Source organism: Cricetulus griseus (genome assembly GCF_003668045.3).
Source record: "Cricetulus griseus strain 17A/GY chromosome 1 unlocalized genomic scaffold, alternate assembly CriGri-PICRH-1.0 chr1_0, whole genome shotgun sequence".
NCBI classification, from domain to species: Eukaryota; Metazoa; Chordata; class Mammalia; order Rodentia; family Cricetidae; genus Cricetulus; species Cricetulus griseus.
The window spans coordinates 135,823,888-136,070,705 of record NW_023276806.1 but is presented as its reverse complement, the minus strand read 5'-3'; the positions used below and the strand labels follow the sequence as shown (position 1 = coordinate 136,070,705).

The 246,818-nt window shown below is 40.8% G+C and overlaps 2 protein-coding genes and 1 long non-coding RNA gene across 7 annotated transcripts; 1 reads left to right on the top strand and 2 right to left on the bottom strand.

Moving 5' to 3' along the window:
- Positions 1-49,430: 49,430 nt before the first annotated feature.
- On the bottom strand, positions 49,431-163,891 carry Msrb3 (methionine sulfoxide reductase B3). 4 transcript variants are annotated; one of them, XM_027392309.2, is made up of 7 exons: positions 163,442-163,671; positions 137,091-137,215; positions 119,896-120,004; positions 118,178-118,255; positions 94,967-94,995; positions 60,275-60,372; positions 49,431-52,309 (listed from the first exon to the last, which is right to left on the bottom strand). In XM_027392309.2, exons 1-7 carry the CDS (start codon positions 163,648-163,650, stop codon positions 52,139-52,141), a joined length of 819 nt encoding a protein of 272 aa, XP_027248110.1. In that variant the 5' UTR covers positions 163,651-163,671; the 3' UTR covers positions 49,431-52,138. The 4 variants fall into 4 exon arrangements, with proteins under 4 accessions (XP_027248110.1, XP_027248112.2, XP_035306359.1 ...); XM_027392311.2 differs by lacking the exon at positions 163,442-163,671 and adding an exon at positions 162,906-163,063; XM_027392310.2 differs by lacking the exon at positions 49,431-52,309 and adding an exon at positions 55,321-55,429 and having other exon boundaries at positions 163,442-163,700.
- On the top strand, positions 163,043-169,578 carry LOC118238229. Of its 2 annotated transcripts, none has more exons than XR_004771582.1 (4): positions 163,043-163,178; positions 165,874-165,971; positions 168,501-168,642; positions 169,145-169,578. It is a non-coding gene; the product is annotated as an uncharacterized LOC118238229 (long non-coding RNA). The 2 variants fall into 2 exon arrangements; XR_004771581.1 differs by lacking the exon at positions 163,043-163,178 and adding an exon at positions 163,788-163,927.
- A 15,835-nt stretch (positions 169,579-185,413) lies between these two features.
- Positions 185,414-228,128, bottom strand: Lemd3 (LEM domain containing 3). The gene is made up of 13 exons (XM_027392308.2): positions 226,466-228,128; positions 206,242-206,279; positions 203,243-203,309; positions 201,213-201,280; positions 193,179-193,258; positions 192,945-193,090; positions 191,817-191,918; positions 191,603-191,705; positions 190,751-190,929; positions 188,645-188,726; positions 187,937-188,042; positions 187,769-187,847; positions 185,414-187,557 (listed from the first exon to the last, which is right to left on the bottom strand). The coding sequence occupies exons 1-13, from the start codon at positions 228,087-228,089 to the stop codon at positions 187,394-187,396; spliced, it is 2,838 nt and encodes a 945-aa protein (XP_027248109.1). The 5' UTR covers positions 228,090-228,128; the 3' UTR covers positions 185,414-187,393.
- Positions 228,129-246,818: the final 18,690 nt, after the last annotated feature.

Sequence of the window (246,818 nt, the reverse complement as noted above, 5' to 3'; positions counted from 1 at the left end):
TGTGTCCTTCACCCACGGTAGCTAAATGGATGTCTGAATCCTGTGTCTTCCTCTCCAGTCTCACACCTCTTAATCACTAGAATTAAGAGATTAAGGACTAGGATTTTTTTTTCTTTTTTTTCTTTTTTTGAGATGAGGTCTCACTGTGAAGCCCTGGCCATCCTGGAACTCTCTCTGTAGACCAGGCTGGCCTCCAACTCTTGGAAATCTGCCCGCCTCTGCCTCTTGAGTGCTGGGATTAAAGGCATGAACCACCCACCCTGTAGAAAACATTTTTGTCACTATTGTTAAATGCCCTTAGTCTACCATTAGCGGAATATTTTTATGTAAGAGCCATGGTAGTCCCGATCTTTAACTTTCTGAGTTTATATTCAGAATAATCCCTACTGCCCCCATTTTCCAGAAAAGAAATTGATTGCACAGAGAAGTTAAACAACTTGCTCTGATGCCCACAGTTGCTTACAGCTAGTCCAGGGTTAGGCACCCTCATTGGACTTTGAACTGCAGAACCTGTATTTGCAACTACAACCCTCTACTGCCAGATGCTTGGGCGAGGGAGGCTGTATCAGCATGAGGACTATACAGCTGAGGTCTGTAGGTAGCACTGAGAAAGGGGATATACAAACCCTGTTACCCTGTCTCTTGTCCATTAGCCATACTGAGTCTGGCTTCTTAGAAACAAAAGAAAGCACAGTGCAAGAGTGTGGTCCAGGAGATGGAATAGCTAACAAAACAGGAAGGTGGTTCACTGTTTATGAGATAAATGAGAAACCGAGAGCAAGCCAAGGTAGAGCTCTGCCCAAGGTAACAGCCAGACAGTGACAACGCCAGCCCTGCAGCCTTAATCCCCTGACTTCCTGCCCACGTTTCCTCCCTGCTTCCCCCAACCCCATTCTTCGACTATAAAAAACACACAAGGCTCTCTTTACCACATTCCTCGGGTTTTAAAGGCATTGCTCCTGCTGTCGTACCCCCCACCCAAATTCTAATACTCTTTTCTTTTTTAACATTTGAGGAAGAAAGTGCTATGGTTAAAAGCATTTGAATTCCACTATGTCACTGTAATGTGTAATAAATACCTTTTATTATTTATTACCAAAATGCTTAGGGGCCATGGAAGACTAAAAGCTATTCTGTTTTTTTCTTCTTTTCTGGTGAAGCTCTAGCAAGTTTATTCCCGCCCCTGGGTGGAGGTTGGGGGTCGGGAAGGGAACAGCTGGGCTTGATGGTTTAATCTTCTCAACGCCACAGGCTGTGTCTCTGTGGTTATAGCAGAATTGTCTGTGACTGGAAGATTTCTTTTAGCCTTATGAATGGCAAGCTCCCAGAAACACCTAACCAGGCCCCCACCCCTCAAAAGGAGCCGAATATGCTAATGGAGAAACTGAACCAAGGGTTTAGGTTACCCCAGAGTGCCCAGTGACCAGATATGTCTGTTGCCAGGTAAGAACTACAGAAAGATCTCATCACCAATTAGTTGGGCAAGCTAACTTTGTGGCTATTTCTGGTAAAGAAGAGTGGGAGGAGAAGGAGGAGGAGGAGGAGGAAGAAAGAGTAGGAGGAGGAGAAGAAGGAGAAAGGAGAAGAAGAAGAAGAAGAAGAAGAAGAAGAAGAAGAAGAAGAAGAAGAAGAAGAAGAAGAAGAAGAAGAAGAAGAAGAAGAAGAAGAAGAAGACCTCTGTCTTAAAAGGCCCACAGACTACAAGGCATCCACACTCTATCCTTCTAGCTCTTCATACCTGCCAGGCAGGAATTTTGTTTGCATTAAAATGGCATCTTCCAAGAGGACCTATGAACTTAAAACAAATGTTGTTTAATTTGCCATTCATTAGGGGTGTATCTGGATTGATTTATTGCACCCTTATGACCCTAAGTCTTTGGAACAGCATTCCTACACGATTAAACAGGGAAAGGGTACAGACAGGACTTGCAAGGATCCCAGAGAAGGCTACAATGATACTGCAAATTGCTGTGTATCAAGTAACCCAAAGGGAACAGGGGACCAGTTCAGCTTTGAATGCATGTGATCCAGACAAGAGTGTGTAAGTCTTTTGACCCAGGTTTACTGAGTCTCGTCCAAGGGATGTGGCCAGTACAGAGCACTATTATCCAGACTGGGGGCTTTTTGAGGACTTTTACCTTCAGGGTATTTGGAGAATGCCTACATACAACTGATGGAAGAAATTGCAATATCTTTTGGTCCCCAGGAAGCCTGCTATTCCTACTAACTACACAGCAGCAGGAGAAAGAGGAGATAGAGACATAGACAGACAATGGAGATGACAATGGAGATGTGCATAGAGAGAAAATAAATTTCCCCTGGCAGTTCAATAGGCCGGTGATCATCAGAAAATGACAAAAAACAAGTTGCAAAGTGCTAAGAGCAAGGCAACAGCAATCACCCTTTAGAAATGGGATCAGCCGCCTCTCCCGTGGGTGGCACAAGTCTAATTACAGCAATTATGAGGAAAGACTAGAGTATTTTATTTTATCTTATTTTATTTTATTTTGCTCTTAATGTGTAAACAAACCATTCGGGGACTGGTAAGCCTCAGCCGACTGGTATTGTTTATTTTTATCTCCTACTGTGACTCACCTTTTTTTAATTGACTTCCAGGAAAATTGTCCAAGGCCTTTGTGGCTGTGGTTGGAGCTAAATACACATATTTACCTGGGGTCAGGGAGGGAGAGTACAGTGCCTTCATTACCCAACTTCCTCAGGCTCAATAACCTCAGGCTGCCCCGCCAAAGTCCGTGGGATGGAGGGACTTGGGGCTTCGACTGAGGACCCTGTACTCCTTTGCTTCCTGTGAGGGCTTGAATGCATGCTCTCCCTGGAAGCAGCTGTCGTTGAGTCTGACCACTCCTACCCACATTCCTCTCCCAGACTCCCTTCCTCCCACCCCAAACTGGCATGTGTCGGGGTGTCTAGCAAGCATTCTGGTTTTGTTTGTTTTTCCCATTGAAACCCAATGGCTATATAAGTAAAGAGGAATGTGGGGGCCCACATGAGGTCAGGAAGTTGCTCACAGTCTATTGTTTGGGGGTGAGGGGATATTAGGAAGCTTGTCTTAGAACTAACTCCCCACCCAGTGGCTGACATTCTACCATTTGTGAAGGACTGGCTTCCCCCAAGAATTCCTGAGGATTTATTAATGTAGTTAAAGAGATGAATTCCCTAGAGTTTCGCCGAAGACTCGAGTGTATAGAACCGCTGCTGTGAGAAGCAGCCTGCTTGCAAATCAAGAGCTGCAGAATCTCTAGAGGATGACTTCCTGCCCCATCCCCCCACCCACCCCCTCCCCCCCAAAAGAATCTTCATGCACTTCAAGGAATGAATAGCAGTTAAGTCTGACCAACTGATGAGCAGCATTTGCACAAACTTAACAATTGATACAATGGGTTGGGTTTCTTTTCTTTTTTTTCCCCCATACTTGAATTTGTCAGAAGCCTGAAGATTATTTTTTTTTATCACCAGAAATTGACTCCTGCAGTTTAAGAATTCTATTTGGAATGAAAATGTTTGCTTCCCAGTTTTAATCCGAATGCAAAGCGAGTGGCTCTCTCTGGGCCCTGACTCCCTCTGTTGGGAATCCTGGTCCTCCCAGGAGCTCTGTAGCCCTGGTTCCCTTAGTGTCCAGGCTGCTTTCCTTATTAAAATCTCTGCAGGATACCCTCCCACCCAGTCCCTCCAAATGTCCCCACCAAAGGTCCTCGTTGAGTGTGGAAGCAGGTGGAGCTGAACAGGCAGGCTCAGGTCTGTCTGGTGGCACAGCTTTCTGAGTTAGGGGCCACATCAGCACAGCAACCCATCTGGCCAGAGAGTGGGGATGAACAACCAAATGGGTGGTGGCCCAAGAGCTCAGAAAAGAACCAAGGGCTCAGCCAGAACTTCCCACCTTGTCACTCACTACAAAGTGACGGCGTTATTTGGTATGGTAGTTTTCATGCCCTCCATCCCAGTTTTGGATGCTTAAATGTCCCAGTATCTAACCAGCTCAGTGTTCACAACCTTCAGAGATGACTCCATAGGTGACAGACAGACAAACAGAATTGCTGGGAATGGGCTGCTTATGCTGCCAACCACTCCATTTTAGACTTTTTCCTTTGACCTTTCCTGGCATTATCCCCACACCCTGCCACCACTCAAGACTTCTTGACTTCATAGTCTCTGTCTTGTTTGCTCTACACCATTCAAGGAGACATAACATCTTTGGCTTCTTAATGCTCTTTCTACATCTAAACTTCTTTATATCCGTGTGTGTGTGTGTGTGTGTGTGTGTGTGTGTGTGTGTGTGTGTGTGTGTCCATATATATAGATGTATCCATATACATCTATATATATTGATATATATTGCTATATGCGGTATATGTATCCCTATATGCTATATTCTTTGTGTGGCTTTGAAGATGACCTCTCTCTTCACATTTATAAATAGTGCTTAGTGTACAACCTCCCTTCTGTATTTCAGCAGAATTAACCTGATAGTATTAAGTAGAATTGTATACAAAAACAATTAACTAGTACTTAATGCATGGTAGCTATTAGAACTGATATTAACATATAATCTATAATGTCGTTTGGTTGGTATGTTTCTTCCGGAAATGCCATATTAGTATGAAGATGCCAAAATTATGCATGTGACAAAAGTTTATCATTTTCTTTAGAAGGTAATTAGCTGATGGGCCTGGATTTACGTCAGCCACTTCAGGAAACTTACACTCTGGGCCATTCACTAAAGATCCCAGCTGACAGCTGTCACTTCATACAGAGTGTAGCAAAGACCAAAGGCATCACAAGAGACTACCAGCTTCAACAGGGAACAGAGCTGGTGGAGTTGATCATCTTTCTGGCAGTTTCCAACATGTTGAGGAAAAGGGATGGAAAGAATAGAAGAACAGCTACAGAAAAATTCAAAAACGCATGTGGAATGAAAAGAACCCTGTGTGTAAAGTGGACTTCAGCAAGCTTGGGCTCTTAGAACCGTTTATAAATCCAGCCCTGAGGCAAATGCTACTTGCCCAGATGAAGACTCCAGGTGGAAGTCCTGTGCCTTCTGAATTTGTTCTAAGGTCTTCGGCCAAGCTCAGCCAGACGACTTCTGGAACTCTAGGCACCAAGTCAACCTTTACTCCACCAAGCAAAGGGCTCCTCAGTGCGTACGATGAGACATAACCATTAGTGTGCAGCTTCTGCTAAATCTTCTACGTGGGAAGGGAGTAGAGAGTTCTATTCTTAGTTCTACCACTAAGTTATCATGGGATGGTGACCCCCGCCACCAGATTCCTTATTGCTGGTGACAAAAACTAGAGAGAAAAATCTTTAACACCCAGCAAAAGTATAACCATTCCAAATAGTTTATAATGATTTCTTTTTCTGGGAAAATAATGTCCAACAGAAATAACATGAGAAAAGCAGTGGAAAAATGCATGAGCATGTCAAAGTCTCCCCCATCTCCACTGTCCCATAATATCAAATCACATCACAGAGAAGAAAATAGAAAGAAAAATGTGTCTCCAGAGAGTCAACAGCTCAAGCCCTCTGTCCCATAGAAATAATCGTTATACCAAAGCACCATATCAGGAGACTACACTTTTGTTTTATTCAACTGGTTAATGGTCAAAGAGATTCAAAAGAGAGCATCTTCCTTTATTTTTCTCTTTCTTTTCTTGTTTTCTTGAGACAGGGTTTCTCTGTGTATTTCTGTCTGGCCTGGAAATGGCTCTGTAGACCAGACTGACATCAAACTCACAGAGATCAGCCTGCCTCTGCTTCCTGAGTGATGGGATTAAATATGTGTGCCTCCACTGCCCAGTGAGAAAAAAAACTTTCTATAGCTCTTAAAAGTTATCTTATTATTCTCACTCTGCATCTTTTAATACACAGTCTAGGTGGAGTGTCTGAATGAGACTTACATTGGTAGGCAAACAGGAATGGTCCTGGGGTTCACAGCAACACCTGCATCAGGTTGAACCTCACAATGCTCTAGTGCTCCTAATGGAAAGATCAAGCCAGCAAAATGGAGAAAGAAGTCCTTTGATGCTGGCCTAACCAAGATGCTGGGCAAGGTTCTGAGTTCCTGGTTAGTGAGAGCTTGGTTTGGTGTAACTTTCCCAGTGACTGTCTCTGTGGCCAGGAGGGTAGGTTAAGGGGAAGGACTCCAAGAACCTTGGTTCAGACTGCATTCTGTTTCACACATCCATTAGTTCCATTTCCTCTGGCAAGCTACTGGGCCTCAGTTTCCTTGTATGTAAAATATAGACATAAAGTACTTAACACCTATATCATTGACTCCATAATATTAAACATCATCACTATTTTTATTGCCTTGGGCTACCATGATAAAACATCATAGAATGTCTAGCTTAAACAACATATTTGGCTGGCTTAAACAACCCTAGAAATCAAGATCCAGATCACATTGGTGGATTGTTTGATTCTTGGTATCATTGCGCAATGAGAGCAGTTGGCGCACTAGGGGATGTTCCAAACCAGTGCAGTTAAGCAAAGAAAACTATTAAGGTATCATATGATGGTTTGGTGGTTATAATCAGATGAGTAATTATCGTGCACTGTAATTAGTGAAAGGAAAACAATATACTAAAACTAAAAATAGCAATAATGACATCTGCTATAAAACTTCTGGTGGATCAGGGAGTTGGAATGAACTACCCTAGGAATCATATTATTTTCATCCCAATTCTACTATTCTTTAAAAAAAACAGTAAAGTTACTGAACAGATGTAGCCTTCATTTTTTATTTGCATGATGAAGGTCATAATGAACTGTCTTATCTTGTATAGTTCATGGAAATCTACAAGAAAATAGATGATTTTTTTGGGGGGAACCCTTAAAAACCATAATCTGTAGTTAATAAAAGGAGTCCCAAATATTGCAGGAATGTTCCCCTTACTCTCACTGGGCCTTGGTTTTCTTAGTTTTGTTAGCAATGCCTTAGAATTGTCCCTCACACATGGTGGCATAAGGGTCCATGCTACAGGAGAAATCTCACAAACACCTGAAGATATATCTGTGTGCCCACAAGTTTTGAAAGGCTCCAATGTAACAAACATTCACTTCAGGAAGTAGTCTCCACACATCCAATGTTTTTCAGTTGTAAATCAGTAATACAAACAAGGGAAGTCTATTTTTCTAGAATAGCCATATATATACATATATACATATATACATATACATATATAACTTTATGATCAATATGAAAACCACAAAATTAGAAGAAAAAAATTTAGGGTTCTGTGATGCTGGAGAACAGATCTGTGTACCTGATCCAGGTGGGATGGGAGACAGTGTCAATTTCACTGCCTGAGTCTGTGGTTTTGTGGGTGACTCACAAACCTGGCTCATCTGCTGAGCCATTAAACTCCTAGAGAGAGAAAGAAATGTATCTCTTTGACTCATTCAGGCATTTTTCATAGAGGATATACTCAATGATACCTGATTAAATCATTAATGCAAACAAGGGAAGTAAAACTGGATGATGTCATTTAAAATCATAAGCACATTTGAATCCCATCTTTGTATTAAGCTAGTGCTTCAATGTTAACTAACACCCACACACACCTCCATCCAAGCCATCCTCCAGTGGGGAAGCCAGCAGCTTTGACAAAAACAGACCTTTTGAACTGAATGTTTCAGCTTCTGATTAGTTAAATAACGGGGTCTTTGCTTTCAGTCAAGTTGATGATGCAAAGGAGTGGTTTAAACAAAAATAATTGCAGGGAGAAGTCTAAAGCCCAAATCCTTGTTCCTGGATTTCCGGTCCTGCACCATTAAGGTCCACTTCTTCCTGCCTCCCTGCCACCCTGAATCCACTGCCTCACCCCTAGAATACCATCACCCCCAGTTCTTTGCTTGACTGTCTTCTCTATGTGCCAGCTTCTCCTCTAGTGTGCCTTTGTTGACCGTTGAGACCCTCTGTTTAAGTCAATACATCCATGCTTTCATTTCCTGCCTTATGTCTTCTACTTGAAAACCACTTATTCATAGTAGTCGGGTGATTATTTAATTCCTCCTTTCTCCTTAGACTACAATCTGCAGGAGAGCAGAAATTGAGTCTATTTTGTACATGACTGCCTCCTTGAGAGTTAGCACGGGACCTGGCCTTTAACAAGCATCTGAGTGAACATAGGCAATGGAAAAGCAAAGAAGGGCTGTTTATAAAACGTTTCATATGTACAGAGCACTGTGTTAGATAAGTAGCTGGAAAATTACTCAGTCTTCAAATGAAGATGCACACACACACACTCCACCAAACTAGGATTTCTCTTTTAAAATCTATTGCCTGTCAAACATGGAAGCATAAACCAGATTGACTAAAATCGGACCTACTCAAGGGCCTTGCTTCATATTGTTTCCAAGAGATTATGGATCAGACAAGATCCCATCAACGAAGCAGTCAGTCAGGAAATGAGAGCTTGATAAATTTCTGAAGGTGAGTTGCCTTACAAGGGCAGGGTCCAGCTACACTGGCAGCATCTACTATCCAGTCAAAGAGCAACACAGTGAGAGACTGTCTCTGCAGTGTGCGACCCTGGAGAAATGCTGAGTGTGGAAATTCCCCTCAAGTTCCTCTGAGCCAAGTACTTGCCGAGCAAGCCCCAAGGATCTGAGTTCAGATCTTCAGAATCCACTGGAAAGCTCTAAGCAACGGTGTCTTTAATCCTGGTGCTCCCCTAGCAGGACACGGGAGGAGGAAACTGAAAAATCTCCAGAAGCCTTTTGGCCAGCTAGTCTGGCTTACACAACAGCAAAGAAGGCCTGTCTCAAACAATTGGGGAGTTGAGGGTGGACACTGGAGGGTTACACTATGACAACTCTATATGCATGTGCTCATATCACAGCCACCATACACATTCATATACAGGTAAGAGAGAAGGGGAGGGAGGGAGAAAGGAAGGAAGGAAGGACCCAGAAATCCCACTTCCCTTTTCTTCTATTCCAGTTTTCCATTCTACATATGGGTCCCACTGGCTGAGCCACTTCATGAACGTGGGATTGTTGGTGATTCCAGACCTCGATAGAGTATTTTTCTTAAGGTTAAAGGAGGACTAGTAAAAGCAATTGGCAATTTGTAGTCTCTTTCACTTGCCCTAAGAAGAAAAAAAAATCCAGTGTCCTAGTCTAGGGTTACCAGCTACAGCTTACAGACAACCTGAGGCATAGTTCCTTTATCCAAGAGCTGTGGAACATCTTTTCTGGGGCCCCAAGCCTCTCTCTTGTCGAAGCTCAAAGATGACTTATGTACCCGGTGTTTAGCAGGTAAATGGTCTTTCCTCTCCCTCCCTCCCTTCTTTCCTCCCTCTTCCTTTCTTTCTCTGCTATCTGATCAGCACGGAGCTTTCAAATACTTCTCCAGCACTAAGCCTGCCTTCCTGACATACACTCCCCGCCCCATGGTGACAATGGAGGATCCCCCTAAAACTGTAAGCATGCCCCTGAAATCATTGTCTTGTTCATCGTGCCTCTTCACAGCAGTAGAACAGGAACTAAGAAGCACAGCAAGATGAAGAGACAAAGCTGCAGGAAGAGCAAAAAGTGGCTGTGGTTTAAGAAGAAGAGCTAAAGCACCGGGCAGTGGTGGCGCACACCTTTAGTCCCAGCACTCGGGAGGCAGAGGCAGGTGGATCTCTGTGAGTTCAAGGCCAGCCTGGTCTACGGAGTGAGTTCCAGGACAGCCAGGGTTACACAGAGAAACTCTGTCTTGAGGAAGAAAGAAAGAAAAAAAAAAGGACTGAAAGTTTGATGGGTTGATGATGTTTGAGCAGAAACAAGGGGCAATCCAGAATGACTTGTGACTTCTGTGGTAACCTTACGAACTAGTGACGAACTGAGACATCTCTCCAGAGCTCTCTCTCTCTTTGACATAATAATTGAGCATACTTGTGAGGTAAGGCGTGGTCTTTTTGGTGTACATGGGATGTGTGGGGATCAAATCTCAGGTCAGGTCCATTAGCTTTCCCTTCTCCACAAATGTTCATCACTTGCATTGAAGATCTTTGTGCTCTCTATTCCCCACAAGATGTGTAATACATGGTGAACTGGACGGATTTCAACTTCAGGTTGGAAGAACAGAGGAGGGACAGAAGTGATGGAAGGCCAATTGCAAAGTCAAGGGGGAAATGAGATGAACAAAACAGGCTAACAAAAACCAGTTAATGTTCACTTTCCCCTAGCACCCCCCCACACACACACACCCAGTGCTCCTTCCACTCCACAGACTTATACCTGGAGACAGAATGAGGCAGGTCTGAACCCCAGAAAAGCAGCTGGTAGGCCTGAGCTGTGGAGTAATAGGCTTATGTCATTCTTTAATTCTTCAAATATTCCCCTGGGCTGGCATGGCTAGAAAATTACCTGTTACGTATGAGCCAACATTCAGACTCAAAAGACACAGACCTACCATCATCAAGACAATTCAAAAGAATGCACTGTGAGCTTGAAGACAATTTCCAGAGAGACATAAATTCTCAGAATGTTTCCAGTAATGGCTGGATCATTGGAACAAAGGGCTGACGACCTCCCCTGGGGACCAAACTCCTTAGGATGTATGTGCTGAGAACTGTTAACATTCCAACTCATTACATAATAGTTGCACCTCATGCACTCGGATACCTCCGAAAATGTTTCCAGCCCTTCTATTTCAGTCATCACGGCCCACTGACAGCCTACTATGCCTCTGAGAGAATGTTCCTGTAGCAGAGTTAAGAATGAGAAGGAAAGAGCCAACAATGAGGCAACGCTGTGAACCATCCTCTATTTACCTCCTTTTGAAAGGACTTGAGACCACGAGGAATGAATTCTCCCCAGCTTTAGTGCTTGTAGGCTTCATCTGGCTTTTCTCTTTTAGTTTATGCATAGCATCTAAGAAAGGGATAATTTGACCTCGAGGATAATTCCAGCAGCATTGGGCCAGCAATGCCTTGGAGGAGATAGCCACAACATCTACTGATTATCAGGACTTGCTTTTCAAACCTGCCTGCCGATAGAAGATTCCTCCTCCTCCCCCTCTCCCCCAGGGTGAAGTCAGAACACTCCTCTCACCACAGTCCCTTTGCTCTTCCATTGGAGCACTCGACTCTGCATCTCCCCTAGCTACTTCCGTTTTCTTCCTTCTTACGTCCTATGACTTTTGAGCATTGCATTGGATGTTGCATCATTCAAAGACTCAATGACAGACCAATTCAGATTTACATGCAGACAATGAAAATCCAGGTGTAGGGTGGAATATGTGCAGAGAAAGCATACCAGTAAATAAGATTTGAGGGCTGGAGAGATGGCTCAGCAGTTAGGGCACTGGCTGCTCTTCCAGAGGACCTGGGTTCAATTCCCACCAACCACATGGCAACTCACATCCGTCTGTAACTCAAGTTCCAATGGATCCAACTCCCTCACAAAGGCATGCATGTCAAACACCAGTGCATGTATTAATTAATTAGTTAAGTTAGTCAAAAGATCTTAGTTCCAAGCCCCATTCAGGATCTAAGGAACAAAAGGATCTTCTATTTGTCCAATCGGATTCAGAATTCCAATACACTTGGATCTTAACACATAACAGATTTGTGGTACGGGAAAAGTGGCTCAGTGGTTAGGAACACACACTGCTCCTGCAGAAGCCCCAAGTCTGACTCCCAGCCCCCACACTGGGTGGCTCACAACCACCTTAACTTCAGATCCTATGGGCCCTATGGCTCTTAACCTCTATGGGAAGTGCATTAAGTTATACACATTCAGACACATACACATCATTAAAAACAATGAAAAATAAATGTAAAGATATGTTGCAATAGTTTTTTTTCTTTTACAAAATAAATTGATTTTTAACTGCTTACCAAAAAAAAAAAAATCAACCATGCCAAATATAGTGTTATTTTTACTGTGGTAATTACCTTAATATATGCACACATTTTACCACGTCTTAAACCACAGTCCACATAATAAATTTTATTCTAAAACTTACTTTTTGACCAATGTATGGGAAGTACATACAGTTTGCCCTTGAGGACATTGTCGCTTTTGAAAACCCTGCCACTAACAGAACTATTAAACATAAAGATATTTTCTTCACTATTAAGGGAGAATGTATGATGTGTCCCACTTCTGAGATGCCAAATACTGAGATTTCCATTTTCACAGATGTAAACATATTGAATTAGAGCTATGGGTATAGCAGGATAGAGCTGTGGGTATAGCAATTGTGAGGCTCAGGGGTCGTTTGTCTGTCTAACTATATAAACTAGTGTGACCCTCATGCTAATTGCAGCATTAGTCACAATAATCAATGTATGTGTCCATCAGTAGAGGAGCTGATGAATATACACAGAGGAATCAGCCTTAAAAACAAAACAAAAAAAAAGAAAAGAAAATGTTGTCATTTGCAACAACATGGATAAACACAGGTACATCACATCAGGTGCAAGAAGCCAGGCATAGGAAAACAAATATTGCATGGCTTATATGCAGAGTCTAAAGCTGAAGTCACAGACACAGAGAGCAGAATGGGGGATAAAGAGCTAGAGCTAGCCAGGGGCTGAAGAGCTAGTTGAGGAAGCCTTGGTCAAATGATGCGAAATTTCAGTGAGAGTGAACGGTTTTTAAGATATCTATTGTACAATCTGGAAGGAAGAAAATAGGCTTAATGTATTTTTACCACAAAATGGCAAGCATATGCAGTAAAGCTATGGTAATTGGGTCAATGTTGCCATTTGACAATACAGTGCATTGCAAAGATGACTGAGAAGTTTTATTTGTCAGTTAATATTTCAAAAAAATAATAAGCTTTGAAAAGAAATAAACATAGTATAAGATGAAGATTGCATTGTGGTTGGTGGTATGAAGGGATTGTTTTTTGAACAGTCATTTCAGCACATTTCAGGTGCATTGTCTCTGGGTTATTTTCCCCAGTGAATCAACCCTTTACTTAAAGCCATCTTTTTTATTTTTTTTAACATTGAGTCATTTATTGTGTGTGTGTGTGTGTGTGTGTGTGTGTGTGTGTGTGTGTGTGTGTGCGTGTGCGCGTGCCTACATGGGGGTAGGAGACACATGTGGAGACCAGAGAACAATTCCTAAGGGCCAGTTCTCTCCTACCATGCTAGTTCCAGGCATTGAACTCCAGTCATCTGGCTTGGTGGCACGTGCTTTTAAGATTACTGAGCAATCTTACCAGCCCACAAGATTTATAGATGTCTAGACACTGTACTTGAAAACACACATTAATTGTAAGCACAGGGTGTGCTTACAATAGACAGAAGGTTGTGGGTGACATCTCATCCCTCTACTGTAAGAATGGAAAGTAGGATATCTGGATTCATCTAAATATGCCACACAATTCAAATCTATCCCTCTGCTATCCTGTGATGAGGACCTGCTGGGCTGAGTTTTCTTTCCTTGGAAGTATGCTGTTGAAAAGTCACCTCTTATGGTGTCTTTATTTCCTCCGGGTGAAAAGACACATGGCCACAGCATAAAGGACTTGTAGGATACTATCTTTTGCTAGATAGCCACTAACCCAACAATGTAACAACTTTAAAAAAAAAACTACATAAAACATTTTAAGGTAAATATTAACTACCACATGCACTTAAAGCTTAAGAAGCATTTCAGCTGAGTGGTTCTGGCTTAAGGTCTCTCCAGAGGTTATTGTCAAGGTGTCAGCAGGAGCTATATAGTCACCTGAAGCCTTGACGGAAGTGGGGGATCCATTTCTGCAATGTAACATTCATCATTGCCAAAGTGATGGCAGATGTTAGCAGGGTGGTAGCTTGAACTTCTCACCATGGGGACTTTCTCATGCATCCGGTTTAATATCCTTGTAGCTGAACAGCTGGCTTTCCCCAGAGGAAGAGGTCCTTGAAACCAGGGCAGAAGTTTAGATGGCTTTTGTGACCTTGTTCGGAAGTTTATGTTCCATCATTTTTGAGATCCCCTGTTACGCACACAGCTCATCCTTGTCCATTAGATTGTCTGTTTGGTTTGGGATCAGACTCTGCAGGACATTGGCATGAGGAGAGTGCCTCTGTGCATTATTTTGAAGGCAAAACACCAACTCATCAGAACCATTAAGATGCAAATTTGCCAGTTGAACAGACAAGTTCCTTGTATTTATGGAACTTATTCTTCAGGTGAAAAGAACAGAAACTACGCCAAATAAGCAATAGAACTCACTGAGATCGCCTACCTCAGTGCTGAGATTAAAGGTGTGTACCGCTATCACCCAGCCGAATCCCTCTTCTTAACTCTGACTTCTACGGTCATCAGTCCTTAGGCAGGACATGCCATGCCTTGCCCCTTCTGAAGGCTCCAAGTTCACCCCCTTCACTTCTTGAGACTTCTAGTTTCTACCAAACTAGTCTGGGAATGTAGATGCTTGACATTTATTTCAGATGCTAACTCATTCCCCTCTTCTCTCACTTTTACTGTCTGTTCCCTGGGTGTTCTAGGCATTCCTGGGGGGCAGGAAACGTAAACTCCACAAATTAAGGTGAAAGAGACGGTCCTAAAAGCACTGAGCTCCATTGTCCCACCTCACAGACATTTTCAGCAAGCACATATGTTACGTTTGTGTCTTTGGGTGGGAAAACTTATGTTTGATACCCTCAGATTTGCATTGGAAGCATTTGAATGGATGGGGGATCTCGTGAGAGGAAAATAACGCTTCAGCAGGAAACTGCCCCTCCAGATGTCAAAAAACACCACAGTGACTAGAACAATGTTGTGAAATGTTTTCCTTTTGGGACTTAGTTTGGGCATTAAGGTACTACAGGCCCTGCCTGGGGCATTGGTTAGCTCTTGACAGTCATGATTTGCTATAATGTAGTATCTGTCAGAGGAAGCCTTGATTTGCCCCCAGGAAAGTGACTGGACCATCACATCACACCCAGCAAGTTAAAATTGCTCATGTTTCTTGTTCTGACCCAGGGCCAATTGGGCCTTCTTTTTGAGCAATGACAAGACGTGAGATTGAGTTATCATTCAGACCTGTCTCAAAAACTCTCATTTTGAATCCCTCAAGGACAAAGGGACCACTTTACACAACTCGAGCTTTAGGTTCCAAACCTTCAGCATGTCCCTCTTCTCGCCTCATTTTTCTTACCTTTGGTCTGCAGAGTGACTGAGCTACCACAGACTTTATCCGAAGCCCTACCCCTAATCTGAATCTTGTCTCTCTAATCTAACTTGTCTCTCTGCAATAACATCTGTGCCCCCTGCCACCTGAGCTCTTTGGTCAGTTCATCTGATGACCAAATTCTCACCCAGAAACCTGACTATTTACTTGCCCCCAAGCCTGGTACCCCCACCCACCCCCATCATTTTCCAAGGGGCCAAAGGCACATGGAGCTGCAGAGTTTGGAGTTTGCTCAGCTGGTTTTCAGTCTTGCTTTGGTCCAGTATTTCCTTACTATGCTCCCTTCCCTGCATTTTGGAATGGTAATGTGAACTCTACGTCATTATATGTTGGATGTATGTGATCTGCTTTTTAGTTTTGATTTTTTTTTTTAAACAGGGGGATTACAGTCCTTTGCCAGGAGTCTCAGAAGAGACTTTAGACTTTGAAATAAGTTTGAGACTGTTACAGACAGTAGGGATTTTTGAAGTTGGACTGAATACATTTCTTTGCATTATGATATGGCTGTATGCCTTTGAGGGCCAAGAAGTGGAATGTAGTGGCAACTTGAAAGAAAATGGCCCCCAAAGGGAGTGGCACTCTTAGAGGGTGTGGCCTTGTTGGAAGAAGTTTGTCACTGTGGGGGTGGGGTCTGAGCTCTGGTTTGCTCTGAGTTAGAACGTTTTCTTTACATACTTTCTACCTGTTTTTCTTTCAGATGCTGGCCACAACCCCACGTGTGCGTTCAGTGACACATTGGGCTATCCCACGCCTTCCCTGAAGTTTGCCCACACCTTCCACCATGTTGCCGCTTGTCCACTATGGCGCTGCTTGTCCACTATGGCGCTGCTTAATGATCTCTGGTGCTGAACTCAAAAAGCATCCCTCCCTCCCTCCCCCTTCCTCTCCCTTTCCTTCTGGCAGCTACCAAACATACAGTTTGGCTGCTCTGTTGTTTGTCTCCCCAACTCTAATAAAATTGTCCCGGAGCTTCCTTTAAGTCTGTTTCTAAAGTCTCATGTTAACAGGATTAAGAACCCAAAAGAGGGAACTCCAATTCTCCTAAAAAGGACAACACTACAGGCAAGAAAAGAGAGGTCATAGGGTTTATGTTTTTCATGCAGTGCTCGATACATGGAGCTAGCCAAACCAACTGTTATCCTGTGGTTATCCGACCATCTTGCACCGAGAACAAATAGAAGCCCCTAAACACCTCAGAGCCTCTTTCAGCCTGCCGGCTTGGCGACAGCCCATTAGCTGGGTGGTTCATCCCAGGTCCTGCGCATCTGTCCTTCTTTCCACTGGCCACCGGTTTGACTTTGCTAGGTGTCGGTGCTTTGAATTCTGCCGATAGGGTTTTAGTGAAGAGTGTATGCCTCTGCCTAAGCTAACAGGATTTAGCTTTATGTGACAGGAAGACTAATATCGGCCCTGCGCCATGTGCTGCTGGAGTGTGGATGCTCTTTGGTAAGCTCCCGGGGTCTGGAAGGAAGCAGCAGCTATGCTCTTGTTTAATTCCATATGAGCGGCTTTTTTATTTTTACAAATAGTCCTCTTGCTGTTAGGGAGTGAGTGAGGGGCATAAATCATCATGTCTTTGGCAGCCAGGATTTCGTGGGCATGGTCCTCATTAAAGTCTTTAGTTGCAGGGTTCCTGGAGACCTTCCTTTGATACCAAAAAAACATCAAACTGAAGCGCCACGGTGAGGGGCGGGGGCATGAAGAGGAAGGGGTGGAAACGCAGGAGGACCCCAGAATTGCTGTTGGGAAACAGCAGGGAAACACTAGAATGATTATTTTTCAGCTACAAAAAAAGTAAAAATTGCAGGCGCTATACAACTTCCTTGCTGCGGAGTCCAGTCAGCCCCGACAAAGGCTCAGACAGCTCCAGCAGCAGGAAGGACGGCTACAGGAGATGCTGAGGGGGGAGGGTGGGAAGGAAAATTCTCTGAGCGTTTCCCTTCCGCAGACCTCAGCTCAGCAGGCTGTGGACCTCAATGAACTAACCTATTCCTAAGGCCTGATCTCCCCGCTGGGAGGGAATCCAATCCCCGGGCAAAGGTCACCGGGAATAGTGCTGCGCTGCGGGCTGCGCTGTTCATTCACAAAATGAGCTCCTTTGTGGAAAAAGTCGGGAGAGCAAGCCGCTTGTGTGCATGCCAGGCTAGTGGTGGAAGGAGAGCCTCCGACAGCCGTCAGCAGACCCAGCGCATGCAACTCCCTTTTCAGAATCGATATGGCCCTGCCGAGCCCTGCACCTCTAATTCCAAGAAATCAAAGCATGTTTTTAGTGTGTGTGTGTGTGTGTGTGTGTGTGTGTGTGTGTGTGTGTGTGTGTGTGTGTGTGTGTCCATTTCAAGGAACCCTGCAGTGACATTTTGAAAAGTGAAAAGTCACACTGAATTCATCTCTTCTGCCTGGAAGTAACAAATACCATGTACCAGGCAAAGGGCTGAGCACCGTGAACATTTCTTAATATGGGATGTCCCTAGGCCTGGGGTGGGGGGGGCGGGGGAGGGACTTCGAGACACTTTTGGTTTGGGTTAAACCAAGATGAGCTGCTTACACAGTGGAGGGATTCCAGCTGGAACCATATCCTCGTGTCAGTATTAAAAGACACACACCAGTTGGTCTTCCCCTGCCTGACCAGGCAGTAATTCTTCAAGCAGACAAGTAATATTCGATGTCTTTTTAAGGCCTGAAAGAGGAAGTGATAGCCAGAGTCATGGGGGAAAGGCCAGGGCCTCTACCAGAGAATTCACCCCAACTCGGCTTTCTGTGGCCGTCTCTGCTCATTCTGGCAGCCATCTCTTATCTTTTTCAGGGAACTCACAGCTCTGCGTGTCTATTTTCTGTGCCTCTGCACAAATCGATAATGCACTGGTCTGCATGAAGCTTAAACCCGAAGTCTCATTTGGGAAATGAGAGCCTAAAGTAAATTGAACTTGCTCAAGACCCAGACTGAACTCAAACTGTGGCTGTTGAACCAGCTGCTTTAGAATCCTGGGTCCACCAGGCTTTCAACTGAACTTGGACCAAGTCACCTATCAGCTTCATAGTCAGGCCTGCTTATTTTTATAACATGTGAATAAAGTTTTTAAAATCCCCCTAAATAGAGTATTTGGAAGATTAATCACTACACACACACACACACACACACACACACACACACACACACACACGCTTGATTGCATATCCAACGTATATAGTACACACTCAATAAGTGCTAGGTATTATGATCTTGTGGGATTTTTGGTTGTTGTTGCCGCCGTTGTTCACTTAGAAACTAAATCTCTACACATATGTATATATATTGTATGGATTTGACTAGACAGCAGTAGCTGGTTGTCAGCTGGAGGAAGGGTCCAGAAATGGACTGATGGTAATTACATTGTTTGACCTCAAATGATAAAGAACAGCAAACATAGTAAGTAATATCTTTGTAAAGACTGCAGAGACAAATTGTCAGCCATAGAGTGGAAAACTGATCTTAAAAGGGACCACTAAGTCCAAACACTAAATTTTATGATGATCAAAACCAAAAAGTCATTTAAGAAACTTGACCAGTGAATGAAAATAAAAAAAACAAAATAAGAAAGAAAGGACATGACTGTTTCTAGACATGGTGGAGAAGAAAGTTTATTGTAGATATATGGGAGTGCTTGGTCAGAGGCAGGGACATCTGGAAGAGGCTAGAGTGGACATGAGCAGACTGAGCTGGGCCATGTGGCGGGAGGCAAGGGAAAGAGGGAACTGGCTGCAGCAGTCAGGAGGCCAAAGGTCTAAAAAGGGCAGGTAACCAGAATGTCTGACTTATACCAGGAAGGGCTTCTGGGAGAAGGGCAGTCCAGCCCCTGGGCTGGAGAGTTCAGGATAGGGGACCAGGTATGCCAGCCATACTCTGTAACAGGCAGAGACTGAAGGATGCTGGGAGAACCTGGAGGCCAGGTTGGCTTTGATATGTTAAATAGGACCTCAGCCATTTGTTCCAGGTTTGAAACTTAACAACCAGGATATGTGTCATCTTTATAACAATGATAAAATACTATTCATTGTGTATCAGACCTTCCAATTCAGAATGCTGGAGGGAGGGGGCATCACCACCAACAAAAAAAGACTTTTTTCCCTCAAAGCTAGAATGAGATTCATAAGCTTTATCCACACCAAAAAATGATGACCAAAAATCAGAGGATAATAATAATAACAACAACAACAACAATAATAATAATAATAATAATAATTAAAACTGTCTCCAGGCAGAAAGGAGAAGAAGGAAGGCATCAGGTTTAGGGACAGTTCTTAGTTTCAGGGGTAAAATCTTTTTTCAGGGCTGGATGTGGTGGCATACAGCTTTAACGCCAGTATTTGGGAAGCAGAGCCAAGTAGATCACTATGAGTTCAAGGCCAACCTGTTCTAACAGCCAAGGCTACAAAGTGAAACTCTAACTCAAAAATAAATAAGTAATCGTTTGCTTCAGAGTCCTATGAAGGATTGTGGCAGTGCTATGTCATCTGGTGACATGGTAGTGAAGCTGTGGTGCAGCTAACTCAGTGTTGCGTTTCCCATGTGCTAAATGAACATAGATATAACACTAATGTCACCGCCCACCTAGTCAGTAATCTGGTGAGGGACATGCTTGTCACAACGCATGAGCTGAACACGTGTGAACCATCATGGAGAGGAGATGGAATTGTTACTACCCTTCCTGAGCTGCTTACAGAGAGCAAGATTTAGTGGCAATAAATCCACACTGACCGTACAATTGGGGATTTACCACAACCAGAAAGAATTCTTCTACCTGTGGCAGTTCTAAAGGCTGCACATGCTCCCCATATGCTGCCTCCTGAAATCCTCTTTGTTGACATGGAATGTACTGAGATAATGTCTCTTGGAAGCTCATCAGGCAGAGCACAGATCCTAGGAAACTCCTCGAGACCCTCCCATGCACCTGGGTAGAATCTGCTATGTCTTCAGGAATGTCCTTCCCTCTATCATCTAAAACCCTGACTCCCCAGCTCTGAGGTGAGGCTTGAACTCATTTATAACTTAAGACAAGGTTGCCTGGGCTGCCACCTTACCATCTTCCTGGTCTATTGACCTATGAGATCTGTTAGAGAAACACCCCAACTACTTAATCCATGTTTGAACATAGCAGTGACAGCATTCTCTGTATCCACTGACTTGAACAAAAAGAGATGAGTTGTCCTAAACTAAAATGGGAAAAGAACAATGCTTGGGCAATGTGGCCTCAGAGTGAGAGGAAGTCAGGGTTCATAGACTTCCAAACAGACAAAAACTCAGGGCAATTTAAAAGGGCAAATGACAAGACTCCAACAGCAACTAGAAATGCTACAGAGGCTAGGCAAGAAGGCAGCAAGCCTTCCCGCACAGTGGGACCAGCATCCTTTGGAGGTACAAAGCACAGTGGGTGACACAGAGAAGTAGAATACTTGTCTACCACCATGAAGGAGAAAGCAGGTGGAGTAGGGCAGTTACAGAAGGGAAGGGTGCAGCATCGGGAACATATTGTTAGATGCTGGAAAATGTGGCTTCTAGAACTGACTTTAAAAGAAAAAAAGTCATAGATATAGTACAGATAAAAAAAACCCAGAGACAGATATTGGGGTTCAAGCTCAAGATCAGAAAAGCAGCCAAACATGAGCGATATCTTACCCCTACCAAGGCTGGAGAGAACCAGTCCTCAATATGGCTGGAGAATGAATGCCACAGGAGACTGTGATCCTGTCTTATATACCTCTCTAGGGCTGGGATTAAAGTCTTACATCACCACCACCCTGCTTCTGTGGCTAACTATTGTGGCTGCTGGGATTAAAGGTGTTTACCACCACTGCCTGATCTGTATGGCTGTGGCTAGCTTTGCATTCTGACCTCCAGGCAAGCTTTATTAGATCATAAACAATATATCACCACACATAGGCCATGCTATAGAGAGATGTCTGTGAGACTTCAGCACAGAAGGGAAGCAAGAGAGGTGCCCAGGGGATCCGCAACTTCCTGCAGAAGCGTGATATCACTACATGGCCTTCAAGATTCCAAATCCACAGGAAAACCGAGTCCCTCCGTAGAAGGTTATGTGGCCACTTATTTCTGGGTGCTTTGTCCCCAACCTGACATCAGGCAAGACAGTGAGCCCAATGGTCAGGTGACAAGGGACTCAGGCCTCCAGAGACCCCACTGAGAGTAAGCCAGCTGAAAGAAACAAAAAACAAAACAAAACAAAACAAAACAAAAAATACCACAAGAGAGAGATGAGGCTCCCAAAGAAGGAAGCCAGACACCAAATGTAATGGGGATTTGCCATTAAGTGAAAAATCTCAGAAGAAACCAGAAACCTAAATATTCCCTTATTTACTATTTTGCTAACTTGTTCTTTTTCTCCATGTTGTCTAGTTTGATTGAATCAACGAATAATCAGTGAATAATTTTCAAATATAGAAACCCTCAGCTGTAGAGTGATGTCACAGAGTTGTCACAACTCCTCTAGATGGAGTGCCCAGAAGCAAGGCAAGAGTGAAGAACAAATACCCAGCGGAAGATTTTGTTCCCAAAGGGTGGGAACAAAGGAATTACTAAAAGCATCAGTAGTCCTCTGTGCATTAGGCAAGGCCAGAAGACACCAGCAAGCTGGCCCAGCTCCCTTTTGCCTCAGCATGGTCTCTCAGCAGCAGGTCACCAAAGGCAAGTCCAAGTCAGTAAACACAGACTTTGGCTAAACAAGAGCTTCTGCCTTGCTCAGTGTCAGCTAGAGGTTATGTGTGCCTAAAAATCTCAGGCCAAGTGCAGAAATCTGTGCTGGAGAGTTTCTACTTTTACAAGAAGAATGAGCATTTGAGGCACTCAGCCAAGGTCAACCTAGGAATGGAAGGCTGCAGTTTTGCTGGGAGGAACCAGGGCCAGGGTGGAAAGCTGGAGGCGCTGGGAGGGCACGGACAGGGCGGCTTGAGGAAAGGGCCAAGTGTGGGAATGTTTATTGAAAAGAACGTGCTGGGGAGAACCCAGCCCTCACACCTCGGGGATTTGGGAACCGGCCGTCTACATTCAAATGCCCTGCCAGATGAGTTCAGCCATTTCCACTCCATAAAGTTCTTGGTGCAAAAGTGAATGGCAAAGCCAGCTACGAACTCGATTTCTCAACGAAGATAATTGAAACCAATGGGTCTCCGTTTCCAATCTGTTCTGGTGGTCTGGAGGAAAAAGGCTGGTGGAAAGATCTCTGGGCACTTGCTAACATCCCTGTCCCACTCAGAGAGCCACTGTGTTGTAACCGGAGGATAAGCCAGGGAGGGCCTTATCTGCTAAGACTTTTCACCAGAAAGAGAAGGCAAAAATGGAAGCCTAAATTAACCCAAGAGTTTGGATCTGGTTGCCAGGAGACATTGAAAGACTGGCACGGATAGCAAAAAGGAAGGAAGATTTATTCATAACCCTGAAATAGCATGACGGGACTGCCCCTGGGTGATGGAACTTCATAGTAGACATTAGACAGTAGCTCAAGGAAGAGATATGCTGATTACCTATCTAATTGGCTGTCACTGTCTTCCTGACGTCACACACATCACTGCGGTTTTCCAGATCCCTCTTGACTCCAGATACTACAGTCTATTTCCCTCAAGGACTCAGTTTGAATTATTTCCTGGCACTGGTTCTGTTTCTTTGCTTCCTGTAGGCACTTAATTTATTTTTATTTTACAGATGCCCATAGTTTTGCTGTTTTTAATTTTATAAACTTTATTATAAAAGTCTGCAAATCAATGAAAACATCACATAAAGTAGACAGCCCCAAAGCAAATACAACCCAGTGAACCTCTATACAGTTGGCATTTGGGGCAGAAGCTGTGAAGTTTTACACTAAATTTTACAGTTTCAGTATTGAATATGTTGTATGTACTTATCCACCACCCAAAACAGAAACTCCATGACAAAATTAGAACCCAGAAAAACAATTATCTTTATATCCTTATTCATAGCTCGTGTCCATTTCTTGTGCTCAGTCCTTCCGCATGCCTTTCTGTAGTCCTTCATGTTATACAGTGTCCACATGTGTGTTTGCTTACATGTATGTATATATTCCTCATATCAGAGAGAGAAAATATGTTTTTTGTTTCTTTCTGAGATTATTTTTTCTTAATATTATACATTCTATGCCCTTTCCTTTATTTTCCTGTAAATTCTTTAACTTTGTTTTTTCTTTAGAGCTGAATTGTATTGCTATACACACACACACACACACACACACACACACACACACACACACACACGCACACACACAAAGTTTCATTATCCATTCATCTGTTGATGGATAATTAGGCTGATTCCAACTCTTCCTTATAGTGAATAGAGCAGCATTAAACATGGGTTGCAAATATCTCTACGGCACAGCAAGGAGCTCTGGGTATATGTGCAGGACAGAAATATCTGGGTCAAAAAGTGGTTCTATTTCTAATTTTTTTGAGAAATTTCCAAACTGATTTCTACAATGGTTATATTAATTTTCACCCCCCCCCACACACACACCAACAGAGAATGGGGTTGCTTTTCTCCACATCCTTTCCAACATTTGTTGTCAGGTTTCTTGATGACAGACATTCTGACTGGGGGAGTTAGTATCTCAAAGTAATTTTAATTTGCATGTCCCTGATGGTTAACAATATTGAAAACTTTTTAAAATAGTTACTTACCAACTATATTTCTTTTTAAGATTTTGTATATTCAGTTAATTTGTCCATTTATTGGTTGGTAGTTTTAGAGTTTCGTGGTTCTTTGTAAATTCTGGGTAGTAGGCCTTTGTCGGAAGTATAGCTGATAAAGATTCTCTCCCACTCTGTGGGCTGTTTGTTAACACCACTGGTTGTTTCCTTTGCTCTACAGAATCTTTTTATTTTCTTTTTCACCCTTTTCCTTTTATTAAAAACAGATTTTATTTCTTCACATAGTATGTATACCCTGATTATTTCCTCCCTCTACACCTCCCAGTTCCTCCCCACCTCCTATCCCATCCTGATCCACTCCCTTTCTGTCTCTAATTGGAAAACAAACAGACATCTAAGGGATAATAATAAAATAAAATATATAAAACAAAAATTAACACATTGGAACAGAGTGAAACAAACAGAAGGAAAAAAGAGAGCCCAGGAAAAGGCACAAGAAACGGAGAGAGATGCAAAGACCCAGTTGTTCTCACACTTAGCAATCTAACAAGAAAATAGTCTGGTTCCACACAGAGAGATACTCTCTCAGCCTAGACACACGGGAGAGGGTCTAGGCTCTGCTCCAAATGATATGAGACTCTGAAGATTCCCCCATGGAAGGTCTCACCCTCCCTGGGGAGCAGAAAGGGGTTGGGATGGGGGTGGGGGGGTCAGGGGAGGAGGGGAGGGAGAGGGAACTGGGATTGACATGTGAAAGAAGCTTGTTTCTAATTTAAAATTGGTCTAATTACCATTATAAAAATTAAAAAAAATAAAGCCTGGCATTGGTGGTGCACGCCTTTAGTCCCAGCACTCAGGAGGCAGAGGCAGGTGGATCTCTGTGAGTTCGAGGCCAGCCTGGTCTCCAGAGCGAGTGCCAGGTTAGGCTTCAAAACTACACAGAGAAACCCTGTCTCAAAAAACAATATATATATATTAAATATATATAAATATATATATTAAAAATTAGTCTGGAAGCATATATATATATATGAACTGGAGGGTAAATGAGAAAATAAATATACAATAAATATATAAATTAAATTAAATTTAAATTAAAAAGATTGAAGAAGAAGGAGGAGGAGGAGGAAGAAGAAGAAGGAAGACCCAGACACAAATGTACACACCTATGGACACCTGATTTTTGATTAAAAACAAAAAGGCAGAAATAACACACTGGAAAAAAAAGACAGCATCTTCATAATGGGCCAGTCAAACTGAAGGGCTTGTAATTAGAATGGAATGCACTTAGAAGAATGCAAACAGATCCATACTTTTCACCCTGCACAAAACTCAACTCCAAAAACAGATGAAAGACCTCAATGTCAGGCCAGATAGACTGGATGACCTGTCTATTGTCAAGAGTAGGGTAATGAAGCCTCCCACTATGAGTGTTTGGGGAGGGTCAATATGTGATTTAAGCTGTAGTATTGTTTCTTTTGCAAACTTGGGTGTCCTTGTATTTAGTGCATAGATATTAAGAATTGCAATGTCCTATTGATGGATTTTTCCTTCAATGAGTATGTAGTGCCCTTCACTATCTCTTCTGGTTAGATTTGGTTTGAAGTCTATTTTGTCAGATATTAAAATGCCTGCACCTTGCTTCTTAAGTCTTTTTGTTTTGAATATCTTTTTCCATCCTGGGGTGATATCTGTCTTTGGTGTTAAGGTGTGTTTCTTGGATGCAACAGAAGGATGGATCCTGTTTTCACATCCACTCTGCTAGTCTGTTTCTTTTTATTGGGGAATTGAAACCACTGATGTTGAGAGTTACTAATGAGCACTATTTGTTTATTCCTTTTATTTTGTTGTTGTCATAGGTGGTGGTGGTGGTTAGGTTCCAGTGTGTGTGTGTGTGTGTGTGTGTGTGTGTGTGTGTGTTTTCCCTCTTTTGATTTGCTGGTCTGGGATTATTTATTCCTTGTGCTTCCTTGAGTGTGGTTAATCTCTTTAGGTTAAGTTTTCTTTTTAGTGCTTCAGTAAGGCTGGATCTATAGATACATATAGCTTAAATTTATTTGTATCATGGAATGTCTTATTTTCTCCATCTATTGTAATCGAGAAAGTTTTGCTGGGCATATATAAGTCTTGGCTGGTATCTGTGGTCTCTTAGAGTGTGTAGAACATCTGTCAAGGCCCTTCTGGCTTTTAGAATATCTCCACTGAGAATTCAGATATTATTATAATAGGTCTGCCTTTATATATTAACTTGGTCTTTCCCCCTTGTAATTCTTTAATATTCTTTCTTTGTTATGTATATTTAGTGTTTTGATTATTATGTGCTGGGGGAACTTTCTTTTCTGGCCCATTCTATTTAGTGTTCTGTATGCTTCTTGTACCTTGATGGGCATTTCCTTCTTTATGTTAGGGAAATTTTCTTCTATGATTTAGTTGAAAATATTTTCTGGGCCTTTGACCTGGGTTTCTTCTCCTTTCTGTATTCCTATTATCCTTAGATTTGATGTTTTTGTAGTGTCCCCAGATATCCCAGATGTTTTGCATCAAAATTATTTTGGTTTTAATATTTTCTTTGTATCCATTTCTTCTATCGTATACTCAGTGCCTAAGAGTCTTTTCTTTTGTCTCTTGTATTCCGTTGGTGAGGCCTGTCAAACTATGCCTCATGAGTTTCTGTAAGCCAGGCCCAAGAGACCTCCCAAGGAGGGCCACCTTCTGGGTGCTGAAGTGCCAGGAGAACCTGGAATGTGGAAATATATTATAGGAAATGGTTAAAGAAAATCATTAGTTATAAGATGATAGATACCCCAATCAAAGCCACGGTGATAGAAAAAATATATCCTGATTTAAGAGGGGCCAAGACCCATGCCAGCACAGGATCCACGAACCCCAAGTCTAGGTGCCATGTGCTGCGGGTGACCCTGCTCAGACACCCCTTGAGGGAGGGGGTAAGAAGACACAGCACCAACGACTCAGGCACAGGGAGTCAGTGAGTAGCAGACTCATTTATTAAGGAAGTTAGGCCTGACTTTACACCCTCTCACAAGGTCCCATTGGCTTAGGCTGACTTTGTTGCCTGTCCTTTCCTCATTGGTGTCTCCCCGTCAGGCATCTCTGAGCATTGAGGCAGGCTTGGCGGCTTGGCTTAGGGAGGAAGTGCTTGTGAGCATGCGCATGCGGGCTGGCCTGGGCACCAGGGGCAGGGCGATTGTGGCTTGGGCAGGCTGGCCTCAGTTTCTCCTACATTTAGTAGACTCAATAGGGTCTCTCAGTAGACAATTACATAATCTACAATTGAGGATAGTGTGAATTCTTCCCTTCCTAATGTTATCCCTTTAATGTCTTTCTCTTGTCTAATTGCTATAGCTAAGACTTCCAGCTCAATACTGAGTAAGATAGGAGAGGGTAGACATGCCTATCTAGCTTGTGATTTTAGAGGAAGTGCTCTCAGCATGTCTTCATTTAATATAATGGTGGCTATAGATTTGCTGTATGCAGTCCATATTTTGAAGTATGTTCCATCTATTCCAAAAGTCTGAAGCATTTTTGTTTGTTTGTTTGTTTTTTTATCATGAATGTGTGTCCCAGGCTTCTTGAGAAATCATTCATGCTCCTTATTTTTTCCATATATATATATATATATATATATATATATATATATATCATATATATACTGTTGACTTTGTCTTCCATCCCTGAAATTCATTTTTCTGCATGGTCTTGTCTATTATGGATAATGTCTGTTGTGGTTTTTAAGTGATAGACCAAATCTTTAATTTCAAATATTCCTGTTTGATTATTTTTCAATGCTTCGATCTATCTCCTTGTTAATTTTTTTCTGTATTTCTAATGTTTTCCTCCAATTTATTAACAGTTGTTCATTCACTTCAGAGACTGTCTTATATCTTGAATATAAGGTCTTGAGTATCTTTCCTTAATTCACACATCTGCTCGTTCAACTCTTCTACATGATCGTTGGTTCTTTGGGAAAGTGAGACTCTAAATTCTCAGATGCTTTGGCTATTCCTGTCATTTTGGGCTCACTGATCCAGGAGTTGGTCAGTTGGCGTTGAGTCACAGGTGGTGCTTGTGTCATGTACTTTGTATTGCTTCATCATGTTTTGGGATTCTGTTGGCGTAGGTATGTTTTGACTTCCTCTTCTTCCAAGACTGTTGGAATATTCTGGGTACTGTGACTCTTCCTAGAGAAATATCTACATGAAGTGAGCTTCAGATAAGAGGACTGGTGAACGTGGTGTTGATTATTGAATTATTGAGTAAGTTGCTGAAGTGATCCAGACTTGGCTATGTGTCGAGGTTATTAAGAGTCAAAACCCTGGTCACTGCTGCAGCCTATGAACCTTCCTGAGGCAGAATACCAAACTTCAAACCCAGGTAAGCCTTTGTGTTATTAGAGGGCTGTGGTTAGAGCCACAGGCCCAAAGTAACCCCTGGGACTTCAGAAATATAGACTCTGGGCGCTGGAGCAACTTTTAGCACTCCAGATATCAGAACCCCACATCTGTAATTCCCACAGATACCACTGGAACCAAAGCACCACCTCTCAGGGGATCCTGGGCACACCAAAGCCAAAGCTCGGTGCTGTACCAACATCTGAGGCTGTTATGCTAGGGATCTAGTCACACAGTGTTCTCTGTTCCTGCAGAAGCCAGGGGCCTGTTGCCCACATCTCCCTCTCCTATTGGCAATGATTCTCAGATTATTTCTGAGGCTCTCAGTTGTCTGCCTCCTTCCTGACAAAACTTCCAAATCTACTGGAGATATTTTTTCTAGACATTGAGGTCCTCTGGCCTTCTTTCCTGATCATTCGAAATTATATCATCACCAACTTGCCTGGCCTTACTGTTTCTGGGGTGTACAGCTGTAGCCCAGCCTTTACCCCTTAATATTTTTTGCTGCTTTGGGGGTTAAGATGAGTAAAGTCATCATGATTTCTCCTTCAAGTGTAAAGAATTTGAGAAACTAAGTTGTATGGGGTCTTGGCATGCAATGCATTTGAGCAAGAAGTGCAGTGACCATCTGGGGGCCAGTCTTTTTATCCACCCCCCTTTTCTATAGACACAAATTCAAGTTGCTTTGTTAGACTTGTGTGTGTGTGTGTGTGTGTGTGTGTGTGTGTGTGTGTGTGTGTGTGTGTGTCTTTTTATATTTCAGCTTTATACAATTACTCCACAGTCTTTCAAACTGACAGTGAGGAAGAGTAACTCAAAAGGAACTGCTTTGAAGATTCCTCATACCCACATCATTGTATTTTTCTCACTTTCTGGCATCTACTTAGGTACTTCTAGATGTTTCCAAAACTATCTTGATACATAAAATAAATTAAATACATTATTTTTAAAAAAACAATATTGAGTAGATGATACTGTCAGCATCCCTACACAATCTTACTGGACTTCCTGCCTTGTATGTTTTTCACTGTAAAATGCATTTAGTCACACAGTGATGTCATGGTTTTAATTAAGGGGATCAGCACAGGCTTATAAGTTGTTCATAAATGCAAGGGTGATCACTGGAAGGAAAAGGGAAGTTGATAAATTAATTATCATTACATTATGAAGAATTCTGCTCAGGGACTGGAAAGGTGGCTCAGCAGTTAAGAATATACTTGCTTCTCTTGCAGAGGACCCGAGTTCAGTTCCTGGCTCTCACTGCAGGAAACTCACAGCCATCTGTAACTCCAGACCAAGAGAATTCAAAACCCTTTTCTAGACTCCTTAGGTACTTTCAAGGTTGTGGAACACACACACACACACACACACACACACACACACACACACACTTTTTAAAACTCTTTTAAAAATTTGCCCATTTCTTCAACTTTGAAAATAAAGTCATTCATACATTTTCAATTCTTTCAACAAAAAAGCCTTGTCTTGCTAATAATAAGCAAGATTTCATTTTCCTTCCCTGACACCTTTCTCAAGTTGCAGGAGGTGCCAGGCTGAGTCTGCTGTTATCTCTGATGGCTGGTGAGGTGCCCTTTCAGCACTGAGGGGGCTCCTGCACTGTTGGAGGTTCTGTGTCTCTGATGCAGTGGGTGCCTAAGATTCTCCATCACACAGTCAGTGTATCCGAGAGGGCGAGCTGTCATCTCTAGTAGAGCTGTGACTGGGGGATGTATACCCTGGTGACAAGGCAGCTCTGCCACTTTCCCTGAAAAACTCCGGTGGCTCTGGTGCTGTTTGTTGTTGCCCTAGAAATCTTATTTTGAACTAGATTTCAGTGAATGAACATTAATTGAGTGAGAGTCAACACTTTTCCAGTGTTGAGTCTTTCTAGCAAAAGATGTGCTATGACTCCCAATTCATTCAGGGTTTCAGTTATAGCAGTTAATAAAGGTTGGGCTTTCCTAATACAAAATTATGCAACATTTTTTAAACACTGTTGTGAAGCTACAAGTGAAAAATTCCCTCACTTCATGTGATAGGTCACATTCCAAATGCAGGTACATTAAAAATGCTGTATGAAATTACCTTCGGGCTATCCATGGAGGTGCACATGATACACAAATGAATCTTGGGTTCATTAGACTTCTTTAGGCATAACTCAATATTTCACATTCCCACATGTTTCCAAGATCTGAAATACATCTGGTCCTAGGCATTTCAGATGGGATGCTCAACCTGTATTATAGTTTTCTTCATACAGATCTTGATAGATTCGTCCCAGTGTACTTCAAGTTTTGTAAAGAGGGTCTGTTCCCCTTTATAGCCTCTGATTATCACTACACAGTCAAGACACTGCATGCTGGTTACCTTCTTCAATTACTTTGCCTGATCAAATGCTTTTCTCACTTGAGCTTCCTTGTGGATCGTCTAGGTACATAGGGTTCTCTCAATTTCCAATCATTACCATTTCTCTATTTTCTTATCTTATTGGTACATTTAAGACCTGCACCACAGTGTAGCATGGTTATAGGACTATAGCATGGTTATAGGACTGCTGACCTCACTGTTGTCACAGCTCCGGTTTCTCAGGTTGGCCCTATCTCATCAGTGCACACAGTGTTTACCAGCAGCTTCTCCTTATGGAGTAAAAAGAGAACTTCTCTATCCTATCACTACTGGGATTTCATCCTAGTAAAGATGCTGGATTTTTATCAAGTGTAAAATCCATCACATAAACTTCATAACAACCATTGAGAATTCAGAACAAAGCTCTTTTCTTTTTAACCACAACTTTTATGCTTTTGCTGCATTTCCAAAATATCTGTAAAGAAATATGCTTTTTTGGAGAAAATGAGCCTCCATCTTAGCATGGTGGGATTTCATTTTTATGGTTATGAACTGTGAAACTTGAGAATAATTTTTTGAGGTAAAGTCAATAACTACAACAACAACAAAAAGATAGCAATGAAAGTGTGAGAACCCAAACCCAAGATATATGCTTAATTTCATGTACTGTTAAAGAGAAGAAAATATTAGATGTTTTTAAATTATTACATTTCTTCTTCGCCCCCCCCCCGTGTGTGGTGTGTGTTGTGTGTGTGTGGTGTGTGTGTGTGTGTGTGAGAGAGAGAGAGAGAGAGAGAGAGAGAGAGAGAGAAAGAGAGAGAGAGAGAGAGAAAGAGAGATGCACAAACCATGGCATATGTGCATATGTGGAAGTCAGAAGACAACTTTTGGTGGTTGGTTCCCTCTTTCTATCATGTGGGTTCTAGAGGAGGAACTTAAATCATCAGGCTTTCAGATAAGTGCATTTACCTGGCTCTGAAAACTTTGAGTTCTATTTTTAGAGGTGTGTTGGAGTGTAGCCCAATACAATAGCACTTGCTTCTCATATGTGAGATTTTGGGTTCAATCTGCACCCCCCAAAAAAGTTTTCCAATTGTGTAAGTTTAATGAAATTCTCTCATCCCTGCATAACATTGTTTCCTTCAGGCTCCTCCCTTCCAAGCTATAGACCAGGCAGAAATAAACACTGTGGTTCTCTTCCACAGCCAGGGGTCATACTTCACTTAAAACAAACAGTTGGTAAAACTCCAGACTCAACAGGGAAGGGACACTCAACAGCTCTGCCTTCATGTGGTGAAGGGGGGAACTGGGTTGTTGTAGAGTGGGGACCAATATTAGCTGATGTCTGGAAATGTCAAAACAATTAACATGAAATGTTAAACTCACTTGAAATCTGTGTTCTGATGGTGTGACTCCCAAATGCTCTCTGTACCACATTGCACACCAGGACTAAGAAAACAACCCTCACATGCTTTACAACAGTGCCCTCTTCCCCAGCTGACCCTGTGTTGTTTTGCAAAGTCCTTAAGTCTGCCACTTTCAGCATCCTTGTCTCTGTAGATTTATGATGTGTTGCTAATATTACTACTTTGCTTGCCTTCACCCCTCCCACCCCAAGTATCATAGGCATTGTAAATAACACATTTCCACATAAGGGTGACTAAAAATCTAAAAGCAAAATCTCTCAACCAGAGGAGCTATAGGTAAAGTTCCTACTCCCAGCTTATGCCTGTACCCAGAGGGCCATGAACACCAATGGGGAGGGTGGAGTAGGGGAAATAAGGAACCACAAAGACATGGAAAGGGTATTTTCCAGAGGAGAATAGCCTGTTTCCACTGACATGATCAGCAACATGATTGGCCACATAGCTCTGACCGTAAGGGAACTTTTCCTACTTGTCAGCCTGGGCTACAGAGATACAGACTAGAGGAAGGTCTTCCCATCAATTGAAGGCATGTCCTCAGAGGAAACAAAGGGGCTCAATCTTCCTCCTACACATGCCCCTATGACTGATATTCATCAGGTAACAGTGTCAAGGGGTCCCTTTGAAGATCTATGTCATGTTAACTTCCAAAACTATGAACTGAATAAGCTAGTCTGCCTCTGTTATTTTGTTATAGTAAGGAAAAACAGACCAATACAAGAACTTATGTATTTCTATTTGTTAGACCTTATGCTGCCATGATGCCTCCACTCTGAAAGAATTTATCCACACTAGCTATTGTCACAGTGATGTTGCCTAGCCAGCAATGAATATTAGAGACGTTCGAAAATACACCCCCGCCCCCCACACACACACATATCTGTAGACATCTAATGGCAGTTGGACTTAATCACACCCTTTGGGGGAGCTGCATAAGTGGAGCTTTGGATGGCTTTGTTTCACAGGAGACTCCCTGTAAGTCTGGTCCTCGGTGTAGGCTGGGGGTTCACTTTGTGATCAACTGAGAAAGGAGGACTTTCCCTGGGGAGGTCTTCTTATTGCCAATGTGGAAACACACAGACCAAGCTCTACTATATAAGTGCATTTCAAGGTTCTGCTTGGGTTACATCTGCTAACATGTCACTAGCCAAAGTCAGTCACATGGCCAACCTTAGATTTAAGGGCTTCTCATTATAAGGTATACCACTTTCCAGGCCTACACCAGGGCTATTAAGTGATGGATTCCTCTCACAGATTCAGGAAGGAATAAAATGGTGACTGTCTGAGCCGTTGTGTCTAATAGGAACCTTCTCCATCTAGTCCCAACAGGGACATGCATATCTTGAGGATTCACTTCTTAGCTCCTGACTCAAGGGGAATATTTGTTTCAGGCCCTAGCAAGTCCAGTTGTTTCTCTCTGTCACTAGGACACCCCAGCCTCCATCCTGTATTTGTCATTGTGGCAGACAAGATCACAATAAATGGCTTGAGCTGCACAGGTAGATAACTTTGTTCAAATTAGTTAAATTCCACAGACAGAATACAGGAGAAAGAATCAAATCCACTGGGGCCAGAGAAAACCACATCTGCCTGCTGCATGAATCTCACTCCCCCTGCATCCTACCCTACCTGCATAGCTCTGCTCTTCTATTTCTCATGGTTTGCCTTCATCCTACCTCTGAGACCTCTCCAGTTCACACAGGACAGCCATGCTTGGGTGACCTCTGCAAGAAGGCTCACTGGCAGTCACTCTTTCTTTCTCTCAGGCTTCTTTCTGCCAAGGACCAACCTCAGGATACCTATTTCCCTCTGGCTGCCATCCCATCTGGTCATAGGCCTCTCTGGTATTACTCTTGCTTTCCATGCCACCCCCACACACATACACACACAACTTTTGGCTTTCGCCAAGAGCTATAGCCACTTAGGCCACACACTGGCCACTCTGGGAGCCAAGCTGCTGGACCTGCCAGATGTCACGAGGCTGCCCTGGGGCCTCTCCGGGATCTGTTCTCTAGAAGAGAGATTTATTTCCCTGATGTTTTAGGACAGGAAAAGACTAGTTTCTTGGAGGCTTGCCAAGAAGGGGGTGATCCACCCAGGAAATAAACAAGACCCCTTCCTCTCTCTCCGCCTTTCGTCTTTCCTGCTTCCCCGTGTCAAGTCCTCCCAGGGCAGCTCCCTGTGAGTGGAAGGAGAGCTGTCAGGATGAAAGGGCCTTGCTTGTGATGAACAGCTGCTGGCAGGACCCATGCAGGCAGGCTCAGCAGCAACTTAACTCCTTGTTCCCAGTCAGCCAGGGGCAGACTGCATCCAGACTTTCTGAAGTCATAGCTCTGAATGAAGCAGCTTTGTGTGAACAGAGAGCCATGCTGACAGACTCAAAAGGCCACGGAATTTCCCCTGAGCAGCTCCTCACCTCCTCCCCACTGCACAATAGATGACCTAATAGGTCCACCCCAGGAAGTAAAAGGCTCAGACCTCTGGTGGTACCACGCTCTGTGTGTGTACCACTCCCTAACGGGGAGATCCTGAACAGCCTGGCTGCAGCTCTATTTCCTCATCTGTAAAGAGAGATAAGGATGACAGGCATCTGTTGGTGGTGTGTAGAGACCTAAATGGCATCAGGCCAGTGTGTGGAATAGCATCCCAGGGCTGCCTTAGTTTATATGGTTATTTCCATCATTACTGGGAAGAAACAGGCAATTGCTCCAGAAAAGACACATGTTACAGATATGTTCTGTACAGTCAGAAATCCCACAGGCTGGGTTTCTCTAAGGCTTCAGGTTCCATCGAATTAGCGCAGGAATGAATCTTCATCATGTTTTCCAATGAGACAAAAATGTGACCATTTTCCAAAGGGAAAACAAGGCACAGCCCAAGCTAACCAAACAGTCTGATGGGAAGAACTGGGCACAATTCTGCAATCCCAGACCTTCCCCAGACAACATCTACTGAAAGCTCTGGCTCCATCCTATGGAGAGCAGGATAAGGGTATCTACTCATAGGCAAAGCAAATTTATACACTGATAACTATACATTAGTTGTAGGTACTACAAAAAACACAAAGGATATCTGAGAAAAGCAACTTTACAGGAGAACAGTTTCCTTCCAGTTCAAGGTTTTAGTATGTGCTTATCTAGTCCCAGTGTGTACAGGCTGAGACAAAACACATGATGACTATCTCTGATTATCAACTTGACTGGATTAAGAAACTCTAGGGTATGTATCGTTGAACATATCTGTGAGACTTTTCCTAGAGAGGACTAACTACTAGGGCAAGACCTTCCCTGAGTGTAAGACAGACCATCCCCTGATCTGGGAACTTGATCTGAATAAAAATGGGAAAAAAGAAAACCTCCAGGGATCCATCATCCCCTCCTCTCTTTCTCCTAGACCACTGAGATGTGAGCCAGCAGCCTTGTGCTTCCACTGCCACACCTTCCTGACTGTATACCCTCAAACCATGAGCCACAACAAAACCTTCCTCTCAAATTGTTTCTTGTTTGGTATTTGACCACAGAGCTACAGGAAAAACAATTAATACAAAGAAAGTATCATGGAGGAAAGGGGTGGGGGTGGGGAAGAGCTACTGACCTCATCGCAGCTGAGTAATAACATGTGGATCAGGGCAAGATAAACTAGTCAAATGCATTGTCCCAACTCACCACTTTCAGCTGGGACGCACCTCCCAATAGCACATTCAGCTATGAAATCATCAGTAGAACCATCTCAATAGAATGAATATATATTATATATTATATATTATGAAGGAAATCCATTACTGTGGCTTACATGATAGGAGCTGAGTGATCTAACCATGGCTGTCTTCACACTGGAAAGGCTGGGAACTAGATAGCTGCTCAGTCCATGAGGCTGGATGCCTCCACAGTCCCAAACTGGCACTGAAGGCCTAGGGAATTCCAGGAAAGCCACTTGTTTTCAGTAGACATTGGAGGACTAAAGAAGCAAAGTATAGCAGCAACAGCAGAACAACCAGGGTGGATGAATTCACCAGCAAGAAGCAAAGGCAGGGCCTAGCGGATCCTTTAATCCCAGCACTTGGGAGGCAGGCGATCTCTGTGAGTTCGAGGTCAGCCTGGTCTCCAGAGCGAGCACCTGGATAGGCTCCAAAGCTACACAGAAAAACCCTGTCTCAAAACACAAAAACAAAATAAAAAACAAAAAACAAACAAACAAACAAACAAACAAAAAAACGAAGCAAAGGCAGACAGGAAAAGCAGCCTCCTTGTCTCTTCTGCCAGAGAGATAAGGGAAATGACTCCTTTGCTGGGGGCAGGACCAGCTTCACAAGTTCCTAAGGCATGCTAGCTTTTGTCTAACTTCTAAATACAAGAATTTAGGGAAAATGACGTTTCCTTTGGACCTGATTGGGGGTGGGGTATACTACTTTGCCTGCATTGTTTATCCTAAATTTTGAGTTCTGATTATTTCTTCTTGATAGTTAAAAGTTGTCCAATTGGAAGAATTTCCTACCACACTGATAATGCCAGAGAATCATGACAATATTCAGCATGGCCATGTTTTATGGACATTGTAGGGCCTCTAAATACCTTCCTATGATGAGATTAAGTATCGGGATTTTGTTAGATTGGATATCAGAACATTTTAAACATATTTCCATCCAGTAACATATGTCTCCTCAATAACAAAGATTATGAATGAATGATTATTTGGAACAAAAACATTTGTTCAGTGAGGATACACTTCCTGAAGAATACCACATATTTTCATAGATGACATTGTTGTTTTGAACTAGGTGTGTTTTTTTATTGCTACTTTGAAATACTTCAATTATAAAACTTTGCATCCTAATGCAAATAAAACTAGCAGTTTCCCTCAGGAATTTAAGAACCGTAGAGAAAGTCACATGCATTAAAAATAACTCTACCAGTGAGAAAAGCTACATGTTCTGTACTTACAGAAATATCAAACAATGCCTGTTTCATTTCTCCTGTTTCTAAGCTGCTGATGCAAGGAGCTAAAAGCAGGAACACTTTATAAAGTTACATTTTTAGCAACAGAACTCATGTGTAAGGGAAAGTAAGAGCACTTCCTTCTTCCAAGTGTCCCAAAGCCCAGGTAAGTAACTTCAGAAAGTTGACACCTGTAGTGCCACCCAAATGAAAGAATAAGGAGCCAAACTTTTGCACTCGGTGGCGAAGTTCTGATGTGAGTGGCCAAAGGAAATTCAAGGATGAAAGAAAGTTGATGTAAAATTTTAAAGAGATTGGGAGTCAAAAAAAGAAGAAAGAAAAAAGTCCATTCAGAATGAACATAGATGTGTTCACTCTCATGTCTCTCTAGGGACCAGAAAAAAAAGCAGTAGCAGAGATCAATAATACAGTAACCTTAGAATAGTTTCCATGAGAGATATTTGTTCTGGTTTTCTTCTGAAGGCTGTCTCCATGGGTCAGTTAGAGGTTGTCCTGGCTGGTTTTATGTTAAGTTGCCACAAGCTAGAGTTATCAGAGGAGAAGGAGCCTCAGTTGAGAAAATATCCCCATAAGATTCAGCTATAAGGCATTTTCTTAATTAGCAATTGATGGGGGAAAGTCCAGCCCATTGTGGGTGATTTCATCCCTGGGCTGGTGGTCCTTAGTTCTGTAAGAAAGTAGGCTGAGTAAGCTGGGGGAAGCAAGCCAGTAAACTGCACCCCCTTCTTGGCCTCTGCTTTAGCTCCTGCCTCCAGGTTCCTGCCCTGTTTGAGTTCCTGCCCTTCTTTCAGTGATGAACAGTAATTGAAAGCATAAGCCAAATAAACCCTTTCCTCCCCAAGTTGCTTTTATCATGGTGTTTCATCAAAGCAATGAAAACCCTGACTAGGACAGAGGTATCTAGCATAGAATACTGGCCCAAAAATCTACAAACTCATCTAAAAGCAAAGATCTCCTTTTATTTGAACAGCCACTTACCTCTCAACACAGTGGAACCCAGCGTTGAAGAGGCTACTCTTTGAGAATGCAAACTACTTAGAGGTGGCAAGTTTTCAGGCTCAATAAGCAATCTTAAGGATTTTAAACTAAACTATGGGTTTGAAGATAGCAGAATAATTCACTTTTCACTTCTTCTTCCATTCAAAACTTATCCTGAAATGAAAAGAAGAACAAACAGAAAACCACAGAATCTATATTGGAAGGCATATGTAACCTCAAGAGAAAACGCAGGTAGTAAGAAGCAAAACAACACAGTAAGACAGAAACCTAAGGTGCATGAATTTTGTTTATGCTGCATTTGTTTAACTCTGTGAAGCTGTGATTCATTGCCTGTCTAAAACACCTAATTAGGACCTGATGGTCCTAATAAAGAGCTGAATGGCCAATAGCAAGGCAGAAGCAAGGATAGGTGGGGCTGGCAGGGAGAGAGGAGAAATAGGAGAAAGAAGGAAGAGAGCAATGAGGATGGGAGGGAGAACAGGAGAGGAGGACGTCAGGGAACAGCCACCCAGACACCCACGGAGTAAAAAGGAAAGTAATATGCAGAAGTAATAAAGATAAAAGCCCAGAGGGAAAAGGTAGCTGGGTTAAAGTTAAGAAAAGCTGGCTAGCAACAAGCCAAGTGAAGGCTGGACATTCATAACTAAGAATAAACTTCCGTGTGTGATTTATGTGGGAGCTGGGTGGTGGGCACCCCCAAAAAAGCCAAAATAGTGAAACATGGAATAGCACAAGAGAGATGGGACTCTGGGCATGACTATGAGGATTATGTTGATTATGTTAATTGACCAGAAAAGCTATCTTAATTTGGGGCTGGACCATTCCCTGGGAAGAGGATCCTTAACTGTTTAAAATGGAGAAAGTGAGCTGAGTACCAGTTTGTATTCATTGCAACAATACGTATATTAAGCAAGATTTTCTTGAAAATGTAGAAATTATTTATTTCATTGAATAATTCTAATGAAAATGAGTGCTATAAGAAGCACACATACAGAGAGAAAAGAGACTATATACAAAGAAACAGAATAAAGATAACCAGAAAGGAAAGAATATTATGAGAATTACTGAGAGAAAACAATCAAATAAGAATTATATATTAACAATAAAAATTGCTTTTAAGAAAGAATAAATGAAAGTATTTTTCATATAAGAAAGAACAACAAAAAGGAAATGGAGAATTTATCCATTTCTCAGTTAGGGTTTCTATTGATTGCTATGAAGAGACACCATGACCACAGCAACTCTTATAAAGAAAAATGTTGAATTGGGGCTAGCTGACAGTTCAGAGGTTTAGACCATTATCATCCTGGGTGGGCGGGGGGAGGGGGGTATGACAGTGTGCAGGCAGACACAGTGCTGGAGAGAAACTGAGAGTTCTACTTTCAGGTTGGCAGACAGCAGAAAGAGAGAGACACTGGACCTGGCTTAGGCATCTGAAACCTCAAAGCCATCCCTAATGGCATTCTTCCTCCTACAAGGCCACATCTCCTAATAGTGCCATTTCCTATGGGTATAAGGGGATCATTTTCTTCAAACCACCACAGTCTTCAAGAAGTTGTGGGCCAAAGAAATTTTCAAAATAAATAATAAATAAATAACATTCAGTATTAAGAAGAAAGCCCTATGGGGGAGGGAAACATTTAAGAAACAAAGGAATTAATGAATACTGAAATTAGAGAGCATGTAGAATATGTCACATCGTCTCTCTGTGCAATCAGTATAATTAATAATATTCATGCTTTAGGATAAGGAAATCAGAAGAACTCAATTTTCACAATTAGACTAAGCTGAGAGGAAGATGGTCCATGTCAAAGCACTTAGAATGTATTGTCATTCAGATCTGAAATGTTAGGTATCAGTCATTCATGGTAAATTCCAAGGGAGAGGTCATGACTTCCAGTTTAAAGAGAAAAGAAAGTAAAATAAAATCATCTTTGAAAAAGAAAAAAAGTATCAAAAGAGCAAGAAAAATGGAAGGTATGAAATAAAATGGTTAAGGCAAATAACAATTGCACGAATATATATGTATAATCCACACACACACACACACACACACACACACACACGGTAAAGTTCAATGCAAAAGATGAATTAAAAATACCTATTTATGATAATGGATTAGAAAAATTAGTATTGTTTAAATGTCCAAACTACTCAAAGAAATCTGTACCTTCAATATCATCTCTATCAAAATTACACTAAGATTTTTCAAACCTCCATCAAAACTACAATGGCATTTTAAAGAAATAGCAAAAAAAATTCCTAAAATTCATATGGATCCACAAAATTAGCAAATCAGTATAAGCAAAAATGACAAAGTTGGAAACACTGAACATTAAACATTAATATATCCTACAGGTATTAGAGGTAGATTAATATATAGTATACTTTGTATCAAAACAACATTGTACTGGCATTAAAAACAGACATTTAACCCAATGGAATGGGTCAACAGTCCACAGTAAGCCCACATACTTAGGGTCAATTTTTTTTTTAGATAATGTTATGGTAAATCAAAGCCTTTCAACAAATGATGGCCGGTGATGAGTATCCACATGGAGAAGAATGAAACTGATCTGATAACATTTGATGTGGCGTAAAAAGCTGAGGCAAGAAAAACAAAAAGAGACAGAAGATACTTGCATCACACAAATTCATTTCTACACAGCTAAGAAAACACTCAAGGTCAGTGTTTGTGTCTTAAAAAAAAATTAAAAAGAAAAGACTTCCACTTGAACTCTGCTGCATGGTGTCTTTCTGTCTAGAGCCAGTTTTGTTTTTTTAATTACAGTACCCATATCACTGTAGTATCATCCACAAGAACAAAGTCACAGAATCAGTCTAATGTCACCATCAAGTAAACCCAAAAGTAAAGTGTGTTTTACACACACAAAACAATACTATTCAGAACTTTTAAAAAAGGACAAACTTTGTCTTTTCCAACAAGTAGATGAATCTGGATGGTGTTATGTGACAGGCACAAAATGGCAAATGCGACGTGATCTCCCTTAGAAAATCTAAAAATGTTGGACTCATGGGAGCAGACAATAGGATGGTGGCTGGCAGGTGTTGGGATGGGGGTAAGGATGCAGGTTGAACAGCATGAAGTTTTGGCTACATACATTATAGAGAATCAAATGAACAACACAGGGGCTATACTTGCTAACACAGTGTATACTTGAAAGCTGCTAAGAAGATTTTTTTGTCTGTGTGTATTTAATACACACACACACACACAAATTATATCAGCAATAGACACAATAATTGTTTAATTTTTGTATATGTCATTATTAAGCAATACAGATCGTATAATTATATATAAATATATGAATTACATATCACATATAATGTCATGGGCAAGGATACTTCTGTTGAAGTAAAAATAACCTGATACTAAGAATACCAGAAGAAAAAGAAGGGGGATAAAAGAAACACTACTTAGTCTTTCTAACCCCAAATACATTGGACATCAAAATTCCCTCAAATGGATCAGCAGTCCCATGTTTCCTTTTACATGACTTGGACAACCAAGCACCAGTGGATTTTGAGGGAAACCCTTGCAGAAAACAGGTGTCAAGACAAACAGAAAAGGAAGTCACAGAGGCAGAATGCCAAGCTATGCAGCAGAGTGACAAAACAGAGGTTCCCCAGCATAATTAGCCCTCACAGAGTCCCACTAGCAACTACACACAGACAAAAGATAAACAAAAACAAGCTCAGTAAAAACTAAGATTAGAATTCCACCCAAGTCCACCATGTAATCCATAGAGCAGAATGATAACCACATGGAAAGAGTGAGAGATGGCGTCTGGCTTTGACTTGTTCTTCTTCCTCTCCTTCAAGAAGTCTGTGAGTTGGAAGGGGTTTTCCAGAGACTGTGATGCCTACAGAGGGTGAAAGAAACTGGAGGACAGCACCCAGCCTTCCAAGAACCTCCTGCTCTTCACAGAAAGGCTATTCTATCTCATCTCAAATGATCAAGGTGGGAAAGCCAAGGCTAGACCATCTGTAGACCATTTGACAACAACAAAAAGAAAAAGCATTCAAGGATCTTACAACAGCAAACAGGTCTCGGTGCTTGCTCTCTATACCTACCTGTGTTGGCGCCTGATCAGGGCTACCCAGTAACAGGATATCCCAACTTCACATCCAGGCTTTCTGCTTCCTAAATGCTGAAGGAAGTCCCACACAGCTCAAATTGCCTACAGGACAAGCATTGGGCTTACACAAGGACCCCACCCATAGAGAAGAATGGCCTCTTAAAAGTTTCTGCACCCCATAAGCCTCTCTACTGATGCAGTCATCCAAATCAGACCAAATCAAACTAAATTAGAAAAGGCCCATGTTTAATGGATACAGCACTTCAGGATGGCCTTTCAGTCCCCCAGAGAGGAGACAGGAAAAACCACCAATCTGTTTTGGGGGGGGGCAGTTTAAATACCCTGTGGGAGGGGTCTTGACTATCACTGGGGGAGGGTCCATCATTTGGTGGGCTTTCTGAGATACAGCAGAGTTTAGGTGGAGATGGGGCAAGGGGGCTTGGGTGGAACCTCCACCATGGCATTCTAGACTCTTTGAGTATATGGATGCCAGGGGCTGGGGTGAAGCTTCCACCATAACAGCCTCCATGACAAACTCTGGCAGAGACGGAGAGGTGATTGTGCCATATCTAGCTGTTTAACAGAGCTCTGTGCAGCATCTACTCCAGCTGCTAGACCCTGCCCAGGGAGGGAGACAATGACTGCTGAAGCTCATTCTCTCCAAGACCAGGAACTGACTGCATCATTCCCAGAAGTTGAAGAGCACTTCACAGACCTGAAACTCACGCCAAAGAGGCTCTACCTCTACAGGAATTAAGGCTCGGTTACACATTTCCACAGCTGCCATTGTTGGTCCTGTGGACTTTATCTACCCTTGGATCGATCCTGCAAATCTGTCCACTTGGTGAATGAAAATAGTGGTACTACTTGGCCATGGACTATGTTAGTACCTGGCTTGATCAGACTAGATTGGACTTCATCGCTCATTGAGCAGCTGGGCCTGATGGTAGAGCCAGGTCGACGGTCTTTCTAGATAGCAGCTTCTGGTCAGCTGCCCCTCTAAATCCAAATCATAAGCAGCAACCCAGCCACCCACCTGTCTATGGCGAAGCACTCACACTCAAAAGAACACCCATTAAAGCAGAAACAGGGGTCTTTTTTTTTTCCTACAGGCATCAATGGAAGGATGGGGGATTATGAAGACTTAGATCACCATGGCAATTTCAAAAAGAACTAACAGTGTTCTGAAAATAGCCCTGAAGGAAAGAGAGATGCTTGAAAGGACACAAAATTCCAGAATAATGTCCCAGAGGCAGGAGGATCTCTGTGAGTTCAAGGCCAGCCTGGCCTACAGAGCTAGTTCTAGGACAGCTAGGGCCACACAGAGAAACCCCGTCTAAGCAAACAATAATGCAAAATAGTGTCTTAAAGGGGTTCAGAAATACCAGAATATACATGTTAAAAAACTAAATTAACTTTGTAAAACATGAACACCCTAGAGATAAAAATAAGGATCCTGGATAAATTCAATGAAATAAAAAGAAAAGCAACAGAAATGTCAATAATAGACTCAATCAAGCAGAAATAGATAGAACATTTGAAAACTTCCAATTGTAGACTCAAAAGTAAAATGGAATGAAAAAATGCAGAAACTTTATGAGGATAATGAGAAACTACCAAGAAACCTAATCTATGCATCATATGAACTCAACCACAGCAGGTTTGCCTCACCTCCTTTGGAGTGGGGTGGAGGGAGAAGCCTGGAACAGGAGCTGTGGGTACAGCCCAGCTGAACTCAAGAGTAAAGGACTCAGAGTTGAAGTGAGCACTAACAGGAACGACCCTACAGAGACTGCCTTCTCCTTGGCTGTGTGGGCACACAAAAAAGGCAAAGGGGCCTGCTGAAGCCTCCCTTAGGTCCTTCTCTTCCTCCTCCTCCTTTTGGATCTCCCTTAATTTATAAAATAAAAATTAAAAAATGAGTAAATTGCAGTAACTGGAGATGAAGCTCAGGACGTAGTGTTTGCCTGGCATGCATGAAGCCTAGGGTTCCATTCCAGTGGCAACCTTCACTGAATATGGTACCACTTTGCTTGTCGTCACACCACTAGGAAAGGGAAGGCAGAAGAAGCAAGCAGTTCAGTGGCACTCTCCGGTACATAGTCAGTTTGAGACCAGTATGTCTGAAAGAAGAAAAGAAAGTTGGGAGAAAATAATAAGTCAACCAATAAATACTGTGTGCATTCCTCTCTGAAAATGGATATCATAAAGAGACTCGATAATGCCTATGGAAAAGTGTCTTATATAGGGTTTTGGAAAAACTTATCAAAATACCAGGTTTATTTGAAAAAGATAAGGACCACGAAAATCCCTAACAATGTTCCTGGACCATCTTCTTCTCCTGAATCACTCTCCACTTCTGCTCTATCTCAAAGTGGAACCTTCCATCTGCCACTCTCTCAGCTCCATCCTTTTCATAGAGATGTCAAATTCTTCTTCCCACTGAGTTCTCTTGTGAACTCACACATCATCCCAGCCTCATGGGGCACACAGAGGTATGTGCAGTGAGCTGCACATGTATTTACTCAGATAACTGCATGTACACAGTCCTAGTCTGCCTCACCATGCTTAGCACTTTTTGGTACCCAGGAAGTGCTCAAGACATGTGTGTTGAGTGGATGGATGCTGCCCATCCAAGGGGAATAATCCGGAGATGGGCAGTGGTTGATTTATTCACAGTCTTCTTTTGTTTTGTTTTGATGTCACTGCTAATGTGAAATTCAGGGTAGTACTTAGAGGAGGTGGGGGAAAACCCTAGGATTTGTAAAATGTTTGTATGTTGCATAATCCATATTAGAAATTTGGGACTTGGTACTGGAAAAACCCGGGGTAACTCCCAAAGATCTCTATTTCTCCCCTAAAGTCCTGTGTCTTTTCCCCCCAGGGCATAAATAGGAGCCCCGGGCAAAGAGCATCAGGAATCCTTGCCCATGCATAGGGAAAGGACCCCTCCTATGTAATTGGATGTTAAAAAAGAAAATCTCTTTAAGTCGGACACAGGATTTTGGCTGAAGTTCAGCCACATACCTAGTCTAAGCTAAATTTGGGTATAGCCCTAATAATTACAGTTACTCTTTAGAGAAACAGCCCAAGAGGTTTACCTGGAGATTCGTTCCAGATGTAAGCAGGTATGTGAGGAGGTTGGTAATGAAGATGTAAACCGGATGAGGCCATTTTGTGCCCCACAGCCTTCTCTGCAATCGCTCCAATGCTAGGAGATGTTCCACAGCCATCTAACAAACACCAGATGCCTGGCCAGCCTCAGAGGCTGGAGTGTTAAGGAGAAGGGGGGGCAGACCCCCAAATCTGGATGCCTTCGCAGTTATCAATCTGTTACGAATTGTAATCAAACAGAGACAATTCTCTTTAGCCCATCGTTCCTGGGATAGACCTTTGTGTGTCCTACACTCACAAGCTGTTTCTCTCTCGTGGCAGATTGAGATTGATCTAATGACACTGGTGAGGATACCCATCCTCGATCCATCACCAGGAAAGATTACTGGACCAACGTTCGCAGAAACTGAATGTTTTGGTCATTTGTATTTCCAGCATCACCTCTATTCTTCCTCTTTTCCATTTAAGCTCATATGTGGCTTACCGTTTCCTGTAGCATTAGAATTACGAGACATATTCAAGACACCCCTGGGGCCAGGGACATAGTATTTGCTACCAAAGTGCAAAATTGCAGTGTACTTTATGAGCTTCCTCTGAAATAACTGTCACACCACAAGATATATTTGGAAGGAAAAAGTTTTCATATAACTTGTGATAGATGAATGATTTAAATTTTCCATCCTTGGATCAGGTCTACCAACAACTGAGCACTAAGAATAATTAGTAAACTGCATTGGAGCATGGTGTAGGAGACAGGGCCTTTGAGGTCACGTGAACTTGAGCTCCATTTATGACTGGCCACGTATTATTATGAGTGATGTAATGTACCTTATTCTGAGACTTAGTGGAACAACTTTAAGAGGACCAAACATCTCCTATTGGAGGTAATAAAGCAAATAGTTGACATAAAGATTATTTACTGTATGATACCGTTAAAGTGAGGATATACTCCTAATGTTGACACTGAAGTCCATAGGACGAACACCTCAAGCAGCCCCTTCTCACCCTTACAAGTCCGTTGAGCTGTGTAAGACATGGAACCTTTCTAGCCTTAGTTTGTAGTGCCTCACATTTCTGTATCTTCACCCTGTCGTGAGTGCTGAAGTGAACACTAATAGTCACTACTTGACCACCCTTCTGCTTTCTCATGCTTGTATTTGCCAGGAGTATCATGATGGACGTGGCAGGAGAGAACTTGGAAACCTTCAAATAACAGAGGCCCCACGGGCTCCACAATCTGACATCGTTATTGTCTATAATTACATGAAAAGTCTGGAAAGCCACATGTGGGGTGAGGCTCTGACTTGGTGTCTGTGTTGGTGAGTTTTATGTCAACTTGACATGAGCTAGAGTCATTTGGGAAGAGAGATTGAGAAAATGCCTCCATGAGATTGGCCTGTGAGCAAGTCTGGGATGTATTTTCTTAATTAGTGAGTGATGTTAATTAGTGAGTGCTGTTACAGCCCATTGCTGGTGGTCTCACCCCTGGACAGGTGGTCCTGGGGGTATATGAGAAAGTAGGCTGAGCAAGCCAGTAAGCAGTGTTCCCCCATGACTTCTGCATCAGCTCCTACCTCCAGGTTCCTGCTCTGTTTGAGTTCCTGCCCTGACTTCCTTCCATGACAGATTGCAATGTGGAAGTCTAAGAGAAATAAACCCTTTCCTCCCCAAGTTGCTTTCCACCATGGTGTTTTAGCACAGCAATAGAATCCCTAATTAAGCTCCCAACTCTCAGGTCTCTGTAGCTCTTACCCATAATTATTCAGAAGTTTTCATGGCCCCATAATAACCTTTCTGATATTTGGGGTTGGGAGGCCTCAAAGCTGCCTGGTACAGGACTGGTAGTCATCACCAAGCTGATCTCTCTCAAGGTTAGCCTTGAGACCACCCTCTGAATGGGGAAGGGCTGAGTTCATGTTAGAATATTCTTCGGTAGCAAATGGCACTTCTTCAGGCCTCATGTCAAAATGATGAAATATCAATTAGCTTTGACCAATTCAAGAAGCAATGGCTAGGATCAGTTCCAGATACCTTTGAGACTGTCCCATGGACAGCTTGTAAATTTAACCTGCAGGGGACACCAGTTGTCTTAGTTATGGCTTCTGTTGCTGTGAAGAGACACCATGACCATGGCAACTCTTGTAAGGAAAACATTTTATTGGGGAGGTTCACTTACAGTTTCAGAGGTTCAGGCCATTATCATCATGGTGGGAAGCATGGAGGCATGCAGGCAGATGTGGTGCTGGGCTGAGAGTTCATCATCTTGCAGGCATCAGGAAATTGACTGAGACATTGGGTGGTAGCCTAAGCATGGGAAACCTCAAAGTCCACCCCAACATTTACACAGTTCCTCCAACAAGGCCTCACCTACTCCAACAAAGCCACACCTAGTAATAGTGCCAATTCTGGGGGATAATTACATTCAAACTACCACACCAATATTGTCTATAAATGATTTTATTACTAAACTATGGAAATTTTTATGGGTGTCTATATATGATGTTTGAATAATAATGGCCCCATAGGCTCATATATTTGAAAACATGTTTCCCAGTTGGTGGATGGATTAGGAAGGATCAGGATGTGTGTCCTTGTTGGAGGAGGTGTGTCACTGCAGGTGGGCTTTGAGGCTTAAAAAGCCCTTGCCATGCACCCCACTTCTCTCTCTCCCTGTCTGCCTGTGGATCAGGATGTAAATATTCATCTACTGCTCTGACAACATGTCTGCCTGCCTCACTGAGCATGGTCTAAACTTCTGAAAGTGTAAACCAGTCCCCAATTAAATGCTTTCTTTTAGGGTTGGAGATTTAGCTCGGTGGTAGAGCGCTTGCCTAGCAAGCACAGGCACTGGGTTTGATCCTCAGCTCTGGGAAAAAACAAAAAAACAAAAAAACTTTCCTTAATAAGCTTCCTTGGTCCTATTCTTCACAGCAACAGAACAGTAACTAAGACTATATATGTGTATCTGTGTGTATATATGTTGTATGTATTTATATGTATATTTGCATACACATATCCACACACACATATATATTATATATTATATATATTAGAGATAGTACATAGTACCTTTTTAGGACTCTCAGTGGTGTAGATACAGGAAAAATGGGGTGGAAAGATCATGTATGGATATATGCACTGAGGTTTGTCATCTCACTCATAAAAGTTACTGAACTGAACCCTGTTGTAATAACCTGTGGTTCTAGAAAGGCCCTGCTGTGCTCCACTGAGCTCCCAGTTTCAGCCCAGGGATGCAAGCAGGAAATCAAGAACCGCAGCTAGCTGGTAGAGACATGTGAGGGACAATGAAGGAAGACAGCATGGAGGCTGAGCCAAACCTTAACTCCTTTGCTATAGGACAAGAACTGGTTGTTTGTGAAGAGTAGATACAGATGCTCTTCAAAAGGAATGCACACAGGGACGTTTGCTCAGTAGAGGTATTGAGCAATGGTTTCCCAGAGCCAAGGCCAGAATCACATGGAGGATTACTAAAGCATGCTGGCTAAAGCCCCAACTCAGAAGTTTTGATGCTGCAAGTATGGATGAGGCAAGAGTATCTGCATTTCTAGTAAGTTCCCAAGATGCTGATGGAGGCTGTGCTGTAGGAGATTCCCTGCATGAAACTGCTGGTCAGGAATATGACTTGGAGAACTAGTTGAAAAGCATGTCTCCAGTAGCCCCCCTTCCTCTCTCAAATAGGCCAATAAAACAATTAACAAAAATACACAAACATTTCAACAGTAAGTAATATTATATCAAAACCTATCTGTAGATGAGTTCTTATTTTATTTTGGTTCTTAGAGACAGGGTCTCTCATACTGTAGCCCGGGCTATACTGGAATTCACTAGGTAGTCCAGACTGACCTCAAACTCACAGTGATTCTCCTGCCTCAGTGTCCTAAATCCTGGGATTACAAAATGTTCCACTATTGCCCCATTTGTAGAGATGACTTTTTAATCTGTGAGTAGTGGGGACCTCTGTACTTCCTTTTCTAGGGACCAACCCTTACCTCTGAGCCTAGGCAGCATGGCACCAGGCCTTCAGTTAACATTGTCACACCTGCAGTTAAGACGGTGGGAATTTCCAAAGCACAGGCCTTGAGGACTCTCGAGACCTTTCCTGTGGCCTGGGTTACAAAGAGTCCCCAAATTCCAAAGGCTGGAGCAGAGAAGAAGCTTTCTCAGGCACAAAGAGCAGGGCAGCTGGTAGGGGAAGTCTACTGTAGTCACTGTGCATGGCGGGCAGCCATGCTGGAAAGTGGTCAAGTCTTCAGGAATCAGAGAAGAGAGACATTTGTATAAAGAGACTTTATTACCTAATTTCTGTATACAACAAATATAGGAAAAGGCTTTTCAATGAAGGTTTCATGTCACTTTCTAAAAGTTTTAAACTATTGGGAGAAAAGTTGTTAAAAAAGCATTCTAAGTCAAGAGTCATACATAACCTTCAAAAAAAAATGGTAGTAATTCTCTTGGCTTCTCATATCGAAAGCAAGGCATTTTAGACAACACAGAGAGGTTCTGTCCCAATTGCTACGTCATTTGCGTTGAGATTTTATATACATAGAAGTGAAAAGTTTGAGTACATGAATACAACTGATGCTTGCTGCTGCCTCCTTCCAGGTCTCTTAGGCGTGCTCATATAGACACATTTCCTGCCTTCCAGCACATCTCTGCATTGTCCAATGATCCAGTGGGAGCTGGGAATTGGGGATAGGGAAGCCAGTGCATCCCCAGTGTTAAAGGGCAGAACTCCTCCCATGGATCACACACACCTCACCCTATTGCCTCCATTCCCTGCGCTCCATATCTTTCGACAGTAAATCTGGAGCTCAACCGCTGATGTTATTGCTCACTGACATTTTAACACTATATTTCTTTAATATAAGGCAGAAATATAATTAAATTTGATACCACTTAAGCCCAAAAGTCTATTTGGAATTAAACTGAGTTCACACATCTTTCTTTCTTCCTTTCTCCCTTTCTTTTTTTTCTTTCAATGGATATTACATATGTTTTTTTTTTTTTTTAAAGTTGGTGCTGGAAAAAGCTGGCTTTTGTTTAAAAAAAAAACAGTAAAAGTTAGAAAGCAGGGTTCTGTGTGTGTGTGTGTGTGTGTGTGTGTGTGTGTGTGTGTGTGTGTGTGTCTAATGCTATAGTACTATAAAAATGAAGGAAGAGCCCCAAGTCTCTGGGGAGGAAGGAACTCCTCAATTATCTTCCTTGTCTACTCCAACACTGAGGCTCATATCCAAGGAACCCTGGGGAAGCCACCACACTGATAGGCATGGTCAGAAAGGGCTGTGTGTGTCTCTGAAGAATGGCTGTCTTGCTGTGCCAATGACAAGTGAGACCCATGTCTGTACTTAGCCACCCCACATGGGATCATTCATGGTGTTGCAAAGACTCATACAGTAGTCTGGATGCCTTGTCTTACATTTTCCTCTTGTTTTTTAGAGAAGAACAAAGCCTGTGAAATCCAGAGTAGCCCTGGGCTTGGGGTGAAACATCTGGTTGGGTGAGGAACTGATGTTCAGATGACTTTCCCGTGTGTCTACGTTAAGAGCATGAACTTCTCTAGAACTGTATGACAGTGAAGACTCACCAGGATGCCAGGACATCCAGGAAGTACCCAGATAAGCCCAGAAGCTCCCAGACATGGTGGTCTCACCTGCCATATTGCTACAAGAAAAAAGTCTGACTTTTGGTCCATCTGTTTCCACATCAACCAACTGAGTCCACCTCTGCTTCTTTCCATTTTGAATGCCTGCTGTATGGCCTTTGAGGTGATTGAACTAGAGCAGTGTGACTTTACAATACTGATCTTAATTGTATATTGATATAGTAATTTTGCCCTGAGAGTATCAATATATTTTATAAATATATGAGTCCTATTGTGTACATGAAGATATAGGCACACTAAGGCTAAATGGCTTGTCCCTTGTACACACAGTGGAGTGTGGAACTTGGGCCTGACTATCTGTCTTAATGCACAATATCTTTCCACAGGCCTCCTGTTGCTATGTAGAAGTTTGGGTTAGGTGTAGTACCTGTACACAGCATGGGATTATTGAATACTCAAGACTTCAAGAAGACTTGGCCTTCTCTGATCTTTCTCTTTTCTACCGCCTTGATGAAGTATGTTGTCCCTAATATTTTATTTTGCTCTGGGGAATCTTCTGAAATGCTCACCCAGATGTAGTTCTCATGAGGTGTGGAGAGAAATGCTCACACAAAGGCAACAGGCAGGCATTCTTCTTTGTGAGCTTTGGACAGAAATGGGGTGCAGCATTTTACAGTTGTCTTACATTCCACTGTTTTCAATGGAAAATAATATAAAATAAAGACCTGCCCACGAGGTAATGTTTACGTCTCTGCAGCAACCCTCAGAGAGCCCTCTCAGATCTGGTAACAATCTAACATAAGGAACGACTTTAGACCTTCACACCCTTTCAGTGAGAAAAAAAAAAAAAAACCTTAGCTCAGACTTTCCGCAGAGACTAGAAATCTAAGACATCACTCCATCTTTATCATAAGGCCACATGTCTGGATACCCTGCCTTTCCCAGCTCTGCTCCCTGCCCCTGAGCACCAGCTCTCTGATATCCCCTTAGAAGACCAAACAGCTTCTACCTCTTAGTCAAAGGGGCAACCCACAACAAAACCAAAGGGAGGTCTGAGCCGGAAGAAAACAACTCCAAGGCTACTTAGAAGCTTGAGAAAGAACACCACAAAGTGGTCTCCATTTGTAAGACCTACACTCAGTTCTTTACCTAGTCAACAGTAGAATACATGGATGGGCAGAGCTCCTGGAGAGAGAGAGAGAGAGAGAGAGAGAGAGAGAGAGAGAGAGAGAGAGAGAGAGAGAGAGAACAATTTCAATAGCATAAACTGCCCTTATAGCTTCTGAAAAATAACTCTGTTAAGATCAACCATTTTTTTGATTTTTCAATCAGCTGTGCATTGAGAACACTTTGTTTCCACCACTCTCCCCAATTCTACAGCTCTGCTCTGTCTGCCGATGCTGGGCTGCTACTCTCTCTGCCACCGCCTCCTTTTGCCTCACTGCTGTCTGTGGGAGTGAAAGACAAGGAGGCCGAATTGATGCAGTATCTTTTGCCGGTCGGACGAGGTCCATCATCAAAGATGTGCCCAAGATGAGCACCACACTGCAAGAGAAAAAGGATGTTTAGGGCACACACATGCACACAGTAGGCTCTGAATGGCAGTTCCAGTGAATGGCTAGCCTGTGTAGGAATGACAGAAAGCACTCTGGACCATTTCTAATCTGTCTGTCAATAGCTGCGGAGATGGTTTCAGGCAGGCTTTGCACCACATGCCGAGAATAAAAAACACTGGAATTGTGCATATCAGAAATCATTTAGGAGCCACTGTATGTTTTGATCTGTGAACTCGCTCAGCCAGCTGGAAAACAACTGCAGTAATTTTTTTTTAATTGAATTGACCCTTGATCTCCCCTTGTAACAAACAGGGCAGAGTGAAATGTCTTCCCCCCTGGCATGACTTTGGCTTTGGATGGGTGGGTTTCAGATATGCAGAAGTCCACTGTAAAAGATACTGTTTAACTGGCCATGACAGAGGTGATGGCTGTTTGCATGGGCAGTAAAACTTAACATCAGCACCGGATGTGCTTGGGACCCAATGAAGCAATGGCAAGACTCTGGAGATTTATGTCATGGTCACCAACGCTGAAAATGTAGTAAGTGGAAAGTCCCTAGCCCACACAGTTGCTTTTTCTTAGCTTCCAATAGGTGGATTGTCACACTGCTCCCTCCACCCCCCACCCCACCCCCCCACACACAATGAACTAAATATGTGGAGAAGAAAGAAGCTATTCATCAAAACACCAAGAAAGGAGAGAGGCAGAAGGACAGTTATTGAGTCTAAAAGACTGAACAACTGGATGCAGTGGCTGGATGCAGTGGTTGGATGCAGTGGCTGGATGCAGCTTCTCCACAAGGCTGGCTACTGAATAAATGCTTGTGCTAACTGTTTTGAAGCTGAGTATAGCTCTAGATGGTGACGTGTGCCTCATGTACACATCTCCCACTTCTTCTCAGCGGGGACAGGTAAGGCAATGGAGGCATCAGTATACCATCTCCAACAGGCTTTGGAAACACAGAACTCAGCAGGAAGCAAAGAAGCCAATGGTTGGACTAAATGGTTTCCACTGACTTGTTTGATTGGCAACTATGGAGTACCTGTTACATGCCAGGTGTTATAACTTAAAAAGTGGCATGAGAGAAAAAGATGTCACCCGTGTGACAGAGCTCAATGTGGAGATGTTTTTTGTTGTTGTTGTTTTTGTTTTGTTTTGTTTTTTGTTTTAATCATGGGAAAGGTGGGGAGGGACGGGGAGGGGAGGGGAAGGGAGAAGGAGATGGGCCTCTGGAGATAGGAGCAGCAGAAAAGAAGAGAGGGGTGGGGAGAGACAGAAAGACAGGCTGAGAAACAGAGAGAGAGGGAGAGGAACAGACAGACAGAAAGAGAAAGACGGGAGGTGGGCAGAGCCCTTTAAAAGGGAACATGGTGAATGTGCACAGGAGGTGCTCTTAGAGGCTGTAGCTGAGAGTGTATCCTGTCAGAACCCCAAGAGCAGGTCAGCACAGATATCTGAATACTAACACCAGGCACTATCCTACACTTTGAAGATTCAGGCAACAATCTCTGGCCTCAGATTACTTATCTGCCAGTAAGAAATGTGGACAAAGGACCCACCCAGCCCCCCCCCCCCAACATGGGTTTCAGTTAGGAGGCCTGGGCAATCTATGGGGCTCAGTATTTATCCCTAGCATATGAATGGACTTTGGGAGCCCACTCTACACAGAGGGATACTCTCTCAGCCTAGACACACGAACCAGGGCCTAGGCCCTGATTCAAATGATATGACAGACTTTGAAGATCCCCCCATGGAAGACCTCACCCTCCTGGGAGCATAAAGGGGATGGTATGGGGGGGAGGGCAATGGGGGACGGGGAGGAGGGGAGGGAGAGGGAACTGGGATTGACATGTAAAAAACAAGCTTGTTTCTAATTTAAATTTTTAAAAAAAGAGGGAAAAAAAGAAATATGGACAATAAACAAGAAACTCAGTGACCCCATAGAAACCAGCTAAGAAGAGAGGGGAAAGAGAAAGTATCAGGTGTCCAGAGGCCTCCCTGGTGACTTTGGTAACACAAGTGAAGGAAATGACCAAGGGAGGAAAGAGTGGAGATTTGGGTGAACATTCAACAGAAGCAGCTTATATATGATTTCTCTATCCCTCCCATTGAGCTATTCATAAAACACTTATAAATTAGGAAGGGCATATGAACTGACAAGGGACTGGGATTAACCTACAAGTGCAAACAGCAAGACAGAAAGCATGGAGGGTGCTCATCACAACAGAAATGCCTACAACCTCAGCGTTCCCTCCAAAGGTACTAAGCTCAACACAAACAGGTTCTCTAGTGACTGACAAACAGCACAACAGCAGTGTTGGCTCTGCAGCACTCCCATGCAAAAGGTGCATCCTTACATTACTGACAACATACTGTGTCCATTTATTAAAGAACAGAAAATGAACCGCGAATGATTTGATCAATTGCCTGGAAAATATGAAGCAGGCCCAAGGAACAAATATTGCATTATTTTTACCACTTTCTATGCAGGTTTAGGTGATATCAAAGAAGGCAGCTCAGATTGCTTTTCCTTTCAATAAACAACTGTGGCTAAGTGTGCAGGGATCAGCAGCTAAGACACTAGGAAAACTCCATATACTCGCCCTGTGGACACAGGAAAACACTGATTTCTGCCTGCCGAAGCATTCAAGGAGTAGGCCAACAGCAGCTAGTATTCTCGGTGACTGGTGCACAGTTACTATCTCATGTGCAGATCTGGCCCTTTGATCACTCAGCATCTGAGAGGAGTGTGCATATAAAAGCCTGAGGTGGGGTGTGTGCGTGCACAGACAGTAGTTATTGAGAAAACACAGCTTGCTGGGCAAAATAAGCAATGCTGCTTCCATTCATTAATCGTCTTGTGAGGGTCTGAGCATGCTTCCCTATCAAAAAAAAAAGTGTAACAAGGATAGATTTGGAGCCGGTTTGAAGTTATGTGGTCTTCACTTCCTACATCGTTTTTCAGAAAACCAAATGAATTAAGTTGATTTTCCAACTTAGTCCATTTATTTATTTATTTATTTATTATTTATTTTCAACTTAGTCCTTTTATTTGCTAATTGGGAACCAGTCCTCCGATTAACCAGAAAGGGAAGTTCTGCTTCAAAACCTGACACGGGTAAAAGAGAAAGAGAAAAGACACAGTTAGGAGACAACAACAGTATCTGCAAGTAAATGACAGAGATGACGTCATGGTAGCAAAATGGTAGCAAGATGCGCTCCAGCAGTGGTTCTCAACCTGTGGGTCACAACCCCTTTTGGGGTAGCATACCAGGTATCCTGTATATCAGATATTTACATTATCATTCATTACAGTAACAAAATTACAGTTATGATGTACCAACAAAAATACTTGTATGTTTGGGGGTCACCACAACATGAGAAACTGCATTCAAGTGTAGCAGTGTTAGGAAGGTTGAGAACCACTGCAAGACTCACAGCATGCTAGGTCACTAAGGGTAGCACAGGTGATCACATCTATGTCTGCCACCACATTGGTGCCTGCCATACACTGCCCGCTGTTTCTCAGGAAAGAGCAACCACACATCAGGCTTCCTGTCAGGTATATGGGTCTGGGCTTAAGAGTACACAAGACAAAGGGAGAGAGTGCACATGGAGCCCATTCCCTCCAGCTTCTAGCCAGGCCAGAGGCTGGGATGATGGATGGAAGTTGTCAGTGATGCATTGTTTCCTTAGCCGCCTTCGAGCTTTGCCTCCCTAGCCCCAGCCAATTGGCAATGTGTGCTGGGATCACTCAGCACACCTGGTAGTAACTGAAACAAACTGGTTGCCTGATGAAGAAATCTCTGAAACCTGCTGTTAGTGATTTCATCCCAGATAGAATCTCTCGTGTGTGCTTTCCGAGTTCTCTTGGTGCCTGGCTGCTCTTTATTTTATGGGGAAACACTGCACCTGAGCACTCTAGTCTTCACTCCAAAGGTGCACGTGGAAACAGTTCAAAGGGGAAAAACAATTCTCACAGGAGTCCTTCCTCCTGTAGGCTTCCTTTCAGGAATGTTCAGGGAGGGAGCCTACAGAGAACCCAGAGAAAGTGCATCCTAGACAAGAGACCAAGAACCCAATTTAACTTGAGTCCTTAAAGCCTCACTGCAGGTCTCAACCATGTGCATTCCCCACAGTGGTACTGTGCCACAGTGATGGATTTCCCACTGTCCTAGAGGCCTTTCTCGCCGCTGCTCTAGGACACTTGGGCTTTTTTTTACCGTCAGCTTTTCTGAAGTGTTTGATCTGCAGCATGAAGCACTTTCAAAGCTAGGCTTTTATACTTGGGCACGAAGGGAAAGAGAAAAGAGTTTTCAAAAGGAAAGCAATTTACTTTGCCATTTAGTACTGTTTCCTCCCATGGTTCCTCAGGACACCTGTGTGCAAGTAGAGGCCCTGTTTCTCTGTGCTTGAAATATTAATCTTTTGTCAAGGAAATGACTGTGAAGTCACCAGGCTAATACTATGCTTTTACTGAAAGATCAAGAAATGAGAGGTGAGCTGAATGTGAAACCCCACCATGACACATGGGTGTCTGAAGCCCCACTGTGACACATGGGTATCTTTAATCATCCACAGTATAGGAATTGTCATCTGCAGAAGATTAACAAGGCTCGGGTTTTACTAAAAATTGCTTAACTTTTGAAACATTCTTCACATTTGTGGATAGTCACCTTTCTATTGATTTGGTTAATGAGATAAATTAATAATGTTCTAAAACAAATTTAAAGGGCCTTATGATAGGCTTCAGCAGTGATGGCATCAGTAACAAAGAGACAACCACTTGAGTAAACTTGGATATGATGGTTTCCTTCAAGGTTATGAAATAAAGTGAAGTCAATTTATTAGGCCTGCACTCGCTCCAGATGTAGAATTCTGACCTGAATTTTTTCTGCTATTGTCAGGAGGGCCTGACTTCACTGGACTATCTGTTGCTAACCATGAATGCTTACCTCTTCGACTGTCTTTAAGCCCCTAGCAGAGCGTGGCTTACCAGCTGGCAGGTTAGGGAGACTAGGTCAGATAAGAACTAGACTCCTGGGGTCTCGGAACTCCCTCCGCTTGAAGACAAAGCCTTTTGAGGGCAGAGTCAAAGAGTCTGGTGACAGATGTGGAGGAGGCTGATATGATATGTGGTGGAAACAGGTCCCTGCTAGCTGCTTATGACAGCAGGGAGAAGCTGTGAACTTTGCTGGACACCTTTTGTGAGAATTACCTCATTTTGACATAGTCCCTTTGGTCATCTCAGGGCACCTTCATAGAGACCTTCCCTTAACTATTGCTGATGCTCTCTTTCCTGGCACAGGGACAGGAGGAAGGTCACTCCAATCCTGGATTAGGAATTAGACACAAACCTCAGAAATTAGGGACCTGAGAGTTAATATTGCCTAATTCAGTTTCCCTGTGCCTTTAAAAATCTGTCTAGAGGGGGCTGGAGAGATGGCTCAGAGGTTAAGAGCACTGACTGCTCTTCCAGAGGTCCTGAGTTCAATTCCCAGCAACCACATGGTGGCTCACAACCATCCGTTATAAGATTTGGTGCCCTCTTCTGGTGTGCAGATATACATGGAAACAGAATATTATATACATAATAAATAAAATCTTTAGAAAAAAAGAAAAAAATCTGTCTAGAGAACTTAGAACTTAAACTGTGTTATGAGCGAAAGGAAAGTAGGCATTTGATAGACTTTAAAGCAGTTTTTTAAAAAGAGGGAACAATTCATTTGGTGAAGTCATTTGCCACCAATGCCACAGGAGAATCTGGGTTTAATCCATGGAACCACACACTGGAAGGAGAGAAAGGACTTCTGCAAGTTGCTCTCTGACCCCTATGCACAGGCTATGTATATGAATTTGAGGTGGGGTGTGCATGCAAACATGCATGTGTGTGTACATACAATCACACACATACATACACACACAGACGTGGCCCATATATATATATATATATATGTATATATATATATATATATATATATAGAGAGAGAGAGAGAGAGAGTTTACTAGTTACCATGTACACCACAAATCTCAGAGTACCATCCTGCCTATAATATTATCTTTTGTCAGAAATTTTAGATTCTTGAATAGACAGCCTCAGTTGATTTCTTTTTTTGTTTTTTTGAGCTTTTTTTTTTAGATTTTATTTATTTATTATATATACAACATTCTGCTTCCATGTATATCTGCACATCAGAAGAGGGCACCAGATCTCATAACGGATGGTTGTGAGCCACCATGTGGTTGCTGGGAATTGAACTCAGGACCTTTGGAAGAGCAGTCAGTACTCTCAACCTCTGAGCCATCTCTCCAGCCCCGCCTCAGTTGATTTCTGTGACAGTTATTACATTATCAGTCATAATTCAACTTAATTAAAAACTGAATCACATTAAAGCAAATGCTGGGGAATCATGGAGTTTTTAAACATCTTTTACAACTTGGCCTTGTGTAGTGCCCCCCCAAAAGAACACACCCCTCTTTAATAGAGTGTTCTGGAATCAGATTACCTAAATGCAAATCTCAGCTCTGCAATTAGAGCTACACAACTTTACCCAAGCAACTGCCTTCTCTGGGACTCAGTTTCCCCAACTGTAAAATGAGAATAAGGTTATTATGTGCATCTGTGTAGGCAATGCTCAGTACAACTAGAATTTTTGAGGAGCAAACCCAGCACTAGAGAGTTCCACTGTGACCTTAGAGCTATTTTTAGAGTTGAGCAAACTGAAAACATGAGTTATATAAATGAGGTCCTACACTTTTCAAGGGAGAGGGGGGTCTTCATATGTGGAAGATGGTATACTTGATAGCCTAGCTTTTTAACTGAGAACAAATCTGTAGACTGTATCATCTATATATATGAAATAGTTGAAGAACAAATTTAGTAATAAAGAAATCCAGAAATTCATCAGATGGTCAAGTTCAAACAAATATCCTTCCTTCTTGACAGTAAAAACACTACCTACTCTCTAAGAATCTTGCACCTACAGAGAGTGAGAAACCCAGTAAAGGACAGTCAGAGGAGTCCCAAGGAAAGCCCACTTGGTGGTCACTCTGCCCCTGCAACTGCCCAACGGTACCTTTCTTTACTCCATCTGTACAAGACCATATTCCAAGAAAGCAGTCTTGGGTACTAGTAAATGTGAGTACCCCAGCCCTCCAAATCCTTCTTTTGCTTGTTGGGCAGAATCAAACTGGTTTATTACCATAGAGTATGCCATGGCTTTCTCTGTATGGGCGTTTCAGCTATGTCTCTTGGTTAGCCACAAAATACCAGTCAGTTTCAGCCTCTAATGCATTAACTATTTTCATTTCCTCCCCAAAACATTTTCACTTTCTTCTGTAGAGGCAACATTAATTTAGGTACAGACGAATGGGGCAGAACTAAATAGAGCATCCTTGGAAACATGGACAAATATATACACCGACAAAACCAGAAAGAGTTGCCTTAGCCTGTACTTCCCTTTAACTAGCCTACCGCTGAACTTCCACTTCTGATGGCTTCTCTCCAACCTCTACCCAGGGAAAGCCATGTCTGACATCTTCTCAGACTGTGTTTGGATTACTTGGATCACAGCCATTAAAGACATTATGATAATAGAACACGGCATAGGAAAAGCTATCATTATATCAGGCTATGCAAGGCTATTTAATGAAATCATCGTAGACCCTGCAAATGCCCCATTCACCACTATAGTAGATCAGATGAAAAAAAGAATTCCCCCTACCTACCAACCAATGACTGTTTAATATTGTTGAAGTGACTGACACAGTGTTAGTCTTGCTAAACATCTAAAGATGGAGGTATCATCCAGACTTTTAAAAGGATGCAGTGTATTTGTCTGTCCCTCTTGTGAACAGCCCTTTGGCCTTGTCACTACATGTTTGTACAATGAAGAGCCTCAGGAAGTGTTTGCAGCACAGAGGGATCTGATACTGGGGATGGGGGGCAACTCACCTGAGAACAGCTTGTCTCCACCCTGTGCATCCCATAGGAAAAATCGTCCGTGAACTCGATGGCCTCAGAGCTGATCACATCATGAAAGGAAGGCCAACCTGGAGTAGAACGGGCACATGGACCAAAAGGGAGGAGACAAAACCTCTGGTTAGATGCTAATCTCAGGGATGATGAAGCAGATGAGGCAAAGCCTTAGCTGTGACTAATGCTAGGCTCCTTTAATCTGGAAGAAAGGGTCAAAGCCCCACCAGTAGAGTTGCATAGATGTTTAACCCTTTCCTCACACCGAGACAACAGCGGAGCTGAGCTAGTGTGCATTTCCTGAGACAGTCTTGGATCAACTAACAGTTTCTGAGAGCATCCCAAGATTTTGAAAGCTCTCTGTCACCACTTTCTCTTGTCTTCAGAGTCATGACTTAGATGCACTGTTAATCTTCCATTGTGGCATTTTCCAAAACAACCGATTGATTTGGATGTTAACTTTTCCACACTTCTTTAGAAAATCATGCTTTTCAATTCTTAGTTTTATATGGTTAAAATAAAGAGGATGGTTATCCCATTAACTATCTCCATCTAATTTCTTTCCTAGTCTAAAGTGTATCTCGTACACAGCCTGCATCTTGTGGGTGAACATCGCTTCCTAGGAAAAGCTCAGAGAGCAGCATGCCCACGCATCTAGAGATAGCACTATTTCTCAAACAGCATCTTCCCCTCCAATTTTCATGCATTCTTATCATTTTTTAAAAACCACACTTTAAGAAACTCTTGGTGAGTAGAGCACACTTGGAATACACGGTTGGGTTTGTTTGTTTTTGTTTTTGTAACATTTCTTCCAAAGATGTGTGAGGTCCTGAAGTCTGGTGAGGAAAGAGGTTAGGAGGCTGCTGAGCTGCTGGTGTAACTGTTGTTTTCTCTTTCAGGGGCCATTTGTTCGCACAGAAAGGAAGCGCCACTCAAACACTGGGTGATGTTTCACTTTAATACACACACTGAAAGAAAACAGTATGCAGACCCCAACAATAGGATTTTTCCTCGGGAACTTGCCCAAACTCCTCGTAATTGGACCCCACATGAGTGCAGGCTGCTTTACAGTCAATGCTAAACTTAACCGCATGAGCTAAAGCACTTCCAGTTCCTTTATGTGAACTCAGGGCTCCTCACTACCAGGAAAGCCTAACCCGGAGCATCCTGCAGCTTCACTCTTCACTGGTGTAAGTAACTCATTACTCAGTATGCGCCGAACTCTGAAAAGACCCTGACCATATGCTAGGCTGCACCATTTGCTTTTGCAATGGCTGTTTCACACATTTAGGTGTTCTTTGTTAAATCGCCAAAGTGCCAATTGCTAGCAAGGGAAATTTCATGGTGACACTTAAGGACAGTGATAAATGAAGTCATTTATCTAGGAAAAGAAAGAAAATGCAGTGGGTTGGCCTTTTTAAACCTTCCATGGCGGAACACATTTGAAAGTAGTTTAAGGTACCTGATACCAGTATAGGGGAGGGTCCGGGGTGAAGGGTAGAGTCTTTGGGACTTGACTCAGTAGTCCAGAGATAAAAAATGAGATTCTACAGTTTCCTATTTCTAAAAGTCAAGACAGGAATTGAGCACGGATTACCCCCCCCCCCCCCCGCCACCCATGCCACTCTGCTTCTTACACAGCCTCGTCTTTCTGTTTATCTGCTCCTGAGATTGGCCAGCATTGCTCCATGCCTTCCTCCTGACTAAGTTATAAGTCCTTGAAGGCAGTCTAAACTCATGGCCTCACAGTGGCACAGGTCAGAGTGCAGCATGGGCGCTTAGCGCACTCATTTCCAGGAAGCATACAGCAAGGGAGTGAATGAGTAAAGCATACAGTGTGTGTGCCCGTGTATGTGTGTGTGTGTGTGTGTGTGTGTGTTGTGTGTGTGTGTGTGTGTGTGTGTCTGTGTGTGTGTGTGTGTCTGTGTGTGTGTGTCTGTGTGTGTCTGTGTGTGTGTGTGTGTGTATGTCTAGGCCTCTGCAATGTGCTTTAATAATAATATATGTTCTCTTTCACACTCTGTCTCTGTGTCTCTGTCTCTGTCTCTGTCTCTGTCTGTCTCTCTCTGTCTCTCTGTCTCTCTGTCTCTCTCTCTCTCTCTGTCTCTCTCTCTCTCTCTCTCTCTCACACACACACACACACACACACACACACCTTTCTAACACAGGGAGACACCCAACTTAGTTCACTCACGGTGGTTAAGATTAAGCTCTGTGCACAGACAGAGAGCTGCTCCATTATGTACACAGAGCAGCAGAAACATGCAGAACATTTAGGCCACTCATTTGGCAGAACGTTTTGGGAGAGAGCAGAGAATAATGAAGTGGAGAGTACCAGAACCAATGCTAGAGTCTGATAACTGGGCATTAGCCTGGGAATCCCTTCTCACACCCCACTTATTCCTCTATACAAGGCTGAGAGGTCTTTCATTCAAATACACTACTAGGAAGGAGGTTGCAAACTTTATGGAACTGGCTTAATGTCCCATGCAGATAGGCTGACCATGCCATGGATTTTGCCTCTGGAAGCTGATAATGAATGAATAATAAATTTTGACTATTGGTCAAAAACTATTCAAAGGGAAAAATCTGAAAGCCATGATGTGAGTGGATCTAGCACGGAAGCTATATAAATTTTTATTTGTTTATTTAAACCACCACAAAGACAGAGCAAACTCAACTCACCCTTAGGCAGCAGTGATGAGGAAACTCAATTATATTTGAATATCTCAATTCAAGTGATCTGGTCGGCCATAAACATATGCATTTTGTCAACCTGAATTAAATGTTGGCAGAATTTTCCAGAAGACCATATTCGAGAACAGAGCATGGCAAGGAGGGTAAAATGGCATGGAGGTTCTCAAAGAAATTCCAATGTTGCTGGGAAACAAATGATGTTTGAATAGTTCATTTGTTGTTTACTGTGCTATTCACATTGGAGGAGATGCTAAAAATAAATCCATAAAGACATTTCAATACTCCTCCCACTGACAGTGTCCTTGTGCACTGTGGAAGAGAGGCAGCTCTAAAAATCAGATGTTCAGTATGATGTTCAAATCTTAACCACGGGAAAGCGACAGGAGAAACAATTCCTGCTATAGATCACACTTCTAAAGAGGATGGTGGCTACCTTCACTAAGGAGGCTAACAAAGAAAAGCACCAGTTGTTTGGTTGTGTCTCTCCAAGAAGTGCATTACTCCAGAAAGTGAATCCACCAGAAAGTTACCTAAGTCCTTGCCGACAATCAAGCTAAGAAGGACCATCACCCAGGAATAAATTGTCCTCCGACAGGGAACCCATAGTGATGACAGCGCTTTGAAAGCGGAATTCCCTCATCATGTGAAAGTATTTAAAGGAAGGACTCTTCAACTGCTGTAAAAACCCTCAAAGGAAGCCCTGCCCCCACTGCTAATAACAAGGAAAGTGCTTCAAAGGGCGATAGGCAAGGGCTGAAGCAATCTGCGCCTTGTTGAGAAAATTATCTTTAGCGAAAGGGAGGGGGGAGGGAAATGTGTTTATGTCAGCTTTGACATTAAAGAAACATCATCTCTCCTCCTTTCTCTAGGCTTTTCCTTTTGGTCTTCTCATCCAACAAAACATCATTTGCTTTGGATGCGTTCCATGCACTTTTAAAAAGAAAAGTCATGTGAAAACCTGTATAAACAGCAGGCTCCCTGCCCCCTCCCCCCCCACTCCGCCCCTGTGTTTCTATTTGATGAGGTTGGATGTGGGCCTATTATCATTTCATTTCAAAGAACATAAACTGTACCTTTTAGATCGCAGCCTACAAGTGTCAAGAATGTCTTATCTTTAATAAACGTATTCTCCCCTGGAGGACTTCTCATCTCAAGATAGTAAACAAACATAGCGACTACAAGGAAAACAGACAACTCAGAATACAACGGCTCTGCCTTGATTTCATTCAACAATCAGGCCACATTATCTGCAGTTGTATCTTAATTCTCCTTGTATATAAAAGGGGCAAATTCAGGACGTGCTCATTGACATCTCTGACCCAAAGTGAATGATCCAAATGATTATAACTAAGTTGTCCCTTGGTAGTTGCTATCTATACTCCAGCAGATGTTTTAAATGACAATAAAACTAATTATTCCACCCGAATCCTCGACTGGGCTTGATACAGTTCTTCTAAGTCTATTCCACCTGCAACCCAACAGTAGCCTGGTACTCCTCCGGCAGTGTGGACAGAATTTAGAGTTTTCACTTCAATTTCTTCCTAGGAAAAACCTCATCAGTTTCCCAGGCCCATCTCCTCCTCTTTCCCTTCAAAGAGTTTTTTAAATACTAACTTAAAATTAGCAACATAATTTCATCTGTACCATGTCCACAAAGTGTTACCCCCAGTCTCCTCTCTTAACATGAGTGAGCATGCAGTGTCCACCTCCCCTGCATTCTTCTCTTACTCCTAAGCCAGAGTTCGATCTCGGAAAGGTGGTTATATGACCAGTCAGTAGACAACACTAAAAACTTGAACAAGAATTTATTGAATTGAAAGGCAATTCCAAAAATGTTATGTAAACGTAGACTAACCCTGAACACACTAAATTCCAGTTGGGCTTGAGTGATATTTCGTAATGACAACTTTTATTTGGGCACAATTTTGGTGAGGATTCATATTTTTAGAGTCCACCGGGTCTTACAGCACTATACGGCTAAATATTTCAAAATTTGTAAGTTTGGGGTTTTCTATTCCCTGACCATAATTTACCTTCTTTGCTAGGCCAAGACAAACAATAACAGGCCTCCCGCTGACAAGAATTGTTTGAGGCTTAGGTCCCTAATCCTTGCCAAATTATTCACCAGAACTGACATTTCCAGTGTAACTTTTATCTCATTTTTAAAAGGATGACTCTCAACTCTCCTTCAAAGATCCCATTTGGTTGCAATCTAGTCTTCCAAAAGTATTAGTAATCAACGGAATAGATGCATGTAGCCGAAAATCACAACACAGATGGCTCATCAGGCTCATCAACTTTTCCTTTCAAACCCCCGCCTACCTACAGGCAACCGTGATTGATAGTTTTCCTGTTTAGTTCTTTTTCTAAAGGTGCTTATTCTAATATCTCTTGATTTGCCCACTTCAAACCTGTTCTGTTCAATACAGTAGTTTCTAGCCACTTCAAGACAACCACCTGTCAAGTCCTCAACAATCAAACATGACAGACGATGGCTGTTACATGGACAGCACAGACACACAGAGAACATTCTTCTTGTGGTTTCCACAGTAAAGAAGACATCTACCACTAGACAATGCCATTTTAGATGTTTTGAATTGATTTCTGTTATGAAAGATACAGACTTAGTATCCCTATCTTCAGTAACCTGCCCATTTCCAAGTTTTTATGTTTACATTATTTTTCCTTTAAACACCTCACTTGGAGATATCTGCCTCTGAGCCTCAGGGAATTTGTTTTGTTCACCACTTAATTTCTAACCATTCAGCATGGTGCCTACGAACACAAACAGTACTCCAAAACACTATGTGATGAATGAGCAATGAAATGTATGAAGACTTGTTAATTTAGGGTGATACTGTTTGACTCCCACTTTGCAAAAGGACCTGAGCACCCTCACCCTGCATCTGCTCCTCCCCTCATTCCCACACCAAGTATAACTAAGCCTTCTGTGCTTTTCTTTATACAGACTTTAAAAATTGAAACGGAATTAACAGTATCTGTTTGCTCTATATACCCTTGCTTACTATAGAGCTAGAGTATTAGGATTACATTTTCTTCTCCCAGGTTGAACTGTCAAATTCTTATTCATCACTGTTAAAAGGTATGCTCCCCACCATGGGGAGAGGAGGTGTACCATATTTTATTTTACAGTATTATAGAAGTTTTCTATCATTCACCATTTTAATTTTTAATTAAAAATATTTTAAGTATAAAAATATACAGGCTAGTAGGTACCCACTACTCAGATTTAACAGATAGCTTGGTTTACAATTTTTGCTTCAGCTATGTCCCCCTCTTTGTTAACAAACAAATGTTGTAATTACAGCCAGATCTGACTCTGGCTCTCTACATCTGTGCCTTTGACGTCTTGAAGACAATTGTTCTATGGACCACTCCCATGCTCCTTTGGATTCTATGAGCATCTATATCTACAGACAATCTATACCTACTTAAAGTCTACAAAAGTGCATCATCACATTGTGGACTATCTTCTGATGACTCATTTTTCTTGATATTCTTGGTCTCTGGTTGTTCTTTCTTGACAGCATCTTCTAACTTTATAATACCTCTAAGAATATGAATTAGAGGGTTGTTTAATTTTAAATTTTCTAAGATATGTCCCCCCCACCCCTGGGGGGGGACTGTAATTCTGGTTTTATTTACTATTGGTTCTCTTCTCACTTCTCTGGTGATCCTGGATCACAATTTCTATTTAAGACTGGGAGTTGGTAAAATGCCCCACCTGCCTGAAATAGTTGCTTCAGCTATCAGGCACAGTGTGGGTCTGTTTCTTCAGTGGGTCTTATCTCTGAAGAGAAAGGCTGCTGGTTGACAGGGGTTTGATCTGGGGTTCCTTCTATACCTAAATGGGAAAGAGTTTACCCTGCAGGACCAGAACCTCAATAGCAGTCCCAATTCCCTAACAGTCGGCTTAGTGATATCTTTAGAGGACAGTATTCTAGCTTTTTTTTTTTTTTTAACCGTGTAGATAATTGATGATCTGTCGTTTCAAATATGAAAGTGAGGAAGATGGGAAACTGGTCTACCTGCTCTTCAAGCTCTCATCCTCCCTCATCATTTTGTTCTTGCCAGTCCTGGGTCCTGAGTTTCTTTGTAATCCTGCTGGGCATTGATTGTTGTGCATCCTTCCGCCTGCAGCTCTATAAAATCGGGAATATCCATGCATGCACATTTCCATCACATTTTCCCTGTGTGCCCAGCAAGCACCCCCAACTCCAGGACTCTTCTTGCTCACTCCTTTTCCAACTCTAATTTTAAGGGTTTATTGGGAGAGAGAGCAATAAGCATTCATCTCACTCTATCTACCTTGTACAAGGAACTGAACATCTTAGAAAATAAAGTTGCAGATTTTAGCCACAATCTAATATTTTATATTAAGAAGCATCAGATTTAAGGCCCTGGGTTTTTTTTTTTTTTTTCTACCAACAGTAATTATGTTTTTATTTATCTTTCCGACAAAAAATACTAAAGTCTGCCCTGAGCTTGGGATTTGGTGGAAGAGCATTGGCTGTGAGTGGGTGAGGGCGCTCTGGGTTGATTCTCAGCACTGTAAAACAAAATGAACAAAGCAAGCTACAGTCGGTATTGTGTTAAGCAGCTTTAACTGGCATACGTTTGGCCCTGTGGCTGAGAATGTGGGCTAAGAGTGTAAGACTAATACTTGGAAAGGCGTTTGTGTCTCCAGCTCCTTCAGATTCAGCAGCCAGGGTATTCTCACTGAAGCTGTGAGACACATTATTTATACAACTTTTCACGTTTGTGGGCTTTTAACATTATTTGAGAATCTCTTGCATTCTTTCTTGCCATTGTAAATATAAGAACAAGAACACCCTCAGTGAAGGACCACAGGGTTTCATTTCTGCAAACAAGAATGGTCTCAAGAAGTAAAAGACCTAGGCAGGACAAAGGATTAAAGATGAAGCTATGGTTTTTTCAAACATCCCTCCATAGTTCATCTAGCTTTATTAAGTACCTGAAAAATACAATGGCACTTAGAATACATACATTTGAAAATATTTCTTTTTATTTATTTATCTATGTGTGCCCAGAGAGGGCATTAGATCACCTGGAGCTGGCATCACAGGCAGTTGTAAGCCAACCATGTGGGTGCTGAGAACTGAACCCAGGGGCAGCAGTGCTTGTAACTGCTGAACCATCTTATCAATCCTGGCCTGCCTGCCTTTTCAACTCTTTATTCTAGGGGCTGGATGATATGAGACTATAGGCTCTGCTTATAGGCTTTATAGATAGACTACTAACTTGATCCTATTTGTCTTTTTTAAAGATGGTTCAAGAAACATGCAATGTAAAGAGGGATTGTGAAGTGAATATTACAGAGGAGACTATACACTGAAACAGAACCCATGGTATTCTAGAGTAGTGGTTCTCAACCTTCTGAATGCCGCCACGCTTTCACACAGTTCCTCACGTGGTGATGTGATGATCCCTCCCCAGCCATAAAATCATTTCTGTTGCTACTGTTATGAATTGCAATGTTAATATTTTTGGAGATAGAAGTTTGCCAAAGGGGTTGGGGCCCACAGGTTGAGAACCAGTGCTCTAAATGAAAACATTGGCAAAGGCACTGGGGAACAGGGGAGAGCTTAGGGAGCAATTAAGAAAAGAGTTTACTGACTTTGGTCACTATGATCTATCTGGAGTGATGAGGAGACAAACAGGGCTTCCAGCCTACATTATCAGCTGAATGATAGTAGACAGACACTTTCGGTGCAGATCACAAAATCAGTTTCTCAGGGAACTACCTGGAAGGCAGAGTGTTATGTGGACTTGGAAATAAAGACTAAGCCGGGGATACAGATCTGAAAGTCACCAGAACATAAAAGTGTGCAGGGGGTAATGATACAAAGGAGATGAATATAAGATGGGGCGGGGGGAAGAGCCAGGTAGGTGCTTAAATCTGGCATGAGTGGAGGAAAATAAAGACACTTCAAGAACTAAGAAGCCAACCGACGAATGGTGGTGGCGTACGCCTTTGATCTTAGGACTTGGGAGGCAGAGGCAAGCAGATCTCTGTGTGTTCAAGACCAGCCTGGTCAATAGAGCTAGTTCCAGGACAGCCTCCAAAGCCACAGAGAAATCCTGTCTCAAAAACCAAGAGGGCCTATGACAATGACATCATCTACCAAAAGTCCAGTGAGCTCTGTCGGGAACACCAAGGTGTCCTTTGGGCAGTGTAAACATCTGGTATCTATTCTCTTTTGAGATTAATGACAGAGCTGTGCCGCACAGGTTTCACACTAATTCCTTTAAGGCCCACACAGCATTTTTAAATGATTCCAAACACACACGATCTCTAATTGGTATGGATTTCACCCACGGTTTTTCTTACAATCTCAGGCCGTATCTAACTCCTAAGCAAAAATCAACAGGGGCCAGCTTCACTACTTCCCTTCGAAGAGGCGGCTTTTAATACTATTTTTTTTCAAGTTCAATAAAATTACTGAACTCAAACAAACCATTTCAACAAAGGGGCTGGAGAGGGAGCCTTTACTTTCCCTGGCCTTAGCACAGTCTCTTGCTACTTTAAATCACAGTGTTTTAAAGGGCACATCTTACACATGTCAGCTGAAGACCTTCAGCATCCAGGAATGTCACCCATATCATATGCCACAGCCCCACATTCCCCATAATTTCTAAGTGCCATTAAAAAATTTGTCTCTCAAGCTTACTTTAAATTTAGTGTTGACCTAGTAACCTTGATCCCCAAAATATCCAACTTTTAGATGACCATTTTTGCTTTGCTTCCAAAAGCTCTTCAGTCTAGTGAGGCATCATTAAGAAGCTCCACAAGAGGTTCGCAGTTTGTTTAGATTTTATTGGCTATGCCAGTCAGGAAGATGTCGATTTGGGCCGCTCGCTGAGTGAAGGTTATTTACTGTGCTTCACTGACCTCAGAAATTCCATGAGAGATAAAACAGGGAGATTCAAAGGGATCAGATTCCGTTCCTAGCAGTGTGCACTCCAGACTGAAAGGAAGTAACGCTCCCATTGAGTGCAGTCCTCGATCAGGACCATTCACTCTGGGGCATCATCTGGCTGTGTCACACTGGAACTTGCATTCTGCAGCTTGGTGCCCATCAAAATCTCATGATAATTCATTGTCTAAATGCAGGGACCTGGCAAAAATGTGAAAACTACATTTGTTTTCTAAAAAGGCATGTTGAGTATCGAAATTCTTCTACTCATCTCAAATTTCTCCTGATGTTTCTCTTTAACTGGTCTCTCTAAACATGCAGCTGGGCTTTTGATCTTTATTCTATAATAGGAGCTTCAATACTGCAGTTTAAAATAAAATATCTCCTTGTTTTCATAAATACATATGATGTTTTATGATCAGTACCAAGTTTTCATGTGTCGCAACATACTTCACCCAACACTATTTGAATTTGTCTGAAAACCCATCTTGAAAAAAAAAAAAACATTGAAACAGAACAAACTGCTCAAAAAAGTATTCAAAATAAAAGTTTAGAAAAAAATGACTTTCTTAAGAGGTTTTATTTTGGCATGACAAAATATACATTTTGCCTCTGTAGCAGACAAATGGTGAAACTGAAGCAATTTGTCAAAACACTAAGCGTTTCCTAATCTGTAAAAAATTTAATAGTTTATATCCAAAAGGCATGAAGCAGGCTGGAAGGTAGTTTATTAAAGTAATTGCCACATGTGCAGGAAAACCTGAGGTTGGATTCCCAGCACCCATGTACAAAGTCTGGTGGCATGACAATGCATGCAATCACAACGCTAGGGAAGAAAGACCCATGAGCTATTGAGCTCCTTGTTCAGATAAAGACCCAGCCTCAGAGAGAGAAGGTGGAAAGCGATCAAGGAAGATACCATGCCTCCACCTGAATGGTTACACAATCACACACACACACACACACACACACACACACACACACACACACACACACCACATACACACACCACACATACACACACATTTAGGGCTGGGGAGAAACACATCAAGGCATACCCTTGTAACTTTTGAAATTCTTTAGGGAATTTTTTTTTCCAAACATCCAATTCTCCATTACTCTGTTCTCTCCTCTCTCTCTCTCTCTCTCTCTCTCTCTCTCTCTCTCTCTCTCTCTGGGTTTCCTAAAAGTTATCTCCCTTTCTAATATACCATATTATATTCTCTTTGACCCCCCCATTTGCATTACCTCAATTTGAATACAAACTCAATGAGGGGAGATTCAGTTGCGCTCCTGCCAAAATATTCCAAGCTCCAAAATGGGTCCTATCATTCAATAATTCTTGATGGAATGAATCAATTTCCTACACCAGTCCCATTACTCTGAAAACCTGGGATTTCCAGATAAAACTTGCTTGACATTTAAAACACACGTAGTATTTATACTGTAGTAGAATTAACTATAGAACCTCCACCATTTATTAGTGTTTATTAACCATTCTGACACCTGAAGACAGTCTCATCCTCTTAGTTCCAAATTCTTGTCAACATTCTACTTGGCCTCTGTGGTGGAGATACAATAACATCCCTCATGTCAAGATCCAGGAGTACAAGAGGTCCTGGCAGTTTGAAAGTTTCCACAATTTTAATTCTGGAAGCTTTAAAAGTAGAATGTATCACATGAAGAGCTAACCTTCATATGGACAGGTTTACCGAAATGTGAGTGGAGCACATTCTGTAAAATGGCACCGGACCTCCGAGACCCAAGAGTAAAATTTCATGACGATCTAACCATTCCCAGAATATACTCCACCCCCCGCAGGCCAACATATCATTTTGTCAACCATACAATAATGCTCAAATTGACCTACTACAACCAGGTGCAAGACATGGCTATGTAGCATTAGTTGGCACTAGAAAAACCATGTTTTTGTTTTTGTTTGTGTGTGTGTGGTTTCTTTTATAGGGTCTCACATAAAAGTGAGCCCTCGCTGGCCTGGGACTTGTTCCATAAGCCCCGCTGGGATACCTACTTACTTCTGCCTCACCGGCGCTGAGAACAGAGGTGCGTATATATCACTAGACCTAGCTCAACATTTGTTGCAAAGGAAGCCAAACTAACCTGAGGAAAGTATTAACAACAAGAAAATGTTGAGAAGCAGACTGAAGACACCAAAGGTTGAATATATTCAAATCATGTTATATACCATGTATGGGAATTTATAATGAAACCCACTGTCTCGGGCTATAATACTGACGTGATAATTTTTAAAAAGAAAAAGTTCAAGTAAAATCATATCATGCACTTTAAATATATAATATAATATATATATATATATATATTATATATATACACATATATAATAAAAAGTCCCAGAACTGATAAACTAGTGCTAAAATTTCCATTGAAAATAACTTTTATCGAGGCCTGGCAGCAAGCAACTATAAGCCTAAGATTTAGTAGACTAAGGCAGGGGATTTGAGAGTTTAAGGCCAACCTGGGGTACATAGCAAGACCTGCCTTAAACAAAAAGTCATGTAAAAACTGCTTAAGAATAACAATAAAAATTGATAAGATGCTAATGTTGGAGGACTATCACTATAAGATTTTTAATACAGGCTTTAAAATGGTGTGTGTGTGTGTGTGTGTGTGTGTGTGTGTGTGTGTGTGTGTGTGTGTATGCATGCCCACATATGTGTGAAGGTCAGAAGATAACTTGTAAAAATCAGTTCTCTCCTTCTTCTACCATGTGAGTCCCAAGAATCAAACTCAGGACCCCAGGCTTGGCAGCAAGTCCCTTAGCCCACTGAGCCATCTCACCAGCACTTACACATGCTCTTAAGCTACAACTCAAGGGATGAATAGATGAACACAGCAATAAAACAGAATAGTAACCCAGAAGGAGTCACATGTGTGTAAAGATGGCAGGTCAAGGCATGGGAACTGTGTTAAACATCACATATCAGTAATGGTGGCCATCTTAATATCACAGGTATCTTTTGAGAAATCTCAATTCTCAAGCATTTATATTCCTGTGTCATTAAATGGCAGTTATGTTGTGCCATGGAATACTATCTCTGTAGCATTTCATAGGAACATGAAAAGTCTCTGGTATTTTAGTTTGTTAGCAAAAACTTTCTGAAAGCCTTGGTCAACACTCACAAATATAAGACAGCACCACAGATACTGGGGATTTTTTATTAATAAATTAGAATGTAATTAAAATGGATTTTAAATCCATTTTAATTACATTTCCCATCCTGAAAAACTTTCTTAGGGAAATTTTACCAAGGTCTGGAACTATATATATGTAAGACTTTTAAAAAAAAAATCTCTTAAGGGTAAACTAAGAGCCAAGAGAATATCTCTTTGATCTTTAACAGTTTCTTTCCTATAACCTTATGCCTACCAATTAATCTCAGCTTTTCATTTGGCTCCTAGAACTGCCCTGAGTTTCTGGCCTCTGAGATATCACAATGTGGTCACTTTTTAAATGCCTTGTTACCACACACTGCTGCTTTTGAAAAAGTCATACACATACTTATTAGCGATATAAAGATGCATAAATGTGAATATAGCAGACATACCTTATTGTATAACCTTTTTTTCCTGTTTTATTTTCTTGGCTATTTTCCCTTCCCATAGGAAACCTATGTTAACAACCTCATAATGGTCCTATGCATATTTGTCTCTGTTCTAAGAGCCATATAAAATCATAAACATCTACACACACATATATAAACATGAATCCTCTATCAAAAACATAACGTTCCACCGTGCAATCATCTCGCAAGCCACAGCAATGACTTTGTTTCTAGTTTCACATTTGGAATGTGGGAGGGAAATGGTGTGTGGGGAGGAAGCCAAGAGAGAATAATGAAGAGGTGAATACAATCACATTGCATTATGTACATGTATTAACATCTTATAATGAAAGAGCTGGAGAGATGGCTCAGCAGTTAAGGGTGCTGGCTGTTCATCCAGCTAACCCGAGTTTGGTTCCCAGTACCCACAGAGGTGCCTCACAATTGCCTGTAACTCCAGCTCCAAAGGATGCAACACACTCTTCTAATCTCCGTGGGTACCAACCTGCATGTGCACATACACACACATACACTCACATAAATAATAAAGATCTTAATTGTTACAATGAAACCCATAATTTTATACAAGTAATAAATGCTAATAAAAATGAAATGAATAAAAACATAGCAGTTGCCCATCCTACAACAACACCCTGGCACAAATGCTGCATATGGTAGAATTCTCTTTCTATGGGAAGTATTTATAAAAATAGGATTTCTAGACCAAACGCTTTTCTTAATTTTAATATTGATTCTCTACACAAATTCAGTTTAATGCCTCTTTTCTCTATATTTTCAACAATGATAGGTGTCAGTTTTCTTTCTTTTTCTAGTAAATTACTGCCAGCAATTCAATTTATCATGCTTTGCATTTCACTCATTGTCCATAAAATAGACAACTCCTGATGTCTGTTGGCCATGTGAATTAGGTCTTTGGGGACTTGTAGCTCCATGTTCTTTGCTGACATGTAGTACTTATAAGCATAGCTCCCACCCTCATCAAAGAAACTCCACTTTGCAGCAGATGGAGACCACTGCAGAAACTGGGAGAACAGCAGCCTGTGTGGTACCCTATACCAACTGATAATGTCCATGACACAACCTATGCCCAAAGCTTAGGAAACATCACAGAAGGGAGGCAGACAGACTTTAAGAGCTAGATGATCACAATTAGGATGCTGGCCTACAGTGTTTTCTATATATGACAGAAGCTGTACCCAGGAATCTTCAACGATATGGCTACCTACGTAAGACCAGCACAATGACACCACCAGTTGGCATGGCAATGCAGATTGGGAAAAACCTTACAAGGCCCTAGCCCTAAATAAAAAGCTACTGGCAAATAATAGCTGCTGAGAGAGGAGAAAAATCAGTGGGTTCCAGGGATTGAACTTGAGGTTCTTTTGTTTTTATAATTTTATACATGTACACGCGTTGGGATCATATTCTCCCTCCTTGATTTCTTTTCTCCCTCCCGCCCCTGCTGACTCATTTGTACAGTTTTATGGAGGATTTCTGTTTTGTTTTGTATTTAGATCTTACTCCATCTTGGATTTCTTTCAGCACAGGGTAAAATAGTCCCATATTATTTCATGTGGGAGAACTGTGATCTACTTTGATCAATCCTTCATCTATTAGGTTTCTAGATAATGATGATGAAGATGATTGGGCTCACTTAGGCTCAGCACTAGTTAGTAAAATAATTCTAAAAATGCATAGGCTTTCAGAATATGACTGTGCATACTCATATGAGATGCCAGTCCCAAAACAAAAGAAGGCTTCCTGTATCAGGAACATGGTCGACTCAGGTACATAGCTACTTCTCACTGGGAATGAGAAGGCTGGGTACAACTACGAGTGTGTATGCCAATCTTTACTTTTGGTGTTCACAAATCGATTTAAATTAAACTCCTCTCATGGTCCACTATAACCAAAATCTCACCATTGTGATCTATGACACTACCCTATGGACCCTCTGTCCACTAAGGAAGAATTGTATTCAAAGAGTTCTTGCAAAGATTCCCACCATTGTTTAGGTCATGAGTTTGAGAGAGATTGAAACAGAAAGTACAAAGATGGCAAGCCACACTCAGGACCATCACTGATGTGTGTTATTTGTTGATGCTGGTTAGATGATATCAAATGTCTTACATAACTCTATAGTTATGTATATTACTACTATATATAACAACAGTGAGGAAAGGAGACTTAGTCCTGCTATTGACTATTATGAGCCTATTCTCTTTCTATACTATATGGTTCCGGGAATGAACACTGATGTGCTGGTCTGGAAAGTAGGAGGCATGACAAGTTTAACTGTCTATTGACAGCTTGGTGATCAGGTAGATAGAGAAAAAATGTGTAGAGCAAGTGCTCGAGTGTGTGCCCACAGGGATGTCTATATCTACTTTCATTATGCCTGGAAGGTATATTAAGTACATCCAGTTTTCATTTTGACCAGTTTCCCCCCCCCCCATATGATGATGATAGGACCCTCTGTGGTACCTATTCGGTCGACAACAATCATCTGCTCAACAGGGAAGAATCTGAACTCTAATCTCCTCGTATGTGAAGGAAACTCAGGCCTCTCCACTTGTTTAGATCATAGAGTGTTTTTACAGCAGTAGAAGGGTCTGAAAAATGTTCCTGTAGACTAGGCTCTACTCCACAATTCTCCAAGGTTAGAAACACCGTGTGGTTCCAAAGGCACCACCCTACCTTACAGTCAGCCACTGTATCGTAAAGAAGGAAGACAACTCTTCACTATTCCCTTAGCATCTTACATCACTTACATCCTACCTCCCTTGCCTTGTAGAAATCCTCAAGGTTAAAAAAAAAAATCACTTTCCTTTAATTATTTGAATTGAGATCTGGAAGAGTAAGGAAAGAACCAAGGTGTTTCCACAATGCCATCATATCCCAACCTCTAACTCTCCCTTCTCTAACCTCTAGTTGTGATGGTTTTAAGACATTTTATACAAGGCTTAAAACAATCTAAAGTAGCTGGGCAGTGGTGGCGCATGACTGTAATCCCAGTGCTCAGGAGGGAGGCAGAGGCAGGTGGATCTCTGTGAGTTCCAGGCCAGCCTGGTATACAAAACAAGTTTCAGAATATCCTGTTACACAGAGAAACCCTGTCTCAAAACAAACAAACAAAAAACTAAAGTAAAATGAAATAGATATAGCATTGCAATACTCTATAACATAAAACTTATACGTTCAATGGCATTAAATGCATTCTCACACCATGCTACCATTTTCACCTTTTATCTCCAGAACTTTCCCACTCCATCAGAGTGAAATCAATATCTACTAAATAACTGCAAACTACCTTTCTACTTTATATCTCTACTTAATCAATTTAGTGTATCCATTCATCTATCTATTCATCAATGGGCATTTGCGCTGTTTCTATCTTTGGATATCGTGACTAATCCTGCTATAAACACAGCAGTACAAGCAAGCAGCTCTTCCAATCCCTGATTTCAACTCTGTAGACATCTACAATAGTACTTGCTTGAGCACACAATCATGAGGCTAGCCCAAAGCTGAAGTTCACGGCCACTATTCATTGTCAAGAAAATACCCTAGTGTATATCCCTAGCCCAGAAAAGAAGTAAAAATTTTTAAAAGTATGGGTACTATTTGACCGTGCCATCATAAAGTTAAAAAACCAAGAGACAAAGCCCTGCTAAGCTGGGGGAGTCTTTATAGGATCCAGGTTTCCCCATAGTCTCTCTCTCTCTACTCTCTCTCTCTCTCTCTCTCTCTCTCTCTCTCTCTCTCTCCCTCCCTCCCTCCTTCCCTCTCAGCCATCATACCGACTATACTGAAGTCTAATGAAAGGTTTCCTAGTAATTAAACTCTGAATAATGTTTTTTGTTGTTGTTGTTGTTGTTACTCTTGGTGATCTTCTAGCCTTTAGTTTTTCCATTCATCTCATGCTAGATGGATCTTGCCAAACAGCAGATCCAGACCCGGACTGTAGTTTCCTGGACGCATGTGCCTCTGCCACTGCCCGTCAACACAGAGAAGCATTACCTTTTAGAACCCACAAAGGCATGCCCATGCTTCACCTAAGCCAAGCATCCACATTCCTGAGCCTTTTACATTGGGAGCATGAGAGTTTGGCCTTTCTACTATCACCTTCACAAAGAACTAAAACCAATCAATAAACATCAAAAAGGAGCTAAAATCAATCAATAAACATCAAAAGGAAGGAGAAAGGATACCCAGTGATTTTTTTTTCTCATCAGTTGCTAAATAGTCTGGTGTATTTGCAACTCTGTCTCCTTTTCCTCTGTACCAAGTGAGTTTTGCAAACCTGACAACAGGCAAGCTCGAGAATCAAATCTGTGGATTCTCGACAGACAGACTAACAGTCCAAGTGAGCACAGACAGACCAAACACAAGACCGGCCTCAGCACAAGTGAAGGCTCTCTGCCACGAGGAGAATGCTTAAGTGTTTGAGAGAATTTCTGAAGACAATGAAGGCTAGGGCAATGAAAAGGATTAACTTTTCAACCTTCTTGAAGAACAGGAATCAATCAGTGAGCCATTTCCCCAGGTATTCCAGGCCCGCCCTAAGAATAGAGTCATTTAGGAAGCAAGGAGTCTAGCTGAAACTCAGAGACACTGGATTCCAGTCAGACACGGGAAGTTCTTCAGGGAATAAAAGAATTTTATGACTCACAAGACAAAAATCTCCTGAATACTTACAAAAGGAATCCAGTGAGGCACTGTCACCAAAGAAGTTTGATGAATGTATGTGTTGTGCAGGAAAATTTTAGGCAAAACAGGAAATTGGAAGAAAAAAAAAACTTGGACATGTTTTCATTTGTAATTTTTTTCTTTCTGAATAAAACTAACTTCAGAAACACACTTTCCCACATGGCATGACATTCTGTGGAATGCCACATTTGAAACATCTAGGATCTTAAGCAAAATTTCATATTCATTAAAAATGTGGACAGGTGGTGAGTCATTTTAAGACTACCCCTGGGACTCAGCTTTAAGTCATTTTGAGGATTCTTAGAATCAAATTATATATAATTTGAAAAAAAAAAAAAAGCTGTAAGTGCTGAAGGTAAAGACTTGGGGCCGAGACTAACACACATAAAAGAGAGATACACATATAGGCAGGAAGGGAGTCGGGTTTTTCCTGGGGAAATCCATAACAAAGATTGAGAGCTGGCAGAGTCTATTGTCTTGGCTTTTAGACAAGGTTTAAGCCCATAATCAACACCAAGAAAGCCACCTTGACCTCCAACTAGTCCCAGATTTTTTCTAACAATTCTAATTCAAAATTTTGTCTGTTCTATATTAAATTTCCTTCCTTTTCCTAACAGGTTGTAAAAATAGAGCAAGCAATGGAAACCCTCTGTTTAATTGTTCCCAGGGACAAACACAGTGAAATGTATAATATGTAACTATGAATTGGAAGGCAAATTGCTTTTATTTAATTTAGTCTGGTGCTCAGCTTCACCTCTGAAATATCAGTCTGCATCCTTCTATTTTGGTTTGCTTCTACAGTCCACTTAAAACAGCAAATGTTTACATTGAAAGGACATGAGAATGTGTGATGTATTTTAACTGTCAGAAGTGTTGTGAACGGCGGCAGCTGGAAGAAGAATGCCACTTCACTATTCCCCTGAAGCGTTTCATTTCCACAAACCAGCAGTTGCATCCTTTGCTGTCCATATTAAAAGACAGGCAGAAAAGAAAAGGGAAATTAATTTATTGCTATTTCGGAAAACACAATATAATTTCTCTCATGTGTGGTCTTTACATTCAATGCAAAGTTGAAGTTGGTGTAGGGGGTGGACTGGTCACTGGGCATGAAGCTTTTCTTGCTTTCTGTTTTGTTGTCTTTGTAGGTTCTTGGGCCATCAAGACACAAAAGCCTGGAAGGCTCTCATCCAAGTAAACTCTGCTTGATACCGCTCCTCTGTGCCTACTTTGGACATCATCCTAAACTCACCATCATGTGTCTGTGCTGAAGGTCTAGCCTAAACTCACCATCATGTGACTGTGCTGAAAGTCTAGCCTCAAAGGACTAAACTCAGTAAACAAGTTTCTCCTTTTACTGCTCCCAGACACAGTGAGCATCCACTAGTAAAGCTGGAGAGACAGAGATACAACTGACCTGTTGAGGTAGTGTCAGGCCCTAGGGGAACATTCTGTGATAAATATTGGATGGTAAGGACACACATGCAAAATTAGACTTCATTGTTTAGCACACTTAATTCAGGAAACATGGAGGGTTGGTCCACCTTCACATCCCCCAGGCCCCTGTCTATCTCTCTTAAGCGTATTCTCGAACCACACTCCCATTATTCTTCGGCCACACGCCAGTCTTTCTGTTTCTCCAGTATATCGAGGGTTTGTGCTTAGAATGCCCAAGCTCTACATATAATTCAGTTCCCACACTTTAGAACCTAGCTCAAACATCACACTCACTCAATGGAGACTTCTCTGAAATTCCAACCCAGATTAGAGTCTCCTCCCACATTGTGCTGGCATTCCAGTACTTCCAGCCTTCCCATTTCCTCCATGGTTCTTATCAGCTGCCGCCATGTTTCTTTACTGGTTTTACCACAGAGATTAGAATGTAAACTGTCCTGACTACTTACCACAGTATCTCCTGGTCCTGAAGAAGTAAATATTTACTGTGTGGATAAGCTTAAAATTCTACTAGAAGCTGAGGCCAAAACAAGATGAAAGTACGAAGTCCCACCCCCACCAAAACAGGAAAGGAAAACTAATAAAGACATTTTGCCACTCAGCTGTTCTTCCAACCAAAGATTCCATGAGGCAGCTCTCACCAAGCATCCTCACCAACTACTACCACATAAAGCCAGAAGTTGGAAAACAGAAGGAAGCTCAGAAAACTCATGAACATGTAAAAATGGCATGCCCCTAAACAACCAGATTTAAAAAAAAAAAAAAACAAAAACAAAAACAGAAATTTTAAAAAAGGACATTTTAATGTCTAAGACAGATGATAATGAAAACACACCAAAGCTTATGGGATATAGCAAAAGCAGTTCTAAGTTGGAAGTTTCAGAAACAAATACCTATATCTAAGAAGAAAGTCAAGTATAGTGCTGTACACCTGCAATCTCCAAGCTTGGGGTTTGGTGGTACAAAGAGTTCATATTTCTTTTCTCAGTGAACCAAAAACACAAAGTGGTATGCATACAGTAAATAGACACTAGCACCAAAGCAAAACATAAGACTAATAGAACTGTGAAATAGTTCTCACTATTTTGTGACTCATATTTTATAGTATCTGTATGGCATGCATGTCCATGTCCTTAATAAACAGATAAATGCCAATATATATGAAAAGCAAGAAGAGCAAAAAAATCATAAGGTAAGATGGCAGATATCTTCAGGGGCTCTTTCTCCATAATAAAAGTGAAAAGTTTAAATTAATAGAAAACTGTGTACTTGTATACATAGAAAATCTTGATAAGTACAACTGTGAAAAGAACTCAGCAATATTATTTTATAAGAAGCACACATGAACTGTCATAAAATGACAAAAAAGGGTTAATAAACAAAAATAGCAAGCTCTACCAAGTAAATATGGGGAGGCAGGGATGGCATAAATCCTGTTGGCCAAAACAATGAATAAAATAATTCTAAATTCATCAACTAGCATAAAAGAGGATATTTTAATAAAGGGCAATATTTTACAAGCACATGACCTTCGGTGTCCCTTTGCATATATTAGAGCTGTAAATTGCATAAAAACAAAAATTACTAGAAACACACACTCACACAAAAGTTGGTAATCCTTGCTTTAGGGGCTGTTAATGCACATATTTCAAAACAAAAAAAAATTGGAAGATTAATAAAGGAGACGAAAATGATGTGAACTGCATCAAGAGCCATATTGGCAGGAAACGGCAGTCAGTGAGAGGGCTCTTACCTAACATGGACAAGGGCACAGATTTGATCCCCAGCCCTGGGAAGAAAATAAAGCCCTACTGAATCTCCCTATCCAGTTACCAACTACAACTACTTCTAGAGCGGCAGGTCAACCAGAGGGACTCTGAAATGGAAGAAACAACACGCTAAGGGGCAGACTGGGGAATGTGGTATCAAAGAAACCAGATTGCCAATCAAACTTAAAAACCCTCAGCTTTTGGACTGAGGTTCAGGAGCAACATTCTGGGCTTTAGAAAATAACTCTGACTTGTGATCTCAGCTCTGACAGGTTCTTGACAACAAGGGCCAAGAAGCAAGGCCCCGGGAGACATGGAGTGCCAAAAGTGGGGGGCTCTTAGGAATCACACAGAAGACCAGTTGTCTGAATTGAGACCAGGTCAGAAGGAGGCTTGCCACAAATGTGACCTGTTGCTGAACTATAATCCATGGAATTAGAGACTAATTAACTCCATCCCTTCTCCGTTCTTTGATTCATTCTTGAGTTCAAGCAAATGCTCACTGAACTGCTAGTAAGAGTCAGTCTCTGTGGAAGCAGAGAGAACAGTGAACGAAACAGACAACAGTGTCCCCCACTCATCTATGATTACTTCCGAGAATTACCAGCCACCAGTCCCTCTAGATAACACACCGGAGTCAAGTGGGGGCCTTTTAAGGCAACACATACCTAAGCTCCAACACCAGAGACTTTGGGACCACTGGTCACCAGTGAGCCAGTGACCTATGCTTTTTAAAAGTTTGTTAGGTGATTCTGACATGTAAATAGGGCTGAGAAAAACTGTTCAAATGAAGTAGGACCCAGCAGGCAGAGTAAGGATTGGGTAAAACGGTGTAAATCAATCCAGGTGCAGGCAATAGGATCACCACTGCTGGAAATCTCTGGAGACACTCTACTCCCCAAGTCTTCAGTCATCCTCTCCTCCCCTCCGGTTGTGGATCCCTGGGATACACTCCCATTTTCTTTTAACACTTAGCTCAAATTATCTTTCTAATCCTACCTTTCATGATCTTTCATACACAGCTTACATAGTACTGTTGATAACTCTCCCAGAATCCCAGCTTCCTCAGTCTCTATCACATCCATTTTCAATCTGCCACTGCTGAACAGCTGGTGCAAATCCAATACCAATCATTTTAAACACCGCTCCGAACTCCCAGCAAGCTTGGAGCTGAGTGAAGGCCCCTTTCCCTCCCACAAATGAGAAACTGATTCTTCTTATCCCAACCTGACATTCTCAATAAATTGTCTACTGAAACTGTTATGTACTATCAAGTACAGTAGAGGTTCCAGCCCTGGGACACTGGCCTTGAAGACTGCTTTTTTTTTTTTTTTTTTTTGCACAATAAAAATATATTCTAAGCTCCAAGCAGTTGAGCTTATGAGTGGACTTTTGAATAAAACAACCGATCTACCTCTTTGAGAGTGTCTGTGTATCACATACTGGCCAGTGTGAGAAGTGACACCACTTACGCGAATTATGAGCAAAGGTTAGCGTCAAAAGAGACACACAATAAGTTCTAGACTACATTTATCAAGTCACAGATTCAAGCCTTCCAGAAGCATGTCCATGGACGCTTCATTTAACCAACAGCGGTTTGTGAAGAATACACTTGTTCCTTCTCTGGGGAAAAAGCCAATGTAGCCTTACTTTCAGCTAATCCATGCCTTAGCTGTTCATTTTAATATTCAGGAAAATCACCTGAGAAAAGCCACCCAACACTGATGTGCATCTCCCATCCTCTGGCTTGAGAATTTCAGGTTCCTGTTTCCAGCAGGGTCTCCCTCCCTCTTCGTCTTTAATGCTTCCACATTTCGGTTGCGGTTGGTTCCTCTTCTTTCTCTCACAACATTCACACAGGTCAACAAATTCCTATCACTGCTCACTTGATGGGAAGCCCGTGTAAACCCCCTTCCCTTCCTTTTCATCATGCGCCCCAATGTTTCAAGGCAGTAGCTCACGAAACAACCAGAACATTCTGAGAGTCTCTTTTGCCAGGGGAATAAGTAGTGGGGGCAGGGGGAGTTAGGAAAGGCTACATATAATTTCTTTCCCCTTTTCTCTGTTTATAAATGCAATGACTGTTTTTGTAAATTAAACTAGAAAATTACAAGAAGCTATAAGAAAGATAATAAAGCCACCTATAACCTCACTTCATTGAAGTAACCACCAATAACATTTTGGTGTATTTCTTTTGGGGATTTATTTTTATTCTACATAAAGAAAATGTAGTGACTTGGCCCCATCATGGAGATTTGGAATATTTGCATTTCCTTTCCTCTCTTCCTTCTCTCTCAGCCTCCCCTTCCTCTATCTTTCCTTTCCTCCCGCCCCCACCCCCACCCCATGATTGAAAGTGTTTTGTGGACATTCTTTCACATTTGCCTTTGAATATTTTCTCTATAAAGTTTATGAAATTAGAATTTCTGTATTAAGCAATCATCAAAATGCTTTTCAGAAAAAAAAATAGCATCAAATTCTGTTCCCATTTGAGCTTTGTTTAACTATACTCAGGAAGCCCTAAATTTTGGGACATGTATTCAATAGTTGGTACCATCTATATTTCTATGATTCCCAATTTGGTTAAACTTTGGAAATGTTTATTGGTCTCTGATAAAATTATTCAGTTCTCTCTCTCTCTCTCTCTCTCTCTCTCTCTCTCTATATATATTATATATATATATATATATATATATATATATTTGTGCTTGAAACCTTGTGTTGAGTTAAAAAGGGGATGTGTCAGAAACAAATGAGGCTGTTAGGGTTATGTTTTGGTTTTTGGTATTGGTGTTTTCCCACATCTAAAAACAAAGAAAGGGAGAGAAACTAATGTGTCCTCTTCCCTCAACTGGATTGATACATCACCATACATCATTGGTCAGAAAACTGGAAGATAGCAGAGTGGTGACTGTGTGCCTTCCAATACCTGCCGGAAATCAATACAGGCTTTCACAGAAACGCTCTGCCAGGACTAAGAAAAACCAAGATGTGATGAAACAATGGAAGGTGGGACACAGTAGACACCAGCAGAAAAATGTATCCACACTGTAAAGAGACTTACTACCAGTTGATTTGGTTTGCAACCTATTTTGGCTTTAGTTTTATCCATTCTCTCCCTCCCAGCAAACCACCCCATCACCATCCTTTCAAAGCCAAGGCTCATGTGCTTGTCTACGACAAATGGTTATCTTTAGACAAAACAGACTTCCTTCCATTTGCCATTTTATGTAGTATTTACACATAACCCCAGTGAAGGAGAAAAATGAGGGATTAGGGAAGACTTCCTCTAGGTAAATATGACAGAGAATGAATACACATCATTATCTGAGGATTAAAAAGGCAGAGTAGCTAGAGTCAACGGGCAAACATCCAACACTCAGAGATACACTTGTGCCACCTAGTTAGGCACCAGAGACTCTGGGAGATGGCCTGTCTCCACATGATAAGGATCTGCCTAACTGTAAAACTAAAGTTTTAAAATCAAAACAATAACCTCAGGTCCTTTATGCTAAGCATAATAAATCTTAACACTTTAATGAATATATTAAAGATATCACAAAAGCTACATCTGAGTTGAAATTCATTCTTAATTTATGCTCTTTGACTAAAAAACAGGCACGATTTGATAAGGTTAAACAACTTCAAGTGGATTATAATTGATATATTTTTCCTGTGATATTTTACTAGCTGTAAATTTTAGGGCAGAAACAAGATAGTGGTCATTAAAAACAGAATGTGAAAATATTTTAATCTTCAGCCATTAATCATGTCAATTTTACTAGATTCCCCCACTAAGCTATTTGAAGCAGATTAAGACATTTTCTAAACCACAGTCTTCCTGTTTTGGATCATTCTATATAAAGCCATCCTACTGCCTCAGTGACAAATTCAGATAAAAGATAAATACAGAAGCCTTCAATGTTTTGTTACAGGGACCCATGGCTTGAACTGTGACACATCACGAATCAGGATTCATATGAATTAGAAAAAAAGCACACTTAAGAAAAATAACTCAAAAGGAGAAAAATCACAACTCTAGCAATAACAAAAATAAAATGGAAAAGTTGCTGCCAATCAATTTTGTACACGACCCCACCCAACAACAAGACAGACATGTATTTTGCAAAACCACACAAGAGACTAACTTAAGACAGAGTAAAATTATCATGTTTAATACTGCATTTTTTAAAATCTGTGTCTTTAAACATTTCTTGCAAAATGTAGTGAACAACAAAGTTGTGGAAACACAGATTCAGAGATGCTGCAAATTATCCTGGTTCAGTACCTCTACTTCTACCACTTTCTACTTTAGAGAGAAGCAAACTCTCAGCTTTTCTTTATCATCATCCATCCCAGCAAGGAGTTTAGACACCCTGAAATGTTGTTACTGTAACTATCATTGAAACAACCATTACATCGTCTGAACAGTTAGCCAGATACTGGAATAGGACTCCTGTTTTCTTAGGGATAAGCAAACAGGTACAAAATAACAAAATATCTGTCTGGCTTTGCTAATTACAAAATAAACAGGAGGGAGAGGCAACAATCTTTATGTTTCACCATGTAAGAACATCCAACTAGTGATTTGAATTTGTTCTAAGAGTTACTTTTGTTGAAGCCAAAAAAGTCTAAAGCAATTCACAGCTAGCCAAGGCAGTGCAGAAACCTTGACCCTAGCTTGTGTTCAAAGTCTATGTGGAACTGAACATGTAACTTAAACATCCAAGCTGATGAGGCTTTAATTTTGACAGTAACATCTCCTTCTGAATTCACTGTCACTTATGAAAATTTCTTTTTCCAAAACATTACAATATATTTGCATATACTTGAAAGTTTACTCATGCCTATACTTGGTAGCTTACAAATTCTTTCTTTTCATGAAGCATTCCATACTTTTAATATATAAGAGAAAACATCTTACAAATTCATAAGTTACATAAAGGTACAATAATATTACAGAGAAAAAATTGAGAAAGTTATTGTCGTTCATCATGACTAAATTTAGTATAATTTTAAACTTTGGGAAAAATTTTTGTATTCAAATATATTTTCTATCAATTGTTTCATATATATGATAACTCCACTGAGAACACATTTTAGCAATAATGGACAATTCTAAGATCTAGCCATGCAGTCCTCTATACCAGCTGAAAAATCATATAGTCATACAACAAGAAAATCAATATTCTAGCAGACAGAATATCAACAAAAATCTCACAGATTTTCTAATAAATAAGTTAGTAAAAGTGACATATCCTGACAATATCTCAAGGAAAACCAATGACCAAAAAGTAAATTGTTATGAAAAATGCATTGCACTAATTCCTATACAGTTGAGAAAACAAGTATGTAGGTTAAAACTGACTTAAATCAAGTCACAAAGTATAATGCATTAAATGGATTCCTATTAACTGGGTGTGGTTGTGCATGTTTTTAATGCCAGAACTAGAGAGGCAGAGGCAAGTGAATCTCTGTGAGTTTGAGGCCAGCCTGGTCTATAGAGTGAGTTCCAAGAGAGCCAGGGCTACACAGAGAAACCCTGTCATGAAAAATAAATAAATAAATAAATAAATAAATAAATAAATAAATAAGGTGCCATCTCTTTATCCACCCATGTTCCTAAGAAATAGTATGTGAATCTCATATATATATATATATAAAACTCATAAGACCAGTGATTGTCAAGCAATAATTTACTCAAAATTTGTTCGTATTTAGTTCCTATCAAAAGAAATTGGGAAATGAATTTAAAAATAGAATATACCATTTATGAAACACTTATTTTTATCGTTTTAATTATGTCTGTGTGTGCCAGGATATGTATATATGAATGCCGGTGCCCATGGAAGCTAGAAGAGGGTGTCAGATCTCCTGGAGCTGGAGTTGCAGGTAGTTGTGAGCCTTGAGTGCTAGGAACAGTACCTGGGTCCCCTGCAAGGGCAGGAAGCATGCTTAGTCATTGAGCTATCCCTGCAGCCCCCAAAGAACCTCCTAGGAAATTTTCTTTTCTGTAGTGTAATACATAAGAGAAAAAGGGAAGCTATTTGTACATAAGAAGTCTTAGAAGTCTGGCTGAATATGGAGTTCAGTGGCAGGACATTTTCCTGGCAAATACCCAGCCTTCAGTTAGAAATCCAGCACAGGAGGAAAAAAAAATCTAACAGAGTATAGTAAGAAAGAAAATGGCCCCCAAAGGGAATAGCACTATTAGGTGGTGTGCCACATTGGAGTAGGTGTGGCCTTATTGGAGGAAGTGTGTCACTATGGAGGCAGGCTTTGTGGTTTTATATATGTTCAAGATGCCACCCAATGTCTCAGTTTCCTTCCTGATGCCTGTAAGATATAGGACTCTCAGCTCCTTCTCTAGCACCATGTCTGCTTGTATGCCTCAATGCCCACCATGATGAAAATGGACTGAACCACTGAACTATAAGCCGCACCAATTAAATGCTTTTCTTCATAAGAGTTGCTGTGGTCATGGTGTCTCTTCACAGCAATAGAAAACCTAACTAAGACACATGTCCAAGCAGAAGTTGGAGTAAAAACTTCTACATGCTTTTCCAATGCTTTGATAGTATTACTCTGGGCCAGAGTGCTGAAAACTTAACAAATCATAAGCAGAGCCACATCACTGGCAGCCATACTTGGACCAACATGTACCCAAACTTACTCTATTTAGTCACAAATACTAATACCTACAAACAATTATGTGGCCCTAAGTAAGTAGCATAACTTTCTGTGGCTCTGCCTCCTTCATTGATGAGCACAGCCCAGGAGAATGTATAAAACTTGATAAGATTTATGAAAATGTTTTTAATGGTAAGGCACTATGTAAGTATTTTCACCATTACATGTCATGAATACCACAGGTGAAATTAGGTTTCCAAATAATGAGAACTAAGGAGGAACTGAATCTATTTCAATAATGCAATCATCACTGTAACACCATAAATATTCTTATAAAGTAAGAGTAGGATGCACTCCTTAATCCCAGCACTTGGGAGGCAGAGGCAGGTGGATCTCTGAGTTTGAAGCCAGCCTAGTCTGCATAGTGAGTTCCAGGACAGACAGACAGGATTACACAGTAAAAACCTGTTTCAGAAACCCTCCCCCAAGAAAGAGTAGGGTGCACTTCACACAGTGGGTTTATGGACTCTTAGCCCTCCCCATTCTTGCACAGACTCTGAGCTGTATGTGTCACCTACACTCATCCTTAGACAGGGAGAGGAACAATTACATCTGTACTAGCAGTAAGAACATTTTCCTAAACATTAATGTGCCCCCCAAAAGAACCAAAACTTCAATGTTTTTAAAGATGATATAAAATCCTCCTAGGAGTCAGCTATAATGGAGGAAATCCATAGCTTTAAAGGACTTCATTCCAAATAAGAAAAAAAAAAACATAAGAAGATATTGCAAATTTTAAATTTGTGATCTAGTGGCAAACACAAAAGTCCCCAAAACAATTAAAAAGTGCTAGAAACAAGACAACTTTACTTCAAAGAAAGTTTCAGCATTCAGCCCCTGCTCTGAAAGACAAAAGATGACATGAAATGCTTGCTTCAACACAACCAGAAGGTTGTCATAGCAGAGACCGACGTCTCATGCCAACCTTGAGCAGGAGAAGCAAATGAACAAACACACAGGGCAGCATTTACAAATAGGCACTACAGTTCTCTAGTCAATTTCTCTCTGTGCCCATCGGTTGTGTAATGTCACTCCTTAGGGCGACCTTAGCACCATAGGGCTGTCCTCAAAAGTCAAGTAGGAAACACTTACGGGATGAACAATGTAAAGAAAAGTGAATTTGTCTAAACTTAAAATATACTTGCTCAAGCTAAAATACAGGAGGTCCCTAAGTCACCACCTGGACCTAAAATTAGACTTGCTAGCCCTTCTCTGCTAAATACACAGAGAAATCCAGGGAATTCATACAATAGACCCAACACTGTAAGATTCTATGAGAGAAGTAATTATGTCTACCACGTTCACAACTATTACCTCAACATCTGGGACCTAGCATGCCCAAGAAATAGATGTTAAATGAATGAATTGTTGAATAGCCAATGCTTTTCTTGTTTCTGTTGAATTATGTCCAAATATGGATTGCAATATTCTTATAGAAAGTTTCATATTTTATTTCCTTTTTCTTCGTTGTCATTAAAACAAGAAATTTAAATCACGAAATTGTAAAGTTAAACTGTATTGTCAACATAGTCATACAAGGATGGGAAATATTTTCCTTATTAGCATCTCTGGAGAGGGGGAAATTGCCTGATTTGTTAGCAAGTTTGAAACTCCTGCTCTGGTACGTTCAAGTTCTCCATCTCAGTTAGCTTCCTACCTCTCATAATGCTCTGCTCCAAATTTCAGTGCCTCTGGGCATCCACTGATTTCATTCTTTGATTTCCTTACCCCACTGTGGAGATTCCTTTTAGCTATAGATCATAAAAGTGACACTAGCTGCTTTTTGTTCCTTGGATTTTTTTTTCCACCCTTCATGCCTTTTATTATCGTGTTGCTCAAGACCTCCTAGTCTTCTGCACTCGGTCTTTATTTAACAGAGCACTCCCCACTTCTGCTCTCCACACTAAACCGTGCTCATTAGGTTTCTTAATCCTCCATAATTTGCTTTCATGAAATCTTATGCCTTTGAGACGTTGTGTTCTATGAGCCCATTTCCTTACAGCTATCGCTTGTATAGTGATTCCAAGAAGCACAGCAAGCACTAAATATGAGCTTGCTCGTTTTCTATAGAAAACTTTGTTTGGAATGTTTATGGGTCATGAAACTCTACCTCTTAACTTAGTATTTCATTTTTCACCCAAAGATTGCCTGAGATGTTTAAAACTACAGCAAAAGCCCATTGGCAGTCTTTAGCAGAGAGTTATTAATTTATTAGCCTCAGAATCTTAGGTCAAAAATAACAATATCCCACTTCATTGCTGATTAGTAAATTCAAACTATATCTTTGCATTATCCCTAGGACTTAGAAAAGAATAAAACCCATGTGTTTTTGCAGTTATTCTGCAAGAGCTTGGATGACACACATCCTACTATCTCACTGTCGGCCTGGATCTTTTTAACCTCTCATCCTAGGTTTTCTCCATTCTATTCATTGGCACTTCTAAAGGGTCAATTCAGAACTGCCACAAAAGCACATGCTACCTATTTTATTTATAACTCTTTAGGAGCCTTTGAATAGAAAAGTTGCCTTGGTTTGTGGCCTGAAAGAGTTAATGAATTTTCCAAAGGTGCCAAGCTTTACTCCAGCAAAGCTCATACTTCAACTCAGTATACATTGGTTTCTGAGCCTCCCCATCCAGCTGACAGAAAGCAAAGCCAGAGTTCTTTATTTAATTGGTTTGCATCCACGCGCTGACCTCCAGGGCTCTGTTTATATAGCCTATCATGCAAAATGCTCCACAGCTCCCCGCCTTTCAAAAGCCTGTTTCTCCTGAGATTTGATATACGGCTTTCATGTTTGGTCACTGCATTAAGCTCAATGCTCTGCTTCCTCCAGCATCAACTAACTTCCCTGCTTGGGTGGTGGGGTGACAGGCACAGCTTCTTGCTTCTTCTGAACATAAAAGAAAGTCTGTTTTACTCTCTTAGTGAGATCTCCAAGTCTGCAAGCTCTTAGGCAAGAGACATCAACTAGGAACTCATGTTAACATTAAAAACTTTCGAGTTTCTTTTGAAGGAAAGAAGGCCAGCTCACTCTTCCCAAGTGGCAAAGCCAAACTTCAGGTCATTGAGTCATAAATCAACATGTTTTTAAATCAGTGTAAAACTCAGTATGTAGAAACCACAGAGTGAAACGGGAGCTCAAATCTCATCCAGATTCATCATGAGGCAGGACATTTCTGTGATTCTCAGATCAGAGTGAAGTGAGTGCCTCTGCTCTGGCTGCAGGGTTTCCTCATTAGATGACTTACCGGAAGCAGAATTTCAGTCTCTACCTGAGTGGGAATGCAACCCCCTGGTTCTTAATCCATATGTGGCCCAAACGTCTAAACAGTAAAAATCCTGAAAACTTAGCTGTTTTGCCCAATCTGCAATTGTCAGATTTTAAATACCACATACAATGTGCTATCCCTTAAAATATTATGAGGAGAAAAAGAAAAATTAATGGCAAATTAATAATAGTAAAATTTAGATGATAGTTATGTGGTGCTCTTTGAGGAATACTATACCCCCTACTTCTTTATTTTTTTATTTTTTTATATATTTGAATTACAAACAAGATTGAATTACATGATGATCCCAGTTCCCTTCTCCCTCCCTTCCTCCCCTAACCCCCCAACTAAAATCCTACCTATCATATGTCCTTTCTTCTAATCTACACCTGACTCAAAATTTCTGCTTCCTCATGATCTCTGCATCCTTCCTTTTCTTCCCTTCTCACTCTTGTAGCTTCTTCCCCCCTCTTCCCATGTTCTTATACCCCCTACTTTTAAGTGTGGTTGAAATTTTCAGTATAAAAATTTTAATTTTGGGAGCTGGAAAAATGGCTTAGTGGTTAAGAGCATTTACTACCCTTGCAAAGGACCCAGGTTTGGGACCCAGCACCTACATAGCAGCTCTCAACTGCCTGTAACTCAAATTCTGGAAGACCCAATACCCTCTTCTGTCCTCTACAGGAACTACACACACACGGTGTGCATAATCTCCTACAAGCACACATACACACAAACCAAGTAGATTCTTAATTTTAAAAAAATTAATTTAAGAAGCTAAGAAGATCGTTCTGACAGTAAAGTTCTTGCTCTACAAACATGAAGACTCGAGTTTGATCTCCAGAACTCGTCTTTAAAAAATAAATAAATAAACTGCCAGGTGTGGTGGTATGTACCTGTAATCACATCACAGCAGTCTAGACCCAGGAAGAACAGGGTCCTTGAAATTGTTGGATGTCAATCTAGCTTACTTGGCAAGCTCTCAGCCAGAGAAATGAGGCCAGACATAGTGGTGTTTGACTTTAATACAGCAAAGTTATCCCCTGGCCTATACACATGCACACATGCTCACACACACTTATGCACACAGATACATACACACACACACACACACACACACACACTACATGTTTAAAAATTTGCAGAAGTTGTCAGTAGGCTTTCTTTTCATAAAAAAAGTAATAAGCAAAACTTGGTTATTTCCTTGGTTGATCATTTGATGTGTACTCAACAACTGATTTATTTATATAATTGCAACAAAAACCTTCAATCCTCCTAAATCTTACTGAACAGCCTGAAACTCATCTGTGCAAACTACAAATGTTGTGTAGTAAGCTCAATTCATAAACTGGATACTTTGCTTAAACAATATGTGTGTGTGTTGTGTGAAAATTATGTGTATGTACATATACAAATTCTTTAGAATCCTTTCCTTTATGGCTAGTCATTGACCATCATATTTAATGTTTAGTTTTCTTTATTAAGAGCAGCACCATTCTCCACTTAAAGATCTTACTTTGTCAAACTGTGTATATTATTAGACAATTCTGTAGTCAATGAACAATGAAGAATCTGAACCTATTAAAGTTGCACATTTAATTGTTAGGATGTGTTATCTTATTCATAACCAAAATTTGCATAATGTAAAATACCAACCAATTAATCCAATGCTCCCTTTGTCTGATTCCTCATCAATGGTGAGCTTAGAACTCAAGAGGGGGAAAATATCACTATTTCTTAATTTGAAAATGTCTAAATTTATTCCATAGTTGAATACAAAATCAAAGCACAAATAAACTTTTAGTTCATATTTCCCATAAGTCCTTAGGCATCTCTAACATTAGTTTTCAAAGATATGTGGTTGTTGTCTAACATAGACTTCCAAAAGAAAAAAACAGATTGAAGAAAAGAGTTGTGGACAGAAGAGTGAAATATGAGCCTGTACAGATGTTATAGTCATTTCCATGATAAACACTAGCCTTCTGTGCATGAATTTAGCAGCATGCTTTAATTTGAACTAAAAATCTTACCATAAATTACCTGGCTTTGACAATCACAGCCTAATATTTCAGTTTTGTGCACTATTGCCAGCTTTCACTTCCAAAATGAAGCTATCGAACTTTTTTATTTTTAAAAGCCGCATTTCAGGTCTTGTACATTAACACCAGCTTGTTGGTTTTTGTTTTTGAGAACTAAACTACATAATCAATAAGCAACAGTTATTATCTTATCACCTGGTGATTGACTGACAGAGAGATTTTCAAGGCATGTAGTTTTTGTGTCAAGAATTTACTCTCCATCGATTTATTTATCATTTTACTTAGATATTTCAGCTATTAAATTTGCTTTACCCTGTTTGAGTCAATAAAGAGGCAAATAGATGTTTCAATGTCATTTCATAGTTAGCCTCCACATTGTTAATACTTTCTGTTTGATTTTTTTTTAACCAAAAATGTTTACCTGTAACTTCAGTGGCACATGTGGTGAGAAGCCCAGAACACTCTGATTAGAAGGGTGGTGGAATCCTGGTATTTAAATTGGGTGAATTGGTGAGGTCAGATCTACAGACTTCATCAGCTGAAAGGAGAGTACCTCCAAACTAGAGAAACTCATAATGGTGCACCCACAAGGACAAGCAGGCTCACAAGAAAGGAGGGCAGGCTAGCTCTGTGACACTTGTCAAAGGAATTCATGGCCACTGGTTCCTCTGTGCTCAACAAGCAAACACATTTTAGAGTAAGATGCAGTGACTTTAAAATCCAATAAGTTATGTAATTTTCCCCTGCAAATTATTATCTCTTAGAATTGAAAACTAATGTTGACATATTAACAGTCCATCAAAGGGCATAATTCCTTGGTGCCCGACATGAGGACAACTTTTGCACTTTGGTTACAAACCCTACCAGCAACACTGCAGTACACAGATCTCAGCAAGAGGTAACAGATACAGCCAATCCCAAGGATGATGCAACTACATCCAAGCTAAATCATAAGAAACCGTCAAATGTGACTGATAATGCTGCTGTAAGATGCAAATTCTGCCTCAATAGGTGTGAAACAATAGATTAAGGTGATTCTAATTTGCTATCAGCACCCCCCCATAAAACACAAAAAAGCCTGTCACAGATGAGCTCCCATTTCTATTGTGTACCCCCCCCAAATCATTTGTAGAGACTCTTTAAAAAATTAAGATGTTTTGTATATTTGCAAAGTAATATTCTGTTGTGAGCCATAACTGTGGGCAACATCCGCCACTGTTTCCAAAGGGGAAGTCTGCAGACACAGAGCACTTAATGCTTATTTCACAACCATGAGAGATCCTAACGTCATCTCAAATTATGATTGGAAGCCTCCCAGAGCCTTGCTTTGAGGTGGGCTCACATTTAGAAGAGAGATTGCTCAGTCGTTTAAAATCCAAATGATTCTTGATATATTGAATCACTTTTCAGACAATAATGTAAAAAAAAAAAAAAAACAAAACAAAAACCTCAGAATAACATTATTAATGTGAACATACCTGAACCAGAGTCAAATTTGGTTTCTGACCTGCAAAGCAAAGAAAATTAGTATTAAAATTGTAAAAAGATCTGAGGTGGGGAGGTGCAGTAATTATAGATTTCTATATAATGGTCAAGAAATAAAATCATTTCCTTAACATAAAGCTGTATTTATGTCAACCATTTCAATTGAACGCCTACATTAATTCAGATTATACAGTAAGAAAATAAAATAACTCTCAAAGTTAGCTTTTTAGAGAAGGGATTTTATTTTTCAAAATATCCAGTCTTTCTTCGCAGATAAACTTTCTTCAATAGTATTGTGGAATGATAAGAAAAAAAATCCAATCCATAATTATGCCTTTTACTTTATCATTAAAGATGTTCAATTACTTAACAGCAAGTAGATCCTTAGCATACAACAAGTGAACTGAGTAACCCCAGACACTTAATAAGCAGGAAGGAGAAACGGTTCCTTGTGGGAACATTATGTTTCAGATACAGGTTAACACTGGCTGTAAATCCAGAAGCCTTTGAAGCCGTTGGTCCGGCTGTGGGAAACTGCTGTTGGTAATTACTCTCAAGATGCCTCTGATGCGCTGTCAAGCAGAATTAACCCGGCGACTGGGCCTATCCACACAGGCCGCTGTAAGACAGCATTGTCTATATCTAGCTCTCAAACCAATTAGTGGGCATGCTCACTCGGATTTATATCACACATTAACAATCAACGGCATATATGTTCACAGCTGCCACAGCCAGATACAAGAACCAAGCAGCGGGGGTCCTGTCAGGGATGTTACGTTAACAGAGAAGATTTTTCCCCTCTGTGGAAATGCAGTTAACTAACTGGGAAAGGGAGCTCTTTGAAATTATGCCAGAGTACCAAAGCATTTTAGAAGGAGTGGCTTGCCTCACTTAAACTAGCTTCGAGAGAACTCATCAGAGAACAAAGGGGGAAATAAGGGGCTTCTTTGGTCACAAAACTTCATTTTCTCAAGTACTCTCAAATTTCACCTTATTTCTAAACAAAATCAACAATTTTCCATATACATACTACTTGTAAGCACATATGGTTATACATACTCAGATATCAGTGTGTCTGTCTGTATGTTTGTATGTATACATGTATGTATGTATGTATGTATGTATGTATTTATGTATGTATGTATGTAACCACAGATCTGGTTTTGCGGGGGGTTTCTCTGTGTGGTGCTACAAATTGAACCTAGGGGCTCACACATGCTAGGCAAGCACTCTGCCCCTTAGCTCTACCTCTAGTTCAACCAACTACAGGTTTTAGCAACTGCCTCTAGAATGCAGACCCCGCTTCCCCCCACAAACCCAACCCTCATCTCTGTTCTTCCCTTCTGTGCCCGCCTCCCATTTCCTGTGCAAAGCCACATCACTCTTTGAGATCCATGACTTTGGAATGGCTGGCTTCATGAATCCACTGTCCCCGATGACAACTCAAAAGTCTTTTGTGTGTCACTCTGCCGGCTTCCTTACGTACTTCCTCTCTAGACCTCAGCTATGTCTTATCAGCCTTTGTAGCCACAGCACCTCAATATACCTGGTGCATGTACCCAGATGTCTCTCAAGGGAAACTACAATGACAAAAGCCTTGATGAGACATACATTTTGAGAGATATGAAAAATGATGTTAAAAAAAACTTTCTAAGAATCTTACCTTGTCCTGAGACAGCTGGTCAGTGTGTAATACATACCCATAAAATGAATATAAAACATTTTCACAAACCAATTAGTGTCCCCAGGCATCAATTAAGAAGTAGAAAACATTTTCATAATCCTCAGACATAGTATTAAACATTAAAAAATACACTGTGAACAATTAAAACCTGATCATAAAATTAATATGGTCAGATTCGGGGCTAGGGGAAATTGGTCCTATGACATCTGTTCATTCAAATTCCTATGAGATTTTGCACACTCACATAACCAGGGACAGAGTCTGTTGTGCCATATTCTATTCTAGCATCTGCTATAATAATACGTTCATCAATGCTCTTTGAGAACATGAGTAAAATAGGGGCAGGAACAAGCAGTCGACAGGGGTGGCAGAAGGAGGTCCAGGGCATTCAGTGACTTTCCAAGCACGTTCCTTGCAGGCTTAGTTCTAGTAGTAGTTATACTAGATACCAGAACACACACACACACACACACACACACACACACACAAAAGGGCACAAAGCAGGACACAAAATGGATAATATCACAGTGTTTCCAAAGACACTCATTCTATTCCTAAAGTCAAAATGATCGCCTCAGTTCCTTCGGTAATCACCAAGGGAAGGTGTTTTGTGCTGTTACTGCTTTCCAACATACATTCACGCTTTTGTATTTCCCAAAGTTTTAAATAGGCACATGGCCACATAGGTGAGATAATATTTCCACACCGTTCAGCACCTCTCTTGTGGCTCATTGTGGCCATGTGACCTAATTATCTTGCACCAGGCTCCGTCTCTTAAAGATTCGGCACCTGAACACATCACACTGGGGACCAATGTTCCCGATCATGAACTTTTGGTGGGCACACTGCATCCACAGGCAAATCATATCCAGGTTTACACTAGCATTTACAAGTGTCTGAGTGTGAAAACAAAGGTCTTGTGAAAGGAGGACAGTGGGAGACTCGATTATCATTACAATTTTTAAAATAATTTAAATATATAACACATAGAATTTTTATAGAAAAATGGCAGGTTTTCAAGAGAGGGTATATTTGATCACTGGTTAGAGTTGTATGCTTCTGGAGAAATAGAAACTGCCATTTTCTACTTACACAGAACATTTGAAGTAAGCCAAAATGAAAAGAATTGAAGCAGAGAATGTAGTCTGGTTGGTGGAATACTCACCTAGTGGGCAGTAAGATCTAAATTTCATCCCTAACACTGTATGAACTGGTTGTAGCAATACAAGACTTGGGAGGTTGAAGCAGGAGGATTAAGGAAGTCAAGGCCTTCCTCAGCTATATAGAAAGTTCTAGGCCCCACTGAGCTACATGAAAACCTGACAGTACAGAATAAGAGGAGAGAGGAGGGGGAAAAGTAGGGAAGACCAAGAGAAACTATAGTATTTCGGGGCAGAAATTGTAATATCTCAGGGTCCTATCTACTAGTCTCAGAATTTCTTTCTGCTCCTAGAAGAAATGCAAAGGCCTTTCTCAGACAGAACGTTAAATAAGAGCAGTAGGCATTCATGTCCTTTCAAGCAATGCAACTACAGTATGCTTCCTCTACTTGGGATATTTCCATCTTTCCTGATACCTAGCCCCAGAAACCTTCTGCACATATTAGCTTCATAATTAGTTTTCTGAAAAGAAAATTACCAGACTGGCTGACATTTTGGCCCCATAACACTGCCACACCTTCCTGGCACTCAAAGTTATAATTCTACAACATATTTGTTAATATGAAGTTTTCTTATACTGCATCTTGGTGGAGTTTTTTAAAATACTTACTAATTACATATGAATTGTGAATACAAGTAGGCTTTTACTGTGACATTTCCACACACATGTGCATTGTTTTGTAATGATACCTAGAGTTCAACAATGGAAGCCGACATTATTAATTACCTACCTGAAAGCCAGTCTCTCTTTTCCCCAATAACAGAACTGTGGTTTCTGAAAGGGGCTAAGATATGCCTACTACAGTAATGATTTCTGTATGTCCTTTGATAACTGACTCAAGGATAGCCCCTTAGCCCAGCTGAGTCCTGAGAGGTAAAGTCTGTTGATGAGTGTTATTAAAAAGATCATTCTTGATTAAAAAGAGAAAAAAGGTTATTGAGAGGGAAAGCCCTTCTCAGGCTCTCTGCACCTTTCCTGCCTTCAAAGTTGCTGCGTGAAGGCACTGGCTCAGAACTGCCAGTGTCTTGCAACCCCAAGAGAAAGGCCAAGACAATCACAGAGATGCAGCTCGGCACCTCAGAGGCATGCCTAGATGTGTGAACATTGCTTTGATTGAGGAATTTCTATTCAAAAAACAAATACACTCTGTTTCTTTTCAATTAGAGCATTAATAGATTATTCCTCATCTGTCCCTGTGTTTGAAATTTATAGCTTGATAACAATGCTACAGATCTAGACAAGTCTCAAAACACAAAAACGTTTAAACCACAGTCAACTCAAACGTTTATATACACATAGGCTACCACAACCAAAACCCAAGGAAATGCTGGAAGGTCTAGTGGCTGCATAGTTGTTTTGTTTTGTTTTGTTTAATCAATCACAAATGCCCAGAAACATAGAAATCAAGATAATTATTAGTAAAAGAGCAGCAAGAATTAAGCCAAACCACACTGAAAACAAGATGCACTTACAACCACTGTGATGAACTGTGCAGTTAACAACATATTGTATTGTACATCTTTCCCCTCCTTATGAAAATCAAATTTGTGGTTACTTAGTTAGGAAATACTGCTAAATGAAAACGTCCCAAAGTCTTAACATTTTGCAAATACTAGTCCCTCTGTGAATGTGCTATGGTTCTGCAGCTTGGTGTTCTTGTGGGACTCCTAACAGTGGGAGTAGGGAGGTCTCCGATTATTTCATCTAATCTGTGGCCCCTCTTGCTTCTTCTGGGTTGCCTCATCCAGCCTTGATATGAGGGTTTGTGTCTTGTCTTATTGTAACTTGCTATGCTGTGTTTGGTTGATATCCCTGGGAGGCCTGCTCTTTTCTCAAGGGAAACAGAAGGAGTGGCTTTGGGGAAGAGGGAGGTAAGATTGGTGAGAGGATTGGAGGGAGAGGAGACTGTGGTCAGAATGTAACGAATGAGAGAAGAATAAATAAACAATGCAAATATTAAAAATGAATAAACCATGTTCAAAAGATAAGCCTATGCAGAGACAAATGAATGTGGATTGCAATGATTTTTACAAAAGGAATAAAAGTTTCCAATACAAGCAAGAAAAAAAAAGATAAGCCTAAGTTCATTACAAAAACATTAATATCTGAGAAAACAAATCAAGACATAAAAAAAGACAAGATGAAGGCAAGGAACCAAACATACATAAAATCTGCTAGGAATCCGAATGCCACGGGAACACCCCATGGGTATTTCGTGAGCTCAAGGGACTAGAGGTGCAAACAGACCCTTCCTTCACACTGAGGGAACCATGTAAAGGAGACAGCCTGAAGCCCCACCCCAGCTCTTCCACTTTCTGCCCAGTGACCTCAGACATGCTCATTACCATTCCAGGGTTGTCTTACTACCCATAGAATGGAGTAGGAAATTTACTTTTAAAAACTTTTGTGTAGGTTAAGATGAGCCTATGTCATGTTCTGGTATGTATTAGAAGTCAAGTAAAAGCTTCCTGAGCAATAATACTATATAGAATTAACCTATGATAACAAGCTCTGTTAGCAATGCTTCAACTAAGTAAGAACAGTATTGTATTATATATACATATATTATATATTGCATTATATATATTGTAATATATGTATTATATATATTGTACTATATATATATAATATATATATATATGTCTGGTTAAGATCTTTTGTGGGTGCAGTGTGAAATGATACACAAAAGACACACACACATACACACACACACACACACACACACACACACACACACACACACACAGAGGACTGAAATAATATAACTGGGAAATGGAGCTGTTTAACAAGATGTGAAGGATGGCTCTGTGTTACTTTGGTTTCTGACAAAATACTTGATGGAAGTGACTCAAGGAGAAGAGGGTTACTTCAGCTCACCCTTAAGAAGATATGTCCACAATGAAGACCAGGCCACTTTGTCCATGCCCGTGCAAGCTTTCAATGTAACCATTCACATCTTAGCAGATCAACAATTAAAGAGATTCAACTGGACACAGGTTTAGCCTGTCCCCAGGGATCTACAATAGTCAGGTGGGCCCAGTGTCTCAAAGGTCCTCAGACCACACTACCCGCTAGAAATGAAGAGCTCAAACACACCACCCTGCAGAGGACATTTAACATTTAAACTGTAACATTCTGCCCCTATCCTCAGAGGCCGTCTTTTAATGCAAAATGCATCCAGTTCAACTTCCCTCATTTTAACCATCCTAACACTGTTCACAGCCCCAAGTCCATGGTCTTTTCTGTAACTGCAGACAAACACTTAGCTGTGAGTCCCTGTAAAATAATAATATTTAAAGTAACATATTTCTAATACCCATTGACACATTCCCACCCTGAGGAGGAGGAATGGGGCAGAACAAGGAGGCAATGGAACAAAACAAGAGTGGAACCCAGTAGGACAAACAGTAAACCCTGTAGCTCTATGTTCAACACCCACAGCTCTTGACAGCATTAGTGGAGTGCTAGTAGGTTAGGGTAGCCTTGCCCCACAGGGCTCCTCTGGTGAGCCTGCAGCTTTCCCTAGCAGCTTCTGTACATCCCTGGCATTGCCAACATCCTGGAATCTCCACTGCAACTTGAACTTCATCTTCACAGCGTCCCCAAGCCTGCTCAGGTGCACCACATAAAGAATTCAACCTCGCTACGCATTGTCTGTACTCATAGGCTTTTCTTCTGACCTTAGCACAAAGGCCCAGGACCCTATCAATGTCATATTCTAAATGCCTACAAAGTCAGTGGCATGTAGATGGCAAGCCCTGCTTCCAACTCAAGATGTCATGGCACCCTTGAGCCACAGCTGCAGCAGCCTCCAAGGGTCTACGTGGCTGAACCTAGGGAAACACTCCGAGGTGGCCCTACACAAGTAAAGCACCCTGGTTCTTTCTTTTCAATAAAATGTGTCTGTAAGATTGGCCCCTAGGCAGGCCCATTGGGGCATTTTATTAATTAGTGATTGATGTGGGAGTGAAACAGAGGTGGAATGTTTCTTCACCACTGTTGTAAGACCTGGTCTAGCACACTGAATTGCCACTTCCAACGGCCTGCGTCAAAGGTTCCAGAAATTACCAAGTTCTTCAGCTCACATCAAGCTCTTGAAAAGCAGAGTCGAGTATGAAAATGCATGTTTGTCCATTCTCCAAGTAATCCCAAGAGCTGCTAACTGAACTGGCATTCCTTTAACATGAAGAAAACCTCTCCTATTTACATTTGCAAAGCTTCTCGCCTTCCTAACTATTCCAACTTGTTTATATCAACTAATTTTCAAAGTAACTTTTTGCCCATTGGGGAACTAAAGGAGGTCGCCTCACACTGTATGAAATTTCACATGGAAATATCACTGTAATACAGTTATCTTTGTGGGAAGCACTGAACTAAACAGCAAGCAAGAAGAAATCTGTTGGAAAAGATGCAGTCCCTGGGCCGTGTGTGTGTGTGTGTGTGTGTGTGTGTGTGTGTGTGTGTGTGTGTGTGTATACACCACTTTCTTAGTGAACTTATTAAAACTACAGTTTTAGTATATAGCTATTGTCTCTGAGAACATGATTCAAACAATGACATCTTGAAGTGCAAGAACTTGACTGGCCAGCAAACCACCTAGAATGACTTATCAATAAAAAGACAAGTTTCATGAAGTCAGTAAAATTATACTCCATCAAAGCCCCAAGCAAAAACACATATGAAAGACACAATTCCAGAAGCCTTCCCGCCAATCTGGAAACCAGGCAGAGAAGTTCACTGGAAGGTCGAAAGACGCATTAAGTCACAGTTGAGAGCATTTATGGAGTGCTTACTATGTACAAAGCACTCTATTTGAAAGAGGAGGCCTTCTATAAAGTCGCCATAATTCAACCCGTAAAAGCCCTTTATAGTTTAAGATCAATAGCTTGAGCCTCCTTGAAGAGCAAACGGGTAGTGGGTTCGTACCAAAGAAGGCAGGTGTAATTGGTCAGTCCGTGGTGAGTGGTGTCTCAACTTGAAGGAGACTTTGCCATCTACGCAAATTCCACATTCTGGGTGGTCTTTCAGAACATTCCCAAAGAAGGCACACCAGAGGTAGCAGAATTAATTTATGGTTATGCAGACTGTGAGTCATGGGACTGCCATTAACACTATACACTTAACTAAATGCACGGAAGTAAAATGTGCAAATCTCTAGCAGTATAATGCCAATTTTCCTTACAGCAGAAGCCTTGCAACTGGATGCCACTGAAAACCAAAGAAATCCACGAATTTTTAAAAGTGTGTTTTGTTTTGAGGATCATGCCAGCTAGTAAACATAAAATATGAGCCGCAGAAGGAACCAGCCTCTTTCCAGCTGAGTCATGATCGGGGAATACAGGATTGATAAAACAGTGACAGGCTTGAAGTTGCTGTGTCTATTCATTCCCTGGGGTATGAAGCAATGGAAACAATAGCAACTTTAGTAAGAGCTGCCAGGTTCCAAGTCCTGCTCTAAGATCACACTTGTATGCACACAGCAGGGAAACTAGCTGATCTAGAATAGCCTTCCTGGGATAATATACCCAGCAAAATTGCACACAATAATTGAAGGAGAAAGAAAAACTTGCCACAATATAAAAAACCTAAAACAAATTATACCCAAGAAACCAAATATAAAGAAAATACAGGAAGCATTATTTCAGGCTGAATGGAGGATAAAGCATAGCAGAGGGACTGTAGAAGGAAATACAAAGCCATGGTTATCAAAATACAAAATACCATTGAGAACACAGACAATACCACAAATCAACCACACCACGACTACAATTGTACACACATTTCAAAAAAAAAAAAAAACCCTTAAACATTAATGGTCTCACTTTCCCATCCAAAAGACACAGGCTAGTTGAATAGATCAAAAAACAAAACACTCTCACCTGTGGTCTATAAGAAACATATCTGAACTTTAAACATGGCACCATATTAGAGAAAAAGGATGATCAAAAGTACCCCAATCAAATGAGACCAGGAAGCAAACAGGTGTCACATCCTGTATCTGACAAAATAGATTTCATTTGAATAAAGGGAATAGTTAACCAAGAAGACATTATTGTCCTAAATATATATGCACCAAAATCAGGGCACCCAGTCTCATAAAAATGTCCTATTGGCTGTAAAGACACAGATTAACATCATTCCCCACTATCTCCAATAGATAGGTCATTTGGACCAAAATCAGAGAGATAGCAGAAACTAGTAACACCATATATCAAATGGACTTAACAGATATCTATAGAATATTCCACCTAAACACCAAAGAACACACGTTCTACCTAGCAACACATGGAAGCTTCTCTAAAATGGACCACACCCAGGGTCCACACATAAGACAAATCTTCCTAAACTCACAAAGAATGAAATAACAATGTTGTGGAATATTAAACATGTACATTCTTTTATGCTGTAGAATATTTGTTTAATGATGCAAAGATATGTTGCATTTGTTTAACTCTGTAAAGCTGTGTTACTGTGCCTACCTAAAACACCTGATTGGTCTAATAAAGAGCTGAATGGCCAATAACTATGCAGGAGATGGGTAGGTGGGATTGGCAGACAGAGAGAATAAATGGGGAAGAAGAAGAAGAGGGCAGGAGCAAGAAGAAGAGAGGGGGAAGGGGACACCAGGGACCAGCCACCCAGCTAGGCACAGAGTAAGAAGGAAAGAAAGAGATACAGAATAGAGAAAGGTAAAAGCCCAGAGGAAAAAGATAGATGGGATAATCTAAGTTAAGGAAGGCTGACTAGAAATAAGCCACGCTAAGGCCAGGCATTCATAAGAAAGAATAAGTCTCCATATATTTATTTGGGAGTGTGGTGGCAGGCCCCTCAAAGAGCAAAAAGAAAAAAAAAAAAAAAACTACCGTTTGATGCCCAAACAGGGACATGATCCCTGGTCCAGCTAGCTCAGTTGGTAGAACATGAGACTCTTAATCTGGGTCTGGGACCTGAACAGAGACTTCCCTAAAGAAGAAAAAACTGTGGCTAAGACATATCTCAAAAAATGTTCACCATCCCTAGAAAATAGGGAAATGCAAATCAAAACAACTTTGAGATTTCCTCTTACCCCAGTCAGAACAGCAAAGATCCACAAAACAACTGGCATCATGCTGGAGGGGGTGTGGGGAAAAGGTAACTTTCATTCACTATTGGTATGGTTGTAAATTAGTGCATCCAAACCAGGAATCAGTGTAGAGAATTCTCAAAAAGCTAAAAACTAACCCCCAAGCTACCATGTGACCCAGCTATGCCATTCTTTGACATATGCCCAAAGAAAATAGACATCCTACTCCACCGATAGCCAGGAGATAGAAACAACCTAAACACCCTTCGACTAATGAATGGATAATGACAGTGTGGCACCTAGACACTGTGGGAAACCATTCAGATGTAAGAGGGAAAAAATGGAATCATTAACTCAGCAGGTACGTAGATAGAACTCAAAAAGATCATATTGCGTGGGTAGCCCAGACCCAGAAGGGCAAACACTGCATGACTTCTCATCAGATTCTGACACTAAGTCTTCAGATGTGCATACATACCCTGGAGCAACTGTGAAACCAGGACAGTTAAGAGAGACTGTCACCTGGGCAGGGGTCGGGGCAAAAGAGAAGAATAGCAGCCAAATTACCTAATCAGAGAAATGGAAACAAAAGGGGGTTTAATTAGGAAGGATAGAGAGAAGCAAACACAGAAGAAGGAGGAGGCTAAAAATAACAGTAAGGATGTCTGAAAATACTATTAATTATTTACCTAAAAAAATTTTACTTTAAGACCCTATAGTACACATAAGTCTGTGTATAAATATGCATATATAGTTTAAATGAAACTTTCTCATCTGGGCTGACATGTTCCCTTCAAGAGCCAAAGACCATACAAAACTCCAATAGCAGACATGGGAAGTCCTCTTTTGAACTGTTGGTCAGGTGTGTCCAAGAGACTCAAGACATACAGGCCATTGTATTGCCCTTGGTTGCCCTCCAAGGCATGATAAAAAATTTAGGACATTAACTCCTATTTCCACAAACTATAGAGAGGAGAAAGGAGGTGAAAGTTATCTTGATCACCAATAACCAGTGCTTTATTCAAACATGACTATGTGAGGCTTCCACAAAACCCCCAAAGGACTGGAAACGAGGAGCTGTTAAATAGCTTAGTATGTGGAGGTTCCTGCAAGGCATGCCTAGAGGGGGCACAAAAAATCATGGTGTTTTCCACAGGTGTCCTGGGAAGCTAGTCTATCTGGCAATTCACTGAAACACTCCATAATACAACAAACAAGTTTACATAAGGCAGGCAGTGGTCTTCTAGGATCTGTGAGTCACTCTGCCAAATCACTGAGCCTAGGGAGTCATACAAGCCAGTTTATTTTGTTTGTTTGCTTGCTTGCTTGTTTTGGTCAGAAAGAGTTGCACAACCTGGAACTTGCAACTGATGTATCTAAAAGAAGTGGGCAATCATGAGGCATGAGGCTCCAGGCTGTGTGGCCTGATGCTACCTCCAGGTACACAACACCAGATCTGAATTCAATCCCCACAGCCCCAGTTGCCAACCACTGGGGAGCTGCTTGCTTATTGTGTGGGGAAAACCTCACACACATCTTCTCATAGCAGAGCACACTGTTTTGTGTGTAGTGGAGAGTGTGCAGTAACAGAAAAGCAAAAGGGAAGCATGTTGGTGCTAGGTTTGCCCCAGGCTCTCACATTTATGGCAGAAAAGATATGAACATGTTGTTTTAAGTGGCAAAAATAGAACAGGAGAAAAAAACAGTTCTGTTTCATTACAAATGTCTTTTCATACTGCTGTTTTTCTTCTTGTGTTTGGTTGGGGGTTTGGTTCATGCCTTTAATCCCAGTGCTCAGGAGGCAGAGGCAGGTGGACCTCTTGAGTTCAAGACCAGCCTGGTCTACAAGAGCTAGTTCCAGGACTGCCTCCAAAGTCACAGAGAAACCCTGTCTTGAAAAAAAAAAAGAGTTTCATACTTGCATACAAGGGAATGTGATCATATCCACTCCTATTTCTCCCCCAAGCTTCTATTTTATCCCCCTCAACAATCAGTTTGTCTCCACTCCAGTGCCCTAAAAATTAAGAGAACCAGCTGGTAATGTACGTTTGAAGAACATTCATAGCTAGTTGCCAAATACAACCACTATCAAAAATAAGCTAGATAGCCAGCATTGGTGGCGCCCACCTTTAATCCCAGCACTCGGGAGGCAGAGGCTGGCAGATCTCTGTGAGTTCGAGGCCAGCCTGGTCTACAGAGTTAGTTCCAGGACAGGCTATTCAACAAACTATATTTTCAAAAGTAATACAAGAGACCTCATCATTTCCCGAGTATTTAACTAGACATAACTTTTCGTGTTTGTGATTTACAATATATATAGAAATACTACAACAGAAACATGACTCATGGTATGTGATGGCTAGTCTTGGTTGTCACATTGACTAACCTCTGGAATTAACTAAAACCCAAGCAGCAGGACACACCTGTGAGAGATTTTCTTGGATAGATTATTTGATGTGGAAGACCCACCCTAACTCCGGATCATTTGAGTCAGACACCCACCCAAAATCCCAGCCATGCCTTCCGGTAGCAGTCCGAAAGCATTTGCTTTTTGCCTACTTGCCCTCACTCTTGCCAGCAAGTTCAGCTAGCCTGTTACTGAGACACCCCTTCTCTGGTGTTGGGACCTACTTCTTCAGGATTCCCACATAGACTGAAAACTGGAAACTCTCTACGACTTCCCTGGGACTCTAGCACCAAATTGGAACTGCTGAGATAGTCAGTCTGGTGGGCTAAACAACTGATGGGACCTCAGTCTTTCTGTCAGGAGACAACCATTGTTGGACTATCTAGACCACAGCCTGTGAGCCACCCTAATATATCCCTCTGTGTGTGTGTGTGTGTGTGTGTGTGTGTGTGTGTGTGTGTGTGTGTGAGTGAGAGAGAGAGAGAGAGAGAGAGAGAGAGAGACAGACAGACAGACAGACAGACAGACAGACAGACAGAGACACAGAGACAGAACCCTGAATGATGTTACTAAATCTCTTTCCAGCTCCACATTCAGTAATGTCACCTTTGTGCTTGTCGCTGGAAATATGTCCACTATAAAGACCACCAAACAGTACACATCAGAGCTTGAGCTATTATTTTGTGGATTGTCCAGATCAGTTGTTTCCAAATGGGGATAATCTTGCCCCTTGTGGGATATTTGGTAATGCCTGGAGAGAATTTTGCTGGCTGTGAGTGGGAGGGGAGAAGCTGTGGCCATCTAACGTGAAGTAGAGTTTGCTTTTAAATATGATGCACGGCATATGTTAGGAGATGCAGCTCAGACCCTTGTCTTCCAATACATCTACCCAGCTGGTCTCTGTGGGGACTGTCTTCATCACCCAAGTGCCTGGGAGAAGGCCAGCAGTTAGTTTATCCAAGGGTGTTTTGTTGTAGTCCTCTTGTTTTGCTATTTTTCTTGCATTTTGATATGAATGTACATTACAGTTATTCTTGACAATAAAAGCTGGTTCTTGATTTTACTTTGATATAGCTTTAAATGTCTGGTCCTGGTTTGTGACTTTCAGCCCAGTTCAGTGCTTTCCTGTAAGAATGTCCTGGAATCTTCCCTCCATGCTGGGAATACACCCTGGCAGGTGTCAACAGTGTGGATGAGAAAGGAATCAAGCATCTACTGAAAGCAAGTTACGTGAGTCCTGTGGTTCAAAGAATCACTTTGGGAAATGTGGTGAGAGAGAACAGTTGAAGATGCTTGCAACCAAGTGTCTATATGTCTACCCTCCTAGTGTCTAGTTGAGTCATCTAATTCTACTAGCCAAGCTATTTCACAAATAGTTAAGTCTTTAGAATATGCAAAAACCCAATGCCCTTCCCTCATAGGGATAGGGATTACAATATTCCTAAATCATAGCCTACTCTCTCAAGAAGTTGATAGTGTTATGGGGGGGGGAGATTTGGAAATGACCAATGTCTTCCTACAGTTATTCACTTAAGCACATTACTTAAGAAATTCATAATCCACACTAAAATATTTTTCAAATCTTTCATAAGAAACCAAAAGCTTTTTGGATGAGCTAAGTCATTGGGTCAAATACTGTTTTATAAAATACCAAGTCACTACACAGCCCTGCTTTGTGGCAAGGGAAAGAAGAAAATGCAGACAGACACACAGAGCAACTGGGATTGGGTGGTCTGCGCTCTTAGATGAAGAAACCGCAAGACCCTTTATTTCAACATCTTTATTATATAGAGTTGAACAGAAAGGTGGGGTTCTGCAAATAGCTGAGCGAGGAGTGGGTCATCACACACATATTAACAGGGAGGCAGAGTTTATGGTGTACATCAAAATAGATTTAGTTACTCTAGGTAGGAGCTGTCTCCCTAGGGGAGCAGTCTTCCAGCATCAAATGCCTAGGTGAAGTCTATGGTGGACATTTCCTGCACACACTACCTGTTAACAACCACACTTGGACCAGGTGGGAAGGCTCGTCCATTTCCCTGAACCTACACTGGGGAAGGCTTTGCCATTTCCCATAGGCCTAAGGCTATTGAGTCCCTGACATAACTGTCCCCACATCAATTCCGCACATTTAAAAGTCAGGACTTCATTCACACAGGGCTTCTGACAATAAAACACGCAGCTTTAATAATGGAATAAAAAAAAGCTATATGACTTAATTTTGAGAACTCTTACATTTGCATGCTGCTTAGAGTTTATCATATAAACTTGAAGCTATGGTTTTTTTCAACCCTTTACGTTTTTACAGCTCATCTCTGTAATTCCCACATTTACTACAGTAATGCTGTTAGAAAAAACAAACAAATAAAATAAAAATAACCTGGCACTCCATTTTACAAACGGGAAAGATGAGGGAAGTCTTTCCATAACTGGTTTGTGGCTTTGCAGCAGCTCTGTGCTGGGACAGTGCAATCCTGCTTCCACATGGTACTCCGGAAGGCATTAGGGCTTTGCACAACAATGTCACCTCATGGGCCACTTGCCAATGTAGAAGTCACTCAAGAAATGTGCCTGGATTAAAATTTCTACAATTTTTATTAACCACTTTCTGATGAAAAATATAAAACTAGAACTGTTTCAAGAACAACTGCTTGGTGGATTACCTCACAAGTACTTACTTGAGCTTATACATATTGCTTTCATGAGCCACCTAATTTCAAAGCCCATGAGGCAGAATGGTAAGTATTAATTGGCTGGTCCTCACTTATCCAAGATAAATCTGCATTTGCATTGTTTTCACACTTATCCTAAACACTATAATTTGCTGAGATAAATATAGGCCATTCCTACCTAATGTAGAAATTAACATATATATATTTTAAAAAGAAAAAAATCTAGTTATGTGTATGTGTCACAGTACCTTGAATAATGTCTTGTAATAGTTTTGTAGTTTCTAAAATATGGTTTTTCTCCATCATCTGAATAATGTGCTCTCCCTCCCCACAGTGGTTTTGAGGTTGGGTACCAGTGGTGGATTTTACTCCCCATCCTTCCCAGTAGCCCAAGAAAGTCATTTTCTCCCAACCGATCAGTGGTCCCATCCAGAGCTTTCCATTGAGACGAAGGTATATAAACACCACTCCTGCGGGTCACAGTGTGTAAGAGGAAGACATGAAGGGTCAGCGGGATTCAGGAAGTCATTTCTTTGTTCTCTTCAAAAACACATGACTTGTTCAGTTAAACAAAGATTTATGTAAAGCCACTGCTCATCACCTGCTTCACTTCAGCATGCACACCTTCACTGCAAGGCTTCGGAGGATTTAGGGTACCGCAATGGGCAAGTCAGTTCTTTAAAACCTCAAAGTTAAATCCACTTCGGTATTGGCTAGCACTTTTCTAGAATTATAACCAATTTCCAGCAGAATCCCAATGAAGAAGCAATCTTGAAAATAAATTCATGTTGCCCCCAGAATTCTACCATGTCTGAGATGGTAAAGACTAAGTACTGATGGAGTCAAGGAAGCAAGCTCTCAACAGAGAACAGCAGCCAACCCCATCTTCTTACTCGCTCCATGCTCCCTACCACAGGCACCAAGTTGTGTCAGAGGGTGAAGGAGTCATGCTGAAAGTCTCCTGTGGTGCTGAGTGGAGAGTGTATGGGCAGCAGCAAAGGCGAGTCGATTGTGTGTGGCACTGAACTAGAAAACTCTTAATGAAAGAACTTATGTCCTTAAAGAGCTGAAAAAAAGGCTTCAATTTCCTGGTAGCCTAGAATAAAATAGCACAGGGGGTGGGGGGCTTGTGTGGAATACAGTGTGTGTGCACAGCTCGGCACCAGAGTTCCGCTCGAATGGTGGCAGTGTGGGTTGAAGCAGTGACTTGTCATACCTGCATCTGCTTTTAACACATAGACCAACTCTAACAAGCTTGCATTTCACAGGCCCCTTTACGACTGTTGAAATGGTATATGGCCCTAAACTCGCTCAAGCCGCCTACATTTAACATTATTTTGGTAACTAGAATATACTAGGCATGTTTGTACATTTAGTTTTTTACCCTGTTTAGCTTCACTTGCCCCGGTTTATGGAGAATGAATCTGAGCTCACATATCTGGGCTGGCCTACTACATATCCTATGAGTTGCTTTCAGGCAGGCCCTAGCTGCCTCGATGAAGATGGAAACACAGAAAAGTCATTTAGAATTACTCGTGCCAGTTGACACATCAGTCTTCTCAGAAATACAGCAAGAAAAAAAAAATTAAAGAAGGGGATAAATGTGAAATACAGCTACTTGAGAAAAATGAGATAAAAAATCAACATGAGAAAATAATATGCTTCAATTGCTACAGTCCTACCCAGTCAGCCCAGCTCTGCCTCCCAGGGGTTGGGTAGCTACAGGCTCCTTGCACATTCGGTACATCTTACTGGGGTGGCTCCAAGAGTCTTTCAAGCAGAGTCATTCTTTACAATCAGCCCGCAACAGAGCTCACCCTTTTTCCTAAATAGATATGGTCTCCAGTGTTCTACGAAAGTCCTCAAGTGCTAGCAGACTCTACAAAGAATGGAAATGTGTGTACTCTGTTTGGACTAGCGATGTTGATTAAAATAACCGTGCCTGATTGGCCAAAATAAAATCTAAAGCATTGGACTCTATAATTCTTTAAACTTTGTTCCCTTTAAATGTAGCATAACCATTTAAAATACACTCATATGATAACTGTGATCCTCACAGGTTTTCCTTACTTAGCTCTCTTATCTATGAAACGGGTAGCTGTAGAGATGACATAGTTTTCATATGAAGTACTGAGGGTCATGTGGGACCTATGGTAATTGCTGTGTAAGCATTAGAGATTATTTTGGTAGCATTGTTGTTCTCGTTGATGAGCCTGCATTACAAAATGAGCTGCTCAGTGGAGGATTGCTATATGGACAGAATACTGAGTATTCAGTGTGGGTCTTCAAAGTCACAAAGGTACCAGGAGATGACTGCACATAGATAATGCTGGAAAAGGCTTCCCAATGACTTTACTACAACCCTATATCCTCCTTTGGACTCCCAGAAATCCATTATATGCATTGTTATGACTGGCTTCCATTTCTCATCATGTTATTCCTTCACTCAAAATTTCTCCAAAATCAACCTGACCACAGTGAGACACGAATGTGATCAACCAATAAATATTCAGTGATTATGACATGCCTGGAGCTAAGAGAAAAATATATTACTAGGGTGTGGTCTTTCCACTGTGAAATTTGATTTGTAGAGGGAAGCACACACACACACACACACACACACACACACACACACACACACACACACACAAGCACACATGCACACATGCACATGTGCACACATGCATAGGCACACCCACGCACAGCATAGATAATCCAGAACAAAGCAGTAACTGCAGTGATGAAGGGAACGTGCTAAGGAAGAGAGATGTGGGACCATGTTCACTCTGGAAGGAAGAAACAAAGACTTTGATAATGGGGAATGTACTATGTATGTTTATCTTATTGATTGTTAAATAAAATACTTTTTGGCCAATGAGACAGCAAGTTAGATGGGACTAGGAGTCAAAGAGGATTCTGGGAAATGTAGTAGAGAAGTGGTGATCCAGGCAGGAAGTGACATAGCAAGGAGATTCATATTTAAGTGAAGGAGAAACAGGAAGGGCCCCTTTTTTTTCCCTTTGCCTCCACCAGCGGCACAATGTGATCCACCGGCAAGGAGGGACGTCAATAAGGCATCCGATAAGATAAGTCTTATAACATATATAGATTTATGATAATTAAGGCTGAGCTAGCAGATGAGAATCCTAGTCATTGGCCAAGCAGCATCGTACCTAATACAAGTCTCTCTGTGTATTAATTTGGGCCCTAACTCAGGTGGGCAGCTGATGTAAAGCTCACACGTGGCGGTGGGGCTCAGGCGGATTTTGGCAGAAAGATTTATCGTAACACTTTGATGGAGAAGAGCATGCTGGGCCTTATAGGATTCCAAGTAGGTTAAAAGCCTTTTCTTCAGCAGCACCTCCCATTGTTCCCAACACAGTCCATCTCTCCCTTCCTATTGGTCCCATTTTCTTGAAAAACTAACGCCTTTGATCTTATCTCTAATTGCTCTTTCCATATAATATTCTGTCAGGATCCTCCACCAAAGAAAAGCCTAGCTCACTCCTCCTCTCCTCTGTCTCCCTCTCTTGTCTGTCCCCGCTTCCCCTCAATCTCCCTCCCTTCACTTAGTATAACTTGGCCTCATGTCCCATGGACCCTTGCTAATTTGACACTGTCAAATGCCTTCCAACTACATATGAAAGCATTTCAACCAGCAGCATTGTGACAGTTAGAATTGTGTTTTTTCCCACAGTATCCCAACAAAACCATAGCTGCAGTGAGAAAAATATTTTGTGATGTTATTTGATTTATTCCATAGCACCTGGCAATGGAACCGCCACAGCACAATATAAACGATCAAAAGTATTTTCTGAATCTGTTTTACCAATTCTCTCTCTGGTCAATCTGATGTGTAATAAATTCACCTTATGAAATTTTAAAAGTTCAAATAACCAGAGGTGAGAACATTCTTGCTCCTGTCAGTAAATTTACTAACTGAAAGTCAGTAGTACCATATGAGAAATAAACCAGCTTGGTAAAATTTGGGAATGTGAAGAAAACATGAACAGTGGGATAAATTACATGTTGGTGGATAAGAAGGCTGTAAATGAGGCAGGAAGAAAGCAGCACATTGTTCAAATGAGGAAATGGTTTACATTACAGGTTTGGGAATAAAATGAGAATAACTAAATAGGCATTTTGTGAGGAAGTATAATATATGTGTGTCAGTCAAGTAAAAGAAGATTGTGGGCTGGGGAAATAGCTCTGTGGATACCCAAGTGTGAGGACTTGGGTTCAGTTTCCCAGGACCCATGTAAAAGCCAGATACTATAGTGCAAGTCTGTACTCCCTGGACCCCTTGAGAAGTGGGGCAGAGACATGAGAATTCAGAAGCTTATGGGCCAGCTGCTCTTGCATACCTGGCAATATACAGATAGACACCTCTCTCAAACAAGACGGAAGATGAGACCAACACTCAAGGTTGTCCTCCAACCTCCACATGCAAGTAATGGCATGTGCCCTCAGTCACATACATTAACACACACACACACACACACACACACACACACACACACACACACACACACACACACACAAAGTTTTAAAGAGAAGCTTATGCATAAACATGTATACACATTCTGTAAGGATGGACCAGATAACGAAAATGAAAGTTTGGGAAGCATTTAGACATTTCCCGATTCGGTATTTAAATCACTCATGTCTCCTACTGTTTTCTCAGAATATTCTTATTTAGTCTGTTCTCTTCATCCCTCGTTCCCTTCCTTTAAAAAAAATAAAAATAAAAACACGAATACACATTCACTCACCCCTCACTCAGCAATTGCTTTCTATACTTTGTATTCAAAGCAAGAAGCAAACTGCCTCCCTAGTAGTAATACTAGGGAGTATTACTACTCCCTAGTAGTAATACAACCAGTCCGTGTGCGTGGTGAGTGGTTTTCAAAGTTTTGATCAGGGATCCCTGAAAAGAATATTGAAATAACTTCTGTCCTAGTTCTTGCAACGTGGGCAGCTGCTCCAGTGCCAGGCCTGGTATACAGTTCTTTCTATGCCAAGCTCCCTCTGTATTCACAACTGCTCCAGGGCCTGCTTCCCCCAAAGGAAACAGCTCCTCCTGCACTACAATCTCCAGCAAACTCAAGTTCCAAGAGTTCAACCACTGCACCAAGAGTAGCTTCTCAGGTGCCAGGCTCCTACAACTCGGGGCACTTTCAGTGTGCTTTCGGCGGCAGTACTGAAAAGCCAGGGGCTTCCCAGACACTCCCAGCTGCTCCTGCCAATAACATTCACCACCACCCAACATGATAGTTTCCCAGAGAATCCCAACTGGCAAAATTCCAGTGCAAACTCATATTTCCAGTACACTACACCACTGCGGTATAGCCATGAGTTCTCTGCCACATGGTAGCCAAAATCACTCCATCTCTTTCTCAACCACAGAAAAAGGAAATAGAAGAGGTACCGGGGAGGAGGACCTTCCTAGGCCTTTCTGTTTCTGCCCTGGAGGTCTTATCAACTTTCCTGCTGTATGTATTCATCATCACACTGCTGTCTGTATTCATGATCACCATTCCTGCTATGTCTGTATTCATGACAACCATCCCTGCTGTCTGTATTCATGATCACCACCATGCTGTCTGTATTCATGATCACTGCTGTCTGTATTAATGACAACCATTCCTGCTGTCTGTATTCATGATCACCATACCTTCTATGTCTGTACCTTTCTAATTTCCTCTCACTTTTTACTAGCAAACTTGTCCTTATCCCAACCCCATGCTATAACTTGCAATACTTTTAACTTCCTTGTCCAAACAACTATGTGGGTTTTAAATCTGGACTGGATGATTGATAATTTTCCCCCTTGTATCTTTTCATAACTTACCAGAAATGTAAATATCTGCAAAAGATGAATTTCCAGTTGTTTTGTATTCTGTACACAATGCTTACAGTGTTTCTGACAAAACCTCAGACCTCCACATTTCCATCATACACAAGTGGAGAAATTAATCACATGAACTAATTTGCAAACCCAGTCCTTAGCAACGTATCCATCAATCAAATCAGACTTGTGTCTTTCTAAAATAACAATGATGCCTCCCCTCCCAACTCTCATTTTTTTCTATCATTTGAATAAACACAATGATACGTGTTCTCATGGCTACCCATTTAAGTCCCTGGATAGGAAGACACAAAACAGACTGTGAGGGGAGGTTGCTGACTCATGGCAGGAGTTTTGCCATACTGTCTCCATGTTTCCCACCACAGTTTTGTTTGTTTTCAGAGTAGTTGTGGTGGTTCTCCCTGAGGGAGCTTGTCTCTTGAACTATCATTTTGCTTGATGCCTGAAGACTGAAACTGAGGACAGTAAATTCCAACGATATTTGGGACAGATGAAAAGTGTACCACCCCAAGGTAAATGAGAGGACAGAGGTCGCAAGGGAGATGGGAGGAGGAAAACTGCAGGCCAAGAGCACCTGAGTTTCAGTAAATGTGCACAGAGAAACAGAGAAGGGGGAAATCAATTCCCTCAAAACTTCCCATGCCCTGTTGCCCCTGAAGTCTTCGTGGGTACCCAGGGTACACATTTTGAACACAAAGACAACTGTAGAAGGCCAATAAACTACTTCATCTCCAACAAGGAAAGAGCAGGGAATGCTCTCCTCTCAAGAGTACACAAGGGAGCCAGAAGAGACACGCGGACATTGAAAAACAACAAAAGTGTGAATGGCAAGTCAAACCCTATTTCTCCAAGTTTTCAGAAAATGGAGCTGACAGGAATGCTTGAAGAAACGATGTGGCACCACGGCCAACTGCAAATGTCACTCTGGCTAGCTCTCATGCTTGGATAAGGGTCTTGCTTTAGGGGCTTGTGATCCAAACTCTCACAAGGGTTAAATCCGCCCTTTTACAGTGGCTCTGTTTCTTATTTAAAACAGCAAGTTTTCCTTCAACTGAGTCCTTCAGTGAAATCACACGAATGGGGGGCGGGGGGCATCTTAAACAAAAAGCAAAGGGGATGTGGGCAGCTTTTACCATTGGGGTATTAACCAGTTTAGCAGGGCTCAGCAGCTATCTTAAGTGTTATGTCAACTATTATGACATAAGCTAAAGGTGTTGAAATACGAGGATGTGTGTTTTCTGAGAGGAAATGGGTGACAATTTGAAGGGTCGGGTTTTTTTTTTTTTAACATGGAAAAAAAATATGTAAGAATTCAGAACAGATTGTCAACCAACACTAACGTGCAGGAAGGTTTATGTAATTGGGGAAAAGTTCAAAAACTCTTTTAAAACGTTAAGGAAACTACCATTTTCCTGTTATTTCAGAAATATCTGTAAATGCTAGTGTCTTAAGAGAGAAATATGGAGCAAATTAAAGTGTGTTTCACATGCCATGGCTATCAGATTTTTATTTACTCATTCATCCTATGAAACTTCGTAATCCTGTGTTAGATAAACAACGCTCACTCTGGTAAGCCTTCTGGATAGGGCTTCTAGGACTTCACCCACCCAGCTAAACTTCTTTGGTAAAGATTATCCTTCACTGAGTCAGAGTATCCTATCCAGACTAAGAATTAACTATCTGGCCAAAAAAAGGTCTATGTGGTTCCTACATCATTGTGAGCTGCTGGGATTTTTAAAAAAGATGATTTTTAGACCATGCAAAAATAATGTTAACCTCAAGTACACAATATTGTTACCTATACATAAAAAAAATATCTGTTGTATGCCTTATGTTTACTTTAAGTACAGGCATATCCCTTCATTGTGGAAGTATAGATAGACTTCTTGCTGAATATGTTTTAATCTGAATGGTGTGCATGAGTGACTTGCAAAATGCTCCATAAATGGATTTAAGGGTATCAATTGAAAGTAGAAAAACCAGTAAACATAGGAACAGATCTCTGCTCACCAAAATTTCCTTCGTACTTCTGCTAAGGGCAATGGTTGTTAAGGAGGGGCAAAGTTAATGCTGGGTGTTTTTTTAATGCCCAAACAGTATAAAATTAGTCAGTCTGTCATGGAGTGATTAACCAGGGAAGCCTGTAATTAGTCTTGTTTTCAGGGAGCAGACAGACAGACAGACAGACAGACAGACACACACACACACACACACACACACACACACTATATTTGTAATAGAAAAAGACAGAAACAACTACACCAAAGGAAAGAGTCACAGGTAAATGAGCAGCAAGGAGTCTGCTGTCACATGACCCAACCATACCTACCGGCTTTCAGTATACTTACTTGAATAATGGAGTCCCACAGACAACACATTTATATATTCCAGGATCTTTGTGGTGTGTGTATTCCCCTTCAAAGGCACTGATAAGAAATAAACAGATCGTCAAAAAATATTAACAAAGCTAGTATTACTTCTTACAGAACACGTTGGTTTAAAATACATTTCTCTAGGAAATCTTTCCAGGGTTTTTGGCCCTAAAATGAGAACAGACCAAACATATGGAAAGCTGAACCATACTAATATACTTCAAATATATGTGTGTATAATAAAATGTGCATATAACTACTCCAAACTAGTACAGGTTAAGTAAAAATATCAAGCCATCTAGTATGTAATACTTAGAATATTCTTCAAAATAAAGGGAAAGAAAGGCTGTTGTTTGAGTCACATAAAGAACATTATTACGTAAGACTTCTACTACCCCACACTATGCAAGAGGGGACCAGAAAATTCAACAGGGTCCAAGTCTTCAAATGGAAGGAGTCTGACTTTTCAGTTTGAAAACGAATATTGCAGCTTTAAGGGAATATTTTTCTAAGTTAGCAATCTTAAAGGCGAGGAGGTCATTCGGCTAATACAAATCAGCTGTGGTAGCCCAACAAAAAAGTCTATGTACTCTGCAGCTTGTTTTTATTATCCTTTCACCCTCTTTACGAGGTCCAATTTTTTTTATAAACAGAATTTTTAAGAATGACCTAATCTCTGGTTGTTTGTGCGCATTAAATCATTTTTGCTAGCCATGCACACAACACGGCGGGCAGAAGTCCTCTAGAGCTGAGAATCCTGCCCACCACTGGCTCCAGCGGACGAAGAGGGCACACTTTGTCAGAGATGCCCTGTTTAGTCAATTCAGCAAATAGTAGATTCTGTGACAGTAAGAGCGTGCTGCCTATTAACAAGGATCCCTGTGTGGGAAAGAGCTCTTTCAGCTCATGAATGAAAACACTAAGTTACATCATTAATAAATCTGGATCAGAGATACATTTACAGCTTCATGCCAAGCTCCACAGTATAAATTAGACAACAAAATCATTGGGCCTTGGCAACTTACTTTTTAGCTGGAATCAGCTGAGAAAGACTTTAATCACTACAAACAGTCTTGGAAGTGAACAAACTCTCTCTCTCTCTCTCTTTTTTTTTCTTCCAGGATGTAGGGCGAACTTCCAAGGACCAAAGCCATGTGAGGGCAGTTATTGAAAATTTTTGACATTCCAACCACAAATGAGCCAATAAATACTTTCTCCACATGTGCTTCAAAAAGAAATTGGAGTGGGGTAGAAAGGAGCTAAATTATGCTACCTTCTTTTTACAGCCAAAATGTCTATGCTTACAATGGCCACCTTCACAAATGCCAGCATCCTGGCACAGCTCCATGTCCCTCACGGTTTTCCTCGCTGTGATGTCTTCAAAAAAAAAAATCCTAGTACCTAAATCGCTATTACTTCCACACATTTTGTTGTAAACTAAAAACAGGCCCTTAACAAAAGCCCCGTGACTTTATATAAGATAGAACGTTCATTGAACGAAGGAAAGCAGAAATAAAAGTCAGCCTTAACCTAAACAATGTCCCATTTCCAACCTTTTCAAAGACAGTCATTTGCAGGCTTAGCCTTAGCCAGTATGATAGGATTCTTTAAATTAACTAGCAAGGAAGACAACTCTGAGGAAGAGAGAGCAAGGCAGTCCTTGCTTGCTGGCTTTTTATTACAGCACACATTACCTTTCTGTTCCTTTCTCCTGAGTGACATGGTATTGTAGGGGTGTCAGCCGCTTCCTCAGTTCCTGCTGGGAAAAGACCACCTTACAGTTCTTTTTATCCCTACATGACCCTGGAAAGAGAGGACATGGGAGAAAGAGCCTTTTTAGCCTGAATCCTAAATAATTGCTTTGGCTGCTTGCCACAGTACAGCTTCTACTGTCACTTGTCAATGACCAAGCCATCCCTAACAGACTACAAAATCTTATCTGAGCTGAATCTGGTCTCCAAGTTCAAAAAGAATGCACGTGATACTAAAAACTCACTGGACATTGTTTCCAGGATAGCAGTATATCCTCTATGCCACCTGATATGATACCCTGAAACTACATTTTTAAAAGATGAATTCAATATTGTGCGTATATTTGTAAGTATTCGCTACATATATGCATATGTACATAAATGTACACATATGTCTGAGAACGGGCATATAAAAACCCATTCAATAATTTTGCAAATTGGTAGAATAGCTTGAAACCATCACCATTCCATTTTCATCCAAGATGACTTAATTACCATCCTATTTATTTTCCTGAGAACCTAAAAGATATTTTTTTTTTTTCTGCAGTAGGAACTGTTTTCTGTGAGCCCATCAGGTTCTATGTGGTCTTTAGAAATGCATGTTTTTCTAAAGACCCTATCTTACCATGTAAGCAAGAAACTTTTAGTAGACTTCAGGAGAAGGCACTTATATACACTAAGGCAGATTCAAGAATTCCAGAAGGGAGAGGACAGGAAGAAAGAAAAGACACAGGCAAACGGAAGTATGAGTGTGACTTCATTTCTAGGCGAATGCTGTGCTTTTGCAGTTCAGCTGGAAGGATTTCACTGACCGTGGGTATCTGAATGATGACATGATTCGAATGTGACTAATAGCAAGGGTAGTTTTTATTTCAGTGTGTGCAGACTGCAGGAAAACATTCAGACGACACCTATTTATGTGTAGTACTTTATTTTACTCGAGCAAACCACTGAAAAGAAATAGAACTCTGAGACAGGACTGCCGTGACTCAGTGTAGTAAAATGACTTTTCTTTGCCACCCAACACAGTGGGAAAGGAACTTGCAGATGGCCCTCCATGCAAAGTTTTTCTACTGGGTTTTGAAGTTAGCCTTCTTAGTGTCCTGAGCACTGACTTCAACATCTTTTGATATAGCAGTGGGATTGCTTCCCACTGTTTACTTCTAAGGTGCCTAGTATAGAATATGAGATTACCCAATTAAACCCAGCACAGATCAAGGTAAACCAGTTACACTGATTGTGGGGTTGAAGAAGGGCTATCAGCTTCCAGAACTGGGGCCACCTAGACAGATGGCTCATTCTCCATCAGAAACAGAGAACCAGGAAAAAAGCAAACTAGAGCCAAAAAGAAGATAACCTTAGCTAGGCCTGCAGAAGCCAGACTCCACTTCTGCTGGCCTTCCTGATCCTTGGTTGGTCCAGAAAGAGACCCAGGAGCAACAGGCACATGGGGAATGGCACTGAAGGCCTCCCATCTCACTGAACCCCTGTTAACACCAGGCTCATCCTGGTGTGGAAAAACCCTGTGACAAACTGTACTGCTGTCCAAGGCATAGACAGAAATGTCTCCCTGGTTAGTCTGTTCAACTTCAATGCAGAAGGGCTTATTTCTCAAACAGTTGGTGTCCGAGATGGTTGAAATTCTATTTACCTCCCTCTAGACTTCTTAAAAACAAATATTTTGCTTTTATTTATTTATTTGTTAGAAGGGTATCTTTGCTAATTTTGTCAAGAAGTTCATTAATTACAAATTTAATGTGACAAATTATCATGGTTAAAATTATTAGTTCCAATGGGCTTGATAATTAAGATCTGAACAATTAGAATTAAGCAAATCCGTCCAAAATATTTTGGGTTACTATATGTTCATTCATATAAAAAGACCAATTGTGTTCCCAAAGTTGCGAGAGCTAAGCTAGCCATCTGTATGTCATTTAGTACAAGAGAAGCAACCGCAGGTTTAAATTACATGGTATTGGATTGCAATTTCCTAACATTGGATGCTTTTCTGCTTTTTTACCTTGAGTCATTTACCAAGGAGTGTTCATAAAAAGTAGCTTCAAGCACAGATGCTTGCAAATCACTTAGGCAAAGATGTTTCTCTCTTTTTTTTCATTCTACCTCTCTCAAACATCTCTTTTCTGAAGGGAAAGAATAAGACTGTTGGTCAGTATTGATGAACCATGTCATGTATTTGTAAGGGGGGTGTATTTGTAGGGGGTGTAGAATTGAAAACATCTGATTGAAGTAAATAATACAAACATAAAAGCTTCACTGGTGAATGAAGGGTATTGAAGAGGCCTTATTTCATAGATTAGAAATTACTTTTGATCTAAACATTCTTAAAAACAGATTGTTTTCCGCTATGCACCATCTCATTAGCTGTGCTACAGAGACCCCGTTTTTAAGGGTGAACTTTGAAAGGGACCCGCTGTACTCTTTTGTTAGAGTCCCCATCTTATTTGGAAGGGGGGAAAGCTTTCGTTCCAGCTTGCTTTGTCTTTCAAAAACCACGGAAGCAGTATTCAGACAAATTTTGGAGGAATTCGCCCTGTGTCACAGCCTACAAATTACTTGGTTTTGGTGCACCTAAAGGTCATCTTCCAAATTAGCAAAATTTTCCTACATCCTGGCTTCTCAACATTAAATATAAATGTTGTTTCCTAGCTGTAAGTGAGGTTTACTCTCTGAGAAAATGCTGGTGATGATTTAAAGTGGTCAGACTTTGTACATTTTTATTCTTTGGCCATACTGTGTTCTCCAAATAATTAGACTTTCAAAGGATGCCTAATAGCAAAAGGAAGATATACATATACACATGAGAAATGGTTATTGTGATTTTTGTATTAAACAACTCAATGAGAAGCTAGAGTTTAATAAAAGTCTCGCCTCACTGTGAAATAATAGTAATGTACTTCTTGGATAGCTGACATCTGTACGAATGTATAATTCTTCTAGCATAACAAACATTTGATGTGTACAGAGAAAAGCTTCCCTTCTGTCCCTGAGTCCTCTGGCCCCTACCAGACTGACTTTTCTAAAGTCACATGGTACCACTGTTAATTCTACAGACATCATTTCATTTTGAAATTTGAGAGTAATTCATTGGGTGGTTTCCCTTTACTATCTTCACTTAGGTACTGTAATTTTCTTATTACACAGGGTAATTTAACATTAGTGTTATACGACATCTGTTCAATGACTTCTGAATTGGCTTAGAAGTATGCTACGGAGAGAGGTATCCCTTTCTTTAAAGGTTTAATAGCATTACTTTGAAGGCACAAGTGTCGGTGTATATACACATGCAACATGGTACATCTGAGGAAATAATATTACCCCCTTCATATCTAATCATAACCCATTCTCTACAGTGTAATTTTTACATGGATCAGATCTATCTTGAACCCAATCCCAAGGTATTTACATACTGGAATATGCCCAGTGTCTTTTTTATTTATACCAAGAAGTCTTACATGTTGCTGAAGGGAAGAATTGTGTTGGAACTCCAACAGGAAGGTCTTCTCTATATAGACACAAGAGTTGACTCTCTGAGAGTTGGAGGTAGAACACACCTGAATCGCAAGGCTTTGTCACCAACCCCACTTCTAAAACAAATAAGTTTGCATTCTGGTTCTGCCTGCTTCCAATTGTGACCTTAGATGAGTGTTGCATTAGATCTGCAGCTATAGGATGGCAACACCTGGGACTTAGCAGGCCTCAGGTGCAAAATCACAGTGGACACTGATGCTAAAAATCCACTTAAAGGGTAGCAGCTTTTAAGTATTTGTGCACTTTAGTATTGAGTGGTAATTACTTTCTATAATAATTCTCTCAGAAAAGTGTTTTTCTAGTAAGTTATCCTTTTAAAATGAAAACAAATAGGAAGTGAGGGAGAAAAAAAAACAGAACTAAAAATTCAGTTCTACCCTATACCATGCACATTTCTAGACACATTAAGTCTAGAAGGTAGAATCACGCCCATTTCACAGGCACAAAAACTGAGGCTCACAGAATTGGTTATAACATAACTTACTAAGGAGACATATCAACTCAAACATACTGTTGTTGGACTGTAAACCCATACCTATTTCTGCCAGAAAAAAAAATGCTATAAATTTCTTCTCAAATTACCCAGAAAATTTCAGGGATTAAAAAAAATCCCTGGCTAACAAGTTAAGACACTAAGTAGAGAAGGGTGGTAGTCATGACAGTTCATAGAAAAGTAACAACGTATGCCCACTGGCCAGTGTCACCAATGTCTACTCCTTCAGCACAGGACCAGTGGCAAGTTCATACACGATTCTCGACGTGTCAACAGAATCCCAGAAGGCCCTTTAATGCCCTGTTAGGAAGCAGATAAGCTCTGTCACCTGAATGCTGAGGGCATTCTTGAATCATACGTTTTATAATCCAGTGTGAACAATCAAAATAAAACCAAACCTAAGGATCTCAGAATTTTAATTTCTGCTCTGGGACTAGGGGAAAAATGAAAATATTAACTATTTTCCCAAAATAGTAAATGAGAGATATGTATCTTGTTTGGATTTAACTCCATTAAGTTAAAACAGTGAAGTTCTGGTAGAAATATCTTGCCACTGTGTTGACTGATGACATGAAATTAAAGCACATGTCAATTTTTAATTTAATGAACTTTAATTTCCAAGTGCACATTACTCTGTCATGTTGGACAACTATTTTATTCCAGGCTTAGTAGTGTTAGACTTTCTAAGTAGAAGATTACACAGCTAAATCTAGACCACTTTGAGAGTCTATACTACAAACAACTTTTGTTTGTTTGTTTGTACTCTTCTTTTTTACAATTCTAGTAAGTCAATAATGGCCTTGAGAACAAAATTGCAAGTTTCCAAGGGTGAAAGTCCCTCTTTATAGAAGCATCTTCCCTTCTAACTTTTCCCTCAGAGTAAGCATATACATGGGAAATATCCCTGACACTATTACTAACCCAAGGGTATCAGGATGTGGCGTCAAGCCTCTGGCTTCCACAAAACCAGGCCTGCACTCCTTTCCTTAAGAGAACTAACCCAAGACTACTTACTCTTCCGAGTAACTGAAAATGTTGTGTCAGCTACAGAGTGTATCCACCAATTGCTCCAGCCATCATTTTGTATGTAGTATGTAGGTACATATTCACTGTCACTGTTCTATGTACTCAGTACAGAGCATAAAACAAAAGGAGACCTCCAGTCTTGGAGCTCCCATTCTGGCAGAGGTAAGATACACAGAACACAAAAAGAGCAAAGATGTCTATTATAAGGTCCTTTAGAAGGTGGAAAATATGTAAGAATGAAAATGCAAGCATGGAGCAGGGCCAGAACCACAAGGCTAGCAGAGGTCAGCTATCTTAATGGAATAGGTGGGGTGGGGTGTCTCATTACAGTGAAGTTTGGGCAGAGCCCTGGGGATGGAGAGGAAGCTAGCAGCAATGATGTCTCAAGAATGCTCCAAACACGTGGAGGAGAGGACCTGAGCATGCAGAGAAGACAATGTGTAGTTCATACATGAGTGACAGAGACAGGTAACTTGAATGCAAGCAGAAAGCCTGAATGCAAGTGGTGAGAACGACAGTGTACACAGGCAAAGGGCAAGCCTTGAAGCCAAGAAACTTGACTACTCTGTACATATCGTGATGTGAACTCTTCTAACACTACTGCTTGTTTCTAGGGGGGCCCTGGGAGGCCACCTTTTAGATGGTTTACACCCAAAATGTCTCTAAGAAAGTATTCACGTGGCCAAATTCTAGAGACACAAGGTGTGCAGACTGTGCTGACTTGCTTGCTGGCCTAATGGCATCCACTTAAACCCATGCCACCATTCCCAACCTCAAGTCATGTTTAAGAGGATACTCCATAGATGTGTGTTGTAATGAATGCAGCATGAGGATAGAAGACAAAACCTTTTGGCCATTTTCAATAAGGCATTTACCCTGGGAAGCACTGTCACCTCTCGCTCTTTCCAGCAGTCCTGTAGGTGATGGCAGGGAACATCCATAAGTAAAGGAAGCACAGAAATAGTATGTCCAACTGGTTTTTTAAAAAATGGCCTTAATTTTTACATCAAACACTTTAATTTCATCTGTGCTCCAAGCCCTAAAGGCACAAAGCACAATGTAAAGAAATATGTTTCTTGACTTAAACAGTGCCATGTATTTTACCACCATAGAATCATAATGGCCTCTGGTTTCTATACTGTTGGAATGAAAAGGCAACTCAGAAGGCATTTCAGGACAGTTTTCTTTCCTACTCTGTGCACCCTGTAGCTTCAACTCTGCCAGTGCCCTCTGCAAGACAGTATCCACACAAGCAAATAGAGTATGGCGCAATCATGCAACTATGCTCCAACACTCCCACTGCATCTACATTCCTGGGAACATCATGAATTCTGCAGGATACAAACTGATGAGCTTAATATTGGCTCATACTTTTTTTACAATCATTTATTAAATATCTGCAGTGAGTTGAGACTTGAGATGAGCATTGAGAAATTCAGAACATACCAGGCTAAGTTCCCAACTCCTAAACAGCACAGCCTAAAGTCTTTAGGGAAGGCATGTGAAGAGCTCTGTGTGAAGGGAGTGAACACACAGGACATTTACACTCTAAACTTTTCTCATTGAGACTGACTGTGTCTAGTTGTCACTGGGGTATGAGGAGCACAAGCATTCATAGAAATCAAATCGAAAGGGCAAGAGTGCCAGAGAAGAAAACTCCATCTAGGCAGCTGACTGACAGACAAGGTGGGATTAAATGTGTGTAGCCAAGGCTGTAGGCATCCAGCCTGCTAAAAACTATGCAGATGGAGTACTTGTAATTGTATCAGCTAATTTTATGATGTCAGCACTTCACCAAACAGGAAAAAGTGTAGATTCCAATTCAAAAGAGTAAGACTTTGGGATCTGAGGAATGAAGTAATTGTAAAACTAAGGAGGTAAATGTGAGAGGGTTTTGTGTTTCTGATTGTAAGCTGATAGAAGTAAATACACAGTCAGAGGCCAGTTTCAGCTGTATGGAACCTAAAGCTAATTAATATGACTGAAAATTCTAGCCACCACAGTAAAGCCTCCTTCGTGCAGATGCCTGATTTTCTTGAGAGGAGACAGTGGAGGGGTTTCTCCTTTCATTCATCTTTTATGAGACCATGGTTAAAAATGTTGAATGATTGAAAGATTTTAAAAAATCTCCTTTTGCACATCTATGTTGACTTGTACTTTGTAAATTTTTAATCACAGCACCCATATACAGCCGTCATTTGATCAGCGTTGGCCAAAAACCCAAAAGAACTAGAAAATGCTTTATCAGGTCCTCAGAACATAATGCGAACACGGGGAGCAATGATGTTCATGTTAACGTGGACCATGAAGTTGAGGGTTTAAAGAAATATTTAAAGCATGTCTTGATCCTGAAAGCATTTTCTTGCTTGCAAAGCATGCGACTAAAAAAGAATTTTTGAACCACTGCCATCATCAAGTGACAATAGTGGAAGAGAGAGTCACTTAACTTCAATTCTATCTGATTGCATGTGAAACTTCTGACAAAGTTGGAGTTCCCTGGTTTTAATTTTTTTTTTTTTAGCATGGGTCTTCACTTGAACATCATAGCCCATAAAGAAAAAAATTAAAACCAGACAGGCTCATTTCAATTCTACATTTCACATGCAATCAAAAAGATTTGCATGTGCACATGGGCATGCATGTGCACACACACACACACACACACACACACACACACACACACACACTATCCTCTATCCATCTCTCCTTCCTCCCATTCTGTTTATGGATCATAGTCTGCTCAGGAGATAAAGGTAATCACCCACTGAAAGGATCCCTCTCTTAGATTATCATGCAGAATGTTATTTATATACAACCTTGACTATACTTCCTTAGAAAGAAAATACAATGTCTGAAGATTCAACTTTGTCCAGTTTCCAAAATTAATTTATGGCACACAACAAATTTGAGTCTAAATTTAAGTACAATGACAAAAAACCAAGCCTGCAGCCTCCACTAGATGAATAATAGCTAATAGATTATCCCAGAAGAATCTAAGATAGTCTGGATAAAAAGAAAAAATTTCTTTTACACATAGAGAACTCAAGAAAGAGTACTTGCATAGTAACGAGACATCCTTGCACTCCCCATACCAAACAGTATGTTGGTGCACAAGAAAGGTCTAAAACGTGCATGCTATATTTACTTAATACTCCATCTCAATGGCTGCTGTTTCCCCTAAAAATGTCTTCTAGATGCCTGTGGCAACGTTTTTTTTTTTTTTTTAGATCTTAGTTTCAAATACACAGCAACATTTGTCTAATAAGTAAGCATGATAAAAAATGATGGTTAATGATAGAGTAAAATTTTTCCTTTGAAATTACTCAATCTTTCACTGCTTCTCTAGAGGTCCACATCCAGTCTTCTCACTGTGACAAACATTTAATGAATCTGTGGATTTTGAAATCATGTGAACCAGAAAGCCCCATAAAACATTATATCCAACACTGACTCTTTTTTAAAATTATTTATTTGTATTTTATGTACATTGGTGTTTTGCCCACGTGTATATTTGTCTGAGGATGTCAGATCCCCTGAAACAGGAGTTACAGACAGTTGTGAGCTGCCATGTGGGTGCTGGGAACAGAACCCGGGTCCTCTAGTAGAACAGTCAGTGCTCTTAACCACTGAGCCACCTCTCCAGTCCCCAACACTGACTCTTAGAATAAAAAATGCTAATATGTTGTTACTCTTGGGGAGTAAAAATGAGAAGTTTCCATAGTCATATCAGGTTAGGAAAACCCACCAGTTTTCTTGATGCAGCCTGTCTCCGAGAGCTTCTTATATTAATGTGTATTTTTAAATATGATGCATTATCTAGTGGTACCCTAGAAAGGGGAAAGAATACTGCCAAACTATGATACATGCTTATCACAATGTTTGTTTTCAAGATGTCTTTCTTTTTATTTCATGTCTACAGGTGTTTTCCCTGAATGAATGTTTCTGTACTGTGTGTGCAGTGCCAGCAGAGGCCAGAAAGGGGCATCAGACCCCCTGGAACTGGAGCTGTAGACAGCTGGGATCTGTCATGTGTGTGCTGGGAATTCAACCATAGTCCTCTGCAAGAGCAGCCAGTGCTCTTAAAAACTGAGTTGTCTCTCCAGCCCTCATCACTGTGTTTTTTTTTTATTTTCACCTTCATCCTCAAGTGGAAAAAGCTAAGTTCTCAAAAAAAAATTTTTTTTTTCTTGAGACAGGGTTTCTTGATGTAGCTTTGGAACCTGTCCTAGAACTCACTCTGTAGACCAGGCTGGCCTTGAACTCACAGAGATCTACCTGCCTCTGCTTCCCAAGTGCTGGGATTGAAGGCATGCACCACCAAGGCCTGGCCTGAGTACTCAAACTTACGAAATATGGTAATATGTAGTATCATCTGATGACTGGTATACAGGGTAAATAACAGAACTGGTATTCCTCGCCTTATAAACTAGAAAATGGCAAACCCTCAAGGAGAAGTTAATGCCCAAAGATGTTACCTGATGTGGCCACCCACCTATTTGACATGAGCCAGCATCTTGAAATGGTAGCTTTTCTTCCCATTCTCTCTTCAACCCATGCTTCACGCCATCTACTATTAACGTATTAATTTTCTGCAATAGGAAATGCTTTGCCTGGCCATCTCATCACCTTCCCAAGGCTAGACTGTTGTGTTTCTTTCCCATAGTTTATTTTCTCTGCTTCCTTCTTGATAGCAAGGAGCTGATGTTCTACACAATAAGGCTTTGGAAATTCCAGCTAATATAACACTTGAGAATTCTAATGATTAATAATAATAATAATAACAGTGTTATATAATTCTCAGTTTACAGGTGAAAAAAGTGAAATAAAGAGCAGAAAAGGATACTTCTGGAAGTCCAAAGGCAAATGGGTAATAAAAACAATCTGGTAAGGAATAACTTAAAATTTGCTTCTTCATCAATACCAATAATATAGTGAAAGGCTCTAAAACTGAGGTTAATTTATCTAAAAACCACACAAGAGATCTTAAAAATTAATCAAATGATGGCAACTGGAGAGATGGCTCAGAGGTTAAGAGCAGTGGCTGCTCTTCCAGAGGTCCTGAGTTCAATTCCCAGTCCACATGGTGGCTCACAACCATCTATAATATCAGATTCCCTCTTCTGGCATTCAGGCAGAATACTGTATACATAATAAATAAATAAATAAATAAATAAATAAATAAACCTTTTAAAAAATTAATTAAATGAAATGGATCATTCTGAAACAATATGTATTTTTGGCAATAAAATAAAACCTTATAAAATAAAAGCTGTAGAAATATTTACAATTGTAGATTTTCTTGACTTGCTTAAATTGAAATAATCTATTAATTTAAAATAAGATTCCGTTCTCTTCAATCACATGGCTGAATAGTCATAAGTAGTACTGGAGGAAGTATTTATCATAACAGTTATGTTTAGTTATGCAAATATGTAGCTTACTAATCCATTAAAAACCTGATACTTTTGTAACATATTTTTAAAAAACTGATACAACTCTGAACATATTGAATACAAATAAAGGGGAAAATTAAGGACTTTCAAACAAATACAAAATTTTTCAATTAATAGTTGCTTTCAAATGCAAAGGCACAAAATATCTACATATAATTTATCATTGCATCTCAATAATCTAGTTTAAATAACTATAACTTAAAGTATATCAAGCAAATGAAATCACGAAAATTTGATGGCTAAATGTTTTGGTTTAAACTATGAATTGGGAAAAACTGATAATAAAAACACCAGGTATGATCAGTATTACCTGGCATGTGAACATTATGGTTACCTCTGGCTTATTCCTTCATTATGCACATCTGTTGAGGGTAAGAGGCCACTCGTTTTAGTAAACCCCTCTCTGATCTTTTTCATATTACTGTGAGCATGTTTAGATACAGAAACAAATCTATGCTATATCTCCAAGTTCATGTTGTCTTGATTTGTTGGAGCTAGCAATGTTTTATATTTTCTACAGTCATTGTTATACTTAATTTGCCAAAAAAAAAAAAAAGCCTGGGATATGTATAAGATTTTGTTCATGCTATGTTAGTTGTTTTACTGTGCTGTGTATTTTATAATTACTAATTTATTTGCAATTTAATACAAAAATTTAATAAAATTCACATTTAATAAGTCATATGCCCAACATATTTTTATACAGATATATCATTCTGTGACAAATCAGCCTTGGTGAAACATCTATTCTCTACAACTTTTCAGTATTAACTCAAGATTGATTATAAAGTGCTAAAACATCTTGTTTCAAAAGCATAAACTATATCAGAGTACTCATTAATCAACATTTAAAATATAACTTTTTCTAGTTTTCCTAAAACATTTCATTCATGCAAAAACTGATCAATGTTCCACATTCAGCATGGTTAACTAATAACATTTCAAGATTCTACAGCAATCCAAAACATGGCAAAACAAAATGTATAATTTTCTTTAATTCGTGGGTGGTCTGCTGCAGAAAACTTAGCCACATATAAAGCTATAAATTACTGCTCAAGCAGTTATTTGGTACAAGATAGGTTAATTTATGAAAACTTGTTTTAGTTTGTAGAAAGTCTACATATGAAAGACATTTCCAAGAAATGTCCAAGCAGAGGGAGCCAGGGTCCTACTGAAAACGGAAGAGGTTTTCACTCTACATACACTGTCAGAACAGTAAAGGCGGGGACAAGTCTGGTTTGTAAATCCATATGTTCCTAACTGGATATCCTTACATTCTTTCACATTTTTACAATGCACCTATGTGTTTAAGGCTAGGCTACATCACAAGTTGCACAAGGATGTAAAACTAGTGCCATCTACTGGGAAGTGTGTATACTATCCAATCAACTGATTTCAAATCGTTTTGTAAACCACACTGAAATTTGTGTTTGTTTTTAAAGTTATTTCTCTTAAAAATAAAAAATAAATAAAAATCTCATGACCTGTTGGGGTCCATAACACGCATGAGGCCCTGCATCATGTCCATAGAACTGCTCACACCACACACATATATTCTTCAAAAATGTTAATTAATAAAAAGCTAGGCAAGATGAATATGTAAAACTGATGAACATACAAGGCATTACTCTACTGGTAACACCAATAGAGAAACAACAGCTACTGTGTCCTGTTCCATTTCAAATATGAAATTGTTTCCTGACTGACAGAGAAGATGATCTGAAACTACTCACAGAGCATTCCCTGGAGAGCTTCGAAAGACCTATCAACAGAAAATTTAAACTACAACATTGTGCTCACAGACACAGGTCACAGAGTCTACCAAAGACTTATGGAGGAGGTCCATGTTTTAACAGGGGCTTTTCAACACCACCATAGAGTGTACCTGTCCCAATGGGCAGGCTGGCTGTTTTTAAAGTAGATATGATATCAGTTGCTACTGATGAACTATCGCCAGTTTTAACTGACAATAGTGCTTTTTTTACTTATAGAGGTGCTGTTATGTACATGTGCGGGAAACTCTGTTTAAAATGTATACATTAAAGCACAAACATGCTAATTTGCTCCTCAGAGGAGAACAAATGATCCAGAGTTCTTAGTTCCCATAATGTGGTAAGATCTACTTCTCCACTTCAGGTAATATTCCAACAAACTCAAATTATTTTAGAGAAAAGGGCAAAGAAATTCTAGATAATATATGTAGACATAGTTTATCTGTGTTGTCACTTTTGTTACATAACTAAAAAAATATACAATCTGTATCTAAAACATCCACTATATTGCAAAAATCCAATAAAATGAGAATAAGTTGCTTTTTGAAAATGAATTTGAAAGGCACCTACGCTATATAACCTTTACCTTTAATCTTCCCACATAAATTAATCTCAAATGAGTCTTTACTCTTTGTTATAGTCATGACCTCATATACATATAAACTTTCCAGATGTTTACTATTGGTTTAAGAAGTACTTACTAGACACCAGACACTGTGTCATGTTCCGGAGTCACAAGCCCCTGATTCATGGAGTTCCAGTCACACAGAGTAGAACTTTCAAGCCCCCTTTCCACAATGTGTCTCTGGGAGTTCTAATGTGTTCATTAGAATATCATGATACATCATCTTCATAAACAACCCAGTAGAGGCGTGTTAAACATGTCCAAAAGGGAAGTAAAAGCCACAGCTGCATACTGTGTGCATGGTATTAAGGTGTGGCTATCACTACAATAAGGCCTATCTAGACAGGCACCCCTAACTGGTTGAAACTACTATGATACCTGGTCAATGCTACCACACCACCTAGCTTTTCTCTGATATTGAAACTACGTATCAAATTTTGTTCCTTGACCCTCCTGGGATAAGCCTTTTTGTCTTGATTTAGTGACCAGGGCTTCTAACATTCAAGCACCACCCAGTAGACTTTTCTCTAAGTCTGGAACATTAATTAACTGTGAGTTTTAAGATTTAATTCACCTCAAGCCAAAAGTTAACTGTAGCTTAAGAAAGACAAACACAGAACAGGCCATCTAATGTCACCTCTTCTTTTTAAAGGAGAAGAAAATGGAATCTGGAGAGGTTCACAGATGTGTCCAAGGTCACCCAAGCAAATGACAGAAGCTCTGTTAGAATTTCTGCTTGATAATACTTACAGGAAACTGCTGTAGGAAATTACCATGGAACTCTGAGTGAGAAAAATTGCCTTTAATGACAAACATAAGTAACTCAGATGCACTTAATCAAGCTCTTAGTTAAAACTATGCTTTATTAAAAAGTAAGAAGAAAGGCAAGCCAGAGCTGAAAAATGATAAATCACGTCTGAGATACAGCCTCCATGCAGACTAATTCAGCTACAATCAATTTTAGGAGCCTTTTCCAATTACATTTTTTTAGTTCTAGAATTATCTCACATAGAATTGTTATTCAAAGATCAATTTATAATTCAAGATTGAATTATTATTCAAAATTAATTTGTTACTAGATATCGAATTATGATTCAATATTCAAAATTAGTGGGGATAAGGCACCAAAATCTTTTTGATTTACAGAGATTTCTGTAGTAATAGGTTTGGGTCAAAGAACAGTGCTTTAAAACAAGAAGTGAAATTTTCATTTTAATTTCCTCTCCCATTTTGCCCTCTTTTCCTCTTTCTACCAAGTTACAAAGGTTAGAGTTCTCATCTCAGTTATATTTTCAGATTCAAAATTCCAAATAGTTTGTATCATTGCTAGTAAATCTAACAACTTCTTTAGCATTCCTCTATCTCTAAGTGTAAAATAGCGTTTAGAGAAATGGATGATAAATTCATTACACTTCAAACACTAGTGGCGTTTGAAAATTAAGGGATTAAGGAATGTTCTAACCAATTCACTTGCCAGGTGAAATGCATCTATAAACCCCAAGGAAGAAAGACAGAGTTTCTCTGGGCTTTCATCAATACTGAGTGTTAAGGGTAAAAGACACATGTATTTACAGAACAATATATACATAAAATAAAGAGATCAGGTTTAAATATAATAAAGACGGGCTGGCAAGATGGACCAATAGGTGTGTGCAGCCAAGCCTGACAACCCAAGTTCAATCCTCAGCAACCACATGGTAGAAGGAGAGAACAACACCCACAAGTTGTCACCTGACTTCCACAAATGCACAGGGGCACACACATACATGCACACATATAAATAAATCAATATTTAAAGAAATAATAGATTGACATGGTTATTCCTCAAACAGCATGTACCTGTGGTTTCTATTAAAGTGGTTAAATGAAAATATATATTTAAATGTTTTAAAGGTCTGTTTTTATGGAAAACTATAAATCCAAATGGATATAAACATATGGATTTGTATAATAAACCTAATGAAAACACCTATGGTGCAGTGTCCTTAGCTTTTTTATATGCTAATCTATTTAATTCTCACAGCAGCCATTTGGGATGGAATCTATTATTACCTTTATTTTGAAAGTAAGGGAGCTAAGACACCTAGACAGTAAGAGTCAAAGCCAGACTCCGACAGCAGTGACACTGAATCTTCAATTGCTTGTTCAGCACTGTACGGGCATGGCTTGGTCCTTCTCTGTTTTGTTGACTTTATCTCTGAAGTGTTTTGTTATCAAAGGTTAGATCTCTTGGTATTTCAATTAAACAATTTCATTATGAAACATTTTACTAGCCCATTATGTTTTGAGGAAAACACTGTAAACACTTAACCTCCATTGTGGATAGCAGGCCCACCTTATGAAACTACTCGGAGTACTTTTTACCCATAGCAGTGTTCACAATGAAAAAATAGTTAGGCATAAACTTTAGTGGTACATGAGTAGTCCAGTTGTTGTACATATTTATAGCAATGGAAAACTCCCATATGGCAGAAGGAGTGTAGCGAATGAGGTTTTCCCTCATGCTCAGATATAATACAACGGATGAAGCTCGTCACTTCTACAGCCTGCATCGCCCTGTAGTCTACCCCCTATCTCTTCACATTTACTCTGATTGCCACTGTTAAGACTCTCAGCCTTTGATGAGAAGACACAGCCTCGGAGTCATCTGCTGTATGATATGAGGTCAGTGCAGGATATGCAGGGACAGGGAGAATAAAGCCAAAGGTGACAGTAGAGCGTGGAGCTCTGGGCACTAAGCTGTATTCGTTCATGAGTTGTCCTACATACATAACATAGAATCTAGTTTTTACAGATGCCTTCCCCGGCCCTTGAAATCAAGTTGCTGTCTCAACATCTCTCATAGCAATGTGGGGGAAAAAAAGCACTGGCCTTCCTCCATACTCCACCAACTCAACCTATAAAATGCCAATGCCAACCTAAGCACCCTAAAACATATTGTGTACAATACTTCACGATGTGCCTATGTTGTCTCCGTCACCTCTCCCTCTTGCCTTCCCTAGATACCCACATAAATAGCCTATATTTCCTGGCCGTACATTGCTCTTTTCTGTCTTCATGTTTTGCCCAAGCTACTTCATATGGTGGAAATAGCCCCACTCCTGGTCATGGGAGTTAACTACTTATAATGGTTTGAGATTCAGCTCCAGCAGCACATCCTTCGTGTGGTCCTCTTAAACGCCAGAGACCTACCTTCCTTCCCAGATGTATTTCCCTACAAAAAACAGCTAGACTCATTCTGCTATGGGTTTCTACTCTACCCAAGGCACAGACACGCCCGGTCTAGCCATATCCTCATATGGTGACAGGGCAGCATACAGTTCTATTTCTATTTCCTTCTTGTTGAATACCAGTCAGCTTAGCCTTGTTTGTCATCGTAGCCTTGCTGCTTAGTACAGTCTTGCCTGGCATGCCTTTAATACTTAGTAAATGTCTAATAATATAGTTAAATCCTCTACCTAGTGTATTAAGACATATGTGTATATATATAGTGATGGCAGTATAAATAATATTGATAATCACATTCATTGATAAAAACATTTGACCATTGTGAATTTTGTGATAAAATTAAAATATTAACGAGTGATAAAGACGCACAGTAAAATTTTGAATGGCTATGCTTTGTTGGTTTAAATGCTTAAAATCACATTTTTAAAAAGGATCCTGTTTCTAACTTATGAACCAGATTGAAGCATGCTGTATTAGTCTTGTTTATTAGGTTTGTGTCAAGCAGAAAAATCTTCTCTTCTTAACTACAATGTTAGTAACACAATTACATTAAAGTTGCTCATTTTAGCTTTTGTTTTGTTTTTCTAAAGGAACAGTCAGCCACACGTGGAGTGAAAAGCATGGCCCTCTCTTTAACAGGATGACCGTTCTGCTCAGTGTGTCTGGGGCAGTTTCTTCTCCACACTGCCAGGTTCTCGTGAACTGTGATCTGCAGGTGTGTAGGGTGCACTAGTGAGCAAGAGGACACTAGGAAACACCAGTGCCAGCTGTATGCTGGGCAGGGAAGCTGGGCAGTGTTCTAATATTGAAAGGGCTATGGAAATGAGTGTTAATCAGAGCAGAGTGATGATTTATAGCCAATTTCCACCTTCCAATTAGGGTCCAATAAAAGAGATGGAATTTAGTAAAACACAATGGTGTACTGTTTCCTAGAGTAGAAATACCCACTCAGCCCAGTGCCCTACTATGGAGAGAGTACAACAAGCAGCAACCTGAGGGAAGCCCACAGGCTCGCAGGGCCACTGGCTGGCTCTTTGTCACCAAATGCAGCAGGTTGAAGGCAGACATCACTGTGATATCTTCAGCAACAAACCAGAGGCAAAACCAGGGGCAAAAGCTGAGTAGGAGAAAAAAAAGAAGAAAACAAGAAACAACGAATTAAAACATCACAAATGTTAGGCACATTCATCGAACAACTGATGGGTTTTGGTTTATAGAGCTAAGCACATGCACAATGGTAATAAGCTGCCAATGTCTCATTTTCAGACAGCAAGCTGACTTTCATTGTTATCGTCAATTCTCACAGTCTACTGAGGAGGCTGGCTTTATCCCCCTTTATTTGTGAGGAAAAGTGGAGGCTCAAAGAGCCAAGGACACAAGCAAATATAGTTCGAAAGTGAGTGTGGCAGAGTCATATTCTGTCCTTATGCACACGGCCTGCATTAGATGCAGAAACTCATGCTTTAAGACAAAAAAACAAAAAACAAAAAACAAAACTTAAGGACAACTAAGAGACATCACTCCACAAACCGTCAAATTTGAATAAAGCATGAGGGAACATGTGCTTCCATTCAATTTTATGATTTGTACTTTCTAAATAAAATTCTGTGAGTATACTCATGACCCTGGAAAAAGGCAAACAATATTATACTAAAGTCTTTGGAAATAGAATTGTGTAGAAGAATCTCAAAGCTGTATGCTGTTAAGCTTCAGACAAATGATCAGCTCATAGAGTTTTCATAAGGGTCTCGTGCAGTGTAGCGATCGGTGAAGATTAACTTCAAATCAAAGGGGAGGATACTCGGTGATTAGCAATTTCTGGTGTTTTGTTTAAAATTACCATATTAAGTAACTCTAACTGCCAAATGTCCAAAAATGGAATAAAATTAATGTCTTGCTCATTTCCTGACCTCGACCACCTCCATTCCCCACCCCAAAATAAAAGTCTTTTCCTGGACTCTTGTGACCCCCTTCAAGAGCAAACCCATAATAAACAGTAATGTATTTGACCAAATCGCTCTGGACTATATCTGACGGAAACCTGCTTGTATTAACATGCCTGAACTCTGACTTCCACAAACTAAACTCTCTCCAGAACTAAAACATTTCTGTGTTCCTAACTGGAGGCAAAGTGGAGGGAGAGGGAAGGTAAGAGTCACAAGGCACAGCCTGAGAGAACCGTTAGACATAAATAAACATGTCATTTTCACAAGTGACTGCAGAGCAGGGGAGAGAGCACATGCCTTTGGAACAGACTACTGGCTAATAAAAGATCAAAGGTCTATACCTCACAATGCCATAAATAAAAATGTAGGTTGTTTTTTTTTTTCCATGAGACCCCTTCCCCATGAGGGACAAGGTATGTGCGGTAAATGTAATTACTTAGCAAAGCTGCGGCCTCGTTGTGCTCCCACAGCTGACCATAAAATGTCTTCCTATTCTATTTCATCAACCGCTGTACCAGGCGGCCTGGGCGCCTATGGATCACTGTGGCCATCTGGCTTGTGTCAAAGCCCAGCACACAGGAAGAAAGGCAGTGACGTCACTCTGCAGGTCAGGCAAAGAACAAAGATGCCTTCTACAATTAAAAGCCAAGGACTGCAAGCACCAGGGGCTCAATGTGGCTGCAATTTAATAGCCCTCCTTGCTGCCTTTTTCCTACCCAAATAGCCAGAGCTCCATCTAGTGGCAAATTGGTTTTGCCCAGTTTGGGTTTGGTTTTTTTTTTTTTTTTCAAGTTGACCCTGGAAGGGCTACATCAGCACCAACACAGCAAAGCAACTGACAGAGCCACCTGGCCTTCCCATTATGAAGAATGAAGAACTGCAACCTGTCATGGTATGACCCACTTGCAAATCTCACCAATAACGATTTTATAGGTTGGAAACTGGTGTGACCCTAATTGCATTAATGTCCACAGGAATGTTAGAAATGCAGACAAACTCACAGCATGCTTGCCATCAGTATAGCATCTGAGAATGTGTCTCTGAGCTGTAGATTGATAGGCCATGCTGAAGAAAGCCACCTGCAGCTCAAACCCACAACCCCTGCCTCCATCGAACAAAAGAACCCCAGGAAAAGCGCCTCTGGTGTATGAAGTCAGAAATGAGTTTTCTCTAGAGCACAGCACCAATCTTTTTGTGCTGAAATTTTGGGGAACTAGGGTGAGTGTTTCTACACTTGCAGTGAATGAAATGAACACTGGCAGCAGACACAAAATATATAATCCACTTTCAGAAAGATGCCTATCATTACCACTGTAAGGAGCAGGACTGCCTGGCTGGGGCCCTGGCAGCACCTGTAACTACCTGTATGATCTTGGGTAAACCACTTATATTCTCAGCATCTTGGTTTCCTCAACTCTAGAATAACCACTAAATAAATTAATTAGTTAAAATACCTCCAGCAATGCCTGGTATGTGGTATATGTTCAGAAAAAGCTAATATTATTTAAACCTGTCAAATCATTGCCATGTGTAATCTTGTATGAGTGAGAAAAATGTCTTGGAAACGAAGTTTTTCACCAGTACATTCTGATCCTGGTTTCTCCTCCCAGATCCTCCCTACCTCCCCAGCCATTCAACTCCATGCCTTCTTTTTCTCTTTCTCACCCCATCCTTTAGTCCTGCGGATCACTGCTGATAATTTCCCCCAAACAAGTCCATTGTTTCCTATCACCCTCCAGATCTTGACTGCCAGTCTGCTACCACTCCCAACATCTACTGGTCATAGCTCAGCCTTTCTGATACTGCTGGAGCGCCTGCCATATTCACCTCTTCTGTAACAAGTCTGGGGACACTTGTCTGTTCTCATCCTCTCCCCTTCTACAACAAGCAGCTCCCAAGGCCGGGGAGAGAAGCCTTTCCATTTTCACATCCCACTACCCCACACATGACAACCACCATTCGTTCACTGACTGAGCAGAAGACTGGATGTAAATGACTGACCTATGAGACTGGTTGTTCAGGGCCCTCATTTCCAACATTGTCGCTACCAGTTCCCTTTCCGATGGTGCTTAAAGGAATTCAAATCTGTTACATGTGGATGATTGCAAGCAGTTCCTCTGAGAGAGGTGATGTTGGGAGACTCTTCACTTAAAATTCAAAGATAATTCCAATGCTCTATGTTTGTCAAAAGTTCTGCCTCCCTATGTCCCTACTACCTCAGACTCTAATATCCAAATCCTGACTAAAGTCAGCTTGCTAGTGCCTTGGGTGTGGGTCCTCCCTGATTTCTCTTTTTCCTTTTTGCCCCCAAGTTGAACAAGGTACTATACCAAAGAAAGGTCACTACCAAGGGATCCAGAGAACTCACCAAGTTGATAATTAGTTCCAGATAGAGCTGACTGTACCAGTGGACTTAAAAGCCATCAACCCCAAAGGTCAGAGCCCTCTCCAACAAATGCAAAGAAATGTACACATCAGTGGTTCTCGTCAGCTAGTAAAACGCCCTCCCCAAAACTATACAAGCCAAGAGAATTGACAAATGTGAAAGTTGCCAATGACAATTTTTGAAAAACATTAACATTCCAATTTCATCGGGATCTCAAGAAAGAAGAGGTATGCTAACAGCAAGAACCAAGAAGGCAATCCTAGAACAAGAACCACCTGTGACCAAAGAGGCTCAGATGAGGGGAGCAGTTTCGAGTCACTACTGTCCCCATTTCATGCAAAAGAAACTTCAACATGGTCAGCACCTTAGACTCTCTCATTAAAATGTCTGCTATAAAATTCTATTAAAAACATGGTTCTCATCAGCGCGAGTCTGACACATATTTTACTTGCTGAGTGAATGGATAGCTCCTTTAGGGGCTGCTTGAAGTCAACAGCCAGATGGGGAGTGATGAGTACCAACTCTGGTAACCAGAGATGGTTCTGTGATCACACAGAAGGCTGGGTCTTAAGAATCCACTCTTTCAAATCATTTTCAAAGTAAATGATCTTAAGACACCATTGTGGAATATTATTTTAAGGTGTTACGTTTGTTTATGCTGTGAAACATTTGTTTCAATGATGCAAAGATGGGTTGCATTTGTTTAACTCTGTGAAGCTGTGTTGCTTTGCCAGTCTAAAACACCTGATGGGTCTAATAAAGAGCCAAATGGTCAATAGCAAGGCAGGAGAAAGGATAGGAGGGGCTGGCAGGCAGAGAGAATAAATAGGACAAGAAATCTGGGAAGAGATCAAGGAGTGAGAAAAGGAGGAGAGAAGGACTCCAGGGGCCAGCCACCCAGCTACAGAGCAAGCCACAAAGTAAGAAGTAAAGAAAGGTATACAGACGTAGAGAAAGGTAAAAGCCCAGAGGCAAAAGATGGACAGGATAATTAAGAAAAGCTGGCTAGAAAAAAAGCCAAGCTAAGGCCAGATATTCATAAGAAAGAATAAGACTCTATGTCATTTATTTGGGACCTGGGTGGCAGGCCCCCCAAAAGAGCTAAGAGTAAAAAATAGAAAAAAAAAAAACTGTTTTAGGGAACTGGACTTTCTTTTCCTCTACTTCCTGGCTCACCATGCCATGAACTGAGCTGTTTCCCATGCCTTCCCCACCAGGATGGACTGAAGTCTTTGAAACTGTGAGCCAAAATAAATCTGACTTTTTTTAACACAAAGGAAGGAGGGAGGAAGGGAGGGACAGGAAGAGACATAGAATTTTAAGTTACTCAGTTCTCCTCAAACACTCTTACTGCATGGGAAACAATTTATCAGCTGCAGAGTAAGATGCAAAGACACAAAGCTACAGTCTGTGCTCTCAAATTTGTTGGCCTAAGTGGGAATATAAAATGTGGCCAAACTCCTTGCTCTCTCTGGAGGGCAACTCCCAGCTTTAGAAGGCAGAATGACTGGTAAATAATGGGATTTGGAACAATTACAAAGAGGTGTAAAGGAGAACTCCACTTTCATTTTCATATCTCTATTTCCACACATTCTTGAATTTTTTTTAAATCTCAGAATCCTTTACACTCTGAAGAATCCTCAAGAAGTTCAAATATCTTTGTTTATGTAGCTGTATCTATCAATACTTACTACAATAGAAATTATGAGTGAACAAATTTAAAGTATTGGCTACAATGAAATGATAATAAATTAAAAATAACTTGCAAAATTACTATTTTACTTTTTAATTGGAAAGTGTGAATAAATTTACAAAAATGATATTTTAGTGAAAGAAATATATTATCCAAAACAAAAATATACACATAATGGGAAGAGTTTTATGTTTTTGCAATTCTGTTTGATATCTGCCTTAGCAAAACACAATTTTGTTCTCATTTGTACTTCTGCAGTCACTACATTGTGGTTTTTTGTTTGTTTGTTTGTTTTTCAAGACAGGGTTTCTCTGTGTAGCTTTGGAGCCTATCCTGGCTCTCGCTCTGGAGACCAGGCTGGCCTCGAACTCACAGAGATCTGCCTGCCTCTGCCTCCCGAGTGCTGGGATTAAAGGCATGTGCCACCAACGCCTGGCACATTGTGGTATTTTGTTCTGGTTGAAGTATATTTGAAGCAAATGCACCCATATGGGCAAATGGTGACAAGGGACTGGTAGTTTAATAACATTTTTAAATAACTGTGGCTATTCTTATCGTATGAAGATCAACAGAGGATAGCCTGAAACTGTATCAATGAACCTTCTCATACTGTTGCATTAAAGTCTACTGGCCTAGCTGCATCTTTTAAGGATATGATTCTTTTTTTCCTTGTATGGAAATAGGTTTTTTTTTCTCTCACATAATATATCCTGATTATAATTTCCCCTCCATCTACTCCTGCCAGTTCCTCCCCACCCTCACTCCCATTTGAATCCACCCCTTTCTGTCCCTCATTAGAAAAGCTTGAAGAATATCTCATAGAGCAGAAGCCACCATGTACTGGTTGTAAAATGTCAGTTGTAAGAAGCCCTGTTTAAGAATGTCCTTAGGAGCCAAAGTTTGATGATAAAGGTTTTTTGTTGTTGTTTTTTTTTGTTTTGTTTGTAACAACTAGATAGATTTACACTCTTTAATAATGTCTCTTTCACTTATTAGTTTTTGACTGTTTCCAGCAGAAGAGAGAGGGGAAAAATGAAGTTAGATCTAGCACAGGTATTGAACCGAATGTGCAGCCTATGCCATCTGTTCTGCAACAGCCTCCATGGGACATCTGAGCATGTCGGCATCTGCCGTGTCTCAGTGAGGAAGAACAGAAGACAAACACATCTTTTATCTTGAAATTATTAAAACTGATAAGACTTATGATAGGTCAGCCAGTTTGAAAAATAAAAGATGTCTAAGTGATGCAGCATCTACATTTTCATTATTAAATTCCCATAACAAGATAAGGTCATAAAAGGCGTACCTAATATTAGTAACAGCAGGGATACCCTGGGTCTGTTAAAAAAAAAAAAAAAAAAAGGATCCCAATGGTGTAAACTAGCAGAGAATTACAGGCATAAGCTCGACTTCTCCTGAGGCCATTCTATGAAATGTCTTTTGTTTCAGGGTTTCTGATTTGTAAGGATCGAAGTAGAACATGGCAATTTAGTTATATTCTCAAACTGATGCTTTAAAACAGTGGCTCTCAACCTGTGGGTTGTGTTCCCTCAGAGGGATGATCAGCCCTTTCATAAGATCTTCAGAAAACAGATGTTTATATTAAGATTCATAACAGTTTGCAGTTATGAAGTAGCTTTAACAAAAATAAATTAAGGTTGGGGATCAGCACAGCATGAGAAACAGTATTAAAGGGTTGAAGCATTGAGAAGAGTGAGAACGACTACTTTAAAACTTTCTACCATGTCCATACCTATGCATTAGTCTAAAATGGCCCCTGTTGTCACCATTTATAGCTTATACTTTATATGCATATTTCTCCTATATTTTTTCTTTCTTTTTTACATGGGTTTCAGAGACAAGAACTCAAATCCTGCAGCTGTTTTTATTTTTTTAACACAAAATTCTTCATTTATTCAACACCCATTTTTATTACCTACTATGTACAGTATTCGGGCTTCAAGAGATGTATTCTTTATTTTCTCCTAAGTTTTACAGTCCTTTTGGAAAAGCACAATATACCTCTCTACCTAGCTGTCATGCAACACCCCCATACACAAAGACACCTAGAAATATCTCACTAGAAATACCAGGTAGTCAATTAGACATAACTAATGAACCCAGATCTGACCTGAGTGTTGATGTTAACATAGTATAACCTGCAGCTGTTTTTAAAAATAAAAAACATTGGCAAAGCCACACATTGGTGGCACACACCTTTAATCCCAGCACTCTGCAGGCAGAGGCAGGGGGATCTCTGTGAGTTCGAGGCCAGCCCAGTCTACAAGAGCTAGTTCCAGGACAGCCTCCAAAGTCACAGAGAAACCCTGTCTCAAAAAACAAACAATAGCAACAACAAAAAAGCATGGGCAAGACAGAAAAACCCACATAAACCATTTGAATTATTACATGGGGGGCACCACTTTCAGGGTTCTTCGGAGAGAGTGACTGGGTGCTGAACTTAGGGCCATGCACCTTCTAGGCAAACATTTTATCACCAAGCTTCATCCCAGGGCAGTTTTGTTACTTTTTATTTGAAATGAGGACATGCTGGCCTTTAACCCAGTCTGTAGCCCAGGCAGGCCTTGAACCTGTGAGCCTCAGCCTCCTGCATAGTGGAGATTACAGCTGTATAGCACTGTGTCTGGGTTAGTTCTGCTTTTTTAATTGTTTCTTTTTGCTATTTTCTTACGTAGGAAGCTTTGGGTTTTTCCTACTCCTTGTGTTCACACTAAAAATCCTCACTGGCTACATTTCAGTGAGGCTCTTCACTCTGAGTTCTGCCAAGTCTCCTCTGTAAATACAGAGCTTACGATATTGGCCATTAGAGGAGCACGTGGCACCTCTAAATTCACACTGCAGACTCCACAGAACTGAGGAGCAAAGCCTCCCGGCCGCATCTTGTATGGCTGACCTCCCTTGATTTTCTGATCATCATTTTCTTCCTCCTTTTGCAGAAATTGTGTCTATCTCTGAGGCTTTTTTTTTCCCCCTCTGGTTCTCAAAGTAATTATGCCCAGGTCTAGTCTGTTGGCTTCCTCTGGGTTTCTGGAGGGCTCACTCTCTTCCTTACGGACCTTACCTTCTTACCTAACCTCCACCTTCCAGATACTGACGGCTTCGCCCACCTCTTGTTGATAGAGAGCTACGAAGCTCTGCTGCTAGGCTCTCTCAAAGCCCCAATGCCCTATTTTCTCACAGCTTCTAGATAACAGTAATACCAACCTGTGTTTGCACTGCGTGCTTTTATTTGCGACCCCTTCCACAGTTTTATAACCTGCTATACTTTGTGTTCTTTAAATATCTTTGCATTTTACACGATGATAAATGATAGTCAGATTCAAGCGCCTGAACTATGAGTATGAGCATGTGATTCGCTGAAGTAGTTACTCCTACTGCTTGCTATTCACTTGTTATTCCTGGCTCTCTATGTTGGGAATGCAGTTCCTGCTCCCGCCCCCTTGTGGCGGAGGGAGACCCTGCTACAAGCTCCAAAAAATGAAGAAATGCCACTTCCAATCCTCTTTGCCTGTTGGTGTGAAACCCTGCTTGCTTTTCTTCTGTAACAAAACCCAGCAGTGCTCTATAATTAGATGAGGGTAACTCTATTAGCCATGATCCTGGAATAAGAAGGCAAGCAGCAGCCTTTCCATATGGCCCACAATGAACACGCAGTACAAACAAGAATAAAGCCTTCAGCATCTTCAGCCACTGGTATTCTTGTTTGTTCCACCAAGAACTAAAGTTCAGGTAATAACTTGTTTGATGTTGCATGGCAGCAAGTAATGGAGCCAGAGAAACCTTGTTTTAATATCTTCTCCTATATTAAAAACTCCTTTGGGCTGGAGAGATAGCCCAGCAGTTAGCAGATAGCCCAGAGTGTATTGCTCTTCTAGAGGACTCAAGTTTAGTTCCCAACCGTCAGGTCACAACTTCTTGTAATGCCAGCTCCTCTGTAGCAATCAAATAACCCCAGCCTCTGTGTGAGCCTGCATTGGTGTGCACCTGCCCACATCCACACTTAAAAACAATACACATATGTTTTTAATCCTCCAAGGAATTCTGGTGCTCCAGATCACTGTACCAATTTCAGGAAACATAGCCCCATGAACAGAGAAGCAACAGAATATATATATATATATATATATATATATATATATTCTAGTTTCCCAGAGCCCATCACCTACTTCAGAGAGAAGTTCCACCAATCTCTCTATTCTGCCTCCAGTCAAAGCCATTTTTTCTGCTGCCTGCAGAATGTCAGCCCTCAATATTCTCTGGTACCTATCACACTCCCCAACTCTCTTAACCTTTACTATTCCTAGTGCCACACTCGGTGCCTAGCTCTCAGAAGGCAGCCAACTTATACCAGTGGAATAAATAAACAAATATCATGTCCTGATTATAGCCAAATGTTCAGTTCCTTCCCAAAATCTTCTCTCTCCTGGAGATCTCTATAGATGTTTAGCTTTCTTGCCTACCAAATATGAATAATAATAGTCATTTCATTGAAGTTTGGGTTAAATTCAATGTTTATAACACTACACAGCACAGAGAAGTGAACTGTACTATCCCTGTCCAGAAGGGAAACAAAGATGAGGAAGAGAAGGAAGAGAGAATGAGCTATATATAGAATTTAGTTAACTTAGTTTAGGACATGGAAAGATGGGGTCATTAAAACTTAACTTCACACAGATGATTTTTCCACTTCAGGAATTATGCTTTCATGACTTTCAGGGGAAAAAAAAACTCATCTTTGACAAAAAAACAAAAAAAGGGGGGGAGGGAGCTAGGAGAATGAGAAGGGGAGAAGAAGAGGGATTCTGGGGACATGAGGGAGCAGAAAGTATGAGTCGGGGAAGAATACATGATAACAAGAATGGAGATATCATAATAGAGGGAGACATTTTTGGTTTACAGAGAAATCAGGCACTAGGGAAATGTCTGGAGATCTACAAAGATGACACCAGCTAACTATCTCAGCAACGGAGGAGAGGCTACCTTAAATGCCCTCCCCTGATTATGAGATTTGATGACTGACTTAGATGCAGCTGGTGGAAGTAGAAGCAGACACCCATAACTAATCACCGATCTGAACTGGAATCCAGATGCAGAGAAGGACCAGTGAAGAGCACAGAGGTCCAGACCAGGCTGGTGAAACACACAGAAACAGCTGACCTAAACTCTTGCTCCCCAGTCTGATAGCTGGAATACCAGCATGGGACTGATCCAGACCCCAGGAACATGGGTTTCTGTGAGGAAACCTCAGAAATCTATGAGACCTCCTGTAGAAGCCCAGTATTTATCCCTAGCATAGGTGTGCACTTTGGAAGCCCATTCCACATAGAGAATTACTCCCTGAGCCAAGACACATGGTGGTGGGCCTAGGCCCTATCCCAAAGGATACGATAGACTCTGATGACACCCTATGGAAGGCCTCACCTTCCAGGGGAAGCAGAAAAAAATATGTGATAGATAAGGTTTTAGTGGGGGGAAGGGGAGGAGAGGACGGGTGGGAGAAGGGAACTGGGATTGTCATGTAAAACAATCCTGTTTCTAATTCAAATAAAAAAAAAAAAACTTCAAATTTTAAGTCTATTGTTTCAGTGAATTTCAAGTGACCCAGCTTTATGCATGCAAAACTCAAAGAGCTGAGCAGCTCTTATCAACAAAAACAGAAGCTATAAATTATCGTTGCAATGTCACTTACTGCCATTCAAAGATAAAGCATTCAAGGACCTAAGACTAATTTTGCACATGACCCTGAGAATTATCCGTACCATTTGAGATCTTGAATTCCCAGCACTAATAACCTTGTGACTGGCAGTAATTTTTCATCAAAATGCCAGTAAATTCCATTGTCCTAGGTCCCACAGAATGGTGGTGACTTTTTATATATCTCTTAATACGTTATGACTTGCAACCAGCTTATTCAATAACAATATCCCAACCTCCTTATTATGGCTTTTGATAATCTTCTGTATAATCAAATGTTTTGCAAGGGGTATGATTGTTTTTATTGAATTCCTTCCAGGCTCAGGAAGCAAAATAAATATATCTTTCCTTCTTTAAAAGATGTGTCAGCTAAAGGATGGACCCTAGGCTATGAATGGTATATAATGGTGCTTATAACACATAAATCAAAATGTCAGTAATTTAAGGCCAACAAAATTAAGATATAAAATGGTAGTGTGGTGATTTGATTAAGAATGACACATATAAGCTCATAGGCTTGAATGTTTGGTCACAAGGTTGTGGCACTATTGGGAGGTATGGCCTTGTTGGAGGAAGTGTGTCACTTTCAAATGTTCAAGCCAGGCCCTTCTCCCTGTGAATCCAAATGTAGATCTCTCAGCTACCTCTCCAGCCACCATGTCTCCCACCATGCTTCCTATCATGCTGATAATGGACTAAGCCTCTGAACTGTAAGCCAGCCCCCATTAAATGCTTTCCTTTATAGGAGTTGCTGTGTTCATGGTGTCTCTTCCCAACAACAGAACACTGACTACAACACGTGGTAATCAGTAAATACAGTGAATGTTACATAATGAGATGAAAATAATCCTTAAAAGAAAACTGCAATGTGAAAACAACAATAGTACAAAATACAATCACTTTCAACCATAGACTCCATTTTAATCAATAAAAGCAGAGTGGGAAAAATCTTCCTAAATTCCTCCCACATAAAAGAGTTAAGTGCTGTTTCACTTTTAATGTAATATTTAGGTTGGGTGAGGTTTGCTGGTATTTTTTTTTTAACAGTCATAGAAACTAAAATAACCCCTATGTAAGATGAAGGTGAATATAACATAGAAAGCACACTATGATAAATGAACACAGGGAGAAAAATATCACAAAAGTAAAAGTGATTTCAAATGAGCCTATTTAAAGTAGTGACTCGTGTAGCATTAGGAAATGAAGAAACGACCCAGAAGGGTTTTGAAGAAGAGTAAGAGAAAACAGGAGACTGTCTTTCATCTGGTACATGCAGGCACAGATAAAAGACAAGCAATACTTTCCAAAAGAGCTTTTCACTCATAGTCTATAATCAGATTCGTCATTTCCATCACAGTGGAGAAGAGAATATAAAAACAGGAAAACCTGTATCCACCCTTAAAGGAACACAAACGAGGCTCTTCTAAAAAGCTTCTGGTGGATAAAGTGAAGAGGAAGAACAGAAGAAAAAGGCCAAATCCCAACTCCACATCACATGGGATCACTGTCTGCAAGTTAGTGAGAGGCCAGCATATTCCCATTGGACTCTAAAGAGGCAGAAGAGAGGCCACAACACAGCTAGGCCACCAAGTATGGAAAGGTACCAACAGGCATGTGCTCTGTCTAGATCCAGTGGCTAAATGTGGCCTACATACTGACTCTCAAAAGTGATAGCCAAACTGGGAGATCCTGGGGGTTCTGCCTTGAAAATTCTGGTTAGTGCTCCAATTGGAAACAAGAAGCTCTGACAGCAAGACAAACCCCCCTCCCTTTTCAAGGGCTTGAGTCAGCCCTGGTGCTGCCCTCCCCCTCTCTATTCGGTCTGTGTCTGAGAAAGTAAATCCACAGAGAGCCAAAGCTTTCTGTTCTCTTTTGTAAGCTTGAAAGACAAACACACACCACACTCAGAGGTGCTCTCCTTCCCCAAGCTGGACAAGCCCGGGTTGCACTCACTCCTCATTCTATTTGGCAAACAGAAAGTAAAATGAGACACCTTGGTCCCTGGCAGCTTACCTGTTAGTGTTATGAAAGCTAAGGTCACACAGAGACACAAAGGGGAACACAGACTTGCACAACAGAGGGAAGGAATGCAGACGTGAGAAATGTTTGCTTCATTTAACATTTACGTTAACAACAAAGGATAAGACGGAAGAAAAGGGGTCAGGAGAGATGCTTTGGTGGTTTAGAGTACTTGCTGCTCTTGCAGAGGACCTGGGTTCAATTCCCAGCACCCACATGGTGGATCCTGACCATCTGTAACTCCAGTTCCAGGGGATGTGACACCCTCTTCTAACCTCTGTGCACACCAGGTGTGCATACATATATACTTGTGTGCAAAACACTCATACACATAAAACTTGAAGGAAATAATATCTGGTGGCCAGGGGTGTGGCTGAGGGGGAGCATGCTCATCCAGTACTTGTGAGGCCCTGGGTTACATCTCCAGAACCCTACCCCACAAAAAAAGAAAAGAAAGGAAAAAAGTGTCCCAAACGAAGAAGGTGAATAGTGGCCAGGAGGTAAGAGCAAATGTCACTCACTGAAGGTTTAATGAGGAAGGAGGGTGTGGCTGAGGCTAAAGTATAAGAAGACGATGAAGTTGGCAAGAGCAGATCATGGAAGCCATTGTAAGGTTGGATAAAAAGAATAGAAATTAACGAGGTTATTATCACCAGATAGACAGATTTAAGTTTCAATACGACAAAAATGAAAACGGGTAGGAGTTACACAGGACCCAAGGCAGACATTGATCTCTAGTGCAAAGGTCTGCTGTCGGTGTGAGATAGGTATTTTAAATCATGGTTCTGGCTCCATCAACAGTGAAAATAGTAATAGCATTCACTAATCTGGGGAATAAGGAGGAGGTCAAAGTTCAGGTAGAAAAGGAAGTTCTGGTTTTGACATGGCCAGACTGCCCAAGGCAAGGTTGTCCACTCAGTGATGACACAGAAGGGAGTGAACACAAGGGAACTGGGCTGATGGGGAGATAATGGGGGGGGGAACGTTATCGAAACACAGACTGGAAGTGGAGCCAAGAAGTAAGTAAGATTACTAAGGCAATGCCTTAAGTGAGAAAAGAACAGTAAGTGAACTATAGCTCGACTCAAGGCGAGCTGTTCTAAACGGGGGACCAAGACGTCAGGTTCCAATCCCAGAAGGGAGAGATCAAAAAAGTGTTGTCCAAGAATGGTAAAGATGACCATGACTGTAATGGCAGTGATGCTGTTAGTATCACTTTCTGTGAGTCACTGTGAAAGGACCCATGCCGATTAATTATCGTGGTTACTTTTCTATTTCTCTGTGACAATACATCACAACCAAGGCAATTTATAAAAGAAAGCACTCAGTCTAGGGGCTCCCAGTTCCATGACCATCACAGTGGAGAGCATGGCAGCAGGCAGGGAGGCATGGTGTTAAAGCAGTAACCAGGACAGTAGGAATGGGGTGGGCTTTTGAAACCTCAGAGCCCACCCCCTAGTGACACACCTCCTCCAACAAGGCCACACATCCTAATCCTTCCCAAACATTTGTACCAACTGGAAACCCATATGAGCCTATGGGTGTATTTGCATTCTAACCACCCCAGTAATTCACACATATCCCTATCATTTCGTGATTAAAACAATCTATGAGCAATGGGGTATGTTATCATCCCCATTTTTCCAGTTAAAGAACTGAGTGAGACATAGGTTTCATCAATTAGATAGATCAGAAACCAGGATAAAAAAGATTACTTCTAGGAATGGGAGTGGCTAGTGTATCAAACAACCTGAAGTCAGGAAGGTCAGGAGCAAATGGAACCCACTGGGTTTAACAAGAACACCATCAGTGACTTCCTCTAGAGCATCTCATTTCAAGGAAGTAATAACAACAGGGCTTCACCTCTGGCACCACCTCTCCTAATCCTAACCAGGAGCAGTCCCTCTCTGAACCAGCGACTTAGTCCTAAACACTATACCTACTGTTGTTCTTGGTCCCTACAATCTCTTCCTCAGACAACAGCCAGGATGTTTATTAAAAGTGAAGCTCAGGGATCCTGATCACCTACCTTACATCCTTTAAACACTTACTTCCATGCTCAGCTACCTAAACTCTCAGAATGCTCTAAAACCTAGTAAGTGGCTGGGAAAACTGTTGGAAAATACTTTCTTTCCAAGCCTGACAACTTGAGTTTGATCTTCAAGACCCACAATGGTGGAAGGAGAGAGCCAAGTACTGAAAACTATCCTCTGACCTCCACACACCTGATGTTGCATGTATCTGTGTGCACACAATAAGTAAATATAATTTAAAAATTTTTAAAGTCCTATAGGATTTTCCCCTACTATTGATTCCAGCTCTAACTGCTCTGTCTTGCTCCTACCACAAAATGGTCTTCTGTTTTTTTCTACAAGAGAACATGGCAGTTTCAAACCAAGAAGAGAAACCTGAGGCTGAGTCTGTCTCTAATTCACACTGTATCCCCAACATAAGACGAATTAGTACCTCACATGTAAAAAGAGTCAATACATATTTTTGGATGGATAGCAGAAAAAAAGAGAGATAAACAAGGAGATAAAGAATTGCAAACTGGTTCAAAGAATACATGGAGAATAATGGAACAAAAAGGCTTGGGTTGAATGGGGTCAGGGATGAGAGGACAGGGTAGAGGAGGTAGCACGGGGAAGGATAACTAATTCTAAAGGTCTTTAAAAAGCCTTATGGAAACCTACCACTGTAGAAGCTTCCTAAAATATATGCCTATGCATACAGAAAAAGTTTACATGGAGCTAGCCCACAATGGGAGTACAATAATCTGTGTCAACCACCACAGACTATTAAATTAAAAACCCAGTGGCCAAATGTATAAAAAATAAAATAAAATAAAACCCAGTGGCAGGTATGAGTTACCTCTTTTCAAAGATGTTGGTCAGTGGGATCCCATAGACGCCCCCCCCCCAATATCACACATTGGCACTGCTATTTGCTATACTCCAGAGGTAATACTCCTATTGCTAAAGACATTGTGTACTTGACTCATAGATTATGAAAAAATCGAACCAGTACTTATGTGGAACGTTTATTCCTACAGGTCCTCTGAACTGCTATGCATGTTATGCTACCACTGGGTGGGGGAAGGCGGTTAACTAGTCAACAGCCTTACTCTTCTGTGAACCCTGCAATTTACAACAGCAAGTAGCCTAGAAAGATAGTCGGACCAGCAAGCATCAATTCACAGATGCAAGCTATCTGAAAAATTCCTAGGGTGGGGGCTGGAGAGATGGCTCAGAGGTTAAGAGCACTGACTGCTCTTCCGGAGGTCCTGAGTTCAATTCCCAGCAACCACATGGTGGCTCACAACCATCCTTTATGAGATCTGGTGCCCTCTTCTGGTGTGCAGATATACATGGAAGCAGAATGTTGTATGCATAATAAATAAATAAAATCTTATAAAAAAAATTCCTAGGGTGTAACTGATTCAAGTAAGATCATAATAAATCCCTTTTTTAAAAAAGAGGGTATTTGTATTTGGGGATGACAAGACGGTAAATGAGGTAGAGGGTGCTTGCCACCAAGCCTGAAGACCAGAGTTTGGTCCCGAAAACACATGGTGGAAGGAGAGAACTGACTCTGTCAAGTTGTCTTCTGGACTTCACATGTGCACCATGGTGTGTGTGTGTGTGTGTGTGTGTGTGTGTGTGCGCGCGCGCGCGCGCGTGCCTGTCTGTCTGTCTGTCTGTCTGTCTGTCTGTCTGCCTGCCTGCCCATCTGTATGTGTGTGTCTGTGTGTGTGTGTGTGTGTCTGTCTGTCTGTCTGTCTGTCTGTCTGTCTGTCTGTCTGTCTGCCTGCCTGCCTGCCTGCCCATCTGTATGTGTGTGTCTGTGTGTGTATGCCTATATGTGTGTGTGTGTGTGTGTGTGTGTGTGTGTATGTATGTATGTGTGTGTCTCTGTGTGTATGTGTGCACACAGAGACACTGGGAGAGACAGAAAGTGAGTCATACAAACACAAGCACACACTGTCATCCACACACATAAATAAATGTAAAACATTTTTAAAATGCTGGTCTTAAACATCATATGTACTCACTCATATGTGGATTTTAGACATAGAGTAAGGGATTACCAGCCTACAATCCACACTGCCAGAGAAACTAGTAAACAAGGAGGACCCTAAAAGAGACAAACTTTGTCCCCTGGAGAAGGGGAAAGGGTCACGATCCCCTGAGCAAATTGAGAGCTGGGGAAGAGAGGGGAAGGAGTTACGAGAATGAGAAGGGAAGAAGAGGAAGATGCAGAGGTCATGAGGGAGCAGAAAGGTGGAGTCAGGTGAAGAATAGAAGAAAGGATATGTGATAGATAGGGTTTTAGTTGGGGGGGTGGTAAGGGAGGACGGGAGGGAGAAGGGAACTGGGATTGTCATGTAATTCAATCTTGTTTGTAATTCAAATAAAAAAATGATTAAAAAAAAAGAAAAAATGCTGGTCTTTTTTATGTATGGTACACAGCAATATAGAAACACAGATATGTTCCAGGAGAAAAAGCCAGACACACACTATACCCAACAGATGACAGCAACTGGATTTACATCCAGTCCCAGAGCATGCAGAACTAAACAGTGTAATAGAAGCTGCCTCTGTGATAGAGGGATAAAGACAGCATGAGTTTACACTGTCCCTGGTGAGAAATAAGAAAATCACAATGCCCCACAGATAACATCCAGGCAGGGGAAGATGTGACTGGCGATGTCACACAGACAGCTTTAACATTCCATTCTGACACTGGGTGGGAGGCACTCAGATTTCATAACAAGATTCTGTTTGCCTTATATAGATACCTCATGCAATACTCTTCTTGTATGTGTGAAATATTTTCAAATTAAAAAAAAGGAGCAAAGTTTACTAATAACCTATAGATGTGAGACACTTTACAATGTTTGAGAGTCACATGTAAACAAAGTGTTTTGTTGCTGTTGTTGTTTTCTTTCCTCTAATGACTCTTGAGAATTCAGTCTGCTTTTAGGATGGCCAGAGATAAATGCTGCTGGTATGGACACCGTTAAAAGAAGGTTTTCCCCTCTGAGATAAACTCTCAAGCATAAACAAGCACCCCGGCTGCTGCCCTTTAAAACACAGACATCGTTTCTAATGCTTAATGCTGTCAATGCGGACAGGGCATTCATGTGATACTTCTAATATGCTTGTAATCTATCTTTTGAATAAACACTAAATCTTTTAAAAGGTTATGTAACATTAGCTAGAGATCAAATTCCTGGGCACACTAGGATGCAGAGTTCAAGCATAATGTCTTAGAGCATGTTTGGAGATAGCTCAACAAAAGAGTGAAACATAAAGAATAACAAGGAAATTTGATTCTATATGATTTATTATCCATGTTATTTCCATTAAAGTTGTGGAAGTCCTGGAAGACTTTCCAAACAACCTACAGACTATAGATGCATTAAAGCAACATCACAGGGTAGCAGTTAAGTTCATTCGCTCTGCAGAGATGGAAGCAGGAGTATAAGTAAGGTAAACAGCTTAAGAGAAAATAAGCAGGGATACACAGTCTCCCAACTGCCACCCACCGTTCCTCTCAGGCCACTACATGACTCCCTCTCAACACTACAGGGTGATAGAAAGAGCCTGCACTGTTTCAAACTGTTCTTAAGGTGGACATCCTCTGCTTTCAACTCATTCCCTCCTTAGCCCACTGAGGCAGTCTGACAGATTCACATCAAGAAACCAGGGGCTGGGGCTGGAGAGATGGCTCAGAGGTTAAGATCACTGGCTTCTCTTCCAGAGGTCCTGAGTTCAATTCCCAGCAACCACATGGTAGCTCAAAACCATCCAAAATGAGATCTTGTGCCCTCTTCTGGCATGCAGGCATATGTGGAGGCAGAATGTTGTATACATAATAAATAAATAAAATCTTTAAAAAAAAAAGAAAGAAAAGAAAAGAAACCAGGGGCTGGAGAGATGGCTCAGCAGTTAAGAGCACTGGCTGCCCTTCTAGAGGATCCAGGTTCAATTCCCAGCATCCACATGGCATTTCGCAACTATCTGTGACTCCAGTTCCATGGGACCCATTGCCCTCTTCTGACCTCCATGGACACTGCACAAACATGGTGCAGACATGTATATAGGCAAAATATTCACATACAAAAAATAAAATTAAAATTTTAAAACCTAATATAGTTTTTTGAAAAATCAGAAGCAAATATGACAGTGGACTTTCTCCCTTTCAACTATTGTGAAACTAGAGCTACGACAGTGTTCATGGCATCTCACCCACTATCTTATCTAATCTGGACTAGGTCCCAGGAGATGTGGACCCACTATTCCTCATTAACACATTACTAATCTCTCCAACTCCAACCAAGCCCATATCCTGTAGTCACCAAACCAAATAAAAACAAAAGAATAAACACAAAAACATAAGGACTACCTTACACGCCCATGTAGCATAGGCTTATTCTCAATAATGACAAGTTTAATATATACATTGAAGTACTTTTTCTTTGGTCACTAAATAAAATAAGTAATCCAAGAAACTGTAAGAGCTCATTATATTGTGTATAGCAACGGCAGACAGGTAAAATCAAAACGGTGAACACTATAAGGGTGTTATGCAAATTTCACCTTAAAATCATATTATAGACCTAGGAACGATGCCTGAAAACAGTTTTTGAAGTATACTGTCCATGTCTCCTCATCTTTGAGACTATTTAATAACCCAGCCAGTATATCTCCTGGCCAAAAGTAAAAAGAAAAAGAAATAAAAATAAAAACAGGTGGTAGCTACTGTGAGAGGGTTTTGAGGAATTTCCTTTTGTTCAAAATCTCAGTGATTTCAAAAAAAAAAGAAAAGTCAAAGTGAGACGATGGCCCACGGGACTCTGAATCCGGAATGTCCCAGAAAATACCTGCAAAGCCAGAAAACCAAGTGCGGCCTACAAGCTCTTAATTTCCACATGTGCACTCTGAGAGCATATGGGAATGCTTTTATATTCAAAGTTGAATTTCAAAATTTTACAGCAGCTTTCTGCTGTTCCGAATTTTCTCAGTCAACAGTTACTAAAAGTGTGGCTATTAGCATATGAAGGTGTTCTCGTTCTTGTTTAGAGAGGAATAAATTATTCTTAACACTACATTCTAGCCACTGCCTACACCTGAGGACCAATGCATTGTCTCTGAAAACTCAGAATCAGGATATACTCTGAGCCTGGAAGTTGGGCCCTGAGCACACACATCCCAGGCCACCCTTCTCTCTCTGGCCCGGCTTTAATCAGATCTATGTGTCATCCATCTCTACCATCCACATAAACAAAGCCTCCCATGTAGGGCATTCCCTGAGCTTGGCTCCAGATACCAGTACATGGTCCTAAGTCTATGTCACCCCACAGCTGAATACAATGAGTAGAGATGCCAGGAGGCCATGCTCTCCATGATAGTAGCCCGGTGGCTAACTCCAGGGTGCAGAAGCCATATAATGACAGCTGATACCACCAACAGGGCATTCGTGTTTTAGGGATTTTTTGTATGAAGGGGGGTGATGTGCTTGTCTGCTTCATCGTGTATTTTAGACTAGAAAGATGTGGGAAAGTATTTAAAGACAACAAACCTGACCGTGGATGGCGCGGAAAGTGCTCCTAAAGCAGACTCAGCAGAGAAAGGAGAATATGCCATTCTATCTCCACTATCTGCACAATCTTGGGGGGGGCGGGGGGGGGAGACCAAAGGAAGACCGAGGCGGGATGTGAGACAGAGTGTGTGTCCAGAACTAACTGAATAACATAAAGTCTGAACTATGGAGGAGAGTGAGGAAGTAGCAGCCCCCACAATGCAGGCTAAGGGCATCCCAGCTGCAGTATCTTGCATTCAGTGTTTCCTGTGTTATATGAGGAATTAGAACATCGATGTTCCTTCAGCAAAGCAGCTCAAACAGAATGCCAGGTGCCAGGTGGACATCTTTGAAAGCCTTATCAAGCACCTTCTTTAGGGTGCTTTCCCCGTATCTCTCCTTGTATGCAAGCCAACCCACGTTCTCCTCTTACCTTCCTTGTCAGCCCTCCTCACTCATACATGTTTTATTTCTAGCCCTGCCTGCTCTCTCCCCCTCCAAGCCTCAGCCACACAGGATTCTACTACACAGTTCCACGGGAATAAACAGAAGATATCTGAAACTAATGCTTATTTTGTTCCATTTATAAACCTCTTCTGAGTTCCCATTCTCTAGGTCATTGAGGCTTAACATATTACATATGTTGTACTTTAAAAAGTGGCACAAGAGAGAAAGACACCATGCAACAGAGCTCAAATGGAGGTTTGTTTTGTTTTGTTTTGTTTAATTAGGGGAAAGGGACTGGGAAGGGAGAGGGGAGGAGAAAGACTGGCCTCTTGGGACAGGAGCAGCACAAGAGAAAAGGGGGATGGACAGAGAGGCAGGCAGAGAAGCAGAGGGGGGGGGAACAGGCAGACAGACAGAGAAAGAGAAAAATGGGAGGGAGGCAGGGCCCCTTTAAAAGATTTGGACCACTGTGAAGAGGCAAGGTTGGGACTGTGAGCCAAACTCCATAGTGAATGTGCACAGGCAGTGCCCTTAGTGGCTACAGCTAAGGGCATATCCTGTCAGGACCCCAAGGGCAAGCCAGTGCAGATGTCTGAACACTAACAACCCACAGCCTTTATCTATCCCTTTCTTTCTCAATACCCAGTTGAGGATTTCAGCCCAACACACCCAGCAATGCTCCTCCCACCCCGTCTCGGCTCCCTCGTTCAGGTCTATTTCTTGCTTCTTATTCAGCCCAGTGGTTTCTCTGCCAATTCGACTCATCCTGTCAACTGTTAGAAATACAACCTACAGTTCAACTCTGGTTGTGACATTTCAGGGATCAAGAAACTCCAATTTCATAGCTTACTAGGCCAGTCCAAATATTTGAGCCTACCATTAAGAGTCTTGCAGGTTCTGAGCCAAAGCAAATTCCCCAACTCTTTACTTCCACATTCTTCCCCTTTATACCTGCTCCATTTCTTCTTCATTTGCTGTCTGATGTAATATGGCATGCCCAACCAAAGTCCATTCCCTCCCACATGAGTTTGCTGTCACCTCCCCTCCTCCATCACTCCAGTTGATGGGAAATCTCCCTATCTTCCACATATTCAGTCTGCATTCAGGATGTTGGAGTGTTCATGGCAAAGCTTACAAAACCTAACAGATTAACAAAGACTAAGAAAGAATAGCGCACCTGCATTCCAGTGTCAAGGTGGAAAGTGGAGGTGGGAGTGAGGGTTTCAGGATGCTGGAAGTCAGAATCAGCGTAACTGAGGCCCACGCATGCCAGAGTGTCAAGACCCCTTCTCAGAATTATAGGCGACCCACCAGCCTGCCATACAATGAATACATATGGTCTTATAGACATTAAAGGAAGTTAAAGATTCAATTAGATAGAGAAGGGGTCACAAAAGAGCATCTGCCAAGAGACTGTAAAGATTTGGACCACTGTGAAGAGGAAAGGCTGGGACTGTGAGCCAAACCCCATAAACTCATGCTCCATAAGTTATTTCTCTATCATTTGCACACTCCTAATGAATTTACATAGGATTTACATAAGGAGTTACTTGGACTCAGCATTCTAGTGAGTAGAGTCCCAAAATTACGCTTGATGGTGGCCTACAGAACGGATGGATGGCTATCATACAGGATTCTCACCACTCTGTCACATGCCAAGCTCATAGCTCCTGAGTGTTACAGGCACTCAGTTGAGCCCCCATAGGTTTCCTTCTCTGCATTACTGCAGGAGGTCTCATGCCTACTTTACACACACTGCAGTCAAGAAGAAATTGTGTACTGTAAAGACTAATTACCATGGCTTGGTGGTAGCCTTTGATCCCAGCGCTCGGGAGGCAGAGGCAGGTGAATCTCTGTGAGTTCAAGGCCAGCCGGGTCAACAGAGCAAGTGTGTGTGTGTCTCTGTGTGTGTGTGTGTCTATGTGTCTATGTGTGTGTGTGATATATGTAAGAGATATATAGATACATGTATATCACATGAAAATGCCAACTCAGACTCTGTACTTGGCTATCCTACTTGGTTGTATAACTAAAAGAGACTTTTGGGGACATCTAGACCAACCATGTGACCCAAACTGTGTGTGTCAGGATCCTCTCCTGGGGAACTAGAATTGAGCACACATTTAATCGGCTTTGTGTTTGTGGGCAAAGGACACAGTAATAGAATAAGAGCTGTTGAGCAGTAACTGTAAACAGCAAAGAGCAGACACAAGAACAAAAACAAACACAGCCAGAGAAGAGAGACGCAAGTGAAGGCAGGGACAGGGAATGTTCCGGGCCTTCGTTACTGCTTGTAACCATAGGCCCTAATAAGGTCTGTCTGCATTTGGCTTCCAATGGTCCTCCAGTACATTCCTTTTCCCCTTCCTTCCTTCCTTTCTTTTGACTAAAACTAGTTCAGGTTTATTTCTGTCACTTGAAACAAGTAGTAATCAAAATCTTCCATAGTCAACTGACTCATCGCTGTTCTACTTTTTCTACGTTCTCTTCAAGGCTTGTGAAAAAATTTCAGAAGGTTGAGCAACTGAATACACGAACAGCGAGCAAGGTCCACAGTGAACCTTCCATGAGGAGAATGAATTGTGACCAAGAAAAGAGAAAATAAAGGACGTTCGAGGCAAAGCCATGAAAGCCATGTACAGCAATAAGAGATTCTAATACAGAGCCGATTAAAAAGCTCACCGGGTGCCTGTGCAAAGGCACGTTTAACTGTGAAGACATCAGACTGGTAAACAGGACCGAGTCTTCTGGGAGGGAGGGTTATAAAGCAATGCCTCTACCTAGGGGATTTCATTTGGAAGGTTCCCCAGGTAACTAGCAACGGGCTTTCTAAGGGCAGGAATTGTTGAGTGTACTCCGATATCTTCCTTGACCCAAATACCAAAACCAAGTTATCAGACTGAGTCAGAGGCTTCGGTTTACCTACAAAGGGCAGGCAGGCATTTGTCAGTGACAAAAACAGCAGCTCGTTTTTAAGGGGAAGAACGCATATACAACTGAATTTTAAGGAGCTCTGGTCAGGCATGTGCCTTCTGTCAAGCCAATCCTGAGGGCAGATGGCTCCCCAAAGCTGAAACCACGCCCATCAGCCCCGACTACCTGTAGACCAGTTTAACATGTGTAGCAAGCCAAAGATTGACTCGCAGATGTTTGAAGGAATGAAGTGGGTGGCTCTGCAGGGTTATGCAAACAAAACAAGTAATTTAGGGGCCTGTAGTTAGAAGGCATTTACAGAAAAAGCAGCTAAACTTTTAGAACCAAATTTACCAACCAAATCTGCAATGTCCCATATAATTATATGGGAATAAAAATCAAAGGGCTCTGACTAGTTATAATGGAGCTCAAAAGCATTATTTACTAACATTGTTTTCTGATGGTTTAATAATTTATGCTTACTAAGTGAAAAAAATACATTGGAAAAACTGATGAATTCTATTTGGGGAATAGTTTTTAGACTTTTTTTTTTTTCCTTTTGGACAGGCTGATTATGTAGCCAGGACTGGTCTGAAACTTGGCTCTCCAAGCCAGACTGACCTCAAACTCAAAAATCCTGTCTGCCTGCCCCTGCTCTGAGTGTTGGGGTAAGGGGTATCCCACCATGTTTTGTGTTAGACATTCCTACTACTGTAGCTAAAGAGCAAGGACTTCTGCCCAAAGAATTGGTTACAAGTACCTTTAAAAGTTGAAGACAGTGCTTTGATTCAAACTCTAAGTGACACTGTATTCTGCAACCTCATCCAACAGGCAGTTTACACACTGTGACAAAAATCTAAATGGCATAGAGCTACTGAATTTAATATATTAAAAAAAAAAGACACACATTCTGGACATCCACATAGGGAACTATTAAAAGCATCAGAAATTTGATTGGAACATCAGGTAGGAACAAATTTTTAAAACTATGTTTAAATAGTCCAAATATAAACTCGGTACTCCAAAAATTGGCAAGAGGCCACAGTAGAGTTGGTTTTGGTCTTCAGAGTCGGCTTGGCCACAGGCATTAAGTCAACATGTCAGACATAAACAATCAGTCATATATTCCCTTCAGAACAGCCAGTCCCTTATCACCCAGCCCAAAAGTTTTTAGAAATCCATTGATAAAATGATGTTAGAATCTGTTGATTCCTAAGAAGGACTACTCTAAAGCAGCTCCTGGACTACGAATCTTTATATTAAAAGGTGGCCCCTCGCCAGGGGTTGGTGGCACATGCCTTTAATCCCAGCACTCAGAAGGCAGAGGCAGGCGGATCTCTGTGAGGTTGAGGCCAGCGTGGTCTACAAAGTGAGTGCCAGGATAGGCTCAAAATAAGTGGCCCCTTTCTGAAGAACAACATTCACAAACAAACATAAAACTGCTGCCATAGCTACAGTGAGTATTTACAAACTGCACATTCAGTACATTTAACTATCTGTTGTTGGTTCTGAGAAACAACTTTGTCAACTCTACAACCCTGAGGATATTTTATGGGTAAAATGTTATACATATAAATACCCTTTGTCCCTCTGCAAAGGATGCAGTCAACCGTCAACCAACGTGTGTGTCCCGGGTAATCCAATCTCCTTTTGACAGTTCAGTCCATCAATGGTAAAAACAGCGACCACCTAACATCTCCTAAGTTATCCCAGTTTTCAATAACTACAATGTTTTTGCCATGCCAGGCAAAATAAAAGAACCAAGCCTTGATTAGTTGATCCTGTCCAAATTCAAGCGCCCCTGCAACATCACATTTCCCTTAAAAATCCCCCCTCACGCTTCAGATAATTGGTTTTTGACACTCAGGGGAGGGAAAACAAAAACTCCCTCATACTTTCCACATGATTCAAAGAAAATTCTTTTAAAACCTTAATGTTCCGCCTTCAGAATTATCGCACTTATCGCATAACCTACAAAGGCAGGAACACAGCAATTCTTATTCGGATAGTTTGACTTGAAATAGCCCAGTGGAAAAGTTTTGGTTTGGTTTGTTTTTATAAAAAGGTTCAGATGCTTGTTTCCACTTGAAAACAAAACTGGTACCTGATCCACTGGGGTCCTGCTGGGTTTGGGCCTATGAGATGCCAGCCTGGCCCCGGGTGCACCCTCTCCCCTTGGATGGGGACAGGATGTGGCGGGGTGTCGCGGGCTGGTGGCGTCTCCCACGTTCCCATGCCCCGGCCCGTTATCCCGGGCCAGGGCTGTGGGGGAGGCCCGAGCGGAGCGGGGCGCGCCCTGGGTGCTGCAGCACACGCCCCCGGCCACCCCGCGGAGTCACTAGGGGCCCGCTCCGGGACAGTGGCTCCCGCGGCTCAGGTTCGCGGTGGGGGGACGGGTAAGGTGTCAGCGCGAAGGCTGGCGGGGCGCGGGACTCCCGCCTGACCTCGTTCCGCGCTGTCCCTCGGTGGGACACATCCCTGGGGCCGCCCCGGCTCTGCGGCCAGGGGATGACGCTCGAGGCGGAGGAGCGGCGCGGACGCTCCCTGGATGGGGGGGTGGGGGTGGGGGAGGTTCGGGTCCCAAGCCTGACTTGGCGGAGTCGCAGGGCCGGATGGGACAGGCGGGGCTGGCGGACTCACCGGGCAGCGTGGTGGCCGCGGCCGTAGCCAGGCAGAGACCGAGGCAAAGCGCGAGAGGGCGCGGGAGGGTCCGCCGCACACTCCGGGGCAGACGATCCGCCGCCGCTGTCCGCCTCCCTCCTCCCTCCCGGCTCCGGGCGACAGACGGGGCGGCGGGAGGCATGACGGGAAATTCCTGGGCACGGGCGGCCGAGTCCAAATATGAGCATAGGAGCCGAGCGAGGGAGGACCGCAGAGAGCGCCGGCCGCGGACGGGGCCCGCTGCCCGGACCACAGCGGGCGCCAACTCCCGCCTCCTGCGCCTCCTCCACCGCCCCGAGTGCCAGCCCTGCGGGGACACGGGAGAGAGCACCCTCGCAGCCTCCACCTGAGACCCCTGAGCGGTCAGAACGCCAGAGAGCCAAGGATCTGGGGGATGACATGTCGGGGTGGTGACGGGATTAGAAGTTCTGGCCTGTTCCGAAGGCTGCGGGGGTGCCGGTTAAGGTGTGACATGAGCAAGCGCGCCTAAGCGTACTGAAGCCCATAATACAGAGAACCACCGTCTGCGACCCAGGGGGCCCACCACCCCAGTGTGTGTGTGTGTGTGTGTGTGTGTGTGTGTGTGTGTGTGTGTGTGTGTGTATGTGTGCCACCCAGTGTGTGTGTGTGTGAACCACCGTCTGCGACCCAGGGGGCCCACCACCCCAGTGCGTGTGTGTGTGTGTGTGTGTGTGTGTGTGTGTGTGTGTGTGTGTGTGTGTGTGTGCCACCCCAGTGTGTGTGTGTGTGAACCACCGTCTGCGACCCAGGGGGCCCACCACCCCAGTGTGTGTGTGTGTGTGTGTGTGTGTGTGTGTGTGTGTGTGTGTGTCCAGGTGAGAGTCCTTACCACTCCCACTTCGACTGTGTGTATGTGTGGTGTGTCGGTGAGATCAGCAAAAGGGCATCCCCTGAACTTTTATTTGAACACCATATATGGAGTCAAATCAGGCTGACTGAAAGCGTTTCCACACCAGCTACATGCTGGTTTACACCGACCTTTATTCATAATCGTACACACACACACACACACACACACACACACACACACACACACTTTTGTATTTATTGCAGACTGTCAGCGTGCAACATTGAAAGGCATTCAAAGGTACTACCTCTGATGACCAAAATGTTCCAGATGATTAATTTCAGGTCAAGCACATGACTACCTGACTGTTCTTTGGCGCTAATTCTACAATTAATCAGATCCAAATGACCCCTTGCCTCTCAAGACAATGTAATTATGTCTTAATTACTATAATAAATATTTTCCCCAAAACAAAGTTTTGACAGGATTTGGCAATGTGGGATGTTATACAATTACTTCTCAACATATTAAGATGCTGAAGAAGTGTGATTAATTGACGCAAAGCACTTAAGGGGTAAATGTCAAACAGATTTAGAGGGTGGATTATTTTAACATGAACTAAAGGGAGATAATTTGTACATCACACTGTGCTTGAAAAGGCTTTATTTGAAAGTTAGTAAACCTCATTTCCAAACAAATTCAGTTCTGGCAGAGTATGAAGGCCCATAAGCCAAAAACCCAGTGCATTTGCAACTGGCTGCCCCCAAAACATCTGGCACTAAAAAATATTATGTCCCATGAATTACACCCTACAGATGGACATATTTCACTTCACATACTAGCAATAACAGCAGATCGAAGGACAAATGGCCTAAGAAAACTAAGCGTGAATTCGTTGTAATAAAGCAAAGAAAGTCTTTGAGGGACCCTTTCCTATTAATAATATTAAGTTATTTACCCGGAACATGGACATCTAGAATAGAATGGGAAACTTGAATATCCCCCTTTCTCTACTCTCTCTCTCTTTCTCTTTCTCTCTCTCTCTCTCTCTCTCTCTCTCTCTCTCTCTCTCTCTCTTACACACACACACACACACACACACACACACACACACCGTTGAAGCTTGTATTACATAAGCAGCTGTTGTTTCTCCTGTTTTCCCAGCAACAACCAGCACAGTCCTTTCCCCATAATCTAAATGTTAAAAACTAAAAAGAGCGAAGCCATTTATAAACTGAAGATAGGAACCCTCTGCATAAAGGAAAAAGCATATTTCAAAGGACTATGGCAATTGTGGCTATGCTTAAAATATTTCTGAGCAATGATGTTAAGATGCAAAAATATAAGAAAACAGAAAGTGATGCCATTACAAAGCAAATCATGTTCATTGAGGCAGGGAATTAATGATCATTTTGCAGGCTTTACCTACCAACAGTTACTTTAAATGCCTGAATTAAGTATGTTAAGGAGAGTGAAAAAAAAAAAGAATCAAATGAATGGGTGTGTAGTAAATGGCAGATGTTAATCTAGATGTTTTTTATCTGATGTCTCAATTGAATCCTGCCAAATATCCTTAAACTTAGTATTTCTGTCTGTTCTGAAGTTTGTAGACTGCGGCATAGGAACAGAAGCTACTCCAGAAGCAGATGCAGTGTTGGAATTCAAGCCCCAATCCACCGTGTCTATACACCTTTTTACCACGTTAGTATGGTCTGTTTTCTTGACATTAAAAACATGAATAAATAAATAAGGTAGATTTGAAGAGTGTGTCCCTTGGGTTGTTACGGTTTTAAGTATCAGCAGGCACTCTGGTTGTCTCAGTTACAGGAGGTAAAGACTCACATAGAAATTCAACCAGAGGCTTAACTAGCCTCTGGGTCTCACAGGTGTGGTCTATACCTTTGATGACTCGGGGAAGAGGAGTAACACTACGTATAGACCACTATGCTCTGAGTGCCATGATTTAATCAAGAAGCTCCACAACATTTCTAAATGCCCTAAATTAGGGTTCCTAGGGCTGTGAAGAGATACCATGCCCACGGCAACTCTTATAAAGGAAAAACATTTAGTTGGGGTGGCTTACATTTTCAGAGGTTCAGTTCATTATGGTCATGGTGCGTTGTGGTGGCATGCAATCAGACATGGTACTGGAGAAGGAGCTAAGAGTCCTACAACTCCACTTGTAGGCAACAGGAAGTGGTCTTTCTCACCGGGCATGGCCTGAGTATATCTGACACCTCAAAGCCCGCCTCCACAGTGACACTATTGCTCCAACAAGACCACACCCACTCCCACAAGGCCACACCTCCTAATAGTGCCACTCCCTTTGGGGGCCATTTCCTTTCAAACCACCACTTGCCCTTTTCACCAGACTTAGTAACAATAATCTTACCTATTACTTTAAGCATTGCTTGATTTTAAGAAAAAAGGAATCACTTTCCCTGCTTCCTATGCTATCTCTCCCCTGCCCCAGTGGCACACTGGCAGACATTTATATCACACCAGGTATGTAGGGGGACCAGGTCAGTTGTATTAGCTAACTCACATGCTGTAACTGCTTCTTCTAACCTAATGTGTCTGAGGTCAAAGTTTAGAAAAGACAGACACACACAATCATCTCTTGGGTAATAGAGTCTGGCGTGGCTGGTTACGGCATGCTACAGCTCTAACGCCTCATGTTTTTCAGAACACAAGAATAATTTGTACAACTGTGGCTCCTTGTCCCTTTACCTGCCTCCCCAACCCTTGGCAGATGTCTCATTATCAACTGCCCTACAGGGAAAAATCTGACTCTTTCATCATTCTTGCCAGAGTCTATGTCACAAAGAGATGGCCACCTGAACCAGCCACCTGTCTCTTGGTTGTTCAGCTGTGGCTAACATGAAATGGTCACTTGCTACAGAACAATGCTAGCCCTTAAACTGTTTCTCTTTATCTACCTTTTTTGTCTTGGGGCTTATTACCTTTTCTGACTTTCTTGCTGTCTCTATGTCTGTCTGGCTGACAGCTGCCTGCCTTGTGGCACCAGGCCTGTCCCTTGTTCGTTCCTTCTCCTTCTTCTCTCATTCCTTCTAGTCTAGATTTCTCCTCTTTATTCTCTCTGCCTGCTAGTCCCACCTATCCTTCCTCTGCCTAGCTATAGCCGGTCAGCTTTTTTTTATTAGACCAATCAGGTGCCTTAGACAGGCAAAGTGAAATAAGTGCAACACATCTTTACATAAATAAGCAAATACAACATAAACAAAAGTAGCACACCTTTACAGAGTTAAAATAATATTCTCCAACATAAACAAATGTAACACATCTTTGCCCAGTTAAAATAATATTCCACACCAGTGCACGGCAGCGGCAACAGGCCTGAGAAGGACTGTGCTCAACACCAAGGACACCGAGTCAATACTGAACGCTATGGGAGACCCTTAAATCTTTATTTCAAATCTTCAAAAAGAATGCCATGACCATGGCTTCTGGTCCCTAGCCACCATATGCTCTGAAAAGGTACAGCCTGCCACAAAATCCGGGGGATTCCTAACTGGATAGAGACGGCTGGATGAACATAAGCATTTTCCTTCTTTTCTAGCTTGTGTCTCAGAGGGCATTTTAAATTTTATACACTTGGAGCCCTGCTGGTGTGTGTGTGTGTGTGTGTGTGTGTGTGTGTGTGTGTGTGTGTGCCCCTTAATTCTGGAGCAATCCGAAGTGATTGACATACTGTCTGATTCTTCTAGCTCTGGCTTTTGGGATGTGCAACAGTAAGTAATAAATATTTAGCAAGAGTTTCAGAATTATGAAGAAATAAATAATTGTCCCTCAGTCAGCAAAGCTGCTTGGTGTTGGCAGATTCTGTAACGGGAAGAGAGGTATGAGAGCAGCTAGCCACCAGTACAAACTGAGAGAGCACGGATAAACTCCTTGAGGTGGTGTTGATGGGAGACTTCATGTTACCCTTCTTTCACTTCGGCTGGGCCTACATGCTTCTTGCATTGGGACCATCTCAACTCTTCTATAATATCAAATGTGAAAGGTGTATGCTTTTTTTCAAACCCGCTCTTGGCTCCTTCTCCAGCATCATGTCTACCTGCCAGCCATGATGATAGTGGACTAAACCTCTGAACCTGTAAGCAAGCCCCAATTAAACGTTTTCACACCATTTCTCCTTAGCTGCAAGCCAACTCTGGCATCTGCTATTTATCAAAGTGTCTTCAATCTGAACCAGTGTCCGTGTTACAGGCAGCTGCTCCAGTGACTCGAACTTTGGCATCATCAGATTGAGATTCAAGTATGGCTTCTACCACTTCTACCACATGGGACACTGGACAGATAACTTCGACTCCAAGCCTTGATATTTTTATCTATAGAATGGAACACAAAGGTTTGTGTCATGCATGATGCTTAGCAATTAGTCCCTTGTTAGCACAGGTTAAGACTACAATAAGTGTATCTTAGCATCTTAGTGCTGTGAATAGACACCAACTCTTAACAGAGGAAAACATTTCACTGGGACTGTGCATACTTCTCCCCCATAGAAGAATACACTGGGGGGTGTGGAGATAGTTCACCCAACCCAGATATTGTTGATGGAGAAGTGATGGCCACAGCACCAGTCTTGAGTCTGTAGAACCTGAGAGTCAACTGCAGTGGCAAGCAAAAGTGTGACCATCAGCCCAGGCCCCCAGCAGTGCAGGCTGGCCCCACTAAGACCATTATAACAGTACTACTGGAGTACCCCAAGCTGAGGAAACAGGATGGCTCATGAAGAATGACTGGAGATTACAGAAAGCTAGATGGGGTACATCTATATCCATGCCACTTTTCCCAACACTGCTCTTTCAGGAATCAAATGATAATAGCTAATTTTTATTAAATCTCCTCAGCTCCCGAAATCCAAGACCAATTGGCACTTATTTGAAGTGTATGGTAGTGGTGGACCTTCAGAGACTCTGCCAACCCTCTGTTTCAAGTAAAAGTTTCATTGTTTCATACTGTGGCATGAAAAAAAATCTTAATACTGGGGCAGGTCACCTTCCTACAAGGTGTTGGCCAGGGAGGACCTTGATGTCTATCACATAATAAAAGTTATTACAATGTGCCAGAAGTGGTGGTAAGTCCCTGTTGCTGAGACACCACATGCTTCATTCAGCAGCAGAATCTAAAGATACCAGACAGAAGCTCCACCCCTGACTGCTGGCCATTGTGATGCTAGAAGGTGCTAGGCAGGATGATGAGGAAGAATTGTCACTGATGGTCCCGATACATATGACACTACTTTATTAGTCACTTTCCTGTGACCAAGGCAACTTATAGAAGGAAGAGTTTATTTTGGACTTACAGTTCTAGAAGGTTTGAGTCCATGATGGCTCACCAGAGGTTGCGGACAGTACATGGTGGGCACAACATCTGGGAGCTCACCTGACAAACTGGAAGTAAGAAAACAGAGAGCACTAACTTGAAATAGCATAAGGTCCTTTGATACCAGTGATATAGTTCTCAGTTGGGAACCAAGTATTCAGATGCCAGAGACAGATGGACGGGGGAATATCTCATTCAAACAACCACAACTACCAACATACCAGACAAGAAGTGACTGCTGGTGCAATAGTGGCAGAGCCGTTAAAGAGTACAACTAACTGCTTTCTCATTGAATGTTAGGCATACTCTAGGAGAGGAAACTCATAGCTAGTACCATAAACCAGGGCAACTACTTGAAGCTGGGGAAGTAATAGGTTCCTGTGGGGAAAGCAATCACTATTGTTAGTTGAACACATATGATATGCTTATCAGATTGCCTTATGAGTTTATGAACATTTATGTCTATGCCATTGTGTTACATTTACTGCAGCTGTCAGCCTAGGTCATGGAGGGAAACTGTTTTTAGACAATGGTTACTGCTGGGACCCAACTAGTCATATTGTGGATAAGGGACTTGTGTGGGATGGCATCTCAGTGTTAAATGATTAGATATCTGTGTCACTCTGCCAGGTTCATCATAGAAGATAGGGTGGAGAGAATGTAAGAGCCTCAGAAAGGGGTGGGATGTTGCCCTGCTCTCCATTTCCTCCAAACTGAAATATTCCATCTCGGAGGGGATAATGTGAGACTCGGAAGCTAACAGATACTAAGAGGCTTATCGAGGTTTTGGACTGTGTCTTTGGAGATGGAGTCTCACATAGCCTAAGCTTCAGCCGAGGATGGCTTCAAACTCCTGATCCTCCTGCCTCTCACCACCAAGTGCTGGGATTACTGATGTGTGCTACCATATCCAGTACTCAAGTTATTTTCTTAAAGATTTAAGTGTATGAGTGCCTCTCCCTCTCCCTCTCCCTCTCCCTCTCCCTCCCTCCCTCCTTCTCCCTCTCCCTCTCCCTCTCCCTCTCCCTCTCTCTCTCTCTCTCTCTCTCTCTCTCTCTCTCTCTCTCTCTCTCTCTCTCTCTCTCTGTGTGTGTGTGTGTGTGTGTATGCATATACATGAGTACAAGTGACTTCGGTGACCCAAAACAAGCAAGCAATCATCAGGGGCCCTGGGGCTGGAGTTGCATATGATTGTGAGTCTCCTGACATGGGACCTGGGAATTTTGAACTCTGGTCCTCTGCAAGAACAGTAAGTGCTCATAATCACTGAGCCATTTCTCCAGCCACAAAGAAACATTAAACTATCGCTGGGGAAGAGGAGAGGTGACTTCAGAAGAGCCACCCACATGCTGGGCAGGAGCGTCACAGATTGTAACTGTCCTGACCCTTCACCCTTTCATTCTGGGGTCTGCTGTTCCGTGATGCAGCTGCCTCTGAGTCATCCGTGCTTCTGTTAGTAATCTCAACAAACACATTTGTTCACCAAACACAACTCAGGAAGAATCATTTATCTGGTCTGACAGTGCTTTGTCTGGGCCAAATAGACATCCATTCATGTCTCCCCAAGAAAAGCCCATCACAGGAATGTTTGTTATCTCTTAAAGCTGCTGTCATAAAAGTAGAGCAATCAACTTGTGAGTAAGCAGGAATCTATTCAAGTTTCATGCCGTGTGACAGTCGTGTCTGACTTTGCAATTCATTTTACTTCTCTGAGGTTTTCCTTATATCTTAAAGTAAATTAATACCTGTCTTGTCTATTATGTAAGATGCCTGGAATGAAGTTAAACAATGGGGCCTTTAAAACTACTGATAACCTGAAGGAAGTCATGGTTGAGGCTGTTTGTGTTTTTCTAAATTTGCCCTTTCTTTGAATAAGCCAATGCTGTGTGCATATCTTGCCGATGCTTCCCTAAGAGCCCAATACAAACTACATTACATATTCATGAATGCATGGATAATATAATTTACAAAGCCCAGTGATCAGAAATCACTTTGTTGGATGGTTATGGCCCAGTCAGTAAAATGCCTGTTGTGTAAACATGAAGATGTTGAGTTCAGATCCCTAGCACCCACATAAGAGCCAGGGGCAGAGGCATGCATTTCAAACCCCAATGCTGGGGGCAGGGTGGAGTGGGTTGGGGTGCTGGACTGACAGTAAATCCAGATCTGGCATCCATTAGCCAGCAAGTCTAGTTAAATCAAGTTCCAAGACCTCGAGGCCCTATCTCAAAGGTAAGATGGACACTGAGCATGATTGACAATTGACATGGACTTCTGACCTACACATATGTACACACAGAGAGAAAAACATTTTGTAAAGGACAGATCATAAATTCTTTTGGTGAAAGAGAAATGTAAAGAAAATAGCTTCTAAGGAGCTGGAGTGTGCTGCAGGCAATGGGGTAGAGTGTTGGGAAGGCTGTCTCAGCAGGTGTCGAAGAAACCAGAAGCCTAAAATGTGAGACTACAGTTGAACAATAGCAGATCTGGAGAAATATAGTTAGTAGATGTCATGCAGAATATGCAAATACATTTGGATCTTTGCTAGAGAAAATCATTTTATAGCCTGAATATGTCTGAAATATTGTATGGAGCATACTCAAATAGTCATGATTTATCTGAAATCAGCCTTAGGTACTCTTGACTTTTATTGGCTAAGTCTGTAGTCATTGAGATAATCAGTAAATGCAGTCCCACACCCATGTCCATATTTCTATCAGGTACATTCATTTTCCTTTAAAGGCCCATCTATGTTCCAGTTAGGGTACGCGATTCAGTAATGTTATGGTGGTATTCATTGCTTTTTGTTTGTTTGTTTGTTTGTTTGTTTGTTTTTGAGATGGGGTCTTAGTTCAGACTCATCTGGAACCCTGTGAGCAGTCTTGTCTCAACTTCCCAGTTCTGGGATTATAGCTTTATTCTACTGAAAACCATTCTGGCACTGTGCTATATAGTCTCTAAGAATGTGGACATGTGCTTCTGCACCCCCAGTGTATGGGCTATCTAGCAGTGGAACAACTGACCCACTTTCCACAGGAGAGACAATGAATTGGATATGTGGATCCAAAGACCCACAGTCTTCTCCCTTATCCTCCATTTACACAGCAGGAAGGGACACAGTGCATGACACATTGGCAGGAAGGTCTCCCTAGGGCCCCTACCCCAAAAGCTTACAGCAGCCTCAGCCTCAGGCTTTGAGTGGAGAGTGTATGTATGACATAGGCAACAAAAGAAAGGTCCAGGCTGTGAGGCCTGTGAGGGGGGGAGTAGGAGCCACTGAGATCAAAGGGAATTCATCTGATGTGACAATGTGAACAAGCAGGTAGGGCAGGCAGGTCAAAAGCAGGAGCCCTCAGGAGGCAGACTCTCCATGGAAAACAACGGCCCTTGAAAACTTAGGTGGGACAAAGGAAAATCCAAACTACAGAGGTAGAACTCTAATCTTGTCTCTCCTACTTTGTAATTCCATTCTGAAATACGGTGTAAGACTTGGCAGGACTTGGATCCTGAATGGCTCCCGTTAGCAATAGAGAAACTTGGAAATCAACCTAAAGTCTTCCTCCTTTTGTGACTCCTCCAAGTACAATAAATATGTTAAAATGATGCTGGCCCTTTAACAGGGTTGGAGTGATTACACAGAATGTATGAAAGTTCAATTCTCATAGAGGACCCCCCACTCTGTCCTGACCTCTGCTGAGGTGAGTGTTCCCTCTGCTACCAACCAACTTTCGCTATCACCCCTTCCTTGGATCTTTCTGGGCCTGCTCCTGGCATAGAGTAGACCCGCCCAGACAGAGAGGACCTCCCTGAGGCCAGAAACCCCTCACTCTTGGTTCTCCCCCCCCCCCCCCCCCCCCCCCGCCCTGACCTCTGCTGAGAATACCAGGAGAGGCCAGACCATCTAGGGCTGTAGACACTGAAGTTTTGGCCCATGTACACCACCAGGTGACAAGAAGAGATAGAGAGACCCCACCTGCACCCACTGGAAGAAGAGATGGGAAGAAAACAGAGTAAGAACACACTCAACAACAGAAAGACCAATATGACACCACCAGAATCTAGGGACTCCACATTAGCAAGACCTGAAAAGCACAACACAGAGGAAGAAGAAGAGACCGACCTAAAAATCTACTTTATGAAGATGATAGAGACCTTTAAAAGAGGAAATGAGAAAATCTCTTAAAGAAATAGGAGAAAAAACAAACAAAAAATTAAGAAATAAATAATTCTCTTAAGGAATCTGAAGAAAGCCATGAAAAACGGCCAAACAAGTGAAGGAAGCACTCGAATCAGTTCAAGGCATGAACGCTGAAATAGAAACAATAAAGAAAACACAGAATGAGGGGATGCTGGAAATAGAAAGGCTGGATAAATGATCAGAAACTAAAGCTGTGAGTATAACCAATAGAATACAAGAGATGGAAGAGAGAATCTCAGCTATTGAAGACTCGCTAGAAGATATACAGTCATCGACCAAAGAAAATCTCAAGTCCAACAAATCCCTAACACAAAATATCCAGGAAATATGGGACACTGTGAAAAGGCCAAAGAATATAGGTATAGACGAAGAATAATAGGTATAGATGAAGATGAAGAAATACAGCTCAAAGGTACAGAAACATATTCAACAAAATCATAGAAGAAAACTTCCCCAACCTACAGAAGGATATGCCTATGAAAATACAAGAAGGTTACAGAACATCAAATATGCTAGACCACAAAAAGAAGTCCCCTCACCACATAATAATCAAAACACCAAACTTACAGAATAAAGAAAAAATTAGGAGCAGCAAAGGAAAAAGGCCAAGTAACATATAAAGGCAAACCTATCAGAATTACTCCCAACTTCTCAATGGAAACTTTAAAAGCGAGAAGGTCCTGGATAGATGTCCTACAAACACTAAGGGAACATGGCTGCTAACCCAGACTACTATACCCAGCAATCACTATAGATGGAGAAAACAAGATATCCCAAGACAAAACCAGATTTAAACAATATATATCCACAAATCCAGCCCTACAGAAAGTACTGGAAGGAAAACTCCAACCCAACGAAGATAACTACACTCACAAAAACATAGGCAATAGATAATCCCACTTTATCAAACACCAAAATAGAAAAGAAGGGGAAATTCACACAGTAACACCAGCAAAACTAAATCCAAAACAAATAAGAACCAATAATCAATGGACTATAATATCCCTCAATGTCAATGGTCTTAGCTTGCCTATAAAAAGATACAGGCTAACAGATTGGATATGAAGACAGAATCTATCCTTCTGCTGTATACAAGAAAAACACCTTAACTTCAAAGACAGACATTACCTCAGAGTAAAGGGTTGGGAAAAGATTTTCCAATCAATGGACCCACGAAACAAGCTGGTCTAACAAATTAGACTTCAAACTAAAATCAATCAAAAGAGATGAAGAAGGGCATTTCATATTTATCACAGGAAAAGTCCATCAAGATGAAGTCTCAATCCTGAATATCTATGCCCCAAATACAAAGGCACCCACATTTGTAAAAGAAACATTACTAAAGCTCAAACCACACATAAAACCTCACACACTTATAGTAGGAGACTTCAACACCCAGCTCTCACCACTAGACAGGACCACCAGACAGAAACTTAACAAAGAAACAAAGGATCTAACAGAAGTTATGACTCAATTGTATTTAACAAACATCTATAGAACATTCCATCCAAAAACAAAAGAATATACCTCAGTGCCACATGGAACCTTCTCTAAAATTGACCACATACTTGGCAACATAGCAAACCTTCACAGATACAAAAAAATTGAAATAACCCCCTGTATCTTATCAGACCACCATGTTTTAAAGTTAGAATTCAACAACAACACAAATTGCAGAAAACCTACAAACTCATGGAAATTGAATAATGCCCAATTGCACCATTCCTGGGTCAAGGAAGAAATAAAAAAAGAAATTAAAAATTTCCTAGACTTTAATGAAAATGAAGACACAATATACCCAAACTTATGGGACACTTTGAAAGCAGTGCTAAAACGAAAGTTTATAGCACTAAGTGCCCACATGAAGAAACTGGAGAATAGTCACACTAGAGAATTAACAGCACAACTGAAAGCTCTAGAACAAATGGAAGCAAACTCACCATGGAGGAGTAAACGCCAGGAAATAATCAAACTGAGGGCTGAAATCCAATAAAGTAGAAACTATGAAAACATTACAAAGAATCAATGAAACAAAGAGTTGGTTCTTTGAGAAAATCAACAAGATAGACAAACCTCTATCCAAACTAACCAAAAGGCAGAGAGAGAGAGAGAGAGAGAGAGAGAGAGAGAGAGAGAGAGAGAAAGAGAGAGAGAGAGAGTATGCTAAATAACAAAATCAGAAATGAGAAGGGGGATATAACAACAGACACCAAGGAAATCCAGAGAATCATCAGGTCATATTTTGAAAACCTGTACTCCACAAAATTTGAAAATCTAAAGGAAATGGACAATTTTCTGGATATCACTTACCAAAATTAAATCAAGAACAGATAAGCAATTTAAACAGACCTATAACCCCTAATGAAATAGAAGCAGTCATCAAAAGTCTACCAACCAAAGAAAGCCCAGGGCCAGATAGCTTCACTGCAGAATTCTACCAGAAATTCAAACACGAGATAATACCAGTATTCCTCACATTGTTCCACACAATAGAAGCATAAGGGACATTGCCAAACTCTTTTTATGAGGCTACAATTACCTTGATACCCAAGCCACACAAAGACACAACTAAAAAAGAATTACAGACCAATATCCTTCATGAACATCAATGCAAAAATAGTCAACAAAATACTGGTGAATCGAATCCAAGAACACATCAGAAAAATCATCCACCATGATCAAGTAGACTTCATCCCAGGGATGCAAGGATGGTTCAACATATGAAAATCTATCAATGTAATCCACCATATAAACAAACTGAAAAAGAAAAACCACATGATCATCTCACTATATGCTGAAAAAGCCTTTGACAAAATCCAACATCCCTTCATGATAAAGATCTTGGAGAGAACAGGAATAGCAGGAACATGTCTAAACATGATAAAAGCAATATACAGCAAACCAATAGCCAACATTAAACTAAATGAAGAGAAACTCAAAGCGATTCCTCTAAAATCAGGAACAAGACAAGGCTGTCCACTCTCTCCATATATCTTCAATATTGTCCTTGAAGTTCTAGAAAGAGCAATAAGACAACAAAAGGAGATCAAGTGGATACAAATTGGAAAGGAAGAAGTCAAGCTTTCACTATTTGAAGACAATATGATAGTCTACATAAGGGACCCGAAAAACTCTACCAGGGAACTCCTACAGTAGATAAACACCTTCAACAAAGTATCAGGATACAAAATTAACTCAAAAAAAAAAAAAAAACAGTAGCCCTATTATATACAGGTGACATGCAGATGATTGCAGATAGATCCATATCTATCACCATGCACAAAACTTAAGTCCAAATGGATCAAGGATCTCAACATAAATCCAGTCACACTGAACCCTCTAGAAGAGAAAGTGGGAAATACCCTTGAGCAAATTGGTACAGGAGGCCACTTCCTGAACATAACACCTGTAGCACAGACATTGAGATCTACAACTAATAAATGGGACCTCCTGAAACTGAGAAGCTTCTGTAAGACAAAGGACATAGTAAGACAAAACGCCAGCCCACAGAATGGGAAAGGATATTCACTAACCCCACATCTGACAGAGGGCTGATTTCCAAAATATACAATGAACTCAAAAAGCTAGTCTCCAAAACACCAATCTATGAAATTAAAAAGTGCGGTGCAGAACTAAATAGAGAATTCTCAATAGAGGAATCTAAAATGGCTGAAAGACACTTAAGAAAGTACTCAAAATCCTTAGCCATCAAGGAAATGCAAATCAAAACAACTCTGACATACCATCTTACACCAGCCAGAATGGCTAAAATCAAAAATACCAATGACAGTTATGCTGGAGAGGATATGGAGAAAAAGGAACACTTCTCCATTGCTGGTGGGAGTGCCAACTTGTAAGACCACTTTGGAAATCAGTATGGTGGTTTCTCAGGAAAACGGGAATCATCCAGCAATTCCTCTCTTGGGCATATACACAAAGAATGCACATTCATACATCGAGGACATATGTTCAACTATGTTCATAGCAACGTTGTTTGTAATAGCCAGAACCTGGAAGCAACCTAGATGTCTAGATAGAGAAAATGTGATACATTTACACAATGGAGTACTACTTAGCAGAAAAAAGCAATGGAATCCTGAAATTTGCAGGCAAATGGATGGCACTAGAAGAAACAATCCTGAGTGATTTAACACAGTCACAAAAAGACAAACATGGTATGTACTCACTCATATATGAATTTCAGACATAGAACAAAGGATTACCAGCCTACAATACACATCACCAAAGGAACTAGGAAACAAGGAGGATTCTACAAGAAGAATACATGGACCCTAGAGAAGGGGAAGGGGACAGGATCTCCTGAGCTAATTGGGAGCATAAGGGTAGGGGAGAGGGAGGTGGGAGAATGAGAGGAGGGAAAGAGGAGGGGAGAGGGGGAAATGGGGGAGCAGGAAGGTTGAGTTAGGGAAAGAATAAAGGAGAGCAAGATGAGAGATACCATAACAGAGGGAGCCATTATAGGTTCGAGGAGAGATCTGGCACTAGGAAGATTTCCAGAGATCTACAAGGATGACACCAACTGACAATCTAGGCAATGGTGGAGAGGCTACCGTAAATGCCTTTCCTCTATAATGAGACTGATGACGACTTTATATGCCATCCTAGAGCACTCATCCAGTGGCTGACAGCAGAGGCAGACACCCACAGCTAACCATTGAACTGAACTCTGGAACTCAGATGCAGAGAGGGAGGAGTGAAGAGCAAGGGGGTCAAGACCAGGCTGGTGAAACCCACAGAGTCAGCTGACCTGAACAAGGGGGAGCGCATGGACCCCAGACTGAGGTCTGGGAGGCCAGCACAGGACTGATACAGACCCCTGAACATGGATGTCAATGGGGAGGCCTTGGCACTCTATGGGGCCTCTGGTAGTGGATCAGTATTTATCCCTGGCATAAGAAAGGACTTTGGGAGCCCATTCCACATGGAGGGATGCTCTCTCAGCCTGGACACATGGGGGAGGGCCTAGTCCCTCCCTAGGATGATGTGGAAGACTCTGGAGATCCCCATGGAGGGCCTTACCCTCCCTGGGGAGCAGAGGGTGGGTGGAATTGGGGGCTGGTGGAGGGTGGGGGACGAGAGAGGGCGGGGAAGAAGGGATTGACATGTGAAGCAGGCTTGTTTGAAATAATAAAGATAATAAAAATAAATAAATAAATAAGAAAAAAAAGAACTTCGGAGCATTCATAATTGTAAGTCCAACAGAAAGCCAGATAGGGCTAAAAGAGAAACCCACAAAGGGCTTTTACACTAAGGTTTGTATGTGTCTTCCAGTAGATTCGATGAATTAGAATTCTAGTTCAGTTTTCCTTTTCTAGGAAAGAAAGTATGTATACTGAATGTCACCAGGTATTTGGGACAGTCATATTGTTATTCTGTCAAATTTGATGAATTGGACTCATCATGCAAACCGACCCTGAACTGTAATGAGTAATTTACACTATATAATTTGACTAATTAGTGTAGTGACGCACACTAACCACCTGCTTCCGGGTTAACCTGACTTGTACACTGCATGTTGCTGGATTCATTCACTGACCGATGTGGATTGCTTATGACGCCTGTGCTTCTGTTTGGTGAGATTGGCTTGCAAATGTCCCCCTTCTGTTCCTTGGCTTCCTAGTCAGGGATTTATGCCTTTCCTCTTTGGTGCAACTGAGATTTCATTTTAAAATGAAGCACCAAAGAGCAAGGACCTCAATGGAAAAAAAAATTCAGTTATTGCCAAGGAGCCTCAGCTTAGAAATAGTAAAAGCAATACTCAGCGGTGGGCAATTTTAACAATTGTTTTATTGCCTTATCCACAGTACAAACAACTACAACACTGTTTAACTGGCCTGAAGTCAGAGATCAGTATGGGTCAAAGCTGGAATGGGAACACTCGTCTAACTCCGGAGACCACGCCCTCTATTGTCTCCCCTCTTTCCAAACCCAGACCTGGCCAGATTTTGCATAATACCTGCTAACACTACCAACTCAGGCCAAAATAAACATGGCCCTTTCCCAATGTGCTGCGATGATTAAACTCTAAATGTCTGAACTTCATTACCAAAGATTGGCAGTGACCCAAAATAAACTAGCAGAGGAGACCAATTTTAATGAGTGAAGACAATTATAGGAATCAACATAATGAATGCACACGAGGTTTTGTCAATAAACATGTAACTCAACAGACTGCAACCCGAAGCTAATTTTGAAGTCCTCTCTGCCCAATGTTATGTGAGTATGCCATTCATTCTTGACAGTTTCTCGCCTTTTAACAACTGTGATAAAGAAGTACCCTTTGAAGTCAACAGTGTTGTCAGTAACAAAAATAAATTGTAGTTGCCTATGCCAAGGGCTGTTCCTGCCAGCCAATGCATGTTCAAGCACATCCTGAAGGCTTCTGGAGAACACTGAGTGGGAACTGAAGCCTTAACTGGATAAGGACCGTTCCTTTCTTCCTATCCCCTCAAAAAGATGTAGCTCTCATTTACAGTGACACCGAGCCTGCTCCAGATTTGTAACAGACTTCTGTGAGAATCGACACTTTGAGTAGCATCCTAGCTTTCTGATCTAAGTATCAGAGAAAATGATGGAGGACCTTCCAACAACAGTGTCCTACGTGGCACGCATTTGAGATAATATGAGTACAACTTCCTCAATACTATTCAAAACATATCCAAACTCTTCCTATCATCTGACAATTCCTTAAAATTTCCCGTTGCTGGAGAGATGTTAAGTGGTTAAGGACTCTTCAGCAGAACACCCAAGTTTGTTTCCCAATTTCTCTATCAGGCACTCACAACTATCTGCAACTCCAACTCCAGGGGATCCAACACCCTCTCCTGGCTATCTCTGAAATCTGCACACATTTGACATATACTCACACTGAATGCAATGAAAACATCCTCTAAGATGGACTTCCGAGACTCTCAAAGTGTTTAAGATCTCAGGAAGTCAATGAGAACAACAGAAAACTGCTCAAATTACAAGCATGGCCAGAGACTATGTCAGCGTGAGAGTCCGTAAAGAACTGACAAGGACAAAGGTTGATGTTGTACTACACGGAGACAGGCCTAGAGACAGCCTGCAAGAAAAACAGACAGACTGTGGTAATTCTTCAAAAATGATTCTGACTTTGAAGAGACCAAACACTTGGAAATTACCATCATATGCTTCCAAATACTTTTGTCAGAAAAAAAAAAAATAGGAAGAAATTCTGGAAGTTAGTATAATTATAATCTAACTTGTTACATATAACTTTAGTAATTTGAATAAAGTACTTCAAATGAAACTGTTATGAAAATCTGGTCCCTAAGGTGGATTTAAGTGACTTTGAGTGTCAATTAAGCCAAAATGAGGATCTACTTCAATGAAGGCATTTATTCTCTCCCTTTATCTGCTGCATGCTTTGTTAACAATTTAACATATTTAATTAGCTCTATTCTAGTAGAGCCAGCCTTTTATTAATCATGTTAGTTAAAAATACTGCCTGCTTACATCAGTCTTCCAGTTGATATTCTAGGATTTCAATTAAAATCACTGCACATCAATCTATGTTTACAGGCGCTTTACCAGACTTGTACTAACCCATGTAAAGGAAGAATTAGCTCATTAGTTATATTCACTCTACCAAGGACAATCTTTTTGTTTTCCTTGAGTTCTCTTGGAAAAGCTTCTCACACAGGGCTTACACCTTTGATGTTGGGTATCTGTTGATCAAATACTAAGCTAGAATGTTCCCACGGAACATGTGGGAACTGACACCAATAAAATAATGCCATTTCTTCAAAGACTGAGGATGAGTTGTAACTATGGGAACAAAAAGAAACAGTTTAACAACTTATTTCTAGGGACACAAAGCTAGCTTGAATAAATTGTTCATAAACTAGATTAAATATAAAATATTTTTTACATGAACTGATGATCTGATCATAAAGGAAACCTTGAGGCCAGGGAAAAAAGCAAAAGGATAACATAGTGACACCATCAGTGCAGAGCCAATGGCAGACAAAGGGGTGTCTGTAGAGCTCTAGTGACCTGGAGACTTCAGCAAGGGACACATTCTTCTTATGTCTACAGGGGCTGCTCTCCAAAAAGGGCACAGGCTGTTCCACAAAACAAGCCTCAGTCCATAAGAAAAGGCTGAGATAATACAAAGTATGTCCTTAAACCACATGGTTTAAATCAGTTATAATCAACTACTATGAAATCTGGAGAGTTCACCAGCGTGCAGGCATGAGATACAGTTCTAAGCAAGTAACGGGTCAAGAAGAAATTTCAAGGGAAACCGAAATATTTGAAGATGAATGAAAACAGAACTATGATATGCCAAAACTCATGGAAGGCAACTAGAACAATGCTTGCAAAGAAATGCACAGCCCTAAAAATTTATGTTAAAACAGTAAGATTTCAGACCAGTAATCTAAATACCATGTCTTAAGACCTCAAAAAACAACAAAACCTAAAGTAAGCAGAGCAACTGACTAGGAAGGAATTTAATGATACAGAAAATAGAAAAATAGATAAAATAAAACAAAAAATAATGGATTTTTGAAAGCATCAACAAGCTAGACTGACAAGGGAAAGAAATTAAAGACTCAAATTATGAAAATTATGTGTTAGGGGTCATTCCAGAAGCAGAGCTATAAGAGAATGGCGTGGACATTAACACAAACCAATTAGATGACAGATGACATGGAAAATTCCTAGAAGGAGACAAATTACTGAATTTGATTAAGAAGAAATGTGAGTTGATTCAACAGATATGAAAAATGATTTAGTAATTAATAATAAATAATAATTCTAATAATAAACTACCCACAAATGCCCTGACCCTGATGCCTTTTCTGGTAAACAGAAAATGATCACATCAGTTTCTGTCCCAAAAGGTAAAAAGAGCATTTATTAAGTCATTCTGGGCCTAGTCTTAATGCACTAAAACCAGACAAGACCTCACAAGAAAACTACAGTTTGTTAGGAATGCAGATGCAAAAATCCTCAAATACTATCAGGCCAAATGCAGCAACATATAGAAATCATGTTACAAATCATGACCAGCACATGAGACTTATCACACAAGCACAAGACTGTCTTAGCATTTGAAAATCAACCTTAAAAGACAAAAACCTCATCATCTTAATAGATTTAAGAAAAATTGGTAACATCCAAAAAGATTCCTGATAAAAGCAATCAACAAACTAGACCCTTAACTTCAAACTGACAAACCCAAATTATGTAACACCGTGTGATGAATAAAATCACACTTTACTGCTAACATGATAAATGAGACAGAAGTACTGGGAGGAAGTGGAAACTTAGGGAGGCAGGCCTTACTGGGAGGTCCTTTTACTGGGGTCATGCTCTTGCAGGTAATGGTGGGACACTGCCTCTCTTCTTGTCCCTTCAATTCTTTCTGGCTCACAAGGCCAGCAACTTGCTCTGCAATGAGCCCCACCATCACATGCCACTCTTGCCAAAGGTTCACGGTTATGAGACCACTCAGTCTGGACTTACCTCTAGAGTCAAGAACCAGAGCAACCTATGTTAATTGCCTTAGGTATTTTGTTATGGTAACAGGACGCCAACAGACAGACATATGTTTAGTAATGAAGGACCTGTGGATTATACCAAAGTTCTACTCTTTGATGGTTAACATTCCTATTAATAGTGTGCAGGATTCCCATTTCCCCATATCCTTGACAACACCTGTTACTTTCGATCAACTCAGCAGACTTTGCTTTGACTTTAATTTGCATTTCCCCAATGGTTATTCTTTTAACATGCTGGTCAGCCATTTGAGAAGTAGCTACTCACATGCTTTATCCCATTTCTTAATCAGGATGTGTTTGCTTGCTTTGTGTGAATTCCTTATATATTTTGGATATTAACTTCTTATACGAGATGTAAGGTTTTAGCTGGACTTAAGTGAACCTAGCCTTTAACTACTGGGTCATTTCTCCAGCCCTGTTACATTGTTCTCTACGCCTAAATTCCCCTCTCTCCAAATTCAGGAATGCATGTAGTTCTGTGATGTCTAAGGAGAAAAAGTAAATCTAAACACACAGGTTCTATTGTCTTTTAAATCTAAACATCAACAAAATGTGTCTAGCATGCTATCTGCAGGGTTTCCTTAATTGGGATCGGAACCAAAAGGTAAGCACCCAGGGTATCAGTTTCTTTACGACACAAGTCCCAGTTTCTAATGATTCTCAGCTCTCCAGCACATGACAGTGACTGCCTATGTTCTGCCTGGGTTGGCACACTCTGAAATGCCATCTGGAGAAAGTGATTTGCAGAGACAGGTCTAGGAGAAAAAGGGCAAAGAAGCCATGTAGATTACCTATGATTTCATGATACGAAAAGCAGGGAAAGGTCTCTGGAACAAATCTTATTAAAGATATTTGGCACACAGAATGTCTAAACACTGCTCACTTAGAAACAACTTGTGCAAACTGTAAACCCAAAAAGCCCAATACAAGGCTCTGATATGCATAACACATTCAAGAATGCACACACCAGTGAGTATGATGAAAAAGGACCTTATGACATGGCTCCACACAACAGCTCTTACTATCCTATTGCAAGAACAGATGCTCTACTGAGGGCTCAAGGGAAATACTTTTACCATTGTGACTCCAACAAATGCTAGACCAGGTCAGTGCCTTAGCCCATACCTCCCCTGTTCTGTATCTTGATCTACTAAGATGCACCCAAGTTCCTCTGTATCTCTGAATCCTGTCTATTTTCCTTCCATGTTATCCACATTATCTTTTAACTTACTATATTCTTCTTTCAGATGTGACCATCTTCAGTATTAGCCTGTTCTTTCCATCTCTGTATTCCTAACAGAGACAACCAGTGTCAACAACATTAGCAAGCCGTAAGTCTACCTAGTAACTGATGAGGCAAATCTAAAGGACTAATTGTGATTGGTTTATAATGGGCTAAGGCTTTCAGTAAGAATGCATGAACTGTTGTCTTTACTGAGGAAATTAGTTGAACTAAAGTGCTTAGTGACCCAGCCTATTTACATTCTTGTCAACATTTGATCCAAACATTTGAGGGTTAAATGAGGACATTTTCATAAAGAAAAGCAAAGTTTGAAGATGGGGATTAGCGAGAATAGGAAGAGGAAGAGAGGGTAATGGGGGATAAATATACATTATATGCACACATAAAAAATATCATAAGAAAGCACATTACTATGTATAATTAATATATGCTAATTGCTCTAAAATGGATGGTTACAAGGCTGGTGGCTCAGCTATGTAATCTCAGCACTTGAAAGGGTAAGGCAAGACTGCCAAGTCTGAGGCCAGCCCATAGGCTCCCAAGTTGGAGGCCAGCCTATGGGCTAAGGCAGGAGGACTCCCAAGTCTGAAGCCAGCCTACACTACATAGTGAGTTGCAGGCCAGTCTAGGTCACAGAGTGAGACTGCCATCTTGAAAAGCTAAAACAAACACCCAAGTAACTAACTTAATGGTCCTCATCCTTATAAACACAGAGCCATCCATAGAACCTCAGAAAAGGGAGATTTAAAATACAGACACCCACTTTCACTGGCAAAAGGAAAGACACAAGACACTTTACAAGTTTCTTTAAAACAAACACGCATTTTTAAAAAACCTAATAAATTTTTAATTAGAATGTTTTCCTTCTTTTTTAAACAGAACAAAAAAAAAGATTACATCAAACAAGAACTTTTCAAATAATACCTAATTATTATACACATTCCCATCTGTCTTCTAGGGAGGACTCTTGGTCAGCTTAATGAGTTCCAGGTAAAATAAGCTGCATAATAGTATATATTACAATAATAAATGTACAATGTTTACATGAAATACATCTTAAAAGCAAGAAAAAGATGCATCTGCATCCAAAGGTGACCTGTTAAAATGCCACAACTATTTTTTACATTCACTCTTGCAACAGGTTACAAGATGGGGTCACTAAGCTCAAATAAATCACTATGATGCACATAAAATACAGAAAGACTGGTTACTTTATATATTATATATTTATACTTTTAACACATTAGCATCTGAGACATAAATTGAGAATTTAACATTAACTCTCTTCTGATAACAAACATTTATTCTTCATAAACATGGTGCCCACAGAAGCACACAGGTAAGGCACAAAGGGTTTTCTTACAGAATAGTGTGCATCATGTTTACTAAGCAGAAAACGTGCATATCTGTGCAAGTTCATGCTGCAAACCCAACACATACACAACAAAAAGAAAGCTGAACTTAAACAAGTATTGCAATTGGTAATTCCGGCTGTTTCACATATTCATTTGGACCAACAATGATATATCCAGAAGGTTATTTTTCAAAAGGCCAATTTTTAGGTTACAAATAAACCTTGATCAATAACTTAGTTTGATCTGAAATCATAAGCAATAATAAAGTAGCTTTACTGAAACAAACACTGACACACAAACCAATGGTCATTTGTGCATTTTCTACATTGCAAACTTTAATGGCCCAACATTCCAAGGATAATTTTTCTAACACATTTTGCTGCAACAACATGCCTGCTCTACACTGAACATAGAACAGGAGCTATAAACAGACTGGGAAAATGACATACTCCCAATAGCACTGTTATAGCCCCGGTATTTATAATAAATACAGCTTTTCACAAAATATTTTTCCAGTATCTGCCAATTGCTTCTTTATTGCTCACATAAATTTGAACTCATTACAACTGGTGCCAGAACTTTCACACAAATCATACTCAGGCATTTTATATAAAATCTATAAAAGGCATTTTAAACATGTATCTAATACTTCCAGGTATTTGGCTGTTTGATCATCTATGACAGTACAGCCATATGTATATATCTGTGTGTATATGTACATATGTACAATTACATATGTACATAAACACACAGCTATGCACATACATATATACACAAATTAGATTATGAATAAAATAGAAAGCTTATTGTACTGCTAATGCAGACATTCTCACAAAACAAGACTTTCACTACCATCAGTATTTATACATATATACAAAAGCCAATTTAAGTACATGTACATCCACTTACACATGTATGTAACCATTAAAACCAAATAAAGTTCCCCATATTCCAGCTGCAGCAAATGAACCTTTTACAAGCAACAGAAACCTAAGGTTAAAGTGGGAAATGAACAGTTTTACCACAGTAGCCTGTAAGGAACTATGCAGCTGACTGTATACAAAAATTCACATTCGTTCACAAGAAATTATGGAAATATAAAAGGCTGCTTCGCCATGCCTTTCTGTGGTTATCTAATCACTCTTGGTGCAAAAATATAACCACCATCTCTGAAACGCTTCATATAAAGTCAGTGCTCCTTGTGCACAACTTCAAATGCAGTGGCTTAACTGAGCTCCAGAGCCTGAAGAAACCAGTTATTCTGCCTACTCAGCATTGCTGCTGCACTGCTAAATCCCTTTGCAACTTTCAAACAGCTGTCCTCACCAATAAAAATATTACATACAAAAAGCATTTTAAAAGGAAGACGGGAAGCCAAACAGGAACTTTTCCTATTTAAATAAAGTCCTAGGACTGAAGGGATCTCTTCAGGAACTTCCTTGAGAATTGGCTAGGCCAGTCCGAAGGCGTAGGTGCGACATAGAGTTCATATGTTTATTTGATGGCTTCAAAGGAGTGTTGCAAGTAAGAGCTTGGGGAAAGCGATGGTGGTATCTATCTAGTCGTAAGTATTTTACTGTAACCAACTTCCCTGTTGTAAGATAAAAACAGTATTTTAGATCTGTAAAATTATGTTCAGTATTTGCAGAAAATTAACTGTTGTAAAGACTAAACACAAAACAAACTCATCTAAAATTATTATTCAAAAAATGCTAACCTAAAATTATTCCATTTAAAATAAGGCATAATCTAAAATGCAACTAATTTCCCTTTCCAAATCTTTGTAATACTCAAATTCTTACCATCAAACCAAGAGCCATGCAATGCTTTAAAAGCCTTTCCAGCATATTCCGGAGACAGACATTTAACATACACACAACCCTGTAGAAGAAAGCAGAGAGAGAAAGAACAGTCTTAGTTTAACAGCAACAGATACAAAATACTGTGTTCAATATTAGACATGACTTTACCTCACGTGAGTTTTTGTCTACTGCAATATGAACAATGCCATCATTATCGCTGCATTTTTCTAAAATTGCTTCTTGAATTGCCAAATGCCATTGATCTCCTATTTCCCTGAAATTAAGAGAAACAAAATCAACCATGCTATTCCTACTCTGTATTCACTGCCTCTCACACTACAGTATAACAAATAAACTCAGTCACTCTGTGTATTGTTATACTTGCAATTTGCTTCATTTCTTTTTCCAGACTAGTGTTAGCATTAAAGCTGCAAGAGTAGAACAGTGTTTCCTTTCTTGTTAATTTATTTAATATAAACACTACATTCCAAGCTTCTTTACCAAAACAAAAGGTCCCAGGTCAAACACAGTGCATGGTCATTGCACCTCAGCAAGCGCTTCAAGAGTACCTGTTACAGCACACATGCTCGTCTCTCTTACTGTGGGTGAGTCATAGATAGGAGGGCAAAAGGAAAAGCAATTCACTTTCAATCTGCCTAATGCAACCAAATGATAGACTGGGACTGACTTCCTGATTGCTAAAGCATGCAGGAGATGCCTTTGCTTGGAATTTAGCAAAGGAGAAAAGCATAACATTTCTAGTTAGCAATAGCTTTTAAAAGTTTCCAATTAGACACAGCCTAATAGAAATACCATGCACTTTATACCCGAATACTCCAAATAAAAATTATATGTGTGCCTGTTTATAATACTTACATAACTGGATCAAACATATTTCGAATCTTTAAACATGGTGTCAGACTATTTGGTGGTGAATTTCTTCTATCTAAATGAAATGCTACAAAAAAAATGAATTGTGTTACTTGAAATTGTTCCATTTTGTTGAAAAACAATCTTTTAGTTCATTAAAAATACTTATTGTGTGCTTTTAATGATCCAGTTAATTAAGGTGGATTAAGACAGTCATCAATATCCAAAACTAATAGTTTGGTGGCAGAAACAGACAACTGACAGTGTCTTCCAGGGGATTAGACTATGGTAAATCCTCGACGATGAAAGGTAAGAGTTCCGTGAGGAAGTGAAGCTGATTCTGAGAACTGAATTAAATTAAAGCAGCAGGGGAGACAAGTGACAGGACCCTTCAGGTAGAGGTGAAGTGTACACAGCCCTGGGAAGAAGAAGGATACTCAAGTGACTGAAAGCCAGTGTGGCTGGAACAGAACAGAAAGGAGAGCCTGGCAAAGCAGAACACAGTCTGTTCAAGACTGTGCTGGCCATATGAAAGTATTCCAACGATGTTATAGTAATACAAAGTCACCCAAGTGTTTTAAGAGGAATCGTATGACAAGATCTAGCTTTAAATATTAACAAAATTGAAGTAATTGTGTGGAAAATAAATTAGGCAAAGTGACTTTAACACAGCCAGAAGGCTATCTATTGTCCAAGAGGCACTGATGTGGAAAAGTGAGGCCAATGGCACCACACTGACATGGACAGGAGTACATCCTGTTCAAGGACCAAGCAATCAGAGATAAAGGACAGCCTGAGGATGACTTCCAGATAAATGGAGGAGCCAAGAGAGAAGCAGTACTACTATCCGGACTAAGGTACCAGAAAAGTGACTTTGGGAAGAGACAGCAAGCTCACACTTATGTCTCTCTGTAGTACTCATCGTCTAGAAGAGGAATTTTCCACAGGGTACAAACATCAGAATTATTATATGTAAATGAAATGAAGCCACCACATGGGAAAAGACGAATTAAAAAAAGTAAAAATGAGAAGACAGCTTTGAGAAACTGCAAAAAGAGGAAAATCTAGAAGTAGGAAGAGGAGGGGCATGGGACACAACCATACGACTGGAAGAAAAGACCAGGGCAGGAGAGGACCAGGGAAAGAAAAGGTGCTAATGCCAAAGCCCACAGTGAATGCTTGCTGAAGGGGGTCAGCAGCCACAGGTAAGAGTCATGTGAAATCATTTAAAATTGTTTCTAGTGTCACACAGTCCTTCTGCATGCAACTTTCCAAGGAAATAATTTGTTCTTAGCATTCCTTTTCTCATATGATATATTCTGATTATATGTGGTTTTCACTCCCTCAACTCCACCCAGATCCTCTCTATCCACTAACCACCCAACTCCATGATTAAAGTCTATTAAAGCTTTTTACAGTAAAATTGATTGGGGGGGGATGATATATTGTACTCTTAGAAATGCAATTTTAAAACACTTCCATTTATCTTTTCCAGGAATACTGTTTCCAAATACTAATAAACAGGATTTGGTAGGAAAGAGGATTTACTATTATAATTCACTTATATACTGTTTTACATACATGCTTCTCCTGTCTAGGCTTATAAACTCCTTTTATATTTTACTCTCTCTCTTTTGAAACTACACACTATTAAGAAAATCAGGCAAAGACAGAGCTACACAAGAACCCTGGAAGGGGACATACTCAGTAAAGGATCTTTGCGAGAAACAAGAGGAAGGCAAGCAAAACTTGGGAAACAGAATGTTTAAGTCACGCTTCCACATATGTGTATGTATATGTATAAATTTAATGTATACTGAATACATATTAACAATAATTGTAACAATGACTCATGTTTGATGAGAAGAATGCCATTAGAGCTATAATACTAAGCTGCTTTGTTAAATAAAAAGGGAAGGAAGGTCAAAGGGACATCTGTCTTTATTACAGTACAGACAAACCACAACTATTCTAACATTTATTCCCTCTAAGGGTGCAGCTGGAAAGGGAAGATTTGGATTCACATATTTTGAATTAGTGTTTCAGTTAAATATATAATGTATTTTTTGAAGAATTAGGAGAAAAGCTTTGGTTTTGCTTGAAGATACATACCTTGGCCTTGCCATACTTTAGAAGGTATTACTAATATCTTATCACAGGATGCAGATGGCTGGATCCACCGCCAGACCAGAAAATCTGCACCTCCTATTCTTCGTGTTTCCGTGCGCACTCTAGATTCATTAGCAGCAAGGAAGTCAACGGCTCTATCCCAGACTTTCTTCATCTTTTTCCTATCACACAAACAAAGTGCCAAATGTACTCTAATCTTGGCTTGTCATCTTTTGGAAATGTCTGAATAGTTATTGTTAACTAGCTAGTCTGTCATTTGTCTCTGTACCCCCTCCCACCCCATCCCAGCTAGTACCACTCTTGACAAGTAATCTAAAGGATAACTTAGATGCCTGTGTGCCTCACCTTGCCTCAAGTTTACCGAGTTTCCATCTACAGAGGTGAGCCATGAGCATGTACATCCTTCATCCATTAGTGATGAAGATGTGCTACTGAAGATCCATAGCTTTCAGAATATAGATTTTCCCCCCACTTTCGCAAAGTTAGATTCTAGCTTTCATTTTAAAAGCTTCAATAATAACAACATAAGTACTTAAAATATTACAAAAACATATAACTAGCTTTTGTCTGTCTCTGTTTCTTAGTATAACAAAAACTAAAGGGATAAAGAGGAAGACTGACAAACAAGAATAAAGAAATGCAGGAATGAGAATAACCCAGTATTACACACCTGAAGTCAGGAGGCGAGTACAAGTGTTGAAAGGAGAGGGAAAGCACTTTAAAGTCTGCCAGTCAGGCAGGTATAGTTAAGAGAGGTCACAATTCTCAATAAAATCCCAGTCTCCCACAGGTACCTACACTCTGACTTATCTCAATGCACACTGATGTACACACCTGTCATGGGGCTGTATTAAGGAATCTCGAACATGTGGAATAGGCATATAAGGTTGTAAATCTTTATTTTCTTGGCAAGCTTCATTATGACTTCGTAAAACATCTGAAAATAAATCAACAACTTTACAAGTAAATCAATTTCTGACAACTATGTTGTAGCTTTATCACATGGTAACTGTTCCAGAAATAGTTCAAGATTTTACAAATTCCGTACCTATAATCTTTACCACCATATCGTACATCTGCCTCGTTTCCTCTTCCTCCTTAGTCCAGCGGTATTTCATGTAACGTAGAACAACACAAACCATCACTACACCTGCAACAATCACAGAGTTGGCATTAAGACTGTGGTCAGCAATAGGGAGGTACATTGTAGCTAGTATAACAAAGACCATCTCCACTGCCCTAATGGAACAATGGAGTCAGTAACATTGTAGCTAATAACAATGACCATCTCCACTGCCCTAAGACAGTAAGTGCAAAGGTTTGAATTACCTGTATTATAGAACTGCACAGAAAAACTTACTATTAAGCACTTTCTCAAAATTTCACCCCTCTAAAAAAATCCTTCCATTACATTAACAGGTGAGTATTTAAGTCCCTACTATTAAATGTTTCAGACTTTTCTTTCAGCACTAAACTACTAGAAAAGTGACTTTTACTAAACATACGGAATATTAAAGTAAACTGTTATGTTTAAAGAGCTAACAAAAAAAAAAACAGAAAAGAGGAATAGTTCTTTATTTCCTATTATGAAATATCAAAGAACCTAAATTTAAAAAAATTCTCACAAATGACATTTTAAACCAAAAATTTAGAGCTTGTTTTATTTAAAAATAAGTTTATCTTTTCTATTTCCCAATTCTATTTTCTAAAAGTAGGTTTCCTTATACATAATTTGCTCCTTTTATGACATTTTCATGACAAAGTTTTCTCTCATACACTACTATTCTCTAAGCCCTTAGGTCCACAGTTGCCATAAATAGCCCTCAGCTTTACTGTTATTGAACATGAAAATATCTCCTCACAGAGGCGAGGTCACCAGCTGACAGTCATAATTTGGGGACTTTAGGAGGTAGACTCTAGCTAGAAGAAATAAGTCACTGGTGGCAGGTTATTAGAGATACTTGTCTCAGCCACTTTCTCTGCTTCCTGGACGCCATGCTATCTGCTCTGCCAACCCTCCTTCCACAATGGACTGACACTCTCCATCCTTGTCTAAGTCATTTCTGTCAGGTATTTGGTCACAAAGTTACACAAAAGTACACTTATTATTTAGAGAAGACTTCTACAGAAGGGAGAAGGTTCCTGACTGACACTGAGTGAGACACTAATAACTTACCTAAGCACAACAACAATAGTCTGTGGGCTACAGTAATGAAAGCACGTCGGAAACGACACCAGAAAGACATCTGGGGTCTGGTGGACTGTAAAAACTGCACATCAGTTATATTTGTCAGCTCTTCCTCAGGCCCATAACCAATACACCTATTTAAAAATAATTAAGGTTAGAGATTAAAATTTATAAAAAGTACTTCTTACAATACAAAATCAAAGTGTGAACTAAATCCTGTACCTTATTCCAACATCTTTCCCATTTTTAAAAATCCACAGCAATGAAGTATTAAATACATCTTCATATGCAGGGTCTAAATCCTAACAAGAAAAAATAGAGAACCATTGTCAAAAGTCCTATGTAAACCATCACATAAATAACATTCTCTGTTTTTATCTTAACCACATAAACAAAATAATGAAAACATGTAACTCAGTACAATAAATAAATAAAGAAAAAAAGAAAAGTCATTTTTTTCATGATTCCAATATAACCACTAATAATATTCTGCTATGCTTTCTTTCTAGTTGCATTCTATTTACAGATTTTAGTTATTTGTTAAGTCTGTTTTCAAATATCATTGTGATAATGAATTATTTACTGTTTATAAATGGAACAGTACTTTCAAATAAACAAATGGCAAATTACTGAGACTTGAATTTTTTTTTTTTAAAGAAATGTCTGTTGAATACACCAATGGATTCTTCAATGACACTGGAAATATTTTTCATTGGGTCATACTAGTATTTTCTAACTCACTGGGAAACTTGCTTTAGGCGTATTCAATGTGTAAACACCAAATTGTACAAAGCACAGCTAACTCTGCTGGGTATCACGACTTACACAAAACTGTTGCTAGGATTTTTGAGCTAATGAAGGTAACACACAGGCCATCCTCTTGAATTTGCTTTATAGAAAGGGTATCTTTCATTCTCCCTCTTTATGTAGTAAGCAGAATCTTTTACACAAAACAGTACTGTTTTATTTCTGAGATGGTCTAGCTAAGTAGGCCGGGCAAGCTAACCACCCCTGGATCACAGGTGTCACTACTGCACCAAACTAGAATTAGTTTTCTATGCTGAAACTTAACATTTGATGCATCTGACAATGGTTTTAAGACATACATTATTGGCAGCTATTCTGAAAATCAAGTGCATCTGGAAAGGGTGGCATGTGTAAGTACACATGCATACATACCGCATCTTAAAGTAATACAACCAAGAATTAGAAACCCAATGTGGACAGTTCATATAAAAGGACACAGGAAGGTACGAATAGCTATGTGCCTTTAATTTAGAGAATATTCTGTTTACTTTGAGATGATATATGCTACACACCAAGAAATAACACTGGGCCAGGCATGATGGTGATTCTCTTTAACCCCAGCATTCAGGAGGGGAAGGCAGGTGTTTCTGTGAAACTTGGAAATCAGCCTGGTCTATCGAGTTTCAAGCCAGCCAGGGCTACACAGTGAGACCCTGCCTCAAAAAAAAATGAGTAATTTAACCAGTGACTCAATGGAAACTTGATTTCTGGTTTTGCTTCTATTTTTTGAGACAGGGTTGATTTTTGTACCAAGCAGGTCTGGGACTAGATCTTAGTTCCATTACGAACTATATATACACACACTGTGAAGAACATATATTATCTGTGAGATGTACCACTTTTAGCTGCTTCTTTAGAGTGTTCATAACTCAAAGTGTCATTTGTTTATTCACCATTAAAACTAACAGGTTACGGATTTAGTTGGTCATCCAAGAAGTGGAATGGCTTAAGAAGGAAGGCAGACTCCTACTCCCAGTCTAACTATATTCTAGCTGGGTGACACAGTTACTAAACCTCTGAGCTTTAGTTTTTCCATAAAGTAGGCTTCAGTGCCACTTACCTTATTAGATCACTGTGAAACCAAGATCAGCACACAGCACTAAAGGAAACTGAGTACTTGATAAAACCAGTTACAAAACTCCCACTTTTTAGAGTACTTTTTTTTCTTTTTACCAAATTTCTATCAGAAGATTTAAATTTTGCATAATGAGAACTAAAGAGAGACAAAAGGCAGCAAGATAAAAATAAGACCAAATTTAAGTGGAATATGTAGAAATGTAGAAAACCAGAATATCATACTATTTTCAGAAGCATTGCTGATCAAAAGAAGTAATAATTGCTGAAAGCAATATCCCCATCCCTGGCCTCTCGAGAATACTTGATTTTCCACATAAATCCACTTTATCAACAGCGATCAGGGTACCAAACTAAACTATGAAAGTCTTATCTGGCCACAGCTTGCCACATCTGAAGCTATCTACTCTTCAAAATCTTAAACATTGCTCATCGTGTCAAAAGTTAAACAGGTTTTGAAAACAACTTAGAAACGGACACTCATTACATTACCCCACAGAAAATCATCAAGAAATGCTCCATAAGCACTTTCAAAGGAATACAAAGCATGCATTTCCTAAGTGCTCCACCAGAGGGACCTCTTCACTTTCCACAAACGTAAATCAGCTTTCACTACCAAATTATGGAAAGGCTCAATAAAAGCAGTAGGTACGATAAAATCTATTCATTAAATAAGTTCATTAAAACTCCTTTTGAAGGAGAAAACAGAGTAAAGAAAATGACAATAAAATGTAATGAATCAAAGTGAACAAAACAGAAGTATCATATTGAGACTTACTCATCATGGCTACCGACAATGCACTAGGACCCAGGAGGGCCAGTGCACATTTGTGGAAGCTCTACGTTCTACACTTGAGCTGAGCCAAGAGGCTGTGAAGTGATTGGTTCATTTACCCCTATAGCCAAATAATGTTAACTGTTTTGCAGATGAAATCATAATATAAACACATAGAATAAATACAAGATTTCTCTGTAAACAGAAGGCTTATTGTATATACATACTTTATAATCATTGTTTGGTACCATGTTTGGGGGAGTTCTTATACTGCTACACAGATAAAATAAGCTGAGGCTAGGCTGGGCTAAACTGCCATTCTAAATTAGGCAGTAAGCTGAACAGAATCAAAAGCACTTTATAAGCTAATGCTCTTTTAAAAAATAATTTCCTTTCTAGGACTATTTCTTAAGGAAATGACTAGGAAAAAAGCCCCAATATAATAGTTACATAATAAAATATTAGCCAACAATTTAAAATATTAAGCTGTTTCTAATGACAGAGGCAAATATATATAATTCTTAGAGTAAATATATGAATATTTATAAGTGAGATATTTTTAGTCATACTAATTTTAAAGATACACTTTAAAAGACTAAAGTGTGCTAGACCAAATGCTACCAGGGATTACCATTCTACAGTGAATATAAGACTTTTTTCTCTTTATTTTTCATTAGTTATGATGGTAATTTTGTATTGAAAATAAAACACTATTTTAAGAAATGTTTAAGACACTTATCTAGAAACTGACACTATTTTTTACAAAAAAAGAAATCTTGTTTAGTGATTTCTGTTTGTTCTGGGGGTATTTTTGGCAGCTATCTAAACTGAATCTATGGTGTGGCAACCATATGATTTCAAACTTGAACACCTAAAACTGAAACTCCAAAAGAAAGGCTGCCTGGCTGAGACCCAACCTGTGCCAAGTCTAACTTCGGGCACCTCCCCCACTCCTTTGAGCCTCATATTACTGCTAAAGCACAGTCACAATCGAGTGTTGGAAAAGTGAAAGGCTGAAAAAGCCTTGCATGCCAATCCCTGCCTCTTCAAGTCAAATTCTGATCACCAATACTATCCCATTTCTTTAGTCCTTCAAGTGCAGGAGTCAATTTTAAGTCCTGGTAATATTCCAAAATATAACTACAACTTGTCCCAGAAATGTCTGATCAAATACAGTGCTCATCTTGCTATTATCACCTCTGTGAGAGGCACTCAGATTGAAGAAACCCAACAAATCAGAAGAAAGACAGGTCTGAATAGCCTGAATACAAGAACACCAAAAGGCAGCCTCATCAGGGGCGGGGAGATACTCAGGTACAAGGGCAAGGACCTGAATTTGGATCCTCAGAATCCACATAAAAAGCCTGGCGTGGAGGTGGCATGCTCCTATAATCCCAGACCTGTGGAGGCAGACAGTGGAGCCCTGGCACTCATGGGCCATACAAGTTTAGGTGAATCAGTGAACTCAAGATTCAATGAGACCCCATTTTTCAAAGCAAGGGAGAAAGCAAGGGAGAGAGACAATGTTACTAGTAACCCCCCCTCAGGCACATTTACCCTCATATACACACACCATTATTACCAAATTAGGAAAAAGCAAAGAAAAATTTAAAGAAGATAAAAGCTACCATTGGATCGGAGAACCTATCCAATTGTCAGCAGATTTGGGGAGCAGAAATCTTGAAAGAAGAAACTAAGAAAAAAAAATCCCTGCCAACTAGGAATATCATATCCAGAAAACTAACCTTCAAAAACTAAGAAATATTTCCCATAGAAGTGTTGCAAAGTGGGCTGGAAGGATAGCTCAGCCGTTAAAGGCTAGGCTCACAACCAAAAATAGGAGTTGTAAAGTTCAATACTATTAAAAATGCCTTACAAGAAAAGCCAAAAGGCATCTAATATTAAAAGAAAGATGTAAGTAGCAACATAAAAGCATATAAATGTAAAACTTACTTATAAAGGTACACATAAAACAAATCATCCAGAACACTGTAATGGTGATACATGCATGAATCACTTCAAGCTACAGCATACAAATTTAAAAAAAAAGTCTTAAAAGCTGTAGAAATGTTAATGTAAAGAGCTATAAATATTGAGGTATACAATCTAAAAGACTAGAATATGGCACTGATAACATAAAAGAGACAATAAATGCAAAAGCAATTAAAGCATTTCACTACAAAAAAAATTACAAAAGAGAATGCATGACAGGAAAACAAGTTTTCCATATAGAAAGTAATTAGAAACAGCAAAAAAAAAAAAAAAAAAAAAAAAAAAAAAAAAAAAAAAAAAAAAAAAAAAAAAGGTTAGGTCAAATGAAAAGAGAAGCAACTTAAGTGATACACTGACAGCTAAATGAATGAAGAACACCCAACTACCTCCTATGTGTCAGAACCCACTTTAGATATAAGAAACATGGGTGACTATTTTCACAAAACTTGTCAAATTTGACCAGTCAGAACATATGATGATAAGCAGCTCAATCCCTTAGACAACATAGCAATTATATTGACATATATACATTAGATAACTCACATATATGAAGGAATTAACGACAGAACTGGAGGAACAGCAACATACTAGCTGACGGGAGATGGCAGCTATACCCAACTTTCAAAGATGAAAAGAACACCCAGATAAAGATCAATAAAGAGGAAGACAACTTAAATACTACAGACCAGACAGAACACACAGACACAAGCATTTCACGTAAATGAACATCTTCCATATTTTCCCTTTGTGGGAATGTCATACATGAGTACAATATATTTTCATCATACTTACTCTCCCTCCCCTCTCTAACTCTTTCCCTGTCCCTCCACAAATCCCCCTCAAACTCATGTCCTTCCCCTGTAAAACTTGTGTGTGTGCTCACACGCACACATGTGCATAATTTACTGAACCCAATTAGTGTTGCTCATGTGTACTTGGGTTCAGAGCTAACCACATGGTGATGGGCAACCAATCAGGAACTTGTACCTGAAGAAAACAAACTCTCCTCCCCTCAGCCATTGATTACCTCTAAGGACTCAGATTGGGTGAGGCTTTATGTGTATTTCTGTGGTTTTGGGCAAGTATGAAAGCAGAATTCATTTCTAATTTTATTACTTATTAGAGAAAATTAATACTAACCTCAAATTCTTCAAAAAATGAAGAGGAAGAAACATTTCCAAACTTATTTAATTAAAAAATGTTAACATTTATATATTTATTCATTGTGTGTGTATATGTATGCATGAATATGTACATTCAATGGCTCACATAAGGCAGTAAGAGGACTCTCCTACTGTGTGAATCCCAGGGATTGAACTCAGGTCATCAGGCTTGGTGGCAAGTGCCTTTACCCACTGAAACATCTTCCAAGCCCCCAAACTGATTTTTGTATGTTGATTTTTGTTATCAAAGTGAGACAGATAGGACATAAAAAAATCAGACCAATACTGATGAACAGAGACACAAATATCCTCAGTGAAATACCAGAAAATGAGAACCCTTTGATACAGACATTCCAATACAAAAAATATCAATGAGATTACCCTTAACAGATAAGAAAAATTAAAACCACAATACTATCTGGGTCTTTCTTATATTATAAGAAAAATTAAAACCACAATATTATCTGGGTCTTATATTACCCTGTTTATTACATACAGTATTCATGTGTTGTTATATAATACTCATATTGCATTCTCAATAAAAAAATAAATGAAAATATTTAAGCCACATGATTATATCAGCAGATGCAGAAAACGCATAAGAAAACTCAACATGACTTCAACACTGAGCAAAAAAGACCAGGAATAAAAGGAAATAATGTCAATGTACAGCCATACTCAATAGTGAAGAACTTAGAGTTGTTGTCTAAGATCCAAAGGAGGCACCAGTCAGTATTACCATTTCTATTCAACACAGAACTAGAAATTCTAGTCAAGTAATTTTTCCAAGAAATTTTAAAATCCAAAGCAAGAAAAAGCAATCTCTTATCACAAATGATATAATCATCCACTTTAAAAAAAAAAAAAAAACCTCTAAAGATTTTTTTTTTTTGGTTTTCTCTGTGTAGCTTTCTTTGGAGGCTATCCTGGCACTCGCTCTGGAGACCAGGCTGGCCTCGAACTCACAGAGATCCGCCTGCTTCTGCCTCCTGAGTGCTGGGATTAAAGGCATGCTCCACCAACGCCCGGCCACCCCTAAAGATTTTATATCCTAAAGTCTTCTTAGAGTAAATGAATTCAGCAAACTTGAAGGTACAAAAACCAACTTTTTCTATATAGTAACAGCAAACAATCTCAACAGGAAATGAAGAAAACAACTTTGTTTACAATAGCCTCAAAGAGAATAAAATACGTAAGGGTTTCAGTCATATAAAATGTAATGTCCTAAAGATTGGATATATAACAATGTACATATAGTTACCATACTACATTGTACATAATAGGAAAGAATTCATGTTACTTTAAGAAACATAATACTTGAAGGGGGGATTAGGAGAAATGACACTTATTCCCATTGAACCCACACAGGCATTTACAAGCTGGCTGGATCACATTTCAATTTGCAAATATTCATATCTTTATGGGGTTATCTTCATGGAAGTGGACTGTCACAGAACTTTACAGTATGGTTTTTAAATTCTATTTTCCCTGACACAAATCAAGAGTGGCATTTTGCAGTTTAACCTTCTAGTATTTTCAAACAGTTCCAGGGATAACCTGTAGCAGCTCATAAAAACTCACCTACAAGTCTCTTAGTCCCCTGACATTAAACTGGACTAGGGCAGCAAATTATAAATGACTAGTTACTCTCCTACTTTCTTGCATGCTCCCCACCTATCCAAATTCTAAATTTCCCTCTTACCTTTTGTTCTCTTATGACAAGGGCTCACTAACAGCTTCCACTTTCTTTTATTATATCTGCTTACAGAACTCTAAACGGTAAGACTGTGCTTTTTGTAATTTTATAAACTTCATTATTAAGGCAAAAAACCTTTGCAAATAAATAAAAACATCACATCAAAATTAACCACACATGGCCTATTCAACTCAATGAACTACAAGTAGAACTAGAAAATCAATTAGCTTCATATCCTTAGATATAAATACACTCCAATCAGCTTTATATCTACAATCTCAGAAATAATAATAATAAAAAAAAACATGTTCTCTCTTACCAGGAACCTAGCCAACAATACACTTATATATGTAAACAAATGCACAAGTGAGTGCTTCTCAATCTGTGGGTCATGACCCCCAAAGACCATCAGAAAACAGATGTTTACGTTCATAATATTATCAAAATTACAGTTATGAAGTAGCAATGAAAATAATTTTATAGCTGGGGTCCCCACAACATGTATTAAAGGGTCACAGAGTTGGGAAGACTGAAAACCACTCAGACAGAGTAACAAGAAGAAAAGAGACAGAGGATAAGCTTAGGGATGAGGAAGGACTGATGCAGGTATGGAAAAGAGTTGTAAAAGAAGATGTAAAAACTGCCTTAAGCAGTACAATTAAAGTAGTCAAATGCTTCCTACTTTTAACAGTGGTATGGATGTATATAAGCTTTAAGACTAGGGCTAAAATTCTGACGCCACTGCTTACCTTTAAGTACGAAGCTGCTTCTTGAACAGAGAGCATCCTTTGACTAGAACTGCCACACTCATGATCTCCTGAAAAGATTACCATACTAATTTGGAATAAGTACAATATTAAACAGAAAAATAAATAGAATTGAAAATGTTTTACAAATGACACAATTATATATATAGTAATAATCAGTAAATATTGATGAATGTTACATACGTTTTCTACAAACAGTTCTGATAACTAATGCAAACCCTAAAAATTGTTTGAACACAGATCAACAGTGAAATGAGGGTAAGATTTCTATCTATGAACTTATGACTTAGTTTTTATAAAGGGGTATGCTATAAAAGTTAGAGAAAATTACTTCCTTCTTTCATATAACTGAAGAAAATTCAAAGCTTTTTTTCCAGACTACATGTGTCTATTAGAGATATTTTTTCTTCATACTAAAATTCAGTGCTAAGTTTTTGCTGTCCTATTATTTTCAAGTAGTTTAAAAATATCTTCTTCAACCTAAAAATATAAGGCACCCACCTTTAATCCCAGCACTCAGGAGGCAGCAGTAGGCGGATTTCTGTTGAGTTCAAGGCCAGCCTGGTCTACTGAGAGAAGGCGGGGCGGGGGTGGGGGTGGCAAGACACCCAACACAAAACTTTAATAACAAAAGTGAAATCCTGCACACCTTTCTACCCTGAAAGTACGTTCTTACTTCTCAGTTTTCTCAAGGAACAGGTTGTGATGGTGGCAGTTAGATCAGGGATAAACAGGTCTTCAAGCTTTATAATGCTTCCTCAGAGAGAGACTGATTCCACAGACCCAGAAGTCAGCAAATACACCTGAGGCCAAATGCAGTCTGCTGCTATTTATAAATGAAGTTTCACTGGAGTAGGGTCAAGCTAATTGATTAATGTACTATTTATGGTTACGTGCATGTTATAATAGCAAAATAAAATAGTAGTGAGAGAGGCAGTCTAGTCCACAAAGCCTCAAGTATTTACTATGGGCACTTTATAGGAAAAACTTGCCAACGTCCAATCTGGGGAGGAAAGCTCCATCTTTTAAGAGCAACCGTGTGTACTGATCTAGGAAACCACAGGCGTCACTTCATAACGTAGGTATTGAGAGTCACACAGGCTTAAGGTAGCAACATTAGGATTTCTTAGCTATGGAATACATTCAACCCACACCCAGGTGCTAAACATACCACATGAATGTCACTAGCTGTGATATATGAACAGAGCAAATCAATCAGTATAGAGAAAGCATTTAATAATGTACACAATTATAAACCTAAAAAACTGAGGAAAACTATGGATCAAAGAGCAAGATGGATAAGGCATGGGAAACAAGTGTCAGGACCCTAAGTACTTCCATCTAACCAGAGGAGTCACCACATCTGCCCCCTAGACTTCTGCCAAAGACTTCACTTGCACATGGTAGTCTGCTCCTGCACAGTGTAGAAGGCTCCCAAAGCCACATCTTTCAGATTATACACAAATATTAATAAATTTATATACTGAATTGGATAAACAAATATGCTACAGTAGTTTTGCCGATACTGCTTGCAAATATCAAACTTAGTAAGGATGCATTTAAAATATAATTTCATTAAATTCAGGCTGCAGATATGTTGATACCTGAGCACTCTGATAGACCAGTAAGAGTAGAATATGAGAAGAATTCAACTAAAAATAGAATACTATATTTACTTTAACTACAGGAGTAACATGCAAAATCACCAAAAGAAAATCTATACCTCTGTATCTAATCCAAGATTTTAATTAATCACTGCTTATCCAATTCAATTGCTATTTAAGCCTTCAGAATTTACTATTTACACAACATACATAAACTATATCTAACACATGGCAAGCAGAAAATAAATAGCCCTACATCTTTATAAATTTCTTTTAAAAATCTCTAAAGAAAACTATTGAATAAATGTAAGTCTATGGTTAGGCAAGACTACTTCTACTGACACAACAAGCACACACACCAGGTAACCTTAGACATGGTTTGGGAGACAATGAAAGGTAAAATAATACCTGCAAGCTGGGCCAACCGATCATGAAGTTTGTATAATGTGCTCATCACAAGATTTCTTTCACTTTCCTAAAATTAAAAACAGTTATTATGAAATACCAATTGTAAGAAAAATGTCTATAATTATTTAAAAGAGGAAATCAAGCTAAATGGTTAAAGCTATGCATCTGAAAAACAAATCCATATGGAAACAATAGCTACTGTATTTTAAGGAACCTCAGCATAAATGATCACTGCTAAGTATTTTACTTTCTTGAGGACTATTAAGTTGGCACAGAGGGCTGGAGTGATGGCTCAGTGATTAAGTTTCTCTTCCAGAGGGACAGAGGTCAATTCCACATCAGGTAGCTTATAAGCTTTTGCAAATCCAGCTCCCCAGGAACTGACACCTCTGACCCCAGCAGGTTCCAGCACGTATGTGCACATACCCAATACAGACACACACACACACACACACACACACACACACACACACACACACACACACACACACACCCCATCTTAGGAAAAAGAAATTACAGAAAAGGATCTTACACACAATAACCCCCAAGTCATCAAAGCAACCCTTCCAATTCCACATGCATATATATATATAATATATATATATATATATATAATATATATATATATATATATGTATGTTCTTGTCTTTTCTTCCATCCAGGTTACATTATGTGTTTGAGTGATTGATTTAATTTGTGTACACATATGTGGGTTGCACATACAGGGGCATAAGCCATGTATATCAGAGAACAATATTAGGAATTGTTTCTCTCCTTCCACCATGAATGTTCAAACTCAGGTTGTCATGCTTGCTGGCAAGCACTGTTAGCTGCTGAGCCATTCTCCATAGTTTGTTTTAATCTGATTCAATCACATAAAACTAAAAGAATGTGTATTGCTACTTGAGATACAGCCTGTCCTAAACTTTCAAGATGGCCTCATATATAGTTACCAAACATTGATGTGGAACATTCAATAAAGTTAAGGAGTAAAGAACTATTTTCTCAGAGCAAAGGGAGACACAACAAGATTTCCTAGTCTCAAGAACACCACCGCCATCATGCAGTGTCACATTATAGCTGCCAAGTTCAATGTAAACAGAGAGGGGTGAACAAAGGCCTATGTGTGTAATGTGGAGCATTAGAGCTGGGCAGCACAGGAAGACGACTTGACCATCATTCCAGGTAGAGGGGAACAGCACAAGCAGATAAGAAGCAGAAAGCAGGAATGCACTGGCTCTATTCCTTATGCAAACAGGAGCAAACTAAAGGAAAAGTAGCCCAGAATTAATTGTCATAGAACCCTAGATACAGAGAAAAAGAATCTGGCTTTATTCTGAAGATTTAGGAGAAAAGTAGACCAGGCCTGTGCATTACTGAAATACTGCTAAGCAGAAGGTAGGAATAATCTGGAGTAAACATGGCACTGTCTGTGCAATCTGTCAAGTAGTCTAAACAATGATACCCAAATCTAAGAACAGCTGCAACTAAGATGAGACAGTGTCAGTGATGAGGAAACGTTAGAGATTCTAACCCTGAGCTAGATAAGGTCATGACTATCAGGATGTCTTTATGACTTCCGTTTTTCTGGAGTGCCTGAAGAACAGGATTGCTAAATGAATATGCCCATGGAGCAAGTCCAGGCCTGATGAGAAGGTAGAGAATGTGACACGCATAGGTCTAGAAACACGAAACTGCATCCATCCTTTTGTCCCCACATTCATGTACAGGAAACAAAGAGAACAAGTTTGCACACAATGAGAACATAATTTTGTCAGTGCACTGTGATCTGTGACGGCAGGAAGAAGCAAATTCATAAAAGGCTCCAAAACCCACCCCATGTCCTCAGATTATGTCTTATGATGACAAACTACTCACTCACCCCAACAGGTGACTGCTTGCTTCTAAGCTTTTTGCCACATCACCCTTTAACTGACGTCATCTTTGTCATTATGAATCAAGGCAATTTTCATCTCCACACAAAATTAAAAACCCAAAGTGCATAGTACAGTGACATATCTATAATCCCAGCACAAGGAGACTGAGATAGGAGAATAGCAAATCTAAGGGCAGGTGGGGCTACCTAACAGACTCTACTTTAAAAAAAGGAAGGGAGGGAGGGAAACATACAATAATTCACCAAACATACAAAACACCAAAAGTAAAAGCTGGGGTTGGAACCCATGATTCTTAAACTGAATCTGTGACGTCAAAGTTTAAACTACTAAAGAAAACAGTTTTGCACCTCCAAGCCTCTATGAGTCCACTGTCAATTGAAGCTGTCACATTTTTAAGATCAGTTGTCAAATTCACTGCAAACAAATGTCTTCACCACAGAATATACTAAACAGAATTATTCCAAAGCTCCACTCCTAACAATCTGAAATAATACTCTACAGGTCTGACTGTACTTCATTACATGCCCTTGAGTAAAACAAATGGTTTTCAATACAGATCTATGTAATGGTCAGTTGCTATAATGAAAAATTAGCAGAGAAGTATGTACTATAACATACACATCAGCTTTAAATATCTAAATATCCCCAGTGTCAATGATATGGCAAGCATTTTGGTTAAGGTTATTAAATCCCCTTTGAAGAAGAATCTGTAAAGATCCCTGCTGCTTCCTTCTTAAACCTTTGCTTCCCTGATGGGTCAGCACATCAACAAAACAAAGAAAAGAGCTGCTAAGTAAGGCATAGGTAACTTGGAACAACAAGGCATACTTTTAAGTATAAGAACCAGATCAGGAGGACTGGCATGCCACTCCCTCTGATGGGCCAAGTGTCTCTACATTAAAGTAATAAACACTAAAACAGTTTTTGGAGGAGTCCTAGGTCAGATTTAGTTAAATTATAGGCAGGAATACCCAGAATGAGAAAACATAATGCCTCTAACTAAAAGGGCCTTAAAGTTACTTTTCTTAGTTTATAGTCACTTCAATCTTTTCATTACTTAAAGCATGACATAAATTATAAGCATTATGATTTTTTACTTACTTGTATTTTTCCAAATGTTTCATCAAAGGGGTTTTTTACTATCAAGGAAAAGAAAGAAAAAAGAGAACTATTAGCATCACTCAAGAATTTAAATCCTCAACAAGTACCCTGAGAAGCCAGCATACACTACTGTTAAACCAATGCACATATGCAAACAAAATGTAAATAAACTGGACTTAGAAACTTGGGAAAGTAATAAGACTAACCATGGTAGCCATTCTCACTTTAAATCCATCACAACTGAAAGCCAGAGTTCTGGTGCCATGAATCAGTAACTCAAATCTCCATACCAGTATTTAGTAATACCTCCTTAACTTAGTGACTTGGTCACTCTACAATCTTCCCTTTAAGGAGGGGTGAAACGGCACATACCTTACACAGCTGCTGCAAAGACTAAACAATAATCCCTGTAAGATGTCATAGTCGTAGCTGTCACTCACTAGGTTCTCAATACATACTACCCATTTTATTATTACTAACTATATCATGTTTCTTAACTTGTTGCTTTAAAACTAAATAATTCTTTTAGGATTCAAACTTCTAATATCTACCAAAAAGAAATCAAACAAAAACCTTCTGACACCTAGAAAAATGGCAAGGAGAAAATATACAGATCAAAGCAGCTGACAATTAGATGTCAGTATTTGACAATCAATTATTATAAAGGGAATTTACAGTATTTTTCCATGTATTTTTACCTAAACTCTCCCCAAAATAGAATGCCAGATTACAAAACTAAATATATATCTTTCACAATTACTCAGAATCTCTTCCTATATTACCTACTTTATTATATACAAAAATATTCAAAGTTCACAGACACTTGAAGACTTTTACACTTTTTATTCAGATTATATACTATATAATCCAGGTCACAACTATGTCCAAGTGATCCATAAAATAGTTCACACTGACCAGATTTCCTTTCTGAGATGCTTTTCTATTTTTATTTGAGAAAACAGGAAGTCCCATAGGAACAAGGAACTGCCTGATTCTAAGAAAGTTCATGTCCAAGACCATCTTGACAAGATGCAATGAAAAAGCAATGGGGAAAAATACATGCTGTTGTCACATTTTCCAAATGGTCCTTTAGACAACCTTTCTCTATACAACAAAAAAGGTATCAACACTGGGAAAGGAGTATTTTTGAAAGACAGATAATCAGAAGTTCTCAAAACAGGAGTAGGAAAAAAGAAATAAAATATTAAATTAAAAAACCCAAACACATAGGTTGTAAAACTACTTTTTAGTAGCATTAATTTTTAATGTTAAATCTGAACACTTTGGACTAAAGCTATATAAAGCTCAACACACTACCAAAAATGTTTTATCTTAAAATAAATTGGTTAAGAAATACAAAAAAAAAAAAAAAAAAAAAGCAGTCCTGAAATGGCAAGTTTTCAAGTCTTTGAACAAGGCCCTGACATAGCATTTTTTCCCACTTGACATGAAAGTGTTTTTTGTCACCATCAAATGAGAAACGAGCTCAAGTGTGTCTGTGACAGCAGAACTGTATGTAAATCAGGAGTGGTCTGCCACCAGACTGTTCTTCCATGAGCCTCTCACACCTGAAACCAGGTGTTTTTCATGTTTGTATGAATGGAGCCATGCAGTTACTACGGGGAAAGGCTTCCTGCAGTCTAAGCTAAATCCACACTTAGGTATGTACACACGTTACTCCGTGCTGTGAAAACACTGGTATTAAATTACAAGGAAGCTTGGGGGGAGGGGGTATCAGAAGGACTAGGAAGGTGGGGGATGGATTAATAACAGAGAATCCTCCAGAGAAAAACAGTCTCTTGAAAACTACTGCTGTCTTTTGTATCCTAGATTTGTGCTTCAAGACCAAAACTGAGAACTGACACATACAAAAAGTCAGGGGGATTCTTTCTGCCCTTAGGTAAAAAAAAAAAAAAAAAAAATCTTTTTATGCCAACACAATTGACATATACTAAAGTGAATTAAGAGTTGAGTAAAATATAGCCTATGGTTAAGTTTTAAAAGGAAACTGTATGCATAGCAGTTCTTAAACAGTAAGTCAGTCTTCAAGTCTATGAAAGAAGTATGTTCACACATCTTTCTTCCCTCAAACCATTTCAGAATTTAAAACACCAATACACTTCATTGGCACTGTCTGGTCTTTAAAGGAGAAAAAGAATTATCATGTTTAAAAACCCACAAATATTTTTATCAATACTGACCTATCTAACAATATGGAGAAATCTGGCAACTGCAAACAAGACCGTACTTCAAAAGTGTCTGGCAACAGAACTCTATTGCTGTATTAGCTGTCTTTTCTCTAGAACCGGATGGATTGCAGTTCTCAGTCATACCCTAACAGCGACAGTGCCAAGCTCTCCCAGACTCATGCTTCCATCCCGAGGGCACAAACTTACAGCACTCCAAACTTACAGTCTTCTACTCTATGCTTTGAAACAGTCGCACACCACTTTTTCTCAAGTTCTCCTAGTTTGGACATTTCCTCTTCTACTTCTTTGTCCAGTTATTTCAAACTTCAGATACACCAAACTCTTCTTGAACATATCCTTAATACTTGGACTTATCTTTCCTGTAAACTACACTCATGACTACAAATCAAATTCCTAACATGTTAAATTTGACCCTCAAAATCTTCCAAAGGTTTCCTATCACATTTTGCCTCAATGGACTAAACTTTAGCTTATAAATTTAACAAGACATGTTTTTATTTTTCTTCTCTAAATTTCGATTAGCAATTTCAAAAACATTGTTAGTTGTCAAACCTTTCATTAAATGTAAACTTTTTCCAGTGTTTAAGCTGAACATTTATCAACCACTATGAATTCCTCACATCTATGAGTTGGTATACTAGTCTGCACTATTCTTAACCAAATAAACTAATGACCTTCCGAAAGGACTCCACATGTGGGTCACTAAGTGCCAGTAAAGAGACCAGGGCTTTGAGTATTACATGCTAGACAATGTAAATATGGGCACTGAATAAATCAATATACTTGTCCCAGTTAAAACGCTGACCAAAAGCAACTTGAAGAGGGTTTATGTGGCTTACAGGCTTACAGGCTTGAAGGAGAGGGTTTATGTGGCTTCCATCATTTAGGAAGCTAGGGGCAGGGGCTCTAGATGGGAATCTGGAGGCAGGGCCTGAAGCAGAGATCATGAAGGAATGCTGCCTACTGTCTTACATAAGGCTCCCTTTCTTATACACAGCCCAGACCCACCTACCCAAGGATGGCACCACTCCAGTGGGCAATCAAGAAACTGACCCCACAGACATGCCCATAAGGCAATCAAATAGAGGCAATCCCTTCATTGAGACTCTCTTTCCAGGTATTTCTAGGTTTGTGTCAAGTCAACAGGTGGACCTAACTATGACCCCTGCCTTTATGGGACGTATGTTCTACAGAGATTCAGAGAGAGAATAAACAAGTAAATGCTGAAAATGTATAAAACCAGATAGGTCTAAGTACTTTGGATGGAAACAGCTGGGCTCGACTGTAATGGAAAGAAGCTATACAATCAGAGAAAGCCACCCTAACTAATCACAGCCCCTCTCGCTTTGGCACTTACCATGTGATATCTGTTTTTAAAAGCTGCAATTCCTGGATTCAGTATTGATACATGGTTCAGCTTTATCTTTGAATGTAAGATATTACCAAACAAGTTCCTGCGCTATGCCAGTTACCATGCTTAGTTAAGAACAAAGAGAAGCTCTCCTCTCAGTTTACTCTACAGAGCCATGATTCTACACATGGGCTCTCAGAGGCAGCCACTTACAGTTCTGCAACTACAACCTTACACTAGTTCTGAGTCCTAGGAAACATTCACCTCAGCAGCAACATTAACCACCTAAACTAACAATGATCTCAGTTGTATCTTCTTATACAGATACTCAAATTTGCAAATTCCATCTTTAACTCTAGTGGGATTAGATGCCTGATTATATGTAAAAGGAGGGGGAGAGAAGAGGGAATGTTTCCAACAGCTGAAGAACACTGCACCTGTGTGGCAAGCACTTTGAATGTCACCAACAGCCAGGCGGATCTAAAAAAGGACAGTGAACAAGGCAGGATATTCTTTTGCAACAGTAATTACACATTTGTTTCCTGAAAGTTTGACAGTTACTCCTGGCTCTATTAAATATGTGCTCACTCCACAGCACAGGAAAGTCATTTACAGTTTACTCCTGTAAGACTTCCTTTCAGAGACCACTCCTACTACCTTTACTCTAGGCACGAATGACCTTGCAGCCATAACCCATCTACAGACATAGAATATAAAGGTACAAATCTCAAACAGTTGATTCATGAAATAAAGGAAAGAGGGCATCAATTCTAAAACTTCTCAAGCTCACATACTGTACAGGGCTTCCAGATTTTCACCTCTCACTGTTTTAAGAGAGACAATAATTCCATGTGTCTTCCAAATAACAGTTTATAATGATTTTATAAAAATAAAGAGGGCTTTAAATGTGGTTATCAAATACTAACAATGCACAAAAAACAGAAAAAAATGTATTCAAGGATTTCAATGGTCAAATTGACTCAGGATCAAATTGGACAATAATATTTTCTTTTAATTTGATTAGCTCTTATTCTTTGTATACGATAGAGAATATTATGGCCCATTTTCAACCTTATGATCACCTGAAAGTCACACATTTGTTCACAACAAAAACATATGCATGGAGGCACATACCCAGAACTCAAGAGAAAGAGGCAGGTTACCAAGTTTAGAGTCACCTCGGGGGCCACTGAGAGACTGTGCCTGCAAGATTGTTTCTCTTTTTAAAAGAAATGAGATAAAGCTGGGCGTTGGTGTCACACACCTTTAATCCCAATGCTCGGGAGGCAGAGGCAGGTGGATCTCTGTGAGTTCGAGGCCAACCTGGTCTACAGAGCAAGTTCCAGGACAGGCTCTAAAACAATACAGACCCTGTCTTGAAAACAACCCCCCCCAAAAAAAAAAGAAAAGAAAAGAAAAGAAGAGAGAGAGATAAAAATGAGTATCAAACCGTAATTGAAAATACTAATAAACTTTACATTATGCTTGTGCTCAGGTCCAGGATCTCTGATCTCTGTTACAAAAATTGTATGAAAACAAACAGAATGACAACTGAAGAAAATAAGGATAAGATTCATTAACGAAGGAAATATAGTGTTCGAACAGCAGGCACTGAGCAATGGGCATGAGTACTGATCCTTTCAACTTTGTTTGAAATTTTCATGTATTAGATAGGAAATATAAATGCAAATAAACATTTTACTTTTTACGAAGCAAAACAAGAAATGCTTATGGGTGATGTTAAATACTACCAAAAATCTGCTTTTAGTCTGACCTATGAGAAAATCTGAGGTTATTACTCTGTTAAACAACAACAAAACAATTAAGTTTTTTACAGCCACAAGTGATGTCACAGGGTAAACTGTTATCAACAAAATTGGAGCGATCAATAGTCATGTATAGGTGATGGTAGAGACCTGTGGTAGAATATTTAAGGTGTGTGACTTTTGTTTATGCTGCATTTGTTTAACTCTGTAAAGCTGTGATTCTTTGCCTGTCTAAAAACTTGATGGTCTAATAAAGAGATGAACAGCCAATATCGAGGCAGGAGCAAGGATAGGCAGGGCTGGCAGGCAGAGAGTATAAATAGAAGGAGAAATGAGGAAGAGGAGAACAAGAGAAAACAAGGAGAGGAGGACTTCAGGGGTCAGTCACCTAGCCACCCATGGAGTAAGAAGAAAATTAGGCAGGTAATTCAGAGAATCGAGGCTGGTCAAGGTGCTGAGAACAAGTGACTGTTGAGAGCTTAAACTTTAAATGGTATGCCTTTATTACCTCCTCTAAGATTCAGAGAACACCCAAGAAGTATGGGAAGAATGTAAGAGCTGGATGATTGTGGAGAAAAGCCATGAAAAACTCTCTTAGAGACAAAATATGGCTAGGGTACTCATGAACTCACAGTAACTGCAGTTGCGTGCAGAGGGCCTACACAAGACTGAGCACATAAACAACCAGCTATCAAAAGAGGAGGGAGCCCACCCTGACCAGGAGAGCTGAGGCAGTTGAGGGCTACTAGAAGAAAGTGGGTAATGTAGCTACTGATGAGTTAGTCACTCGTGCTCCAGTGGCTAGCCTTACTACAGTTATGCTTATAATCGTCTGTGGCATGCTCAACCATAAGTGACACATTTTCATTACTCCACCTGTGTCAGTGCTCATGGAACACCAGGGAAAGGGAGCAGAAATATTGCAAGAAGCCAAAGTTTGGAAGAACTGTTGCAAACAGTGTCTTCTGGACATGGCAGAGCTGTTAGACTCATGAACTCTCAGCAACTACGGTTGTCTGTATAAGATATGCACAAGATCAGAGCAGTCAACACCCAGGCGTGGACTAGGTGGATGGTTTGCTCACAAAGCCCCACCCCTAGCTGAAGAGTTATTGGCAGGTGAAGGCTACTAGGAGAAGGAGTCCATTTTCTTGGTAGGTTGCTATACCCATGAGCATATGGGCAACAATAACTGGACTCAGTAGGGAGGATAGAGAAGGAGGAAAGGAAAACTGGAAAAAAGAGGAAGACTAGATGTGAAATTGGGACAGGGAGAGAGGATTGGGGTGGATGTGATCAAGATACATCATATGCACATATAAAATCTCAAACAATAAGAATATATTAAGTCAATTGCCCTCTTATACACCAGGCAAGGGATGAGTGGGATTTAACATATAAAACTAAAAAACAAATGAAATAAAAATAAAAGACAGCATTGGCCAGGCTGCCTTGACCTCTCTATGAAGACACTCCCCAAGTCTCTTCTAGTTCTAAATACCACCCAAATCATGAATTGTTCTTTGTGCAAATAAACTAATTTATTTTGTGAAGTTTTTAGCAGTCTTTTACTCCTTCAGCTTTCTTCTATTACCACAGAGCTTTTACAGTATACCTCAAATTCCAAACATGACTTAAAAGTATAACTGTTCCAATGTTTGCTTAGGTATCAGAAGAACCCAATCCAACACTGAAAGGAAAGCGTCATTTCTAGGCCAGGCACTGGTGGCCCACACCTTTAATCCTAGCACTTGGAAGGCAGAGACAGGCAGATCTCTGTGAGTTCAAGACCAGCCTGGTCTGCAGAGCGAGTTCCAGGACAGGCTCCAAAGCTACACAGAGAAACCCTGTCTCAAAACAACAACAACAACAAAAAGTGTCATTTCTGAGACCATAAGGGAGCCTCCATGTCTAAGGAGTTTTCTACTGCATTTCTGCATTTTTGACCATGTTCAATTTCTATTTTACACTCTTATTTCCATAGCTTAACTTCATGGAATTACCATACACAAGAATTGAACTTGTTAAGTTGCATAATGGCACTCTGAACAAATTAACATAGCTGATACTTTAGTTTCTAAAGTCTAAGCAAACAACCTTAAAATCCTGGAATAAAACTAGTTTATGTCTCTCTATGCCATTCACTATGGGACACCTATGACTAAAAGTCCCCTTATGATACAGGATAAAGACACCCTGGTATGATTATCTGTACTCAAATTTTGGTTCTGCCACATACACACTAAACACCAGTTTCTTAACCTCCCAAAGAGTCAGTTTCCTTATCTAAAGAATTAGAAAGATGATAGTATACAGCTGCTAGGGGGTTTTGTTGTTAACTAAATTTGTTCCTCAGCCATTTCATCCAGGTAATACATCCTCTCACCTCCATCCTGTTGTCTCCCTACCACTCCTGTCAACCCTCCCTATTGGCTCTTTTCCAGACTTTTGGTTTTGTTTTGTGACCAACTGAGTTTAACCAGGGTGGTCTCTGCAAGCATGGGTATGGAACTAGCCAACGGAGCCTGGTGGGCTCACCTATGAGTACATATCTGAAGACAAGGACTCTCCCGAAACATCCAGTAGCCAGCAGCTCAGCATGCACTCTTCTCCCACCTGTGACTATTTATAGGCCCACTCTTTCCAGGGCCAGTGACTTCAACAGCTGTCCCATGCCCAGAAGACAGCATTTGCAGCCCTTCTATCTTCTGACTCTTACATGCTTTCTATCCCTTCTCTGTGATATCACGGAGCCTTAAAGGGGATGGTATAAATGATCAGTTTAAGGCTGAACATTCACTGTCCCTTTTGAACAGCCAAGAATCTTTGCATTCACCAACATGCACTGCAAAGAGAAGTTTCTCTGAGTAAGGCTAAAGGTAGCATGTGTCTGTGACATGTCCACCATGGAATCCTCAGCTGTTAGTTTTAACAACTAAATAATGCAAGCAAAATTTAAACATTTCAGTAGTACTCAAGAGACAGAGGCACACATACATAGACTTGGAGCCCCTTGAACTAAGTCATCATTAAAATATTTATAATTAAAATTCCACAGTCACAGTATGGTTTTTCAAGACAGGGTTTCTCTGTGTAGCTCTAGCTGTCCTCGATCTCACAGAGATCCACCTGCCTTTGCCTCCTGAGTGCTGGGATTAAAAGCACCACCACTGCCCAGCTAAGCCCTCAGTTTCTTACAACTGTCCTTACACCTAAACTTGGCCAATGTCCTCCCAATTCCTCCACTGCACAACGCAGCATCCAACTCTGAAAACTCCTTTAAAGTCAAATATGGTTCTCTGTAGCAAAACTGTTTTAACTTTAGAAACTCATTCCTCAGGTCTATCCTCCATCTTCTAGAGAACCAGAAGCTCCTCATGTATGAATGGGGGTGGGCATAGAACCCTTGTAACCGACTGGTAGTTAAAGGTGTACGTAAACATCTATGAAGTCTTGTAGAACACACTATTTACTTATATTCATGTAATAGCTGCTCTAGCTAGATTTTTTCTACTTTAAGTGATCTGTTCGCTTCTTGTCAAACTGCACACCCTATTATACTCTATTTTAAAATCATCTGCGGTTTAGTTTTGTTTTTGTTTTTTCAAGACAGGGTTTCTCTGTCTAGTTTTGGAGCCTGTCCTGGAACTCTCTCTCTGCATACCAAGCTGGCCTTGAACTCACAGAGATCCACCTGCCTCTGCCTCCTGAGTGCTGGGATTAAAGGCATCTGCCACCACCAACTAGCTTATTTTAAAAACATTTGAAATCAAGTAGCATGCTGACTTATTTTTATTTTCCTCTAGGACTCATACATACTATCAGTTATAACTAAGCAGTAAGTGATGAAATTGTCTATTATTTAAATCTCTATAAAAACTAACAAAAGATAGTAAACAACATAGGTGTTTGCTTTAAGAAAGAATGGGGGTGGGTGGAGAGATGGCTCAGCAGTTAGGAGCACTTGTTGCTCTTGCAGAGGACCAGGGTTTAGTTCTCAGCAACTACATAGCATGCTGGAGCCTGAACCAGACCTCAGACACAAGGTAAGCACTCTACTGCTAAGCCATAGTCCCAGCCCATAGTAAAGTGGGAATTTCAAGTTTAAAATGTCGTACACATAACTCATAATTTCTGACCAATGCAAAAAGGAGAGATTGCCTGTTTTTCCTTTTTGAACAAAAAAGGCTGCTACATAATATACTACAAAATGATATAAATGTATACAACTCAACATGATGAGTAACAGCTTCCCAGAAGTCTTTCTCAAAAATGACAAAATGAAAGCCCTTTAACCTTGACAAGATTCACTAGTGAATGACTCTCTTTCCAACAAGAGCTGACTTTTCCCACTTCACTACAGTCATGTGTCAGACTGGAGAGGCTGTCTCTCATTTCTATGTCTAGTTTTAGGAGTAATAGAAAGCAGTTTAAAACTGGAAATGGTGATGTAAGCATAGATTAATATCCCCAATAAGAATGAGAGCAGGTGAGAGTACTACTGAAGCTTCAAGCCAAGAGGCATTTGGTGCCTTAAAATGAGAAGCAATGAAGTCAAGTCCTAGAGTGAGTAAAAACAGCAAGGACTGGACTGAACATGACTCATCAGCCTGTCCTGTCTCTAAGTATGTTTAAAAACAAATACTGCAATATAGGAAACAGAGCAGGGTTTTAAGATCAGAATAGTTGTAAATCCTACTCTTGTACAGAATACCTGTTTAACAAATAGCTCTATGTCATCATTTGCATCTGTAAATTGTTAACAAAACCTACATCATATTACTAGAAAGAGTAACGGTAAATTATACAGAACAAAATGCGTGGCACACTGTAATCATCCCAGAATTAGTAATCATTAGCTCTAATTAAACCAATAATGTAACTCAAGGAAGTCTAGATCTACTAACCACATGTCTGCCAAGCCTCGGAAATGTCACTACTATGTGTAAGACTCCCCAAGTTTTGAATTCTTAGTACCCATCAGAAAAGCACATAAAATATTTCATCAGCAACTTCTACACTGGCTATGTCAAAATGATATTCTAGCTATAAGAGATTAAGTAAAGTTATTAGTTTTCAGTCTACCCATTTCCTTTTACACCTTAATGTGGCTACTAAAAAGTTTTAATGGAACATATTACTTGCATTATATTTCTACTGAATGATTCTGGTCAAATAAATCACAACATTAATGTTTAAAATTCAAAATGGAATAAAATTGTTGTTATATGTCTCACACAAATTCTCTAGGAGACTGGCAATATTAATGCATTTTAATTCCTTCTAATTTAGGTAGTGTGATTTTAATTTCCTACTTATCAAACCCACGTTATACCTTCCAGTTTCTTCTAGGCTGCATCCATTTAAGTAACTGTGTATTAGTTGGAACATACCTGATCTTCCCACTTTGGTATAGGAGTACTCATCCTATTTTACAAGTTATCTGAAGAGCATCTAGCAAGCAAACACTTGTTTCGTACCATTCCTCATCTACTGTTAGGAGACCAAAGCAGCCAGCACCTTCAGGTTGCAGCCCAGATATAGAGGAAATAATTGCTGTTTTGCCTACCTGTCTTGCTCCTTGCTGGTGAATACATCACTGCCACTGCAATTGCTGCCAACCTTTGCTTACCGGGGACTTAGCACCTTAGGCCTTCCAACCTGGACTACACACTAGCAGCTCAGGTAGCCTCCTGCCTTCGGGGCCAGTCTGGGACTGCTGATGAGGCACTAAGCTTTGTGGACTGAGCAGCTGCATCATGCAAACAACTATTATTGGACCCAGTAGCTGCTATGTGGGCCAATCTAATAATTCCTTTTCATGATATATATTCATTCTACCAATTCTGTTCCTTTAAAGAAATCTAAGTAAAACATCCACCTACATTTTTAAATGTATTTTCTGCCTCAAATTCAGTACTAAATTTTATATTGACGTACATATTTCTGACTTGCAAATCTACCTTCTCGTGGTCAGCACCGTTAAAATCTAGCCCCTGATTGTACTATATGATGTATCACAACAATATCACTATAAAAATGAAAGGTTCTTCAGTCTGGGAAATAAGGAAGACACTAATTAGGTGATATGAAACAACAGGTCCACCGGGCATTGGTGGCGCACACCTTTAATCCCAGCACTCGGCAGGCAGAAGCAGGCGGATCTCTGTGAGTTTGAGGCTAGCCTGGTCTACAGAGCAAATGCCAGGATAGGCTCCAAAGCTACACAGAAAAAACCCTGTCTTGAAAAACAAAACAACAACAACAACAAAAAAGAAAAAACAGGTCCCTTTTATCTACTCAGACAGCACAAGAGACAAGTTTAAAAAGTACTGATAAGGACTGTAACTTTAACAAATTTTCATTACTTATTAACATTATTAACAAGACATGCCATTGAGCTTAACAAGTGTTTCTTAAATTACACTGCTCTAGCTGGAGAATTCTAACTTACAATATTAGACATGCAGTTTAGATTATCTCAAGTTCTCTTAAAACACTATGAGAAATTCCCTATAAAAGTCACTGACTTTTATATTATATTATATTATATTATATTATGACTGGACATGAGGCTTATTTTACTATGCTTTAAACTGACAGACATAAAAACTAAGGCTCAGGGTTCTAAGTCACTTTCTTAGCCAAACACAGGCAGCAGCTGAGCACCAGCACCACTGCTGCCCAACAGTGAGACAGTGAGCAGAGACTCCGTCAGGCTGGAGCTGCAGTGCCTGGTTGACACTGAGCTGCCGCAGGGCCCTGACCATGATACACTTGCTCCTTCTTTCTTCTGCATCTCAGATTCTCACAGGAACAGCAGTAACCACTCTCATAAAAATTCAAGTGTTCACACATAGAAAGTTCTTCATGTTTCCTCTTATCAACTAAGTCTTTACATTCTAAAAGAAGGGACAATTGAATTGATAATTTTAAAAAACAAGACATTTTGTCATAAGCGTAAGAATACTTTTAGAACATTTGAACTTAGCAGTAAATAAATGTTCAGATTAATAACATTTCATTTGGGACACATTTATTCTCCATGCTTCTTCAAAAAAAAAAACATAAAACCTTTCGTGAAATGATACCTACATTAATTAAGATTGTGTGATTTATAGATGCAATTTTCACATGAGAAACTGTGGTGCCAAAAATAGGTGGAAGGAATGATCAGCCCACACTAACACTTAGCACTGGAATTACCCCACTCTTCCTTTATACAGGGTGCATGTTGTGGTAAGGTTTATCATAAGACACTCAAATGTACAGAAACTATTTTTTAAAGTTAGGTTTCAAACATTACAATATACAAATCCAAACACTGTTGCATAGTAACCAAACTCTAAGTCCTCACAACTCTGAGAACTCATAAAAACATCTAATTTTTAAAGTATATATACCAGCACTGTAGACCAGTGGTTCTCAACCTTCCTAATGCTTCGACCCTTTAATACAGTTCCTCATGTTGTCATGACCCCTCTAATCATAAAATTACTTCATTCCTACTTCATAACTATAGCTTTGCTACTGCTATGAATCGTAATGTAAATATCTGGTATGCAGGATATGTGACATGTGACTCCCTGATTGAGAACTGCTGCTATAGAACATTTCTTGCCACGAAAACAAACATAAAAATAAATGAACAACACAAAGTATAGTTTAAAGAAAAACACATACACTATGTATCTAAAATTCTTTACCACTTAGATAACCCCTAGAAAACAATTAGTTTTATACTGTTAATCTAGATAAGGTCACTACTTTCCCCACAAGTTTTATAACTGCACAAATATTTTAAAAGTTAGAAATATTACAGCTTTATATATACTAGTCTGTATTATAGCAGACACCCCTTCCCCATGAATTAATCTAAAATCTTAAGTGAGAATAAATGGTTCCACACAATCCCTAATAGTTGAGTATAATTTTATGCTTTTTTTCCATAGATTATTTTTAGCAGTTCTTGGATTTCACACACTAATATGCTTAACCCACCTACATCTCTTCAGAGTTTTCTGGATAATGGCCACAGAGAATATGTGAATGTGTATGTACTTAGCATACATAAAGGCAATCTAGCATGGTGACTAACAGATAGATACGACACATGCTCAGATCCTGCCCATACAGGAATGCTCCATGATCAAGTTCCTTGACCTTTCCTGTCTATCCATCCCTATACTAAGGAAGCACCTACACCATGAGAACTAATAAGTGTCTAGCCTTGAGCCTGGAACACAGCACACACAGGTTAAAGTGCTGGTATTATGAAAGCCACATACCAAGCTTTGCTTTTCATGCATCACACTTCTTTTGTCTATTTCACAATGAGGACGCTGAGGATTACAGAGCCTAACTTATCTTTCCTTTAGGAGCTAGCAAGTCAAAGTGCCAATTTTCACACATAGGTTCTCTCTACCAGCATTTCCTCAAACCACTTACTTCCTTGGGGATAAACAAGTTCTAATTTTAAATTATTGTATAGATAATTTTCAAAAGAAGGACATTCTCTTAGAGTAGATTTTTAATTTCTAAAATCATCAAACTGGTATATCAAGCATCTGTGATTTACAGAAATATTCTTAGATTTAAAAAAATTGTTTTCTTACCCAGTAATCAACTTTTAGAAATTTCAAAAACCACACCCTGCTTTCATTCTTCACTAATACTGCAACAAGAAATTTTTTTCAAAAGTTTTAACCCCAAATCAACACCAGTATTAACTTCAAGGAGTGAAAGTATTTCTTAAACCAAGCCCACAAAATGGGGCATTTGCTGATAACACTTGGTCTTGTACTTTTAAAAGGCAATATGAAAAGGCAGCTAACAACTGTGGTTGTACTCATAGGAAGCAGTCTCTTTCCTATCTTTATCCCAATGTATCTCCGGTAACCCAAAGGCCAGTTCCACTTGAACTGAAAAACACTCCTAAATAAAAGGCATTTTCTAGACACCACCTTTTCCCAACAAGAGCCCTCTTCTTCATCTCTAATTCTTCTCTATGGTATTAATATTTCTAAGTCATTCGGGCTCATAAACACAAATAACCTTTTGATTCTGAATTCAGAAAATAGAGAACAATTGACAAGCATATTTCTTTCCTCAAAACAATTATTTTAAGTCCCATTCAATTCCCAATTGTCAACCTAAGTTTCGTAACACTCATGCTAATTGTTATTGTTACTCTAACTTTCTCATTCCATTACCTACCCCACCCGTTTATCCTTCCTGAAAAAACAATTTGATTGTGTCAGGTCTCTGCTCTAAATCCTCCATGGATTCCCATCTCTTAACCTACTGAACTATGTCCAAACTTGGACTTTGGCCTTTTGATATTTTGACTGATAAAGTGAATTCTACCTCATTTATTAAAGCATGGGACTTGCCACATAATTACCTGTTTCTTAACCACTTCCTATGACTGAGATTGATGTAGTCCAAATTTATGTGGGAATGAGTTATTTTCATATACTTTTATGGAAGTAACTAACTAATAACTAATATACAATGAGCTCATCAGTGTATATTTAAAGTAGTTCTTCAGTTTTCATGAAGAATGGGAGCTCCTGCACTGAAAACTGTCACATAAAATGGCATAGTATTTATATATCTTCTATTCATCTACTTCTATACTCTAGATCACCTCTACATTTAATGCAGACTACTATGTAAATAATTGAATATAAATTGTGACATAAATTTATGCCAATTGCTATTACAAAGTCATTGTACCACACCGTTAAGCAATAACAAAGTACATGTTTATATAATACATACACAAAGTACATAAGTATAATTATGACATAAATTTATGTTAACTGCTATATAAACCTGCACATACAGGTTTATACCCTGTGTTGGGTACTTCATATGTGATCATTTATTCTACATCTACTGGGTCACGAATCTGTGCCAAGGATACCACAGTGAGTTCCATCTTCTTCAGTAACACTAAACATTTGACATACATTATCTCGTACAAAGCTTAAAGCCAGCCCCAGGGAGGCATCAAGCACTGTCAATCTTTAACTTAAGACAATTACATTTCTAGTAAAGTCACAGAACAGAGAGGGAACTGAAATTCACACACCAAACTGAACAATAAAGCCTGTACCCAACATAAGATTAACCAGAGGAGTATCATCTGCCTGCAGCGGGGACTGACACCGTCACACAGTATGCATGCTATGAAGGACGAAGAAGCTCTTATTTGAGCACAAAGTGATAGTCCACAGTTGGATAAACAGGATGAAGTATCCACAAAGGAAACTTTTAAGAATAAACAGTAGAGAGGAAAAGAAACTATTCCCAATGAAGGAAACAGTATGTTCAAAGACACAAAATGGCATTACATATTCAATGACTAGTAAGAAATGAAGGTAGAAAGGACAAATGCAATCTCAGGACAGTTTAACCAAATTTAAATTCGGCCAGTAAATAAGAGAAAGTCACTGAGTAATTGTAAGTGAAAGACTAACTATATGTATGCTTTAGACATACTGCTCTAGCCTGGAAATGGCCTGGAAGGGCTACTGCCTAGAAGCAGGGACCTTTTAGGCTATCAGGAGCAAAAGCTAACCTAAAACTAACAAAACTAACCTAAAAAAGCAGAAGTGACAGAAACAAAGATTGAGCTGGGCAGTGGAGGCGCACACCTTTAATCCTAGCACTTGGGAGGCAGAGGCAGGCATCCAGATCTCTGTGAGTTCAAGGCCAGCCAGGACTACAGGGAGAAACCATCTTATAAAACAACAAAAAAATTCAAAAGATGCATAGAAAGTAGAATTATTAGACATCCAAATCAATCAGAAAAGACAGTAAGAAGGTGAAGGAAAGAAAGGAATCTAGAGAAACCCAAGTTTCTCTCTTGAGCTGTGGATATAATGTGGAAGCACCATTATCAAAACAGGTACTAGAGGGGCAAAACCAGGGTGACAGTACAGAAAATGCCAGATGGTCCTGGTACCAAAGGATGTGTAATAAATAGGTAACTCTAGCATTCAGAAGTGACATTTACGAGAGAATACAAATTTAGAATAGTACCTGAGAATGGATGAAACACCCTAAGGAAATAGGTATAAAGGATGGCACTGAAGATAAAGCTCCAAAGGCTAAACACACTTAAAGCAGGGGCAGATGCAAGTATGAAAACCAGGAAACAGTAGCGTTGTGCACGTTTGCAGGAGTGTATATACAAGGGACTTGGCAATGCACTGAATGAACCAAGGGGAAGAGAAATGGAGGCTTGCTAATTGGCGACCAGCAGATTGATGACAGTAGAATAGCTGGCAAAAAAAAAAAAAAAAGACAAAAGTGACTAGCAGAGAAGGGAAGAATGAATGTGTTGGCTGAGAAGAGAGCAGCGGCTAAAATAGAATATAGAAATGAACATTTTTAGGATAGCACAGATTTTAGCACTTTACAGGATGAGAAAAAGACCTGTGGTGAGAAAAATGTCTAAAATATATCTTTACACTTAAATCAGTGCATGGAAAAGATACCTATGACATAATGTTAAAGGAAAATACAAGTTGCTTAATACAGATAGAATGATGTCACTTAAAATTCAGACTTTTCCACTATGACTTCACCCATGCCAAAACTGACTTCATCGAGTACCACTTTCCCTCACATTCAGTCCCAGCAACACTGGCCATTCTTTCTGACCCTTCAACACAGCTTGTTATATCTGCCCGAGTGTTCTTCTTGTCAATGGCTAGCCCTCTAGCCAACTCTAATCTTGATTCATGTGGTATCTCCCCAGGGAGGCCTGCCTACCTCTATGTAATATTACATTCTCTCCACCCCCATCTCACCTCTCAAAAGATACTAGATTTCCTTGTGATAAAGGCTAGCACAACCAAACATACTACTAACATTCTCATTTTTCACTTGTCCACCTTTCTCTCTGGTGCGTAGGCTCTGAAGGCGATTTCATCTGCCACATACCCACATATTAATGTTCAATACTCATCTTTGTCGAAAAGTTATTGTGGTGGTAGGCACTTAAAAGTAAAACTTACACATACTATCTGGATGAAAATGAACACACCTATATTTACATGAAAAATATGAAGAAAGTTCTGAAACGAGCTAATATTCCTATATAAATGAGCAAGAATGAGTATGAAATCAGAGGGGATCTATAATTACACTCATCTTGTGCTTCATCTCTCTTCAAATTGTCTACAAAGTCTTTTGCAGTTGAGGAATATTTTTTTTTTTAAATAATAACCCTGGATCTACAATAGGCAGTCTATTCTGTTTTCCCTTTTCCTTTAGTGAGCTGTCATGATTTAATCATCTGTAGGACAGTTTTATTGCAGGCTAATGTGTGAGTTATTCTGACAGTAGTTAAAGTTAAAATGTTAACCCTTGGCATTGGCAAAGCTTCAATCATCTTGGCTGACACCCAACTCTACAGACATGAATACAAACTCAGAAATTTAATGAGTAAAGGTAATTTAATTAAGATACTAGTGAAAAAAACCTGCAAAAACCAAAATAATTAAGAACTTATTTTAAAAAAACATGTAAAAGACCATTGTACATTATGTAAATGGTAACTAATAAAAGCTTATGGTCACATATAACCCTACAATCTTCTGTGAAACTATTACTTAAAGTAAAACTTACTATTTGACCAATGAACACTTTGGCTAAACATTAAAATATGGCCAAAGATTCAGAATATAGGGAGTGAAAATATACACTCTGAAAACTCTAATGCCATTCGTTAACAGACTAACTGACCTAGCAGGCACTTTCTACCATGGTTTAGTATGTCAAGTACATAAGGGGTTCATTATACTATGACTCAAACTTCTGCATCAACTGCTTCAAGGTGTATCCAACAGAACTGATGATAATGTTAAATAGATTAAAAAACACTCTAAACATAATTTATATTAATAATTATTTCTTACATATATACTGTAATTCACCAAAATTAAAGCAAACTTCATCTGAACTTCTAAATAAGTATCTCATGCTTAATAAATTATCTCATTTGAACTTCACAACTACAAAGTCAGAAGATATTTCCACCCTTTAGCATGTAAGAATGAGGCTCAGAAGCTAAATTTCAGCCAAGCCCTTAATCTTATTTACCCCTTGTTTTTTTTTCCATTCAGATACCCACGTACCATTTTCTTTATGGATGAAGTAAGGAGCTTTTTTTTTGAAGAAAAGAAATCCCAGCATTCCTTTCCAACTGAACTTGAAATTTTAGTACATAACAATAATCATTTGCCTTAAAGTGATGGAAAAAGATCAAAGTGTCCTTTAATAGTTTGGCTCACCAGTAAATCTATATGAATTCCACCAAATGGTCTATTATTTTCTTAAGCACAATAAAGGTACCCCTCTTATCTATAACAAGATTTACAGATGTCCCACAAAATATTAAGAAAGGGACTTTATGGTTAGATGAAAATCTAAAATCAATTCATAGATAACACCTTTCTCTGAAAGTTGTGGGAAGACTAGGTAAGACACTATGTGGCCAGATGGATGACACAAGGTCAGAAAAACAAACATGCAAAAACAGGTACCACTGACAGGTAATGTTATTTAACTTTTAAGTTTGATTTCCAGTTTTTTTTTTTTTTCCCCTCTCAATTATTTAAGACAGGACACAGCACAACACTCTTGCTCCCAGAAAGCCAACTGAAGCAAGGACTGCTCCTGCAAGCCTGTAATTCAACAATATTGTGGTCATTTATGTATTCATTCCTTGGACTTGGTTATACTGAAATCGATGCTCACACTACTTGCTCTGCTAACTGCACCCATCTTAGTATTGTAGCATAAAATATATAGTAAGCCAGCTTTATATATACAAACCATGATATTGCAAATTCATATTAGGAGGAAAACTTCAAGGGAAATGGGAAGAAACATAGCAGTCCATTATACACTAATTTACGTCCAATCCTAATAAACCTCATCCTAGTCAATATTAGCATGGTCTTCTCGATTAGCAAAGGGAAGTTCCAGCCACAGTAACTACAGCAAATCTCTCACCCCATTCAGGTCCTTTCTGCTTCTTGTGATCCCTGCCCAGAATGTCCTGCAGCCGCTCTACAAGACTATTTTGTTTTGTTTTGTTTTGTCCAGCTTTACTTTTAGGTCTACCTTAAACAGTACCCTCTGACCATGCAATCTAAACCAGCCCACACCAGTTACTTTATCCTTATTTCCTCACAGAACACATAGTGGTCATCCTCCTGAATGATTTGATCTATTACTGTTGTGTCTTCATTGCTCAATACTCAGTACTGAGGAAGGCCCTGTTTGAATGAATGAACGAACACACCTGCCTATTTACAGTCATTTACCAAGGATATCTGCCCCCAAGTTCCATGTGCTAAGTTACCACGACTTTCTCCACGGGTGGAAGGGGAGGTGCTCTAGACTGAGAAGTGAATGAAGAGGTGTGTCCTGCTGCCTCCTCAACACCTGTTCTCTTTATAGAAATTAGAGAACTACTTATATTGTGTGTACACTGTCGTCTTCGATCATAACACATTTAAAAAAAGAAAACATGGCATGTGTGGCACTACTTCCAACCTCATCGAGCCGATGACATCTGCAGTTATTTAAAACTAAAAGACATTAGGACACTCAAGGGCCTTTTTACTGGCACAGCATTCCTCTTGGATAAGTTGTTCTGAATTTACCAGCACACCACGCAGAAAAATGTAAAAACCAGCCCTAAGGTATCATTCTGGTAATGGTACGCCGTTCCTTCTCAAAAGACAGCCGATGCATGTATTCTGCGGCACTTTCGCTGTTAAAACAAATAAATTTCTTGCAAGTAATGGTCATCACCAGCAAGCAACGTGTCTGCATCTGATAACCTGGGCCCTCGGAGTTTACTTAATACTTACGGAGTCCTCCATCCTCCGGTACTCCGGTCCCTCTCATCCCTAGGTAAGTCAGTCCCAGTATCAGGAAAAACAGGCAGGCAGCAGTCAGGAGAAACATGGACAAGTAGTGAGCGCTGAAACTCCCCGTGGGGGACACCTCTTCCCGTTTAAACTGCTGGAGGAGTTCCTCTTCAGGCTCGCAGAGCTTCGGTTTGCCATAGGCATTTTTCAGGTAGGTGTGATTGGAGCCAGTATGGTTGGCGTGATTGATCCTGAGTGATGGAGGGGCAGGGGAGGCGGCGGCCGCGCCGGGAGGGAGGCTGTTGGAGTAGACACCGGGGGGATCCACACCGAAGGCCCCCCCGCCTATGTGATTATTGGTTTTGAGAAGGGAACCTGTGGGCGACTCCAAGCTTGAGTCCACGTCAGGGACCGGCGGGGCCAGGAGCGGGGCCAGCTTCTTGGCGCCAGCACGGTATCGAGGAACCGGGCTGGAGTCCACTGGCTCGCACCCTCCTCCCGGCTCGGCCGCCGCCTCCTCGAGGGTTCGGCTCCAGTCTAGACTCCCGGCAGCCGCCGCCCTGTCATTCATCGTCAGTCCTCCCCCTCCCTGAACCGAAGTCTCCAGCCGGCCGCCGCCAGATTTAGCAGTCAGCGCCGAGAAGGGCTTACTGTGGTGGCTCCGTCTGGGCCGATGCCGGGCAAGCGAGGAGTCGTCCTTGGATACCTGTCTGCCGGAGGCCACGTCGTCGTCGTCGTCCTCCTCCTCCTCCTCCGAGTCCGAGTAGTGCTCCCGACAGCTGTACGGGAGGAGCCTGCTGCCGTTCACCGCTCGGCTCGCCCACAGCGGCTCCTCGGCCTCGGGGTCCCTCTCGTCGCCGTCCGCTACCTCCTCGTCCCCGTCCTCGGCGGCTCCGTCGCTGCCCGGCGGCGCCAGCGCCGGCGGCGGCGGCTGCGCTTCCAATGCCCCCGGCCGCCGCGCTGCCCACCACGAGTGGGGCTTCCTGCGCTCGCCCGAGTGGCCGCTGTTAGTCACCTCGGCGGCGGCCAGGGGCGCCGGCGGCGCTTTGAGCCCGCGGTACTGGAGCGCAGCCCGGTCCCTCCGCGCGCCGCCGCCGCCGCTGCCGCCGCCGCCGCCGGCCTGCTCCCGGGGGCTGGCCTCCACGTCCGACTCGTCGGAGCTGAAGCCCAGCAGTACTTTGCTGCCCGCCGAGGGGACGCTCGCCGCGCCCCCGGATCCTCCCAGGGGGCTCTCGGGAACCGAGGCCGCCAGGCGGCCCAGGCCCGCGGGGGTCCGTAAGTACGGGAGGTCACCCGAGCCGGGCCGGACCGCCATCGCCATCCCCGAGGCCGCCGCCGACCCCGCCGCCGCGACTGTGGCGGCCGTCGCCGCCGTGTTATTGTTATTACTGTTCCGCGTCTTGCTGCCGCGGCCCCCCGCCCGGTGCGGCTGCGGCGGCGGCTGCGGCGTCTGCGGTTGCTGCTGCTCCTCCTCGCGAAGCTTCTTCAGCTTCTTGAGGTACACCGGCCGCGTGCTCTCCGTCACCGGACCCGGGGATAAGCCGTAACGGCGGAGCTGACTGAAAAGCTCCTCGTCCGAAAGCTGCTGGGGCGCCGAGGCCGCCGCCGCCGCCGCCGCCGCCATTTTCTCTCCAGGGTGTTTTACAAGCTCCGCGCTACCGGAAGTGACGCGCCGCCCTAGACCCTGAACTAGACCGGGCTGCCTGCGTCGCCCTCCCAGCGCCACGGGCGTCTGGGCCAATGGGAAACGCGGGAGGAGCTCACCTGAGCGGGAAAGCGCTACCTGAGCGGCGGGCGGCCGAGCCGGCGGGCGAGTTGCTCGCCCGGAATGGCGTGGATGCTCCCCAACCTGCGGTCCCCGGCGTGTCCCCCGGAAAGCGCCACCTGAGCCGGCGCGGATGCTCCCCAACCAGGTGTCCCCCGGTGGCTGCGGCTGTCCCTGTCGCCGCTCCGCGCCCCGTGCTGCCACATGCCATCCCACTGGCAGCCAGTGTCGCAACTACACCTTGACCTCTTCCCCGGGGTCCCGCCACCGGGCAGCGGGCGTGGGAAGGACATCCGCCCTGAAGTTCATGGCGACACTTTTCTTGTTCGGATCCCTGCTGCCAAGGACACCGAGAGTCGAGGAGAGGGATCCCGGCTTGGCGGTTTTGCTGTCTGTTCCCTTTTCATTTTGTCTTTTCCGTGCAATTTTTTTTAATGACTTTTTCTCCTCGATGGCTTTTCAGAGACTTCTCTTGAAAGAAATGGAAGAGCTTGTTCTTCACAGTACAGTTTTCAAAAATCATGGCTGCTCTTTCGATGGGGCACGTAATTAACTTTTCTGGTTTTTTTTTTTCTCTTTGTTTTGTTTTTTAGGGTTTGTTTGTTTTCTAAGTATGATGATGACCTTACAAAGTCATGGAGGAATGAAAGAGCCTACCATCTGAATCATTTTGGCAGAAGAAAGACAAGCTGATTCTACTGCTCTCCTGGCTCCTACCCAAACAATAATAAATATTTTTATTTATTTTGAAATATTTATTTGCCCCCTTTGGCTGTAAGCTCCATGTACAGAAGAACTTTGTGTCTATTGTTTTCAACACAGTACACATTTGTTGAGTGAGGTGGTGAGCTGCAAACTGTAATAGAATGAGATTAAAATTTGGAGCATGGGAAAGATATCTGGTAAGGCCGATAAACTTTTCCGCAAAGAAAATAATAGCTGGAAGTTCTACCTTCTTATTCACAAAATGCAAAATGAATCTGAGAGCAGAGAAAGAAATTTGACAATTTTGGCAAAGAAAGCTTCCTCTTTTCTCAAATCCTGTCAGAGCTAATAATTTTTTTTTTTGAGTCCTTAAGTCCTAGAAGCTAGTAGGCAATCCTAGCACTATGTAGGAAACATTACAATAGTTTCTATTTGAGTTGCTTTACCCTATAACATAAAAACATCTACTCGGAATAGGTTAGTTAAAAGCATAGCTGCTAGCTTTTCAATACCCAGTATCCCCAGCAGAAAAGAAAAAAATATATATTAACCTCAATTTTTGATTTCCAGCAAACCTTGTCTTCAAAAGAAAGCTCTCATATGAACAACCACTTCCCTTTTTTCTTTATCACTGAGACTTTAAATGTCACAAATGTCCCTGAATCTATGACTATTAAGCACTTACAAGAGTGTCTGACCCTGTATCCTGATTATGATGACCCACAAACTTACTGGACCTCAGGCTAGCAAAGTAGCTCACCTGGGTGTTACATAAAATTGGATATTGGCCCTGTCCTTTTTTCCAGTTTTCATCTTAGTTCAACATGTGTTCTCCACTCTGCTGATTTGTCAGAATCCCAGGTGTCTACTGTCAACCTGACTGGATCCAAACGTTACCTAGGCGACAAGCATCTAGATGCGCTATAAGGAATTATCTAGGTTTAGTTAATTGACATGAGAAGACCCACTTTAACTCAAGATGGGCCCATTCAGTGGCCTGGGATACCAGATTGGATAAAAAGGAGAAGGTGAACAAAGCATAAAACATCCACAACTTTCTGCTTCCTGACCGTGGTTGCCACATGATAGCTGTCTCGGGCTTTCTGCTTCATTCCTTGGCTGCCATGAACTTTGACCTCAAACTCTAAGCCAAAATAAACCATTCCTTAAGTTCCTATGTCAGACATTTTGTGTGAGGATTGTGTAAAGTAACTAATACAGTATCTATTGATCCTACCACAACTGTTATGAGCTTTTAAATACACGCCTGCAAGGATTGCTGGACAACTATTTCCATCTCTAACTTTGGGTAAATTGATGTTTCTGAGCTTTCATTTCTGTATATACAATATCCTCCACATTTGATCCACATCTTAGGGTACAAATGTCCATGCGATACTTAGTGCCATGCCTAATGCACAATGAACACTCGGTAAATGTTAGTAAAGCAAAAGTCCGCCATTGTGCATGTCTATTTTAGTAGTATGGTTCCTGGTAATTCCATGTAACAACAATCAGAACACTTCTGTACTGACTGAAATAGAAGTTTTCAATGTCTGCCAAAGATATCGATGACATTGTGAGTTAATGTGGATCAAAGGCTTTACTGTTCACAGTTCTTGGTCATTTCAGTACTTTGGGTTTTGAATGAACTAGGAACTAAAGGTCTTCTGTCTCCAAGTTACACAAAGCTTAGGCTCTCAGAACCTCAATGCATTCTTTTAAAATGTTAACATATTGCCTTCCCCACTTGGCAAACAACTAATATTTAAGAAATTTTTATGAGAACAGTGAATAATACATAGTATATGAAAATGGCATCCAAGTATGGTATTTACATGTTGGTTGCTCCCACACATGAATAAAACATGACAATTATACTAATATGCAAATTTATGTTTTACAAGAGTTTTGTATCCATGATCTCATTTGGTCTACAAAACAAACAACAAAACCCTTTCTTTCAGGATGCTAAGGGCATGATTTATTGTAGGGAACTAATATGGGATTGTAATTCCTCTTGGTTTTGGTGTTTAAAACAGACATGACACTTTCTCAGGAAACCTTCCCAGCCCCAGCCACTGATCATCTGTGACTTGCCTCTTATTTTCCAAATGAATCTTATTCCAGCTTCCAGACTGGCTGAGTGTTAAAGTATAGAGCTATATCTTAATTGCACCCAGACCCAGATACTTGGCATGGAATACAATCTCAGACTTACTGGGCTCCATGGCTTCTGAAAACTGGAGTGAGGAAGGCATTTATGATCGGCTGTCCTGTACAATCTTGGCATCAGCTTTCATTGAAAAACTTTGTATAGAATTTTTGAAACCCAATATTATAATCAAAGATACCACTTGTGGTTTATTTCCTTGAAGAATATCCTTTCTGATCCTAGTACTAAACGTAGTTCTGATTTTCCAGGTCAATAGATTTAATTTTGATTTTTTTCTTTTTGGGGGGGGTAGATTCTGTGTTTCTCTGTGGCTTTGGAAGCTATCCTGGAACCAACTCTGTTTACCAGACTGGTCTTGAACTCACAGAGATCCTCCTTCTTCTGCCTCCCAAGAGCTGGGACTAAAGGTGTGTGGTACCACGTCTGGCTTTTTTTTTTTTCTTACTGAAATGAAATTCACAAACATAAAATTAGCCATTTTAAAGTGTACAAACAGTATTTAGCACACTGATAGTACTGTGCAACTATCACCTCTATCTAGTCCCCAAAATATTTTCATCACTCCCAAAAGAGACCCTTAACTCATTAGAAACCCACTCCCCATTTCCTTCTTTCCCTACATGCAAACAGCCATTATAAGTTTCTTGCCTTCACGGATATAACACTTCTGAATACACCATGTGAGTAGAATCAAAAGTTACGTTATTTATTTAGGTTTTTCAAGACAGGGTTTCTCTGTAGTTTTGGAGCCTCTCCTGGCACTCACTCTATAGACCAGGCTGGCCTTGAACTCACGGAGATTCGCCTGCCTCTGCCTCCCGAGTGCTAGGATTAAAGGAGTGTGCCACCACTGCCCAGTTCCATGTTGTAACATCTTTTTATATGATAATATTCCATTAAATGAACATGCCACATTTTATTTCTCTATTCTCCCATTGGCCAGCATTTTGTTGTTTCTACATCTGCTTGCTATTCATAAGAGTATGTGCTTCTGAGTGGAATAAGAAATCACGTGGTAACTATATATTAGAATTTTTGAGGATTATAAAAATTAATGAATGAATTAATGAAAGAGGAAAAGAAAACATTAGCCCGCTATTGTTCGAACACCTAGAGCTTTTATGTAGCCAACTGAAGCTTGGATTTTTTCATAACTAACTGCTATGGTTTGAAAATGGTCTGTTCCCACCAGTTTGTGTTGTTTAATTCCTCAATATATCAATGTAAGCAGTTCAGTGGTGGGAGGTGTAGGTCATAAGAGCTGAGCTCCCGTGAATATATTCATACCCTCTCCTGGGAGTGAGTGCCCACCTTTAACAGGGCTGGAATAATTACCTGGAGAGCAAATTATTATAAAGTAAGCTTACCTCTAGGCTCCAGGGCATGGGATGGAGTTTGGCTGCTTCCCAGAATTCCACGGGCAGCAAGTTTCTTGATGCCTTGGGGCTTGTTTTATGGCAGTGGTTTTGGTGGGGATTTTATCACAGACACTGGGAGGGGGGCATTGTTTTCTGACTGGCTGGGAAAAAAAATACATCATTTGGAAGTTTGGAGGCTTGGAGTGACTCTAAGAGACATACTGCTTTTACTTCATCCTGTGGACCAAGTGATAGCAGTGATTCAATTCAAGAGGAATTTATGTAAAATGCTTAAATTAAGTTTGAGTATAGCAAGGAGGAAAGAAGTGATTGGGGGAGGGGCCAGGATGGGAGGGAACCAAAAGCCTGTCCAGCAGAGGAAATCCCTTATTGACTTTCTTGAGCCAGGTCCCGAAGTCTTCGGTTCCGTCTTGAAGCAGTTTGTATTTGTTGGTGTATAAGTAGCATCCTTCCTGGAGGAGAGCACACATCCATCCCTCAGTTGGCTGAAACCAGGAGATCCAGACCCCATCAATTCAAGAACCAGAACTGACATAGAATCGAGTTTCTCCCCAAAGGGATCAAGCTGACCTGAAATTGCTTTAGATTTTTCTGAGACCTGGTGAGACAGAGTAACTGATGACAACAGCAACAACAATAAAAACCTCTCAGTCCTACTATTTCTCTGTCCTGAAAAGATGCCCAGGGTGGCAAGAGGAGGGATGAGCTGGATGGCACCTTAGCTAGGCCAAAGCTATTGGTGCCAAGGAAAAACTAGCAAGGGAAGGCAGGTTATGGGCAGACAGGCTGCAGCAGAGTTAGGTCTGAATAGGGAGGGGTGTGTGTGTGTGTGTGTGTGTGTGTGTGTGTGTGTGTGTGTGTGTGTGTGTGTTGGTTGGTTTTACAAGACAGGGTTTCTCTTTAGCTTTGGAGGCTGTCCTGGAACCCAGAGATCTGTCTGCCTCTGCCTCCCGAGTTCTGGGATTAAAGGCATGTGCCACCACTGCCTGGCAGGGAGGGGTGCTTAAGACTCAGAAAGATTGAAGCTGATAAAGCCAGGAGGTAGATTGCTCCAGAGGGATGTTCGCTAGTTTTGTGTAGCAAAGCAGGTGACCATGAGGTGACCGCAAGGGAATGGACACAGGGAGGAGGGGTCAACCAACACAAGGGGTGGGGTGTGAAACTAGGCTTAGTCCTGATTGCTAAGGTTCCTTTTAGCAGATGTTGAGAAGAACAAGTTTCACAAGGCTCTGCCAGAAGCTTGAGAGGTACAGCCTTGTTAGAAGAGCTCTCCCCTACCGTTTCAAGGGTCCCCCAGTATCTTTACATGTAAAGTGAAAGCCTGGGGGAGAGGTGTCCCAGCTCTTGTAATCCACACTAAAGAGGAAGGGATGTGTAAGGGGGCGAGGAGGAAGACAAAAACTTTTCGCAATTGCCTTGTCTCTTACTCTCTTTGCTACATGCAGCCGCTAGAAAGAAAACATGGAAATAGAAAAAGCATAAGCATCCACTTCCCAGAAGATCAAAAGAACGACACACTACTATATCCATGTTATCATTGGAACCCCTTGAGGAGTGCCTCAAGGAGATGTGTTTGCTAGTTCTGTAATCTACAAAGTTCCCGGTATTTATTTCTCTTTTTTAATCGCTCAACTTCTGTTGTAAATGCTAACACTTCTAAGGAAGAAGCCAGAATAAACATACTAGAAATACAACATGGTATTAAGAAATGTTAGACAAAATTCTTACCCTGTGTTAGTGTGAGAATTTGCCAAGAAAGTTCTGTCAGGAGAGCGTCTGTCTTGTTTCTCTATATATAACTCAAACAGGTGAGGAGCAGTCACGGGACTCAAGTAAATAGCACACATATGCCACGGCTGGTATTTATATCCTACTGTAACCATGCAAGTGAGTGACTTGCCTGATCATATGCAGAAAGTCACAGAGACTTTTCTCTTTAATGAGTGATGGATAAGGGTCCCAGTGTTCTACCTCTCACTTCAGTGATATTTTATATGGCCTCCCAGCCTACAAAAAGCCTTTAATATGTCATTTCATCTTTACATCCACTCTGAGGAAAAAAAATTAACGCGATAGTTTTAGAGATGGGAAAACTGCAACTTAGGACGTTTCTGTCACTTGTTCTTTGTGAACCAAATGACCAAAACCCGAAGCCACTCTTGGGTTCCCAGTCCCTTGCTTGACTGTGCCCTCCAGCCTACCACAGTCTCACTCAGATGGCTTAGAAAAAGTTATGGGATCTCTTGCTTTTGGTTCCTTCATCTATAAAATGTAGTGTGAAACGTACAGTGTTTAACCATCAAAATGCCTGCAAGACGAAAAGCCTTTGAAGGCACCTCCTCGACTACTTACTACTGTGGGTATTTCTGCACTTGCCTTCTTTCTGCCCCTTGGCTCTACCTGTCTTTTTGAAAGTTTCATCCAAAGACATGGGGACTTATGCTTAATTATGAAAGCTTGGCTTTCAGCTTAGGCTTGTTCCCCACTAGCTCTTATAATTTAAATTAACCTGTTTCTATTAATCTATGTTCTGCTGTGGGGCTTTTTATGTTCATTCTGTGCATCCAATTCCTCAGTATCTCTCTGGTGAACCTAGATCCTAACCCTAATTTCTCTCTCTCCCCCCAAAAGTCCCTCCTCTTCTCTTCTGCCTAGCAATTCTAATAAAGGAAAACATTTAACTGGGGCTGGCTTACAGCTTCAGAGTTTTAGTCTTTTATCATCATGGTAAGAAGCATGGTGGCACATAGGCATACATGCTGATAGGAGAAGGAGTTGAGAGATCTACATCTTGATCTGCAGGCAACAGAAAGTGAACTGTCCCCGCTGGGTGTTGGTGGCGCACGCCTTTAATCCCAGCACTCGGGAGGCAGAGGCAGGCAGATCTCTGTGAGTTCGAGACCAGCCTGGTCTACAAGAGCTAGTTCCAGGACAGCCTCCAAAACCACAGAGAAACCCTGTCTCGAAAAACAAAAAAAGAAAAAAAAAAAAAAAAGAAGAAAGTGAACTGTCCCACACTGGGTTATAGCTTGAGTATATAAGACCTCAAAGCCCACCTCCACAGTGACAAACTTCCTCTAACAAGGCCATACCTACTCCAACAACCTACTAATAGTGCCACTCCCTATTGGCCAAGCATTCAAACTTTTAAGTCTTTGGGGACATTCCTATTCTAACTACATAAAAATTGTGAAAAGGGTTTTGATTTAGAGCATGGTGGTATGGGATGGAGTCTGGATATGTTTTTATCTCATTTGACTTTACTTTTAAAATTTTCCTTTTAAGACTGCATCTAGCTACATAGTATCCAAGCTGGTTTCAAACTCACGGTTCTGCTACCTTTGCCTCAAGAGGGGTGGAACAGCAGATAAGTACCACTAGGCCTGGCTTTACTTTCCATTTGTTTGTTTGTTTTGTAACGGATACATAAAATCATCAAAAATTCCCATATTTATGGGATACCATTTGATGTCTCAATACATGGATACAAAGTGTAAAATTTATATCTAGCTTCTCAAACATTTATCTTGAAAGATCCCCGGAGGCTCAGGCCCCCAGGATCTCCGCCCAGGACTGCAGCGACCCCACTCACCAGGCAGAGGTGAAAGCTTGATGCAAACAGCAAGAGGCTTTATTGCAGTTGTTTAACAAGCTAACCCTGTTAGCTAGGGCATTCATCCATCCACCACCGTGGATGGCTGGGAAAAGACCCCAAGAAACCACAGGACAGAGATCTTATAGGGCAGTGTAAGGGGAGTGTCTACGTGTAGGCACAGGCTCAGGATTGGTGTGCCTCCAGGCTTGGAGGATTTGCCCTGTGTTGATTGATCAACTGGTTGTTATGGCCCATAGGCCCTCCCAGGGTGGTTGCTATGCTCTGCACATCATTGCTGTGCACTTGTCTGTAAAGCACACTCGGAGATGTAAAGCATAGCACCACCAGCTAACCTTTTTTTTTTTTTTTTTTTTTTTTTGTTTTTCAAGACAGGGTTTCTCTGTGAAGGGACCAGCTCCCCATTTCGGCAGCCATAACAGCCGAACACATATTTGTCTGACCTTGTCTTAGTCACTAAGGTCAGATGCCTGCCCCTTTCGGCAGCCATGACAGTAACACATGCTCGCCATGACCTTGCCTTGGTCACTAAGAGATTAGGTGCCTGCCTCGTGGCAAGGAACCAATCAGAAGTTAGCTGGTGGTGGTATGCTTTATGGCTCTGGGTGTGCTTTATGGACAAGCACACAGCAATGACACGCAGAGCATAGCAACCACCCTGGGAGGGCCTATGGGCCATAACAACCAGTTGGCCAATCAACACAGGGAAAGCCCTCCAAGCCTGGAGGCACACCAATCCTGAGCCTGTGAGTACCCCTAGATACTCCCCTTACGCTGCCCTACAAGATCTCTATGCAGCCCCTTCGAGCTGTCTTTGCTAGCTGTCTTTGCTAGCCATCTGCCTTGGAAGGTGCGTGAAAGACCCTAGCTAACATGGGGTTAGCTCGTTAAACAACAATAAAGCCTCATGCAGCTTGCATCAAGCTTTCAAATCTGCCTGGTGATTGGGGTGACCTCGGTCCTGGCCTGAGACCCCGGAGGCCTGAGTTTTCCGGGGGTCTAACACCTTCCTCATCCCATCATCCTCAGTTTGGCTTTCCTGCCTAACCTTATTTTGTTTAGCTATTGGCCAGTCACCTTGTTTATTAAACAAATACAGTGATATATATTCACACAGTGTACTGAGGGATTATTCCACAACAGGAAAGGATTTATTTAGCTTGTACTCGAATAGCACTGTTTATCATAAAAGAAGGTGAGGGCAGGAACTCTAGGCAGAGATCTGGAGGCAGAAGCTAAAGCAGAGGCCATGGAGGAGTGCTGCTTATTGGTTTTTTTTTTTTTCCTTCGAGGTTTGCTCAGCCTGCTTTCTTATATACCGTAGGGCCGCCTGTACAGAGATGGCCTCACCCACAAAGGACTGGGTCTTCCCACATCAATCACTAATTATGAAAATGTCCCCACAGGCTTGCCTCCATGCCAGCCTGGTAATGAAAGACCCCCGGAGAGGGGAGACCCCTCACTGAAGTCTCGGGATGACACGACCCCCCAAGAACTCACGAGAGACTGTCCTTGCTGCAATCACACGAGGTTTATTGACAGGAACCAGCACGCTGGGGCCGAGACTCGTATCCCATGCAGGGGTAGAAGATTTTTTACCTCGAATGGCTGAGAATAGGGGTTTTTAAAGGAAGAATCCACAACCCAAAATACCAAGAATACCAGTGAGGGAAGAAACCCCAACCCAAAATACCAAGAATACCAGTGAAAGTGTTAGACCCCCCAGAAAACTCAGGCCTCTGGGGTCTCAACCCAGGACCGCAGTCACCCCAATCACCAGGCGGATTTGAAAGCTTGATGCAAACTGCATGAGGCTTTATTGTTGTTTAGCGAGCTAATCCCATGTTAGCTAGGGTCTTTCACGCACCTTCCAAGGCAGATGGCTAGCAAAGACAGCTAGCAAAGACAGCTCGAAGGGGCTGCATAGAGATCTTGTAGGGCAGCGTAAGGGGAGTATCTAGGGTACTCACAGGCTCAGGATTGGTGTGCCTCCAGGCTTGGAGGGCTTTCCCTGTGTTGATTGGCCAACTGGTTGTTATGGCCCATAGGCCCTCCCAGGGTGGTTGCTATGCTCTGCGTGTCATTGCTGTGTGCTTGTCCATAAAGCACACCCAGAGCCATAAAGCATACCACCACCAGCTAACTTCTGATTGGTTCCTTGCCACGAGGCAGGCACCTAATCTCTTAGTGACCAAGGCAAGGTCATGGCGAGCATGTGTTACTGTCATGGCTGCCGAAAGGGGCAGGCATCTGACCTTAGTGACTAAGACAAGGTCAGACAAATATGTGTTCGGCTGTTATGGCTGCCGAAATGGGGAGCTGGTCCCTTCAAAAGGTCCCGAGGGAAATCACAAGGGGAAACTCCTTGTTCCTTAAGATCGTTTGTAAGATTCTAATCTAACTTTTTAAGGTTAGCCTTTTCCTGGAACAGAGTTGCTGAACTGGCTAGCCACCCTATATCCTAGGCCTTATTTTGTCTGCTGAGGGGGTCTTCTTTATCCTGGCTTTTCAGTAGGGGACATTTTCTCAATTGAGGTTCCCTCTTCCCAAATGATTCTAGCTATTGTCAGGTTGACAAAACACTAGCAAGCACACTGTGCAAGCCTGACTCCCCGAGTTTGATCCCAGAACCCATGTAAAAGTAGGAGAGAACCAATTCCATGAAATTTTCCTGTCTTCCACATGGGTGCCATCACACACATACACACACACACACACACACACACATACACACACACACACACACACACAGACTCATGCACACACACACACACAGGCTGGTACTAATATAATAATCATAAAGAAACAATCATAAATCATTAAAAACATTTAATCATTGACTTAAAATAGGGTTCTGACTAACACCTATTTTTTTGTTTGTTTGTTTGTTTTTTGTGACAGGGTTTCTCTGTAGCTTTGGAAGTTGTCCTGGAACTCTCTCTGTAGACCAGGCTGGCCTGGAACTCACAGAAATCTCTCTGCCTCTGCCTCTGCCTCTGCCTCTGCCTCTGCCTCTGCCTCTGCCTCTGCCTCTGCCTCTGCCTCTGCCTCTGCCTCTGCCTCTGCCTCCCAAGTGCTGGGATTAAAGGTGTGCGCCACCAATGCCCGGCTCTGACAAACATCTATTTTAATCATTTCATATATTTAACCATGTTTTCATTAAAAATAAGCTGAACAAAATGAACTTGAATTTATGTCCCCATCTGCCATTCTTTCTATCAGCCACCACTTAACCACTCTTTGTAGCACTTTGATTCTTTCTGCATAAAAAAAAATCAAATGATAGATTTTTTCCTAAGAAAAAAATGATTGCTACTGTCTACTGAAATGTTTTACATTCCAAAAGAAAAGTTTAATCATGTTCATTTTAGAGAGATTCATAAATGTTAGTAAATTCTTAACTCAGGTTTGGGGTAGAGAGCTGAGCTTCAAAAATTAATATTTGGTAAGTGGAAAATTCTTTCTAGTTTTAGCCCTCCCCTCCCCTCCCCTCCCTTCCCCTTTTCTCCCCTCTTCTCTCCTCTGTCTTAATATTTTGACTCAGTGACTCAGGAGAAAAGATTCATAACTGTCACAATTATAGAATTTTGAAATGCCTATGAAAAAAGCAATATAAATTGCAAAGCATAAAGGTGATATTACATTATTACAACAGTAGAAGAACAAGACATTCTACTTACTAGAAAAGGATAGCAGGCCTACTCTAACCTCAGGCTTGAAGAGTCACTTGGCGTTGTGGATTCCTAGGCTTTAAGTCTTGTTGGTGTTCTTCCATTCAGCTAAAGTGAGTTCTTCCCATTATAACCAGTAAGATTCATCATGCATATTTCTTGATATTTTTAATCTCGGAACCTAATGTGGTATAAGTTGGAGGGATAATTGGAGATCCTTCAACACAGAGGTCCTGTACATTCTGGTTATGAGACAATTGCTGTACTTTCTGCTTCCAGATCAATGTGTGTTACCTTGGTTACTGTTTATTTCAGATGCAGCCCACCTAATCTCAGTTTGAATAGTCATTGTTAACTTGATCAGTTTGAGAAATGAGCTTTAATGAGATGCAGCTTTGGCTAATGCTTGTTATCCTGTTTTGAGAGAGGATTAACTGTGGGAAAAAGACATCCTAAATAAGGGCTGTACCCTCCCATGGGATGGAGTCTTGACTGATTAAAAAATTAAATTAATAAATAAACAAACAGGGCTGGAGAGATGGCTCAGCAGTTAAGAGCACTGACTGTTCTTCCAGAGGTCCTGAGTTCATTTCCCAGCAACCACATGGTGGCTCACAACCACCTTGAATGAGATCTTGTGCCCTCTGCTGGCATGCAGGCAGAAGACTGTGTACATAATAAATAAATAAATAAAATCTTAAAAAAAAATAAACAAACAAACAGAAGCAAGCTGAACAACAATGTTGCCCTTGTCTCTGAGTCCCGGTCCGTTGAGATGTGAGCAGTCTCAGCCACACACTCCTGCTACCTTAAACATCATCGTGCCTTCCTTGCCATAATGGACAGCACCCTTAAAACTGGAAGCCAAAATAAACTACTCCTCCCTTGAGATGCTTAGTCAGCAGTAACAGAGTAGTGACTGACACAGTGAGCAGCTAGCCAAGCCTAGGTCACATGCCTGGTTTTATGAAGGTTCCCAGCCAGAGGCACCCACTCAGGTCTTCTCCAAAGAAAACCCCTCAGGATAGAAAGGGATATAACTTCCTAAGGGAAAGCTGAAGTATTTTGTGAGATGCCAGCCAGACATGCTTTGAAATGAGTAGCAAGCAACTGCTTACCCTCAGGCAGAAAAAAATTGTGGAGAAGTATTTTTTTAGCGGACATAAAAATATGTCCTGATGACTTAGAGGAATGGACTAACTGGGCTGGTGAAATAATAAACTCCTCAGCCCTCGAAGAACTCAAGTGGAAATGGGAGCTGGAATATTGTTGGTGAGTAATATTGGAGGAGGTGTCTACAAAGGGGTTATATAACTTGTCTAGCTATTTAGGGTTCTTCAAAGGAAAAGACACTTAAAGTTCTTAACAATTTTACATCATGGGATGATGAATGTATGTACATAAATATATAGACATCAATCACAAAGCAGCTTTGCATTTACTTACCTTCAATACAGTTCTCAAATTGTGAATAGCTGCACTTCCAAGTCCCTGCATCCCTCTCATTGTCACTGCTAAGGTAGCTTCTTCCTGAGTGAGGACACAATCTTTTTGGTCCCAGAGCACAGTAGTGATCATTCTGCTCTGCAAGGCTAAGCTTGCTCTGAGGCACAGTGGAGTAAGGGGGACCCTCAAGAGCTCCAGGATGAAGGTTTCCACCTCAACACAAAGCCCAATGTGAACTGGGTACTCCGGTGCCACAGTAACTGGGAAAGTGTTTTGGCTTCTCTTTGAGACCCTGGTCAACCTGTCTCCCTACCAATTCAATTTGTCTTTTTCTCTGCTAATAATTGGCTACCTAGACTTTTGTCAAATAACTGTCCTGACCATGTGTATTCGAGTTAGATACTAGACATAGAAACTGAACTATTTAAAACAGATTTAATAACAAGAAGTAGCTAGGCATGGTGGGACACACCTTTAATACCAGCACTCTGGAGGAAAGGCAGAGGGATTTCTGTGAGTTCGAGATCACCTTGGCCTACTTAGAGAGTTATAGGCCATCAAGGGATACATGGTGAGACCCTGCCTTAAAAATAAAAATTAAAACTCAATCGATAAATAAAAAAGAACTAGTACATTACAAAAATCACCAGAAGTGCCAGAAGACTGGGTGATAAGTAGAGACCAAGGAGTGACTCACATGACTTCTCTCCTGGGAACCATCTCCTCTGCTGCAATTAGGGAGGTAGGGAACTGAGAATCTATCCTTAGAACTATTCAAGTTAAAAACAAAGAAAGCCAACAAAGTGCTGTAGCTTTAACACAGGAAGTGCCAGCCTGCTCCTGCTCCTGCTGCTGCAGAGCCTTTTAGCAAACACAAGTTTAAGGACTCTGCATTACAGAGACCACCATATGACTACAACTACCCCTGCCCTCAGTAGAGAATTAAGAGGAGAAGAAGGAGGAGGAGGAGGAGGAGGAGGAGGAGGAGGAGAAAAAGGGTGGCAACATCCCAAACATGTGTCAGTGAATCTAACTGATGGTCACCCATCAAACATAGAACCCTGGTGACAAAATGTCTGGACATTTTGGTAGGTGGTTTTACATCTACTTGATTACAGAAAGCCACACAAGAAAGAAATGGGAGTAAGTACTGAATGCTATATTCAGCACACCATGCCCACTAGTAGTGGAAATCCTAGTTAGTATACTAATGCAAAGAAACATGTAGAAGGATACGGGTAATAACAGAAGAACGAGGAGACAAGTACAACGATGCAAATGTATGAAAATGCTATAGTGAGTCCCATTGCTTGGTATACTAAAATATTTAATTTTAGAAGAAAATTAATTTTAAAAAGGAATAATGTGATTCTGTACATGACAAATCATCTAGAACCAACAAGGACAGAAAACATTTCAAGTGCTGAGTAAATACAGCAAGTCCAAAGATATAGTGCTGATTTTAATTTTTTTCTCTCATATAAGCAACGAACTGCTTTTAGAATTTAAATTTAACGTCGGTTATAATGTAAAAAAAATTAAAAATATCATTTACGATGTAACTAGAGAACACGAAATATTCAAGGACAGATTTTTTAAAATATACATAATATATGTACATTTAACATTTCAAGGTTGGGCTAGTGAGATGGTTATCGAATAGAAGCGCTTGCCACCAGTCCTGAAAACTACGCAGGAGCAACATGGTGGAAGGAGATAACTAACTCCTGAAAAGTTGCCTTCTGGCCCCCACATATACTCTGAGACACACATTCCTAGACACACACACACACACACACACACACACACACACACACACACACACACGAGCTCCAGTGCACAACATACCCATACACAAAACTACCCAAACACAAAACTAGTTATATAGTTAAGGATGACCTTGAACTTCTCATCTGACCTCCACCTTGCAGTGCTAAGATTATAGGTGTGTGCCACCACACCTGGTTTAGGTAGTTCTTGGAATTCAACCCAGGGCTTCATGTGTGCTAAGCAAGTACTCTAAAAACAAGTGTGTACATTCCCTGCCTCTTTCTTTCTTTTTTTTTTTTTGGTGGGGGGGGTCTGGAGAAAACACATCTGAGAGTATAAAAAGTAGTAGGCAAGGCCAAGAGGAAATGAGAGAATGGGGGTTATAAGGTATCCTGGGCACTGTGAAGAACTGGAAGATTTCTTAGAATGCTGAGCTGGTTGTACAGCGAAGGACTTTGAAGTCAAGGTCTAGCCTTTGCTCTATTGGCAGAGTTTCCTCTTCGGCAAAGCTCTTCAGAAGAATTAAGTGAATTATTATATAAAATATTGAGCACACTGCCTTTTACATGGTACACACCATCTAAATGTCAGCTTTAACATAAATAGAAGTAGCTATCCCACTGTTAGACTTTGATAAGATTTGCCTAGATGCTAAATCTGCCCCACAGTTGTCAAGTATCTAAGTAGCAGACAGGCTAAAACAGGCTGAGCCTGTGGCTTGTGTTTTCTTTTATCTTCCTTTCTTTTTTATTGACTCTTTGGGAGTTTCACATCATGCACCCCAATTCTGTTCATCTCCTGGTCCCCCACATCCTCCCCTCATCCCTGCCACTCCCTCCACACACACAAAAGAAAACAAAACAAAGTAAGCAAGCAAACAAAAGCAAAAACAAACAAATTAAAAAAAACCCAAAGAACAAAAAGTAACAACAGAAAAATCTTTGTTTCTTCTTCTTTCCTGCCCCTCCCACACCTCTTCATCTGCCCTGGTGGCCTTGGAGGCTTCAGTGTGACATATAGTATACCTCTTTGTCCCATCAGCTTTACTAGCAAATGTCCACAGCAATGAGTCAGTGGTCTGGTTCAAGGCCTCTGGTTTCTGGTACCACCATCACTGGATCCTCACTAGAACTGACTGGGACTTCCTGTGGCCATCTTGTGGGTATCGTTCCACAGGACCAGTCCCTTCACAAGCTCCCGCAGTTCCTATATGGGCTAGATGCTAGTGTGGGTCAACCCACAGCCCCACTGTGGGCCTGGGTGTTAGCCAGTGCTTATATTTTCTTACAGCTAGAAGTTTTACAGCTCTGTTCATTTTTTAAAAATTGAAAAATTAAGCCAGGTGGTGGTGGTACAATGCATTTAATGCCAGCACTTAGAAGGCAGAGGCAGGTAGATCTCTGAGTTTGAGGCCAACCTGGTCTACAGAGTGAGTTTCAGGACAGCTAAGGCTACACGCAGAGAAACCCTGTCTCGAAAAACCAAAATAAATAAATAGAGCTGCAATATCCTCTATCATTTAAACATCACTTTTAATAAAATGAAAACACAAACCACAGGCTTGGAGAAAAATACAGTACATAAATCTGATAATGACCTGATATCTCAAACATCTAAATGTTCAATAAGAAGGTGGATGGCCCAATTAAAACAAACCAAGTATTTGAACACTCCTCCACAAATTAATATACAAGTGGTCAGTAATCTGTAGCATGAATAAAGGTGAAAACTAGAAAAGCAAAGACGCCAGCCACTAGAGAGTTCTCACCTTTACTTCAGATTGAAAGGGAAATCCGATCTCCACAAATCCTCAGATCAAATCACACTGCATCTGTCTCCACTGAACCTCAGATGCTTCTGCCTAGACTGCATCTCTCTCTCGTCTCCTCCCACCTTATATTCCTCTCTCTGCCCAGCCATATCACTCCTGACTCCACCTCCTTAGTGCTGGGAGTAAAGCCGTGGGATCCCAAGCGCTAGGATCACCTTTGTGTGAGCAATTTCTCTTTTAGACTAGATCCATTTCGTGTAGCTCAGGGTGGCTTTGAACTAACAGAGATCCATCTGCTTCTTTCTCCTGAGTGCTGGGATTAAAGGGCACTTTAATCCTGGTCACTATGGCTAACTAGTGTGGCTAGCTTTTGCCCTCTGATCTTCAGGCAAGCTTTGTGTTAGACCATAAATAAAATATCACCACAGTAACTACAGAGCAGTTATTAACAATTATGATAATACAAGTTAAAGCATAATGAAATATCACTGTATACCAACTAGAATGGGTAGTTTGAAAAATTGGCCATACCAAGTATAGGCAAGAATATGGAACAGTAAACACTTTCCTGTGTTGCTGGAGGGACTGTAAAAAGCTGCACCCACCTTGGACGCCATTTTGGAAGTTACTACATATCCTAGCAGTTCTGCTTCTGGGAATTTGCCCAAGAGAAACGAAAACAGATATCCACACAAGGACTTAACTGTGAATGTTCACAACAGCTTTATTCATGGCAGGCAAAATGTGGTAGTAGTGTCTAGCAACGGGATAATGTATAAATAGATTTTAGTGGAACCGCTAAACATAACTTTGTTTGAACTCCTCATTAGTCATAAGTATTTACCTACTTACACATGGACATTACTGCAGACATATTTCAAAAGTATTTTAAATTACATAAGTCCAGCATAAAGGAGTAAGTATTGCATGCTTCTATGTAAAAACTGTAAAGAAAAATTAGTCCATAGGTACAAAACAGCAGAATACCTTTGGTGATGGGTAGAGAAGGGTAACAACCAAGGGGCATGTTTCGTGTTACTAAAAAATGTCTTCATCTTGATTGGAGCAATGGATGCATTATATATGATTTTTTTGTCAAATCCAAGAAAATATTTCAATTGATATCTTTTGCTATATAAAACTTCTACCTTAATAATGTTGATTTTAAACTATAAAAGCCTAGTTATATAGTATACATGTTTCCATTCATTAAACTATATCCCAATGTATTAATTCCTTTATTTTTTAAGATAGGGTCATGTGTAACTCAGGCAGACCATGAATTTACCACCATCCTGCCTCAGCCTCCTGAGTTCTGGGATTACAGGCATTTGCCACATCCCTTGCCTAATCTCCAGCGATACTCCCCAGGAGCATATAGCCATATCACTTTTTTTCCTATACTGATACAAACCTCAGAGATGATAAATGCTTCAAAACTGCTTTCCTCCTGGAATCCAGTTTCAGAGAGGAAGGAGTGATGAGGTCAAGACCAGGCTGGTGAAACCCACAGAAACAACTGTCCAGAATAAGGGGGAATTTATGGACCCCAGACTGATAGCCGAGAAACCAGCATAGGACCTATCCAGACCCCCTGAATGTGGGTGTCAGTTAGGAGGTCTGGACAATCTATGGGGCCTCTGGCAGTGGATCAGTATTTATCCCTAGTGTATGATTCGACTTTGGGAGCCCATTCCACATAGAAGGATACTCTCTCAGCCTAGACACACGGGGTAGGACCTAGGTTCTGCTCCAAATAATGTGACAGACTTTAAAGATACCCCATGGAAGGCCTCACCCTCCTTGGGGAGCAGAAAGAGGATGGGATAGGAGGTTAGTGGGGGCAGCTGAGGAGAGGAGGGAGAGGGAACTGGGATTGACATATAAAACAAACTTGTTTTAATTTAAATTAAAACAAAACAAAACAAACAAACAAAAAAATCCCCTGCTTTCCCAGTTGCTATGGGGGACCTAGTCAAGACAAGAGATGCTGTAAGGTTATTCATTTTACTCCTGCTAAAATCCATTTTCTTCTCACCTTTCTCATAGCTTCGCAG

What these genes read in the sequence shown, in the direction of transcription:
- Msrb3 (XM_027392309.2), bottom strand. Translation starts at nt 163,650, where the DNA reads ATGCTCATATTTGGACTCGGCCGCCCGTGCCCAGGAATTTCCCGTCAT. An exon ending in AGCCTGTGGGCTTCCCTCAG is followed by an intron (nt 120,005 to 137,090) that starts GTTGCTGCTTGT and finishes CTCTCTTTCCAG; the next exon opens with GGTCATGTAGGGATAAAAAG. An exon ending in CAGGAGAAAGGAACAGAAAG is followed by an intron (nt 118,256 to 119,895) that starts GTAATGTGTGCT and finishes ATTTCTTATCAG; the next exon opens with TGCCTTTGAAGGGGAATACA.
- Lemd3 (XM_027392308.2), bottom strand. Translation starts at nt 228,089, where the DNA reads ATGGCGGCGGCGGCGGCGGCGGCGGCCTCGGCGCCCCAGCAGCTTTCG. An exon ending in ACCGGAGGATGGAGGACTCC is followed by an intron (nt 206,280 to 226,465) that starts GTAAGTATTAAG and finishes TTTCCTTGATAG; the next exon opens with TAAAAAACCCCTTTGATGAA. An exon ending in GGGAAAGATGTTGGAATAAG is followed by an intron (nt 193,091 to 193,178) that starts GTACAGGATTTA and finishes ATTTTTAAATAG; the next exon opens with GTGTATTGGTTATGGGCCTG.